Source organism: Dryobates pubescens, assembly GCF_014839835.1.
Source record: "Dryobates pubescens isolate bDryPub1 chromosome W unlocalized genomic scaffold, bDryPub1.pri SUPER_W_unloc_2, whole genome shotgun sequence".
Classification (NCBI taxonomy): Eukaryota; Metazoa; Chordata; class Aves; order Piciformes; family Picidae; genus Dryobates; species Dryobates pubescens.
In genome coordinates this window covers 1-226,990 of record NW_026530689.1, presented here as the reverse complement: position 1 = coordinate 226,990, position 226,990 = coordinate 1, and the positions used below count along the sequence as shown (strand labels likewise).

The window sequence follows — 226,990 nt, the reverse complement described above, 5'->3', positions numbered from 1 at the left end:
TGGGGAACATTTCCACAGGTGCAACGAGCACACTGTGCAGTGTTAGAACTGGAGTCACTGTTGGAGCTGTCATTGTTGTCCTGGGGAACTGTGGAAGTAACAGCTACCCTTCTGGTATTGCTACCCTGGGTTCTGCCACTTTGCAGTTCCCTCAGTCTCCTGAAAAGATTAGAAGTTGGTTGGCCATCCCACCTGTTCATGTTCTCACCAAACTGATCACGCAGAGTTATCCAAATGGTCCTACGTGATTGCCTTGGTGGTCTGTTTTGGTTTGGCCTGTTTGGAATGACCTCCTTGGAGGATGTCTATTCCTCACAGCTGAAACCTGCACCCACCTGGAGGAAGAATTGGAATTATCTCTTTGTGCCAATTGGCATATGGAATCTTTCAGCTCTTTCATGCAATTCTCAATTTTTCCAGACAGCGTTTCAATGGCTGAAACCAAAGGAACACGTGTCATGCTATCATCCAATTGTCTTAGTTGATCAGTGAATTGGCCAACCGTAGGAGGATCTCCACCATAATTTCTTGCCACAATTCTACTTGCCAAAATGTTTGCATAATTGGAAGGAGCAAGTTTGATGAGCTTTTTAGCAAGACCAGCTGCCACAGGAATATCATCAGGATTCAGAGTATCATGGTCACCATAGAGTATCTCTCTAATGGCAAACTCTCTCAGACGCTTAATTCCCTCATCTATGGTAGTCCAGGGCTTAGGATTCCAGGGAAGGTCATCTCGGGAAGGGTATCTCAGGGAAACCGCCATTAAAAGGCGTATCCACAGATTAACCTTACCGAGAATCCTGGCTAGATGTCTATCTATTCCATTATCCTTTGAGAGAGTTCCTAGCTGAGCTGCTGACTTGTCTCCAACTATTAGAGCTGGAGCACCTGTATCATAACACCTAGCAAGCCAAGATAGGATGGGTTCCTTATCTGCTCTGAGGTAATCTTTGCGGACATTGCGAATCTCCTCCCTCGGTGACGAGCATTCGGTGATGTCATCTTGCTCTCCATCTATCACATCTTCCTGAACCTTTTGTCCCCATAATCCTGCTGTCACTCTCCTAAGGACCTCTTTAAGCTGAGAAGCACCACTGCCAGCTGCTGTCTTAGCTGCATCTCCATCCTGTGATGATCTCAATAACTCAGCTATATCTCTAAGACAAATCTTCTCCTCATCTTCAGCAGGCACTTTCCTAGCAGAGGTTCCCTCACCAGGATCATCCTGTCTAGCAGAGGTTCCCTCACCGGGATCGGTCTCCTGCTCTTCTCCTCCATTAGCTCCACTAGCTCCTGGATCAGCTTTGGCCTTTCCACCTCGGGTCTTTAAGACTGCTACTTGTTTAACTGGAGCTGTGTTTGAATTTACAGCCATCCTGATAGAAGCTGACAGGTCCTGATCTAAACCAGCCGCCGTGGGGGCCCCTTCCGGTCCTGTCATGGCGGACAGAAATTACCTTGCCTCACTACCGGTCGCCATCTTGGGAATGGGAGCCGCCCCTGGCTGCTTGCCAAAGTCATAGAGTGGAGCATTTAAGGCTGCTTTGCCAATAGGTTTTGCTATTTTTCTAACTGACACAGCCCCTTCCTCGTCACTCGAGGAGTCTGGGGCAGATTTAGAGGAACGCCTACGCTTCCTAGATTTTTGTTTAATCACAAAACATGGTCGAGAAACCTTTTTCTCTATATATAGAGCCCACAGCAGATAGACATTAATTATCAGCGACAGCAGGATTACACCTGTCAAATAAATCACCTTAAGATCCCAGCCAGCACTTAAAGTTACTCTTTGACCTCCTGAAATGTTAAACTCCCTTATCTCGATCGGCAAAGTGGAAGACGTTCTATTGCCGTAATTAGTGAGCCGAAAAAACCCCAAACAGTGTTTATACAACAGCTGGATCCTATGCATAAACCACAAATAGATTTTACGCATTAAATATTTACCTATCTGGTCTAACATCAACCCGATGCAGTACCGGTAGACCAACATGCCACAGACCGAGAAGAATAAACGTTCTAAAACCCAGAGCACCTTCATTTCGTTTCTCCGGCTGAGACAAGCAATAAATCAACTTAATTACTTAATTGCCCGGCCCCACGTTGGTGAGCCAATAAAAAGAGTGTGGTGGTTCGAAAGGAAAGGCTCTGCTTTCCCTCCCCCACTGAGAAAGAAACCACGGCTAAACCCAGTCGGAGAAATGAGAGTATATTTTACAAGGAAACAGATTCTATGTAACACAACAAACACAGGTATTTTACAGTATATACAGGAATATACAGCAAATGAACTCAACCAGAAACCAGACCCCCCACAGAGGGGCTTCCCCCTGGGCCCCCTTCAACCCCCTACCTCCCTTCTCCCCCAAAAGAGGTAGAAGAAGAGACGAGGACAGTTAACAGGGCAGGAAAAGAATAAAGGCCTTGCACAGGGAGTTAGTATCTTATCTTAGTTGGCCAGAATCCCAGAAGCAGATCCAGCCGAGAGGGACAGCGAAGGAAGGAAGACTGAGAGAAAGTTCCCAGCTCCCCCGGGTCCAATCTGACCTCCCACAATCCTTGGCCAATGAAATTCGTTTAGAATACCAAAATATTTTACAAACATTTAGCCAGTGTGCCCCTTTCTTAAAGGCACAGCATCAAACGGCCACAAATCCCAATCCAGTATCTTGGGTGGACCATCACGGAACAACAAATCAGTCCACAAAAGTTATCACTGAACACTAAGATGCAGACTTTAAATGATGTACAGAAGTTTATGGGAGACATTCAATGGTTAAGACCTGTTGTAGGCATTACTAATGATATGTTAGAGCCATTAAGACCCTTGTTAAAAGGATCAGATCCAACAACCCCAGTGTCAGTCTTGACAGACCAGGCAGAAGCCATTGATGTAATAGTACAACAAGTTTTACAAGGTGTGGTATCACGAAGGGTTTTGGTTTTGCCTATTGATATAACAATTGTCATGGGTAAACAGCACCTAGTTGGGGCGTTAACTCAGTATGTTAAGCAAATGGGAGAGACTGTCCGTACTATAGTTTTAGAATGGATATTTCCTCCATTACAACCAAAAAGAACAATTCAACAAAAAATTTTGATTTTGGCAGACTTGATTAAGGCATGTCGACTGCGACTTAGTAGTATTGCAGGTTGTGCACCTGGCACTATTTATGTGCCAATAAAGCAACCTGATCTGGATTGGTTCTTGATAAACTGTATGGAGTTAGCAAGTGCATGTCTTGATGATGGTGTGCCAATTCGGGCGGCACCCTTAGCAGATAAGGTGTTGAGCTGGATGACAAACTATGATTGGCTTGAAAAACCAAAGTTTAGGGAGCAGCCTTTACCTAAAGCTTTGACAGTCTTTACTGATGCAGGAAAGAAATCACTGAAGGCTGTAGTTGTGTGGCAAGATGGCAAGGATTGGAAACATCATATGTTAGATGCAGAAACAGGAGAATCGCTGCAAACCCTGGAGCTGTGGGCCATAGTGTGGGCTTTGCAGACATGGCTTCATATACCCTTGAACATTGTATCAGATTCTCTGTATGTTGTTGGCATAGTTAAGAGGATTGAGGACTCTGATTAAAAGGGTTACCAACAATAGATTGCGGGAATTATTGTTACAGCTCAGGAGGGCTGTCAAGCTTAGGTCTGCCGAATATGCAATCATTCATGTTCGCAGTCATAAATTTGATCAAGGCCTAGGAGAAGGCAACGCGAGGGCAGATAAACTAGTGTCATTGGCTGCTCCTGTATCAGCATTTGCCAAAGCAAGAGAGTCACACTTACAATTTCATCAAAATGCAAAAGGACTGGCGAGAAGTTTTGGTATTCCTTATGCAGAAGCCAGAGCAATAGTACAAGCATGTCCAACGTGTAGCTTCCATAACAAAGGGCAAGGACTAGGGTTGGGAGTCAACCCTCGAGGCCTTGCTAGCAATCAAATCTGGCAAATGGATGTCACTCATGTGCCAAGCTTTGGTCGATTGAAGTATGTGCACGTCTCTATAGACACTTACAGCCATATGATCTGGGCCACAGCTCAATCGGGAGAAAAAATGAAAGATGTTAGGAAGCATTTAATGGCTTGTTTTGCAGTGATGGGGGTACCTCGGACTTTAAAGACAGACAATGGACCAGCTTATATAAGCAAAGGGATGCAACAGCTGTGCATACAATGGGATATTAAACATATAACTGGCATACCACATTCCCCAACTGGTCAGGCTGTTGTAAAGAGAGCAAATCAAACCTTAAAAATATACTTGGAAAAGCATAAGGAGGGAGACCCTAAGGAAAGGTTAAGTAGGGTATTGTTTGTGTTAAACCACCTATGTATTTTTGGGTCTGATGACATGCCACCCATAATGAAGCATCAAAACAATCAAACTAATCGAGAAACCCAGATGAAAGTGTTCTATCGTGATATAAAAACTGGCCAGTGGTTAGGGCCTGTCGACGTCATCTTTGTAGGTCGTGGTTATATCTGCGTTTCTGCCCCTGAAGGACCATACTGGGTGCCCAGCCGGTGGACGAAACCCACGCCACTTGATATGCAGAATCCAGAAGATGGAACTGAGGATAACATGGGTTGTGATGATAATCAGCCTGAGAGTATTAACCTGTAAAATACTACACCATGTCGTCGATTGTATCAATATGTGGGTGACCTGGGCAAATCAGACTAACAATCCAAATTTTTGTTTAAGCCTTCAGACAGCTACAGGTCCATTCAAACATGTTTGGTTGAGATTCCAGGATATGACCCTAATGAATTTAAAGAATTTGTTAATTTAACAGGGCAATTGTGTCAAAGTAGTGTGGAAGAGTCTAATTGTACAGCCCAATTAATTAGTAAACGGAATGTAACACTGCCCTGGGACCCACAAGAATTGAATCCTTTAGGTTCCATGAGGATCAGTAATGTGTCAAATAACTGGACACGTACGTGTGTCTATTTTGGGGATCATATTGCAATTTTTCAAGGCTGAGAAAACACTGATTTGAGTAGTTTTGATGATAATCTTAAAAAACACGTTGCTTTAAGTAGCTTTATATTGGGCAGCTCAGCCCCGACAGTACTGATTAACGCACCACTGATACCGGCAGCGCTGACAGCAGCAGAAGCCCAGCGGTGGCCATCGAGCTCCCCTCCCTTTTTCCCCCGCAGAGGCTCGCAGCCTCCCCCCCCCCCCTTTTCCCCAGTGGTTTCAGCTGCGGCTCTGCTCTCATTTAAAGCAACAGCGCTAATTTTCTCATTTCTGGTTGTAATGTTTTTTAGAGAATTGTTATTTAGAATTTTGCTAAGTTTTATAATAAGAATAATGAATAGTAAGCATTTGGATTTACAGGTACTTAGTACATAGTAATTGTAGCAAGGTATACCTACTTAGTAATGAGTTCAAATTATAAGATTTCTTTTCGGTTCGAACCTTCTTAGTTGTGTGCTTAGGTATTTCAAAGGAGCTCCATGTAATATTGTAATAATGTTAAGGTTTGTAGTGAATAGGTATTAATTTTCAATGGTATTCTTTAGCTAATGTAAGGTTTTTAGATTTCTTTCTTAGACATAGACTACAAAAAAATTGAAGAATATAAGATCAAACAAAATAAAAGATTAAATACTAGATTAGAAAAAAAAGGGGTTACAAATAAAAGGTGATTAGAATAACAAATTAAAATACAGATTAAAAATTGCAACAACAAAATACAAATAATACTTAGGAAAGTTGACAAGAAATAAATTTTAAAAACAAATGACAAGTAGGTCGCCTCAAGCCTTCTTTCCTGCTACCTGTGATTATCACAACAAACAACGGCAGAGGAATCAAGACCATGAGGACACAGCATCTCCCATGAAGCTGAACATCGATCATCTGGGATCACAAACGTCATTCAGAAGAATGTACCATGGCACCACGTGAATTAGGACTGAATATTATGGTTGTTGGATAACTTTGTCTTCTCTTTTGTTAACTAAGGGTGCCTCTGAATGCAGACATCCTAGGGGATAAAGTTTCATCTTTACATTTCGCCAAACGAAAACTGAACCAAAACAAAAACAAACAAACAAAAAAAAAAGGGGGGGGAAAGAGAGAATGCCCCCATAGCAGAAAAAATTAGCTCATGGTAACCCTAAGAGTGCTGTAATCCTCTCACCACAAGACACACAGCACAACTGTCATGAAAATGACAGTCAGCAAACCTGCTTAGCACTGACCTCAACGACTGTTACGATGATCCAAGATGTCAACAGAAAGCATCTAAATTATAACTGAGTGTCGTGACTGCGTAACTGTTGCATGAATGTTAAGAGATTAGAATTACTAGGATGAGCAAAAACACGTTATTTTGTATAATTTTATATTGGGCAAGCAATGAAGCTCTTTTTGCTCTTGCTGTTTTCCTGCAGATTTCTGCCTGTGAAGCTAGAGCCTGGCCAGATCTACCTTTACAGATTAAAGAAATCTTGCTGCCATTAAACAACTGATGATTTTTGACCATCCTAGAGAGAATAAAAGTGCAACATACCCCTAAAGCAGATTGTAAAAGATAGTGTTAAGGATTGCATTTGTGTCTTAATCTCTGTGTGCAATGTGTTCAGGCATAATCAAGTCTTCTCTGTCAATACGTGAAATGTAAAGACTGGAACTATTAAGATCTAAGTTCTTCTTTACAATGTTTGTTATCTTTTACCATGTATTGTGCTAGCTCTGTTAGAACATTGTAACTAGTTCAACTTAAGCTTTGTGCCTTGTATCAGTCTGCTGTGTTACGGAACTTTTGTTTTTGCTATATAGCTTAGCTTTAATTTGTTTGCTTTTGTGTATGCAAGTAATATCTTGTATAAGATGAGCACAACTCTTATGACCAAATGCCAGCAACGAGTAGTGTGAGCAATCTGGCAGTGTAGACCTAGAGCCTGATTGACAGAGGAAGCTTTTAGGTTTTTAGGTATCATTGTATTAATTTTGATTATTGTTAAGCCTGATTGTATAACCCTTAAGGCCTTATTTGCAAAAAATAAAAACGGGGGAATTGTTGGGAAACGGTTTTGAACATCTGTGCCAGTTCGGCCTTGAACGGCTTTCTGTTATTTATGTAGCAATGGGGTAGGAGTTGTGGAAAAGTTCTGATGCTTGGTATGCTGAAGTCAAGCTGCCCCTGAGAAGGAAGGCAAACAAGATAAGGAGTAGCGAAGATCTGGGAAAGAGAGCAATTAGAAAATTCCACAGAGTAGTGCAAACAATGATGTAACCTTTTAGAAAGTAACCAATAGTGTGTGTTAAATTAGAATAGAATTAACTATGTATAAGATAAGGCTATAAATAAGGAAGTGTGGAACAATAAAGTGGATTTCGTGGATCATATTGATCGTTGTCGACCCCTTCTTGCGACAGGGTTGCTTAGTCTGGAGAAGAGGAGACTCAGGGGTGACCTTATTGCTCTCTACAACTACCTGAAGGGGGGTTGTAGTGAGGCGGCGGTTGGTCTCTTCTCCCAGGCAACCAGTACCAGAACAAGAGGACACAGTCTCAGGCTGCGTCAGGGGAGGTTTAGGCTGGAGGTTAGGAGGAAGTTTTACACAGAGAGAGTGATTGCCCACTGGAATGGGCTGCCTGAGGAGGTGGTGGGGTCGCCATCACTGGGGGTGTTCAGGGCGAGGCTTGACAGGATGCTTGGTTGTATGGTTTAGTTGATTGGGTAGTGTTGGATGATAGGTTGGACACGATGATCTCGAAGGTCTCTTCCAACCTGGTTAATTCTATTCTATTCTTTTTTGCCTCAATTTTTACTAGCAGGACAGAATGTCTTCCAGACAGCTGGCCTACAGAGCTGGCAGAAGGAGCCAGGGAGCTGCACAGTTTCCCTGTGTTCCATGAGCAAGTGATTGGAGCTCTCCTCAGCCGCTTGGACCCCCACAAGTCCATGGGACCGGATGGGATCCATCCTAGGGTGCTGAGAGAGCTGGCAGATGAGCTGGCCAAGCCGCTCTCCATCATTTTTCAGCAGTCCTGGCTCACTGGAGAGATCCCAGAGGGCTGGAAGCTGGCCAACGTGGTGCCCATCCACAAGAAGGGCCGGTTGGATGAGCCAGGGAATTACAGGCCTGTCAGCCTGACCTCAGTGCCAGGCAAGATTATGGAACAGGTCATCTTGAGTGCAATCACACAGCACTTACAGGATGGCCAAGGGATCAGGCCCAGCCGGCATGGGTTTAGGAAGGGCAGGTCCTGCCTGACCAACCTGACCTCCTTCTATGATCAGGTGACCCGCCTGGTGGATGTGGGGAGGCCTGTGGATGTAGTCTACCTGGACCTCAGCAAGGCTTTTGACACCGTTCCCCATAGCAAACTCCTGGCCAAGCTGTCAGCCCCTGGCTTGGATGGGAGCACACTGCAATGGGTTAGGAACTGGCTGGAGGGCCGAGCCCAGAGAGTGGTGGTGAATGGTGCCACATCCAGCTGGCGGCCAGTCACTAGTGGTGTGCCCCAGGGATCAGTGCTGGGCCCCATGCTCTTTATCATCTTTATTGATGATCTGGACGAGGGCATCGAGTCCATCATCAGTAAATTTGCTGATGACACCAAGCTGGGGGCAGGAGTTGATCTGCTGGAGGGTAGAGAGGCTCTGCAGAGGGACCTTGACAGGCTGGACAGATGGGCAGAGGCCAAGGGCATGAGATTTAACACATCCAAGTGCCAGGTTCTGCACATTGGCCACAGCAACCCCATGCAGAGCTACAGGCTGGGGTCAGAGTGGCTGGAGAACAGCTAGGCGGAGAGGGACCTGGGGGTGCTGGTCGATGGTAGGCTGATGTAATGGGTTGGGGCAGATCCCCTCCTCACCACAGGCAGAAATAACGACTCAGACAAACGGATTGCAAAAGTGATGAAAGTTTAAATAGAAAGCAGTGAATATTACAGAAAACCCAAAGCGCAGTGACAAAGAAAGATCCCATCCCCACCTGAGGGTGCATGCAAAACCCCCAGGGCTCCTTCTTCCCCCTCCCTCTGCTGGGCTAGTCTCAGCTGGCCAGGCCTGAGACTGGGTCCCGCCCCGCGCGGGGCGGGGCCCGGTGGGGAATGCCGCTCGTAGCCGGGAACCGGAGGGGCGGACGGATGGGGCGCCGCCTCTCCCCCGTTTCGGAACGCATGGTCGTGGGGCACCCGGTGCTAAATCATTCGTAGACGACCTGATTCTGGGTCAGGGTTTCGTACGTAGCAGAGCAGCTCCCTCGCTGCGATCTATTGAGAATCATCCCTCGACACAAGCTTTTGTTTTTTTGATTTAAACGCGCTTTACTGCTGCACGCGAGGGTCTTTTCGTCGGGAAGCCGTGCCGGGACCGCACCGGGACCTGCAGCCACCGGGGACCGTCCGACTCTCTCCTGTTGGGGCCGCCGGAGCTGAGAACGTCCCTTGAACACGCCGCGAGGTCGGCGGGAGTCGGCTCTTCGCGCCGCTGGGGCCTGTGACTGCTACGTCACCCCCGGCTGATTTAAACGCGCTTTACTGCCGCACGCGAGGGTCTTTTCGTCGGGCAGCCTGTATTGTCACGGTTGCGCTACTTTTTTTTTTTTTTTTTTTTTTTTTTTTTCCCCTCTTTCCTAGTGGGTTCTGTGGTCAGGGACAATCATGGTAGTAACTCGTAGCAAAAACTCCCTAAAAAAGTCAGTGTCGACCCAGACTGAGGAAGAACACAAGCAGGTAGCTGTCCAGGTATCTGGCTGTAGAGAGTGCTGGAGCCTGGCTCTTGAGATGCAGAGTAGTAGGGGTAACTCTTGCATAAGGTGTGAGCAGATTGACTACCTACTTAATCTGGTGGCCAGACTAAAGGATGAGGTTGCTAGTCTTAAAAGTGTAAGGGAATGTAGGGAAGAGAAGAACATGAAGAGGAAAGAGATAAACCAGAGGGGGAAAGATATGAACATGAGTAAGCAGGCCCTGCAGGCTCCCACAGCAGAGGCTGGTTACCCAAAAAGCAGAGGGGAATGGACACAGGTTCCTCTCAAAAGACACAAGGTTAAACCTCCTTGCCTTCCTACACCTTCCCCGCTGCTCTTGAAAAACAGGTATGGGGCACTGGAGATCGAGGGTGAGGTGGTCCTGTTACCAGAGGACACACCATCTGGGGTTCTCCCTGAGGCTAAAGAGCCTAAGGGTAAACAACCTAAGGTTAAACGGCCTAAGGCAAAACAGCCTAAGGTTAAACAACCCTCCCCTGGCATCAGGACCTGCTCCCTCAAGAAAAAGAGGAGGGTAATTGTTATTGGTGATTCACTTCTGAGGGGAATGGAGGGCCCCATTTGTCGGCCAGACCCATCTCATAGGGAACTCTGTTGTCTCCCTGGAGCCCAAATTAATGATGTTACCAGAAGGCTACCCAGGCTGGTACAGCCTTCTGACTATTATCCTTTGCTACTTATGCAGATAGGGAATGATGATGTTGTAGTCAGAACTCCCAGGGCTATCAAAAATGATTTCAGGGCCCTGGGAGATCTGGTTGAGGGGACAGGTGCTCAAATAATTTTTTCCTCAATACCCTTAGTTGCAGGAGGGAATACCACAAGGAACAGGACAGCAGCCATAATCAACAAGTGGCTTAGAGGCTGGTGCAGACAAAAGAATTTTGGGTTTTTTGATCTTGGTAAAATTTCTACTGCATCAGGCCACCTGGCAACAGATGGAGTACATCTGTCCCAAAGAAGGGGAAAGGTCACAGTATATGAGAATGGCCTGTCCCCCAAAGGTAAAAAGATTCTGGGTAGGGAACTGGCAGCTCTCATCGACAGGGCTTTAAACTAGTTTCGAAGGGGGGAGGGGCTGAAACTAGTCCCCTCAGGCAAGAGTCTGGGGGCAGTAAGCTAGGGTCAGAGGCCAAACCAGCAGCCCAGCTGAGGTGCATGTACACTAATGCACGAAGCATGGGAAACAAACAAGAGGAGCTGGAAGCCTTGTTGCAGCAGGAAAGTTATGACGTAGTTGCCATCACGGAGACGTGGTGGGACGACTCACATGACTGGAGTGCTGCAATTGATGGCTACAGGCTTTTCAGGAGAGATAGACAAGGAAGAAGGGGTGGAGGGGTGGCCATGTACATCAGGGAGGCACTAGATGCCATTGAGCTAGAGATTAGGGACAATCAGGTTGAATGCTTGTGGGCAAGAATTAGAGGGAAGACCGGTAGGGCAGACATCCTGGTTGGAGTCTGTTATAGACCACCCAACCAGGAGGATGATGTCGACGAAGCATTCTATAGACAGCTTAAGGCTGTCTCAAGATCTCCTGACCTTGTCCTTATGGGCGACTTCAACCTGCCTGACATCTGCTGGGATCTCAACACAGCAGAGAGGAGGCAGTCTAGGAGGTTCTTAGAGTGCATGGAGGACAGCTTCTTATCCCAGGTGCTGCGTGAGCCTACCAGGGGCAAGGCTTTGCTTGACCTCCTCTTCACCAACAGGGAAGGGCTGGTGGGTGATGTGGTGGTCGGAGGCTGTTTAGGGGCCAGCGACCACGAGATAATTGAATTTTCGGTATTTGGTCAATCTAAGAGGGGCAGCAAGAAGACCTCCACTCTGGACTGACGGAGGGCGGACTTCAGGTTGCTCAAGGAAATAATTCAGAGGGTTCCTTGGGAGAAAGCCCTTAAAAATAAAGGGGTCCAGGAGGGCTGGACCTGCTTCAAGAAAGAGCTGATGAAGGCTTAGGAGCAGGCTGTGCCAATGTGCCGGAAGAGGAGCCGCCAGGGCAGACGGCCAGCCTGGTTGTGTAATGAACTTTTAATAGAACTAAGGGAAAAAAAGAGGGTGTATAATCTTTGGAAGAAAGGTGAGGCAACCCATGGAATGTTTAAAGAGGTTGCTAGGGCATGTAGGAGGAAAATTAGGGAGGCAAAAGCATATTTGGAACTTAAACTGGCCTCTGATGTGAAGGACAACAAAAAGTCCTTCTATAAATATATTAATAGCAAGAGGAAGGGCAGGGACAACCTCCACTCCTTGGTTGACATGGAAGGAAATGTTGTAACACAGGATGAGGAAAAGGCAGAGGTACTTAACACCTTCTTTACCTCAGTTTTTACTAGCTGGAAAGAACGTCTACCAGACAGCTGGCCTGCAGAACTGGCAGAGGGAGCCAGGGAGCTGCATGGTTTCCCTGTGTTCCATGAGCAAGTGATAGGAGCTCTCCTCAGCAGCTTGGACCCCCACAAGTCCATGGGACCAGATGGGATCCATCCTAGGGTGCTGAGAGAGCTGGCAGATGAGCTGGCCAAGCCACTCTCCATTATTTTTCATCAGTCCTGGCTCACTGGAGAGATCCCAGCTGACTGGAAGCTGGCCAACGTGGTGCCCATCCACAAGAAGGGCCGGTTGGATGAGCCAGGGAATTACAGGCCTGTCAGCCTGACCTCAGTGCCAGGAAAGATTATGGAGCAGGTCATCCTGAGTGCAATCACGCAACACTTAGAGGATGGCCAAGGGATCAGGCCCAGCCAGCATGGGTTTAGGAAGGGCAGGTCCTGCCTGACCAACCTGATCTCCTTCTATGATCAGGTGACCCGCCTGGTGGATATGGGGAGGCCTGTGGATGTAGTCTACCTGGACCTCAGCAAGGCCTTTGACACCGTTCCCCATAGCAAACTCCTGGCCAAGCTGTCAGCCCATGGCTTGGATGGGAGCACACTGCGATGGGTTAGGAACTGGCTGGAGGGCCGAGCCCAGAGAGTGGTAGTGAATGGTGCCACATCCAGCTGGCAGCCAGTCACCAGTGGTGTGCCCCAGGGATCAGTACTGGGCCCCTTGCTCTTTAACATCTTTATTGATGATCTGGACGAGGGCATCGAGTCCATCATCAGTAAATTTGCTGACGACACCAAGCTGGGGGCAGGAGTTGATCTGCTGGAGGGTAGAGAGGCTCTGCAGAGGGATCTCGACAGGCTGGGCAGATGGGCAGAGGCCAAGGGCATGAGATTTAACACATCCAAGTGCCGGGTTCTGCACATTGGCCACAGCAACCCCATGCAGAGCTACAGGCTGGGGTCAGAGTGGCTGGAGAGCAGTCAGGCTGAGAGGGACCTGGGGGTGCTGGTTGACGGTAGACTGAACATGAGCCTGCAGTGTGCCCAGGCAGCTAAGAGGGCCAATGGCATCCTGGCCTGCATCAGGAACAGTGTGGCCAGCAGGAGCAGGGAGGTCATTCTGCCCCTGTACACTGCACTGGTTAGGCTGCACCTCGAGTACTGTGTCCAGTTCTGGGCCCCTCAGTTTAGGAAGGATGTTGACTTGCTGGAACGAGTCCAGAGAAGAGCAACAAAGTTGGTGAGGGGTTTGGAACATAAGCCCTACGAGGAGAGGCTGAGGGAGCTGGGGTTGCTTAGCCTGGAGAAGAGGAGACTCAGGGGTGACCTTATTACTCTCTACAACTACCTGAAGGGAGGTTGTAGACAGATGTTGGTCTCTTCTCCCAGGCAAGCAGTACCCGAACAAGAGGACACAGTCTCAGGCTGCGCCAGGGGAGATTCAGGCTGGATGTTAGAAAAAAGTTCTATACAGAAAGAGTGATTGCCCATTGGAATGGGCTGCCTGGGGAGGTGGTGGAGTCGCCATCACTGGAGGTTTTTAGGAGAAGACTTGACAGGGTGCTTGGTGCCGTGGGTTAGTTGCTTGGGCGGTGTTGGATTGGTTGATGGGTTGGACGCGATGATCTTGAAGGTCTCTTCCAACCTGGTTTATTCTATGTATTCTATTCTATGTATTCTATGCCCATCCCCCTGTGGCCTTGGGCCCAGTCAGGCCCATGGCCGGGAGATCTCTCCCCCAGTTACCAAGTCTCGGAGAGGGAAGGAAAGAGAACGTGCCAGACTCCGCCCTGGATCTTATAGTGGTGCAAAGAATTATGGTAGGAAATACACAATTTCCTGTGTCCATCCCTCTGGGCTGGACTTCTTGACACAGGAAGTGAATGCACCAGGGGGGCACCCAGCTCAAACTACAACATGCCACCCCTGTATTTCATACCATAATCCCTGCACCCAAACACATCATCAGATCAGAAAACTTCTGATGACATGTCCGGCGGAGTCCATGTCTTCATCTGGGCGTCCACTCAAACAGTCTCTCATTCAGGCTCAAGCATCAGTCCATTCCAGTGGTTCTTCCTCATGTGATGGAACCTCCCAGCGACGCAGTCCTTCTCCTGCAGCGTGAAATCCTTGTGGACTCCTTGGGACATCCTGGTCACCTGGAAATACCTCACAACTTCTCAGCCAAGCCTTTACTCTCCTATTCAGCGGCAAATTCTCCACCCCTGGGGCAGGCCAATCGGAACAATCCGGCTCCACGACTGCCTTTTTCAATCCATCCAGGGTGCCGCAGCCAACCGCTTTCACGCGGACCAAAGCTACACGGATGCATGTCAGAGGCACTCCGCACCCCCCGGCTGGGCGCTCGCGTACCGAGGCAGGACAGCATCCGGCTGCACAACCTCCACCCCCGGAAGAGGGAGGAGCTGCGCCACAGCCCGCTGAAGAAGCAGGGAGGCGGAGCCAGGTGCTCGGCGCCATTTTCGGAGCACGTCCGAAAACACCAGGGAAAGATTTACAGCTGCCGCCGCCGCCTGAACGCAGCCCGGCTCAGGCGGTGCCGCCGCCGCCGCTTGAACGTGGCCCGGCCCGGCCCCCGCCGTCTCTGTCGCCGCGATGCAGAGTCCGAGTCACCTCCAGCAGTCGCTTGCCCGCTCGCCGCGGGTGTCCGCCCCCCGCAGCGGCCGCGGGCCGACCACGCTCTGCTTGCCGCTGCCCCTCCTCCGCTCCCTGCCGCTCCGCAGAGAACGAGGAGAAGGCAGGTCTCGCCTTCTTAGGCTACTCGAGCATTCTTAAGCTACCCTGGGCAGAAAGTCACAGAAAGAGCCACCCCTCGCTGTTCCCAAGCAACAGGAGGGACTTCCATGCCATCAGCCACGCACCAGCTATCCTTCTGCAGTCCACAGGAGTTCACACAGTCGCCCCGACAACAACACCTGAGCCCCAGCTTTCCAAACCCAAACTGACGCCCAGAACTAAATTTAAACTCTCCATCTTTTGCAATCCGAGCTGCAGTTGGCCCCACGTTGGGCGCCAAAATGTAATGGGTTGGGGCAGATCCCCTCCTCACCACAGGCAGAAATAACGACTCAGACAAACGGATTGCAAAAGTGATGAAAGTTTAAATGGAAAGCGGTGAATGTTACAGAAAAACCCAAAGCGCAGTGACAAAGAAAGATCCCATCCCCACCTGAGGGTGCATCCAAAACCCCCAGGGCTCCTTCTTCCCCCTCCCTCTGCTGGGCTAGTCTCAGCTGGCCAGGCCTGAGACTGCCCATCCCCCTGTGGCCTTGGGCCCAGTCAGGCCCATGGCCGGGAGATCTCTCCCCCAGTTACCAAGTCTCGGAGAGGGAAGGAAAGAGAACGTGCTAGACTCCGCCCTGGATCTTATAGTGGTGCAAAGAATTATGGTAGGAAATACACAATTTCCTGTGTCCATCCCTCTGGGCTGGACTTCTTGACACAGGAAGTGAATGCACCAGGGGGGCACCCAGCTCAAACTACAACAGCTGAACATGAGGCTGCAGTGTGCCCAGGCAGCCAAGAGGGCCAATGGCATCCTGGCCTGCATCAGGAACAGTGTGGCCAGCAGGAGCAGGGAGGTCATTCTGCCCCTGTACACTGCACTGGTTAGGCCGCACCTCGAGAACTTTCTCCTCACTTCGAGTCTAAACCTCCCCTGGCGCAGCTTGTGACTGTGTCCCCTTGTTCTGGTGCTGGTTGCCTGGGAGAAGAGACCAACCCCTTCCTGGCTACAACCACCTTTCAGGTAGTTGTAGAGGGCAACTGGATGCAGTATTCCAGATGTGGCCTCACCAGGACAGAGTAGATGGGGGGAGAGCCTCCCTCGATCTGCTGGACACACTCAATGCACCTCAGGATCCCCTTGGCCTTCTTGGCTGCAAGGGCACATTGGTGACCCATAGATAACTTGTTATCTGTTAGGACTCCCAGGTCCTTCCCCACAGGGCTGCTCTCTAGCAGATCGCCTCCTAACCTGTACTGGTACAGTTCATTATTCCTTCCCAGATGAAGGACTCTGCACTTATCCTTGTTGAAGATCATTAGGTTCCTTTCTGCCCAGCTGTCCAGTCTGTCCAAGTCTTGCTGAATGGCCACATAGCCTTCAGGCATATCAGCCAAGCCTCCCAGTTTGGTATCATCAGCACACTTTCTGACAGACACTCTGTCCCCTCATCAATGTAACTGACAAAGATGTTGAACAGGACCAGACCCAGCACTGATCCCTGGGGCACTCCACAGCTCTCCAGCTGGACTTGGCACCATTGACCACCACTCTTTGGACTCTATTATGTGGCGGTGAACGAAAGTTCAGTTCTCCCCTCCACACAATGAAACCATGGCTAACTCAGTCAGAGAAGCAGAGATGAATTAAAGCTATATTTACAAGCAGGATGAAATGCAAATGGATATATACACAATATACAGTATTTACAATATATACAGAAATACACAGCAAAGAAAGTAATACAGAACCAAACTCCCTCCTCCAGCCAGGAAGGTCCCCCCCTGTACCCCCTCTCTCCCCCTACCTCCCCTTTTTCCCAAAAGGGTTAGAGAGAGAGAGAAGGTAATTATTAAGGAGGAAAATTCTGTTAGCTCAAAGCGCATGCAAGAATTATTTTTTCTTATCTGTTATTCAAGGTCAACTCTGGCTAGCAGCTGTTGCTCAGAGAGAGACAGAAGCAGACAGGCCAAACTGAAAGAACAGAACTGGCTGAGACTCAAACTGAACTAAAACTTAAAGTTGCATTTTACCTATCTACCAATGAAATTTGTTTAGAATATCATGTTTTCATTGTCTTCACCAAAACATTCAGCCAGAGTGTTCCAGCAACTGTCCCTTTCTTAAAGGCACAGCCTAAAATGGTCACAATTGTGTAACCAGTTCCTAATCCATCTCACTGTCTGTTCTTCTATCCCACACTTCCTGAGCTTACTCACAAGGATGTTATGGGAGACAGTGTCAAAAGCCTTACTAAGATCAAGGGAGACTACATCCACTGGTCTCCCTGCATCTACCCATTCAGTTATGACATCATAGAAGGCTATCAGATTAGTCCAGCATGATTTCCCCTTGGTAAATCCATGCTGACTGCTCTTCATCATCATCATCTCTTCCATAGGTTGGACACGATGATCTTGAAGGTCTCTTCCAACCTGGTCTATTCTATTCTATTCTATTCTATTCTAGTGCCCAGAGATGACTTCCAGAATGAGCCGCTCCATCATTTTTCCTGGGATGGAAGTGAGGCTCACTGGTCTGTAGTTTCCTGGAACCTCTTTCTTGCAGTGGAAATTGACACTTGCTGATCTTTAATGTTTAGCAGCCACACTACAAAGGGGTCCTCTGAAAGACTGAGCAAGGCTGTCAACTGTTTCCTTTCCTCTGTTCCTTAAGGTAGCTATACCAAATGCCCATCAGTATCCTTTTGGATCCTTAAAGTACCCTCTCCTAAGATAGTCTATACCAAGGATGCAGGGAGCCCCTGTGCCAGTCACAATTAGGTGTTTGTGCCATTCATTCTTGGTTAGGCTCACCTCGGCTTCTAACACACTTAGCTGTTGGGATTCCCTCATCACACCAGAAATCTAGATAGGTTCTGCCCCCTCACAGTTTGATGGCATCAGAAGACATTGCACACCTGTATCCACTAAATATTTATACTCTCATGGTTGTACCAGGCCATCTGATCCACACAAGACCCAATTGTACCTCTCCTCCACCTGGTTAGAGGCAGGGCCCCTCTAATCCTGATTGGAATCACTTGCATATTCTAAGAATGTCTTGGAGGTCCCTTTGAGAGGAACAGAGGCAGTGTCAATTCATTTGATGTTTTTGGAAGATTTCCCACTGGAAACTGGGGTAGTATTCTTCTGAGAAGGATTTCCTTGCAATTCAGATTCATGCAGCTAGGGCTGAAGTGGACTTTACATCCCACTTTTTTATGTCCTCCCCCAGTCATGTAAGGAAAAACAGAGGCTACTTCATGGTGTCTGCTTTCTGGATTCTCTCTCTTGGACAGGAAGATGCCTGATTCTAATAGCTAAAATACTAGGTTGAACAGGAGTGCAGTGGGACGAGTTATCTTGGAATTGGCCAAACCTTTGAGACAGTTCCTCCATGGCTGAAACAGAAGCCTATGCATTAGAAGAGAGACTTCCCTCATATTGCCAGAGCAGGCTAACCACTGTTTGTCCTTGGCTATATCTTATGGCCCAGACTGACATTGCCAATGAGCTGTGTAATGGGTTGGGGCAGACCCCCTCCCCACCAAGGGCAGAAATAACGACTCAGACAAATGGATTGCAAAAGTGATGGAAAGTTTAAATGGGAAAACAATAAAAAACAACAATGAAAGTTTTACAGAGAACCACAAGCACCGTGACAAAGAGAGAGAGATTCCAAGAATGTCCCATCCCCACCTGGGGGTACACCCAAACCCCCTGTGAGAGACTAAAGCTTGTCTCTCCTTGTATGACTCAACAAAGATAAAATCACTTGCTGCTTGCCCTGACAATAGCTGATATGTGTTGGGCAGAGCCACTGGAATGACTCTTGGAAGGTGCAAAAGATAACATCAATCACTGGACCACAGCTGGCCTCACAACAAAGGCCACCTTCAGGAATATGCATAAGACAAGATAATCTCCACTCATCAAGTACCCTGGAAAGGGAGGATGGTGAGACAATGGATTCACCACCTGTTTCCTGATGTGTAATGAGTGTGGGGGCATGTAGATGGAGAAGGAGGAGGTGGAGTGCCCCTCCCCCTCCATCTAGACCCTTGCCCAAACACACAGGAATACACAAAAAGATTTCCTGTGGAACGATACCTGGATATTTACCTAAGGAGGATTTCCTGGCCCCTGTATTCCTGAGGGACAATGCTTGGACACATACCTAAGGACTAAAAACTGTATAAAAGACTTGAGCCACTACTGGCTTGAAGAAGAAAAATGCAGAAGAAGGACCATGCCGCTGAGAAGGAAGGAAAAGCCTGGGACAATGCTGCTCTGGAGAAAAGAGGCCGTGGAGCCTGGAAGAAGCAGACTGAACCCTCTCTCCGTGTCCTAAGTTCCGCCTGCTGCAACTCATGGAGCTGAAGAGGCTGCCCAGAGGACCACGTCTCTTCTCCAGCCAAAGCCTCAGCACCCTTTCTCTACAGACCCAGGCTGCCCAGAGGGCCACATCTCTTCTCCAGCCAAAGCCTCGGCACTGTTTCTCTACAAACCCAACATCTCCTGCAGCACTTTTCCTCCACAGACTCAAACTGTCTTGGGGGGGTGAGTGGTGTGGTAATATAATTCCTTTCCTCTTCTCTCTCTCTTCCCTCTCTCCCTCTCTATTTTCTCCCTCTCCCCTTCTTATTTCCATTTGATTTATGTAATAAATAGTCTAGCTGTTGATATTTTGGCCTCGTTTGTGCCTCTAATTTCACAACACGGGAATATTCAAAAGAACTGAGTCTCTTTCCCTCTCCGGACTGAGACACACTCCCCACCGGGGCTCTTTCCTTCCCCCCCCCAAACCTGCCTTGGGCCTGGGTAGGCCCAAGGGAGTTGGCTCATGCCATTTTACCTAGGCAGCAGCAGGGGGGTGAAAGAGGAAGTGAAGACCCTGTGCTGATGTATTATAGGGGAGCAAGGCATTATGGGAAATGGAATACCTGGTTTCCTGTGACCACCCCCCCTGGGCTGGGCCCACCCCTTGGGACCTCCCAGGTGTGGTCTGTGCAGTGGCATCCAGGCCAGCACCCAGCCTAAACCACCACACACCACCCCTTATTCCATACCATAATCCCTGCACCCAAAACATATCATCAAGTTAGAACTCTTCTGATGGCATGTCTAGCAACAGTCCATGTCTTCATCTGGGCATCCTTCCACACAGTCTCTCATTCATGCTCAAGCATCAGTCCATTCCAGTTCTTCTTCCTCATATGATGGAACCTCCCAGCGGCGCAGTCATTCTTCTCCAGTGTGAATTCCTTGTGGACTCGTTGGGACATCCTGGTCACCTGCCTAGAGCTGCTGCAAATGTAGCATGCAGACACAGAATAGGCTCCTGAGGATCTTCAGGGTAAGTAGACAGTGCTATGCAATGAAGATGTAGTCATTACACATAATATAGTGAAGTATGCTAGACAAGTGGAACCAATCACAGGAGGGAAACTAAATGGCATTTAACAAGTCCAAGTGCTGGGTGCTGCACTTTGGCCACAACAACCCCATGCAGAACTACAGGCTGGGGTTGGAGTGGCTGGAGAGCTGCCAAACAGAAAGGGACCTGGGGGTGCTGATTGACAGCTGCCTAAACATGAGTCAGCAGTGTGCCCAAGTGGCCAAGAAGGCCAATGGCATCCTGGCATGCATCAAGAATAGTGTGGCCAGCAGGAGTAGGGTAGTCATTGTGTCTCTGTACTCTGCACTGGTGTGGTAGGTTGAGAGAGGGCTTAGCTCTCCCTCCTCCACAGAGTAAGAAACCACAGCTAACTCAGTCGAAGAGCAAAAGCTATATATTTACAAGCATATATGGAAAGCAGGTTATATATAACACAATATATACAGGTATTTACAATATATACACAGAAATACACAGCAAAGACAAATAACACAACAAAAATCCCTCCCTCAGGGAGGGATCCCCTCTTTGGAACCCCCTCTCTCCCCCCCTTACCTCCCTTTTTCCCCAAAAAGGGGTTAGAGAGAGAGAAAGGCAAGTTACTAAGGAAAAGAGTTGTTAGTAAGCTTCAAAAGCCCATGCAGGATTAGTGTTTGCTTATCTGAAGGCCAAGTCCAGCAGTTCGCAGAAGAAGCAGGCAGGGAGAACAGGCTGAAACACCAAACTCCCCCAACTCCCAAACCCAACTGAACTGAGGAAAAAAAAATTTCCAACCGCTTCACAATCTAAAGCTGAATTTTTGTTTATCAACCAATGAAATTCGTTTAGAATATCAGAATGTTTTGGTTCTAGTACCAAAAACATTAGCCAGTGTGTTCCAGCAGTGTTTGTTCTTAAAGGCACAGCCTCAAACGACCACAACTGGTTAGGCCACACCTTGAATACTGTGTATTATAGGGGGAGCAAGGCATTATGGGAAATGGAATACCTGGTTTCCTGTGACCACCCCCCTGGGCTGGGCCCACCCCTTGGGACCTCCCAGGTGTGGTCTGTGCAGTGGCATCTGGGCCACCACAAGCTGGCATATGGTGGTGGTGCAGCTCGTAGGAACGCTTTCCACATGGCTGGTGTGCACACTGCCTCATCTGGGTCTACAGGCTGAAGATTGTTATTCATGTCATTATAGAGCATTTCCAGCACAGCTAGTTCCCTCAGGTATTGGATGCCTTTCTCCATGGCAATCCATCTTCCATGATGATCCCTCATAGCCCTTAAGGGCTACCTACACCTGCTAGAAGCTGTCTCCAGAGGTTGAGGGTTTGCACCAGTTTACCAATAAGCTTGCCAATGTCCCGTTCCCAAGGATGTTCAAAACCCTCTAGAGGTGGGTAAATGCTCTCTTCTATTCCATTCATCAGTTGGGTGAAATTACTGATAAATGATGACACCACATACAAAACCCAGCCTAACCAAACAACTGGTGAAATAATCCACTTATACCATATCAGATATGCCATTAAAAAGCACAGTAGCAGGATAGCCTTAAGCCATTTTGCCAGGGTGACAAATACAAGCATCATGAATGTTAACAAGTACAAAAATGCATTAAAGCTTATGTAGTACCACCAGAAACATAACTTAGCCAGGAAAGTGAACACCTTAACATGAAGGGAAACACATTAAATCTGTCACTGTTTGACATTATTTCTAAGCTAACAAAATCTACCACATTTGTGATTCTTAGAGGAGTTAATTCAGTAACTAAATTTAAGTGTAAGTCAGCAGATACTCAGATTCTTATAACAAACACAGACAGAGTTAGCAGGCTTTCCAAGTGTTTTATGTAAAAGCTGAATGGAGTTTGCAAACCCTGCAAAATAAACATCCTCACTACATGAGTTATACATAGATTGTAAATAAAAATAACTATACATTAAGATACTGTTTTTAAACAAATATTTTCTAGTGCCCTGGTTTGAGCTAGAACAGAACTAATACTTTTCATCTCAGTCTCTCCTATTTAACTGCACTTTCTGAAGTTAACAGCATATTTTTGCAGACACTGTCTTCTTTAGGTGTGATAATGCTTGATGTTTATAGTTACTACTGATGTTTGGTGTGCAGAAAAGCTCTAGCTTCGACTTGATCCTAGAGACCAAGGTCACTGTTAAATCTTGTGTACCACGTTGGGGGTGCAGAATAAAAGGCCACACCTGCAGGGAGGAGTGGACAGGACAGGTGACCCTAAACTGCCCAAGGGATTCCATTCCATATATGCCATATTCAGTATAAAGTTGAGGAATCAGGATGGTCAAGCTCTTCTTCAGTGGCCAGTGTCTGAAGAGGACTTTCTGTTCTTTTGCTTTAGATCCCGATCTGTGTGTTCCCAGTTCCAGAATCCAGATCCTCAATCAGGTTCCCATCTGCTGCTGAGTCCAGTCTGGGACTTTACTCATCCCTGCCCACAGCATCAGTGGTGATGCAATTGCCATCAGGGGCATGTTGGATCCAGTATTGGTTATGTATAAATTTGTTTATATTTAATTGTATTTTTATTATTTTCAGTAAAGCTCTTTTTTCCAATCTATAAATCTCTCCCTTAGTCCCTTTCTCTTCCCCTTTGGGAAGGGAGAGGCACTAAGAGCATCTGTCATTCATCTAGAGACTGGCCAAGCCTTAACCCTTGACATCTACAAATTCAATGCATGTACATATGAAGTGTTGTGGTTTAAAGGTTAACAAGTAAGCAGGAGGACCCTAGGACCCTGGGTGGGGTCACTAAGTCATGTTATTCCCTCCCCTTTCCTGCCTATCCTTTATAGGTTTACTCTCTCTTCCTTTTTGCCTTTCTGCCTGGTTGGGAGCTTTTGCTGGCTGCTGGAAACCTCAGAGTGGTTGGGCCTGCATCCACGTGTGTGGGGAAATCCATTGCCATCTAAGATCAATTTTTGTATATATCTATATATATCCTTTCCTCAATCTCTCTCTACATCCCTTTTCCTTTAATACCTTTTATTATTTGTCAAAATTAACTTCCAATTTGGTGCAAGCCCTTTTGTTTATCCCTTACCTCCTTTGCCTATCTTTACCCTGAGGGGGGAGAGGGAGGGGAGGGTGATCCAAATTCTGTCCTGTGGGGGTTTTGCCCTGAAACCTTAAATGGCAACAGAAACTATAAGATTGCAAGCTTAATCACTACTACATGCACTACTGCACAGAACATTCACATTAAAAAAAGTGTTTATGTAAATCACTTAGGATTTTGCCATGAAATACCTTTGCATACAATTGTGAAGGACAGTTTAATACCAGAATTTCTTCTACAGCTATCTGGATAATGCATCAACAAAGAATCAATGGAACAATAGCCCTTAAAATGCTTTATTGAACGGAATCTTTTTGTAATATGCAGAAAATGTGTCCAGAATGACCACAGTTTGATTTAATTTTTTTTTTTAACATTCTCAAGAATCAATTAAAAGTGAATTGTCATTGAGGGTAACTCCTGAAATAACCAGAAATGCAAAAAGTTCCCTTAAAACATTTTTTGTTGCAGAGACTAAAAGAAAAACAACACTAATACAGTCCTAATTGGGCACAATCAGAATCTGAGAACTGAGAAAATGGAATGGAACCCAAATGTCAACCTATGGGGTAGCTTCTTTTGTTGTCGTTATCTTAGATTAACATATATATCACAGTTCTCTTAGGAACATCATCAGGTTTTCAAGTCTAATTTTTAGAAGTTGTTTGCTTTTTTATCTTTATAAGCTAACTTTACATTCCAAATAACTAAAGCCATGCTGTCCCATGCTTTGGGGCTATTATAATAATTCATATGAAAAAAAACATTATAGGATTTACAGTCTAGGCAAATAGGTAACATGACTCAATTAAAAAGGCTTTATTTTTAATGTCAAAAATATAAACTAAGTCACCAATAAATAAAGGTTGATAGGAAGTTAGCATTAAGAATTCAGTTGTAACATATGTAGATATCTGGGAAGTCAAATCTTCAAGCACTCCTGATACTAAGGAGTCTCTGCAAACTATGAAGCAAATATATAAATAACTCAAAATTATAAGGATTGTGGAAGGCTTAGAATTAAGACAATAGAATCTGTGTTACCCTGTCCTCACTCCCAACAGTGAATATAGGAATCATTTGCACATAAATAAAGTTTATTTAACACAAAAAGGAAAATGTTAAAGAAATGTGAACAAAATTTGGTTTTAGGGCACACAGAAGCCCTTTGTGGTAGATTCTAGTAGTGGCCTTCATGTTTTGTCTTCTACAGATTAATACAAAATTCAATTCCAAATGTATATGATGTCTAACAGGGCAACTCAATGGCCACAATATAGCAAAAGGTTACACTCTGGAAGCAAAAATATAGCCCACTGCAGAGTTTGCATTAATACTCAGGGAGAGCACATAAATAGGTCATTGCTCATGTGTTGCTCAAAGGCTACTTCATGGCCACAAACTGCTAGTGAGCATTAATCTGTCTTTTTTGTTACATTACCTTTGAATAATGGGAAAGCTTTGGGATTTTATAGTTTTACTCCTTATACTTACTTTTTTAAAATGACAAGGTCGTGAAAACTCATGCATGCTGAAAAAAAAAAGAAAAATCATGCAGTAGTTAAGGTAAACCATCCAAGCAACTTTTATTCATTAATAGTCATAAATACACACAGCAGCTTCATTAGAGATTTTTCATTTTTTTTAATTTTCAGATTGAATGTGGAATATTAGGAGAGCTTTTTGCACATCAAGCTACAGGACACAGAGCTTTTTTCTCTGCACTGTGACCTATATTTACCTGCTAAAAGTAAAAATTGGTTAAGTGGAAATGATTATTGTATATATCTTTGCTCTCTTCTTTTGAATGTACACAATGTAACAAGAGTGACAGACCTGAAGTTACAATCACCAAAACAAACCCAAGATAGTAGTTGTCCACTTTCATTGGCAAATAGAGCACAGAGGACATTGTCTGCAAAGTGGTATGCCATCAAAGAGGAGGCTCATTTCCTTTATTATTCTCTTTCAAATTTAGGTTTTCTAAAGCAACATCTAGAGGCATAATATCTACACAGCCCATAGCACCAAAATCAGCAATCTCTCCTCGTTCATCCTCATCTGAGGAGGAGCTTTCTTCCCGCATCAAAGTGGACAGTAGAAGCTCTTGAACAAACAAGCTGCGATCTGCCCGTTCACTTTCCTTTGACTGACGCTCTGCTTCTGACATCTTAGGATCACTCAACCTGCATAGCATCACAGAAAGAGAGAAGAGAGGCTTAGTAGTATCATCAAGAAAATGGGCTTTCATTAATTGCCTAAACAACTGGACTGATGCATGCCAAATAACATCTAAAAGCCATTCCTTCGAGAAACAACCTAGGCACTGCTGCACTTCTTTTGACATGTACACATCTGGCAAGATCTGATGCAAGAATATGGACATTTCAAAAACTTGTTCCTAGATGCTTCATAGAAGTAGATTTTGAGGCTGAAGGAAAAAATAAAAATCACTATTTTAGAAGTTTCTTTCCCTTCAGGGGTCTTTTGTTTTAAGGGGTATTAAAATTCTCTAGCCACCTCTTAAGTGCTCATTTTGTCCACAGGACTGCCTGTAAATGCAAGCATGACACAAAATACATTATTACACACATCATGCCCAGAGATTCCCATTCACTTCACTTACTGGTGCATGCACCATCAACTAATAGAAGTAAGGAAATTGCTCCAGTTCTATTGTAGCTCACAAGATCAGTGATTGGCATTTGCAGATACTTTGATTAAAGTTATCATTTTAAAAAAGTTGTGGATTCAGGTATTATCACAAGTTTTGATAAAAATCAGCATGTCAGCAATAACTTGTCCCAACCCAGGTTTCTAGACACAGAAACTGTTTAAATGCCTGTGCTCTTTCTTAACATGCAATGGAAAAACATGCCCATCTCCCACCCCCTCCTTGAATCCAGAAAATCAGTATTCTAAATCTCCTAAAAGAGCTGTAATGAGAGTGAACAACTCTTCTATAGCAGGATGGACTAGATGATTGTTGTAGGTCCCTTCCAACTGTACTAGTGTAGTCTACAGAACTCTAGGATCTAACTATACTTTCTGAAACAGATATGTATTCTGCTTATTAATAGCACATTCCTTAGTTGCTTTTTTAATCCAAAATACTTTCTATATAAACCTCTAATCAACCTTCAGCCTTCATTAAAGATTCATTTCCTATTAAATAAAACTACCTTTTAAGTTCTGTCCCTCCATGTTATCAGCATAAAAGTTTGAAACATATTATTGTAATGGCTTTTGTTTTATCAGAAATAGTAGGGTAAACAAGCACGGTTTACCAAAGTAATATCCCTTATGTTTCACTTCAAACTGAGAAACAGCAATTAATATTTATTCATTGCCTAGGAACAAACATGCAGCAGGACTGAAAAGGAGATGTTACAAATCCAAACAAAAGCATAATATCTCAACTACACGCTTCGTTAGGGTTTCACAGAACTCTATGTCCATAACAGGACCATGGAAAACAGAAATGGCAGAAGAGTTAAAACCACAGGAAAAAATACCTCATAAGAAGAAACTGGGAGTTCTGTATAGTCTGCTGATTGTTTTCTGTGTTAGATGTATTGGTTGCTGCTATAGATTGTGTGAGAGTGGTAGGAATGCTGCTTGTGTTAGTGCGTCTAGTTGTATTGCGTGCAGTCTCCAGTTGTTGTCTTGCTGCCTGTGCATGCTGTCGCTCCAACTGCAGTTGCATCTGCAGCTGCTGTAACTGAGAAGCAGAAGGGCCAGAAGAATTGAGCTGTCCTGCAGAACGTCTCACGCCTGATAACTGAGATAAAAGCTCTGCCAGAAAAGAAAGAAGTTTCTACAGTGAAATCTGCTTAAATACACAACAGGATAAATATTTCCTGAATACCAGTATATCAATTCCTTTGCTTTCTAAAACCTGTCATCAATGAAATTAATGAACAAATCATATTTATTTGTAAAGCTTCATGGATTATTACAAGCATCCCAAGTCTCAAAGGCCACAAGGTAAGGAAGATTAAGAATCATCTAGAGTACAGAACTGTGCATAAATAAGAGAGTCAAAGCTTAAAGCTTTTTAAAACAATAGGAGTCAATATATGGGGAATACCATATATGCAATATCTTGTGCAACAATTCTCTAACATTTTATCTTCAAGTCAAAAAAGTTATTGACTAAAGAATCACTTCAATTCTGACTTTAGTTGGTGGCTTCATATCCCCCCATGCACCTTCAATACATATCCCAGAGAGAAGCTGTGCTGCAGAATAGACAAATATCACAGTATCATTTCAGACATTTTTAGAAAATATTGAGTTCAGAAAGGATTTTCAAATGTTGTTTTATATGAAAAATATTCAACCACAGCAAGGCTTTTTTTGGTTTTGGTGAGACTTTGACCTCTGCTGGAAAAAAAGAAATTCTATCAATAAAAAAAAAAAAAGTCTAGTCTGTATTCCTTTCCTACAAAGTTCAAGGCTGTGACAAATTCTGTCCATGCTAAGCATTTCCCAAAATAAACACTAATAGTAAGTTATCGATCAATGTTTTACTACCAATTATATTCCACACAAAGTTGTGAGTACTGCTTTGTTGTGTTTGATGCAAGGAGAGCAGAAGCAGTAGATTATTTTTTCCCCTATCTAGTCAACCCTCATTAAAGCTTCAAGTTGTTATTACAGCCTTACTATTATTTCACCTTACTTTCTAGATATAATCCTCTGAAGCTAAGCTTTTTGTTCAGGGGAGTAAAGCACAGCGCAGTAGATCTTTGTATCAGGAACATTTGGAATGCCAACAGTAAATGCTCAAGTCACTTTTAATCAGCACAGCTAATTATATCAAGATTAACTACAAATAATATTTTATTTTACTAATTACTGATAACCACAATGAAAAAAAAATTAATGTTTGCAGGTCTGTTACATGCACAAGTTCTAACCTCTGATAATATGTACAAATTATTACCCAATACAAAGGAAGAATTATAACACTGCCAGGAAAGATAGATGTGTTTATCCTCACTGTAAGATCACTTTTGAGTATAGCTTAACAGAACCCTGTTTGCAGATATGAATTTGAGACACAGGTTTGGCCTGACACAGACATCTGGCCAGGCTACACTACATTGTCTGAATGCAAAAAAATATTACTTAAAAAAAACAACCAAACCACAAAAACCCTCAAAGGAATACCATTTTATTACATATGCTCCTAAATGGAAGACCTTGTGAGACTGAAACAAACCAAGGCAGCCACACTTCACATTTAAGCCAGATGAACTAACATCCACTATAGGACACACAAACATCCTCCCTTCTTGCACCAACTCTAGTGCTTTACAGACTCATTCACAGATTCCCAGACTCCATTGGTTTGTAAGGGACCCTCAAAGGCCATCTTGTCCAACCTACCCTTGCAGTGAGCAGGGACATGTCCAACTAGATCAGGCTAGCCAGGGCCATATCGAGTCTGATATTGAATGTCTCCAGGGACGGGACCTCAACCACAACCCTGGGCAACCTGTTCCAGTATTTTACCACTCTCATTGTAAAGAACTTCTTTCATATGTGCAACCTAAACCTACCCTGCTCCAGTTTGAAACCATTGCCCCATATCCTATCACTACAAGTCCTTCTAAACAGTCCTTCCCCAGCCTTCCTGTAGGTCCCCTTCAGATATTGTAATGTAGCTATGAGGTGTGCCTGGAGCCTTCTCTAATCCAGGCTGAACAGCCCAAATTCTTTCAAACTGTCTTCAAAGAAGAGGTGTTCCAGCCCTCTGATCATCTTTATGGCCTTCTGTGGTAGGTGACTTAAGTCCCCCAGCAGGATCAGAGCCCGTGAGTGTGATGCTTCCCATAGTTGAAGTAAGAGCACTTTGTCTATAGGCTACCCTTGATTGGGTGTCCTACAGTAAATGCCAGACACAAGGTTTCCTTTGTTGTCTTGGCCCCTAATTTTTACTCATAAGCTCTCAGCCTGCATTCTTTGCTGTTTTTCAAAGGCATCTCTGTGCAGTCAGTCCTTTTTAAGTACAAGTTTCAGTGATAGCTATTAGATCATAGCTTTCTAGCTGCAGAGTGGTTTCTGGCTCCTCATCTTTTCTACCCCTGCTGCATGCATTGGTATAGAGGCACTTCAGCTGGGCTATCACCTTTTTAGAGGAACATGCCCTAATTCCTTTGAGACTCTATTTGGTTTGGCTGAGCTGTAGTTAATTCTCCCTAGAGCATCTTTCTAGTGCTGTGTTTTGCAGTGATATAGCTGGGTGTTGAGCCAAACTACTGCTGAGCCAAGCACCAAGGCATTTCCCCCCAACAGTAGGCTGAGGGATGGGCAAGATCTTGGGAGGGGACACAGCCAGCCCAGTTTACCCAAACTGACCAATGGGGTATTCCATGCTATATGACATCAGCTCAGATATAAAAGCTAAGTGAAAGAAGGAAGTGTGGGGTGTGACAGGTTAGGCTGTGCCTTTAAGAAAAGGACAACTGCAGAATTCTCTAGCTGAATGTTTGGGTGTAAAAAGGAAAACAAAGATTAATTTTAAACAAATTTCATTGGTCAGATGTGAGATGCACCATAGCAAATATCTCTAACATTCTTGCTCTCACTCACTTCAGCTCCAGCTTCAGTCTGTTCTGACTTTCATTCTTGGCCAGACTGCATGCATGTCAACCCTGAACTACAAACTGATAAGAATAACTAACTTTCTTAACAGCTGCTTTGAGCTAATGAATTTCCTTTAATATCCTTCCCTCTTTTCTCCTTTTTCACCTAATTAACTACTAGGGGAAAGGGGAGGAGGGGAAGAGGAGTTTTAGGGGGAACCCAAGGGGGGATCCTCCTCAGGAGGATCTGTGTTTGTGCTATTCCCTGTAAATTCTTGTATGATATTGTAAATACTGTATATTTTGTATATATTCATTGCATTTCATCATTGCTTGTAAAATACAGCTTTCCATTTGCTTCTCTGGCTGAGTTTAGCTGTGCTTTATGTTGGTGCGGGTAGATTAAACCTCACACCATTACAGTGGGGACATTTGTTGATGGCATCTGTCCTCTGGAGCAATTGTTACATGTATTGAAACCCTGCTTCCTGGGAGTGTCCAAACATCATTTGCTGATGAGAAGTAGAGAATAACATATTTCTTTGCTGTGGTGGGTTGAGAGGAAAAGCTCTTCTTTCCCTCCCCCACTGAGAAAGAAACCGTGGCTAAAACTCAGTCGGAGAAATGAGAGTATATTTTACAAGGAAGCAGATTCTATGTAACACAACAAATACAGGGATTTTACAATATGTACACGAATATACAGCAAATGAACTCAACCAGAAACCAGACCCCCCACAGAGGGGGCTTCCCCCTGTGCCCCCTTCACCCCCCTACCTCCCTTCTCCCCCAAAAGAGGTAGAAAAGAGATAAGGATGGTTAACAGGGCAGGAAAGAAAGAGAGGCCTGGCATAGGGAGTTAGTATTTTATCTTAGTTGGCCAGAAGCCCAGAAGCAGATCCAGCCGAAAGGAACAGCGAAGGAAGAGAAACTGCGAGAAAGTCCCAGCTCCCCTGGGTCTAACAATCTCACCTCCCACAATCCTACCAATGAAATTAATTTAGAATACCAAAATATTTTATAAACATTTAGCCAGTGTGCCCCTTCCTTAAAGGCACAGTGTCAAACGGTCACATTTGCTCTTGCTTCCGTGTGCAGTCATTGCTTTTGTTTTACATTCTTTTAAATTGCTTCTACCTTGACTCCTGTGTTTTTGTTATATTTTCCCATCTAAGAAGGAGAGTGATAGAGTGGCTTTGGTGGGCATTTGGCCCTGGCTGAGGGCCAAACCGCAACAAAGGCACTTCACAGGCATTTTCCTCTTGGTTCCTAATACATCAGTGGGCCCTGTCTCTTGTCTGATAATGAAAACTCCATCCTGTTCCTCCACCAAATCTAGTTTAAAGCTCTCCTTATAAGTCGTAACAGCTTGTTGGTGAAGGCCCTCTTGCCCCACTTGGTCAGGACAATCTCATCAGCTCCCAACAGACCCAGCTTCTCAAAGGCAGATCCATGATCCTAGATGAAAACCTTGAATATGGCACCAGCCACTCAAGCCAGGCATTCACCTCTTCAATTTGTTGTCTTTTTCCTGAACCCCTTCCTCTGACTGAGAGGACAGAGGAGAACACTACTGGTGCTCCAGACCCTTTTAAGATTGCTTTGATTGACATATAGTCTCTTTAGATGCTTCTGTTGCCTTGTTGCAGTATCATTGGACCCTATGTGGAATAGCAGAAGAGAATGATAACATGTAGGGTTCACCTGGCTCAGCAGCTTAACAGTAATATCATGAATGAGAGCTCCTGGAAGGCAGTAAACTTCTCTAGAGAAATTGTCTGGATGGAAAATGGGTGCTTTGGTGCCTCTCAATAAGGAGTCTCCAATTATTAATTCTTTATGTGCTTTTCTGGTGACACTGGTTCTAATGTGCATGAGTGGTTGGAGCATCTTTAGATGGGCTTTTCCTGGATCCTGTCAGTTACTTATGTGATCTTCATTCTCCAGTCCCAGATCATCATGTCTGTTACATAGAAGCATGTGGTAGGTTTTTTTTAAAAGGGGTGGATTGTGGTAGTTATAGGCTATGCCTTTAAAATTTTTCACAGATCTTGAACAGAAAAGTAGTAAAATGTAAATAAATCACTATTGGGTGTAAAATGGAAAATAAAGACAATTCTAAACAATCCCATTGGAGAGACATCTACCATAAGATTTACTTCCCAAAACAATCTCTCTCTCTTCTCACTTGGCTGCACTACTTTAGTTGTGTGGCAGTTTTAGGCTATGCCTTTAAAAGTTAGCTGCAGATTTCAAGCAGAAAAAGTGGAAAAATATAAACACTTCACAGTTGGGTGTAAAAAGGAAAACAAAAGATTATTCTAAACGAATTTCACTGGGCAGATGTGTGAGATGTACCCTAGCAATCTCACACGTTGTACTTCATTCCTTCCTTTCTTCTCTGGCTGCCTGTCTACTTTTGCTGGTCTGGAGAGAATATTATTGCTACTGACCTTGAAGATAAGGACACTAACAATGCTTTCAGCTACCAGTTCTCCTAACATTTTTCTCTTTTCTTCTAATTATAGAGGGAAAGGGGGGGTTAGGGGAGAGTGGAGCAGTTTCCCCACTCCTTTTGGGACACCAGAAGGGGTTCTGGGGGGGTTCCATGCTGTTTTCTGATTGTAAATACCTGTATAATATTGTAAATCCTGTATATTTGTACATATTCATTGCATTCTATTGTAGAATGCAGTTTTTGCTTTGTAAATATAGCTTCCATTTGCTTCTTGACTGAGTGAGTCGTGCTTTTGTTAATGTAGTGGGAAATTTCTAAACCACCACAGGCTGTGACTGGTATTAACTTCTCTGCTTCTGTTTCTTGTCCCTTTTGTACAGGGGGGGTAAGGGGGAGGCAGGGAGGGAGAAGCTAGTAGCTTCCCCTGGTCCTTGGTCAGGGGGGTTCTTGTGCTGTATATTAGTTGTAAATACCTGTAAATATTGCAACTCCTGTCTATTTTGTACATATTCATTGCATTCCATTGTAGATTGGAGTTTTGCCTGTAAATACAGCTTTCATTTGCTTCCAGCTGAGCTGGTCTGGTAAAGTTAATGTTGGGGGGGGAATTTTCAACCCACCACAAAGCACTTTAGGGGAAGAGGCAAGGTTCCTCCTTCTGCCCTGAGCAGAGACAAGGATACAGTCTCCATCTTGTGAGTTTCTTCTGTGAGTTAGCTCAACATTGACTTCAGGCTTACCTTCCCCTTGCACAGCATTAAGCTCTCTATAAAATGTGTATTAAAATACAATTATTTGGGAATTAAAAAATATAGTTAAAATACCTCCCAACTGTAATCTGAAAGCAAACTGAGCACATTTTAAATGTCTATCAATGATATGCCAATTGAACTAATTTCATCTTGATGAACTTGAGTACAGCATTTGGTTTGTGCTAAAAATATTAAGATTCATCTCTAACACTTTTATGCATGTGACAAATTAAAGCTAGATGCATTGAAGTAGGTAATGGTTATTTTTTAAATACATACATACATATGAGGAGAGGCTGAGAGACCTGAGATTCTTCAGCCTGGAAGACAGAAGGTTCAAGGGGGGGGAATCTTATCAGTACATGTAAATACATGAAAGAACTACATGAAAGAAAGGGAGCCAGAGGCACCTCTATACTGCCCACTGACAGGGCTAGAGACAATGGGCACAAATTAAAACAAATGAAATCTATCTGAACACAAGAAAACATTTTTTATTGTGAGGAAGATCAGAAAGATTGTGGAGTCCATCCATGGAGATATTAAAAAAACCCATCTGGACATGATCCTGAGCAAACTGCTCTAGGTGGCCCTGCTTTGGGGGCTGGGTGGGAGAGGGGTGTGGTGTTGGACTAGGTAATCTTGAAAGGTCCCTTCCAACCTCAAACACTCTTTGATATCACCTGTGGTCAGCCATGGGAATGAGCCTAGGAGTCTCTAAATTTAGAGGCATAGTATTTTTCATTTCAGAAGTTCCAGATTCAATCCCTGTACATAATCCAGTTAATGATACTTTTCATCAGTAAACATCCATTAATTCCAACATGGTAAGCATTTTCTTTTTTTCAAAACACAGAAAAACAAGGCAACTAGTACCATCTTGGATTTTGTTTCAAAGTCTATTTAAGGACTCTGAGATAAAATCAGTGGTTACAGCTCTTACCAGCTATAGGATCCATGGTTTCTCTGTTGCTTGGAGAATAAGAACTCTGAGAAGATGAAAGCCCACCAGTGGAACTGCTAGTAAAATGCATGTTTGATCTACGTGCACGCGGGCCTCCCAAACCACGGCCTGGGTGAAACATCCTACGTACATGCCGAACACCACTAGATTCATCGTAATCAAGCAGTTAAGAAAAGTCTTTCACTATCAAGCATTAAACAGTATGAACATTTACTAGGTGGAATGATCAGGCAATACACTGTTTCCTTGTTCATAAAACAATGATTTGAACATTATAAGAATAATGCAATTATATCTACGGTGCTAGTCAGACCTGTGGATCTGAACCCAAGACATTCAAGATTGCTTGCACTAAATTAATCTTTCCCAGAATTTTTATGTCTAAAAAAATGTCAGCATGGATTTTCTGACTTCTGGATTAACGTTTTCTACTAGATAATTTAAACTGATGATTCATGTTTAGCAGAACACATTACTCAATAGACATAAGGATTTAACATCAATATTGAGAAATAAGGATATTGACAATTATCTACAAATTGTTATTGCCATTCTTATCAAGAGAACACAGTAATTATTGCATTTTATACTTTTATCCAAGGAATTTCACCTACTCTAGTCTTCAAGGAATTGCAGGTCAACAGAGGATTCAGCACTCCTCTCATATCCCTTTGCTTCATCTTTCCTCTCTTTCTCCACACAAATTCAATTTGCTCCAATTACAAACCCAAGCTTTTTCACTTTATTTTCCACATTTCTTAGGAAATGTCTATAAAAGCTATGACTTGAAATATAAGCTTTTTCATATATACTAAAGAGACTATCAACAAATAATTTAATCTTTCTCAGAACATTGTTAACATATGAGTTCTCCAAGACAGTCTAGCTAAAGCTTCCTTTTATCTTAAGAAACACTAGTGCAATTTACTACTAAGCTAGGAAATAATGTATTTGGACATATCTTATTTTTTCCAATTTCTAAATTAGTATCTTCAGTTCACCTCATCTCCAATTTTCTTATTCTCAAACCCAGTATGTTTATCACTTGTTTAAAATCTACTATTTGTATCAAATTAGTGGCCAATGTACTTATTCCAAAATTATATAGTATAGAATGTAATCCCACGTGATTATGGTAGAGAATTAATTTCCATGCCATCTTGATGAGTTGAGAAACTGAAGACTGACAAATTACCAAACTTCTTTTGGCAAGTAAGAATATCCAGTTACTATACAGGAAGAATTTATTCTCTCTCAAATCTATTATGCTACAAAGCATAAACCATTTCACTTGCAGGGTTTGAGAGAAGAGACTCTCCCTTGGGACAGAATATAGCTGTCTAGCACAGATTGGTTTGTTCACCTTTTGGAAATGTTTATACTGGAGACTGGAAGTGACAACATTGTCACTAATATTTTACTGATTGACTACTGCTCTCATGCACTCTGGGAAGCTTTCCATAGGTACAGCTGACAGAAAAATGTCCCCATGTTGGGATTCTTTCAAAGTAAACTTGGGAAAGAAGATAACTAGAACATCCTTAATATAAATCCTTTGAAAAAATCCATCCTTGGTCTCAATTAGAAAAGGATCTTAGTAGCTTGCTAACTACACCTTTCCAAATGTTTTTAAGGTAAACAACATTATTTAAATACTAGTTAAGAGTATATTGATGTCTCATCCACCTAGTATTGGGGTCAAAAAAGCATTTGGAACTCTTAACTCATTGTAAACATATATGGAAAACAGTCCAGCTAGAATCATTTACATAGCCAAGACTAAAGTAATGCTTTAAACACTAAACCAGTTGAAAATTGTTTAAGAAAGAAAATGGAATTTAAAGAACTGTCCAGAGTCTCCATTTACTAATTAAAAGCTATCTGACATCACTGATGTGGAAGGCAGAAGAAAAGCTCCAGAAGCATGAATTCTAGGTATTTTGCACAGCAAAAAGACAAGACACATTACTATTCCCAAGATCAAATAATGCAAAAGAAAATAGTACTTCAAGTATGAAAAACCTGACACTTTAAACTGTCCAGTGGTTTAGAATAGTTATATCAGTACAATGAAAGACAGCCCTAATACCGAGGAACTCTCCAGGTAGCTCTCCTAGTTATATCTTTTAAAAAGTCAATAAATAACAGGCTGAAACTACCCTATTGCAGTACAGTGATAAAACTGATCAAACAATGTCAAAGTATTCTCCAATGCATTTGCTTTTGGTGAAATGTACTGCTTTCAGTCTTGCAATTATCTATAATATGCTATTGCATATGGATTGTTGCTTTCCCATACACAAAATACCATTAGAACTAATAATCAAGAAGGGCAAATAAAAATTTCAATACAGAAAGAATCAGCTGGGTGTCAAAACCATTTTTAACAGGTTTTGCTATCTAGAATAACACAAAAACATATACTCACACTGTCAAGCTACACCTTAAGACTATTCACAGTCTGATAGATGTAAAAATATATACATGTAAAAAATTCAGACATACAGATCCCCTATAACTAAACACCAATCCTAAAAAATATGCAAAACTGATGTAGCCACTTGACTACCACATTCAAAACAATTACAGCTATCATAAGAAACAGTCTCAACTTCAGAAAGGATATTAAATCTCTAGGAGCTCTGTGTTCCAGTGTAAGATGAGCTGCAAAGTCATCTGTGACATGATTAGGATCCCCTCCAGGTAATGCTGCACATATTGGACAGATCTGAAACAACAAAGTGAGAAAAAACCCAAACACAATCAACTTTACACAAATCATAAAATACAATTCAGATTTGATCACTTGACATGGATTCTTATACTTTAAATACCACATTCTAATCCTATACCTAAACAGCCCCAGGATTAAAACACTGAATGTGTTCATAGGCACCTGTTAATTTTAGTATCATTTTTAGAATAGAATGGAATAGAATAGAATAGAATAGACCAGACCAGGTTGGAAGAGACCTTCGAGATCATCACATCCAACCTATCATCCAACACTATCTAATCAACTAAACCATGCAACCAAGCACCCTATCAAGTCTCCTCCTAAACACCTCCAATGATGGTGACTACACCACCGCCCCAGGCAGCCCATTCCAATGGCAAATCACTCTCTGTGCAGAATTTCTTCCTAAGCACCAGCTGAAACCTCCCCTGGCCCAGATTGAGACTGTGTCCTCTTATTCTGGTGCTGGGTGCCTGGGAGAAGAGACCAACCCCCACCTGGCAACAACCTCCCTTAAGGTAGTTGTAAAGAGCAATAATGTCTCCCCTGAGCCTCCGCTTCTCCAGGCTAAGCAACCCCAGCTCCATCAGTCTCTCCTCATGGGGCTCGTGTTCCAAAACCCTCACCAACTTTGTTGCCCACTGTGGCCGTTTGACACTGTGCCTTTAAGGAAGGGGCACACTGGCTAAAAGTTTATAAAAATATTTTGGTATTCTAAATGAATTTCATTGGTAGGATTGTGGGAGGAGAGATTGGACCCAGGGGAGCTGGGAACTTTCTCTCAGTCTTCCTTCCTTCGCTGTCCCTCTCGGCTGGATCTGCTTCTGGGATTCTGGCCAACTAAGATAAGATACTAACTCCTTGTGCCAGGCCTTTCTTCCTTTCCTGCCCTGTTAACCGTCCACATCTCTTTTCTACCTCTTTTGGGGGAGAAGGGAGGTAGGGGGTGAAGGGGGCACAGGGGGAAGCCCCCTCTGTGGGGGGTCTGGTTTCTGGCTGAGTTCATTTGCTGTATATTCCTGTATATATTGTAAAATACCTGTATTTGTTCTGTTACATAGAATCTGTTTCCTTGTAAAATATACTCTCATTTCTCCGACTGGGTTTAGCCGTGGTCTCTTTCTCAGTGGGGGAGGGAAAGCAGAGCCTTTCCTTTCAAACCACCACACTCCTTTTTTATTGGCGCCCAACGTGGGGCTGGGTAATTAAGTAATTAAGTTGATTTATTGCTTGTCTCAGCCGGAGAAACGAAATGAGAATGCTCTGGGTTTTAGAACGTTTATTCTTCTCGGTCTGTGGCATGTTGGTCTACCGGTACTGCATCGGGTTGATGTTAGACCAGATAGGTAAATATTTAATGCGTAAAATCTATTTGTGGTTTATGCATAGGATCCAGCTGTTGTATAAACACTGTTTGGGGTTTTTTCGGCTCACTAATTACGGCAATAGAACGTCTTCCACTTTGCCGATCGAGATAAGGGAGTTTAACACTTCAGGAGGTCAAAGAGTAACTTTAAGTGCTGGCTGGGATCTTAAGGTGATTTATTTGACGGGTGTAATCCTGCTGTTGCTGATAATTAATGTCTATCTGCTGTGGGCTCTACATAGAGAGAAAAAGGTTTCTCGAGCATGTTTTGTGATTAAGCAAAAATCTAGGAAGCGTAGGCGTTCCTCTAAATCTGCCCCAGCGTCCTCGAGTGACGAGGAAGGGGCTGTGTCAGTTAGAAAAATAGCAAAACCTATTGGCAAAGCAGCCTTAAATGCTCCACTCTATGACTTTGGCAAGCAGCCAGGGGCGGCTCCCATTCCCAAGATGGCGACCGGTAGTGAGGCAAGGTCATTTCCGTCCGCCATGACAGGACTGGAAGGGGCCCCCACGGCGGCTGATTTAGATCAGGACCTGTCAGCTTCTATCAGGATGGCTGTAAATTCAAACACAGCTCCAGTTAAACAAGTAGCAGTCTTAAAGACCAGAGGTGGAAAGGCCAAAGCTGATCCAGGAGCTAGTGGAGCTAATGGAGGAGAAGAGCAGGAGACCGATCCCGGTGAGGGAACCTCTGCTAGACAGGATGATCCTGGTGAGGGAACCTCTGCTAGGAAAGGGCCTGCTGGAGATGAAGAGAAGATTTGTCTTAGAGATATAGCTGAGTTATTGAGATCATCACAGGATGGAGATGCAGCTAAGACAGCAGCTGGCAGTGGTGCTTTTCAGCTTAAAGAGGTCCTTAGGAGAGTGACAGCAGGATTATGGGGACAAAAGGTTCAGGAAGATGTGATAGATGGAGAGCAAGATGACATCACCGAATGCTCATCACCGAGGGAGGAGCTTCGCAATGTCTGCAAAGATTACCTCAGAGCAGAGAAGGAACCCATCCTATCTTGGCTTGCTAGGTGTTATGACACAGGTGCTCCAGCTCTAATAGTTGGAGACAAGTCAGCAGCTCAGCTAGGAACTCTCTCAAAGGATAATGGAATAGATAGACATCTAGCCAGGATTCTCGGTAAGGTTAATCTGTGGATACGCCTTTTAATGGCAGTTTCCCTGAGATACCCTTCCCGAGATGATCTTCCCTGGAATCCTAAGCCCTGGACTACCATAGATGAGGGAATTAAGCATCTGAGAGAGTTTGCCATTAGAGAGATACTCTATGGTGACCATGATACTCTGAATCCTGATGACATTCCTGTGGCAGCTGGTCTTGCTAAAAAGCTCATCAAGCTTGCTCCTTCCGATTATGCAAACATTTTGGCAAGTAGAATTGTGGCAAGAAATTATGGTGGAGATCCTCCTATGGTTGGCCAATTCACTGATCAACGAAGACAATTGGATGATAGCATGACACGTGTTCCTTTGGTTTCAGCCATTAAAGCTCTGTCTAGTGAGATAAAGGATTGCATGAGAGAGCTGAAGGATGAAATCAAAGATTCCATATCCCAATTGGCACCAAGAGATAATTCCAATTCTTCCTCCAGGTGGGTGCAGGTTTCAGCTGTGAGGAATAGACGTCCTCCAAGGAGGTCATTCCAAAACAGGCCAAACCAAAACAGACCACCAAGGCAATCACGTAGGACCATTTGGATAACTCTGCGTGATCAGTTTGGTGAGAACATGAACAGGTGGGATGGTCAACCGACTTCTAATCTTTTCAGGAGACTGAGGGAACTGCAAAGTGGCAGAACCCAGGGTAGCAATACCAGAAGGGTAGCTGTTACTTCCACAGTTCCCCAGGACAACTCTAGTAGCTCCAACAGTGGCTCCAGTTCTAACACTGCACAGTGTGCTCGTTGCACCTGTGGAAATGTTCCCCACAATTAGGGGTGCCCTGCCTCCCGCCAGGGGGAGGAGAGGGATAATGGAGATAACAGAATCTATTGGGATGTGTACATCCAGTGGCCTGGCACTTCACACTTTCAGAAGTACAGGGCCTTGGTTGACACAGGAGCTCAGTGCAACATAATGCCATCAAATTATCAGGGATCGGAGTCCATAACTATTCTGGGAGTCACTGGTGGATCTCAAGAGTTAAGTAAGGTAGAGGTTAATATAAGTCTAACTGGTAAGCAGTGGAAGAAGCATACAGTTGTGACCGGACCTGATGCACCTTGTATTTTGGGAATTGATTTTCTGAGAGAAGGGCGTTTCAAGGACCCTAAGGGTTACAAATGGGCTTTTGGAGTAGCTTCTGTAGAAATTGATGGACAAAAGCTGAAGCTGTCTGCTAGACCTGAACTCTCGGATGAATCTGCAGTTGTGGGACAACACAAGATTCAGGACATTAAATTGCCGGTTGCTTCTCAGACTGTGCATCACAGACAATACAGAACCAACCGTGACTCTTTGTTGCCCATTCAGAATCTGATTCGTCAGCTGGAGAGTCCGAAAGTCATCAGCAAAACTCATTCACCTTTCAACAGTCCAGTGTGGCCTGTGCGAAAGCCGAATGGAGACTGGTGTCTGACAGTGGACTACCGAGCCCTGAATGAAGTAACTCCGCCTATGAGTGCAGCAGTACCAGACATGATGGAACTCCAGTATGAGCTGGAATCCAAAGAGGCCAAATGGTATGCTACCATAGACATTGCTAATGCCTTCTTCTCTATTCCCATAGGAGAGGAGTGCAGGCCTCCGTTTGCTTTCACCTGGAGAGGAATCCAGTACACTTTCAACAGACTGCCAATGGGCTGGATCCACAGCTCCAGCATCTGTCATGCAGTGATCCATGATGCTCTGGAGGAAGGTGGTGCTTCAGAACACATCCAGTTCATCGATGATATCATCGTCTGGGGTAAAACTGCTGAGGAAGTCTTCGAGAAAGGCAACAAAATCATGGACATTCTTCTGAATGCAGGTTTTGCCATCAAGAGAGACAAGGTGAAAGGTCCTACCACAGAGATCCAGTTTCTGGGAGTGCAGTGGCAGGATGGACGCAGACACATTCCAGTGGATGTGGTAAACAGTCTCTACCATGGCAAATCCCACGAACAAGCAAGAAACTCTACGTTTCTTGGTGACAGTGGGATTTTAGAGACTACACATTCCTGGATACAGTCAGATTGTGAAACCTCTGTATGATGTGACTCGAAAGAGGAATAGTTTCCACTGGGGACCTGAACAACAAGTAGCCTTTGACCAGATAAAGCAAGAAGTAGTTCAAGCAGTGGGACTGGGACCTGTCCGAGATGGTCCAGATATTAAGAACATTTTGTACACGGCTGCAGGTGACAATGGTCCAACCTGGTGCTTGTGGCAAAAAGCTCCAGGTGAGACACGTGGACGACCTCTTGGTTTCTGGAGTCGAGGTTACAGAGGTTCAGAGGCTAATTACACTCCAACAGAGAAAGAGATTCTAGCTGCCTATGAAGGAGTGAAAGCAGCTTCTGAAGTAATTGGAACTGAATCACAACTTCTCTTAGCTCCCAGATTACCAGTTTTGAATTGGATGCGGTTCCACAACGCATCATGCCACAGATTCCACCTGGTCCAAGTGGATGGCTCTGATAACACAGAGAGCTTGAATGGGAAATCTTGAAAGACCTGGTATGGTGGAGGTGATCTCAAGTTGGCCTGAAGGTACCAACTGTACTAAACCTCCAGAGGAGAGAGTAACTCGTGCTGAGGAAGCTCCTCCTTACAATGACCTTTCTGATGATGAAAAGAAATATGCTTTGTTCACAGACGGTTCCTGTCGTCTCGTCGGGAACAAGCGAAGGTGGAAGTCTGCAGTGTGGAGTCCAACACGCCGAGTTGCAGAGGCGAAGGATGGAGAAGGAGAATCCAGTCAGTTTGCAGAGGTAAAAGCTGTCCAGCTAGCTCTCAATGTAGCTGAACGTGAGAGATGGCCAAAGCTTTATCTCTACACCGACTCATGGATGGTAGCCAATGCTCTATGGGGTTGGCTAAAGAACTGGAAAAAGAATGGCTGGCAGAGGAAAGGAAAACCCATCTGGGCAGCCGACCTGTGGCAAGACATTGCTGATCGAATCGAGAGAATTCCAGTGAAAGTGAGACACATTGATGCTCACATTCCTAAGAGCAAAGCTACTGAGGAACAGCAGCACAACCATCAGGCAGATTTAGCTGCAAGAGTTTCTCAAGTAGACAAGGACTCTGAACTTGATCTCGACTGGAAACACCGAGGTGAGATATTCTTAGCTCGGTGGGCTCACGATTCATCAGGACATCAAGGCAGAGATGCAACATACCAATGGGCTCGTGACAGATCCATAGACATTTCCATGGATGCCATCACACAAGTCATCCATGACTGTGACATTTGTGCTGCTATTAAGCAGGCAAAGCGAATTAAGCCCTTGTGGTATGGTGTGGTATGGTCCGGTATGGTCCAAGTACAGGTATGGTGAAGCTTGGCAGATTGACTACATCACTCTCCCACGTTCTCGCTCTGGTAAGCAGTACGTGCTTACTATGGTAGAGGCAAACACTGGATGGCTGGAAACTTATGCAGTTCCACATGCAACTGCATGCAACACCATTCTCGGTCTGGAGAGACAGATCCTGTGGAGACACGGAACTCCAGAGAGGATTGAGTCTGACAACGGAACTCATTTCAAGAACAACCTTGTAAAGAGCTGGGCAAAAGAGCACGGCATTGAGTGGATTTTCCATATTCCATACTATGCACCAGCTGCAGGGAAGATTGAACGCTACAACGGTTTGTTGAAGACCACTCTCAAAGCCATGGGAGGTGGATCTTTGAAAAACTGGGAGAAACATTTAGCACAAGCAACCTGGCTGGTGAATAGTAGAGGTTCAGTGAACCGAGCTGGACCGGCACATTCAGATCTGCTACGGAGGGTAGAAGGTGATGGAGTTCCTGTTGTTAGAGAAAAGAATCTGTTAGGTAAAACTGTTTGGGTATTTTCGCCCTCAGGAGAGGCTAAACCTGTCCGAGGGGTGGTTTCAGCAGAAGGTCCGGGTCACACTTTTTGGGTAATGCAGGAGAATGGTCAAATTCAGTGTATTCCACAAAGAGATTTAACTTTAGCTGAAAGAGTTTAGTTTCAGACTGTTGTACAGCTACAACACGTCCAAATGAAGAATCCCTGAGGAATCTACAGTGCACAACCCTGAGAACCTTGAGAGCCCTGAGTCAACTGAGAGTCCCTGTGTTCCTGTTTACCTTTTCTTCACTTTGTCTGCAGACAGACAAGCTGTTTCCATTTTCTTATTTCCTGACTGAGTATAGCCGGAAGGGACTATGAACTTTACTCACGAACTGTAAATATTGTTTCCGATTGGATGGACAGTGCAAACGACCAATGAAATTGTTTAGAAGGGGTGGACTGTGGCCGTTTGACGCTGTGCCTTTAAGAAAGGGGCACACTGGCTAAATGTTTATAAAATATTTTGGTATTCTAAACGAATTTCATTGGTAGGATTGTGGGAGGTGAGATTGGACCCAGGGGAGCTGGGAACTTTCTCTCAGTCTTCCTTCCTTCGCTGTCCCTCTCGGCTGGATCTGCTTCTGGGATTCTGGCCAACTAAGATAAGCTACTAACTCCCTGTGCCAGGCCTTTCTTCCTTTCCTGCCCTGTTAACCGTCCACATCTCTTTTCTACCTCTTTTGGGGGAGAAGGGAGGTAGGGGGTGAAGGGGGCACAGGGGGAAGCCCCCTCTGTGGGGGGTCTGGTTTCTGGCTGAGTTCATTTGCTGTATATTCCTGTATACATTGTAAAATCCCTGTATTTGTTGTGTTACACAGAATCTGTTTCCTTGTAAAATATAATCTCATTTCTCTGACTGGGTTTAGCCGTGGTCTCTTTCTCAGTGGGGGAGGGAAAGCAGAGCCTTTCCTTTCAAACCACCTGTAATGGGTTGGGGCAGATCCCCTCCCCACCACAGGCAGAAATAACGACTCAGAGAAACGGATTGCAAAAATGATGAAAGTTTAAATAGAAAGCAGTGAATGTTACAGAAAACCCAAAGCGCAGTGACAAAGAAAGATCCCATCCCCACCTGAGGGTGCATCCAAAACCCCCAGGGCTCCTTCTTCCCCCTCCCTCTGCTGGGCTAGTCTCAGCTGGCCAGGCCTGAGACTGCCCATCCCCCTGTGGCCTTGGGCCCAATCAGGCCCATGGCCGGGAGATCTCTCCCCCAGTTACCAAGTCTCGGAGAGGGAAGGAAAGAGGAAGTGCCAGACCCCACCGCAAAATTTATAGTGGTGCAAGGGATTATGGTAGAAATACCTAATTTCCTGAGTCCACCCACTGGGATGGACTTCTGGACACAGGAAACACCCCTGTGGCAGAGGGCACCCAGCCCAAACTATGACAGGAGCCACCCCTTATTTCATACCATAATCCCTGCACCCAAACACATCATCAGATCAGAAAACTTCTGATGACATGTCCGGCGGAGTCCATATCTTCATCTGGGCGTCCACTCAAACAGTCTCTCATTCAGGCTCAAGCATCAGTCCATTCCAGTGGTTCTTCCTCATGTGATGGAACCTCCCAGCGACGCAGTCCTTCTCCTGCAGTGTGAATTCCTTGTGGACTCCTTGGGACATCCTGGTCACCTGGAAATACCTCACAACTTCTCAGCCAAGCCTTTACTCTCCTATTCAGCGGCAAATTCTCCACCCCTGGGGCAGGCCAGTCGGAACAATCTAGCTCCACGACTGCCTTTTTCAATCCATCCAGGGTGCCGCAGCCAACCGCTTTCACGTGGACCAAAGCTGCACGGATGCATGTCAGAGGCACTCCGCACCCCCCGGCTGGGCGCTCGCGTACCGAGGCAGGACAGCATCCGGCTGCACAACCTCCACCCCCGGAAGAGGGAGGAGCTGCGCCACAGCCCACTGAAGAAGCAGGGAGGCGGAGCCAGGTGCTCGGCGCCATTTTCGGAACACGTCCGAAAACACCAGGGAAAGATTTACAGCTGCCGCCGCCGCCTGAACGCAGCCCGGCTCAGGCGGTGCCGCCGCCGCCGCTTGAACGCGGCCCAGCCCGGCCCCCGCCGTCTCTGTCGCCGCGATGCAGAGTCCGAGTCACCTCCAGCAGTCGCTTGCCCGCTCGCCGCGGGTGTCCGCCCCCGCAGCGGCCGCGGGCCGACCACGCTCTGCTTGCCGCTGCCCCTCCTCCGCTCCCTGCCGCTCCGCAGAGAACGAGGAGAAGGCAGGTCTCGCCTTCTTAGGCTACTCGAGCATTCTTAAGCTACCCTGGGCAGAAAGTCACAGAAAGAGCCACCCCTCGCTGTTCCCAAGCAACAGGAGGGACTTCCATGCCATCAGCCACGCACCAGCTATCCTTCTGCAGTCCACAGGAGTTCACACAGTCGCCCCGGTAACACAAAACCTGAGCCCCAACTTTCCAAACCCAAACCGACGCCCAGAACTAAATTTAAACTCTCCATCTTTTGCAATCCGAGCTGCAGTTGGCCCCACGTTGGCGCGCCAAAATGTAATGGGTTGGGGCAGATCCCCTCCCCACCACAGGCAGAAATAACGACTCAGGCAAACGGATTGCAAAAGTGATGAAAGTTTAAATAGAAAGCAGTGAATGTTACAGAAAACCCAAAGCGCAGTGACAAAGAAAGATCCCATCCCCACCTGAGGGTGCATCCAAAACCCCCAGGGCTCCTTCTTCCCCCTCCCTCTGCTGGGCTAGTCTCAGCTGGCCAGGCCTGAGACTGCCCATCCCCCTGTGGCCTTGGGCCCAATCAGGCCCATGGCCGGGAGATCTCTCCCCCAGTTACCAAGTCTCGGAGAGGGAAGGAAAGAGGAAGTGCCAGACCCCACCGCAAAATTTATAGTGGTGCAAGGGATTATGGTAGAAATACCTAATTTCCTGAGTCCACCCACTGGGATGGACTTCTGGACACAGGAAACACCCCTGTGGCAGAGGGCACCCAGCCCAAACTACGACACCACCACACCCTTCTCTGGACATGTTCCAGCAAGTCAACCTCCTTCCTATACTGAGGGGCCCAGAACTGGACACAGGACTCGAGGTGCGGCCTAACCAGTGCAGTGTACAGGGGCAGAATGACTTCCCTACTCCTGCTGGCCACACTGTTCCTGATGGAGGCCAGGATGCCACTGGCCCTCTTGGCTGCCTGGGCACACTGCAGGCTCATGTTCAGCCTACCATCGACCAGTACTCCCAAGTCCCTCAGCCTGGCTGCTCTCCAGCCACTCTGACCTAGGCCTGTAGCACTGCATGGGGTTGTTGTGGCCAATGTGCAGAACCCGGCACTTGGATGTGTTCAATCTCATGCCCTTGGCCTCTGCCCATCTGTCCAGCCTGTCAAGGTCCCTCTGCAGAGCCGCTCTACCCTCCAGCAGATCAACTCCTGCCCCCAGCTTGGTGTCGTCCGCAAATTTACTGATGATGGACTCGATGCCCTCATACAGATCACCAATAAAGATGTTAAAGAGCATGGGGCCCAGTACTGATCCTTGGGGCACACCACTACTGACTGGCTGCCAGCTGGCTGTGGCACCATTCACCACCACTCTCTGGGCTCGGCCCTCCAGCCAGTTCCTAACCCATCGCAGTGTGCTCCCATCCAAGCCGTGGGCTGACAGCTTGGCCAGGAGTCTGCCATGGGGGACAGTGTCAAAGGCCTTGCTGAGGTCCAGGTAGACTACATCCACAGCCTGCCCCACATCCACCAGGCGGGTCACCTGATCATAGAAGGAGGTCAGGTTGGTCAGGCAGGACCTGCCCTTCCTAAATCCATGCTGGCTGGGCCTGATCCCTTGGCCATCCTGTAAGTGCTGTGTGATTGCACTCAGGATGACCTGTTCCATAATCTTGCCTGGCACTGAGGTCAGGCTGACAGGCCTGTAATTCCCTGGCTCATCCAACCGGCCCTTCTTGTGGATAGGCACCACGTTGGCCAGCTTCCAGCCCTCTGGGACCTCTCCAGTGAGCCAGGACTGCTGAAAAATGATGGAGAGAGGCTTGGCCAGCTCATCTGCCAGCTCTCTCAGCACCCTAGGATGGATCCCATCCGGTCCCATGGACTTGTGGGGATCCAAGCGGCTGAGGACATCTCTAATTTCCTCCTCCTGGAACAGAGTGAAACTATACTGCTCCCTGGGTCCATCTGCCAACTCTGGAGGCCAGCTGTCTGGAAGACATTCTGTCCTGCTAGTAAAAATTGAGGCACAGAAGGTGTTAAGTACCTCTGCCTTTTCCTCATCCTTTGTTACAACGTTTCCCTCCATGTCCACCAAGGAGTGGAGGTTGTCCCTGCCCTTCCTCTTGCTATTCATGTATTTATAGAAGGACTTTTTGTTGTCGTTCACAGCAGAGGCCAGTCTAAGCTCTAAATGCGCTTTTGCCTTCCTCATATTCCTCCTACAAGACCTAGCAACATCCTTAAACTTTTCATGGGTTGCCTCCCCTTTCTTCCAAAGATGATACACCTTGTTTTTTTCCCTTAGTTCTTTTAGAAGTTCATTGCCCATCCAGGCTGGCCATCTGCCCGAAAGATGAGCCTGCGGGGAAGGCAACTGGCTTGGATGAGCAAGCAGCTCCTGGAGGATTTAAGGGGAAAAAAGAGGCTGTATCACCTTTGGAAGGAGGGGAAGGCTTCTCCAGGTATGTTCAAGGAAGTGGTTAGATTATGTAGGAATAAAATTAGGGCAAAGGCCCAGTTGGAACTGAAGCTGAACACCTCTGTGAAAGACAATAAAAAGCATTTTTACAAATATATCAATGCTAAAAAGAAGGGCAAGAAGAACCTCCACTCCTTATTGGACCTGGAGGGGAACATGGTGACCGAAGACGAGGAAAAGGCTGAGGTCCTGAACACCTTCTTTGCCTCAGTGTTTAACAGCAAGGTAGGAGTCCAGGATGAGTGGCCTCCTGAGCTGGGTAATAGGGTCGGGGAGCAGTGTAATGCCCCAGAAATCCATGAGGAATTAGTTCGGGACCTGCTGAGCCACTTGGACACTCACAAGTCCATGGGACCGGATGGGATCCATCCTAGGGTGCTGAGAGAGCTGGCAGATGAGCTGCCAAGCCGCCCTCCATCATTTTCCTCCAGTCCTGGCTCACTGGAGAGGTCCCAGATGACTGGAAACTGGCCAAGGTGGTCCCCATCCACAAGAAGGGACAGATGGAGGAACCCGGAAACTCCAGGCCAGTCAGTCGGACCTCAGTGCCAGGGAAAGTGATGGAGCAGATTATCCTGGCGGCAATAACTGCGCACCTGAAGGATGGCCAAGGGCTCAGGTCCAGCCAGCATGGATTTAGGAAGGGCAGGTCCTGCCTCTCCAACCTGATCTCCTTCTATGATCAGGTGACCCATCTGGTGGATGTGGGGAGGCCTGTGGATGTGGTTTGGAGCTGTGTTTGAATTTACAGCTGCCCTAAGAGAAGCTGACAGGTTTTGAGACGGACCAGCTGCTGTGGAGGACACTTCCGGTCCTGCCGAAGAAGAAGGAAATGGCTTTGCCTCTCTAATGGCCGCTGAAGACGTGGGAGCTGCCATGTTAGGAGCTGCTGCTGCCGCTGGCTGATTACCGGAATCACGAACAGCACCGTTCAAAGCAGCCTTCCCAATAGACTTTTAGCTCTATCTTTAACTGATGCAGATTCTCCACTCTCCTCATCACTAGAAGTCTCTGGTGTAGAGTTAGAGCTATGCTTCTTTTTGATCTACGCTTAATAGCAAAAGAGGCCTTAGATACCGTCTTCTCCCGGTACAGAGCATATAACAAGTACATAATCACTATCACCAGCAGCAGATTCGCACACATTGAATAAATCACCTTTGGATCCCAGCCATCACTTAAAATTACTCTTTCACCTGCTGGAATCTTAAACTCCCTTATCTCGATTGGCAGAGTGCTAGCCGTTACATTTCCATATCTTGTAAGCCAAAAGAATCCCAGACATCAGTCATAGAGAAGCTGAATCTTATACTTAAACCATAAATATAATTTATACATTAAGTATCTGCCTAAGCGATCACAAATCAATCCTAGGAAATACTTATTGATCAGGACACTACAAATTGAAAAAACTAGATGCTCTACAATCCAAAACACTTTCATGTGTTTTTCATGTGTTCCGACTTGAGCAGACAATGAATCAAGCAAATTTTGCCCAGCTTCTGGACAGCAATTGTCCACAAGCCCCACATTGGGCGCCAATAAATTATGTGGTGGTGAGAGAAAGTTCAGTTCTCCCCCACACACAAAGAAACCACGGCTAACTCAGTTGGAGATGCAGAAATGAATATAAGCTATATTTACAAGCAGGATGAAGTGCAGATGATTATATACACACTATACAGTATTTACAATATGTACAGAAATATACAGCAAAGAACATAATACAGAAAAAAAACTTTCCCTCCTCCAGCCAGGAGGGTCCCCCCCCCGTACCCCCCTCCTCCCCCTACCTCCCTTTTTAGAGAGAGAAAAGGTAATTATTAAGGAGGAAATTCTGTTAGCTCAAAGTGTATGCAAGAATTAGTTTCTTATCTGGTTAGCTCAGTTAATTCAAGGTCAACTCCATCCAGCACAGCTGTTGCTCAGAGAGACTGAAACAGACTGAAAAAGACAGACTGAACTGACTGAGATTCAAACTGAACTAAAGCTAAAAATTTAAAGTTGCATTCTACCAATCTACCAATGAAATTCATTTAGACTTATCATTGTTTTTCATTATTTCACCAAAACATTCAGCCAGAGTGTTCCAGCAACTGTCCCTTTCTTAAAGGCACAGCCTAAAATGGTCACAAGAGTGATGCGGTCTCCCCTCAGCTTCCTCTTCTTCAAACTAAACAGCCCCAGCTCCTTCAGTTGCTCTTCATAAGATTTATTCTCCAGGCCCTTCACCAGCTTGGTTGCCCTCCTCTGCACTCCTCTCCAGTACTTTGACATCTCTCCTGTATTGAGGCGATGAAAATGGAACACAATACTCGAGGTATGGCCTCACCAGAGCTGAGTACAAGGGGGACAATCACCTCCCTACTCCTGCTGGACACAGCATTTCTAATACAAGCCAGGATGCCATTGGCTTTTTTTGCCACCTGGGCACACTGCTTGATTATATTCAGCTGCTTGTTGATTAGATTCCCACCCCCCTCAGGTCCCTTTCTGCCAGACAGCTTTCCAGCCACAATTCCCCAAGCCTGTAGTATTGCTTGGGGTTGTTGTGACCCAAGTGCAGGACCTGGCACTTGGCCTTGTTGAAGCTCATCCCGTTAACACGGGCCCATCGATCCAATCTATCCAAGTCCTTTTGTAGAGCCTCCCTACCCTTGTGCAGATCAACACTCCCACCTAACTTGGTGTCATCTGCAAACTTACTGCTGACACACTCTATGTTTTCATCGAGATCATCAATAAAGATGTTAAACAGAAGTGGTCCCAACACTGAGCCCTGAGGAACACCACTTGTGACTGGCCACCAGCTGGATTTAACTCCATTGACCATCACTCTTTGGGCCCATTCACCCAGCCAGTGCTTTATCCAACAGAGCATTGATCATCCAAGCCATGAGCAGCCAGGTTGTCCATGAGAATTCCGGAGGAAACAATGTCAAAGGGTTTTTGAAATTCTAGGTAGACAATATCCACAGCCTTTCCCTCATCCAATAGTTGTTTTTTCAAAACCAAATGTTCAGAGGAGGTCAATATCCATCACCCCCTCCACTTTTAAAGATGTCATAGGAGTGATTTGATGGATCTAAGGGAAGGACCTAAGTATCTCTAGTTCTATTCCACATGATACTCAGTAGGCAGCATAGTGTTAAAGTTCTGGGTTGTGATGTGGTAATGAACCAAACAGATTCTCTAAGATGTTGGGGAAAACTTGGACATCTAATGAAATTATCATGCAGATGTATAACTTTGTATAAATACTTACCATGTAAACCAAATATACCAGAATTTGGTATGCTAATGAGAGGTTCCTGGAGGAGATTTAGTCATGGCCTTGATTTTCTAGAGACTTGGATCAGTATAGGAACTTATGCGGGACTGTTGGCAATGAATAAGAATTACTAGTGTCTTCGACCTTCACCCATGTTTGTGTTTATTAGCCTAGTTGGCTCACTTCTTCTGTAAGTCAACGCATGCTCTAGTATTTCTTCTAAATGAGGAGGATGGAATTGAGAACAATGGCAGATGTATTGTTCTTGAATTCCTAGCGTGATGCTGGGAAAAGATGCTTGTTAGACATAAACTTTAAAATGCTGAATGGGTACAAACATCAGTATGCTGTCATAGCAAAGGAAAGACAGCATTCCAGTAGGTCTATTTAAAGAATAAGGATATGCATATCTAATAGTCTCTGTAGAAATAATTCTTTTTGCTAGAACAGAATAGAAGTTCAGAGCAAACTTCTTAGTTTCAGTATTCCTGAAGAAGGCTTTTTGTCAGTAAGCCACAAACTCTACATTCTGGGCTGTTAGGGTGCTTTATGATCTGTTTTATGTGGAAGCATGTTATTAGGTCTCCCCAGAGCCTCCTCTTCTCCAGGCTGAACACCCCGAGCTCCCTCAGCCTGTCCTCATAGCAGAGGTGCTCCAACCCCCTGATCATTCTCAGGTCCATGTCCTTCCTATATTGAGGGCCTCAGACCTGTACACAGTACTTCAGGTGAGGTCTCACCAGAGCAAAGTGGTACAATCACTTGAAACATAGAATCATAGAATAGAATAATGGAATGGGCTGGGCCAGAAGGGACCTCCAAAGGTCATCTAGTCCGACCTCCCCACAGTCAGCAGAGACATCGTCAACAAGACCCGTTGTGAGAGACTAAATCTTGTCTCTCTTGATGTGACTCAACAAAGCTAAAATCACTTTTGCTGATTGCCCAGACAATAGCTGATGTGTATTGGGCAGTTGTCACTGGATAACGACTCTGGAAGGTGCATAGACAACCCCCTGATCATTCTCATGGCCCTCCTCTGGACCCTGCCCATCAGGTCCATGTCCTTCCTATACTGAGAGCTCCAGACCTGAACCTCCTTCAGGTGAGGTCTCACCAGAGCAAAATCACCTCTTGGGATCTGCTGGCAACTCATCTTTTGATGCAGCCCAGGATGTGATTGGCCTTTGGGCTGGAAGTGCACACTGCCTGCTCATGTCCAGCTTCTCATCCATCAGCACCCCCAAGTCCTTTTCCACAGGGCTGCTTTCTAACACCTCATCCCCGAGTGTGTATTTATAGCAAGGATTTATTTGGCCCAGGTGCAGAACCTTCCACTTGCTCTTACTGAACCTCATGGGGTTCACCTGGGCCCACTTCTCCAGCTTGTCCAGGTCCCTGTGGATGTGACAGTTTTAGGCTGTGCCTTTAAGAAAGGTCAGCAACAGAAACGTTCTAGCTGAATGTTTTGGTGTAAAAAGGAAAACAAAGATAGTTCTAAACGAATTTCATTGGTAGATTGGTAGCAATGTAACTTCAAGGATCTTTAGTTTTACTTCAGTTTGTGTCTCAGTCTGTTTCAGTCTGAGTCTGAACAGCTGTTTTCTTTCTTCTGTGCTGGATGGAGCTGACCTTGAGCTAACGAGATAAGAAACTATTTTCTTCCCTTAGCATATGCTTTGAACTAACAGAATTGCCCTTAATATCCTTTCTCTCTCTAACCCTTTTTGGGGAAAAAAGGGAGGAAGGGGGAAAAGGGGGTTTTGGGGGGAGACCTTCCTCTATCAAGGGGAGGGGCAGATTTTCTGTGTTATGTTCTTTCCTGTGTATTTTTGTATATACTGTAAACACAGTATATTGTGTATATATTCATCGCATTTCATCCTGCTTGTAAAATATTGCACTTTTCCATTTTGCTTCTCTGACTGAGTTAGATGTGGTTTCTGTGTGTGTGTGAGAACTGAACTTCTCTCACTACCACAGTGGATAACATCTCATCCCTCTGGCGTATTGACACCACCACTCACCTTAGTGTCATCTGCAAACTTGCTGATGGTGCACTCAATCCCACTGTCTATATTGCTGATAAAAATATTAAACAGCACAGGTCCCAGCACGGACCCCTGAGGGACACCACTTGTCACTGCTCTCCATATGGACTTCAAGCCATTGAGCACCACGCTCTGGATCTGATCATGCAGGCAATTCCTTATCCACTGAACAGTCCACCCATTAAATCCCTATCCCTCCAATTTGGCGAGCAGGATGTTGTGGGGGACTGGGTCAAAGGCCTTGCAGAAGTCCAGATAGATCACATCCATAGGCCGTCCCTTATCTACTGGCATAGTCACTCTATTGTAGAAAGCCACAAGGTTAGTCAGGCCGGACCTGCCCCTAGTAAAGCCATGCTGGCTGTCCTGAATCGTCTCCCTGTCCTCCATGTGCCTCAGCATGGCATCTAGGAGGATCTGTTCCATGATCTTCCCAGGCATGGAGGTGAGGCTGACAGGTCGGTAGTTCCCAGAGTCCTCCTTTCTACCCTTTTTTAAAATGGGTGTGATGTGTCCTTTCTTCCAGTCCCCAGGGACTCACCTGACTGCCAGGACTTCTCAAATATCAAGGAGAGTGGCCTGGCAACCACATCAACCAATTCCCTCAGGACTCTGGGATGCATTTCATCATGTCCCATGGACTTGTATATCTTCAGGTTCCTCAGATGGTCACACACCTTGTCTTCACTTACAGTGGAAGGAACCATGTCACCCTGGTCTCCAACTTGTGGGCCATCAACACGAGAGCTAGGTGGAGGGGGGTTGCCAGTGAAGAATGAGGCAAAAAAGTTGTTGAGAATCTCAGCCTTCTCCTTGTCCATTGATACAAGTTCCCCACTGTTGCTCATTGGGGGGGGGAACACTTTCTTTAACCTTCCTTTTCTGGTTAATGTACCTGTAGAAGCCCTTTCTTGTTTTTCTTCACATCCCTTGCCAAGTTCAGTTCCAGCTGTGCCTTGGCCTTCCTGACTTCCTCCCTACACAGCCGGGCAACGTCCATATACTTTTCCCAGGATCCCCATCCCTCCTTCCATTTTTGTGTAGCCCCATCTTGCCCTTTAGTTTGACCAGCAGGTCATGGCTCATCTATGGTGGTCTCTTGCCCTCCTTGCCCAATTTCTTACACGTGGGGATTGAGATCTTTCGTGCTCTACAGAGAGCATCCTTAAAGATCTGCCAGATCTGTTCTGCTCCCTTGTCCCTGAGGGCCGTTTCCCATGGGGTCCTATTTACTAACTTCTTGAAAAGCTGGAAGTTTGCTTTCCTAAAATTTAGAGTCCAAACTGTGCTTCTTATGGGCTTCATACTCCTTAAGACAGTGAACTGCACTAGCACATGATCACTGCAGCCCAGGCTGCCTTCGACTTTGACTTCCCTGATGATTTTGCTGGTATTTGTGACCAACAGGTCCAACAACACATCTCTTCGCATAGGATTGTTAATTTGCTGTCTCAAGAAGTTGTTATCTAGGCACTCTAGGACCCTTCTGGATTGCCTGCAGCTAGCCATGCTGCTTTTCCAACAGATGTTGGGGTGGTTAAAATCCCCCAGCAGGATGAGAGCCTGTGAGCATGATGCCTCCTCAAGCTGGAGGAAGAAGGCTTCATCAATAGGCTCTACTCGGTCAGGCAGCCTCTAGTAGACTCCTATCACAAGGCTTCCTTTGTTGTCCCAATCCCTAATACCTACCCAATTGGGGAGCCCAAAACTGGACAGAGTATTCCAGGTGTGGTCTCACCAGGGCAGAGTAGAAGGGGAAGAGAACCTCCCTAGACCTGCTGAACACGCTTTTACTGATGCACCCCTGGAATAGAATAGAATAGAATAGAATAGACCAGGTTGGAAAAGACCTCAGAGATCATCAAGTCCAACCTATCTCCCAACACCATCTAATCAACTAAACCATGGCACCAAACACCCCATCCAGTCTCCTCTAGCCCATGATCACTGCAGCCCAGGCTGCCTTCGACTTTGACTTCCCTGATGATTTCACTGGTATTTGTGACCAGCAGGTGTGTGGTAGTTTTAAGCTGTAACTTTAAAATTTTCCACAGATCTTGAACAGAAAGTGGTAAAATGTAAATAAATCACTATTGGGTGTAAGGAGGAAAATAATGGTAACTTCTAAACAATCCATTGGAGAGATATCTACCATAAGATTTAGTTTGGTAAACAATCTTTCTCTTTTTGCTTCTTCAGCTCTGGCTGATGCTTCCCCTGGCTTTACTGACCTTGACTGCATTGCTTTTGTTGTGACTGGTTGTGACAGTTTAGGCTGTGCCTTTAAGAAAAGGATAGCTGAAACGTCTTGGTGTAAAAAGGAAAACAAAGATTAATTCTAAATGAATTTAATTGGTTAGGTGTGAGATGTACCATAGCAAATATCTCTCACATTCCTTTCTCTCATTCACTCTGGCTTCTGTCTTTCTCTTGGCATGCATGCTGCCCTTGGACAGAGGGGGAGACCTCTCATCTAGCGAACCTTCAGAGAAGCAAAATTAACTTCTTAACAAAGCTTTGAGCTAACTGAAATTAGTATCATAGTATCAGTCAGGGTTGGAAGGGACCACAAGGATCATCCAGTTCCAACCCCCCTGCCATGGGCAGGGACACCCCACACTAGATCAGGCCGGCCAGAGCCTCATCCAGCCTGGTCTTAAACACCTCCAGGGACGGGGCCTCAACCACCTCCCTGGACAACCCATTCCAGGGCTTCACCACTCTCATGGTGAGGAACTTCCTCCTCACCTCTAGCCTGAATTTCCCCACCTCCAGCTTCATTCCATTGCCCCTAGTCCTATCACTTCCTGAGCAGTCCCTCCCCAGCCTTCTTGTAGGCCCCCTTTAGATACTGGAAGGCCACAATGAGGTCACCTCGGAGCCTTCTCTTCTCCAGACTGAACAGCCCCAACTCCTTCAGTCTGTCCTCATAGAAGAGGTGCTCCAGCCCTCTGCTCATCCTCCTGGCCCTTCTCTGGACACCTTCCAGCACCTCCAGATCCCTCTTGTCATAGGGGCTCCAGAACTTGAGGCAGTACTCCAGGTGGGGTCTCCCCAGAGCTGAGCAGAGGGGGAGAATCCCCTCCCTGGCCCTGCTGGCCACACTTCTCTTGATGCAGCCCAAGATCTGATTGGCTTTCTGGGCTGCAAGTGCACACTGAGAGCTCCTGGTGAGCTTCTCCTCCCCCAGCACCCCCAAGTCTCTCTCCTCAGGGCTGCTTTCCAGCCAGTCCCTGCCCAGCTTGGATTTGTGCCTAGGATTGCCTTGACCCAGATGCAGGACCCTGCCCTTGGTCTTGTTGAACCTCATGAGGTTGGCTTGTGCCCAGCTCTGCAGCCTGCCCAGCTCCCTCTGGATGGCATCCCTTCCCTCCAGCTGTCTGCTGCCCCACACAGCTTGGTGTCATCAGCAAACTTGCTGAGGGTGCACTCAATGCCACTGTCCATGGCACCCACAGAGATGTTGAACAAGCCTGGTCCCAGGACTGATCCCTGAGGGACTCCACTTGTCACTGGCCTCCACTGGGACATGGACCCATTTCCCTTATTCCCTTAACATTTTCCCTTCTCTTTTCTTGTAATTAACTAGAGGGAAAGGGGAGGGGAGAGAGGTTGAGGGGAACCTGAGGAGGATTTCTGTGTTGCTTCCTTTTTGTAAATTTTTGTATAATATTGTAAATACTGTATATTTTGTATATATTAATTGCATTTCATTATTGCTTGTAAAATACAGCTTCATTCGCTTCTCCAGCTGAGTTCAGATGAGCTTTTTGTTGATGTTGGTGGGTTAAACCATCACAGTACAACAAAAAACAATTGGCACCCAACGTGGGGCTCGGAATAATTGCCTTCCATACACAGGGCAAGATTTGCTTGATTTATTTCTGCTCAGATCAGGAAAGCGAACATGAAGGTGTCGTAGATTCTTAGACATCTGATCTTTTCGGCTTTAAGTGTTACTGCTTACAAAGTGTTATTTATCTAAGTGTTATTGCTTTTAGAGCCAGAGGTGAAACCAGCAGCCCAGCTGCAGTGCATGTACACTAATGCACAAAGCATGGGTAACAAACAAGAGGAGCTGGAAGCCTTGTTGCAGCAGGAAAGTTATGATGTAGTTGCCATCACAGAGACGTGGTGGGACGACTCACATGACTGGAGCACTGCAATTGATGGCTACAGGCTCTTCAGGAGAGACAGGCAGGGAAGAAGGGGTGGAGGGGTGGCCCTGTACATCAGGGAGGCACTAGATGCCATTGAGCTGGAGATTAGGGATCATCAGGTTGAGTGCCTGTGGGTGAGAATTAGAGGGAAGGCCAACAGGGCAGACATCCTGGTTGGAGTCTGTTATAGACCACCCAACCAGGAAGAAGATGTTGATGAAGCATTCTATAGGCAGCTTCAGGCTGTCCCAAGATCGCCTGACCTTGTTGTCATGGGTGACTTCAACCTGCCTGACATCTGCTGGGATCTCAACACAGCAGAGAGGAGACAGTCTAGGAGGTTCTTAGAGTGCATGGAGGACAGCTTCTTATCCCAGGTGCTGCATGAGTCTACCAGGGGCAAGGCTATGCTTGACCTCCTCTTCACCACCAGGGAAGGGCTGGTGGGGATGTGGTGGTCGGAGGCTGTTTAGGGGCCAGCGACCACGAGATAATTGAATTTTCGGTATTCGGTCAAGCTAAGAGGGGCAGCAAGAAGACCTCCACTCTGGACTGCCGGAGGGCAGACTTCAGGTTACTCAAGGAACTAACTCAGAAGGTTCCTTGGGAAACAGCCCTTAGAAACAAAGGGGTCCAGGAGAGATGGACCTGCTTCAAGGAAGAACTCTTGAAGGCGCAGTAACAGGCTGTCCCAATGTGCCGGAAGATGAGCCGCCGGGGCAGACGGACAGTCTGGATGGGCAATGAACTTCTAAAAGAGCTAAGGGAAAAAAAGAGGGTGTATCATCTTTGGAAGAAAGGGGAGGCAACCCACGGAATGTTTAAGGATGTTGCTAGGTCTTGTAGGAAGAAAATGAGGGAGGCAAAAGCACCTTTGGAGCTTAGACTGGCCTCTGCTGTGAAGGACAACAAAAAGTCCTTCTATAAATACATGAATGGCAAGAGGAAGGGCAGGGACAACCTCCACTCCTTGGTGGACACGGAGGGAAACGTTGTAACAAAGGATGAGGAAAAGGCAGAGGTACTTAACACCTTCTGTGCCTCAATTTTTACTAGCAGGACAGAATGTCTTCCAGACAGCTGGCCTGCAGAGCTGGCAGATGGAGCCAGGGAGCAGCATAGTTTTCCTCTGTTCCAGAATGGGGTAGTTGGTGATCTGCTCAGCCGCTTGGATCCCTACAAGTCCATGGGACCGGATGGGATCCATCCTAGGGTGCTGAGAGAGCTGGCAGATGAGCTGGCCAAGCCTCTCTCCATCATTTTTCAGCAGTCCTGACTCACTGGAGAGGTCCCAGAGGGCTGGAAGCTGGCCTACGTGGTGCCCATCCACAAGAAGGGCCGGTTGGATGAGCCAGGGAATTACAGGCCTGTCAGCCTGACCTCAGTGCCAGGCAAGATTATGGAACAGGTCATCTTGAGTGCAATCACACAGCACTTACAGGATGGCCAAGGGATCAGGCCCAGCCAGCATGGATTTAGGAAGGGCAGGTCCTGCCTGACCAACCTGACCTCCTTCTATGATCAGGTGACCCGCCTGGTGGATGTGGGGCAGGCTGTGGATGTAGTCTACCTGGACTTCAGCAAGGCCTTTGACACTGTCCCCCACAGCAAACTCCTGGCCAAGCTGTCAGCCCACAGCTTGGATGGGAGCACACTGCGATGGGTTAGGAACTGGCTGGAGGGCCGAGCCCAGAGAGTGGTGGTGAATGGTGCCACAGCCAGCTGGCAGCCAGTCAGTAGTGGTGTGCCCCAAGGATCAGTGCTGGGCCCTGTGCTCTTTAACATCTTCATTGGTGATCTGTATGAGGGCATCGAGTCCATCATCAGTAAATTTGCAGACGACACCAAGCTGGGGGCAGGAGTTGATCTGCTGGAGGGTAGAGAAGCTCTGCAGAGGGACCTTGACAGGCTGGACTGATGGGCAGAGGCCAAAGGCATGAGATTTGTGGTAGGTTGAGAGAGGGCCTAGCTCTCCCTCCCCCACAGAGTAAGAAACCACAGCTAAACTCAGTCGGAGGAGCAAAGCTGTATTTACAAGCATATCTAGAAAGCAGGTTATATATAACACAATATATACAGGTATTTACAATATATATACAGAAATATATAGCAAAGAAAAATAACACAACAAGATTCCCTCCTCGAGAGGAGGGTTTCCCTCCCTGTAACCCCCTCTCTCCCCCCCTACCTCCCTTTTTTCCCAAAAAGGGGTTAGAGAGAGAAAGAAAGGCAGTTATTAAGGAAAAGAGTTGTTATTAAGCTTCAAAAGCACATGCAGGAATTAGTTTGCTTATCTCAAGGTCAGCTCTGCTTAGTTTGCTGAGAAGCAGGCAGAGAAGCAGATCAGGCTGGCCTGGCAGAACAGGCTGAAACCCAAACTGAGAAAAAATTCCAACTGCCCTACAACTTAAAGTTGCATTCTGCCCCTCCACCAATGAAATTTGTTTAGAATATCAGTGTTTTAATTTTGATACAAAAACATTCAGCCAGTGTGTTCCCAACACTGTCTCGCTCTTAAAGGCACAGCCTCAAATGGTCACAAGATTGAACACATCCAAGTGCCGGGTTCTGCACATTGGCCACAGCAACCCCATGCAGTGCTACAGGCTGGGGTCAGAGTGGCTGGAGAGCGGCCAGGCAGAGAGGGACCTGGGGGTGCTGGTTGACGGTAGGGTGAACATGAGGCTGCAGTGTGCCCAGGCAGCCAGGAGGGCCAATGGCATCCTGGCCTGCATCAGGAACAGTGTGGCCAGCAGGAGCAGGGAGGTCATTCTGCCCCTGTACGCTGCACTGGTTAGGCCGCACCTCGAGTACTGGGTCCAGTTCTGGGCTCCTCAGTTTAGGAAGGAGGTTGACTTGCTGGAATGTGTCCAGAGAAGGGCAACAAAGTTGGTGAGGGGCTTGGAGCACAAGCCCTATGAGGAGAGACTGAGGGAGTTGGGGTTGCTTAGCCTGGAGGAGACTCAGGGGTGACCTTATTGCTCTCTACAACTACCTGAAGGGGGGTTGTAGTGAGGCAGAGGTTGGTCTCTTCTCCCAGGCAAGCAGTACCAGAACAAGAGGACACAGTCTCAGGCTGTGCCAGGGGAGGTTTAGGCTGGAGGGTAGGAGGAAGTTTTACACAGAGAGAGTGATTGCCCATTGGAATGGGCTGCCCGAGGAGGTGGTGGGGTCGCCATCACGAGGTGTTCAGGAAGAGACTTGATAGGGTGCTTGGTTGCGTGGTTTAGTTGGTTGGGTGGTGTTGGATGATAGGTTGGACACGATGATCTTGAAGGTCTCTTCCAACCTGGTCTATTCTATTCTATTCTATTCTGTTCTGTTCTGTTCTGTTCTAATATTTGGTAATATTCCTTTGTGACAAGCTAGGCAGAAATCTGATGTATAAATTATACTTGTGGTTTAAGTATAAAATTCAGCTTCTCTATGATCGATTTTTGGGGTTTTTTGGCTTAAGAGATACGGGAATGTGATGGCTACAACACTCCCTAACGAGATATATGAGTTTAAAATCCCAGTAGGTGAGAGAGTAATTCTAAGTGATGGCTGGGATCCAAAGGTGATTTATTTGGTGTGTGCAATCCTGCTGTCGGTGATAATTAATGTGTTCTTGTCAGTAGCTCTGATACATGAGAGAAAGGTATCTAAGGCCTGTTTCGTTTTTAAACACAGACCTAGGCGGATGAGATAGAGTTCTAACTCGAATCCAGAGAGTTCTAGTGATGAGGAGGTAGGGGAAACAGCGCTAAACAGGCTATTGGTAAGGTGGCTTTGAACAGTGCTATTGGTGATTCTGGCAATCAGCCAGCGGCAGCTCCTAAGATGGTGGCCGCAATGTCCTTGGCAGCCATTAGAGAGGCAAAATCATTTCCTTCTTCATCAGCAGGACCGGAAGTGGCCTCTGCAGCAGCTGCTTTGTCTCAAAACCTGTCAGCTTCTGTTAAGCCTGCTGTGAATTCAAACACAGCTCCAATTAAGCAAGTAGCAGCTTTGGATAGGAGAGGAAGATGCATAGCTGATCCAACAGCTGACGGGGAGAGCAGCAAGATTCCTCTGCTGGTGAGGGACCTTCTGTTAAAAAAGATCCTGCTGAGGAGGAAGAGAAGGTTTGTCTTAAAGATATAGCTGAGTTATTGAGACCATCAATGGGGGAGATGCGGGGCAGAATACAGGTCCTGGTAAGACAGCAACTAATGGAGGTGCTTCTGAGCTTAAAGAGATCCTTAGGAGAATGGCAGCAGGAGCATGGGGACAACATGTTCAGGAAGATGAGACAGATGAGGATGAAGGTGACATTCAGCACGCTAGTGCCCCCCGCCAGGAGATAAAGCATGTGAGGAAGGATTACATCAGAGCAGAGAATGAGCCAGTTCTAGCTTGGCTTGGCAGATGTTTCGATACAGGTGCTCCAGCTCTAATAGTGGGAGACAAGTCAGCAGCTCAACTAGGCACTCTCTCGAAGGATAGTGGAATAGATAGACATCTAGGCAGGTGTCTCAGTAAGGTTTCTCTGTGAATACGCCTTTTATTGGCAGCTCTTATGAGATACCCTTCCCGAGATGACCTTCCATGGAATCCTAAACCCTGGAATACCATGGAGGAGGGAATTAAGTGTCTGAGAGAATTTGCCATTAGGGAAGTACTCTATGGTAATCATGGTATCCTGAATCCTGATGAAATTCCTGTGGGAACTGGTCTTGCTAGAAAGCTCATCGAGCTTGCTCCTCCTACTTATGCTACTATTCTGGCAAGCAGAATTGTGGCAAGAAATTATGGTGGAGCTCCTCCTACGGTTGGCCAATTCACTGATCAATTGAGACAATTGGAGGATAGGCTCACTCGTGTTTCTTTGGTTTCAGCCATTCAAACTCTGTCTGGTGTGATAAAGAGTTGCATGAAAGAGATGAAGGAGGAATTAAAAAATTCCATATCCCAGTTGGTACAAGGAAATAATTCCAATTCTTACTCCAGATGGATACAAGTTTCAGCTATTAGAAACAGACGTCCTCTAAAAAGGTCATTCCAAAACAGATCAAACCTAATCAGACCACACTGGTATTAACAACAACTTCTCTGCTCTTTCTCTTGTCCCTTTTGTGTCCAAGGGGGATAAGGAGGGGAGCGGGGGGGGGGGGGGGGAGAAGCTGCAGCAGCTCCCACGGTTTTTATCCTAGGGGGTTCTTGTGCTGTTTATCAATTGTAAATAGCTGTAAATCACAGTCTCACAGTATCGCCAAGGTTGGAAGAGACCTCAAAGATCATCGCGTCCAACCTGTCACCACAGACCTCATGACTAGACCATGGCACCAAGTGCCACATCCAATCCCCTCTTGAACACCTCCAGGGATGGGGACTCCACCACCTCCCTGGGCAGCCCATTCCAATGATGAACTCATTGGATGATGATGAGCTCAGTGAAGAACTTTCTCCTCACCTCCAGCCTAAACTTCCCCTGGCGCAGTTTGAGACTGTGTCCTCTTGTTCTGGTGCTGGTTGCCTGGGAGAAGAGACCAACCCCCACCTGGCTACAACCACCTTTCAGGTAGTTGTAGAGGGCAATGAGGTCACCCCTGAGCCTCGTCTTCTCCAGGCTAAACAATCCCAGCTCTCTCAGCCTCTCCTCATAGGGCTGTGCTCAAGGCCTCTCCCCAGCCTTGTTGCCCTTCTCTGGACACGCTCAAGTGTCTCAATGTCCTTCTTAAACTGAGGAGCCCAGAAGTGGACACAGGACTCAAGGTGCGGCCTAACCAATGCAGAGTACAGGGGCACAATGACCTCCCTGCTCCTGCTGGCCACACTATTCCTAATGCAGACCAGTATTGTAAATACTGTATATTTTGTACATTTCATTTCATTGCAGATTGTAGTTTTGCTTGTAAATACAGCTTTATTTGCTTCCAACTGGGATGGGCTGGCAAAATTTAATGTTGGGGGAATTTTCAACCCCCCACAAGGTCCAACAACTCATCTCCTCGAGTAGGATTGTTAATTTCTTGTCTCAAGAAGTTGTCATCTAGGCACTCTAGGAGCCTTCTGGATTGCCTGCAGCTAGCCATGCTGCTTTTCCAACTGATGTTGGGGTGTTTAAAATCCCCCAGCAGGATGTGAGCCTGTGATTGCAATGCCTTCTCAAGGTGGAGTAAGACGGCTTCATCGATTGGCTGCACTTGGTCAGGTGGCCTGTAGTAGACTCCAAACACAAGGCTCCCCTTGTTGTCCCGATCCCTAATACCTGCCCATAAGCTTTCAACTTGCTCATGGCTGTTCTTTAGTGACAACTCTTCACATTCTATCCACTTTTTTTATGTAGATGGCAACACTTTCACCCCTCCTTCCTCTCCTGTCCCTTCTGAACAGCTTGTAGCCATCGATAGCCACACCCCAGTCACAGGATTCATCCCACCGAGTTTCTGTAATTGCCACTATGTCGTAGCTTTCCTGTAGCAGGATAGCTTCCAACTCCTCTTGTTTGTTGCCCACACTGCGTGTATTGGTGTAGAGACGCTTCAGCTGGGCTGACGGCCATGTCACCTTTTTAGAGGGGCACTCCACTGTTCCCTCAAGGTGCTTCATGGCAGCTACCCTCCTGTCTCCTATTACCTCAGAGGCCCTTGGTTCAGCTCTGTAAGACCTTGCTGCAGTGTTCACAGAATGCTTCAGTGCAACAGTTTGGAGGCCTTTGCTATAACCCCATCCTTCCAACCCTCATGTGTCATCCTGCCACTCGCCACAGACAATTTTGATATTGTCATCAGCTCCCATCTCAAGTTAAATGGCAGACTGAAGGTTATCCTTAGGCTTGTCTCTAGTGCATGAGGTTAACCCCCTCCACCTTTGAGCCTAGTTTAAAGCCCTTTCAACAAGCCCTGACAACTCATGTGCCAGGATCTTTCTCCCCCTCTGAGACAGATAAACTCCATCCATTGCTAGCAGACCTGGTGCCATAGAAAGTTCCCCAAGATTAAAACCCCCAAAATTCTTTTGGTGGCACCAGCCTCTGAGCCACTTGTTAATCATACCTGATTTCCTGTTCCTTTCAGTATTCCTTCCTGCAACTAAGGGTATTGATGAAAAAATTACCTGTGCCACAAATCCCTCAACCATTTTTCCCAGTGCCTTGAAGTCCTTTTTGATTGATTTTGGACTTTTGGTTTCAACCTCATTGCTTCCCACCTGCATAACTATCATGGGATAATAATCAGAGGACTGTACCAGTCTAAGTAGCCTTCTGGTAACATTTCTGACCCAGGCCCCAGGGAGGCAGCAGACTTCCCTGTGGGAAGGATCTGGCTGACATATGGGGCCCTCTGTTGCCTCAGAAGGGAATCACCAATAACAATTACCCTCCACTTTTTTATAATATAGAACAGAATATAGAATAGAATTAACCAGGTTGGAAAAGACCTTCGAGATGATCAAGTCCAACCTATCACCCAACACCATCTAATCAACTAAACCAAGGCTCTAAGTGCCTCATCCATTATCTTTTTAAACACCTCCAGGGATGGTGACTCCACCACCTCCCTGGGCAGCACATCCCAATGGCCAATCACTCTTTCTGTGAAGACCTTCTTCCTCACCTCCAGCCTAAACCTCCCTGGCACAGCTTGAGACTGTGTCCTCTTGTTCTGGTGCTGACTGCCTGGGAGAAGAGATCAACCCCCACCTGGCTACAACCTCCTTTCAGGTTGTTGTAGACAGTAATAAGGTCTCCTCTGAGCCTTCTCCAGGCTAAGTAACCCCAGCTCCATCAGGCTCTTCTCATAGGGCTGTGCTCCAGACCCCTCCCCAGCTTTCTTGCCCTTCTCTGGACACCTTCCAGCATCTCAACATCTTTCCTAAACTGAGGGGTCCAGAACTGGACACAGGACTCAAGGTGTGGCCTGAGCAGTGCTGAGCCCAGGGGCAGAATGACCTCCCTGCTCCTGCTGGCCACACTCTTCCTGATGCAGGCCAGGATGCCCTTGGCCTTCTTGGCCACCTAGGCACACTGCAGGCTCATGTTCGGCCTACTATCAACCAGTACCCCCAGGTCCCTCTCTGCCTGGCTGCTCTCAGCCACTCTGACCCCAGCCTGTAGCACTGCCTGAGGTTGTTGTGGCCAATGTGCAGAACCTGGCACTTGGATGTGTTCAGTCTCCTGCCCTTGGCCTCTGCCCATCTGTCCAGCCTGGCAAGGTCCCTCTGCAGAGCTCTCCTACCCTCCAGCAGATCAACTCCTGCCCCCAGCTTGGTGTCATCTGCAACAAGTCCTGATGCGAGGGAGGGGCTGATTTGCTTTAGGCAATCCCCCTGATGGTGTCTCTTCTGTGTCACCCTCCAATTCCAGTGCCCCCATACTTGTTATAGTACCACCTCAAAAAAAAAAAAGGGACAAAAAGCTTGTCAGCATTCAATTTCTTCAGCTTGTTAGTTCAAATATTAGTGTGAAATCAGCATATTACTTGTATGATGCTATAATATTGGTTTAAGCTGACTGGCACCACTAGAAAGGACAAGGGAGGAGGCTACCCTCTCCCAACTCCCCCCCCCCCCCCAATTTTCTGGTTCAAATTTCTGGTTGCATTGCCTTTTCTGGTTACACTTCATAAGATCTTATGCATTTTATGTATTTTCCCTGTGGTATCCTCTATGGTGCTGTTTCTCACCTTGGGGAAATGGCTTAAGGCTACAGTGGTACTACACTATTTAATGGCATGTCTGGTATGTTAGGATTGGATCATTTCACTGGTTGTTTGGTTGTTCATTTATCAGTAATCTCACCTAATGGATGAATGGAACAGAAGTGAACACTTTTTCCCCTTTTGAGGGTTTCAAATATCCTTGGGACACCAACACCAGACTGCTTCTGATGTCATGTCTCTTAAATGTGTGCCTGGTCTTGGTCATAGTATCACAAATTTCTTCCAAGAATACAGTTTGGAGACCTGCCCTGAGGTTGAATAATTATGAGTGGCAGGGTATGTGGGAAAGGCTGGGCCAGTGTTTGGCCCGCTGGTCACCTCCCAGTGTTTTGGAACTCCACTCCTGAGCAGTTGCAAAATCCTGATGAGCTGGTGAAATGTGCATGGCAGCAGTACCAGAGAGCCAGCCTGTGCCAGTATCTGTCATATGGAAAAAGAAGTACACAAGGAATACAGCTCATTTTGCAAAGGATGAGGATGAATCAGGGTCATCATGGGAACAACAGGAAGAGCCAGAGGTAATCACATGATCTTTATCCCTGGGCAAGTTGTGGGATATACAGGAGGACTACAACTGCCATCCAGGCAAGCACATTATCACCTGGCTGCTCTGATGCTGGGATAGTGAGGCCAGTAGTTTGGAATTGGAAGGCAAGGAAGGCAAGGAAGCCAAGCAGTTTGAATCCCTATCTAGGGAAGTGGGCATTGACAAGGTTATCAGGAAAGCAGTACAAGCCCTCAGCCTCTGGAGACAACTTCTAGCAGGTGTAAGGAATAGGTAGCCCCTCAGGGATGATATGATGGAGAAAGGCATCCAATACTTGAGGGAACTGGCTGTGCTGGAACTGCTCTATAATGACATGAATGACAATCCTCAGCCTACAGACCCAGATGAAGTTGTATGTACACCAGGCACATGGAGAAAGTTTCTATAAAGTGCACCACTGTCATATGCCAGCTCATTGGAAGTAACATCCTGGGCCATAAAAGACAGTCAATGATAAGCAGTGGATAAAATGGTTAGCCTGCTCCAGCAATATGAGGGAAGTATCTCTTCTCATGTACGAGCCTGTGTTTCAGCTGTGGAGGAACTGTCCTGGTCCCAACAGGTTGACCAGATCCAGGAGAACATGCCCTACTCCCCACCTGTGCAGTCTAATATTTCAACTATGAGAAGCAGGCATCTCCCTGTGCAAGAAAGAGAATCTGTGAAGCACACACCATGGTGTATCCGCTGTTTTTACTTACATGACCAGGAGAGGACATGAGAAAGCAGGATAGAAAGTCTACTTCTGTCCTATCTGCACAAGTCTATGAATTGCAAGGAAACCCTTCCCAAAAGAATGTTGCCTCAGTTTCCAGTGCAAAATCTCCCAAAAAGAGCCTCTGCCTCCAGGATCCTTTTCCCTCCTGTTCATGTAGGGGGAGGCTTGTGAGAGCAGGCTGTTTTAACCCAGGACACGTGCCAACATTTTTAGATTATATATATTGAACTGAAATGAAGTTGTGTATGAAAATACGCATTAGTAAAATTCCTTCTGTGTACCTTCTTAAAGTAATATGTCCCCTTGGTCTGCAAGAACAAATTTTTACATTTATATCTGAATCAGTTCCTTGAAATACTGGGTTTGTCTGAGGAATGTTAGCATATTTCTGAATGAGTGCAAGGTGGTTTGCAACCAGAGAAAAATTGTACTAGCTCTGTGGTTCATGAAGCAAAACTGTTCTTTTTGTTCTCTGTTGAAATCATCAGATATCCTATAGCCATTTAGGAAATTGTAATGGTTTCAGCAGAATCATATATATACCTCCTACACCATTTTGAGCAATGCTTGCTGCATGACAGAAATGGGTGTTGCCAGGATTTGTGAGGCTTGTGGGATGTTATGTAGTTGGAAGGGATCCTTGAATGTCATCTTGTCCAACCCCCTGCAGTGAGCAGGGACATTGCCAACTAGATCAGGTTGCTCAGGGCCCCATCAAGTTTGACCCTGAATGTCTCCAGGGATGGGACCTCCACCACATTCCTGGGTAACTTGTTCCAGTATTTCACTACCCTCATTGTGAAGAGCTTCCTCCTACTATCCAACCTAAATCTACCCTGCTCTAATTTAAAACCATTGCCCCTCATCTTATCACTACATGCCCTTCTAAACAGTCTGGACACAGTACTCAAGGTGCGGCCTAACCAATGCAGAGTACAGGGGCACAATGACCTCCCTGCACCTGCTGGCCACACTATTCCTAATACAGGCCAGGATGCCATTGGCCCTCTTGGCCACCTGGGCACACTACTGGCTCATGTTTAGGCGGCTGTCAATCAGCACCCCCGGGTCCCTCTCTGTTTGACAGCTCTCTAGCCACTCTGACCCCAGCCTGTAGCTCTGCATGGGGTTGCCGTGGCCAAAGTGCAGCACCCGGCACTTGGACTTATTAAATGCCATCCCATTGGACTCTGCCCATCTGTCCAGTCGGTCGAGGTCCCTCTGCAGAGCCTTTCTACCCTCTAACTGACTAACATCCGTTCCCAACTTGGTGTCGTCTGCAAACTTGCTGCTGACTGACTCAACCCCCTCATCCAGATCATCAATGAAGATGTTAAAGAGGATGGGGCCCAGCACTGATCCCTGGAGGACGCCACTGGTGACTGGCCACCAGCTGGATGTGGCACCATTCACCACCACTCTCTGGGCTCGGCCCTCCAGCCAGTTCCTAACCCAGCACAGAGTGCTGCTGTCCAAGCCACGAGCTGACAGCTTAGCCAGCAGTCTGCTGTGGGGGACGGTGTCAAAGGCCTTGCTGAAGTCCAGGTAGACTACATCCACAGGCCTCCCCACGTCCACCAGATGGGTCACCTGATCATAGAAGGAGATCAGGTTGGAGAGGCAGGACCTGCCCTTCCTAAATCCATGTTGGCTGGACCTGAGCCCTTGGCCATCCTTCAGGTGCGCAGTTATTGCCGCCAGGATAATCTGTTCCATCACTTTCCCTGGCACTGAGGTCAGGCTGACTGGCCTGGAGTTTCCGGGTTCCTCCATCCGTCCCTTCTTGTGGATGGGGACCACATTGGCCAGTTTCCAGTCATCTGGGACCTCTCCAGTGAGCCAGGACTGGAGGAAAATGATGGAGAGCGGCTTGGCCAGCTCATCTGCCAGCTCTCTTAGCACCCTAAGGTGGATCCCATCCGGTCCCATGGACTTGTGAGTGTCCAAGTGGCTCAGCAGGTCCCGGACTAATTCCTCATGGATTTCTGGGGCATTACACTGCTCCCCGACCCTATTACCCAGCTCAGGAGGCCACTCATCCTGGACTCCTACCTTGCTGTTAAACATCGAGGCAAAGAAGGTGTTCAGGACCTCAGCCTTTTCCTCATCTTCGGTCACCGTGTTCCCCTCCAGGTCCAGTAAGGAGTGGAGGTTCTTCTTGCCCTTCTTTTTAGCGTTGATATATTTGTAAAATTGCTTTTTATTATCTTTCACAGAGGTGGCCAGCTTCAGTTCCAACTGGGCCTTTGCCTCTCTAATTTTATTCCTACATAGTCTAACCACTTCCTTGAACATACCTCGAGAAGCCTTCCCCTCCTTCCAAAGGTGATACAGCCTCTTTTTTTCCCTTAAATCCTTCAGGAGCTGCTTGTCCATCCAGGCCGGTCGCCTTCCCCGCCGGCTCATCTTTCGGCACATGGGGACTGCCAGTTCCTGTGCCTTCAAGAGCTCCTCTTTGAAGCAGCTCCAACCCTCCTGGACCCCTCGGTTCATGAGGGTTGGTACCCAGGGAACTTTACGAATAAGTTTCTTAAAGAGGCTGAAGTTTGCCCTCCTGCAGTCCAAGGTGAAGGTTCTGTTGGTGCTCCTCCCTACCTCCCTGCAGATTGAAAACTTCACTATCTCGTGGTCACTGCACCCTAGGCAGCCTCCCACGGTCACATCTCCCACTTCTGAATCATCTACACCAGCCCTTCCCTATTGGAGAGCAGCAGGTCAAGCAGAGCCTGTCCCCTGGTAGGCTCACTTAACAGCTGCATCAGGAAGCAATCCTCTATCCGCTCCAGGAATCTTCTGGACTGCCTTCTCTCTGCTGAATTAAGTTCCCAGCAGATATCCGGCAGGTTGAAGTCCCCCACGAGGACAAGATCTGATGATCTTGAAACAGCCTCCAGTTGTTTATAGAATAATTCATCAACCTCCTCATCCTGGTTGGGTGGTCTATAACAGACTCCAACCAGGATGTCAGATTTGTTGGGCTGCCCTCTGATTTTAACCCACAGGCTCTCAATTCCCTCATCTTCCACCTCAAGTTGTGTGGCAGAAAGTGTCTCCCTAATATACAAAGCCACCCCTCCTCCTCTCCTCCCTCGCCTATCCCTCCTAAAGAGCCTGTAGCCCCCCAGTGTAGCACTCCAATCGTGCCTGTTGTCCCACCATGTTTCTGAGATGGCGACTATATCATAGTTGCCCTGGTGCATTAGGACCTCCAGCTCATCTTGCTTATTGCCTAGGCTGCGTGCATTGGTGTACATGCACTGCAGCTGGGCTCCTGAGCTCTCAATTGACCCTACCTTGTGCTCTACTCTTACCTCTGCAGAGGGACCGATGTCTTCACCCACCCCCTTCAGACCTAGTTTAAAGCCTATAGGTAGGCTGTAGGGACAGCTATAAGGTGTCCCTGGAGCCTTCTCTTCTCCAGGCTGAATAACCTCAACTTTCCCAGCCTGTCTTCATAGGAGAGGTGCTCCAACCTTCTGATCATCTTTGTGGTCTTCCTCTGGACCTGCTCTGGCAGGTCCATATCCCTCCTATATTGAGGACTCCAGAGCTGGACATGGTACTCCAGGTGAAGCCTCACCAGAGCAGAGTGGCATAATCATATCTCTCAACCTGCTGGCCATGCTACTTTTGATGTAACCAAGGATATGATTTGCCTTCTAGGCACAAGTGCAAATTGCTAGCTCACATCCAGCTTCTCATACACCAGTGCCCCCAAGTCCTTCTATGCAGGGCTGCTCTCAATTTCATCATCCCCCAGCCTGTATTGATATCAAGGATTGCCCCAACCCAGGTGCAGGATCTTGCATTTTTCCTTATTGAACCTCATGAGGTTCTCCTGAGCCCATTTCTCTAGCCTGTCTAGGTCCCTCTGGATGGCATAAAAAGCCCTGTGGGTTGTAATAAGGAGAGTTTAATGAAATAACACAATATACAAATACCATATACAGCATACAAGCAGCAGCAGAAGCAAGCTAGCCATAAAATTACACACTCCCCCCAAATCCACAGCCATCAAAGCAGAAGACACCAACATCCCAAGGCAGGAGACAACCCTGGAAACAGGAAGCATCACAAGTTACAGTCTGAACTCCAAGCCCCATGATCCTTTGCTCCAGCCAACATTTTAGTTATAAAGCTGGCTTGATGTCAGCAGGATACTGAATAACATTACCTGGTTCAGCTAGCTGAAGCCATGACACCACTGAACAGTTCACCCATGAAATACATATCTCACCAACTTAAGAGAGAAGGATGTTCTGGGGGACTGTCTCAAAAGCTTTACAGAAGTGAAGATAGATGACGACATTGGTCTTCCCTTGTCCACTGATGTAGTTACACCATTGTAGAAAGCCACTAGTTTAGTGAGGTATGACTTTCCCTTGGTGAAGCCATGCTGTCTGTCTCAAATCACCTCTCTGTCCTCCATGTGCCTTATCAGAGCTTCTAGGAGGATCTGTTCCATGATCTTCCTGGGCACAGAGGTAAGGATGAGAAGTCAGTAATTTCCAAGGTCCTCTTTTCTATTCTTTTTTAAAATGGGCTCAGTATTTCCCTTCTTCCAGTCACCAGGGACTTCACCTTACTGCTATGACTTTTCAAATATCATGGAGACTGGCTTTGTGACTTCATCGGCCAATTCCTTTGGGACTCTGCGATGCATCTCATCAGGTCCCATGGATTTATGTATGTTCAGGTTCCTCAGGTGGTCCAGAACCTGATCTTCCCTTACAGTGGGAGGGACTTTACCCCCCTGGTCCTCAGTGGTCCATTGACTTGGGAGGGGGATGGCACAAGATTGCCAGTGAAGACTAAGGCAAAAAAGTTATTGAGTACCTCAGCCTTCTCCTTGCCTGTTGATGCTACCTCTATTCTCGATCTTCAGAGGTGGTACACTATCTTTAACCTTCCTTTGCTGACTGATGTACCTGTAGAAGCTCTTCTTCTTTTTCTTTGCATCCCTTGCCAAGTTCAGCTCCAGCCATGCCTTGGCCTTCCTGACTTCATCCCTACACAAACAGTGTTCCTGTCCTCCTCCCAGGTTACCTGTCCCTGCTTCCACTGTCTGTACAGTTCCTTCTTGCCCTTTATTTTGACCAGCAGGTCTCTATTCAGCCATGCTGGTCTCTTCCCTTTTCTTTCTGATTTCTTACACCTGGGGATTGAGAGCTCTTGCAATCTTATGGAAGCCACCCAAGTTTTTCTCCAAAAACTTCTCCAAGTTGAGTCTGTTTCGCCCATGATGTTAATTGCTGAATAATGTCCATGTTCTTATCTTGATTCACGAGCTTTTTGCCATATTTTCTACCCATCCTGTTGCTGGGAAGGGTGGCAAGATAAAGCAGTTTTGAAGGCACCTGGGAGCCAGCCAAAGTTAATCCACACCACCTGGTCCTTTCACTTCAGTCTAGTTGCTGCCTTACTAAATATATAATGAATCCACTAAGTGTGATTGATTAGTAAAAAACTGATGTCTTCATTCTGAAATTTGATTAAAGATGATATCTGATGCTATTTCTTACAATGCTCAGACTTGAAACTTCCAAAACCACCTACCTGAATACTGCGTTTTGTTAATCACTTCATTCTACTGAAACCCGATAGCAACAGTAACATTCATGATAATAGCAGCCATGTCCATCTGCACTTGCCCTGTATTGCTGACCACTATTTTTTATCATTTAATGAAGAAATAATGATTTCTGAGGTTTTAGTTCTAGAAATAATAAATATATATCAATAGTTCATATGTTCTTAGGAAAGAGTAGGACACCTGTGAGTCTTAGAACAGGTTGACCAATTTTACCTCCTCTACTACTTCACATAAAGCCCGTAGCAGGCTTTAGGGAGAAAGATTATTCTTCACCCACATAATTTCTCAAAAAGTTAAGAGAACAAACAAGTTAAAAATCACAATGCTGAGTTGCATTAATAAGGGTATCACAAGCAGGGATAAAGATGTAATTCTCCCACTCTACTCACCTCTGGTTAGGCTGCACCTTGAGTACTGTACAGTTTTGGTCCCCACTTGTGGCAATGCCAGCGACGAGCAGTATGAGCAATCTGGCAGTGTAGGCCTAGAACCTGACATGGTGGTAGGCCATGCTCAGCATAAGTGCAGAGCCAGCTAGCAGTGTAGCAAAACAGTGCTGTGCCTGCAACATGTAACTAAAGCAGGACACTGGTAGCGATAAACACAGAAAGTTATCTTGGGACAACAGGACATGCACCTGCATCAACAACCTCACGTGTCAGCAGTAGTTGGACCAATAATCTATAATAGTGCAATGTGTGGTCACTCATGGGGAACCAATGAAGCCATGCCAATGATGCTCTCTGAGTTTATATAAGTTGTAGAAGTTCCCCTGATACACACTTTCCTTTCCTTTCCCATCTTCTTCTTTACTTTACACTACTGTGCTGTACTCACTATGCTGGCACTATAGTCCTACAATACTGGAACAATAAAGGAACAATACTCGATCATATTGGTCAGCTGTATTGACTCCAGTCTCCATCCCATTACCTGGCACCCAAATATACATGAATTTGGGATCCTCGGGCTATGATGATGCCCGACTCAGTGTAAAGAGGTACGTTCCGAGCGATACGGAAAGCCGGTCGAACCAGCACTGCCCCGGTGCTGACTAAATAAGCAGCGTGCGCTCAGAAAAGGAAGCGAATCTCACCTGGGCCTGGTGAGCGACTGGGGAGAGGCACGGGGAAGCACTGCGCGAAACGGAAGAGGCTGTGCTAAACGCCCTGTCCGTGAGAGGTATTACTGGCAATTCTGGGACCTTAAAAAGGCTATTAGCCTGGGGCTGGAATCATTCCCACGGCAACTAAGCTTTTACTTACGAAGCATGGGACAGAATTGCAGCCCAGCTGTGGGATGAGGTGCTAAATACTTAAAAAGAAGCTTTTCGCTATAGCACCGTGGGGCAGACCGTCACATACACTGCAATCGATCAAAGCAGAGCAGTCTACTCTTGATTCAGCTGCTGCGGCGTTTGTTTCTAACCAAGACAAAAAAGGCAGACTCGGAAGGGACCCTCTGCCCCCTCCTCTCTCCCTACACATCGTCTGCCGCTCTGTCAGCATCCTCCTCACAATTTCAATTGCCCGCTATTCCTCCCTCTACACGAATTGCGGGCTCTCTAACTACCGTCCTTTTGCGCAAAAAAATCTGCTCCTGCCACGTCAATAGCGGTAGAAGCAAATCCTGATAGAACTGATAAGACGCGCGAAATCAAAATGGAGGTCACTATGTATGCAGAATTAGACAAAGAAGACGCCACGTCCGCCATCTTGGCGACCACACCGCGTTTATTAGACACCACCACTGCCATTCGCACCCAGCAGGGAGAAAGCGATAAAAAGGAAGCCAAACCTGTGGTTAGGTGTTTTCAATCCCGTTCATCAACATCTCCCTCTCATACTGCCAGCAACGGCTCGGATTCAGAAGATGAAAACACTGACACTGAGAAACTCAAACAGCGACTTTATTCGATAGCCCCTCTTAGAAAAAAATGGAGCGCTTGGAGGCTCACAGTTACAGCATTCTAACGACCTCACCCCACCCGTGAGCCCCGGCCACCCTGACGGTGATTCCCACCCCGGCGGTGCCCATCCCAGTGGCGCCCATCCCAGCGGCGCCCCCCACCCCGGCAGCTCTCCTGGCGACAGCTCCCGCCAGCCCCCACGGCCCCTGCAAGTACCAGCAGCTCTGACCAAGGGGGCACCGACCGACGCACCGCCGATACCAGCACTGACACCAGCAACAGCCCCAGCAGCGGCCATCCCCATGGCGGCGGCTTGGCGGCGGCCCGGCAGGAGCGACCTGCACCAGTGGCCCTTCCCTCCCAGCGGCTTCAGCTGTGCTACACCCCCTCCGCCTCCTACATTCCAGACATTATCAGCAGAGTATAGCACTCCGACGGAGGTTACAATCGAGTTCCGATAGGACGATTGGGAGGTGGGAGGGACAGGGCACTGTCCCGCTGCGCTGGTGGAAAGGTATTGTGGGAAATGTAGTCATAGATGGAGAATCTGTAGATTTTCCTATACATGCATCTCCTGTGGTATTAGGTCAACAACGAATATGGTAATCTCTGGACTGACAAATGTTAAAGGAAGCTAGACAAGCCATAGCTACCTATGGGTTACAGTCAGGATACACAACTGCTGTAATCAATCAGTTGTTTTCAATGCATTTGTTAATCCCTTTTGACACACGTATGTTAGCAAATGGTGTTTATTACATGATCTGAGAGCAATTAACTCAATCATGGAGGAGATGGGTGCCTTGCAACCTGGCCTCCCAACTCCCAATTCCCACACGTTGGGACCTGATTATTATTGATTTGAAGGATTGTTTTCTTTACAATTTACTTATATCCAGAGGATTCAAAAAGTTTGCATCTACTGAGCCATCGATTAAGGCGGACCCCACCCAACAACATCAATGGGTAGCCTTAAGGCATGCAGAATTTTCCCACTCACGTCAAATATGTGTGGCTTGGGCTTTGTTCCCATTTACATAGAATTACACAGAATTACACAGAATTACATAGAATTACATAGAATAAACCAGGTTGGAAGAGACCTTCAAGATCATCGCGTCCAACCCATCAACCAATCCAACCCACCTAAACAACTAACCCATGGCACCAAGCACCCCATCAAGTCTCCTCCTGAACACCCTCAATGATGGCAACTCCATCACCTCTCCAGGCAGCCCATTCCAATGACCAATCACTCTCTCTGTATAGAACTTCCTCCTAACATCGAAACTAAACCTTCCCTGGTGCAGCCTGAGACTGTGTCCTCTTGTTCTGGTACTGGCTGCCTGGGAGAAGAGACCAACATCCACCTGTCTACAACCTCCCTTCAGGTAGTTGTAGAGAGTAATAAGGTCACCCCTGAGTCTCCTCTTCTCCAGGCTAAGCAACCCCAGCTCCCTCAGCCTCTCCTCACAGGGCTGTGTTCCAAACTCCTCACCAACTTTGTTGCCCTTCTCTGGACTCGTTCCAGCAAGTCAACCTTCCTAAACTGAGGGGCCCAGAACTGGACACAGTACTCGAGGTGCGGCCTAACCAGTGCAGTGTACAGGGGCAGAATGACCTCCCTGCTCCTGCTGGCCACACTGTTCTTGATGCAGGCCAGGATGCTATTGGCCCTCTTGGCCAGACTCATTTAGACAGACCCATTGTGACTTCCTTGTTTATAAGTCCATGGATGATATTCTGATTGCAAAAAAAAAAGTTCCATCCTAAGACAATACTCTCTGAGTTTCAACCCATGTCAGCAAGCAGAGGGTCACAAACAACACCATACCAGACCTTGCAACTTCTCGATTAAGTGTCAATTCACTTGGAAGCCATGCCCCAGCAGTCAGCAGACTCTTTATAAGGTGTCACTGCTAACCACCTCGTTGGGATGAGACTTTTGCTGGATCATATCAGCAATTGCAGCTTCCTGATAAGGCTTTACAATTAAGTCAGGATTTAGCGATCAAAGAGTGGTCAAGAATCCAGGACAATAAATCTGATCCTGTGCTTCTCGCTACTCATCAGGGTCTAACAGGGCCATTTGGTTCCTTTGTCGATACCATACATATGGCATTCAATACTAATTCAGACCTGACTCACGATACAAAGGTAAAAATGCTGGATATTCTGGCATTTGACAATGCTAATGAGAAAACTAAACAGGTTCTCAGCATTTTATCAACAGGTGCCACTGTCTCATGACAGCAGAACGAGTGAAGCATCAATAAACAGCAATGTATCTAGCCACGGCCATAGAAGCAGTCCTGAAACCACCAGTATGACCACCGCACAAGGGAAACAACCTGGGTGGAAAACATCGAGCTTCTGGAAACCTAGGTACCTTAAATCAAATTGCCTGACTGCTGGACAGACTTGAAAGTGCTGTGCGCACTGTTACAGACCTAATCATTTTACTGCAGATTGTCGTAGGCAGGGAAACTGCTCCCGCAGCGTAAGTTCACCCCGTGCGACGACACCAAACCAGGGTGCTTGGACCGACCCACACCCCCCCCTCGCAGCCACCTCTGGCAGTGCAGAGCGGACCGGACAACAGCCGCATATCACTCTTGAATCCACAAAGCATTGTCGAGTCCCATTGGCATGGTCCTCTGGGTCACAGACCCTGTGCTCTGTTAATTGGCAGATCATCTACCTCTAGACAGAGCATCTTTATAATTCCTGGTTCAATAGATTCTGATTATGACTGGGCTATGAAAATTATGCTCTATACCATTACCCCTCCTCTTAGCACTCTTGTTGGGACAGAAATTGCTCAGCTAATACCATTTGAGTCCCGAGTGCCTAAAACTTCTAACAGGATCCGAGGGAAAGAAGGCTCTGGTTCCACCAGTATGCCTAATATCTTATTGGCCCTAGAAATCCAAAAGGGAAAACTGGATCAGATTGCAACTGTCAGACACCCTTGTGGACAAATTACACAATTTTCATACAATTTTCAATGATTGTGGATACTGGAGACGATGTCATTGTTATACCTCGTCATAAATGGAATGGTCACTAGCCATTACTCATGGCAAATGCTGGAGTCATGGGTTTAAAAGGTATACAAACAACCTGGGTTAGGAAAGAGCCAGTGCAATTAGCTTTTAACTATGGCAAATCAATCACTGTAAGACCGTACATGTTAACCCTTCCAGTTCACAGTATCACAGTATCACAGTATAACCAAGGTTGGAAGAGACCCCAAGGATCATCAAGTCCAACCTGTCCAAACAGACCCCACAACAGACCCCATGGCACCAAGTGCCATGTCCAATCTCCCCTTGAACACCTCCAGGGACGGCGACTCCACCACCTCCCTGGGCAGCCCATTCCAATGACGAATGACTCGCTCAGTGAAAAACTTTTTCCTCACCTCAAGTCTAAACCTCCCCTGGCACAGCTTGAGACTGTGTCCCCTTGTTCTGGTGCTGGTTGCCTGGGAGAAGAGACCAACCCCTTCCTGTCTACAACCACCTTTCAGGTAGTTGTAGAGGGCAATGAGGTCACCCCTGATCCTTCTCTTCTCCAGGCTAAACAATCCCAGCTCCCTCAGCCTCTCCTCATAGGGCTTGTGCTCAAGGCCTCTCACCAGCCTTGTTGCCCTTCTCTGGACACGTTCAAGTGTCTCGATGTCCTTCCTAAACTGAGGGGCCCAGAACTGGACACAGTACTCAAGGTGTGGCCTAACCAATGCAGAGTACAGGGGCACAATGACTTCCCTGCTCCTGCTGGCCACACTATTCCTAATACAGGCCAGGATGCCATTGGCCCTCTTGGCCACCTGGGCACACTGCTGGCTCATGTTTAGGCGGGTGTCAATCAGCACCCCCAGGTCCCTCTCCGTTTGGCAGCTCTCCAGCCACTCTGACCCCAGCCTGTAGCTCTGCATGGGGTTGCCGTGGCCAAAGTGCAGCACCTGGCACTTGGACTTATTAAATGCCATGCCATTAGACTCTGCCCATCTGTCCAGTCGGTCGAGGTCCCTCTGCAGAGCCTTTCTACCCTCTAACTGACTAACATCTGTTCCCAACTTGGTGTCATCTGCAAACTTGCTGCTGACTGACTCAACCCCCTCATCCAGATCATCAATGAAGATGTTAAAGAGGATGGGGCCCAGCACTGATCCCTGGGGGACGCCACTGGTGACTGGCCACCAGCCGGATGTGGCACCATTCACCACCACTCTCTGGGCTCGGCCCTCCAGCCAGTTCCTAACCCAGCACAGAGTGTTGTGGTCCAAACCACGAGCTGACAGCTTAGCCAGCAGTTTACTGTGGGGGACGGTGTCAAAGGCTCTAACGGGCTGAGATGCCTTAAGTTAGCTAGGAGCAAAACTTGTTACTGTTCCTTTTCTGTAGCGGCTACTGGTCAGCAACCAATCCTCAAATTAAAATGGACAACAGATAATCCAGTATGAGTGGAACAATGGTTGCTCAGACAAGATAGGCTGCAAGTCGCTAAGGCCCTAATACAGAAACAATAGCAACTAGGGCACACCTTGCTAGCCACCCTCAACCCACCCCTACCCCCACCCCCAGAAAAGGGAGGATTTTCTGGTACAACTCTAGTCTACCAAAAGCTCTGCTCTGATTTAAAGCAACAGTGCTAATTTCATCATTTCTGATTGTAATGTCTTTTAGAGATTTGTTATTTAGAGTTTTGCTGTTTTCCTAGTAAGCATAATGAATGGTAAGCATTTGGTATTTACAGGTACTTAATACATAGTAATTGTAGCAAGGTATACCTACTTAATAATGAGTTCAAATTGTAAAATTTTCTTTTGGTTTGAACCTTCTTAGTTGTGTGCCTCGGCATTTCAAAGGAGCTCCATGTAATATAGTTAAGGTTTGTAGTAAATAAGTATTCACTCTTAAAAGTATTCCTTAGCTCATTTAACATCATTCTATTTCCTTCTTAGACATTGACTAGACAAAAATAAAAATAATGCAAAAAAAAAAAAAGTAAAAAGAAAACAAGTACCAAAGAAATTTAAAACTACAAATATAGAACAAAACAAAACCAGAAAATTGCAATTTAGATACAAAGAGTACAATAAAAAACAATAACAAAAGTACAAAAACTCTGGATACAAAAAATAGAGTACTAAATAACAGAATAATACTAAAAAAGAAGAGCAACAATAAAAACAAAACAATAAAAAGAAAATAGGACACACTAAAAAATTATAAGACTTACTAACAAAAAATAGCTATTAACAAAAAACATAAGGATTATTAAAAAAAAAGGGTTATCAAGACTACTAGATTAAAACAAACAAAAACCCCTATAAAATGAAAAATCAAGAAAAATAAAATGACAAATAATAAAAAAGAATTAATAGAACAGAAGGATAAAAAATAACAAAAAGTAAAAATAAAAAATAAAATAGAAAATAGATTAAATAAAATAAACATGCAAAATAAAAAAAATTATAATAAAGAACATAAGATTAAAAAATAAAATATTAAACACTAGATACAAAAATATATAAAAATTTAAAAAAATCAGAAATTAAAAATAAAAAATTGATTGGAATAACAAATTGAAATACAGATTAAAAAATTACAATAACAAAATAAAAATAATAATAAAGAAGGCAGAAAACTAAATTTAAAAAATGACAAATAGTAAATTAAAAATAATAAAAATTTAAAGAAAAAACCACAAGAATAAAAAATTAATTAGAAAAAATATATCAAAATTAGATTAAAATTAACCAAAAAAAATTAATTTTAAAGTATGGATGAAAAATAAAACGATAAAAACATTAAAATGGTATAAAAATAATAAAAAAAACAAAAATAAAAAATGAATTATAATTAAACAAAAAAACTAGATTAAAAATAAAAATATTAAACATATAAAAATATTAATAAATTCAGAACAGAAAACAATAACTAAAAATGAAATAAAATAACAAAAAAAAAGAAAAAAATAAAATAAATGCATTCAAAATAAAATAAAAAATAAAACGACCCAAATTAGAATTAAAAAGAAAATATATAAAAATAATTTACAAAAAAAATTGAAATAAAAATAAATTTTAAAATTAAACAAAAACAATTAAAAACATGTAAAAATAATGAAAAAAATTAAACTTAGAAAAAATATATATGTAATAAAATCAAAACAATATGAAAGATTTATTGAAAATAGATTAAAAATATTAAAAAATGAAACAAAAAATTAATTAAAAATTTAAAAATAGCTCACATTAAAAACAAACAAAAACAGTCTAAATTAGTTACAAAATATGTGGAATCATAGACTCAATCGAATGAGTCAGGGTTGGAAGGGACCACAAGGATCCTTTAGTTCCAATCTGCCATGGGCAGGGACGCCTCACACTGGATCAGGCAGGCAGAGCCTCGTCCAGCCTGGTCTCGAATACCTCCAGGCATGGGGCCCCAACCACCTCCCTGGACAACCCATTCCAGGGCTTCACCACTCTCATGGTGAAGAATTTCTTCCTCACATCCAGCCTGAATCTCCCCATCCCCAGCTTCATTCCATTCTCCCTAGTCCTGTCATTTCCTGACACGCTAGGAAGTCCCTCCCCAGCATTCTTGTAGGCTCTCTTCAGATACTGGATGGCCACAATAAGGTCACCTCAGAGCCTTCTTTTCTGTCAATTGCAATCATCGCAATAAACAACAGCAGAAGAATCAAGACTATGAGGAAACAGCATTGCCCATGAAGTCGAACATCGATCACAATAACTGTTATGATAATCTGAGATCAAAAGCATCACTCAGAAGAATGTACCACAGCATCATGTGACTTAGGACCGAATATTATGGTTGTTTGATTGTTGTGTAATTACAGAAAATGTTCATATGGACTTACATGTTATCTCACCAGTTTGCTATAATTTTACACACTTAGAGGGAAAATCAAAATTCATTATAACACAACATGCATTTGCATTTTAGGTTGGAAACAACAACAAACAATGTCACAGGGCTGTGAATCTCATAACTTTGTCTTCTCTCTTGTTAACTAAATGTGCCTCTGAATGTAGACATCCTAGAGGATAAAGTTTCATCTTTACATTTTGCTTATTAGAGAGGAAAAAAAAAAAGGGGGGGGGGGGGGGAAGAGAGAATACCCCATAGCCAAAAAAAAAGTCTTTTAATGGTACCAACAAGAGCTAGTTAGCTCATGTCAACACCTAGAAACATCAACTTTGCAAAGTGCTGTAACCCTCTCACCACAAGACACACGAACACGGCACAACTGTCATGAAAATGACAATCAGCAAACCTGCCTAGCACTGACCTCAACGACTGCCACGATAAGCCAAGATGTCAACAGAAAGCATCTAAGTGTTGTGACTGCTTAACTGTTGCGTGAACATTAAGAGATCAGTGTTACTAGGATGAGCAAAAACACATTATTATGGGTAATTTTATATTGGGCAATGCAATGAAGCTCTTGGGCAATGCAATGAAGCAAAAGCTCTTGCTGTTTGCCTGCAAGTTTTCTGTCTGTGAAGCTAGAACCTGGCCAGATCTACCTTTACAGATTAAAGAACTCTTGCTACCATTAAACAATTGATGATTTTTGACCATCCTAGAAAAATAAAGATGCAACATAACCCTAAGGCAGATTGTAAAAAACAGTGCTAAGGATTGCATTTGTGCCTCAATCTCTGTATGCAATGTGTTCAGGCATAATCAAGTCTTCTCTGTCAATAAGAGGAGTGAAATGTAAAGATCGGAACTATCAAGATCTAAGTTCTTCTTTACAATGTCTGTTATCTTTGACCATGTATGATGCTGTGATAGAGTGGGATGTACATCCTGATTGGTTTTGTCCATCTGATTAGTTTTGTCCATAAAACCTTGCTCTGTGTGCATGGGCCTGCCCACGGGGCGGGACCAAGGCTGTCATCTGGGGAACAGCTGAGGAGGACTGCCGATCTTCACCAAAAGGAGGCAGGGGAGACCTAGAAGAGACTGAATACACATGCGCAGAGTAGAGCCACGAAGTTTCGAGAAGGAGGGCGTCAATCAAGAGGAGAAAGGTTATAAAGGGGGACGGGAACTCGACGTAAGTGCGGCAGTTGCGGAGCGGAGACTCCCCTGTCGTCCAGCGCTGTGTTTGCTCCTGCCTTGCTACTTAATAAATTGTCAAAATTTTCTATTCGGTGATGTATTTTGTTTAATAAAACTCTATAACAAATTTGGTGCTGTGACTCGGATGCAACTTAAGTGGTTGGGCTTGTGACCATTCCAAGGGGGCGCCCCACTTGATTTTTTAGTGGCCTTGGTGGTCCAATCTCACCCTGGTTGTACCGACGAACCTAAATTCAAGGTACAGGAGCAAAGGGAAGCCGGCAGACCCTATAAACTTTGTGCACAAAGGTCCGGACGAAGACGCGGGGATGCGTGAGTAATTGCGGGAACCGTTCGGTCTGGGTCAGGGATCCTGGAGTTGCAGTGACTGTGAGTGTGAGAGGGGAACCGGCAGCTCGGATTCCCCAAGCGAGTGTGGACCCTCAGTAGTGCGGTTCTCATTGCTCGCAAGAGCGTGAGCCACGAAACGGGGGAAGCGACTGAACATCGGTTGATTGAGGGGTACTCCAGAAGATGGGACAGGGGAGGAGCAAGTCCTTAACCCTTATAGAACTCCCCCCGATACCCGGGGACAGTCCGTTAGGATTCATGTTGGAAAATTGGGAACATTATCCAAATATTAAAAACAAGACGAAGGAAAAAATGATTCACTACTGTGCGGTTATTTGGGGAGGGAAAGAAATCTCCCCAAATGTTTTGTGGCCAATGTTTGGGTCATCGGAAGACTGGGTGAAGCTGAGACTTAATCTGTGGGTGAATGATAAAACTCCTGTAAATCAGGAGGTGAGAGATTAAACATAGAAAGGAGGAGGAGGAGTCATTAATTCTTCCTCCCCCAAATAACCCCCTCCCCCCCCAGCTTGGTTCCCCTTAAACCCCTTCCAAGCGCCTCTCCTGTGGGCCCCACCGCGGCCATCGCCGCTTTAAGAGCGTTCCGGCGCCCGCCCCCTCCCCCTCAGACACCTTTAAGACGGGACGAGGAGAGTCAGCGCAGGCACGCTAGGATAATGATAGCGGTGATTAAGGAGGCTGAAAAGGCTGGAGCTTCTTACAGGACAAGATCGGGTGGGGGACAAAGGCGGGGAAAGGAAATGTCGGCAGAAAGGAGAGAAGTTAGTGTGTGTTATTACTGTGGGGAAAAAGGACATGAAAAAGAGTTTCAGGAAAATTAGAGGGGTCAGGGGCTCTATTTGCTGGGGACCCAGAGACATCAGGAGCCCTTGATAAAATTGAAGATCGGTCCCCAGCAACAGGAGGTTGAGTTCTTAGTGGACACGGGGGCTGAAAGATCAACTGTGCAAAAATTACCAAAAGGGAGTAGCTTATCTAAGGAAGGGGCTCAAGTAGTGGGAGCTAAGGGCAAACCCTTTATGGTCTCAGGAATAAAGGAAACTTTTTGCTAGTTCCAGAAGCGGATTTTAATCTGCTAGGTAGAGATTTAATTATTGAGTTAGGTATTAAGATAGAGGTAGTGAATAAGGAAATAAAGATTAGACTTTGCCCCTTAAGGGTGGAGGATGAGGTGAGGATTAACCCAGAGGTCTGGTACACCCCTGAAAGTGTTGGAAAATTGAATATAACCCCTTTTTAAAGCAATACCCTATTTCCCCTGAGGGAAAGAACCTTTGCTCGTTTTTCAGTGGTAGCTAATCTGTATAAAGAAGTAGGGATTATTTTGCCTTTGAATGGGAAGACCCTATCTCACATCTAAGGCAGCAGTTGAGGTGGACGGTGCTTCCCCAGGGGTTTACAGAATCCCCGAATTTGTTTGGACAAGCTTTGGAGTAAATCTTACAGGAATACCAGACCAGGGAAGGGGTGGTTCTTATCCAGTATGTAGATGACTTACTCCTTGCCGGTGACACAGAAGAAGTCGTCCGTGAGGAAAGTATTCAGTTATTGAATTATGAGTATAAAGGGATTAAAGGTGTCGAAGGCCAAATTACAGTTTGTTGAGGAAGAGGTGAAGTATCTAGGGCATTATCTTAGAAAGGGGGAGAAGAAGATAGACCCCGAAAGGGTAAAAGGAATTTTAGAGATGCCAGCTCCCAGAAATAAAAGGCAGGTGAGGCAATTATTAGGGCTTGTTGGATACTGCCGACAATGGATTGCAAATTATAGTGCAAAAATAAAGTTTCTGTATAACAAAATCAGGAAGGATTATTGAAATGCAGTAAAGAAGATGAAAACAGTTTGGATGAATTGAAGCAGGATATAACAAATTTGATGAGGTATAGAGAACAATTGTGGAAGAAAGGGGCTTTGGCACAAAGGGCCCCATTGGACCTAAAACTGCACCGCATCCAACCAGGAGATTGGATACTGATTAAGACTTGGAAAGAAACTACCCTAGCTCCACGATGGGAGGGACTTTACCTTGTAAGGGATGGACACATGCTAGCAGAATTAAAGGACCAGTGCGGGGACCAGACCAAAAGGAAGCCTTTGATTCAGGACCAGTGTGGCAAGTAACCCGAGGACCTAACCCGAGGACCAGGGGACTTGCGGCTTACTATACATAAGAAAAGGAACTGACCTGAGTCAAATCCCATCTGTATTTGTTAAAACATTGAAATCTAATATTTTGTAAAGGGCAAAGGGTGACATAACCAGAAAATCCCTCCATAATCCTCAAACCTCTGTAACAAATAACAGAGACAGTTATTCTGGGGACTCCTGAAGAATACTCTTGCTGCCGAGAGGATGACACCCCTCGTGGCTCGAGGCACCCGAGTCGACGAGTGAGGCAGAGGAGTAGAAAATAGTGGAGATCAAGAACCCCTAATAATCATTTAAAGCAGGACCATGGAGTGGATTTTTGATGTTGTAGACCCTTATAGTCCTTACAAGTGGTTTTGGTTATGACTAATACTGACCATTGTAATCAGATGTTAAATGTGCCCTGGTTTGAAGGGTGCTGGTTATGTTATTATATTAGGCCACCATTTTATGAGGCTATTGGAGTTATATAATGGACAAAACAAATCAGGATGAAGACAGAGGGGGAATTGTGATAGAGTGGGATGTACATCCTGATTGGTTTTGTCCATCTGATTAGTTTTGTCCATAAAACCTTGCTCTGTGTGCATGGGCCCGCCCATGGGGCGGGACCAAGGCTGTCATCTGGGGAACAGCTGAGGAGGACTGCCGATCTTCACCAACAGGAGGCAGGGGAGACCTAGAAGAGACTGAATACACATGCGCAGAGTAGAGCCACGAAGTTTCGAGAAGGAGGGCGTCAATCAAGAGGAGAAAGGTTATAAAGGGGGACGGGAACTCGACGTAAGTGCGGCAGTTGCGGAGCGGAGACTCCCCTGTCGTCCAGCGCTGTGTTTGCTCCTGCCTTGCTACTTAATAAATTGTCAAAATTTTCTATTCGGTGATGTATTTTGTTTAATAAAACTCTATAACAATGCCAGCTCTGTTAGAACGTTGTAACCAGTTCAACTTAAGCTTTGTGCCTTGTACAGGTTACATCAGTCTGTTAGACATGCTGCACTACAGAACTCTTGCTTTTGCTATACAGCTTAGCTTTAACTTGCTTGTTCCTGTGTATGCAAGTAGTATCTTGTATGGGATGTGAACAACTCCCCTGACCAGATTGCTCACAAAAACAAAAAGGGGGATTTGTGGGAATGCCAGCGACGAGCAGTGTGAGCAATCTGGCAGTGCAGGCCTAGAGCCTGACATGGTGGTAGGCCATGCTCAGCATAAGTGCAGAGCCAGCTAGCAGTGTAGCAAAACAGTGCTGTGCCTGCAACATGTAACTAAAGCAGGACACTGGTAGCTATAAACACAGAAAGTTATCTTGGGACAACAGGACATGCACCTGCATCAACAACCTTGTGTGTTTTTAGTAGTTGGACCAATAATCTATAATAGTGCAATGTGTGGTCACTCATGGGGAACCAATGAGTCCATGCCAACAAGGCACTCTGAGTTTATATAAGTTGTAGAAGTTCCCCTGTGTGCTGGGTTGAGGCAGCCCCCTCTCCCCACCACGGGCAGGAATAAAAACACTCAGACAAATGGATTGCAAAAGTGATGAAAGTTTAAATAGAAAGCAGTGAATGTTTACAGACAATCCAAAGTGCAGTGACAAAGAAAGATCCCAAAGCAAACCCGGAGGCATCCCATTCCCACCTGAGGGTACACCCGAGACCCTCAGGGCTCCTTCTTCCCCCTCCCTCTGCTGGGCTAGTCTCAGCTGGCCAGGCCTGAGACTGCCCATCCCCCTTGTGGCCTTGGGCCTAGCCAGGCCCAAAGCCAGGAGACATCTCCCCCAGTTACTGGCTGGCGGAGGAGGAAGAAAAGAGAAAGTGCCAGACCCCGCACTGGATCTTATAGTAGTGCAAAGAATTATGGTAGGAAATCCACACAACCTCCTGTGTCCATCCCTCTGGGCTGGACTTCTGGACACAGCAAGTGAATACATCAGGGGCACCCAGCTCAAACTGCAACACCCTGATACACACTTTTCTTTCCTTTCCCATCTTCGTCTTTGCTTTACACTGCTGTGCTGTACTCACTATGCTGGCACTATAGTCCTACAATACTGGAACAATAAAGGAACAATACTCGATCATATTGGTCGTCTGTATTGACTCCAATCTCCGTCCCATTACCCACATGCAACATGGACATTGGCATTGAGTGCATCCTCAGCAAGTTTGCTGATGACACCAAGCTGTGCGGTGCAGCAGACATGCTGGAGGGAAGGGAGGCCATCCAGAGGGACCTTGACAGGCTGGAGACGTGGGCCCATGACAACCTCATGAGGTTCAACGAGACCAAATGCAAGGTCCTGCATCTGGGTCGGGGCAATCCCAAGCACTGATATAGGCTGGGCAGTGACTGGCTGGAAAGCAGCCCTGAAGAAAAGGACCTGGTGGTGCTGGTGGATGAGAAGTTCAACAGGAGCCACCAGTGTGCACTTACAGCTCAGAAAGCCAATCACATCCTGGGCTGCATCAAGAGAAGCATAGCCAGCAGGTTGAGGGAGGTGATACTCCCCCTCTACTCTGCTCTGGTGAGACCCCACCTGGAGTACTGTGTCCGGTTCTGGAGCCCCTAGTACATTTCTGGAGGTGCTGGAGTGTGTCCAGAGAAGGGCCACGAGGATGAGCAGAGGGCTGGAGCACCTCTCCTATGAGGACAGACTGAGGGAGTTGGGGCTATTCAGTCTGCAGAGGAGAAGGCTCTGAGGAGACCTAATTGTGGCCTTCCAGTATCTGAAGGGGGCTACAAGAAAGCTGGGGAGGGACTTTTTAGGGTGTCAGGGAGTGATAGGACATGGGGAAATGGAAAAAAAATAGAAATGGGTAGATTCAAATTGGATGTGAAGAAGAAAGTCTTCACCATGAGGGTGGTGAGACACTGGCACAGGTTGCCCAGGGAGGTGGTGGAAGCCTCATCCCTGGAGGTTTTGATGGCTAGGCTGGAGGTGTCCCTGAGCAACCTGATCCAGTGCGAGGGGTCCCTGATCATGGCAGGGGGGTTGGAACTAGATAGTCCTTGAGGTCCCTTCCAACCTGGTATTCTATGAATCTATGAATTCACCTCACATTTCAGAAAAAAATCAGGCCTTCTCACACAAGCCACAATAACATCTAGATATAAAAAATTCAAATCAGAATGCTTACTGACAAAATCAGAAGCGAAACAATTGTTCCAGTAGTCTATTATATGGTGCATAATTACTCTGCACCAATTACTACTGTTGACATCATCAGGAAAATCAAGTGCTAGGGTAAATGGAAATAGTGAGAATCGCTTTTTATGAAGTCAATATATTTAAAAGCTATTTATTTTTACAAGAGCTTAATCCTCTCTAACAACAGGATTTAGTGGCTTGCATACCAAGAATCCAGGGACTCAGCTGCATAACCTTGAGTCAGACTGCTGAAAGTCTGTAGAGAGATAAAGGTGATGTAGGCAGATGTAGAACCTCTGATTTGGAGACTGTTAGTAGCTCAAAGAGTCAAGAGGGAAAACATCAGCATGGTATGTATGTATGTGAGGTACATACCTTCCTAGTCAGCATTTAAATGAACATATACTTCCAAGAAAAACAAACAAATAATTTTCTCAACATTTTCATTGTAATTGAAAAACAATGAAGCAGCGGCTTACCACCTCTGTTGACGTTTCTGCATGTTCAGAAGCAACATGTTCTTGAAGAGATGTTTCCATATAACCCATCTTTCCACAATAAGGACAAGTAAAGGACTGTGGCTGCTCTACAGAGAAGGCCTCTCCACCATAATACAAATCTGGAAAAATATGATGTTTTAGGAGGGGTTATTTTCAAGTATCATAGCTCATGATTTTATTTATATAACCTCTTTATGTATACACCTATGTGTATGCAATCACTGTTAAATTATATTTTTAATTAAAATATTTTAATTCAGCACCAAATGCATATACCAATATTAAAGTTGTTCAGCAGTTCAACTTCCAAAAGAATAGACAGACCACACAATTTTCACTAGCAAACAACATAACTTTCTAATATTCAGGAAGAGCAAATTCTAGTGGTGATGCTGAAGCATCACCTTTTCCCCCATCCTTGTTTTTAACCTTAAGTGAATTTACACTAAAGATATGATCACTGTAGATGCACTGTGGTCTCACAGCCTTACTCGCAGCAAACCTGTTAAATATCATAATTTAAAACACCTCAGTAACACCAGTACTCCGTATGTTGATATTGGTGCCATAGCTGAATCAAAGCTTACTAATAAGGGGAAATTTTAGTGAAGCAAATACTTCAGCACTTATCAGCTACCAAAGTAGCAGCCTCCCTTAAACTACTAATTTAGCAATTAATATGAGCCAAACTGATCACGCAAATTTAACAAACCATTCTAAATTCACACTAAATTGTATCACTCCAGTAAAAGTGTCCTTCACTGCTTATAGAGGAAGAGCACTAAGATGATGCATAGGCTCAGAATGCTGTAGAAAGTGAGTTCTCCAAAAGAGGACTTGATGGCATAATAAATTAGATTTCAAGACTATGGATATTTGGAAACTATAGTGTTTCTGTTAAGGGGATAAAATAATCTTCCCCACCATCTTTCCCCCACTCTCTCTACACCACTGACAGGGAGTAACAAAATGAAGGTAGAGAGTTTTAGTGGAGATCTACAATGATTTACTACTCTATTGCAGAGATATCAGATTACACCAAAAGAGACAGGGGAAAACAAAAGGGAAAAAAAAATGACTGAATCTGCACAGGTACCTGTACTGAGCCCCCACATGGGAACAAGGAACAAATAACATAACATTCTGTGAGTCTGACAAATCATGGCAACACCCACTTCTGTCATGTTGCAAGCATTGCTCAGAATGGTGTAGGATATATATATATACATGATTCTGCTCAAATCATTACATTCTCCACCCCTTATCCTATACTATACTGTGTCATGCTCAACAGCAATTAACATCATACAACATATATAATTTACTGTGTATTCTCACCCAAAGTGAGATTATTTTGTGGCACACAATAAACTTCTCCATCTTTCTGCATTACCTACCAGGTGCATCCTGGTCCTTGGGCAAAAGCAATCCCACGGGTAGATTTGACTTTACCTAGGGTAGGGCTAACCCAGACCTTCCCTAGGATATTCTTTATGTGTACAATGGGAACTTTATCACCTTCTACAGCATGTGGCAGTTAGGATTGGGCAGGGCCAGCCTGATTAATAGATCCTCTGGTGTTGACCAGCCAAGTCACTGCTAAATGTTCATCTCAGTTTTTGAAGGTCCCTCCTCCTATTTCTTTCAGAATGGTTTCTAATAGGCCATTGTAATGTTCAACCTTCCTAGCAGCTGGTGTCTGATAAGGCATGTGATACATCCACTCGATGGGCTCCTTGGCCCAAGTGTCTATGAGGTTGTTTCGGAAATTAGTTCCATTATCTGACTCAATTCCTTCTGGGGTGCTGTGTCAGCACAGGACTTGTTTTTCAAGGCCTAGGATGGTGTTCTGAGAAGCAGCATGGGGCACTGAATATGTTTCCAGACATCCAGTGGTTGCTTCTACCACTGTAAGCACATAGTATTTGCCTTGGGGGGGGTGGGGGTTGTGACAGTGTGATATAGTCAATTTGCCAGGCTTTCCCCTATTTATATTTCAGCCATTGGCCCCCATAACACAGAGACTTTACCCACTTGGCCTATTTATTTGCAGCACACATCTCATATTAATGGATAACCTGTGCAATAGTGTCCATGGTTAAGTCCACCTCTCAATCTTGAGCCCATCTGTATGTTGCATCTCTTCCTTGGTGGCCTGAGGTATCGCAGGCCCACTGAGCTAGAAATAATTCACTCTTATGTTGCCAGTCCAGATCCACCTGATCCACTTTAATCTTGGAAGCTTGATCCACCTGCTGGTTGTTGTGATGTTCTTCAGAGGCTCGACTCGTGTACATGGGCATCCTCATGACGTACTTTGACCAGCAGGTTCTCTACCACAGCAGCAATATCTTGCCACAGTTCAGCTGTCCAGATGGGTTTACCTCTGCACTATCAGTGGTTTTCCTTCCAGTGCTGCAGCCATCCCCATAAGGCATTTGCCACCATCTAGGAGTCTGTATAGAGATAGAATACTGGCCATTTTTCTTGCTTGGCAATATCCTGCCAAAGGGGTAAAAGAGAGCAAGAGTTTTTTTCAAATACATCAATGATAAAAGGAAGAGCAGGCAAAAGGTAGGCCCACTACTGAATGATATGGGAGGTATGGTAACTGATGATGCAGAGATGGCAGAGTTGCTGAATGCCTTCTTTGCCTCAGTCTACTCCTAAGACCAGCCCTCAGGAACCTCAGTCTCTAGAAGCAAGGGAGCAGAGCTGGGTGCAGGCAAACCTCATGAAGTTTAATAAGGACAAGTGCAGGGTCCTACATCTGGGGAGGAATAACAACAGGCACCAGTACAGGTTAGGGCTGCCCTGATGGAAGGCAGCCCCATAGAGAAAGACCTTGGAGTGCTGGTGGACAGCAAGTTCTCCATGGAACAACAATGTGCCCTTGTGGCCAAGAGAGCAAATGGTATCCTGGGATGCATCAAGAAGGGTGTGTCCAACAGGTCTAGGAAAGTTCTTCTTCTCTGCCCTGGTGAAACCACATCTGGAATACTGAGTCCAGTTTTGGGCTCCCCAGTTCAAGAAAGACAAAACTGTTGGAGAGAATCCAATGGAGAGCCACAAGGATGATTAGGGGACTTGAACATCTCCCCTGGGGCTATTTATTCTTGAGAAGATAAGACTGAGAGGGGATCTCATCAATGTGTATAAATATCCAAGGGGTGGGTGTCAAGTGGAGGGGGGCAAGCTCTTTTCAGTGGTGCACAGTAATAACGTGAGGAACAACGGGTTCAAGCTTGAACATAGAAGATTTCACCTCAACATGAGGAGGAACTTCTTTACAGTGAGGGTGATGGAGCACTGGAACAAGCTGCCCAGGGAGGTTGTGGAGTTCCTGAAGTGAGCCTGCTTTAGCAGGGAGGTTGGACCCGATGGGCTCTTGAGGTCCCTTACAACCTCTGATATACTGTGATACTGTGATCTAAAGTTTTCACCTCTGTAAATTGACTTGATTCACCCTCTCCCTCAGCAGTTTCTGCAACCCTCTGTTTGGGACTCCACACAGCAGCCTTCCGCCTTTGGTGCTTTCCCAGAATGCGACTGGACTGGGTCAGTGAACAGAGTACATCGTTTTTCATTATCTGGCAGTTTATTGTATGGGGGAGGCTCCTCAGCAAGTCACCTCCATTTCCTCTGGTGACATCCCAAAATCTCTGCCTTCTGACCAGTTTGTGATGACTTCTATGATTCCTGGGCAGTTGGCACTTCCTATTCGAGGCGGTTGTGTTATCATTGTGATCCATATACCTCACATGGCATCAGTTGCATGATGGGTAGAGGAGACTCTCCCTTTGAACATCCAGCCTAGCACCGGTACTCAGGGTGCCAGGAGGAGTTGTGTTTCAGTACTGATTACCTCTGAGGCAGCTTGATCTCCCTCATATGCTGCCAGTATCTCTTTTTTGGTTGGAGTGTAGTTGGCCTCAGCTCCTTTGTAGATCCCACTATGAAACACCAGAGGTCAGCCTCATGTGTCCCTGATGTTTTCTGTCATGTGAGACCATTCTTCTTAGCTTCTGTGTATAGCACAATTGTAACATCCTTTCCTATCCTGACTGGAAGGATTGCTACTGCATGCACAATCTCCTGTTTTATTTGTTCAAACACTCAAGGCCTCATTGAAAATCATTACTCTTTTGAGTCACTTGGTAGAAAGGATTCACAATCAAACAGTAGTTTGGGATATGCATCTTCCAGAAACCCACAACACTGAATAAAGCCTGTGTTTCCTTCTTATTAGTGGGTAGAGACAGAGCTGTGATCTTGTTGATGACATTTATTGGAATCTGGCTGTGCCTCTCCTGCCATTTTATGCCTAGGAACTGTATCTCTAGTGCAGATCCCTTGACCTTACTTTGCTTTATAGAGAACTTGGCCTTCAGAACAATATGGATTATTGTCTTCCCTTTCTCATAAACTTCCTCTGCTGTGTCACCCCACACAAGGATGCCATCAATGTATTGCAAGTGTTCTGGTGCTCCACCCTTTTCCAGTAGTCTAGATTAGTACATGGCAAATGGTAGGCCTGTGTCTCCACCCCTGGAGCAGTCAATTCCAGGTTTATAGTACAGCTCTCAAGGTAAAAGCAAACTGTGGCCTGCCTTCCAGTATTATGGGAAAGGAGAAGAACACTTTAGTGATGTCAACTGTGGTATACCATTAGGCTGACTGTAGTGGTATGAACTACATATTATAACTTTCCTGGTAGCCTTGTTTCAGCAGGAAAGCTATGATGAAGTTGCCATCACAGAGATGTGGTGGGACGACTCACATGACTGCAGCACTGCAATTGACAGGCTCTTCTTATCCCAGGTGCTGCATGAGCCTACCAGGGGTAAGGCTCTGCTTGACCTCCTCTTCACCACCAGGGAAGGGCTGGTGGGGGTGTGGTGGTCGGAGGCTGTTTAGGGGCCAGCGACCACGAGATAATTGAATTTTCGGTATTCGGTCAAGCTAAGAGGGGCAGCAAGAAGACCTCCACTCTGGACTGCCGGAGGGCAGACTTCAGGTTACTCAAGGAACTAACTCAGAGGGTTCCTTGGGAAACAGCCCTTAAAAACAAAGGGGTCCAGGAGAGATGGACCTGCTTCAAGGAAGAACTGTTCAAGGTGCAGGAACAGGCTGTGCCAATGTGCCGGAAGATGAGCCACCGGGGCAGACGGCCAGCCTGGATGGGCAATGAACTTCTAAAAGAACTAAGGAAAAAAAAGAGGGCGTATCACCTTTGGAAGAAAGGGGAGGCAACCCATGGAATGTTTAAGGATCTTTCTAGGTCTTGTAGGAAGAAAATGAGGGAGGCAAAAGCACCTTTGGAGCTTAGACTGGCCTCTGCTGTGAAGGACAACAAAAAGTCCTTCTATAAATACATGAATGGCAAGAGGAAGGGCAAGGACAACCTCCACTCCTTGGTGGACACGGAGGGAAACGTTGTAACAAAGGATGAGGAAAAGGCAGAGGTACTTAACACCTTCTGTGCCTCAATCTTTACTAGCAGGACAGAATGTCTTCCAGACAGCTGGCCTCCAGAGCTGGCAGATGGAGCCAGGGAGCAGCATAGTTTTCCTCTGTTCCAGAATGCTCTGCTCAGCCGCTTGGATCCCCACAAGTCCATGGGACCAGATGGGATCCATCCTAGGGTGCTGGGAGTGCTGGCAGATGAGCTGGCCAAGCCTCTCTCCATCATTTTTCAGCAGTCCTGGCTCACTGGAGAGGTCCCAGAGGGCTGGAAGCTGGCCTACGTGGTGCCCATCCACAAGAAGGGCCGGTTGGATGAGCCAGGGAATTACAGGCCTGTCAGCCTGACCTCAGTGCCAGGCAAGATTATGGAACAGGTCATCTTGAGCGCAATCACACAGCACTTACAGGATGGCCAAGGGATCAGGCCCAGCCAGCATGGATTTAGGAAGGGCAGGTCCTGCCTGACCAACCTGATCTCCTTCTATGATCAGGTGACCCGCCTGGTGGATGTGGGGCAGGCTGTGGATGTAGTCTACCTGGACTCCAGCAAGGCCTTTGACAGAGCCCCCCACAGCAAACTCCTGGCCAAGCTGTCAGCCCCTCGCTTGGACAGGAGCACACTGAGTTGGGTTAGTTGGCTCAGGGGAGACCTTATTGTTGTCTACAACTACCTGGAGGTTGTAGCCAGGTGGGGATTGGTCTCTTCTCCCAGGCAACCAGTACCAGAACAAGAGGACACAGTCTCAAGCTGTGCCAGGGGAGGTTTAGGCTGGATTTTAGGAAGAAATTCTTCATAGAGAAAGTGATTGCTCATTGGAATGTGCTGCCCGGGGAGGTGGTGGAGTCACCATCATTGAAGGTATCACAGTATCACTAAGGTTGGAAGAGACCTTGAGGATCGAGCCCAACCTCTCACCACAGACCTCATGACTAGACCATGGCACCAAGTGCCATGTCCAATCTCCCCTTGAACACCTCCAGGGATGGTGACTCCACCACCTCCCTGGGCAGCACATGCCAATAATGAACAACTCGCTCGATGAAGAATGTTCTCCTCACCTCCAGCCTAAACTTCCCCTGGCGCAGCTTGAGACTGTGTCCCCTTGTTCTGGTGCTGGTTGCCTGGGAGAAGAGATCAACCCCCTCCTGGCTACAACCACCTTTCAGGTAGTTGTAGAGGGCAATGAGGTCACCCCTGATCCTTCTCCAGGCTAAACAATCCCAGCTCCCTCAGCCTCTCCTCATAGGGCTTGTGCTCAAGGCCTCTCACCAGCCTTGTTGCCCTTCTCTGGACACGTTCAAGTGTCTCGATGTCCTTCCTAAACTGAGGGGCCCAGAACTGGACACAGTACTCAAGGTGTGGCCTAACCAATGCAGAGTACAGGGGCACAATGACTTCCCTGCTCCTGCTGGCCAAACTGTTCCTAATGCAGGCCAGGATGCCATTGGCCTTCTTGGCCACCTGGGCACACTGCTGGCTCATGTTTAGGTGGGTGTCAATCAGCACCCCCAGGTCCCTCTCTGTCTGGCAGCTCTCCAGCCACTCTGACCCCAGCCTGTGGCTCTGCATGGGGTTGCTGTGGCCAAAGTGCAGCACCTGGCACTTGGATTTGTTGAATGCCATCCTGTTGGCCTCTGCCCATCTGTCCAGTCGGTCGAGGTCCCTCTGCAGAGCCTTTCTACCCTCTAACTGACCAACATCTGCTCCTAACTTGGTGTCATCTGCAAATTTGCTGGTGACTGACCCAATCCCCTCATCCAGATCATCAATGAAGATGTTAAAGAGGATGGGGCCCAGCACTGATCCCTGGGGGACGCCACTGGTGACTGGCCGCCAGCTGGCTGTGGCACCATTCACCACCACTCTCTGGGCTCAGCCTCCAGCCAGTTCCTAACCCAGCACACAGTGTTGCGATGCAAGCGACGAGCGACGTAGGACTATTTGGATAAACCTGCGTGATCAGTTTGGTGAGAACATGAACAGATGGGATGGTGTGACCATTTGAGGCTGTGCCTTTAAGAACAAACAGTGCTGGGACACTCTGGCTAAATGTTTTTGGTACTAGAACCAAAACATTCTGATATTCTAAACGAATTTCATTGGTGGATAGACAAAATGCAACTTTAAACTGTAGAGCAGTTGGAAGTTTTTTTTTTCCCCTCAGTTCAGTTTTGTTTGGGAGTTGGGGGAGTGTGTGGGTTTCAGCCTGTTCTCCCTGCCTGCTCTCTCTGCGAACTGCTGGAGTTGGCCTTCAGATAAGCAAAAACTAATCCTGCATGGGCTTTTGAAGCTTACTAACAACTCTTTCCCTTAATAACTTGCCTTTCTTTCTCTCTAACCCCTATTTGGGGAAAAAAGGGAGGTGGGGGGGAGAGAGGAGGTTACAGGGAGGGGATCCCTCCTCAGGGAGGGATTTGTGTTGTGTTATTTCTCTTTGCTGTATATTTCTGTGTATATATTGTAAATACCTGTATATATTGTGTTATATATAACCTGCTTTCCATATATGCTTGTAAATATATAGCTTTGCTCTTCGACTGGGTTAGCTGTGGTTTCTTACTCTGTGGAGGAGGGAGAGCTAAGCCCTCTCTCAACCTACCACATTATTGGCTGCCCAACTCGGGGCTTGGTGACAAATTAGTTTGATTTATTGCTTGCTTGAGTCGGACGAGCAAACATGAAGGTGTTTTGGATTTTTAAGCAATTGCTCTTCTCAATCTTCAGTGTATTGATCTACAAGTATTGCCTGGGTATGATTATCGATCAGATAGGTAAATATATAATGCAAAAATTGTATTTGTGGTTTAAGTACAAAATTCAGCTCCTATATGATCGGTGCCTGGAATTCTCTTGGGTTAGGAGATACAGGAATGTTACATCTAGCACTCTCCCAATTGAGATAAAGGAGTTTAAGATTCCAGTCAGTGAAAGGGTAATTTTGAGTGATGGCTGGGATCCAAAGCTGATTTTCTTGATGTGTGTAGTCCTGCTGATGATGATAACTAATGTGTATTTGTTGGTAGCACTGTACCGGGAGAAAAAAGTGTCTAAGGCATGTTTTGTTATAAAACGGAGGGTTAAGAGACGAAAACACCACCCTGGCTCTGTTTCAGGAACATCCAGTGAGGATGATAATGGAGAATCTGTGTCAGTTAAAGATAAAGCTAAAAAGTCAATCAGCAAGGCAGCTCTGAATGGCACTGCAAATGATTCTGGCAAGCAGCCAGGGGCTGCAACAGCCCCAAACATGGCTGCTCCCACGTCACCAACTCCTGACATTAACGAGGCAAAGTCATTTCCTCCTTCTTCCATGGCAGGAGCGGAAGCGTCCTCCAAAGCAGCTAATCTGACTCAAAGCCTATCAGCTTCTGATAAGGCAGCTGTAAACCCAAACACAGCTCCAGTCAAGCAAGTAGCAGTTTTAACAACAAGGACTGGAAAGGCCAAAGCTGATTCAGGAGCTGATGGGGGAAGACAGCAAGGTTCTTCTGATGGGGAGGAAGAGAAAATTTGTCTTAAAAATATAGCTGAGTTATTGAGATCATCAGAGGATCGAGATGCAGCTCTTGGTAGGACAGCAGCTAGTGGTGGTGCTTCTCAGCTTAAAGGGATCCTTGAGAGAGTGACAGAAAGGTTGTTTGGACAACAAGTTGAGGAAGAGGAGGCAAAGGAGGAAGAACAAGATGATATATCCGACTGCTCTTCACCACGTGAGGAACTTAGAAATGTGCGCAAAGATTACCTCAGAGCAGATAAGGAGCCAGTTCTCGCTTGGCTTGCTAGGTGTTATGATACAGGTGCTCCAGCTCTAACGGTTGGAGACAAGTCGGCAGCTCAGCTAGGAACTCTCTCAAAGGCTAATGGAATAGATAGACATCTAGGCAAGGCTCTCGGTAAGGTTAATCTGTGGATACGCCTTTTAATGGCGGTTTCCCTGAGATACCCTTCCCGAGATGATCTTCCATGGAATCCTAAGCCCTGGACTACCACAGATGAGGGAATTAAGCATCTGAGAGAATTTGCTGTTAGAGAGATACTCTATGGTGAACATGAATCTCTGAATCCTGATGATGTTCCTGTAGGAAATGCTAAAAAGCTCATCAAGCTTGCTCCTTCCAATTATGCAAACATTCTGGCAAGCAGAATTGTAGCAAGAAATTATGGTGGAGCTCCTCCTACGGTTGGCCAATTCACTGATCAATTGAGACAATTGGATGATAGCATGACACGTGTTTCTTTGGTTTCAGCCATTAAAGCTCACTCTGGAAAAATTGAGGATTGCATGAAAGAGCTGAAGGATGAATTCAAAAACACCATATCCCAATTGGCACAAAGAGATAATTCCAATTCTTCCTCCAGGTGGGTGCAGGTTTCAGCTGTGAGGAATAGACATCCTCCAAGGAGGTCATTCCAAAACAGGCCAAACCAAAACAGACCACCAAGGCAATCACGTAGGACCATTTGGATAACTCTGCGTGATCAGTTTGGTGAGAACATGAACAGGTGGGATGGTCAACCGACTTCTAATCTTTTCAGGAGACTGAGGGAACTGCAAAGTGGCAGAACCCAGGGTAGCAATACCAGAAGGGTAGCTGTTACTTCCACAGTTCCCCAGGACAACTCTAGTAGCTCCAACAGTGGCTCCAGTTCTAACACTGCACAGTGTGCTCGTTGCACCTGTGGAAATGTTCCCCACAATTAGGGGTGCCCTGCCTCCCGCCAGGGGGAGGAGAGGGATAATGGAGATAACAGAATCTATTGGGATGTGTACATCCAGTGGCCTGGCACTTCACACTTTCGGAAGTACAGGGCCTTGGTTGACACAGGAGCTCAGTGCACCACAATGCCATCAAATTATCAGGGATCAGAGTCTATAACTATTCTGGGAGTCACTGGTGGATCTCAAGAGTTAAGTAAGGTGGAGGTTAATATAAGCTTAACTGGTAAGCAGTGGAAGAAGCATACAGTTGTGACCGGACCTGATGCACCTTGTATTTTGGGAATTGATTTTCTGAGAGAAGGGCGTTTCAAGGACCCTAAGGGTTACAAATGGGCTTTTGGAGTAGCTTCTGTAGAAATTGATGGACAAAAGCTGAAGCTGTCTGCTAGACCTGAGCTTTCTGATGAATCTGCAGTTGTGGGACAACACAAGATTCAGGACATTAAATTGCCGGTTGCTTCTCAGACTGTGCATCACGGACAATACAGAACCAACCGTGACTCTTTGTTGCCCATTCAGAATCTGATTCGTCAGTTGGAGAGTCAGAAAGTCATCAGCAAAACTCATTCACCTTTCAACAGTCCAGTGTGGCCTGTGCGAAAGCCGAATGGAGACTGGCGTCTGACAGTGGACTACCGAGCCCTGAATGAAGTAACACCGCCTATGAGTGCAGCAGTACCAGACATGATGGAACTCCAGTATGAGCTGGAATCCAAAGAGGCCAAATGGTATGCTACCATAGACATTGCTAATGCCTTCTTCTCTATTCCCATAGCAGAGGAATGCAGGCCTCAGTTTGCTTTCTCCTGGAGAGGAATCCAGTACACTTTCAACAGACTGCCAATGGGCTGGATCCACAGCTCCAGCATCTGTCATGCAGTGATCCATGATGCTCTGGAGGAAGGTGCTGCTCCAGAACACATCCAGTTCATCGATGATATCATCGTCTGGGGCAAAACTGCTGAGGAAGTCTTCGAGAAAGGTAACAAAATCATGGACATTCTTCTGAATGCAGGTTTTGCCATCAAGAGAGATAAGGTGAAAGGTCCTACCACAGAGATCCAGTTTCTGGGAGTGCAGTGGCAGGATGGATGCCGACACATTCCAGTGGATGTGGTAAACAGAGTCTCTACCATGGCAAATCCCACGAACAAGCAAGAAACTCTACGTTTCTTGGGGATAGTGGGATTTTGGAGACTACACATTCCTGGATACAGTCAGATTGTGAAACCTCTGTATGATGTGACTCGGAAGAGAAACAGTTTCCCCTGGGGACCTGAACAACAAGCAGCCTTTGACCAGATAAAGCAAGAGGTAGTTCAAGCAGTGGGTCTGGGACCTGTCCGAGATGGTCCAGACATTAAGAACATTTTGTACACGGCTGCAGGTGACAATGGTCCAACCTGGTGCTTGTGGCAAAAAGCTCCAGGTGAGACACGTGGACGACCTCTTGGTTTCTGGAGTCGAGGTTACAGAGGTTCAGAGGCTAATTACACTCCAACAGAGAAAGAGATTCTAGCTGCCTATGAAGGAGTGAAAGCAGCTTCTGAAGTGATTGGAACTGAATCACAACTTCTCTTAGCTCCCAGATTGCCAGTTTTGAATTGGATGTTCAAAGGCAAAGGTTCCACACCACATCATGCCACAGATTCCACCTGGTCTAAGTGGATGGCTGTGATAACACAGAGAGCTCGAATGGGAAATCTTGAAAGACCTGGTCTGGTGGAGGTGATCTCAAGTTGGCCTGAAGATACCAACTGTACTAAACCTCCAGAGGAGAGAGCAACTCGTGCTGAGGAAGCTCCTCCTTACAATGACCTTTCAGATGATGAGAAGAAATATGCTTTGTTCACAGACGGTTCCTGTCGTCTCGTTGGGAACAAGCGAAGGTGGAAGTCTGCAGTGTGGAGTCCAACACGCCGAGTTGCAGAGGCGAAGGATGGAGAAGGAGAGTCCAGTCAGTTTGCAGAGGTAAAAGCTGTCCAGCTAGCTCTCGACGTAGCTGAACGTGAGAGATGGCCAAAGCTTTATCTCTACACCGACTCATGGATGGTAGCCAATGCTCTATGGGGTTGGCTAAAGAACTGGAAGAAGAGTGGCTGGCAGAGGAAAGGAAAACCCATCTGGGCAGCCGACCTGTGGCAAGACATTGCTGATCGAATCGAGAGAATTCCAGTGAAAGTGAGACACATTGATGCTCACATTCCTAAGAGCAAAGCTACTGAGGAACAGCAGCACAACCATCAGGCAGATCTAGCTGCAAGAGTTTCTCAAGTAGACAAGGACTCTGAACTTGATCTCGACTGGAAACACCGAGGTGAGATATTCTTAGCTCGGTGGGCTCACGATTCATCAGGACATCAAGGCAGAGATGCAACATACCAATGGGCTCGTGACAGATCCATAGGCATTTCCATGGATGCTATCACACAAGTCATCCATGACTGTGACATTTGTGCTGCTATTAAGCAGGCAAAGCAAATTAAGCCCTTGTGGTATGGTGACAGATGGTCCAAGTACAGGTATGGTGAAGCCTGGCAGATTGACTACATCACTCTACCACGTTCTCATTCTGGTAAGCAATACGTGCTTACTATGGTAGAGGCAAACACTGGATGGCTGGAAAATTATGCAGTTCCACATGCAACTGCACGCAACACCATTCTTGGTCTGGAGAGACAGATCCTGTGGAGACACGGAACTCCAGAGAGGATTGAGTCAGGCAACAGAGGTCACTTCAAGAACAACCTTGTAAAGAGCTGGGCCAAAGAGCACGGTATTGGGTGGGTATTCCATATTCCTTACTATGCACCAGCTGCAGGGAAGATTGAACGCTACAACGGTTTGTTGAAGACCACTCTCAAAGCCATGGGAGGTGGATCTTTGAAAAACTGGGAGAAACATTTAGCACAAGCAACCTGGCTGGTGAACAGTAGAGGTTCAGTGAACCGAGCTGGACCGGCACATTCAGATCTGCTACGGAGAGTAGAAGGTGATAGAGTTCCTGTTGTTAGAGAATAGAATCTGTTAGGTAAAACTGTTTGTGTATTTTCGCCCTCAGGAGAGGCTAAACCTGTCCAAGGGGTGGTTTCAGCAGAAGGTCCGGGTCACACTTATTGGGTAATGCAGGAGAATGGTCAAATTCAGTGTATTCCACCAAGAAATTTAACTTTAGCTGAAAGAGTTTGATTCCAGATTGTTGTACAGCTACAACGCGCCTAAAGCAAGAATCCCTGAGGAATCTACAGTGCACGAACCCTGAGAAACCTGAGAGCCCTGAGTCAACAGAGAGTCCCTGTGTTCCTGTTTCCCTTCTCTTCGCTTCGTCTTCAGAGAGACAAACTGTTTTCCATTTTCTTATTTCCTAATTTTCTTGATCTTCTGAATCATCTACATCTGAGTATAGCTGGAATGGACTATGAACTTTATTCACGAACTGTAAACATTGTTTTAGATTGGATGGACAGTGTGAACGCCCAATGAAATTGTTTAGAAGGGGTGGACTGTGACCGTTTGAGGCTGTGCCTTTAAGAAAGGGACAGTGCTGGCTAAATGTTTTGTAAATATACTGAATTCTAAACAAATTTCATTGGTAGGTAGGTGGGAATGCGATCTTAATTTTCAGTGCAGCTGGAACTTTTGGCAGTTCGGTTCCTTTCGCTCACCCCCTTTCCAGCTTTCTGCTTCTGGGCATCTGGACAGAAGGGCTGCAGATAACAGATAAGCATTAATCCAGCACTATTATTTCTTGCTACTAAAATTCTTCTTTCCTTATAACTGCCTTTTCTCTCTCTCTAACCCTCTTTGGGAAAAAGGGAGGTAGGGGGGAGAGAGAGGGGGTGCAGGGGGGAACCCCCTCTGTCCAGGGGTTTAGTTCCTGTATTCCCCTTTGCTGTATATTTCTGTATATATTGTAAATTTTATGTATTTGTGTACATAAATTCCCTGCGTCGGTCATTGCTTTGTAAATACAGCGTTTCCCTTTTGCTTCACCGGCTGAGCTAGTTGTGGGTTGTTTTTTTCCATTCCTAGTTAGTGGGGGAGGGGAAGCTGAGCCTTCTCTCTCAACCCACCACACTGACCCAATCCCCTCATCCAGATCATCAATGAAGATGTTAAAAGAGGATGGGGGCCAGCACTGATCCCTGGGGGATGCCACTGGTGCCTGGCTGCCAGCTGGATGTGGCACCATTCACCACCACTCTCTGGGCTCAGCCCTCCAGCCAGTTCCTAACCCAGCACAGAGTGTTGCGGGCCAAGCAACGAGCTGACAGCTTAGCCAGCAGTTTGCTGTGGGGGACGGTGTCAAAGGCCTTGCTGAAGTCCAGGTAGACTACATCCACAGGCCTCCCCACGTCCACCAGACGGGTCACCTGATCATAGAAGGAGATCAGGTTGGAGAGGCAGGACCTGCCCTTCCTAAATCCATGCTGGCTGGACCTGAGCCCTTGGCCATCCTTCAGGTGCGCAGTTATTGCCGCCAGGATAATCTGTTCCATCACTTTCCCTGGCACTGAAGTCAGGCTGACTGACCTGGAGTTTCCAGATTCCTCCATCCGACCCTTCTTGGTTGCATGGTTTAGTTGATTAAGTGGTGTTGGATGATAGTTTGGATGCGATGATCTTGAAGATCTATTCTATTCTATTCTATTCTATTCTATTCTATTCTATTCCCCACTATCAGAATCATGAATTTATGCCTACTGCATTTACAGCTGTGTGTTGTTATAGCCCTGGAAAGGAGGGTCTCGCTCTGGCTTTTCTGGTCATTGAGTGGGTGGTTGTGTTTTTGTGTGTGTGGTGGTTTAAGCTTTAACTGGAGTTTAATCTACCAAAAAATAATCTGGAGTCAGTTTGGAAGTAGGAGAAGCAATTTTTTTAACTATATAAATATAGATAGATGGATGGATAGATAGATAGATTGATCGATAACAAGGGTAAGGAATAAGGATGAATGGGAGAATATACAAAACCAAATTTGGATGTCCTTGAATCTCCCTTGATGTACATGGACTTCAGTCCTTTAGAGAAGCATGGATGCAGCAGGGAGAAGATCAGGCGTGACCACATGGCAGAACCAGGAGGCCAGCTGCAGTGGTGGGTCCTTTCCAACAGGTGAGGCAGGAGCAAAGAGAAAGAATGGTTGCCACACCCTCCCCTTAATGCTCTTGCTGGACAGGAAGGGGGAGCAGAATAGACCAACTTAGAGTCGGAGGACCTCTCCTCCCAGGAGGGAGAAACCACATCCACCTGGATAAGGTTTCTTGTCCACTGGGGGAAACAGGGCTCTCACAACCCTGCCCCCCCTCCCCCCCACGTGGTATAACCCAGCACAGTCCACCCCTCTGTTCCAATTCCACTTTCCTGTCACAGTCCCTTTAGCCAGTTGTGAAAAATGTGGTATTAGAGTTCTCGATGCAAGTCCTTCTTTATCCCGGCTGTCTCTCTCTCAGGGCAGTCTCTCTCTCCAGTGCTGGTTGATGCAGGTGGTGCTTGCACTGGGCAGGGATCCGGAGAAGAATCAGGAACCAGGAAACAGTATTTGTCTTTGAAGGGGAGAATCAGGAACAGTCTGTTGCTGTAGGGCATGAGGAACAGGTGCAGGTGGGATGATGCAGAAATCCTCTGGGTTGGTGCTTCTGTGCAGTGGGTTCATGTTGAATCCTGGGCCCTAGGTTGTTATTAAACTAGGAGGGAAAAACTTAGAACAACTTAAAACTATTATACAGCGAATATAGTACATCGATTTGCATTACCCCTCTGAGTTTATCTCCTCTCAGCCAGGGTTATGTTTTGCTGTGGGATACACTGAATATCCCCAGTCTCTAGCGTGACCCAGTACATCTAGCCAGGTCCCTCAGCAGAGATCACCCCTTGGGTTGGTTGGACAGCAGCACTCTGTGCTGGATTGGGAACTGTCTGGAGGGCTGAGCCCAGAGAAGTGGTGAATGGTGCCACAGCCAGCTGGCAGCCAGGCACTAGTGGTGTGCCCCAAGGAGCAGTGCTGGGCCCCATGCTCTTTAATATCTTCATCGATGATCTGGATGAGGGCATTGAGTCCATCATCAGTAAATTTGCAGATGACACCAAGCTGGGGGCAGGAGTTGATCTGCTGGAGGGTAGGAGAGCTCTGCAGAGGGACCTTGCCAGGCTGGACAGATGGGCAGAGGCCAAGGGCAGGAGACTGAACACATCCAAGTGCCAGGTGCTACACATTGGCCACAACCTCAGGCAGTGCTACAGGCTGGGGTCAGAGTGGCTGAGAGCAGCCAGGCAGAGAGGGACCTGGGGGTACTGGTTGATAGTAGGCCGAACATGAGCCTGCAGTGTGCCTAGGTGGCCAAGAAGGCCAAGGGCATCCTGGCCTGCATCAGGAAGAGTGTGGCCAGCAGGAGCAGGGAGGTCATTCTGCCCCTGGGCTCAGCACTGCTCAGGCCACACCTTGAGTCCTGTGTCCAGTTCTGGACCCCTCAGTTTAGGAAAGATGTTGAGATGCTGGAAGGTGTCCAGAGAAGGGCAAGAAAGCTGGGGAGGGGTCTGGAGCACAGCCCTATGAGAAGAGCCTGATGGAGCTGGGGTTACTTAGCCTGGAGAAGGCTCAGAGGAGACCTTATTACTGTCTACAACAACCTGAAAGGAGGTTGTAGCCAGGTGGGGGTTGATCTCTTCTCCCAGGCAGTCAGCACCAGAACAAGAGGACACAGTCTCAAGCTGTGCCAGGGGAGGTTTAGGCTGGAGGTGAGGAAGAAGGTCTTCACAGAAAGAGTGATTGGCCATTGGGATGTGCTGCCCAGGGAGGTGATAGAGTCACCATCCCTGGAGGTGTTTAAAAAGATAATGGATGAGGCACTTAGAGCCTTGGTTTAGTTGATTAGATGGTGTTGGGTGATAGGTTGGACTTGATCATCTCGAAGGTCTTTTCCAACCTGGTTAATTCTGTATTCCTAGAGCTGTGATTCTATTCTGATGGAGAAGGAAAAGGGGAAAAAGAGGTATTGCTCCCCTTTTTCAGTTCAGACATGGAGGCCTTAAGCTCTTTAGTCATAGCTTCTATGTCTGAGTTTATGGGTCTCTGATTTACACTGTTCTCATATTCCCTTAAATCATTGGCAAACTCACAGTTTTAGGACTTCCATCCTGTCCAGTCAGGAGCATCCCTTCTAGTGTGTGTGCATGTTTCTGAGGGGCACCCTGGGTGAGTTTCTTTATGAAGGGCTGTCTCATGGGCACCCCATCTGGGTCCGAGGGGAGCTGGCCATCCCCATAAATTATTTCCAGCACAGCCATCTGTCTCAGATACCAAATGCCCTGTTCCATAGTTGTCCATCTAACTGGGGCCCAGGGCAGGTCGTCTCTTGAAAGAAGAGGCAAGAGGAAGAGCAGGTACCAGCTCTTGATGGCATTGAGGATCCAGGCCCAGAGAGTGTGTTCCATCGAGTTTGGTTAACTCTTTGTCCAGACCAGCATCACGAGTCAGGGAGCCTAAAAGCTTTGCCTCCCTCTTATCCAGGTCCACCGTTTCCAGCCCCAACATCTCCCGTCCAGCTTAGTACCGTCTCACCCTCTTTCCCTGCACAATCCAGACAGGTTTGCCTTAATTGCTTTCTGGACAGAGATCTAACAGTTATCATCTCCTGATCTGAGTCATCTTCATCCACTGCTGAGTTCTGCGATGTGCTGGGTCCTGCTGACATGCCTTCCTCACCATCCGTGTTTGGAGATGAGTTTTGCATCTTTTTCCAGTGTGTGGTGACAGGTGCTACAGAAACTATGTGGGCAGGAGCATCAGGAGTAAAGTGGGGAACTGCTGGTGGTGAGGCAAACCCTTGTGCCTGGGGTTGAGGCTGAGAGCAGGTGGCCCTTTTTCACTGGGCAGCACTCACTGCAGCCCAACCCCTCGCTCTTTGTGTCCCTGTTTACACAGTGCTTACAATGTTCACAGCACACCACCTCTCGGCCATCAAAGCTTACAAAAGACTGTGGTGAGCCCATTGTCCCTCTGCAGAGGATTATTAATGGATTAGCACCTCCCCCACCCCATATGGCCAGAAGGAATGCAACCATAAGGACTACATTTAAACATATAGAACATATTGTTATATAATGCAATTTTCCCTCAAAGACATTCTTATCTACATGGTTAGTTAAATAGCCTGCTTCAGAAAAATTCTCTATGTCAGAGAAGTTATTACTGCCAGTGAAATTTATAGAATTTAAGAGGTACATGCCCAACTGCATTGGTAAAGTTGTTATCCAGTCGATCAGCATCTCTGTTATTAACCAAACCTCAGGATAAGTCATTAGTTTATAGATAGGGGTCCAAAAGATCCAGCCAAACACCCATGCAAAAGCTTGGAACATTAGAGTCTGCAAAATTAACATCTTTACTTCCAATCCTTTCTTTCCAAACAAAGTATTACTTTTCAAATAAAATACTATTTTTCAAACCCCACGTTGGAGTGCCAAAATATTGTAGTGGTTTGAGCCTTAACTGGAGTTTAAGAGCTCAGATGGTAGCAAACTGATAATTCCTCCCCTGCTTCCCCCCCCCCCCCCCCCCTTTTCCCTGATAAGGAAAAAAGGAGAGAAAGGAAAAAAATAGGGGTAGGAGAAAAATAATCTGGACTCGGTTTGGAAGTAGGAGAAGTAAATTTTTTAACAAAATATATATATAGCAGTGTGGTAGGTTGAGAGAGGGCCTAGCTCTCCCTCCCCCACAGAGTAAGAAACCACAGCTAAACTCAGTCAGAGAAAAAGCAGACTATATTTACAAGCATATATGGAAAGCAGGTTATATATAACACAATCTATACAGGTATTTACAATATATATACAGAAATACACAGCAAAGGAAAATAACACAACAAAAATCCCTCCCCGAGGAAGCATCCCCTCCCTGTAACCCACTCTCCCCCCCTTACCTCCCTTTTTTCCCAAAAAGGGGTTAGAGAGAAAGAAAGGCAAGTTATTAAGGAAAAGAATTGTTATAAAGCTTTCAAAAGCCCATGCAGGCTTAGGTTTTGCTTATCTCAAGGCCAGCTCCAGCTAGTTTGCAGAGAAGCAGGCAGGGAGAACAGGCTGAAACCCAAACTCCAAACTGAGAAAAATTCCAACTGCTCTACAATTTAAAGTTGCATTTTGTCCATCCACCAATGAAATTCATTTAGAATATCAGAATGTTTTTGTTCTAGTACCGAAAACATTTAACCAGTGTCCCAGTACTGTCTGTTCCTTAAAGGCACAGCCTCAAATGGTCACAAGCAGTAACAGAGAGGGTTTACAAGGGTAAGGAATAAGGATAAATAGGAAAATATACAAAACCAAGCTTGGATGGCCTTGTATTTCCCTCGATGTATGTGCATTTCAGTCCTTTAGAGAAGCGTGGATGCAGTAGGGACAGGCCAAGCCTGACCACGTGGAAGAATCAGGCTAGCTGCAGTTGTTGGTCCTCTCAAACAGGCGAGTCAGAAGCAGAGAGGCAAATGGCCACAGAATCTTCCTTTTTATAGGCTTACTGGACAGGAAGGGGGAGTGGAATTCGTGGGGGAGGGAAATTCATTAGCTCAAAGCAGTTGTTAAGAAAGTTAGTTACTCTTATCTTATCAATTTCAGTTCAGGGTCAGGTGCATGCTCTCTGGCCAAGAAATGAAAAGTCAGACAGACTGAAGCTGGAGTGAGTGAGAAAAAGGAATGTGAGAGATATTTGCTATGGTGCATCTCACACCTAACCAATGAAATTTGTTTAGAATTAATCTTTGTTTTCCTTTTTACACCTAAACATTCAGCTAGAGAATTCTGCAGCTGTCTTTTCTTAAAGGCACAGCCTAACCTGTCACACTGCCCTCACACAAAATCAGTTACAGTCCTGGATTAGTATAGTAATCTGTAACTAACAGTAAAGAACTGTGCTGTAACCTTTCTACCCCCAAGATCAAATCCTACATATGATTCCTTCATCCTTCCTGCAAGTCTATTAAGAATTAGAAACAAAATACTTCAAGTCAAGCATAACAAAGAAGTCTGAGGAGATAGAAAACCCATTTTTTCTTTAATTAGTGAAACACAAATAGCAAGAGGAAGGGCAGGGACAACCTCCACTCCTTGGTTGACATGGAAGGAAATGTTGTAACACAGGATGAGGAAAAGGCAGAGGTACTTAACACCTTCTTTACCTCAGTTTTTACTAGCTGGAAAGAACGTCTACCAGACAGCTGGCCTGCAGAACTGGCAGAGGGAGCCAGGGAGCTGCATGGTTTCCCTGTGTTCCATGAGCAAGTGATAGGAGCTCTCCTCAGCAGTTTGGACCCCCACAAGTCCATGGGACCAGATGGGATCCATCCTAAGGTGCTGAGAGAGCTGGCAGATGAGCTGGCCAAGCCACTCTCCATTATTTTTCATCAGTCCTGGCTCACTGGAGAGATCCCAGATGACTGGAAGCTGGCCAATGTGGTGCCCATCCACAAGAAGGGCCGGTTGGATGAGCCAGGGAATTACAGGCCTGTCAGCCTGACCTCAGTGCCAGGAAAGATTATGGAGCAGGTCATCCTGAGTGCAATCACGCAACACTTAGAGGATGGCCAAGGGATCAGGCCCAGCCAGCATGGGTTTAGGAAGGGCAGGTCCTGCCTGACCAACCTGATCTCCTTCTATGATCAGGTGACCCGCCTGGTGGATGTGGGGAGGCCTGTGGATGTAGTCTACCTGGACCTCAGCAAGGCCTTTGACACCGTTCCCCATAGCAAACTCCTGGCCAAGCTGTCAGCCCATGGCTTGGATGGGAGCACACTGAGATGGGTTAGGAACTGGCTGGAGGGCCGAGCCCAGAGAGTGGTAGTGAATGGTGCCACATCCAGCTGGCAGCCAGTCACCAGTGGTGTGCCCCAGGGATCAGTACTGGGCCCCTTGCTCTTTAACATCTTTATTGATGATCTGGACGAGGGCATCGAGTCCATCATCAGTAAATTTGCTGACGACACCAAGCTGGGCGCAGGAGTTGATCTGCTGGAGGGTAGAGAGGCTCTGCAGAGGGACCTCGACAGGCTGGGCAGATGGGCAGAGTCCAATGGCATGAGATTTAACACATCCAAGTGCCGGGTTCTGCACATTGGCCACAGCAACCCCATGCAGAGCTACAGGCTGGGGTCAGAGTGGCTGGAAAGCAGTCAGGCTGAGAGGGACCTGGGGGTGCTGGTTGATGGTAGACTGAACATGAGCCTGCAATGTGCCCAGGCAGCTAAGAGGGCCAATGGCATCCTGGCCTGCATCAGGAACAGTGTGGCCAGCAGGAGCAGGGAGGTCATTCTGCCCCTGTACACTGCACTGGTTAGGCCGCACCTCGAGTACTGTGTCCAGTTCTGGGCCCCTCAGTTTAGGAAGGATGTTGACTTGCTGGAACGAGTCCAGAGAAGAGCAACAAAGTTGGTGAGGGGTTTGGAACATAAGCCCTACGAGGAGAGGCTGAGGGAGCTGGGGTTGCTTAGCCTGGAGAAGAGGAGACTGAGGGGTGACCTTATTACTCTCTACAACTACCTGAAGGGAGGTTGTAGACAGACGGATGTTGGTCTCTTCTCCCAGGCAAGCAGTACCAGAACAAGAGGACACAGTCTCAGGCTGCGCCAGGGGAGATACAGGCTGGATGTTAGAAAAAAGTTCTATACAGAAAGAGTGATTGCACATTGGAATGGGCTGCCTGGGGAGGTGGTGGAGTCACCATCACTGGAGGTTTTTAGGAGAAGACTTGACGGGGTACTTGGTGCTGTGGGTTAGTTGCTTGGGCGGAGTTGGATTGGTTGATGGGTTGGACGCGATGATCTTGAAGGTCTCTTCCAACCTGGTTTATTCTATGTATTCTATGTAAATTCAATTTGATTAAGATTTCCAGTTGAATCTTGCTTTTAATATTGTCAGCCTTGCCTTAGGGTGCTCCTGAGGTCCCTTCCAATCTACATTAGTTAATGATCATTACAGAACCTACTCCCAGTCCAAATAATAAATTACAAAAGTTAACTTTGGGAACAAATCATTGAGAATTGCAGAAGACACACATCTTAAAATAAAAAAGACTCAAAAGCATGTGTAGAAAAGAACCATTAAAACCGTATGCTGTACATAGAAAGTAAGCTACAAACCAAGGAAGATGGGTTTACACCTTCACAGAAGCAATATGACTACCTTTGACCCAGGGGACCGCTCCTCCTGGGAGGGGGAAACCAAGTCCCTCTCTGTTCACCTGAATCAGGTTTCTTTTGAACCCTGGGGGAAGCAGGGCTCTCGCAGCCCTCCCCCCAGGATGGGTGTAACCCAGCACATCAAGTAACAATCTCAACTGGTAGAAGAGACAATCTAACTGAGGTACATTTTCATTTTAGGTTACACATACACACACAAAAAAAGTGCAGTGTGGGTATTATGTCACAAGAAAGAATAGTTACAGCATGTTGTAGTTCAACAAAATTCATGGAGGATTAAAAATCCTTGAGGCTGTAGTTGAGGGAAATTTGAAAGGGAAAACCAATTTAACATTAGGCCAAGAGTAGGAGCAAAAAGACTCAGTACCTTTCCTTAGCAAAACAAAGCATCAAGAGATCATTATGTTAAGATCAGTAGAAATGGTCTTATTTTGTTATGTTTAATTTTATATTGGGCAGAATTGTGAATATTTAGGGTGTCATCCAGGCAGGGAGGGAATACATAAATTGAATTCATACCGGTGAAGGGATTTTCACCCCTGCTCTCTGCTTACAGGTATTTTCCTTTCCTTCAAACTGCTATAGCAAGAGCATTAGCTCTGCTGAATTGGCTGGCATGTTGGGTTGTAAAACAAAATGACACAACATCGAAGGATTATTTCGTTATTAGTTCACAGACATGGCTGTATAGCATCTCTTGGTATGAGTTACAAACTTCAGTTGCCATTTTGAGGTCTATGTATGAGAATGTTACAACTGAGCCATTACTGTTGTTTACTGTATAGTGTTCACTCTTCTCAAAAGGGGCCCCCGCAAGAGAGAAACGCTGTGCTTGTTTTAAAAAAGAAAAGGGGGAATTGTTGTGTATTTCAGTCCTCCTAATCTTTATTGATGATCTGTATGAGGGCATCGAGTCCATCATCTGTAAATTTGCTGACGACACCAAGCTGGGGGCAGGAGTTGATCTGCTGGAGGGTAGAGAGGCTCTGCAGAGGGACCTCGACAGGCTGAACAGATGGGCAGAGTCCAAGGGCAGGAGATTGAACACATCCAAGTGCCAGGTTCTGCACATTGGCCACAGCAACCCCATGCAGAGCTACAGGCTGGGGTCAGAGTGGCTGGAGAGCGGTCAGGCTGAGAGGGACCTGGGGGTGCTGGTCGACGGTAGACTGAACATGAGCCTGCAGTGTGCCCAGGCAGCTAAGAGGGCCAATGGCATCCTGGCCTGCATCAAGAACAGTGTGGCCAGCAGGAGCAGGGAGGTCATTCTGCCCCTGTACACTGCACTGGTTAGGCCGCACCTCAAGTACTGTGTCCAGTTCTGGGCCCCTCAGTTTAGGAAGGATGTTGACTTGCTGGAACGAGTCCAGAGAAGAGCAACAAAGTTGGTGAGGGGTTTGGAACATAAGCCCTACGAGGAGAGGCTGAGGGAGCTGGGGTTGCTTAGCCTGGAGAAGAGGAGACTCAGGGGTGACCTTATTGCTCTCTACAACTACCTGAAGGGAGGTTGTGGACAGACGGATGTTGGTCTCTTCTCCCAGGCAAGCAGTACCAGAACAAGAGGACACAGTCTCAGGCTGCGCCAGGGGAGGTTCAGGCTGGATGTTAGAAAAAAGTTCTATACAGAAAGAGTGATTGCACATTGGAATGGGCTGCCTGGGGAGGTGGTGGAGTCGCCATCACTGGAGGTTTTCAGGAGGAGACTTGATGGGGTGCTTGGTGCCGTGGGTTAGTTGTTTGGGTGGTGTTGGATTGGTTGATGGGTTGGACGCGGTGATCTTGAAGGTCTCTTCCAACCTGGTTTATTCTATGTATTCTATGTATTCTAATTAGGCCTTAACCTTGAAGCAAGGTCCAAGCATCCCCCCCTTGACTTGAAAGGTAAATAGCCCCAAGGGAAAGAACAGCTGTGAAGATAAGACAATGTGGGGGCTATTGTGAGCTCTGGGAAAATGCATGGAAAAAAGAGAAAGAGGGTATTTAGAGCCATGGCCTGTACTCATTAAAGGTGCTAGTGGCTGTTGATGCAAATCTCCAGAGTGTCTCTGTGTTTTCTCTGTGTGCCAGTCCCACACCCCACAAGGAGGGACACTCACACTTGTATTGCTGTATTCCCCCCAAAGCAACAAATCCAAGGCAGTAATTACCAAACCTCTTTAACTTGTATTTAAACCAAAGGAACAGCTTATATACTATGCACCTGCCAACTTAGTCAATAAGTGCAGAAACAAACCATTTATAAAACACCACAAAACAGCTTCATTTTGGCTTCCTTAATCTGATCAGGGATTAATTAATCAAGCAATGCCCCATGTTGAATAGGCACCAATTAATTTCATCATCTGTTAAAAATTTTTAAAGGCATAGCCTAAAACTACTACAAATGGCTTACTGAAGAACACCCTGAAAGCAATGGGGGTGGTGGAACTTCTAAATATTGGGACAAACATCTAACACAAGCCACTTGGTTAGTAAATAGCAGAGGATCTGTAACTTGAGCAGGTCCTGCTCAGACTTGTTGCAAACAGTAGAAGGAGATAGAGTTCCTGCTGTTTGTGAAAAGAATCTACTGGGGAAAACTGTGTGGATTTCTCATCCTTCGAGTGGGGGCAAACCTATCTGAGGAGCGGTCTCTGACAAAGGTCCAGGCCATACCTATTGGGTGAAATACAGTGTGTTCCACAGAGGAATTTAACTCAAGATGTGAGAGATTAAGTACAGAATGTGTAATATAAGGTGTTATGAATGCCTTTTCCAGATTTGCTCTCTACAACTACCTGAAGGGAGGTTGTAGACAGGCATGGGCTGGTCTCTTCTCTCAGGCAACCAGCATCAGAACAAGAGGACACAGTCTCAGGGTAGATTTAGGTTGGATAGTAGGAGGAAGCTCTTCACAATGAGGGTATGATGTAGTTTGAGTTGGGTGCCCCCCTGGTGCATTCACTTCCAGCCCAGGGGGATGGACACAGGAAATTGTGTATTTCCTACCATAATTCTTTGCACCACTATAAGATCCAGTGCGGAGTCTGGCACTTCCTCTTTCCTTCCCTCTCCGAGACTTGGTAACTGGGGGAGAGATCTCCCGGCCATGGGCCTGACTGGGCCCAAGGCCACAGGGGGATGGGCAGTCTCAGGCCTGGCCAGCTGAGACTAGCCCAGCAGAGGGAGGGGGAAGAAGGAGCCCTGGGGGTTTTGGATGCACCCTCAGGTGGGGATGGGATCTTTCTTTGTCACTGCGCTTTGGGTTTTCTGTAACATTCACTGCTTTCTATTTAAACTTTCATCACTTTTGCAATCCGTTTGCCTGAGTCGTTATTTCTGCCTGTGGTGGGGAAGGGATCTGCCCCAACCCATTACAGGGTAGTGAAATACTGCTGCTTGTATGCTGTATATGGTATTTGTATATTGTGTTATTTCATTAAACTCTCCTTATTACAACCCACAGGGCTTTTTATGCCATCCAGAGGGACCTAGACAGGCTAGAGAAATGGGCTCAGGAGAACCTCATGAGGTTCAATAAGGAAAAATGCAAGATCCTGCACCTGGGTTGGGGCAATCCTTGATATCAATACAGGCTGGGGGATGATGAAATTGAGAGCAGCCCTGCATAGAAGGACTTGGGGGCACTGGTGTATGAGAAGCTGGATGTGAGCTAGCAATTTGCACTTGTGCCTAGAAGGCAAATCATATCCTTGGTTACATCAAAAGTAGCATGGCCAGCAGGTTGAGAGATATGATTATGCCACTCTGCTCTGGTGAGGCTTCACCTGGAGTACCATGTCCAGCTCTGGAGTCCTCAATATAGGAGGGATATGGACCTGCCAGAGCAGGTCCAGAGGAAGACCACAAAGATGATCAGAAGGTTGGAGCACCTCTCCTATGAAGACAGGCTGGGAAAGTTGAGGTTATTCAGCCTGGAGAAGAGAAGGCTCCAGGGACACCTTATAGCTGTCCCTACAGCCTACCTATAGGCTTTAAACTAGGTCTGAAGGGGGTGGGTGAAGACATCGGTCCCTCTGCAGAGGTAAGAGTAGAGCACAAGGTAGGGTCAATTGAGAGCTCAGGAGCCCAGCTGCAGTGCATGTACACCAATGCACGCAGCCTAGGCAATAAGCAAGATGAGCTGGAGGTCCTAATGCACCAGGGCAACTATGATATAGTCGCCATCTCAGAAACATGGTGGGACAACAGGCACGATTGGAGTGCTACACTGGGGGGCTACAGGCTCTTTAGGAGGGATAGGCGAGGGAGGAGAGGAGGAGGGGTGGCTTTGTATATTAGGGAGACACTTTCTGCCACACAACTTGAGGTGGAAGATGAGGGAATTGAGAGCCTGTGGGTTAAAATCAGAGGGCAGCCCAACAAATCTGACATCCTGGTTGGAGTCTGTTATAGACCACCCAACCAGGATGAGGAGGTTGATGAATTATTCTATAAACAACTGGAGGCTGTTTCAAGATCATCAGATCTTGTCCTCGTGGGGGACTTCAACCTGCCGGATATCTGCTGGGAACTTAATTCAGCAGAGAGAAGGCAGTCCAGAAGATTCCTGGAGCGGATAGAGGATTGCTTCCTGACGCAGCTGTCTTTTCCAACCTGGTTAATTCTATTCTATATTCTGTTCTATATTATAAAAAAGTGGAGGGTAATTGTTATTGGTGATTCCCTTCTGAGGCAACAGAGGGCCCCATATGTCAGCCAGATCCTTCCCACAGGGAAGTCTGCTGCCTCCCTGGGGCCTGGGTCAGAAATGTTACCAGAAGGCTACTTAGACTGGTACAGTCCTCTGATTATTATCCCATGATAGTTATGCAGGTGGGAAGCAATGAGGTTGAAACCAAAAGTCCAAAATCAATCAAAAAGGACTTCAAGGCACTGGGAAAAATGGTTGAGGGATTTGTGGCACAGGTAATTTTTTCATCAATACCCTTAGTTGCAGGAAGGAATACTGAAAGGAACAGGAAATCAGGTATGATTAACAAGTGGCTCAGAGGCTGGTGCCACCAAAAGAATTTTGGGGGTTTTAATCTTGGGGAACTTTCTATGGCACCAGGTCTGCTAGCAATGGATGGAGTTTATCTGTCTCAGAGGGGGAGAAAGATCCTGGCACATGAGTTGTCAGGGCTTGTTGAAAGGGCTTTAAACTAGGCTCAAAGGTGGAGGGGGTTAACCTCATGCACTAGAGACAAGCCTAAGGATAACCTTCAGTCTGCCATTTAACTTGAGATGGGAGCTGATGACAATATCAAAATTGTCTGTGGCGAGTGGCAGGATGACACATGAGGGTTGGAAGGATGGGGTTATAGCAAAGGCCTCCAAACTGTTGCACTGAAGCATTCTGTGAACACTGCAGCAAGGTCTTACAGAGCTGAACCAAGGGCCTCTGAGGTAATAGGAGACAGGAGGGTAGCTGCCATGAAGCACCTTGAGGGAACAGTGGAGTGCCCCTCTAAAAAGGTGACATGGCCGTCAGCCCAGCTGAAGCGTCTCTACACCAATACACGCAGTGTGGGCAACAAACAAGAGGAGTTGGAAGCTATCCTGCTACAGGAAAGCTACGACATAGTGGCAATTACAGAAACTCGGTGGGATGAATCCTGTGACTGGGGTGTGGCTATCGATGGCTACAAGCTGTTCAGAAGGGACAGGAGAGGAAGGAGGGGTGAAAGTGTTGCCATCTACATAAAAAAAGTGGATAGAATGTGAAGAGTTGTCACTAAAGAACAGCCATGAGCAAGTTGAAAGCTTATGGGCAGGTATTAGGGATCGGGACAACAAGGGGAGCCTTGTGTTTGGAGTCTACTACAGGCCACCTGACCAAGTGCAGCCAATCGATGAAGCCGTCTTACTCCACCTTGAGAAGGCATTGCAATCACAGGCTCACATCCTGCTGGGGGATTTTAAACACCCCAACATCAGTTGGAAAAGCAGCATGGCTAGCTGCAGGCAATCCAGAAGGCTCCTAGAGTGCCTAGATGACAACTTCTTGAGACAAGAAATTAACAATCCTACTCGAGGAGATGAGTTGTTGGACCTTGTGGGGGGTTGAAAATTCCCCCAACATTAAATTTTGCCAGCCCATCCCAGTTGGAAGCAAATAAAGCTGTATTTACAAGCAAAACTACAATCTGCAATGAAATGAAATGTACAAAATATACAGTATTTACAATACTGGTCTGCATTAGGAATAGTGTGGCCAGCAGGAGCAGGGAGGTCATTGTGCCCCTGTACTCTGCATTGGTTAGGCCGCACCTTGAGTCCTGTGTCCACTTCTGGGCTCCTCAGTTTAAGAAGGACATTGAGACACTTGAGCGTGTCCAGAGAAGGGCAACAAGGCTGGGGAGAGGCCTTGAGCACAGCCCTATGAGGAGAGGCTGAGAGAGCTGGGATTGTTTAGCCTGGAGAAGACGAGGCTCAGGGGTGACCTCATTGCCCTCTACAACTACCTGAAAGGTGGTTGTAGCCAGGTGGGGGTTGGTCTCTTCTCCCAGGCAACCAGCACCAGAACAAGAGGACACAGTCTCAAGCTGCGCCAGGGGAAGTTTAGGCTGGAGGTGAGGAGAAAGTTCTTCACTGAGCTCATCATCATCCAATGAGTTCATCATTGGAATGGGCTGCCCAGGGAGGTGGTGGAGTCCCCATCCCTGGAGGTGTTCAAGAGGGGATTGGATGTGGCACTTGGTGCCATGGTCTAGTCATGAGGTCTGTGGTGACAGGTTGGACGCGATGATCTTTGAGGTCTCTTCCAACCTTGGCGATACTGTGAGACTGTGATTTACAGCTATTTACAATTGATAAACAGCACAAGAACCCCCTAGGATAAAAACCGTGGGAGCTGCTGCAGCTTCTCCCCCCCCCCCCCCCCCCGCTCCCCTCCTTATCCCCCTTGGACACAAAAGGGACAAGAGAAAGAGCAGAGAAGTTGTTGTTAATACCAGTGTGGTCTGATTAGGTTTGATCTGTTTTGGAATGACCTTTTTAGAGGACGTCTGTTTCTAATAGCTGAAACTTGTATCCATCTGGAGTAAGAATTGGAATTATTTCCTTGTACCAACTGGGATATGGAATTTTTTAATTCCTCCTTCATCTCTTTCATGCAACTCTTTATCACACCAGACAGAGTTTGAATGGCTGAAACCAAAGAAACACGAGTGAGCCTATCCTCCAATTGTCTCAATTGATCAGTGAATTGGCCAACCGTAGGAGGAGCTCCACCATAATTTCTTGCCACAATTCTGCTTGCCAGAATAGTAGCATAAGTAGGAGGAGCAAGCTCGATGAGCTTTCTAGCAAGACCAGTTCCCACAGGAATTTCATCAGGATTCAGGATACCATGATTACCATAGAGTACTTCCCTAATGGCAAATTCTCTCAGACACTTAATTCCCTCCTCCATGGTATTCCAGGGTTTAGGATTCCATGGAAGGTCATCTCGGGAAGGGTATCTCATAAGAGCTGCCAATAAAAGGCGTATTCACAGAGAAACCTTACTGAGACACCTGCCTAGATGTCTATCTATTCCACTATCCTTCGAGAGAGTGCCTAGTTGAGCTGCTGACTTGTCTCCCACTATTAGAGCTGGAGCACCTGTATCGAAACATCTGCCAAGCCAAGCTAGAACTGGCTCATTCTCTGCTCTGATGTAATCCTTCCTCACATGCTTTATCTCCTGGCGGGGGGCACTAGCGTGCTGAATGTCACCTTCATCCTCATCTGTCTCATCTTCCTGAACATGTTGTCCCCATGCTCCTGCTGCCATTCTCCTAAGGATCTCTTTAAGCTCAGAAGCACCTCCATTAGTTGCTGTCTTACCAGGACCTGTATTCTGCCCCGCATCTCCCCCATTGATGGTCTCAATAACTCAGCTATATCTTTAAGACAAACCTTCTCTTCCTCCTCAGCAGGATCTTTTTTAACAGAAGGTCCCTCACCAGCAGAGGAATCTTGCTGCTCTCCCCGTCAGCTGTTGGATCAGCTATGCATCTTCCTCTCCTATCCAAAGCTGCTACTTGCTTAATTGGAGCTGTGTTTGAATTCACAGCAGGCTTAACAGAAGCTGACAGGTTTTGAGACAAAGCAGCTGCTGCAGAGGCCACTTCCGGTCCTGCTGATGAAGAAGGAAATGATTTTGCCTCTCTAATGGCTGCCAAGGACATTGCGGCCACCATCTTAGGAGCTGCCGCTGGCTGATTGCCAGAATCACCAATAGCACTGTTCAAAGCCACCTTACCAATAGCCTGTTTAGCGCTGTTTCCCCTACCTCCTCATCACTAGAACTCTCTGGATTCGAGTTAGAACTCTATCTCATCCGCCTAGGTCTGTGTTTAAAAACGAAACAGGCCTTAGATACCTTTCTCTCATGTATCAGAGCTACTGACAAGAACACATTAATTATCACCGACAGCAGGATTGCACACACCAAATAAATCACCTTTGGATCCCAGCCATCACTTAGAATTACTCTCTCACCTACTGGGATTTTAAACTCATATATCTCGTTAGGGAGTGTTGTAGCCATCACATTCCCGTATCTCTTAAGCCAAAAAACCCCAAAAATCGATCATAGAGAAGCTGAATTTTATACTTAAACCACAAGTATAATTTATACATCAGATTTCTGCCTAGCTTGTCACAAAGGAATATTACCAAATATTAGAACAGAACAGAACAGAACAGAATAGAATAGAATAGAATAGACCAGGTTGGAAGAGACCTTCAAGATCATCGTGTCCAACCTATCATCCAACACCACCCAACCAACTAAACCACGCAACCAAGCACCCTATCAAGTCTCTTCCTGAACACCTCGTGATGGCGACCCCACCACCTCCTCGGGCAGCCCATTCCAATGGGCAATCACTCTCTCTGTGTAAAACTTCCTCCTACCCTCCAGCCTAAACCTCCCCTGGCACAGCCTGAGACTGTGTCCTCTTGTTCTGGTACTGCTTGCCTGGGAGAAGAGACCAACCTCTGCCTCACTACAACCCCCCTTCAGGTAGTTGTAGAGAGCAATAAGGTCACCCCTGAGTCTCCTCCAGGCTAAGCAACCCCAACTCCCTCAGTCTCTCCTCATAGGGCTTGTGCTCCAAGCCCCTCACCAACTTTGTTGCCCTTCTCTGGACACATTCCAGCAAGTCAACCTCCTTCCTAAACTGAGGAGCCCAGAACTGGACCCAGTACTCGAGGTGCGGCCTAACCAGTGCAGCGTACAGGGGCAGAATGACCTCCCTGCTCCTGCTGGCCACACTGTTCCTGATGCAGGCCAGGATGCCATTGGCCCTCCTGGCTGCCTGGGCACACTGCAGCCTCATGTTCACCCTACCGTCAACCAGCACCCCCAGGTCCCTCTCTGCCTGGCCGCTCTCCAGCCACTCTGACCCCAGCCTGTAGCACTGCATGGGGTTGCTGTGGCCAATGTGCAGAACCCGGCACTTGGATGTGTTCAATCTTGTGACCATTTGAGGCTGTGCCTTTAAGAGCGAGACAGTGTTGGGAACACACTGGCTGAATGTTTTTGTATCAAAATTAAAACACTGATATTCTAAACAAATTTCATTGGTGGAGGGGCAGAATGCAACTTTAAGTTGTAGGGCAGTTGGAATTTTTTCTCAGTTTGGGTTTCAGCCTGTTCTGCCAGGCCAGCCTGATCTGCTTCTCTGCCTGCTTCTCAGCAAACTAAGCAGAGCTGACCTTGAGATAAGCAAACTAATTCCTGCATGTGCTTTTGAAGCTTAATAACAACTCTTTTCCTTAATAACTGCCTTTCTTTCTCTCTCTAACCCCTTTTTGGGAAAAAAGGGAGGTAGGGGGGGAGAGAGGGGGTTACAGGGAGGGAAACCCTCCTCTCGAGGAGGGAATCTTGTTGTGTTATTTTTCTTTGCTATATATTTCTGTATATATATTGTAAATACCTGTATATATTGTGTTATATATAACCTGCTTTCTAGATATGCTTGTAAATACAGCTTTGCTCCTCCGACTGAGTTTAGCTGTGGTTTCTTACTCTGTGGGGGAGGGAGAGCTAGGCCCTCTCTCAACCTACCACAAATCTCATGCCTTTGGCCTCTGCCCATCAGTCCAGCCTGTCAAGGTCCCTCTGCAGAGCTTCTCTACCCTCCAGCAGATCAACTCCTGCCCCCAGCTTGGTGTCGTCTGCAAATTTACTGATGATGGACTCGATGCCCTCATACAGATCACCAATGAAGATGTTAAAGAGCACAGGGCCCAGCACTGATCCTTGGGGCACACCACTACTGACTGGCTGCCAGCTGGCTGTGGCACCATTCACCACCACTCTCTGGGCTCGGCCCTCCAGCCAGTTCCTAACCCATCGCAGTGTGCTCCCATCCAAGCTGTGGGCTGACAGCTTGGCCAGGAGTTTGCTGTGGGGGACAGTGTCAAAGGCCTTGCTGAAGTCCAGGTAGACTACATCCACAGCCTGCCCCACATCCACCAGGCGGGTCACCTGATCATAGAAGGAGGTCAGGTTGGTCAGGCAGGACCTGCCCTTCCTAAATCCATGCTGGCTGGGCCTGATCCCTTGGCCATCCTGTAAGTGCTGTGTGATTGCACTCAAGATGACCTGTTCCATAATCTTGCCTGGCACTGAGGTCAGGCTGACAGGCCTGTAATTCCCTGGCTCATCCAACCGGCCCTTCTTGTGGATGGGCACCACGTAGGCCAGCTTCCAGCCCTCTGGGACCTCTCCAGTGAGTCAGGACTGCTGAAAAATGATGGAGAGAGGCTTGGCCAGCTCATCTGCCAGCTCTCTCAGCACCCTAGGATGGATCCCATCCGGTCCCATGGACTTGTAGGGATCCAAGCGGCTGAGCAGATCACCAACTACCCCATTCTGGAACAGAGGAAAACTATGCTGCTCCCTGGCTCCATCTGCCAGCTCTGCAGGCCAGCTGTCTGGAAGACATTCTGTCCTGCTAGTAAAAATTGAGGCACACAAGGTGTTAAGTACCTCTGCCTTTTCCTCATCCTTTGTTACAACGTTTCCCTCCGTGTCCACCAAGGAGTGGAGGTTGTCCCTGCCCTTCCTCTTGCCATTCATGTATTTATAGAAGGACTTTTTGTTGTCCTTCACAGCAGAGGCCAGTCTAAGCTCCAAAGGTGCTTTTGCCTCCCTCATTTTCTTCCTACAAGACCTAGCAACATCCTTAAACATTCCGTGGGTTGCCTCCCCTTTCTTCCAAAGATGATACACCCTCTTTTTTTCCCTTAGCTCTTTTAGAAGTTCATTGCCCATCCAGACTGTCCGTCTGCCCCGGCGGCTCATCTTCCGGCACATTGGGACAGCCTGTTACTGCGCCTTCAAGAGTTCTTCCTTGAAGCAGGTCCAGCTCTCCTGGACCCCTTTGTTTCTAAGGGCTGTTTCCCAAGGAACCTTCTGAGTTAGTTCCTTGAGTAACCTGAAGTCTGCCCTCCGGCAGTCCAGAGTGGAGGTCTTCTTGCTGCCCCTCTTAGCTTGACCGAATACCGAAAATTCAATTATCTCGTGGTCGCTGGCCCCTAAACAGCCTCCGACCACCACATCCCCACCAGCCCTTCCCTGGTGGTGAAGAGGAGGTCAAGCATAGCCTTGCCCCTGGTAGACTCATGCAGCACCTGGGATAAGAAGCTGTCCTCCATGCACTCTAAGAACCTCCTAGACTGTCTCCTCTCTGCTGTGTTGAGATCCCAGCAGATGTCAGGCAGGTTGAAGTCACCCATGACAACAAGGTCAGGCGATCTTGGGACAGCCTGAAGCTGCCTATAGAATGCTTCATCAACATCTTCTTCCTGGTTGGGTGGTCTATAACAGACTCCAACCAGGATGTCTGCCCTGTTGGCCTTCCCTCTAATTCTCACCCACAGGCACTCAACCTGATGATCCCTAATCTCCAGCTCAATGGCATCTAGTGCCTCCCTGATGTACAGGGCCACCCCTCCACCCCTTCTTCCCTGCCTGTCTCTCCTGAAGAGCCTGTAGCCATCAATTGCAGTGCTCCAGTCATGTGAGTCGTCCCACCACGTCTCTGTGATGGCAACTACATCATAACTTTCCTGCTGCAACAAGGCTTCCAGCTCCTCTTGTTTGTTACCCATGCTTTGTGCATTAGTGTACATGCACTGCAGCTGGGCTGCTGGTTTCACCTCTGGCTCTAAAAGCAATAACACTTAGATAAATAACACTTTGTAAGCAGTAACACTTAAAGCCGAAAAGATCAGATGTCTAAGAATCTACGGCACCTTCATGTTCGCTTTCCTGATCTGAGCAGAAATAAATCAAGCAAATCTTGCCCTGTGTATGGAAGGCAATTATTCCGAGCCCCACGTTGGGTGCCAATTGTTTTTTGTTGTACTGTGATGGTTTAACCCACCAACATCAACAAAAAGCTCATCTGAACTCAGCTGGAGAAGCGAATGAAGCTGTATTTTACAAGCAATAATGAAATGCAATTAATATATACAAAATATACAGTATTTACAATATTATACAAAAATTTACAAAAAGGAAGCAACACAGAAATCCTCCTCAGGTTCCCCTCAACCTCTCTTCCCCTCCCCTTTCCCTCTAGTTAATTACAAGAAAAGAGAAGGGAAAATGTTAAGGGAATAAGGGAAATGGGTCCATGTCCCAGTGGAGGCCAGTGACAAGTGGAGTCCCTCAGGGATCAGTCCTGGGACCAGGCTTGTTCAACATCTCTGTGGGTGCCAGGGACAGTGGCATTGAGTGCACCCTCAGCAAGTTTGCTGATGACACCAAGCTGTGTGGGGCAGCAGACAGCTGGAGGGAAGGGATGCCATCCAGAGGGAGCTGGGCAGGCTGCAGAGCTGGGCACAAGCCAACCTCATGAGGTTCAACAAGACCAAGGGCAGGGTCCTGCATCTGGGTCAAGGCAATCCTAGGCACAAATCCAAGCTGGGCAGGGACTGGCTGGAAAGCAGCCCTGAGGAGAGAGACTTGGGGGTGCTGGGGGAGGAGAAGCTCACCAGGAGCTCTCAGTGTGCACTTGCAGCCCAGAAAGCCAATCAGATCTTGGGCTGCATCAAGAGAAGTGTGGCCAGCAGGGCCAGGGAGGGGATTCTCCCCCTCTGCTCAGCTCTGGGGAGACCCCACCTGGAGTACTGCCTCAAGTTCTGGAGCCCCTATGACAAGAGGGATCTGGAGGTGCTGGAAGGTGTCCAGAGAAGGGCCAGGAGGATGAGCAGAGGGCTGGAGCACCTCTTCTATGAGGACAGACTGAAGGAGTTGGGGCTGTTCAGTCTGGAGAAGAGAAGGCTCCGAGGTGACCTCATTGTGGCCTTCCAGTATCTAAAGGGGGCCTACAAGAAGGCTGGGGAGGGACTGCTCAGGAAGTGATAGGACTAGGGGCAATGGAATGAAGCTGGAGGTGGGGAAATTCAGGCTAGAGGTGAGGAGGAAGTTCCTCACCATGAGAGTGGTGAAGCCCTGGAATGGGTTGTCCAGGGAGGTGGTTGAGGCCCCGTCCCTGGAGGTGTTTAAGACCAGGCTGGATGAGGCTCTGGCCGGCCTGATCTAGTGTGGGGTGTCCCTGCCCATGGCAGGGGGGTTGGAACTGGATGATCCTTGTGGTCCCTTCCAACCCTGACTGATACTATGATACTAATTTCAGTTAGCTCAAAGCTTTGTTAAGAAGTTAATTTTGCTTCTCTGAAGGTTCGCTAGATGAGAGGTCTCCCCCTCTGTCCAAGGGCAGCATGCATGCCAAGAGAAAGACAGAAGCCAGAGTGAATGAGAGAAAGGAATGTGAGAGATATTTGCTATGGTACATCTCACACCTAACCAATTAAATTCATTTAGAATTAATCTTTGTTTTCCTTTTTACACCAAGACGTTTCAGCTATCCTTTTCTTAAAGGCACAGCCTAAACTGTCACAACCAGTCACAACAAAAGCAATGCAGTCAAGGTCAGTAAAGCCAGGGGAAGCATCAGCCAGAGCTGAAGAAGCAAAAAGAGAAAGATTGTTTACCAAACTAAATCTTATGGTAGATATCTCTCCAATGGATTGTTTAGAAGTTACCATTATTTTCCTCCTTACACCCAATAGTGATTTATTTACATTTTACCACTTTCTGTTCAAGATCTGTGGAAAATTTTAAAGTTACAGCTTAAAACTACCACACACCTGCTGGTCACAAATACCAGTGAAATCATCAGGGAAGTCAAAGTCGAAGGCAGCCTGGGCTGCAGTGATCATGGGCTAGAGGAGACTGGATGGGGTGTTTGGTGCCATGGTTTAGTTGATTAGATGGTGTTGGGAGATAGGTTGGACTTGATGATCTCTGAGGTCTTTTCCAACCTGGTCTATTCTATTCTATTCTATTCTATTCTATTCTATTCCAGGGGTGCATCAGTAAAAGCGTGTTCAGCAGGTCTAGGGAGGTTCTCTTCCCCTTCTACTCTGCCCTGGTGAGACCACACCTGGAATACTCTGTCCAGTTTTGGGCTCCCCAATTGGGTAGGTATTAGGGATTGGGACAACAAAGGAAGCCTTGTGATAGGAGTCTACTAGAGGCTGCCTGACCGAGTAGAGCCTATTGATGAAGCCTTCTTCCTCCAGCTTGAGGAGGCATCATGCTCACAGGCTCTCATCCTGCTGGGGGATTTTAACCACCCCAACATCTGTTGGAAAAGCAGCATGGCTAGCTGCAGGCAATCCAGAAGGGTCCTAGAGTGCCTAGATAACAACTTCTTGAGACAGCAAATTAACAATCCTATGCGAAGAGATGTGTTGTTGGACCTGTTGGTCACAAATACCAGCAAAATCATCAGGGAAGTCAAAGTCGAAGGCAGCCTGGGCTGCAGTGATCATGTGCTAGTGCAGTTCACTGTCTTAAGGAGTATGAAGCCCATAAGAAGCACAGTTTGGACTCTAAATTTTAGGAAAGCAAACTTCCAGCTTTTCAAGAAGTTAGTAAATAGGACCCCATGGGAAACGGCCCTCAGGGACAAGGGAGCAGAACAGATCTGGCAGATCTTTAAGGATGCTCTCTGTAGAGCACGAAAGATCTCAATCCCCACGTGTAAGAAATTGGGCAAGGAGGGCAAGAGACCACCATAGATGAGCCATGACCTGCTGGTCAAACTAAAGGGCAAGATGGGGCTACACAAAAATGGAAGGAGGGATGGGGATCCTGGGAAAAGTATATGGACGTTGCCCGGCTGTGTAGGGAGGAAGTCAGGAAGGCCAAGGCACAGCTGGAACTGAACTTGGCAAGGGATGTGAAGAAAAACAAGAAAGGGCTTCTACAGGTACATTAACCAGAAAAGGAAGGTTAAAGAAAGTGTTCCCCCCCCCAATGAGCAACAGTGGGGAACTTGTATCAATGGACAAGGAGAAGGCTGAGATTCTCAACAACTTTTTTGCCTCATTCTTCACTGGCAACCCCCCTCCACCTAGCTCTCGTGTTGATGGCCCACAAGTTGGAGACCAGGGTGACATGGTTCCTTCCACTGTAAGTGAAGACAAGGTGTGTGACCATCTGAGGAACCTGAAGATATACAAGTCCATGGGACATGATGAAATGCATCCCAGAGTCCTGAGGGAATTGGTTGATGTGGTTGCCAGGCCACTCTCCTTGATATTTGAGAAGTCCTGGCAGTCAGGTGAGTCCCTGGGGACTGGAAGAAAGGACACATCACACCCATTTTAAAAAAGGGTAGAAAGGAGGACTCTGGGAACTACCGACCTGTCAGCCTCACCTCCATGCCTGGGAAGATCATGGAACAGATCCTCCTAGATGCCATGCTGAGGCACATGGAGGACAGGGAGACGATTCAGGACAGCCAGCATGGCTTTACTAGGGGCAGGTCCGGCCTGACTAACCTTGTGGCTTTCTACAATAGAGTGACTATGCCAGTAGATAAGGGACGGCCTATGGATGTGATCTATCTGGACTTCTGCAAGGCCTTTGACCCAGTCCCCCACAACATCCTGCTCGCCAAATTGGAGGGATAGGGATTTAATGGGTGGACTGTTCAGTGGATAAGGAATTGCCTGCATGATCAGATCCAGAGCGTGGTGCTCAATGGCTTGAAGTCCATATGGAGAGCAGTGACAAGTGGTGTCCCTCAGGGGTCCGTGCTGGGACCTGTGCTGTTTAATATTTTTATCAGCAATATAGACAGTGGGATTGAGTGCACCATCAGCAAGTTTGCAGATGACACTAAGGTGAGTGGTGGTGTCAATACGCCAGAGGGATGAGATGTTATCCACTGTGGTAGTGAGAGAAGTTCAGTTCTCACACACACACAGAAACCACATCTAACTCAGTCAGAGAAGCAAAATGGAAAAGTGCAATATTTTACAAGCAGGATGAAATGCGATGAATATATACACAATATACTGTGTTTACAGTATATACAAAAATACACAGGAAAGAACATAACACAGAAAATCTGCCCCTCCCCTTGATAGAGGAAGGTCTCCCCCCAAAACCCCCTTTTCCCCCTTCCTCCCTTTTTTCCCCAAAAAGGGTTAGAGAGAGAAAGGATATTAAGGGCAATTCTGTTAGTTCAAAGCATATGCTAAGGGAAGAAAATAGTTTCTTATCTCGTTAGCTCAAGGTCAGCTCCATCCAGCACAGAAGAAAGAAAACAGCTGTTCAGACTCAGACTGAAACAGACTGAGACACAAACTGAAGTAAAACTAAAGATCCTTGAAGTTACATTGCTACCAATCTACCAATGAAATTCGTTTAGAACTATCTTTGTTTTCCTTTTTACACCAAAACATTCAGCTAGAACGTTTCTGTTGCTGACCTTTCTTAAAGGCACAGCCTAAAACTGTCACATCCACAGGGACCTGGACAAGCTGGAGAAGTGGGCCCAGGTGAACCCCATGAGGTTCAGTAAGAGCAAGTGGAAGGTTCTGCACCTGGGCCAAATAAATCCTTGCTATAAATACACACTCGGGGATGAGGTGTTAGAAAGCAGCCCTGTGGAAAAGGACTTGGGGGTGCTGATGGATGAGAAGCTGGACATGAGCAGGCAGTGTGCACTTCCAGCCCAAAGGCCAATCACATCCTGGGCTGCATCAAAAGATGAGTTGCCAGCAGATCCCAAGAGGTGATTTTGCTCTGGTGAGACCTCACCTGAAGGAGGTTCAGGTCTGGAGCTCTCAGTATAGGAAGGACATGGACCTGATGGGCAGGGTCCAGAGGAGGGCCATGAGAATGATCAGGGGGTTGTCTATGCACCTTCCAGAGTCGTTATCCAGTGACAACTGCCCAATACACATCAGCTATTGTCTGGGCAATCAGCAAAAGTGATTTTAGCTTTGTTGAGTCACATCAAGAGAGACAAGATTTAGTCTCTCACAACGGGTCTTGTTGACGATGTCTCTGCTGACTGTGGGGAGGTCGGACTAGATGACCTTTGGAGGTCCCTTCTGGCCCAGCCCATTCCATTATTCTATTCTATGATTCTATGTTTCAAGTGATTGTACCACTTTGCTCTGGTGAGACCTCACCTGAAGTACTGTGTACAGGTCTGAGGCCCTCAATATAGGAAGGACATGGACCTGAGAATGATCAGGGGGTTGGAGCACCTCTGCTATGAGGACAGGCTGAGGGAGCTCGGGGTGTTCAGCCTGGAGAAGAGGAGGCTCTGGGGAGACCTAATAACATGCTTCCACATAAAACAGATCATAAAGCACCCTAACAGCCCAGAATGTAGAGTTTGTGGCTTACTGACAAAAAGCCTTCTTCAGGAATACTGAAACTAAGAAGTTTGCTCTGAACTTCTATTCTGTTCTAGCAAAAAGAATTATTTCTACAGAGACTATTAGATATGCATATCCTTATTCTTTAAATAGACCTACTGGAATGCTGTCTTTCCTTTGCTATGACAGCATACTGATGTTTGTACCCATTCAGCATTTTAAAGTTTATGTCTAACAAGCATCTTTTCCCAGCATCACGCTAGGAATTCAAGAACAATACATCTGCCATTGTTCTCAATTCCATCCTCCTCATTTAGAAGAAATACTAGAGCATGCGTTGACTTACAGAAGAAGTGAGCCAACTAGGCTAATAAACACAAACATGGGTGAAGGTCGAAGACACTAGTAATTCTTATTCATTGCCAACAGTCCCGCATAAGTTCCTATACTGATCCAAGTCTCTAGAAAATCAAGGCCATGACTAAATCTCCTCCAGGAACCTCTCATTAGCATACCAAATTCTGGTATATTTGGTTTACATGGTAAGTATTTATACAAAGTTATACATCTGCATGATAATTTCATTAGATGTCCAAGTTTTCCCCAACATCTTAGAGAATCTGTTTGGTTCATTACCACATCACAACCCAGAACTTTAACACTATGCTGCCTACTGAGTATCATGTGGAATAGAACTAGAGATACTTAGGTCCTTCCCTTAGATCCATCAAATCACTCCTATGACATCTTTAAAAGTGGAGGGGGTGATGGATATTGACCTCCTCTGAACATTTGGTTTTGAAAAAACAACTATTGGATGAGGGAAAGGCTGTGGATATTGTCTACCTAGAATTTCAAAAACCCTTTGACATTGTTTCCTCCGGAATTCTCATGGACAACCTGGCTGCTCATGGCTTGGATGATCAATGCTCTGTTGGATAAAGCACTGGCTGGGTGAATGGGCCCAAAGAGTGATGGTCAATGGAGTTAAATCCAGCTGGTGGCCAGTCACAAGTGGTGTTCCTCAGGGCTCAGTGTTGGGACCACTTCTGTTTAACATCTTTATTGATGATCTCGATGAAAACATAGAGTGTGTCAGCAGTAAGTTTGCAGATGACACCAAGTTAGGTGGGAGTGTTGATCTGCACAAGGGTAGGGAGGCTCTACAAAAGGACTTGGATAGATTGGATCGATGGGCCCGTGTTAACGGGATGAGCTTCAACAAGGCCAAGTGCCAGGTCCTGCACTTGGGTCACAACAACCCCAAGCAATACTACAGGCTTGGGGAATTGTGGCTGGAAAGCTGTCTGGCAGAAAGGGACCTGAGGGGGGTGGGAATCTAATCAACAAGCAGCTGAATATAATCAAGCAGTGTGCCCAGGTGGCAAAAAAAGCCAATGGCATCCTGGCTTGTATTAGAAATGCTGTGTCCAGCAGGAGTAGGGAGGTGATTGTCCCCCTTGTACTCAGCTCTGGTGAGGCCATACCTCGAGTATTGTGTTCCATTTTCATCGCCTCAATACAGGAGAGATGTCAAAGTACTGGAGAGGAGTGCAGAGGAGGGCAACCAAGCTGGTGAAGGGCCTGGAGAATAAATCTTATGAAGAGCAACTGAAGGAGCTGGGGCTGTTTAGTTTGAAGAAGAGGAAGCTGAGGGGAGACCGCATCACTCTTGTGACCATTTTAGGCTGTGCCTTTAAGAAAGGGACAGTTGCTGGAACACTCTGGCTGAATGTTTTGGTGAAATAATGAAAAACAATGATAAGTCTAAATGAATTTCATTGGTAGATTGGTAGAATGCAACTTTAAATTTTTAGCTTTAGTTCAGTTTGAATCTCAGTCAGTTCAGTCTGTCTTTTTCAGTCTGTTTCAGTCTCTCTGAGCAACAGCTGTGCTGGATGGAGTTGACCTTGAATTAACTGAGCTAACCAGATAAGAAACTAATTCTTGCATACACTTTGAGCTAACAGAATTTCCTCCTTAATAATTACCTTTTCTCTCTCTAAAAAGGGAGGTAGGGGGAGGAGGGGGGTACGGGGGGGGGACCCTCCTGGCTGGAGGAGGGAAAGTTTTTTTTCTGTATTATGTTCTTTGCTGTATATTTCTGTACATATTGTAAATACTGTATAGTGTGTATATAATCATCTGCACTTCATCCTGCTTGTAAATATAGCTTATATTCATTTCTGCATCTCCAACTGAGTTAGCCGTGGTTTCTTTGTGTGTGGGGGAGAACTGAACTTTCTCTCACCACCACATAATTTATTGGCGCCCAATGTGGGGCTTGTGGACAATTGCTGTCCAGAAGCTGGGCAAAATTTGCTTGATTCATTGTCTGCTCAAGTCGGAACACATGAAAAACACATGAAAGTGTTTTGGATTGTAGAGCATCTAGTTTTTTCAATTTGTAGTGTCCTGATCAATAAGTATTTCCTAGGATTGATTTGTGATCGCTTAGGCAGATACTTAATGTATAAATTATATTTATGGTTTAAGTATAAGATTCAGCTTCTCTATGACTGATGTCTGGGATTCTTTTGGCTTACAAGATATGGAAATGTAACGGCTAGCACTCTGCCAATCGAGATAAGGGAGTTTAAGATTCCAGCAGGTGAAAGAGTAATTTTAAGTGATGGCTGGGATCCAAAGGTGATTTATTCAATGTGTGTGAATCTGCTGCTGGTGATAGTGATTATGTACTTGTTATATGCTCTGTACCGGGAGAAGACGGTATCTAAGGCCTCTTTTGCTATTAAGCTGTGGCCGTTTGACACTGTGCCTTTAAGAAAGGGGCACACTGGCTAAATGTTTGTAAAATATTTTGGTATTCTAAACGAATTTCATTGGTAGGATTGTGGGAGGTCAGATTGGACCCGGGGGAGCTGGGAACTTTCTCTCAGTCTTCCTTCCTTCGCTGTCCCTTTCGGCTGGATCTGCTTCTGGGCTTCTTGCCAAGAGATAAGAACTAACTCCCTCCCTGTAACAGACCTGTCCGCTTCTTCCCCTGTCCTGCTAACCATCCTCGTCTCTTCTTCTACCTCTTTGGGGGAGAAGGGAGGTAGGGGGTGAAGGGGGGCACAGGGGGAAGCCCCCTCTGTGGGGGGTCTGGTTTCTGGCTGAGTTCATTTGCTGTATATTCCTGTATATATTGTAAAATCCCTGTGTTTGTTGTGTTACACAGAATCTGTTTCCTTGTAAAATATACTCTCATTTCTCCGACTGGGTTTAGCCGTGGTCTCTTTCTCAGTGGGGGAGGGAAAGCAGAGCCTTTCCTTTCAAACCACCACACTCTTTTTTTTGGCTCACCAACGTGGGGCCGGGCAATTAAGTAATTAAGTTGATTTATTGCTTGTCTCAGCCGGAGAAACGAAATTAAGATGTTGTGGGTTTTTAAGCAGTTGCTGTTTTCCGTGTGCTCTATATTGGTCTACCGGTACTGCATCGGGTTGATGTTAGACCAGATAGGTAAATATTTAATGCGTAAAATCTATTTGTGGTTTATGCATAGGATCCAGCTGTTGTATCAACGCTGTTTGGGTTTTTTTCGGCTCACTAATTACGGCAATAGAATGTCTTCCACTTTGCCGATCGAGATAAGGGAGTTTAAGGCTTCAGGAGGTCAAAGAGTAACTTTAAGTGCTGGCTGGGATCTTAAGGTGATTTATTTGACGGGTGTAATCCTGCTGTTGCTGATAATTAATGTCTATCTGCTGTGGGCTCTACATAGAGAGAAAAAGGTTTCTCGACCATGTTTTGTGATTAAGCAAAAATCTAGGAAGCGTAGGCGTTCCTCTAAATCTGCCCCAGACTCCTCGAGTGACGAGGAAGGGGCTGTGTCAGTTAGAAAAATAGCAAAACCTATTGGCAAAGCAGCCTTAAATGCTCCACTCTATGACTTTGGCAAGCAGCCAGGGGCGGCTCCCATTCCCAAGATGGCGACCGGTAGTGAGGCAAGGTCATTTCCGTCCGCCATGACAGGACCGGAAGGGGCCCCCACGGCGGCTGATTTAGATCAGGACCTGTCAGCTTCTATCAGGATGGTTGTAAATTCAAACACAGCTCCAGTTAAACAAGTAGCAGTCTTAAAGACCAGAGGTGGAAAGGCCAAAGCTGATCCAGGAGCTAGTGGAGCTAATGGAGGAGAAGAGCAGGAGACTGATCCCAGTGAGGGAACCTCTGCTAGACAGGATGATCCTGGTGAGGGAACCTCTGCTAGGAAAGGGCCTGCTGGAGATGAAGAGAAGGTTCGTCTTAGAGATATAGCTGAGTTATTGAGATCATCACAGGATGGAGATGCAGCTAAGACAGCAGCTGGCACTGGTGCTTCTCATCTTAAAGAGATCCTTAGGAGAGTGACAGCAGGATTATGGGGACAAAACGTTCAGGAAGATGTGATAGACGAGGAAGAGGATGACCTGCAGAGCTGCTCGTCACCAAGGGAGGAGATTCGCAATGTCCGCAAAGATTACCTCAGAGCAGATAAGGAACCCATCCTATCTTGGCTTGCTAGGTGTTATGATACAGGTGCTCCAGCTCTAATAGTTGGAGACAAGTCAGCAGCCCAGCTAGGAACTCTCTCAAAGGATAATGGAATAGATAGACATCTAGCCAGGATTCTCGGTAAGGTTAATCTGTGGATACGCCTTTTAATGGCGGTTTCCCTGAGATACCCTTCCCGAGATGACCTTCCCTGGAATCCTAAGCCCTGGACTACCATAGATGAGGGAATTAAGCGTCTGAGAGAGTTTACCATTAGAGAGATACTCTATGGTGACCATGATACTCTGAATCCTGATGACATTCCTGTGGCAGCTGGTCTTGCTAAAAAGCTCATCAAACTTGCTCCTTCCAATTATGCAAACATTTTGGCAAGCAGAATTGTGGCAAGAAATTATGGTGGAGATCCTCCTATGGTTGGCCAATTCACTGATCAACTAAGACAATTGGATGATAGCATGACACGTGTTCCTTTGGTTTCAGCCATTGAAACGCTGTCTGGAAAAATTGAGAATTGCATGAAAGAGCTGAAAGATTCCATATGCCAATTGGCACAAAGAGATAATTCCAATTCTTCCTCCAGGTGGGTGCAGGTTTCAGCTGTGAGGAATAGACGTCCTCCAAGGAGGTCATTCCAAAACAGGCCAAACCAAAACAGACCACCAAGGCAAACACGTAGGACCATTTGGATAACTCTGCGTGATCAGTTTGGTGAGAACATGAACAGGTGGGATGGTCAACCGACTTCTAATCTTTTCAGGAGACTGAGGGAACTGCAAAGTGGCAGAACCCAGGGTAGCAATACCAGAAGGGTAGCTGTTACTTCCACAGTTCCCCAGGACAACTCTAGTAGCTCCAACAGTGACTCCAGTTCTAACACTGCACAGTGTGCTCGTTGCACCTGTGGAAATGTTCCCCACAATTAGGGGTGCCCTGCCTCCCGCCAGGGGGAGGAGAGGGATAATGGAGATAACAGAATCTATTGGGATGTGTACATCCAGTGGCCTGGCACTTCACACTTTCGGAAGTACAGGGCCTTGGTTGACACAGGAGCTCAGTGCACCATATTGCCATCAAATTATCAGGGATCAGAGTCTATAACTATTCTGGGAGTCACTGGAGGATCTCAAGAGTTAAGTAAGGTGGAGGTTAATATAAGTCTAACTGGTAAGCAGTGGAAGAAGCATACAGTTGTGACCGGACCTGATGCACCTTGTATTTAGGGAATTGATTTTCTGAGAGAAGGGCGTTTCAAGGACCCTAAAGGTTACAAATGGGCTTTTGGAGTAGCTTCTGTAGAAATTGATGGATAAAAGCTGAAGCTGTCTGCTAGACCTGAGCTTTCTGATGAATCTGCAGTTGTGGGACAACACAAGATTCAGGACATTAAATTGCCGGTTGCTTCTCAGACTGTGCATCACAGACAATACAGAACCAACCGTGACTCTTTGTTGCCCATTCAGAATCTGATTCGTCAGCTGGAGAGTCAGAAAGTCATCAGCAAAACTCATTCACCTTTCAACAGTCCAGTGTGGCCTGTGCGAAAGCCGAATGGAGACTGGTGTCTGACAGTGGACTACCGAGCCCTGAATGAAGTAACTCCGCCTATGAGTGCAGCAGTACCAGACATGATGGAACTCCAGTATGAGCTGGAATCCAAAGAGGCCAAATGGTATGCTACCATAGACATTGCTAATGCCTTCTTCTCTATTCCCATAGCAGAGGAATGCAGGCCTCAGTTTGCTTTCACCTGGAGAGGAATCCAGTACACTTTCAACAGACTGCCAATGGGCTGGATCCACAGCTCCAGCATCTGTCATGCAGTGATCCATGATGCTCTGGAGGAAGGTGGTGCTCCAGAACACATCCAGTTCATCGATGATATCATCGTCTGGGGCAAAACTGCTGAGGAAGTCTTCGAGAAAGGTAACAAAATCATGGACATTCTTCTGAATGCAGGTTTTGCCATCAAGAGAGATAAGGTGAAAGGTCCTACCACAGAGATCCAGTTTCTGGGAGTGCAGTGGCAGGACGGACGCCGACACATTCCAGTGGATGTGGTAAATAGAGTCTCTACCATGGCAAATCCCACGAACAAGCAAGAAACTCTACGTTTCTTGGGGATAGTGGGATTTTGGAGACTACACATTCCTGGATACAGTCAGATTGTGAAACCTCTGTATGATGTGACTCGGAAGAGGAACAGTTTCCACTGGGGACCTGAACAACAAGCAGCCTTTGACCAGATAAAGCAAGAGGTAGTTCAAGCAGTGGGACTGGGACCTGTGCGAGATGGTCCAGACATTAAGAACATTTTGTACACGGCTGCAGGTGACAATGGTCCAACCTGGTGCTTGTGGCAAAAAGCTCCAGGTGAGACACATGGACGACCTCTTGGTTTCTGGAGTCGAGGTTACAGAGGTTCAGAGGCTAATTACACTCCAACAGAGAAAGAGATTCTAGCTGCCTATGAAGGAGAGAAAGCAGCTTCTGAAGTGATTGGAACTGAATCACAACTTCTCTTAGCTCCCAGATTGCCAGTTTTGAATTGGATGTTCAAAGGCAAAGGTTCCACACCACATCATGCCACAGATTCCACCTGGTCCAAGTGGATGGCTCTGATAACACAGAGAGCTCGAATGGGAAATCTTGAAAGACCTGGTCTGGTGGAGGTGATCTCAAGTTGGCCTGAAGGTACCAACTGTACTAAACCTCCAGAGGAGAGAGTAACTCGTGCTGAGGAAGCTCCTCCTTACAATGACCTTTCAGATGATGAGAAGAAATATGCTTTGTTCACAGACGGTTCCTGTCGTCTCGTCGGGAACAAGCGAAGGTGGAAGTCTGCCGTGTGGAGTCCGACACGCCGAGTTGCAGAGGCGAAGGATGGAGAAGGAGAGTCCAGTCAGTTTGCAGAGGTAAAAGCTGTCCAGCTAGCTCTCGACGTAGCTGAACGTGAGAGATGGCCAAAGCTTTATCTCTACACCGACTCATGGATGGTAGCCAATGCTCTATGGGGTTGGCTAAAGAACTGGAAGAAGAATGGCTGGCAGAGGAAAGGAAAACCCATCTGGGCAGCCGACCTGTGGCAAGACATTGCTGATCGAATCGAGAGAATTCCAGTGAAGGTGAGACACATTGATGCTCACATTCCTAAGAGCAAAGCTACTGAGGAACAGCAGCACAACCATCAGGCAGATTTAGCTGCAAGAGTTTCTCAAGTAGACAAGGACTCTGAACTTGATCTCGACTGGAAACACCGAGGTGAGATATTCTTAGCTCGGTGGGCTCACGATTCATCAGGACATCAAGGCAGAGATGCAACCTACCAGTGGGCTCGTGACAGATCCATAGACATTTCCATGGATGCTATCACCCAAGTCATCCATGACTGTGACATTTGTGCTGCTATTAAGCAGGCAAAGCGAATTAAGCCCTTGTGGTATGGTGACAGATGGTCCAAGTACAGGTATGGTGAAGCTTGGCAGATTGACTACATCACTCTCCCACGTTCTCGTTCTGGTAAGCAGTACGTGCTTACTATGGTAGAGGCAAACACCGGATGGCTGGAAACTTATGCAGTTCCACATGCAACTGCACGCAACACCATTCTCGGTCTGGAGAGACAGATCCTGTGGAGACACGGAACTCCAGAGAGGATTGAGTCAGACAACGGAACTCACTTCAAGAACAACCTTGTAAAGAGCTGGGCAAAAGAGCACGGTATTGAGTGGATTTTCCATATTCCTTACTATGCACCGGCTGCAGGGAAGATTGAACGCTACAACGGTTTGTTGAAGACCACTCTCAAAGCCATGGGAGGTGGATCTTTGAAAAACTGGTGTGGTGGTTTAGGCTGGGTGCTGGCCTGGATGCCACTGAACAGACCGCACCTGGGAGGTCCCAAGGGGTGGGCCCAGCCCAGGGGGGGGTGGTGGTCACAGGAAACCAGGTATTCCATTTCCCATAATGCCTTGCTCCCCTATAATACATCAGCGCGGGGTCTTCACTTCCTCTTTCGTCCCCTGCTGCTGCCCAGGTAAAATGGCATGAGCCGCCTCCCTTGGGCCTGCCCAGGCCCAAGGCTGGGTTGGGGGGGGGGGGAAGAAAGAGCCCTGGGAGGTTTGGGTGTACCCCCAGGTGGGGATGGGACATTCTTGGGTATGTTTTGGGGTTTCTTTTATCACTGTGTTTCTGGCTTTCTGTACACACTCACTGTTTTCTATTTAAACTTTCCATCACTTTTGCAATCAGTTTGTCTGAGTCGTTATTTCTGCCTGTGGTGGGGAGAGGGTCTGCCCCTACCCATTAAATTATGGTTTGCCAACTTGGGGCTAGATGTTGTGGCCACTCTGCAGATCGGATTGCAAACAATGGAGAGTTTAAAGTCAGATGTGGTGCATTGCTGGTTTGGAAGTTGGGGCTTAAGTTTTCTTGTCGTGGCAACTGTGTGAACTCCTGTGGACTGCAGAAGGACACCTGGTGCGTGGCTGATGGCATGGAAGTCCCTCCTGTTGCTTGGGAACAGCAAGGGGTGGCTCTTTCTGTGACTTTCTGCTCAGGGTAGCTTAAGAATGCTCGGGTAGCCTAAGAAGGCGAGATCTGCCTTCTTCTCCTTGTTCTCTGTGGAGTGACGAGCGGCAGAGAATGGCATGGAGGAGCAGCAGCAGCAAGCAGAGCGGAGTTGGCCAGCTGCCACTGCGGGAGAGTGCCACCCCTGGCGAGCAGACAAGTAATGGCTTCTGAAAACCGAGGGCGAGTGGGGACTTCAGCTGGAAAGCCGCTCTCAAAGGTGCTGAGAATGTGCTCATGGCTTCGGCTGAAATAACCATTTGGATGCCTGAAGGGGTGGAGGTGACTTGGACTCTGCATCACGGCGACAAAGAAGGCGGAAGCCGGGCTGGGCTGCATTCAAGTGGCGGCAGCACCACCCATGCTGGGCTGCATTCAGGCAGCGGCGGTGGTGGCACCGCCCATGCCAGGCTGCATTCAGGCAGCGGAGGCGGCAGCACCGCCCATGCCAGGCTGCATTCAGGCAGCGGTGGCAGCACTGCCCGAGCCGGGCTGCGTTCAGGCGGCGGCGGCAGCTGTAAATCTTTCCCTGTTGTTTTCGGACATGTTCTGAAAATGGTGCCGAGCATCTGGCTCCGCCTCCTCTCTTCTCAGCGAGTTGCGGTGCAGCCGCCCCCTCTTCCGGGGGAGGGCTGTGAACCGGATGCAGTGCTGCCTTGGTACGCGAACGCCCCGTGGGGGGGCGATGTGCCTGCGATGTGTAGCTTTGGACCGCAGCTGGAAGCGGTTGGCTGCAGCTCCCTGGAGGGATGGAAAAAAGCAGTCGTGGAGCCTGACTGCTCCGACTGGCTTGCCCCAGGGGTGGAAAAAGCTGCTGAGTAACTGTAAATGCAAATAAAGGCTCGGCTGAGAACTTGTGCGGTATTTCCAGGTGACCAGGATGTCCCAACGAGTCCACAAGGAATTCACACTGGAGAAGAATGACTGCGTCGCTGGGAGGTTCCATCATATGAGGAAGAAGAACTGGAATGGACTGATGCTTGAGCATGAATGAGAGACTGTGTGGAAGGATGCCCAGATGAAGACATGGACTGTTGCTAGACATGCCATCAGAAGAGTTCTAACTTGATGTGTTTTGGGTGCAGGGATTATGGTATGGAATAAGGGGTGGTGTGTGGTGGTTTAGGCTGGGTGCTGGCCTGGATGCCACTGAACAGACCGCACCTGGGAGGTCCCAAGGGGTGGGCCCAGCCCAGGGGGGGTGGTCACAGGAAGCCAGGTATTCCATTTCCCATAATGCCTTGCTCCCCTATAATACATCAGCACAGGGTCTTCACTTCCTCTTTCACCCCCCTGCTGCTGCCTAGGTAAAATGGCATGAGCCAACTCCCTTGGGCCTGCCCAGGCTCAAGGCTGGGTTGGGGGGGGGAGAAAGAGCCCTGGGGGGTTTGGGTGTACCCTGTTATGAATATCCTGGTGATTCTGTGATTTGTGTTAAAGGTAGAGAATTCAGAGTGCACTGGGACTGGGGGTCAGGAGCTTGCAGGAGCCTGTTTTGAGGACAAAGGGGGAGCTGCATATTTTACAGACTTAAACAGAGACAGTGTGTTTGGCTAACTGGAGACACCAAGGCTGAGGAGAAGAACTGAGAATTTGTTTTCTTTAGATAAGAAGCCTGGACGACTGAGCATGCGTGCAAGGGGATGCTTTGACCCCTACCACACAGAGTGCACAGGAGCAGGGATCTGCCCGCCTATTCTAAGACTCATTATCATATGCCTGCCTTCTATTTAGCATAAGTTCGTTTATGTAGATGATGTAACTATATAAGATGAAGAAAGCCATTGTAAAGCTGCTGTGGAGGTGGAGTTTTCTCCCCTCTCAAGCCCAGCGTGCTGCTTTGCTTGCCTTTTATTGCTTTTATTGCCTTTTATTGCCTTTTTAAGATCTTTTAGTGCCAATAAAACTGTTACCAAAAACTTTTACCAGGAGTCATCTATAACAACCCCCAGGTGGGGATGGGACATTCTTGGGTATGTTTGGGGGTTTCTTTTGTCACTGTGTTTCTGTCTTTCTGTACACACTCACTGTTTTCTATTTAAACTTTCCATCACTTTTGCAATCCGTTTGTCTGAGTTATTTCTGCCCGTGGTGGGGAGGGGGTCTGCCCCAACCCATTACAACTGGGAAAAGCATTTAGCACAAGCAACCTGGCTGGTGAATAGTAGAGGTTCAGTGAACTGAGCTGGACCAGCACATTCAGATCTGCTACAGAAAATAGAAGGTGATAGAGTTCCTGTTGTTAGAGAAAAGAATCTGTTAGGTAAAACTGTTTGGGTATTTTCGCCCTCAGGAGAGGCTAAACCTGTCTGAGGGGTGGTTTCAGCTGAATGTCCTGGTCACACTTATTGGGTAATGCAAGAGAATGGTGAAATTCAGTGTATTCCACAACAAAATTTAACTTTAGCTGCTGAGAGAGTTTAATTTCAGAGTGTTATACAGATCCACCACACCCAAAGGAAGAATCCATGAGGAATCTATGGTGCATAAACCCTGAGAGCCCTGAGTCAACTGAGAGTCCCTGATTCCTTTTCTTCTCTTCGTCTGTGAAGAGACAAACTGTTTTCCATTTTCTTGTTTCCTGATTCTTCTGAATCATCTACACTTGAGAACACCCGGGATGATAGACTGTGAACTTTACTTACAAATTGTAGATATTGTTCTAGATTAGGTGGACAGTGCTAACAGCCAATGAAATTGTTTAGAAGGGGTGGATTGTGACAGGTTAGGCTGTGCCTTTAAGAAAAGACAGGTGCAGAATTCTCTAGCTGAATGTTTAGGTGTAAAAAGGAAAACAAAGATTAATTCTAAAGGGATTGAATTGTTCAGATGTGAGATGCACCATAGCAAATATTTCTCATGTTATTTTCTCTCACTCACTCCAGCTTCAGTCTGTTCTGACTTTCATTTCTTGGCCAGAAAGCATGCAGCTGACCCTGGACTGAAACTGATAAGAGTAACTAACTTTCTTAACAACTGCTTTGAGCTAATGAATTTCCCTTAATATCATTTTATCTCTTTTTCTCCTTTTTTGCCTAATTAACTACTAGGGGAAAGGGAAGGAAGGGGGAAAGAGGTTCAGGGGGAACCCGAGGGGGGATCCTCCTGCAAGGGAGGATCGGTGTTTGTGCTATTTCCTGTACATTCTTGTACAATATTGTAAATACTGTATATTTTGTATATATTTAGTGCAATTTCATTATTGCTTGTAACACAGCCTTCATTCCCTTTCTCCGACTGGGTTAACTCTGCTTTATGTGGGTGTGGGTGGATTAAACCATCTCACCACTACATACTGAAAAATGCCTGGACTTGTGAGCAGGCCCAAATTACTGGAGGAAGCTTAGGGGGACATGTCAATGATTACGTTCTCTTGAATAACCCATGCTGGGACCCCAATGATGGGCATGACTATAGGATGCTGAAACGATACCGAGATTGGATTAAATTAGGATTGGAAAACACAATTCCAAAAGCAGTAAATTGGTCAGCACTATATGCTGTAAAGCAAGGGCTGAGGGAATCGCCTACAGAATTTTTGGATCAATTAAGAACTGCTATGATAAAATATACCACTATTAATCCCTCTTCAGACATAGGGCAACAGCAACTTTTTTCTCTGTTTCTGGGGCAATCATCTCCAGATATAAGAAAGAAGCTCCAGAAATTGAAAGACCCATATGTGAGTGATTTATAAAAAATAGTGGAAGAAACATGGAAGGTTTTTAGAAATCCAGAAGATGTAGATAGAGGAAAATTGACAAAGGTAATGGCAACAGTATTGTGGCAGCCCTGGAACAAAGAGGAGTGGTAAATAGAGGAGGATTTAGAGGACATGGTAGAGGAAGGCCCTTTGGGAATAGGAGAGGATTGAGAAATGGGTTGGGGAAAAATCAGTGTGCACATTGTTGAAGGAAGAACATTGGAAAAACGAATGCCCAAAATATCAGCAGGCCCCGATAGCCAAAGCAGAGGACGACTGACGGGGACTTGGGGCATCTACCCTAGCAGATCCACTGCTTAAAATAAAGCTAGGGAAACAAAAGAAAGAAGTAGACTTTTTAGTGGACACAGGTGCATCTTTCTCTGTCTTAAATCAAGAACTGATACCTGTGAGTAAAGATTCTATACATGTAATAGGAGCTACTGGCTAAGAGGAAAGGTTTCTTTTTAAACCCCTCAAATTTAAATTGGGAAAACAAATTGGGATTCTCCAAAGTTGTTATTGGGTTGAGACCTACTGGAGCAATTGGATGCAGTGATAAATTTTAAACAAGGAAATATGGAAGATCAGCTAATTAAGATTTTGAGTTTAGCCCTAATATATCCTGAAAAGTTGAGTGAACTAACACCTGAAATGGAAGAAATAATCAATCAGGTATATTCAGGAGTTTGTGATGCAGGAACTCCAGGGAGAGAAAAAATGCTATACCCATAGTAACAGAACTCAAGGAGGGAGCAAACCCAGTATGCCAAAAGCAATATCCCTCACGACTGGAAGATCATAAAGGAATGTAAAGTCCAGTCAATAACTTTCTGCAGTATGGACTGCTGGTAGAATGTGAATCAGAATATAACACCCCCATATTACTGGTAAAAAAAGCTGGATGGGACATATCAAGTAGTACAGGATTTGAGAGCAATAAACAAGATTGTTAAGGACTTGCACCCTGTAGTGGCCAATCTACATACCCTCTTAACTAAACTAAGGGATAATCAGACATGGTTTACATGCCTTTAGCCAAGGAAAGACAAAAATTGTTTGCATTTGAATGGGAAAGTCCTACCACAGGTAGGAAGGTCCAACTTACCTGGCTGGTGTTAACCCAAGGATTTAAAAACAGTCCAACAATCTTTGGGAACCAGCTAGCATGAGAACTTGAAACATGGGACCCTCCCTCTAGGATACAGGATGCTTCTACAGTATCTGCATGACTTACTCATAGCAATTGAAACAAAACAGGACTGTATTTCAGTGGCCTGTTAGTTTACTAAATTTCTTGGGACTAAATGGATATTGAATCTCTCAACAGAAAGCTCAGATGATACAGCAACAAGTAACCTACTTAGGATATGAATTATTGGGAAGACAGCAAGACCTGGGAATGGAATGAAAAGAGGACATCTGCAGAACTCCTCTCCCTCAGACAGTAAAAGAACTCAGAACCTTTCTGGGAATGATAGGTTGGTGCCACTTATGGATTTATAACTATGGGATGACAGTAAAACCTCTACATGAACTGGTGAAAAACAACTCCAGCCAGTTGAAATGGTCTAAAGAAGCCCAGAATGCATTTGAAATACTAAAAAGGGAGCTCATAAAAGCTCTAGCACTGGGCATACCTGACGTAACCAAACCTTTCTGGCTGTTTTCCCATGAAAAACAAGGTATAGCCCTGGGGGTTCTGGCTCAACAGTTAGGGCCCTACAAAAGAGCTGTGGCCTACTTCTCTAAGCAGTTAAATGAAGTAAACAAAGGGTGGCCAGGATGCCTATGGACTGTGGCAGCAGTAATATTAAATATTGAAGAAGTCTAGAAATTTACTTTTGGCCAAAAGATCACAGTAAGATAAGGTAAACCACTGCCTGTTGGGACATCAGCCCAAAAGGCTGAAAACATTGCCCTGACCAGAGCTTTGGAACTAGCAGGAGGGAAAAAGATTAATATATGGACAGACTCTAAATATGCTTTTGGAGTTGTGCATGCCCATGGAACAATCAGAAAGAATGAGGACTGTTAACCACAAAAGGAAAGCAAATAAAACATGCAGAAGAAATACTGTGCCTATTGGAGGCAGTTCAGCTAACAGCCAAGGTTGTCATCATGTATTGTTGAGGATACCCAAATGGTAACACTGATACAGAAAAAGCTAATAGTTTAGCTGAGTACTCTAAAACTGATAAAGAATTAATGCAAGAATTGGGAAGACAAATTCCCTCTAAAGGATGGGCTCATTTAAGTGATGGCAGGGTCATTGTTCCAAGCAAATAAGTATGTGGAATTGTTAAGGCAGAACACAGTACAACACATTAGGGAGGGGAATCCCTATACAAGTATTTGAATCAGAAAGTGATAGGGAAAAATCTATATACCAAGTCTATAGTCCAAGAGGTAACTCAACAATGTGAAGTCTGTTTGAGAAATAATCCTAACACTGGTACCAGGGTACAATTGGAAAAGGAAATTGACCAGGAGATCAGTAGCACATTGATTTTTCTGAACTCCCAAGAAATGGGGGTTATAAATATTTATTAGTACTCACTGACACCTTTTCTGGATGGCCAGAGGCACTTCCTTGTAAAACAAACAAAGCAAGAGAAGTGACCAAGGTATTATTGAGTGAAATAATACCACACTTTCTGTGATTTTTTTTTTTCCTTAGAATGGACATTAGGAAAAAAAAATTCACAGAAAGAGTGGTCAGGCATTGGAATGTGCTGCCCAAGGAGGTGGTGGAGTCACCAACCCTGGAGGTGTTTAAAGGTCATTTAAATGTGGTGCTTGGGCATATGGTTTAGGGGTGAGCCTTGTAGAGTTACTGGTTGGACTTGGTGATGCTGAGGGTCTTTTCCAACCTGAATGTTTCTGTGATTCTGTAATACCTCGATTTGGGATACTTACAGTTATCTCATCAGACAGAGGTACTCATTTTTGTGCTCAAGTAGTGCAACAGGTCAGGAAAATACTAAAAATTGATTGGCAATTACACACACCCTACAGGCCACAAGCCAGTGGGCAGGTGGGGAAGATGAATCACATGACAAAACAGCAGATAGCCAAAGTTATGTCAGGAAGCGAACTTATATTGGTATGAAGCACTACCTATTGCACTACTCAGGATACATATAAAACCTAGGGCAATTGCACTACTCCCAAGTGAAAAGTGCTCCAGATAAGCAGTGGACTTCTAAATCTGTGAGACCTTTAAAACTGAAATTGAAGATACATTAAGATGGGAAAATTATCTATTTTAATTATAGTTATTATTGTAAATATTGTTGCTGCTTGAGAAGAAAATACACAATTATAAAGATGCTTGTAAATGCCACTAGTGCTAGGAACTACTGGATTTCTACAGCTTTACTGAAGGGGGACTTCAGTCTTCCCATCTTTGGGGTAGCATCCAACTAATTGGACTCAGGTTTTTCCCAGCTTCTCTCTCTCTCTTGGTACAGGGGGGTCTGGGAGGTTTTAGGGGGGGCAGTGGAGCAGCTTCCCTGATTGTTTTGATCAGGGGGGGTTTCCATTTTTTTTTTTTTTTTATAATTGTAAATACCTGTACAATATTGTAACTACTGTATATTTTTCCCCCCTGAAAGCTGGGGGGGGGAGGGCTTGTGAGAGCCTTGCTCTCCCTGGAGGGTGTTCCCCCCTGGGGAACTGAGTCAGTCTGTTCCACTCCCCCTCCCTGTCCAGCAAGCCTATAAAAAGGAAGACACTGCAGCCATTTTCACACTTCGACTTCTGCCTTGCCTGGACAAGGACTGCTGCTGGCTCCCTGCTTCTCTGCCACGTGGTCAGGGCTGGTCCTTCTCCCTGCTACATCCACGCCTCTCCAAAGGATGCCAAAGGACGGGGTTTGTATTCATATTTTCCCCATCCAACCTTGTTCCTTACCCTTGTGAACCCTTCCTGTTATTGATTTTTTTTTAATATATATATATATATATATATATTCTTTAAAGAAAATTTTTACCTCTCTACTTCCAAACTGACTCCAGTTATTTCTTGGTAGATTTGCTCCTTCCCTTTCTTTTTTTTTCTCTCGGTCAGGAAAGAGGAGGGGGGAGTGGGGGATGGATTCTCAGCCTTGCCCCCATCTGAGCTCTTAAATCCCAGTTAAGGCTTAAACCACCACAATATTTTGGCGCTGCAAGGTGGGGCTTGGAAATTAATATTGTATTTGGAAAGTAATACTTTGTTTGAAAGAAAAGGTTAGAAGTAGAGATGTCAATTTTGAAGAATCTGATGGTCCAAGCTTTTGCATGGGTGTTTGGGTGGAGCTTTTGGACCCATATCTACAAATGAATAATTTACCATGTGGTGTGGTTAATGATAGAGATGCTGCTCAACTGGATAAAAACTTTACCAATGAAGTTGGGCATGGACCTCCTGAATGCTTTGAATTTTACTGGCAGTGGTAACTTCTCTAACACAGGAAATTTTCCCGAAGCAGGCTATGAAACCAACGGTGTAGATAAAAATGTCTGTGATGGAAAATTGTCTTACATTGCAATATGCTCTATATGCTTAAATGCAATCCTTATAGGGGCATTTGCTCTGAGCATGTTGGGTGGGCTTAGCACGAACCCATTAAGAGCTCCTTGCAGAGAGATAAGACAATCCTTTGTAAGCCTTAAGAACCAGACAGGTGTATGCTGTGAGCATTGTAAGCATCGTGTAAACACAAAGAGGGAGGGGTCAGGTTGTAGTGAGTGTGCCAGATCTCAGCCTGAGCCCCAGGCACAAGGGTTTGCCCCACCACCAGCAGTTCCACACTTAACCCTGATGCTCCTTCCCACAAAGTTTCTCTAGCACCGGTCACCACACGCAGGAAAAGAAGTCAAAAATCATCACCTAGCACAGATGGTGAGGAAGGAACCTCAGCAGGCCCCAGCACCTCACAGAACGCAGCGGTGGATGAAGATGAGTCAGACCAGGAAATAGTAACTGCTACATCGCTACCCAGAAAGGAACGAAGGCAAACCCATCTGGATTATGCAAGGAAAGAGGGTGAGCCAATACTAAGCTGGGCCCTGAGATGCTGGGACGAGGGGGTGGACACAGTGGACCTGGATAAGAGGGAGGCAAAGCTTTTAGGCTCCCTGACTCGTGATGCTGGTCTGGATGATGACTTAGCCAAACTCGATGGAATACACACTCTCTGGGCCCGGATTCTCAATGCCATCAAGAGCCAGTACCGCTCAAGAGATGACCTGCCCTGGGCCCCAGTTAGATGGACAGCTATGGAACAGGGCATTTGGTATCTGAGACAGATGGCTGTGCTGGAAATAATTTATGGGGATGGCCAGCTCCCCTCAGACCCAGATGAGGTGCCCATGAGACAGCCCTTCGTAAAGAAACTCACCCAGGGTGCTCCTCAGAAATATGCTCCCACATTAGGAGGGATAATCCTGACTGGACAGGATGGAAGTCCTAAAACTGTCTGTGAGTTTGCCAATGATTTAAGGGAATATGAGGACAGTGTAAATCAGAAACCCCTGATCTCAGCCATAGAAACTATGGCTAAAGACATTGTCAAAGAGATCAAGACCTCCATGTCTGAACTGAAAAAGGGGAGCGATGCCTCCTTTGCCCCTTCTCCCTCAGAATGGGTCCAGGTTTCAGCAATCAGGAACCGGCAACCTTCCCCCAGGAGATCAGCCCAAGCCAATCGGGGGATGTCAAGGGGGTCTCTGTGGAGGTTCCTCTGTGACCATGGAGAGGACATGGACACCTGGCATGGCCAACCCACTTCTGCCCTCTGGAACAGAGTGTGGGAACTGCAAGGTGGGCACCACGGGGATAACTCATCCAGGAGAAGGGCTGCCCCAGTTTCCCAGAGTGGTCCCTCTCACTCAAGAGACCCTTCCCCTAGCAACACAGGACCCTGTGACAAGTGTGGGCATCGCCGCCAGCATTAGAGGTGCCCTACCTCCAGCCAGGTGGAGGCCAGGGACAACAGAGTATACTGGGATGTGTATGTGAAATGGCCTGGCACTTCAGAAGCCCTGAAGTACCGAGCTCTGGTGGACACAGGGGCCCAATGCACCCTGATACCATCGAGGTACAAAGGGGCTGAGCCCATAAGCATTCAGGGAGTCACAGGGGGCTCACAAGACCTGACTATACTGCAAGCTGAGATAAGCCTGACCGGGAATGAATGGGGAAAGCACAACATAGTGACTGGTCCAGATGCACCTTGCATTCTTGGCATTGACTTTCTGCGGGAGGGATGCTTCAAGGACCCTCGGGGGCACAAGTGGGCGTTTGGGGTGGCAGCTGTGGAGACTGCAGGCAAAGAACAGCTGTCCACCATGCCCGAACTGTCGGATGAGCCCTCTGTAGTGGGCAGCCATAAGGTGCAGGATTTGAAGTTCCCTCTTGCCTCTCGCATAGTACATCGCAGGCAATACAGGACCAACAGAGGCTCTCTGCACCCCATACACCAACTGATTTGTCAGGTTAGGGCTCAGGTCCAGCCAACATGGATTTAGGAAGGGCAGATCCTGCGTCTCCAACCTGATCTCCTTCTATCATCAGGAGACTGCCTGGTGGATGTGGGGCAGGCTGTGGATGGAGTCTATCTGGACTTCAGCAAGGCCTCTGACACCATCCCCCACAGCAAACTCCTGGCCAAGCTGTCAGCCCATGGCTTGGACAGCAGCACTGAGCTGGGTTAGGAACTGGCTGGAAGCTGAGTCCAGAGAGTGGTAGTGAATGGTGTCACAGCCAGCTGGCAGCCAGGCACCAGTGGTGTGCCCCAAGGAGCAGTGCTGGGCCCCATCCTCTTTAACATCTTTATTGATGATCTGGATGAGGGCATTGAGTCCTTCATCAGTAAATTTGCAGATGACACCAAGCTGGGGGCAGGAGTTGATCTGCTGGAGGGTAGAGGGGCTTTGCAGAGGGACCTCGACAGGCTGGGCAGATGGGCAGAGTCCAAGGTCAGGAGATTTGTTATGAATATCACACTAGTCACTAGTCACTAGTGGTGTGCCCCAGGGATCAGTGCTGGGCCCCAGCTTGTTCAATATCTTTATTGATGATCTGGAGGAGGAGGTAGAATCCACCATTAGTAAGTTTGCAGATGACACCAAGCTGGGGGCAGGAGTTGATCTGTTAGAGGGTAGGAGACCTCTGCAGAGGGACCTTGCCAGGCTGGACTGATGGGCAGAGGCCAACAAGATGACATTTAACAAATCCAAGTGCCAGGGGCTGCACTTTGGCCACAACAACTCCAGGCAGTGCTACAGGCTGGGGTCCGAGCGGCTGAGAGCTGCCAAACAGAAAGGGACCTGGGGGTGCTGATTGACAGCCACCTAAACATGAGCCAGCAGTGTGCCCAGGGGGCCAAGAAGGCCAATGACATCTTGGCCTGCATTAGGAATAGTGTGGCCAGCAGGAGTAGGGAAGGGAAGACATTGTGCCCTGTGCTCAGCACTGCTTAGGCCACACCTTGAGTCCTGTGTCCAGTTCTGGGCCCCTCAATTTAAGAAGGACATTGAGACACTTGAAGGTGTCCAGAGAAGGGCAACAAGGCTGGGGAGAGGCCTTGAGCACAGCCCTGTGAGGAGAGACTGAGGGAGCTGGGGTTGCTTAGCCTGGAGAAGAGCACAGCAAAATGCAGAAAGCAGCAGTATAAAGCAGAAGCCAGTGAGCTAATCAACTCCCACCCTTCCAATGCCATCCCAGCAGAAAAAAAAATAACACCCAAACCGGAAACCTGAAAGCAGCAACCAGATTGAGAAGCTTCTCATGTTAAAATCTGCACTTCAAGCCCCATAATACTTTCCTCCAGCCAGCACTTTCATTTTGAAACCAGCATGGCAGCAGGATGGTTTTGAATAACAGCAGCAGATTTCAACTCAACCCATGACAGTGGGATGGAAAACCTACCTCTTCCCTACAGGCACGAGTATGCTAGTTATGAGGTAAAATAAAGAGGCGAGAGTTCTTCCAGGAGGAGGAGGTCTGCTCTGGTCTACTCTGATCCAAATACATGGGCCTCAGATACAAATGTGAGTAAAGCAAATGCAAATGCAATGTATGTAGTCCACACAAATTCCGTGAACTATGTGAATTCTGTGAACTATGTAAACCCAATGGACTACATAAACCATGTAAACTTTCAGAGGAGTCTGCTGCTGTGGAGTGGATGAAGACTGAAGACCAAAAGTTGCCAATGACCCATGACCCTGGGATTAAGAGTCACATGCACTACCAACTGAACTAGAAGCTGTATATTAGTATATTCAAGCTGTTCTGAATTTTAAATGCAAATAGGAGGTATCAGAATGTGTGTATTCGATATTTTTTATATCAAATAGGTTAAAAAGACTAAAAGAGCTGAAAAACTTCAAAACAATGTAGTTTGAATCAGTACTAACATTTTTTACTAAAACCTTAGTCTTATTATCTTAAAATAGGCATAAAAAGGAGTAGGTATTCAGTGTCAACAATTTCTTAATACAAATATTTACTATGTAACTATCTCCTGAATTGCAACATTGATGTTATAAACAGTATATGATAGAAATTACTTGGGGAAGAGAAAACAGCAACTAAAAGGACTACTTCCCAGCCCTTTGCCACTAGTCTTACACATTCAGTACAACCTACCACTCATGCTGCATTAAGATCCTGTGATGTAACTACAAAACATTTTCCCCCAAACTCTAACCATGATTTCTCTTCTTCACCATGGTACTTTCTGGTACAACATATTAAAGGAAGGGGGTGGGTGCACGTAGTTTTTCTGTACCTTTTGCAGTAAACTTAATTTAGGAGAAAAATCTGATCATCTGCTATGTATCACAATACTTAACCCAAAATAATAAAGCAGATGTCATGTGTTACAAGAAAAGAGAAAACAAGATTTTTATCAAAGAGATAGGAACTTCCTATAATTTTCAGTATGCTATTTAGGGAAAAATGTTCCTAAGTAGTGAAACAAAACAACAAGTTTTAACTACTGTAAACAGCTCTCATGAATTAAATTATTACTTACCAAAATCTACTCTTGTTAGTATGCACTGCATTGGATGGTCAGTTGTATGTCTTGTTGTTGTTGCACCACTTTCATAACAAGTTGCACACAAATCATAATCATAGCAAATTAAACACTTGTATCTGCGACCTCGAAAATTTCCTTTTAAACATGCATCACAGCTGACACCTGTGAACAAAGAGAATTGCTTGAAAACAGTAGTAATTTCATGCTTTTAATGATACAGATTTGTTTCCTTATTGTCTCCCTTTTATGCAGCTGATGCACGATAGGACTCAGTTCTAAACATATTTATATCTTTTAAAAGGCAATAATAATCCAAAATGAAAGGCAAACTCAATGTAAAATAAAAACCAGTCAAGCACTAAAAATGATGGAGGAGCAGAGATGCAGAGAGAGAAAAAGGCACAGTGAGAGACAGAAGGAGAGAGGGGGCAAGAGAGGGGTAGAGAGAGGGGTAGAGAGAGAGGGCAGGGGGGACAGAGAGTGACAGAGAGGAGGCAGAGAGGATAGAAGGGCAGAGAGTGAGGGGGTCGAGGGGGGCAGCAGAGGGGGAGAGAGGCAGGGAGGCATAAGGGGGGGAAGAGGCAGAGAGGAAGGAGAGACAGAAATGTAGAGGGGGTAGAGCGGCAGAGAGAGAGACAGGGAGACACATAAAGAGAGGGTAGAGCAGCAGAGGGGCAGAGAGAGAGAAAGGGGCATAGCAGAGAGAGGGGCTGAGACAGAGAGGCAGAGAAAGAGAGAGGGGCAGAGAGAGGCAGAGGAGCAGAGTCAGGGAGAGAAAGAGAGATGGGAAGAGTGGCAGTGAGAGAGGAGCAGAGCAGGGCAGAGAGAGCTAGAGAGAGATGTAGAGAGAAATGTAGAGAAAAAGAGGGGCAGAGCAGCAGATAGAAGAAGAGGCAGAGAGGGGCATAGAGACAGAGGTACAGAGAGAGAGGCAAAGAGAGAGAGAGAAAAAAGAAGAGAGAGAAAGGCAGATGCGCAGAGGCAGGGACAGTCATAGAGAAACAGAGAAAGAGGAGGAGAGTGGCAGTGAGACAGAGGAGCAGGGCAGAGAGAGACAAGCACCAAGGCATTTCCCCCCAACAGTAGGCTGAAGGATGGGCAAGATCTTGGGAGGGGACACAGATGGCCCAGCTGACCCAAACTGACCAAAGGAGTAATTCCATGCCATATGGTGTCATCCAGGATATATAAACTAAGTGAAAGAAGGAAGTGGAGGGACATTTGTTGATGGCATCTGTCCTTCAGAGCAACCACTATGCATATCGAAGCCCTGCTTCCTGGGAGTGACCCAACATCATCTCCTTGATAGAAAGTAGGGAATAACATTTTTGTTTGCATTTGCTTCCACGTGCAGACCTTCCTTTGGCTTTGCATTTTATTAAATTGCGTCTATCTTGATTCCTGTGCTTTTGTTATATTTTCCCGCTCCCCAGTCCACCTAAGACCAGGGCCAAACCACCACAGAGAGGCAGAATGAGAGAGAGGCAAAGAAGCAGAGAGAAGCAGGGAGAGAGAATGAGGCAAGGAGAGAGAATGAGGCAGGGAGGCAGTGAGAAGCAGGGAGAAGTAAGGATAGAGTGACAAGGAGGGGAGGGGAGGGGAGGGGAGGGGAGGGGAGGGGAGGGGAGGGGAGGGGAGGGGAGGGGAGGGGAGGGGAGGGGAGGAGAGGAGAGGAGAGGAGAGGAGAGGAGAGGAGAGGAGAGGAGAGGAGAGGAGAGGAGAGGAGAGGAGAGGAGAGGAGAGGAGAGGAGAGGAGAGGAGAGGAGAGGAGAGGAGAGGAGAGGAGAGGAGAGGAGAGGAGAGGAGAGGAGAGGAGAGGAGAGGAGAGGAGAGGAGAGGAGAGGAGAGGAGAGGAGAGGAGAGGAGAGGAGAGGAGAGGAGAGGAGAGGAGAGGAGAGGAGAGGAGAGGAGAGGAGAGGAGAGGAGAGGAGAGGAGAGGAGAGGAGAGGAGAGGCAGTGAAGGGCAGAGAAAGGCAGGCAGAGAGAGAGAGGAAGAGAGGGACAGGGAGAGCAAGAGAGAGAGTGAGGATCAAGGAGAGGGAGAGGCAGGAAGAGGCAGGGAGAGAGAGGCAAGGAGAGGGAGAGGCAAGGAGAGGCAGGCAAGGAGAGGCAGGCAAGGAGAGGCAGAGAAAAAGAGAGGGAGGGAGAGGTGGGGGGGAGGGAGAGGCAGAAGGGGAGAGAGAAGCAAGGAGAGAGAGAGGCAAGGAGAGAGGCAGAGATCGACAGATGCAGAGAGAGAGGCAGGGAGAGGGAGAGACAGGGAAGCAGAGAGAGGCAGATGGGGCAGGGAAAGAGAGGCAGAGAGGGACACAGAGAGACAGAGAGAGGCAGAGAAAGAGGGAGAGGCAGAGAGCAGCAGAGGGGGAGAGGCAGGAAGGGGCAGAGAAGCGGGGGGAGAGGAAAAGGAAGGAGAGGCAGAGGGGGAGTGACAGGGAGATGCAGGAAGGGGCAGCAAGGGGCAGAGAAAGAGTGGCAGAGAGAGGAAAAGAGGCAGGGAGAAAGATGCAAGGAGAAAGAAAAGCAGAGAGGCAGAGAAACAGAATGAGGCAGAGTGGGGGAGGGAGAGGCAGAGTGGGGGAGGGAGAGTAAGGGAGAGTAAGCAAGAGTCAGTAAGAGGCAGCAAAAGAGGCAGAGAGGCAGAGATAGGCAGAAGAGAGGCAGGAAGAGGCAGAGAATGGCAGGGAGAGAGAATGGGGCAGAGAGGCAGATGGAGAGACAGGGAGAAGTAAGGAGAGAGAGGGAGAGGCAGAAGAGGCAGGAAGAAAGAGGCAGGGAGAGGCAGACAGCAAGAGAGCGGCAGAGAGGTAGACACTGCAAGACAGAGAAGCAGGGAGAGGTAGAGAAGCATAGGGGAGGGAGAGGCAGAGGGGGAGGCAGAGAAAGAGGCAGTGAGGGGCAGGAAGAGGCAGCGAGGGGCAAAGAAAGAGAGAGAGGAAGAGGTAGAGAGGCAGAGGAGCAGGAAAAGAGAAAGAGGAAGAGAAAGAGACACAGAGAAGCAGAAAAAGAGGGAGAGAGGTAGAGAGAAAGAGTGATGTAGAGAGAGGGGGGAGGCAGAGAGAGTGAGGCGGAGGGAGGGACGAAGAGAGGCAGATTTTTCACCTCTACCATGGCTGAATGTTTCAGAGAAGTTGCCACACAATGTTTTTATATGCAACATGCCTAATACTAATATTAAAAATATTTATTCTAATTTTCTTAATCAAATATAATTTATTCTTATGCTATAACATTTGGTTAATCCTTAATTAAAATAGAATCAAGGAGCTGGGTATTTATCAGGTTAAGATGAGCATCATATCTAACCTCAAGGAGGTGACTAGTGCTAGGGTTCAAATATCACCTTGCACTGGGATTAGTTTTTAGAACTCTTAAGAAATCCCACATGTAAAATCCAACAGCCAATGAAATTGTTTAGAAAGGGGTGGACTGTGACCGTTTGAGGCTGTGCCTTTAAGAAAAGGGACAGTACTGGGACACTGGCTAAATGTTTTTGGTACTAGAACAAAAACATTCTGATATTCTAAACGAATTTCATTGGTGGATGGAAAAAATGCAACTTTAAATTGTAGGGCAGTTGGAATTTTTTCTGAGTTTGGAGTTTGGTTTGGGAGTTGGGGAGTTTGGGTTTCAGCCTGTTCTCCCTGCCTGCTTCTCTGCAAACTAGCTGGAGTTGGCCTTGAGATAAGCAAAAAACTAATCCTGCATGGGCTTTTGAAAGCTTTATAACGATTCTTTTCCTTAGTAACTTGCCTTTCTTTCTCTCTAACCCCTTTTTGGGGAAAAAGGGAGGTGGGGGGGAGAGAAGGGGTTACAGGGAGGGGATCCCTCCCTTGGGGAGGGATTTTTGCTGTGTTATTTCTCTTTGCTGTATATTTCTGTGTATATATTGTAAATACCTGTATAGATTGTGTTATATATAACCTGATTTCCATATATGCTTGTAAATAGAGTCTGTTTTTTTCTCCGACTGAGTTAGCTGTGGTTTCTCACTCTGTAGGGGAGAGAGAGCTAGGCCCTCTCTCAACCTACCACAACCCACGAAAGACAAAGTAAATAAAAAAAACGCAAAAAACGGGATACAGTATAGATAAATCTGCAAAAGATGGTTAAAGAAATCTGCTGTATATGCAGTTGTCCAGATGTTAAAATTAAAGAAGAAAAAAAGAAGAAAGAAGGGTTGGTGCCTGAAAAAGAAGAAACAGCACAGAAAGAGCAAAAAAAGAGCTCTGCAGGACAGAGGTATGCTGTCAGGGAAACTTGGGGTTGGTGCCTCCTTTTGATGAGCATGTAATGGGTAATCAAATGTCAAAAGAAGAGAAATCAATACTGGGAGTCATTACAGAGTTCAGGGCAGCAACAAAAGTAAGCAGAATTGCTACATCTTCCTTTACAACAAGGTCCTAAGGCAACTTCAACAGTAATTAACAACATTTCACCAGAACAGAATTCTTCTTCAACATCTACACCCCCACCTCCCCCTCCCCCACCGTGGCTGCTACCCCCTTGCCACAACTCTTTGTAATGGGTTGGGGCAGACCCCCTCCCCACCACGGGCAGAAATAATGGCTCAGACAAACAGATTGCAAAAGTGATGGAAAATTTAAATAGAGAACAGTGAGTGTGTGCAGAGAGCCAGCAGCACAGTGACAAGAGAAACCCCAAAGCAGACCCAGAAACATCCCATCCCCACCTGAGGGTGCACCCAAGACCCCCAGGGCTCCTTCTTGCCCCCCCCCCCACCCCCAGGCTAGTCTCAGCTGGCCAGATCTGAGACTGCCCATCCCCCCATGGCCTTGGGCCTAGCCAGGCCCATGGCCAGGAGACATCTCCCCCAGTTACTGGGTGGCGGAGAGGAAGAAAAGAGGAAATGCCAGACCCCGCACTGGATCTTATAGTGGTGCAGAGAATTATGGGAAGAAATACCTAATTTCCTGTGTCCACCCACTGGGCTGGACCTCTGGACACAGGAAACACCCCCGCAGCAGAGGGCACCCAGCCCAAACTACTACACTCTTAAAAGTTCTCCAACGTGTTTTGATTGTGGACAGAAGGGACATTCTAAGTTAAAAGTTAAAAGATCAGAAGTGAGTTTTGGGACTATATTAAGAAATGAAATTAAGATCAGAGTGCAGCAGTGACAAGGCAGTGACTTTTGCTCTACCTAAACAGTCACAGAAAGAGAGCAAAAGATGTCACAGCAGGGGACAAGACAAATTGCTGCTATCACCACCTATTGAAATAGCCCTGCCTTAGAGGAAAGCTAACTTCAGCTGTGGATTCAGTGGTGACCCTCCCCTTCCCCCCCATCTTTCCCCCTGTGGTGGTGAGAGAAAGTTCAGTTCTCCCACGCACACAAAGAAACCACGGCTAACTCAGTTGGAGATGCAGAAATGAATATAAGCTATATTTACAAGCAGGATGAAGTGCAGATGATTATATACACACTATACAGTATTTACAATATGTACAGAAATATACAGCAAAGAATGTAATACAGAACAAAAAACTTTCCCTCCTCCAGCCAGGAAGGTCCCCCCCTGTACCCCCTCTCTCCCCCTACCTCCCTTTTTTCCCAAAAAGGTTTAGAGAGAGACAAAAGGTAATTATTAAGGAGGAAATTCTGTTAGCTCAAAGTGTGTGCAAGAATTAGTTTCTTATCAGTTAGTTCAAGGTCAACTCCATCCCGCACAGCTGTTGCTCAGAGAGAGACAGAAACAGACAGGCTGGAAAAAACAGACAGAACTGAACCGACTGAGATTCAAACTGAACTAAAACTTAAAGTTGCATTCTACCAATCTACCAATGAAATTCGTTTAGAATATCTTGTTTTCATTATTTCACCAAAACATTCAGCCAGAGTGTTCCAGCAACTGTCCCTTTCTTAAAGGCACAGCCTAAAATGGTCACACAACCCCTTCTGTGGCTGCACCAGCTTTATTGAGCCGTCCAGCTGCCCCCCCTCCTTTCCCCCCCCCTCTGTACCTACGGTGGCTTTGCTGAGCCTACTTACACTGCACGAGGCAAATCCAAAATCTGTCAAACATCTATACTATTACAAATGGTGACCCCAATGTGATTCAAACATGCAGCCTTCTGCCACCATGACTGACACAGCTTCCCAGACAGAGCTCTGGTGGGAACCCAGTGTCACTCAGGTGTCAGGCTGCAGGGTGTGGCCTGCTCTTATACCAGTATCAAATGTTCCCTGTAGGAGGTGCACCCAGGTAGAGGAATACCTCTGCTAAGTGACAAGGCTCCAGGAGAAGATGAGTGGGTTGAGGAGTATCAAGGAGTCTGAGAGACAGACTACTGGAACTGCACCCTACCTTCCCTGGAACAGGCCTAACAGGCAGACAAGATGCATGACAGAATACTCAATCCTCTCTCCACCACCTGGAGGTAGCACATCAATGATTGTGGAGTGGTGTGCTATTGAGGTCCTTCAGCCTGTTTCACAATGTGCTGAGTACACAGGAGCACATCTGAGCTGTCCCTGTTAACTAAATGTGAGCACCCCCATAGCAAACTTAGTGGAGATCCACCTGGCAGAAAAGACACAAGGGTTGTTAATGTGTTAGGAACCACAGAAGCACCTGACAACAGTCACACAGGAATTAAGGCTTCTCCCCCCAAAAGGTGGCAAAATCAATCATCTAAATGAAGTGCATCTACACCAATGCACACAGCATGACCAAAACCAGGAGGAGCTGGAAGCCATTGTACAGCAATAAAAATATAAGTGCTCTCATGAAAACACAGTGGGATGACTTGGAGTCACTTCAAAAGTGATAGGCTGAAAAGGAGAGATACTGGAGTGGCCCTGTATATTAGAGAGCATTTTGATTGTCAAAAGCTTGATGATGGTGATGACAGGGTTGAGTATTTATGGGTAAGAATCAGGGGGAAGGCCAACAAGAGAGATATCCTGGTGGGGGTCTGTTATAGACCACTCAACCAGGATGAAGAGACAGATAATGTATTCTGTAAGCATCTGGGAAAAGTTTCACAATCATTACCACTTGTTAAAAGGGGACTTCAACTTACCCGATGTCTGCTAAAAATAACATGGAAGAGAGGGAGCAGTCCAGGAGGTTCCTGGAGTGTGTGGAAGATAACTTCCTGACACAAATGGTGAAGGAGTTGACTAGGGAAGGAGCTCTGCTGGACTTGCTGTTTGCAAAGAAGGACTTGTGGGTGATGTGATGCTTGGAGGATGCCTTGAGCACAGTGATCACAAAATAATAGTTTTGAAATCTTGGAGAAGTATAGAGAGGGATCAGCAGAAATGACCCCTTGGACTTGCATTGGGGAGACTTTGGCATATATTACGAGCCTGGTTGACAGAATCACTTGGGAGGCAGTCCTGAAGGGACAATGAAGTCCAGGAAGGCTAGACACTGTTCAAGAAGACAGTCTTAAAATGCTCAGCAGCAAGACATCCCCATGTGTCAAAAGCTGAGGCAGAGGGGAAGACAACCACCATGGTTGAATGGAAAGCTCTGGATGGAACTCAGGTAAAAAGGAGAGTTTCTGGCCTATGAAAGAATGGGCAAACAACTCAGAATGACTAGAGAAACGTCATAAGATGATGCAGGGAAAAAATTATTATAGAATCATAGAATAGTTTGGGTTGGAAAGTGTGGTGGGTTAACGCCTATTCTAGAAAACAGGGTGGAGGGCTTGGGAGTGCTCAGCCCTCCCTGCAGGGTGTTTTCGCCTGTGAGAGTCTAAACTCCTTGTGTGACTCAACAAAGATAAAATCACTTGCTGCTTGCCCAGACAATATGTTGTTGGGCAGAGCCACTGGAAAGAAGGTGCAAAAACCAATCCTGGATGCAAATCACCTTGCAATTGCATCATGATAACACTGGACTGCAGCTGACCTACAACAATGGCCCAAGGACCCAGCCATCACGCCTTCAGGACAAGATCATTTCCAGCTATCAGATACCCCCAGGAAGGGAGGATGGTGAGACAATGGACTCACCACCTGTTTCCTGATGTGTAATGAGTGTGTGGGCAGGTAGATGGAGACGAGGGGGTGGAGGGCCCCCCCCTCCATCTAGACTCCTGCCCAAACACACAGAAAGACACAGAAAGATTTCCTGGGGAATGATACCTGGATATTTACCTAAGGAGGATTTCCTGGCTCCTGAATTCCTGAGGGACAATGCTTGGACACATACCTAAGGACTAAAAACTGTATAAAAGACTTGAGCCACTACTGGCTTAGTAGAAGAAAAATGCAGAAGAAGGACCATGCCGCTGAGGAGGAAGGAAAAGCCCGGGACAAGGCTGCATCAGAGAAAAGAGGGCATGGAGCCTGGAAGAAGCAGACTGAACCCTCTCTCCATGTCCTAAGTCCCACTTGCTGCCACTCATGGAGCTGAAGAAGCTGCCCAAAGGACCACATCTTTTCTCCAGCCAAAGCTTCAGCACCCTTTCTCTACAAACCCAGCATCTCCTGCAGCACCTTTCCTCCACAGACTCAAACTGTCTTAGGGGGGTGAGGGGTGTGGTAATATAATTCCTTTCTTCTTCTCTCTCTCTTCTCTCCCTCCTTCTCTATCTTCTCCCTCTCCCCTTCTTATTTCCATTTGATTTATGTAATAAATAGTCTAGCTGTTGATATTTTGGCCTCGTTTGTGCCTCTAATTTCACAACATGGGAATATTCAAAAGAACTGAGTCTCCTTCCCTCTCCGGACCGAGACATCGCCCTGGAAAACTGAGTCTGTTCCACTCCACCCGCACTGCCCAGCTAAGGTATAAAAGGGAAGGCACTGGAGTCATTAGCCCTCCTTTTGGCTCCATATGCTTAAATGCAATCCTTATAGGGGCATTTGCTGTGACCGTGTTGGGTGGGGGACAAGCTAACCCATGAAGAGCTGTTTGGAGGGTGATAACACACTCCTTTACACTCCTTAATGACCGGAGCGTGTCTGCTGTGGGCATTGTAAGCACTCTGTAAACACAAAGAGGGAGGGGTCGGGTTGTAGTGAGTGTGCCAGATCTCAGCCTGAGCCCCAGGCACAAGGGTTTGCCCCACCACCAGCAGTTCCACACTTAACCCTGATGCTCCTTCCCACAAAGTTTCTCTAGCACCGGTCACCACACGCAGGAAAAGAAGTCAAAAATCATCACCTAGCATAGATGGTGAGGAAGGAACCTCAGCAGGCCCCAGCACCTCACAGAACGCAGCGGTGGATGAAGATGAGTCAGACCAGGAAATAGTAACTGCTACATCGCTACCCAGAAAGGAACGAAGGCAAACCCATCTGGATTATGCAAGGAAAGAGGGTGAGCCAATACTAAGCTGGGCCCTGAGATGCTGGGACGAGGGGGTGGACACAGTGGACCTGGATAAGAGGGAGGCAAAGCTTTTAGGCTCCCTGACTCGTGATGCTGGTCTGGATGATGACTTAGCCAAACTCGATGGAATACACACTCTCTGGGCCCGGATTCTCAATGCCATCAAGAGCCAGTACCGCTCAAGAGATGACCTGCCCTGGGCCCCAGTTAGATGGACAGCTATGGAACAGGGCATTTGGTATCTGAGACAGATGGCTGTGCTGGAAATAATTTATGGGGATGGCCAGCTCCCCTCAGACCCAGATGAGGTGCCCATGAGACAGCCCTTCGTAAAGAAACTCACCCAGGGTGCTCCTCAGAAATATGCTCCCACATTAGGAGGGATACTCCTGACTGGACAGGATGGAAGTCCTAAAACTGTCTGTGAGTTTGCCAATGATTTAAGGGAATATGAGGACAGTGTAAATCAGAAACCCCTGATCTCAGCCATAGAAACTATGGCTAAAGACATTGTCAAAGAGATCAAGACCTCCATGTCTGAACTGAAAAAGGGGAGCGATGCCTCCTTTGCCCCTTCTCCCTCAGAATGGGTCCAGGTTTCAGCAATCAGGAACCGGCAACCTTCCCCCAGGAGATCAGCCCAAGCCAATCGGGGGATGTCAAGGGGGTCTCTGTGGAGGTTCCTCTGTGACCATGGAGAGGACATGGACACCTGGCATGGCCAACCCACTTCTGCCCTCTGGAACAGAGTGTGGGAACTGCAAGGTGGGCACCACGGGGATAACTCATCCAGGAGAAGGGCTGCCCCAGTTTCCCAGAGTGGTCCCTCTCACTCAAGAGACCCTTCCCCTAGCAACACAGGACCCTGTGACAAGTGTGGGCATCGCCTCCAGCATTAGAGGTGCCCTACCTCCAGCCAGGTGGAGGCCAGGGACAACAGAGTATACTGGGATGTGTATGTGAAATGGCCTGGCACTTCAGAAGCCCTGAAGTACCGAGCTCTGGTGGACACAGGGGCCCAATGCACCCTGATACCATCGAGATACAAAGGGGCTGAGCCCATAAGCATTCAGGGAGTCACAGGGGGCTCACAAGACCTGACTGTACTGCAGGCTGAGATAAGCCTGACCGGGAATGAATGGGGAAAGCACAACATAGTGACTGGTCCAGATGCACCTTGCATTCTTGGCATTGACTTTCTGCGGGAGGGATGCTTCAAGGACCCTCGGGGGCACAAGTGGGCGTTTGGGGTGGCAGCTGTGGAGACTGCAGGCAAAGAACAGCTGTCCACCATGCCCGAACTGTCGGATGAGCCCTCTGTAGTGGGCAGCCATAAGGTGCTGGATTTGAAGTTCCCTCTTGCCTCTCGCATAGTACATCGCAGGCAATACAGGACCAACAGAGGCTCTCTGCACCCCATACACCAACTGATTTGTCAGGTTAGGGCTCAGGTCCAGCCAACATGGATTTAGGAAGGGCAGATCCTGCGTCTCCAACCTGATCTCCTTCTATCATCAGGAGACTGCCTGGTGGACTCTCTGGGCTCTCTGCACCCCATACACCAACTGATTCGACGACTGGAGAGCCAGGAGGTGATCAGCAAGGCTCACTCCCCCTTCAACAGCCCGATATGGCCAATGTGGAAGGCAAACGGGGAATGGAAACTGGCCATAGACTACTGTGGCCTGAATGAAGTGACTCCTCCGATCAGCGCTGCCGTGCCGGACATGCTGGAGCTGCAGTATGAGCTGGAATTGAAGGTGGCCAAGTGGTATGCCACAATTGACATTGCTAATGCCTTTTTCTCCATTCCCATTGCAGAAGAATGCAGGGCACAGTTTGCTTTCACCTGGAGGGGAGTACAGTATCAATGGAATCGGTTGCCTCAGGGCTGGGTCCATAGCTCAACCATCCGCCATGAGGTGATCCAGACTGCCTTAGAGAAAGGTGGAGCCCCTGAGCATCTGCAGTTCATTGACGACGACATTGTATGGGGTGAGACAGCAGAGGAAGTTTACCAGAAGGGTAAAAGGATAATCAATATCCTGCTGGAGGCTGGCTTTGCCATCAAGAGAACCAAGGTAAAAGGGCCTGCAAGGGAGATCCAGTTCCTGGGTGTTTGTGACCGTTTGACGCTGTGCCTTTAAGGAAGGGGCACACTGGCTAAATGTTTATAAAATATTTTGGTATTCTAAACTAATTTCATTGGTAGGATTGTGGGAGGTGAGGTTAGTCCCAGTGCAGCTGGAACTTTCTCTCAGTCTTCCTTCCTTCACTGTCCCTTTCGGCTGGATCTGCTTCTGGGCTTCTTGCCAAGAGATAAGAACCAACTAACTCCCTGTGCATAGGCCTCTGTCTGCTGTACTAACTCCCTTTTTGTCTCTTCTTCTACTTCTTTGGGGGAGAAGGGAGGTAGGGGGGTGAAGGGGGCACAGAGGGAAGCCCCCTCTGTGGGGGGTCTGGTTTCTGGCTGAGTTCATTTGCTGTATATTCCTGTATATATTGTAAAATCCCTGTGTTTGTTGTGTTACACAGAATCTGTTTCCTTGTAAAATATACTCTCATTTCTCCGACTGGGTTTAGCCGTGGTCTCTTTCTCAGTGGGGGAGGGAAAGCAGAGCCTTTCCTTTCAAACCACCACACTCCCTTTTTTTTGGCTCACCAACGTGGGGCCGGGCAATTAAGTAATTAAGTTGATTTATTGCTTGTCTCAGCCGGAGAAACGAAATTAAGATGTTGTGGGTTTTTAAGCAGTTGCTGTTTTCCGTGTGTTCTATATTGGTCTACCGGTACTGCATCGGGTTGATGTTAGACCAGATAGGTAAATATTTAATGCGTAAAATCTATTTGTGGTTTATGCATAGGATCCAGCTGTTGTATAAACACTGTTTGGGTTTTTTTCGGCTCACTAATTACGGCAATAGAACGTCTTCCACTTTGCCGATCGAGATAAGGGAGTTTAACGCTTCAGGAGGTCAAAGAGTAACTTTAAGTGCTGGCTGGGATCTTAAGGTGATTTATTTGACGGGTGTAATCCTGCTGTTGCTGATAATTAATGTCTATCTGCTGTGGGCTCTACATAGAGAGAAAAAGGTTTCTCGACCATGTTTTGTGATTAAGCAAAAATCTAGGAAGCGTAGGCGTTCCTCTAAATCTGCCCCAGACTCCTCGAGTGACGAGGAAGGGGCTGTGTCAGTTAGAAAAATAGCAAAACCTATTGGCAAAGCAGCCTTAAATGCTCCACTCTATGACTTTGGCAAGCAGCCAGGGGCGGCTCCCATTCCCAAGATGGCGACCGGTAGTGAGGCAAGGTCATTTCCGTCCGCCATGACAGGACCGGAAGGGGCCCCCACGGCGGCTGGTTTAGATCAGGACCTGTCAGCTTCTATCAGGATGGCTGTAAATTCAAACACAGCTCCAGTTAAACAAGTAGCAGTCTTAAAGACCAGAGGTGGAAAGGCCAAAGCTGATCCAGGAGCTAGTGGAGCTAATGGAGGAGAAGAGCAGGAGACCGATCCCGGTGAGGGAACCTCTGCTAGACAGGATGATCCTGGTGAGGGAACCTCTGCTAGGAAAGGGCCTGCTGGAGATGAAGAGAAGGTTCGTCTTAGAGATATAGCTGAGTTATTGAGATCATCACAGGATGGAGATGCAGCTAAGACAGCAGCTGGCACTGGTGCTTTTCAGCTTAAAGAGGTCCTTAGGAGAGTGACAGCAGGATTATGGGGACAAAAGGTTCAGGAAGATGTGATAGACGAGGAAGAGGATGACCTGCAGAGCTGCTCGTCACCAAGGGAGGAGATTCGCAATGTCCGCAAAGATTACCTCAGAGCAGATAAGGAACCCATCCTATCTTGGCTTGCTAGGTGTTATGATACAGGTGCTCCAGCTCTAATAGTTGGAGACAAGTCAGCAGCTCAGCTAGGAACTCTCTCAAAGGATAATGGAATAGATAGACATCTAGCCAGGATTCTCGGTAAGGTTAATCTGTGGATACGCCTTTTAATGGCGGTTTCCCTGAGATACCCTTCCCGAGATGACCTTCCCTGGAATCCTAAGCCCTGGACTACCATAGATGAGGGAATTAAGCGTCTGAGAGAGTTTGCCATTAGAGAGGTACTCTATGGTGACCATGATACTCTGAATCCTGATGACATTCCTGTGGCAGCTGGTCTTGCTAAAAAGCTCATCAAACTTGCTCCTTCCAATTATGCAAACATTTTGGCAAGCAGAATTGTGGCAAGAAATTATGGTGGAGATCCTCCTACGGTTGGCCAATTCACTGATCAACTAAGACAATTGGATGATAGCATGACACGTGTTCCTTTGGTTTCAGCCATTGAAACGCTGTCTGGAAAAATTGAGTATTGCATGAGAGAGCTGAAAGATTCCATATCCCAATTGGCACAAAGAGATAATTCCAATTCTTCCTCCAGGTGGGTGCAGGTTTCAGCTGTGAGGAATAGACATCCTCCAAGGAGGTCATTCCAAAACAGGCCAAACCAAAACAGACCACCAAGGCAATCACGTAGGACCATTTGGATAACTCTGCGTGATCAGTTTGGTGAGAACATGAACAGGTGGGATGGTCAACCGACTTCTAATCTTTTCAGGAGACTGAGGGAACTGCAAAGTGGCAGAACCCAGGGTAGCAATACCAGAAGGGTAGCTGTTACTTCCACAGTTCCCCAGGACAACAATGACAGCTCCAACAGTGGCTCCAGTTCTAACACTGCACAGTGTGCTCGTTGCACCTGTGGAAATGTTCCCCACAATTAGGGGTGCCCTGCCTCCCGCCAGGGGGAGGAGAGGGATAATGGAGATAACAGAATCTATTGGGATGTGTACATCCAGTGGCCTGGCACTTCACACTTTCAGAAGTACAGGACCTTGGTTGACACAGGAGCACAGTGCACCATATTGCCATCAAATTATCAGGGATCAGAGTCCATAACTATTCAGGGAGTCACTGGTGGATCTCAAGAGTTAAGTAAGGTAGAGGTTAATATAAGTCTAACTGGTAAGCAGTGGAAGAAGCATACAGTTGTGACCGGACCTGATGCACCTTGTATTTTGGGAATTGATTTTCTGAGAGAAGGGCCTTTCAAGGACCCTAAAGGTTACAAATGGGCTTTTGGAGTAGCTTCTGTAGAAATTGATGGATAAAAGCTGAAGCTGTCTGCTAGACCTGAACTCTCGGATGAATCTGCAGTTGTGGGACAACACAAGATTCAGGACATTAAGTTGCCGGTTGCTTCTCAGACTGTGCATCACAGACAATACAGAACCAACCGTGACTCTTTGTTGCCCATTCAGAATCTGATTCGTCAGCTGGAGAGTCAGAAAGTCATCAGCAAAACTCATTCACCTTTCAACAGTCCAGTGTGGCCTGTGCGAAAGCAGAATGGAGACTGGCGTCTGACAGTGGACTACCGAGCCCTGAATGAAGTAACTCCGCCTATGAGTGCAGCAGTACCAGACATGATGGAACTCCAGTATGAGCTGGAATCCAAAGAGGCCAAATGGTATGCTACCATAGACATTGCTAATGCCTTCTTCTCTATTCCCATAGCAGAGGAATGCAGGCCTCAGTTTGCTTTCACCTGGAGAGGAATCCAGTACACTTTCAACAGACTGCCAATGGGCTGGATCCACAGCTCCAGCATCTGTCATGCAGTGATCCATGATGCTCTGGAGGAAGGTGGTGCTCCAGAACACATCCAGTTCATCGATGATATCATCATCTGGGGTAAAACTGCTGAGGAAGTCTTTGAGAAAGGCAACAAAATCATGGACATTCTTCTGAATGCAGGTTTTGCCATCAAGAGAGACAAGGTGAAAGGTCCTACCACAGAGATCCAGTTTCTGGGAGTGCAGTGGCAGGATGGACGCCGACACATTCCAGTGGATGTGGTAAATAGAGTCTCTACCATGGCAAATCCCACGAACAAGCAAGAAACTCTACGTTTCTTGGGGATAGTGGGATTTTGGAGACTACACATCCCTGGATACAGTCAGATTGTGAAACCTCTGTATGATGTGACTCGAAAGAGGAACAGTTTCCACTGGGGACCTGAACAGCAAGCAGCCTTTGACCAGATAAAGCAAGAGGTAGTTCAAGCAGTGGGTCTGGGACCTGTGCAAGATGGTCCAGACATTAAGAACATTTTGTACACGGCTGCAGGTGACAATGGTCCAACCTGGTGCTTGTGGCAAAAAGCTCCAGGTGAGACACATGGACGACCTCTTGGTTTCTGGAGTTGAGGTTACAGAGGTTCAGAGGCTAATTATACTCCAACAGAGAAAGAGATTCTAGCTGCCTATGAAGGAGTGAAAGCAGCTTCTGAAGTGACTGGAACTGAATCACAACTTCTCTTGGCTCCCAGATTGCCAGTTTTGAATTGGATGTTCAAAGGCAAAGGTTCCACACCACATCATGCCACAGATTCCACCTGGTCTAAGTGGATGGCTCTGATAACACAGAGAGCCCGAATGGGAAATCTTGAAAGACCTGGTCTGGTGGAGGTGATCTCAAGTTGGCCTGAAGATACCAACTGTGCTAAACCTCCAGAGGAGAGAGTAACTCGTGCTGAGGAAGCTCCTCCTTACAATGACCTTTCAGATGATGAGAAGAAATATGCTTTGTTCACAGACGGTTCCTGTTGTCTCGTCGGGAACAAGCGAAGGTGGAAGTCTGCAGTGTGGAGTCCAACACGCCGAGTTGCAGAGGCGAAGGATGGAGAAGGAGAATCCAGTCAGTTTGCAGAGGTAAAAGCTGTCCAGCTAGCTCTCGACGTAGCTGAACGTGAGAGATGGCCAAAGCTTTATCTCTACACCGACTCATGGATGGTAGCCAATGCTCTATGGGGTTGGCTAAAGAACTGGAAGAAGAGTGGCTGGCAGAGGAAAGGAAAACCCATCTGGGCAGCCGACCTGTGGCAAGACATTGCCGATCGAATCGAGAGAATTCCAGTGAAAGTGAGACACATTGATGCTCACATTCCTAAGAGCAAAGCTACTGAGGAACAGCAGCACAATCATCAGGCAGATTTAGCTGCAAGAGTTTCTCAAGTAGACAAGGACTCTGATCTTGATCTCGACTGGAAACACCGAGGTGAGATATTCTTAGCTCGGTGGGCTCACGATTCATCAGGACATCAAGGCAGAGATGCAACATACCAATGGGCTCGTGACAGATCCATAGACATTTCCATGGATGCCATCACACAAGTCATCCATGACTGTGACATTTGTGCTGCTATTAAGCAGGCAAAGCGAATAAAGCCCTTGTAGTATGGTGACAGATGGTCCAAGTACAGGTATGGTGAAGCTTGGCAGATTGACTACATCACTCTACCACGTTCTCGTTCTGGTAAGCAGTACGTGCTTACTATGGTAGAGGCAAACACCGGATGGCTGGAAACTTATGCAGTTCCACATGCAACTGCACGCAACACCATTCTCGGTCTGGAGGGACAGATCCTGTGGAGACACGGAACTCCAGAGAGGATTGAGTCTGACAACGGAACTCACTTCAAGAACAACCTTGTAAAGAGCTGGGCAAAAGAGCACGGTATTGAGTGGATTTTCCACATTCCTTACTATGCACCGGCTGCAGGGAAGATTGAACGCTACAACGGTTTGTTGAAGACCACTCTCAAAGCCATGGGAGGTGTATCTTTGAAAAACTGGGAGAAACATTTAGCACAAGCAACCTGGCTGGTGAATAGTAGAGGTTCAGTGAACCGAGCTGGACCGGCACATTCAGATCTGCTACGGAGAGTAGAAGGTGATGGAGTTCCTGTTGTTAGAGAAAAGAATCTGTTAGGTAAAACTGTTTGGGTATTTTCACCCTCAGGAGAGGCTAAACCTGTCCGAGGGGTGGTTTCAGCAGAAGGTCCGGGTCACACTTATTGGGTTATGCAGGAGAATGGTCAAATTCAGTGTATTCCACAAAGAAATGTAACTTTAGCTGAAAGAGTTTAGTTTCAGACTGTTGTACAGCTACAACGCGCCCAAAGGAAGAATCCCTGAGGAATCTACAGTGCACAACCCTGAGAACCCTGAGAGCCCTGAGTCAACTGAGAGTCCCTGTGTTCCTGTTTGCCTTTTCTTCACTTCATCTGCAGAGAGACAAGCTGGTTTCCATTTTCTTATTTCCTGACTTTTTTGGACTTCTGAATCATCTACATCTGAGTATAGCCGGAACGGACTATGAACTTTACTCACGAACTGTAAATATTGTTTCCGATTGGATGGACAGTGCAAACGACCAATGAAATTGTTTAGAAGGGGTGGATTGTGGCCGTTTGACGCTGTGCCTTTAAGAAAGGGGCACACTGGCTAAATGTTTGTAAAATATTTTGGTATTCTAAACTAATTTCATTGGTAGAATTGTGGGAGGTGAGGTTAGTCCCAGCGCAGCTGGAACTTTCTCTCAGTCTTCCTTCCTTCGCTGTCCCTTTCGGCTGGATCTGCTTCTGGGCTTCTTGCCAAGAGATAAGAACCAACTAACTCCCTGTGCATAGGCCTCTGTCTGCTGTACTAACTCCCATTTTGTCTCTTCTTCTACCTCTTTGGGGGAGAAGGGAGGTAGGGGGGTGAAGGGGGCACAGGGGGAAGCCCCCTCTGTGGGGGGTCTGGTTTCTGGCTGAGTTCATTTGCTGCATACTCCTGTATATATTGTAAAATCCCTGTGTTTGTTGTGTTACATAGAATCTGTTTCCTTGTAAAATATACTCTCATTTCTCCAACTGGGTTTAGCCGTGGTCTCTTTCTCAGTGGGGGAGGGAAAGCAGAGCCTTTCCTTTCAAACCACCACAGTGTTCAATGGCAAGATGGCCGTCGCCACATCCCTCAGGAGGTGGTGAACAGGGTAGCCACTATGGTGCAGCCCATGAATAAGAAAGAGACACAGTCCTTTGTGGGGCTTGTGGGCTTCTGGAAAATGCACATCCCCGGGTACAGCCAAATTGTGAAGCCTCTCTTCCATGTAACAAGGAAGAAAAATGATTTTGTGTGGGGACCTGAGCAGCAGGTGGCATTCAAACAGGTCAAATGAGAGGTGGTCCAGGCTATGGCTCTGGGACCTGTTTGAACTGGACCAGAGATCAAGAATGTGCTGTACACTGCGGCTGGTGAGAATGGTCCTACGTGGAGCTTGTGGCAGAAGGCCCCTGGTGAAGCCAGGGGCAGGCCCCTAGGTGTCTGGAGTAAGGGGTACAAAGGCTCCGAGGCCAACTACACCACGACAGAGAAGGAAATCCTAGCTGCCTATGAGGGTGTCCGGGCTGCCTCTGAGGTCATTGGGACCGAGTCACCTCTATTTCTAGCTCCAAGGCTTCCAGTCCTGACCTGGATGTTCAAAGGAAGAGGCTCAACCCCACATCATGCCACAGATGCTACCTGGAGTAAGTGGATGGCCCTGATAACTCTGCGAGCTCAGATGGGGAGCTTTGAATGCCCTGGCATAGTGGAAGTGATCAGCAACTGGCCAGAGGGTGCTGACTTGGGAATGCCACCAGAGCAGACAGTGACCCATGCTGAGGAGGCTCCCCCATATAACGATCTCCCTGACAATGAGAAGGGCTATGCTCTATTTACAGATGGGTCCTGCCGGCTTGTAGGCAGCAAGCGAAGATGGAAGGCAGCTGTCTGGAGCCCAACAAGGCAAGTGGTGGAAGCAAGGGATGGAGAAGGTGAATCCAGTCAGTACGCAGAGGGAAAAGCTGTCCTGCTGGCCCCGGATGTGGCAGAACAGGAGAGCTGGCCAGTGCTGTACCTCTATACTGACTCCTGGATGGTAGCCAATGCCTTGTGGGGGTGGCTGAAGGAATGGAGGAAGAATGGGTGGCAAAGAAAGGGGAAGCCTGTTTGGGCTGCTGACCTGTGGCAAGACATCGCTGCCCGCCTGGACAGGCTGCCAACCAAGGTACGGCACATGGATGCACACATCCCCAAGAGCAGAGCCACAGAGGAGCACAAGCAGAACCACCAAGCAGATCTGGCTGCTAAAATCTCCCAAATAGACTTGGACTGGGAACACAAGGGCGAGCTGTTCTTAGCTCGCTGTGCCCATGACACTTCTGGCCACCAAGGGAGAGATGCCACATACCGGTGGGCTTGGGACAGATCCGTGGACATCTCTATGGAGGCCATCTCACAGGTTATCCATGAGTGTGACATCTGTGCTGCCATCAAGCAGGCCAAGCGCATGAAGCCTCTGTGGTATGGGGGGAGATGGTCGAAATATAAGTACGGAGAGGCCTGGCAGATCGACTACATCACCCTGCCTCGGTCTCACAGTGGCAAGCAGCACCTACTGATCATGGTGGAGGCAAGTACAGGGTGGCTGGAAACCTACCCAGTACCTCATGCCACTGCCCGCAACACTATCCTGGGCCTAGAGAGACATGTCCTGTGGAGACACGGCACCCCCAGGAGGATTGAATCAGACAATGGAACCCACTTCAGGAACCATCTCATAAGGGACTGGGCAAAGGAACATGGCATTGAGTGGACTTACCACATCCCATACCATGCACCAGCTGCAGGGAAGGTCGAGCGCTACAATGGCTTGCTAAAGACCACCCTAAAAGCCATGGGGGGTGGAACCTTCAGGAACTGGGAAAAGCACCTAGCTCAAGCCACTTGGTTAGTGAACAGCAGAGGAGCTGTGAACCGAGTCACTGTCTGAATAGTTATAAGTTGTTCTAAGTTTCTCCCTCCTAGCTTGATACCAGCCTAGCATCCAGGACTCAACATACACACCACACACCAACCCAGAGAGCTCCTGGGTCATCTCACCTGCACCTATTCCTGATGTCCCTACAGCAACAGACTGTTCCTGATTTTTCTACTTCCCTTTCAAAGACAGACTGATTCCTGATTTTTTTTCCACATCCCTGCCCAGTTCAAGCACTAGAGAGAGAGAGATTGCTCCAAGAGAGAGCAAGCCGGGATAACAAGGGACTTGCATCAAGGATTCAAATACCACATGTCAAGATTGGATGCAGGGGCTGTGACAGGAGAGTGGAAGTGGAACAAAGGGGTGGATTGTGGTGGGTTAACACCCATTCTGAAAAGAAACAAAACAGGGTGGAGGGCTTGCGGGTGCTTTGCCCTCCCTGCAGGGTGTTTTCCCCCCTGGGAAACTGAGTCTGTTCCACTCCCCCCACCCTGCCCAGCTAGGGTATAAAAAGCAGGACATTGCAGCCATTAGATTGCCCTTTGGCTCCTGCCTCTCCTGGATGAGAGCTACTGTGGCTGCTTTTCTGCTCCTCTGCCACATGGTCAGGCCCAATCCTTCTCCCTGCTGCCTCCATGCCTCTTCAGAGAGAGACTGGTTTTGTATTCTTCTTCTTTGTCCCCCTCCCATCCATCCTTGTTCCTTGCCCTTGTGAACCTTGCCTGTTATTGTTATATAGATATATATTGTTTAAAGAAAACTCTTGGCCTCTCTACTTCCAAGCCAACTCCAAATTATTGTTTGGTGGATTTGCTCCTTTCCTTTTTTTTTTCCCTCTCTGTTGGGAGGGAGGAGGGGGGAGCGGGGGAGAGGTTCTCAGCCTTGCCCCCATCTGAGCTCTTAACTCCCAGTTAAGGCTTAAACCACCGCAATAGCGAAGAACTAACTTGAGCAACAAGCTCAGGGGTAAGGTCAATATGAAAATATGACTATGAGTCAATCATCTCACCCCCATAAATAGTGGACAGCCCAAGAGCCCTTTGAAGGCTGCCTACATGGCAGCTGGCTGCATCCCAGGGTCTCCCCTTGAGCAGGGATGCTTCACAAGGATACTCCTTGAGGTTGAGAGATTCCTTGCTGCAACAGATCCTTGGTAAGCAACCAATAGCATGTTAGAACTCTGAACCTTCATTAAGGGTATATATTAAGATTAATTGTGCACATAATCTTTTAACATAAACCGTTGTTTTACTCTGTCCTCCATACAGTAAATAATCTGGTGTACTTTGGCATCAAATCACGGAATTATTGAGGCTGCAAGAGACCTCTGAGATCATCCAGTCCAGCCTATGACCTAACACCACACCATCAGCTAAACCCTGCCACCCAGTGCCACATCCAAGCTTTTCTTAAAGACCTCCAGTGATGGTGACTCCACCACCTCCCTGGGCCTAATCCCAGTGCCTAATCAGCCTTTCTGTGAGGAAGAGCTTCCTAATATCTAACCTAAACCTCCCCTGGTGCAGCTTCATACCATGCCCTCTTGTCCTGCCACAAGGTGCCTGGGAGAAGAGTCTGACCCCCACCTGACTACAACTTCCTTTTAGGTAGTTGTAGAGAGTGATAAGGTCCTCTCTAAGTCTCCTCTTCTCCAGGCTGAACAACCCCATCTCCCTCAGCCTTTCCTCATACAACTTTCCCTCCAGCCCCCTCACCAGTCTCCTCACTCTCCTCTGGACCCACTCCAGCACTTCAATATCCTTCCTCAAGTGAGGGGCCCAGAACTAGACACAGTACTCAAGGTGTGGCCTCGCCAGTGCTGAGCACAGGGCAGAATTACTTCCCTGCTCCTGCTGGCCACACTCTTCCTGATGCAGTCCAGGATGCCATTGGCCTTCTTGGCCACCTGGGCCACTGCTGGCTCATGTTCAGACAGCTGTCAAACAGTACTCCCAGGTCCCTCTCAGCCGGGCTGATCTCCAGCCACTCATCCTCCAGCCAGTAGTGCTGCATGGGGTTGTTGTGGCCAAAGTGCAGGACCCTGCACTTGGCCTTGTTGAATCTCATACCATTGGCCTCAGCCCATTGACCCAGCCCATCCAGGTCCCTCTGCAGCATCCTCCTACCCACCAGGAGATCCACTCTCCCTCCCAACTTGGTGTCATCCGCAAATTTACTAACAGTTGACTCAATCCCCTCATCCAGGTAAGCAATAAAGATCTTTTTTTGAAGTTGTATTTATTGTTTCAAACTTTGTTGAAACACTGTTTTATACCAATAAATACACTGTTACTTCTCTCTTGTGAATGAAGTGCATAACTCCATCTGCAACAAAATTGGCATAGTCAGCAGGATGTCACATGGCATCATTGATTATTTATGGAGGCACGGAGTTCTAAATTCTCAGAAGAATAGACTTGTGATGATTGACATAATTGGGATGCTATTGAAGAGCACCTAAAAGTAGTTAGGGGTTGCACAAAAGATGGAAAAGGAAAAAGACTTATCTGTAAAATGCTAGGTACCTGTTTAGAAACTGCCTATAAAGAAAGAGAGAATAGAAATAGGAAGGAGCAGGACCTAGAGAAAAAAATAGAAAGCAGAAAGGCAACTGAGTTGTTGTTGTCTTTAAAACTGAACAACTGTAGCAGAAGAAACTGTACAGAAAAAAAGAAAAAGGATGAAAATTGGGGGAAAAACTTGGGATGATGCTTATGCAGTCTCACTTCCCCCCAACAGTGTAACAAATACAAAAACTAATAGTATCCCTTGAAGACTGGGATGGAAATATCTGCAGTTATACCAGTGATAATCAACCAGAAGATGACAGTCCTTTGTCACACACAAATCCTCCTAAATATGAAGCCAGAAATGTTGTTAAAATGGTAGAAACTGTGGAACCTCGGGGTGGCTGTCCATGATATACTACATGAACCATCCCCTAGGATTTTTTGAAATCACCAAATTTGCAAAAAAAAAAAAAAAAAAAGAAAGCCAGGCAAAACTGCAACTGAATACTTGTGGTGAGTATGCAGCAACCAAATAATTTTAAGTGGGGATGAAGCAAATGGCTATTGGGGTCTGGAAGTTTTCTTAAGTTTAGGACCCAACCTGACATATGAATCCAGTTCACCAGCCGAGTAGCTTATTGGGCTGGTAGGATAGACACCACGGAGGAAGGTGAACCCTCCATGATGCCCATTAAATCTCAAAGTGATTTCACTACAGCCGTCACAAAAGTAGCTTGTATACAAGCCACTATCTACTATAGCAGAAGGATTCAGGGACACCCAAAAAGGCTTAGTTGTATGTGGGTACCAGCCAGGGTACCAGGAAGAAGCTTGTGAGTGCTAGCCTGAAAGAGGCTGGGGAGTGTGGGTTTGAGTCCCACCAGAGTCACCAGTATCATCAGAGCCTAAAGGGTTAAAAGAAGTCTAAAAGTTGTGTATTGGAGACCGTCTAAAAGTTGTGTATCAGAAGGTCAGAATGTCATCAGCAAGACCTTTCAACAATATGATTTGGCCTGTGCAAAAGCCAAATTGAGAATGGCATCTGACAGTTGACTTCCATGTCCTGAATGAAGTAACTCCACCTATGAGTGCAGCAGTACCAGACATGATGGAACTCCAGTATGAGCTGGAATCCAAAGAGGCCAAATGGTATGCGACCATAGACATTGCTAATGCCTTCTTCTTTATTCCCATAGCAGAGGAATGCAGGCCTCAGTTTGCTTTCACCTGGAGAGGAATCCAGTACACTTTCAACAGACTGCCAATGGGCTGGATCCACAGCTCCAGCATCTGTCATGCAGTGATCCATGATGCTCTGGAGGAAGGTGGTGCTCCAGAACACATCCAGTTCATCGATGATATCATCGTCTGGGGTAAAACTGCTGAGGAAGTCTTCGAGAAAGGTAACAAAATCATTGACATTCTTCTAAAAGCTGTTTGGCCATTAAGGGAGACAAGGTGAAAGGAGCTGCCAGAGAGTTTCTGGGAGTGCAGCAGCAGGATGGACGCCAACACATTCCAATGGATGTGATAAACAAAGTCTCCACCATGGCAAATCCCATGAATATGAAGGACACACTATCTTTCTTGGGTGCAGAGGGATTTTGAAGATTGCACATTCCTGGATACAGTCAGATTGTTAAGCCTCTTTATGATGTGACTCAAAAAAGAAACAATTTTGAGTGAGGTCCTGAGCAACAAGCAGCCTTTGACCAGATAAAGGAATGTTGCAGTTTGAGCTGGGTGCCCCCTGATGTGTTCACTTCCTGTGTCCAGAAGTCCAGCCCAGAGGGGTGGACACAGGAGGTTGTGTGTATTTCCTACCATAATTCTTTGCACCACTATAAGATCCAGTGCAGGGTCTGGCACTTTCTCTTTTCTTCCTCCTCCGCCAGCCGGTAACTGGGGGAGATGTCTGCTGGCTTTGGGCCTGGCTAGGCCCAAGGCCACGGGGGGATGGGCAGTCTCAGGCCTGGCCAGCTGAGACTAGCCCAGCAGAGGGAGGGGGAAGAAGGAGCCCTGAGGGTCTTGGGTGTACCCTCAGGTGGGAATGGGATGCCTCTGGGTTTGCTTTGGGATCTTTCTTTGTCACTGCGCTTTGGGTTCTCTGTAACATTCACTGCTTTCTATTTAAACTTTCATCACTTTTGCAATCCGTTTGTCTGAGTGTTTTTATTCCTGCCCGTGGTGGGGAGAGAGGAGGCTGCCTCAACCCAGCACAAGGGAAAAGTAGTTCCCCCTTCAAACTGTAACACCCAAAGAGGGAACTGGACCCCACTTTAAGAGCAGTGCAATTAAAGATGATGGGGAGGATGAGGAGAACTAACAGGGACCAGGGAAGCCAACCCCGGCTAAACCCCTGGTTATATTTGTGGCAGTACATCCAAATTCCTCCCCCCTCCCGCCACTGTGAAGCCAGGCTGGAGGGAAGCTGTTAAGACACAGACCCTGTGCTGGGGACAAGTCTGGGCAAGGAAAACATGGTTATCTGTTCCTGGCACCCACTTGTATTATCTTTCTGGGCTTGGAAATGCTTTCATTTTGTGACGTCTGACAAACTTAAACTCAGTTATATATGTCTCAGGTTTTCCTCTCCACATGTGGATATAGCAGCTGCAGCAGTTTAGGAGAATTCTCTGCTATAAAGGGACCTTAACAGGAATTTCCATGATCAGCAAGTTGCATTTGTGAGTATTGATATATATTCCTCAGTCCCCAAGAAGTTCTTTCCTTTTGTGACTGGGGTATTTGCTAGTATTGTTCTCAAATTATTTGCAATCATTATTATTGTGAAGATAACTCACAACTAAATATCTGAACCTTTATAAATTTAGAATTACATTGCAAGGGAGGCAGAATTAATTTATAAATAAAACAGAAATATATTTTTTTATAAATTTCTCAGCTTATTTTCCTCCTATTCATAACAATATTAAAGTTGGGGAATGAAAATATACCTTTCTTGAACAATACAAGGGCTACTTATTCAGTACTTAACAAATGTAAGGGAACCATTAGTAAGGAAAAAAATAAAATTGTTGGTGCTATTGGGAAAACTCAAACCAAATTCTTTCTGGAACTCCTCAAGTTACAAGTGGGTAAACACTGGGTAACACATCAATTTTTATATGAACCTGAATGCACAATAAATTTTTTGCGATAAGATATTGTGCTGGGATTTGCCTTTCAAGGCCTAAGATGGTGTTCCAGGCAGTAGCATGATTTACAGGGTATGTTTCTAACCAGCCTGTAGTTGCTTCTACCATGGTGAGGATGTAACGCTTGCCTTGGCGTGTTCGTGGCAGTGGTCCAATATAGTCAATCTGCCAGGCCTCACCATAGCGAAAACCCAGCCACCGCCCTCTGTTCCAGGGAGACTTGGCTCTGGTGGCCTTCTTGATTGCAGCACAGGTTTCACAGTCATGTGTGACCTGTGTGATGGCTTCCATGGTCAAGTCCACCCCTCGGTCACGAGCCCATCTGTACGTAGCATCTCTCCCTAGATGTCCTGATGTTTCATGGGCCCATCGAGCTACAAACAGTTCACCTTTTCGCTCCCAGTCTAGATCCACTTGAGCTATGTCAATCCTTGCAGCCTTGTCTGCATGCTCATTGTTTTGATGTTCTTCATTAGCATGACTTTTAGGCACGTGAGCATCAACATGACGTACCCTCAGAGTCATGTTCTCCACTCAAGCAGCAATGTCTTGCCACAATGAGGCAGCCCAAATAGGCTTACCCCTGCGTTGCCAATTGGTCTTCTTCCACTGCTGTAGCCATCCCCACAAGGCATTAGCCACCATCCAAGAATCTGTGTAAAGATAAAGTACTGGCCACTTTTCTCTTTCAGCGATTTCTAGAGCTAGTTGGATGGCTTTCACCTCTGCATACTGACTCGATTCACCTTCTCCTTCAGTGGCCCCAACCACTTGTCGCGTAGGACTCCATACAGCAGCTTTCCACTTCCGATGGTTTCCTACTACACGACACGATCCATCAGTAAACAGAGCATAAGGCCTTTCATCTTCAGGTAATTCATTGTATGGTGGTGCCTCTTGGGCACGAACCACTTCCTCAGGCGATGCTCCAAAATCTCTGCCTTCTGGCCAGTCCATAATCTCTTCCAGAATTCCTGGGTGGTTTGGTTTTCCCAGTCGAGCTCGCTGTGTAATCAGTGCTACCCACTTACTCCATGTAGCACTGGTGGCATGATGAGTAGAAGGGATGTTTCTTCTGAACATCCAGTGCAACACAGGCAGCCTGGGTGCTAAGAGGAGAGGTGCTTCTGTGCCCACTACTTCCGACGCAGCTCGAACTCCCTCATAGGCTGCTAAGATCTCCTTCTCAGTTGGTGTATAGTGGGCTTCTGATCCTCGATATCCTCTACTCCAAAATCCCAGTGGCCGACCTCGGGTTTCACCTGGTGTTTTCTGCCAGAGACTCCAAGTGAGACCCTGCTCCCCGGCTGCGGTGTAAAGGATATTCTGCACCGATGGTCCTGTGCGAATGGGCCCAAGTGCCACTGCACGAGCTATCTCTTGCTTGATCTGTTCAAAAGCTTGTTGTTGCTCACTACCCCATTCAAATTGATTCTTCTTTCGGGTTACTCGATAGAGAGGGCTGACAAGCTGACTGTAGCCTGGAACATGCATCTTCCAGAACCCCACAAGGCCTAGAAAGGATTGTGTCTCTTTCTTGTTGGACGGTGGAGACATGGCTGTTATCTTGTTGACCACGTCCATAGGTACATGACGGCGTCCATCCTGCCACTTTATTCCCAAGAACTGAATTTCTTGCGCAGGTCCTTTGACCTTGCTTTTCTTTATAGCAAACCCAGCCTTTAAGAGTATTTGAATGATTTTTTCTCCCTTCTCGAACACTTCCTTTGCGTTATTGCCCCACACAATGATGTCATCAATATACTGTAGATGTTCAGGGGCCTCACCCTTTTCCAGTTCACTCTGGATTAGTCCATGACAAATGGTGGAGCTATGCTTCCACCCCTGGGGCAATCGATTCCATGTATATTGAACCCCTCTCCAGGTGAAAGCAGACTGTGGCCTGCACTCTGCTGCCAATGGAATTGAGAAGAACGCGTTGGCAATGTCAATAGTAGCATACCATTTAGCTGCCTTTGACTCCAGCTCGTACTGGAGCTCTAGCATGTCTGGTACAGCAGCACTCAGTGGTGGCGTCACTTCATTCAGGCCACGATAGTCCACAGTTAACCTCCATCCTCCATCAGATTTTGGCACTGGCCATATGGGGCTGTTAAAAGGTGAGTGTGTTTTGCTGATCACTCCCTGGATCTCCAGCTGGTGAATCAGTTCATGAATGGGACCCAGGGAGTCTCGGTTTGTACGATACTGCCGTCGGTGCACTGTTCTAGTAGCAATTGGCACCTGTTGTTCTTCAACCTGCAGCAATCCCACAACGAAGGGACTTTCTGAAAGGCCAGGCAGGGTCGACAGCTGTCTGATCTTCTCTGTATTCACCGTGGCCACACCAAAAACCCATCTATAACCCTTTGAATCCTTGAAGTACCCTCTCTTGAGGTAATCAATACCAAGAATGCAAGGGGCCTCTGGGCCAGTCACAATGGGATGTCTTTCCCACTTGTCCCCTGTTAGGCTCACGTCGGCTTCTAACACAGACAGCTCCTGGCAGCCTCCTGTTACTCCAGAAATCCAAAGAGATTCAGCACCTCGGTGTCTTGACGGCATCAAAGTACACTGTGCCCCTGTGTCTACCAGTGCCTTGTATTTCTGTGGCTTTGATGTGCCAGGCCATCGAATCCACACAGTCCAGTACACTCTGTCGTCCCTCTCCTCCTCCTGGCCGAAGGCAGGGCCCTTCTACTCCTGGTCATCATCAGAGCATTCACTGTCTGATCTGGGTAGTACCTGGCTAGAGGTCCCCTCATCGGGATCAAGGGATGTAACCTCTGTTCTTTTTCTCCTGAGAGATCGTTGATTACTTTCTTGGCTTTTAACAGCAGATACCTTTGCTGTTTTCTTAAATGATCCTTTTTTAGTTGTTGCCTTCCCTTTCAGTTCACGGACCCGAGCTTCCAATTTATAAGTGGGTTCAGCATCCCACTTCCTCATGTCCTCCCCCTGGTCACGAAGGAAAAACCAGAGTACTCCTCGTGGTGTGCGTCTGGGGTTCCCTTTCCCTCCGACTGAGGCAAGAGGTGATGGATTTCTTGGGGTACACCTGGTCGATGAGGCATTGGCGCGTGGAAATGAGTTAGTACAGAGGTTATCTTCAAAATTCTGGAGCCAGGCTGACACAATCTCCACAGACCGTGCATCCTCATCCAAATAGTACATCATTGCTAGGCTGTTAGAATACGATGCTGGAGCACTTTGGATCACTTTCCTCCACATGGCCCGTGTGCATGGGACATCTTCTGGATCTGTGGAGACACTTTGATCATCTAAATCACCATAGATAACTTCCAACACCGCTAATTCTCTTAAGTATTGGATTCCTTCATCTGCATTATTCCACTTCCCTGGGGAACTCATAAGGTCCTCCTTGCATGGGTACCTTGCCCTCACACTTAGCAGGAGTCGTCTCCAGAGGCTGCATATGCCTGTCTCCTTTGCAATGCCTTTCTCAATACCTCTATTCCTAGCAATGGCTCCCAACTGTTGGGCCTCTCTCCCTTCCAGCAGTTGGCTGTCAGCCCCATTATCCCAGCACCGGAGCAGCCAAGCAGCAATTCGCTCTCCTGGCTGGCGACTATAATCCTTGCGTATGTCCCTCAGTTCTGCTGAGGTTAAGGACCGGGTAGTCTCTGCTTCTTGTTTAATCTCACTCACTTGCTCTGATTTCTCACTCGATGGACCAGCCTCTTGATCATAATCTTCCTCATCCCTTATCAGTCGATGAGAGGGACCTGTTGACCTCCTTGTCCACTGCTTCTTTTTTACGACTGGAGCAATCTCCCTGGTTGCTGTTTGGGTCCACATCTCCACCATGGTAACCTCAGGTAGTGTTTGGGTGCCTGCCTCAGCCATAGTCCTCATAGAATATTGAACTGTGGCTCGGTAAGCGCAGGCCAGGCCCCAGTAGAGTGCAAGAAGTTGTTTGTTCTCATTGGGATAAGTGAGGCACCCTTCTATCAGATGGCGAGTCAGTTTAGTGGGATCGCTCGCCTCTTCTGGGGTAAAGTCCCAGGCTAGGGGGGGTGATAACCGTCCTAGGAATCTGCCCAAGTCCTTCCACACACCCTGCCACCCAGGGACTGGCCGCTTCAGGGCACACTTCAATATATCCCCACCCAAAGACTGTCTCTTTTCATACCATGATGGCATCAAACTCCACAAAACCCGCAACATGCCAGTGATGTTGATTAGCAATACTAGGGAGCTCACGTAAGGATGCATTAAAATCTTGGGGGCCTGCATAATAAGATTCTCTACATTCATTCTGGGTGGGGAGACAGAGATGATGACCTCTCTAGCATAGCTCCCACAAAGCAGCAGCCCTACAATCAGAAGAAAGAAACACATAGCCATTATCTGTTTCGGCATGTTCCTAAACAAATGAAGCGTTTCCAAAACAAAGCAGAAGTTACCAGCAAGCCACGTGACCAGCACAGAAGCCTGCAGCATAAGGAAGCTTATAGAAAAAAAACTGCAGAAACTACAGCTAGTTTCGTTATATTTTCGTTTCCCGGCCAACGCACCAAAAAGGACTGTGGTGGTTTGGCCCTGGCCTGGAGGCCAGATACCCACCAAGCCGCTCTATCACTCCCCCTCTTAAGTGAAGAGGGGAAGAAGGGAAAGAAAATATAACAGAAGCCGGGGATAAGATAAGAGCAATTTAATAACACTAATGAGCAAATTGCAATAGACCGCGCGGAAGCAAAGAAAGCAGAGAGAGAGAGAGAGATGTTAGTCTCTACTTCCCATCGGCAGGACGGTGGTCGGTCTCGGGAAGCAGGGCTCTCTAAGCTTGATGGTTCCTCGGGAGGATAAACGCCATAGACGAATCCCCACACTTCCTTCTTTCACTTCCTACTTATACCTGAGCTGACGTCATATGGTATGGAGTACCTCTTTGGCCAGTCTGAGTCAGCTGGCTCAGCTGTGTCCCCTCCCAAGATTTTGCCCACCCCTCAATGTACTCCTGGGGCAGGGAAATGTTGAAAGGACACAGCTTGAATACTGGATTTAGCTGTAGCCAAAACACTGCTGTGTTATCGACTACTGCTGAAAAAAGAAACAAAACACCACAGCACTAGAATAATACTGCGAGGAGAATTAACTCCAGCTCAGTTCAACCCAATACAGATATGCTTAGTAAATGCATCCCAGAAGGCAAAATGTATCCTAGGCTGCATCAAGAGAAGCATGGCCAGCAGGTCAAGAGGTGATTCTTCCCCTTTACTCTGCTCTTTTGAGACCCCACATGAATACTGAGTCCAGTTCTGGTGTCCCCATCTTAAGAAGGACACAGAGCTGTTGAAGCGAGTCCAAAAGAGGGCCACAAAGATGATACAAGGGCTGGAACATCTCTACTATGAGGACAGGCTGAGAGAGCTGGGGTTGTTCAGCCTAGAGAAGACTCTGGACAGACCTTATGGCTGCCTTCCAATATCTGAAAGGATCCTACAGGAAGGCTGGAGAGGGACCTTTCGTAAGGGTGTCTAGCAATAGAACAAGGGGCAATGGTTTTAAGCTGAGAGAGAATAGGTTTAAACTGGATCTTAGGAAGAGGTTCTTCAGTATGAGGGTGGTGAGACTTTGGAATAAGTTGCCCAGGGAAGTTGTGGATGCCTCCTTCCTGGGGGTGTTCAAGGCCAGGTTGGATGAGGCCTTGAGCAGTCAAATCTAGTTGAGAGGGCTCTCTGCCCATGATGGGGAGGTTGGAGCAGATTAACTCTAAGGTTCCTTCCAACCTATGTCATTCTATAATTCTATGATAAATTAAATGTTAAAAGTTCATTCCAAGAGGAGCCCAAAGTATGGGCAACTCAAGTCACAGGAAAACAAAAAATCACATCTGATTAAAAAAAGAAGAAAAAAAAAAAAATCAGACTGAAGCGCAGGAAAAAGCTGGCAAGATTAAAGCAATATCCTATTCCCAGGCCGGCTAATGGATTGCAAGAATTGATAGGTGCATTTCTTAAATGTGATCTCTTAGTAGAATGTGAACCCAAATATTGCCTGTTCAAAAGCACAATGGAAGTTATAAAATGTTTCAGGATTTAAGGGCTATAAATAATTTTAAAAAAGAAGATATTCACCCTGTAGTGGCAAATTTCAATCTTGAACCTTAAGCAAAAAATTGTAACACAGTTTAAAAAAAACCAAAAAACAGCTTACTTGGACAGTGATGCCAAAAGGATTCAAAAGGAAAACAAACAAAAAAACCCTACAATATTTGGTAGTATATTGGTAAGATAAAAGTACACACATATGGGAGCTGAAGCCCTTAATGGAGCAAATATGGAGTAAGAGTCAAAATTAGGATGCGAGCGCCCGGGGGGGGGCGCGGAGTGCCTCTGACATGCATCCGTGTAGTTTCAGATCGTGGATGGAAGCGGTTGGCTGCGGCACCCTGGAGGGATTGAAAAAGGCAGTCGTGGAGCTGGATTGTTCCGACTGGCCTGCCCCAGGGGTGGAGAATATGCCACCGAGTATGAGAATAAAGGCTTGGCTGAGAAGTTGTGAGGCTTTTCCAGGCGACCAGGATGCCCAACGAATCCATGGAGAACTTGCACCGCAGAAGAGTGAACTCTGCATCGCTGGGAGGTTCCATTGGATGAAGGAAGAGCTGGAACAGACAGACACTTGAGCCTGAATGAGAGACTATTGGGGTGGATGCCCAGATGGAGATATGGACTTTGCCGGCCATGGCATCAGAAGCTTTCTGATTTGATGATGTGTTTGGGTGCAGGGATTATGGTATGAAATAAGGGGTGGCTCCTGTCGTAGTTTGGGCTGGGTGCCCTCTGCCCCAGGGGTGTTTCCTGTGTCCAGCAGTCCATCCCAGTGGGTGGACTCAGGAAATTAGGTATTTCTACCATAATCCCTTACACCACTATAAATTTTGCGGCAGGGTCTGGCACTTCCTCTTTTCCTTCCTCTCCAAGACTCAGTAACTGGGGGAGAGATCTCCCAGCCATGGGCCTGGCTAGGCCCAAGGCCATGGGGGGGATGGGCAGTCTCAGATCTGGCCAGCTGAGACTAGCCTAGCAGTAGGGGGGGGAAGGAGGAGCCCTGGGGGTCTTGGGTGTACCCTCAGGTGGGGATGGGATCTTTCTGGGTCTGCTTTGGGATTTCTTCTGTCACTGTGCTGCTGGCTCTCTGTAAACATTCACCGCTTTCCATTTAAACTTTCATCACTTTTGCAGTCCGTTTGTCTGAGTCGTTATTTCTGCCTGTGGTGGGGAGGGAGTCTGCCCCAACCCAGCACACTGTCCACTAAAAAAAAAGTATATAATGGGAGATCAGGGTTTGAGGAAGAAATATGTAACATCTTTGGGGAAGGTACTCTCCTCTTTATATAAATTTCTTGGTTTAGCTTTTCCAGCACATCCTTGACATCTAAGAGACTTGGCATGCATCCAGACCCAGGACAACAAACCTCTTAAGAGAAGTGGAAAGAACCCTACAACCGCTGCTCTGGAAGGACACCAACCAACAAATAGAAGGCACTGGAACATGCAAATTGCATACTGAAAACATCAGTTTAAAACAGAATTTGGCCAGATATAAACGTGAAATATATCTTTTGGTTTTTAGTGGGCCTGTAAGCACTAATGTGGGATCCAGCTCTGTTTGTATGCATACCCAACACCCAGAAATCATCTCTGTATGTGTGTATGTCTGAATGCAAATCACCTTGTGATTCCATCAAGAACTGAGGAATGTCTCAACAATCATCTCTGCCCACCAGACAGTAGCTGCCCTGGGAGAGTGTGGGTGGGTGTGTGGTGGAAGACCCTCTGGAATGTGCAACAGAGATAAGCACATCCTGTCCTGATAAGACCAGGGGTGAGTGTAGTGAACAGGTGGGAGGCAAGGAGGGGCGGAGGCCACTATAGTGCTGACTCCTGCAAGCACACAGGAATATGCTTTAAGACCCCCCCTGGAGGTAACACCTGGACTAGGGTGAGGGGACAGGGGAGAGATGCAATAAAAGCCATAAGTTTTGCTTGCTATAAGAGAAGAACTCCACTGAAAAACACTGCACACTGGAAGCTTCTCAGAGGAGGGAAAAACATCACAGAACTCGCTTGGACCCCTCTCTATCTCCTCTCCTCCAGCTGAGGACAGCAAGAGTCAAAAAGGACTCGGACCCTGGGACACATGTCTCTCTCTCCCCCTCCCTCCTCTCCAAGCCAAAGAAGTGACTTGGCAGCACCTTCCTCCAGCCGAAGACAGAAAAGCATCTTGGGGGTGATAATATTATTTCTTTCCTGCTCTCTCTCTTTCTCCATTTTTCCTTCCTCTCTCTCTTCCTCCCTTTTCTCCCTTCCTCTGTTTCATTTACTTTATCCTTTAATAAATAGCCTTGCTTTTGATACTTGGCCTCATTTGTACCTTAATTTCACACAGAGGAACATTTTAAAAGGAACTGAGTCTCTCTTCTGGACTGAGACAGCATATAATGTAACTTTAAAGATTATTCTAATCATGTAATGCTTTCAGAACACCTGATTTAGGTTTTGAGCAGTTGCTGCAGATAAATAACATTTGTAGTTCCATAAGCAGTAAAACAAGTCACCAAAGCAAGGTTTGCTGTGTGCGACAAGAGTAAGTTGCTCTTGTTACAACTACAATAAAAAGTGCCAACCACCATTTTGGGCAGCTAAAAGTTTAGATAAATGTGCAAATTATCTTGGATATAAAATCAAATTAAGAAAAGCAAGTAAGGGCTATACACCAAGGTCAAGACTGACAGGCCACCAACAGACCCACACAAGGCAAGACCAGATAGGAAAGGACAAATACCTCCAAGAAGATCAATTGCTCAGTCCTGGTGAGGAGCCTTGAGCTACAGGAGGATTTGCAATGCCCTTAATGGACTTGTGAGTGACAGCTTATGGCCATGGACTATCAAAAGGGGTGGGGTCTGTATACCTGTAGTCCATGGGATATAATCTGACCACTGCTAAAACAGGCTACAGGCTGTGTAGTCATACTGCAAAATCTAATATAAAGGTTTCTGAAGCTTGTTTTGGTGAAAAGTTCATGTGAGCTGTAACAGCACAGCTAGGCACAGCACTCAGAGCTGGGAGAAAAATTCAGAGGGTAGTGGAGTGGTAGCAGGGCCTCCAACACAGAGCAATGCGGGCAGCCTTGGAATTGTAAACTACTCTCCCATGGTGAGTAGCTGCATAGGCAGAAGAGTGTAACCTTGAGGCTACAAGCCATCACTTATAGGTAGCAAGGTGGGGGGAACACAGCCCTGCTTGGAAAGTCAATGCAGGATGTACCAGGTTCTGGAGCTGAGGAACACTACAACTGGGGGTAAGGTGGAGACAGCTCAGATGGACTCTGGCAGTGGAGAAGGTGGAATCACCACCCTGGAGAGGGAGACAGAGAGGCCCCACAATCAACATCATGCCACTTGAAAGTGAAGGGACCAGACCAAAATGATAAGACATCCACATACATCAGTGAAATGTGGAAATGAGCAAAACAAGCCAAGATTCTGCATGGGGTACAGGAGGAAACCACCCAGGGATTCTCAAAAGTCTGGAACTGGCTTATCACTGTGAACTCCTAATTTGGGCTTTAGCCTCAAGAAATTAGTTGGACCAATAATCATGGGTTTATTTACTCTTATTTGTATATATGTTATAATACAGTGCATGCATGTTATTCTGCTTTATGGACTAGAATAGGGAATAGCAAGTGTGACAGTTTTAGGCTATGCCTTTAAAAGTTAGCTGCAGATTTTTGAGCAGAAGAGTGAAGAAGTATAAACAAATCCACAGTTGGGTGCAAAAAGGAAAACAAAAGATTATTTTAAATGAATTTCATTGGCCAGATGTGTGAAAGGGGACCCTTAGCAGTCTCGTTTCCCACATTCATTCCTCTCTCTCTCTTCTGGCTGTTGAGGCTGCTTTTTGCTCTGCTCAGCTTGGATGACCTTATCAGCCTAACCTTGAGATAAGAGAGACTAACTCTCTAACATCTCCTTCTCTTTTCTTCTAATTAAATAGAGGAAAGGGGGGGGGAGGTTAGGGGGGAAGTGGGGCAGTTTCCCCCATCCAGGGGGGTTTCCATGCTGTTTTCTGCCTGTAAATACCTATATAATATCGTAAATACTGTATATTTGTACATATTCACTGCATTCCATTGTAGAGTCTAGTTTTGCTTGAAAATACAGCTTCATTTGCTTTCCCCAACTGAGTGAGCCAAGTTTTTGTTAATGTGGTGGTAAAGTTCCAAACCATTAAAGCAAGTACATCTCTTGAGAGTTGAGATCTCTTCATGAAATGAAGAAATCTTAAAAGGGGGGAAATGTCACCTTAAAAAATCAGGCCTTAAGCTTATTTTATTACTCTGACCCTTACATTCCTCAGTCTCGCATTTCAAAAGAGCTTAGCCACCTCACATTTTAAAAACAAGGTTTTGTTTTCCTTACATATTGCCTAGATTCTCTTGCTCTCACTACCTGTTTTGGAATATTTTGCTAGGTTCTTACACAGTGTGGAATAGATTGTGTTGTGAACTTTTTCCTTTGCTTAGTATGTAAGCTAAATATAGATAAGAAAGCAAGCATGAGATCATACTCCCTGAATATATAATAGGTAGGAGGGATAATTGCATTAGATAGGTATGACTGTGAAAGCTCATGTATAAATAACTGCGAAAGCTTTGCTTTGGGGCCCATAGGTTTTGGGAGCAATCCCCCATGTGCCTTATTTAGCACTAAATAAATGGAAATGCCACTTATTCTATAAGAAGTGTTTTGTCAGCTCAACAAATGAACCCAGTTCTATCACCAGCTGAGTAGCTTATTCAGTTTGAGAGATAGACACCATGGAGGGAAGTGAACTCTCCACAATGCTCATTAGATCTCGAAGTGATCTCACTACAGCCATATCATAAAAGCCATGTATAAAAAAGAATCCCTTGATGTGCCAGTGTCTGCTACAGTAGATTTTGCAATGCTTAAACCACTGATTAGAGGGGCTCCAGCAATTCTCGAACCTCACTTACTTGCAAAACAAGAGAAGATAAAGAAAGAACACAATGAAGGACTAGGTGATAACAATCAAAACACCCATAAATTACTCCCTACAGGGGCAGAATTAATGCACAACATTGTTAACTAGGGTTGTGAAATGGGCTGGGATGATACATTAGCTGAAAACCAATACCTGAAACCCTGAGGAGATGACAAAGTAAGGCCAGTGAAACAGGGAACAGAAACTACAAAGGAAGCAAATTTAAAAACCACCTAACATATATTGATATATTCTGCTCTGATGGTGATTCTGTATAGATGGTGCGTGGCTCTGATGTTAGATAAGCTGGGAAGAGATTTGGCATATAAACTGTTCCTTTGGTTTAAATACAAGTTTAAAATGCTGTATGACTGCTGCTTGGGATTTCTTTGGCTTAAAAGATATGATAATGTGACTGTAACTGTTCCTGCAGAGATATATGAATTCAGCATTCATGTCACTGAGAGCTATGTGAGCAGCTGGGATCCCAAAATGATTTATTTGCTATGTGTGAATCTGTTATCAGTAATAATCAATGTGTTCTTGTTAATGGCACTGTACCAAGACAGACGTGCAGAAAATAGGTGTTCTATTTTTAGATGCAGCAGATATAGATGTCATAGGGCTAGTTCAAACTCAAATGCAGAAATTGCTAGTGATGATGAAGACACAGAAACAGGACAAACAGGAGGAAACGGGCAGACAGGAGTTAATGGGAAAGGCAGCTCTGAGTGAGATCGGCAGCGGTTCTGGCGATCAGCCAGCGGGGGGACAGATGCAGCCCACAACCGCTGCTGCGGCCATGGCTCCACCGGCAGCCATTAATGAGAAAAAAAACTTCCGCCTGCAGCAGCAGGAGCGGAAGTGAGCTCTGCAGCAGCCACTGGGTCCCAAAGTCCACCCGCTTATGCTGTTTCTTTGCAAAACCCTCTGTTTCTGAAAAGTCTGCTGTAAATTTAAACACAGCTCCAGTTAAACAAATTGCAGCTTTGGATAAAAGGGGCAGACGCGTGACAGAGGCAGAAGAACAGCAAGATCCCTCTGCTAGTGAGGGACCTTCTGTTAAAAAGGATCCTTCTGAGAATGGAGAGAAAGTTTGCCTTAAAGATATTGCTGAGACCATCAGTGGATAGTGGTGTATCCTGCAGGGCAGGATACAGGTTCTGGTAAGTCAGGAGGTGCTTCTGAACTTAGAGGTACTTAAGAGAGTAGCAGCAGGATTATGGGGACAGCATATTCAAGAGGATGAGATTGATGAAGATGATATGCAAACAGCTAATGCCCCCAGGCAGGAAATTAGGCATGTAAGAAAGGAATACATTAGAGGAGAGAATGAGCCAATTCTGACATGGTTAGGCAGGTGTTACGATACAGGGGCTCCTGCTTTAGTAGTGGGGGACAAGTCAGTGCCTCAGCTTGGAACCCTCTCAAAGGATAGTGGAATAGACATCTAGGCAGGTGTCTTGGTAAGGTTACTCTGTGGACACGCCTTCTACTGGCAGCTCTTATGAGATACCCATCCCAAGATGACCTTCCATGGAATCCTAAGCCTTGGAACACCATGGACGAGGGAATTAAGCATTTGAGAGAGTTTTCTGTGAGAGAACTGATGTATGGAGACCATGGTATTCTGAATCCTGATGAAATACCTGTGGGAACAGGCCTTGCTAAAAAGCTCATTGAGCTTGTTCCTCCTACTTATGCTACTATTCTGGCAAGCAGAATTGTGGCAAGAAATCATGGTGGAGCTCCTCCCACAGTTGGCCAATAAACTGATCAACTGAGACAATTGGATGATAGCATGACACGTGTTTCTTTGGTTTCAGCCATTGAAACTCTGCCTGGAAAAATTGAGGATTGCATGAAAGAGCTGAAGGATGAATTCAAAAACACCATATCCCAATTGGCACAAAGAGATAATTCCAATTCTTCCTCCAGGTGGATACAAGTTTCAGCTGCTAGAGACAGATGTCCTCCCAGGAGGTCATTCCAAAACAGATCAAACCAAAACAGACCACCAAGGCAATCACGTAGGACCATTTGGATAACTCTACGTGATCAGTTTGGTGAGAACATGAACAGGTGGGATGGTCAACCGACTTCTAATCTTTTCAGGAGACTGCGGGAACTGCAAAGTGGCAGAACCCAGGGTAGCAATACCAGAAGGGTAGCTGTTACTGCCTCAGTTTCCCAGAACAACTCTCATAGCTCTAACAGTGATTCCAATTCTAACACTAGACACTGTGCTCACTGCACATGTGGACATGTTCCCCATAACTAGGTGTTGCAGTTTGGGCTGGGTGCCCCCTGCTGTGTTTACTTCCTGTGTCCAGAGGTCCAGCCCAGTGGGCAGACACAGGAAACTAGGTATTTCTGACCATAATTCCCTGCATCACTATAAGATCCAGCACAGGGTCTGGCACTTCCTCTTTCTTCTTCGCCCTCACCCGGTAACTGGGGGAGATGTCTCCCAGCCATGGGCCTGGCTAGACCCAAGGCCATGGGGGATGGGCAGTCTCAGATCTGGCCAGCTGAGACTAGCCTAGCAGTGGGGGGGGAAAGAGGAGCCCTGGGGGTCTTGGGTGTACCCTCAGGTGGGGATGGGATCTTTCTGGGTCTGCTTTGGGATTTCTTCTGTCACTGTGCTGCTGGCTCTCTGTAAACATTCACCGCTTTCCATTTAAACTTTCATCACTTTTGCAGTCCGTTTGTCTGAGTCGTTATTTCTGCCTGTGGTGGGGAGGGAGTCTGCCCCAACCCAGCACACTAGGGGTGCCCTGCCTCCCGCCAGGGGGAGGAGAGGGGTAATAGAGATAACAGAATCTATTGGGATGTGTACATCCAGTGGCCTGGCACTTCACACTTTCGGAAGTACAGGGCCTTGGTTGACACAGGAGCTCAGTGCACCATATTGCCATCAAATTATCAGGGATCAGAGTCTATAACTATTCTGGGAGACACTGGTGGATCTCAAGAGTCGACTAAGTTGCAAGTGGAGATAAGTTTAACTGGGAAAGAGTAATGTGGTGGGTTGAAGTTTCCCCTCCAGCATTAACTTTGCCAGACCAACTAAGTTAGAAGCAAATGAAGCTGTATTTACAAGCAAACTCTACACTCTACAATGGAATGCAATGAATATGTACAAAATATACAGGAGTTACAATATTATACACATATTTACAATTAGCAAACAACACAGAAATCCCCCTGGTCAGAGACTGGGGAAGCCGTTCCACTGCTACCCCACCTACCTCCCTGTCCCAAGAGAGAAAAGGAGCAGAAAGGAGGGGTTAGACTTAACTAAATAGCTCAGCAAAGGCCATCCAAAGCACGTTAATCTCCTCCAAGTGAAGCAAAACAACAGCAATCAGAAGAGGGAGAATTGTTATGGTACAGCCCATCTTATTCTAGATATTTATCCAATGAATTTGTTTAGAACAATCTTTTGTTTTCCTTTTTACACCCAATAGTGATTTATTTATATTTTTCTACTTTTCTGCTCAAAATCTGTAACTAAATTTTAAAGGCATAGCCTAAAACCACAACAGGAGGTTTAGGCTGGATGTTAGGAAAAAATTCTTCACAGAAAGAGTGATTTGCCATTGGGATGTGCTGCCCAGGGAAGTGGTGGAGTCACCATCACTGGAGGTATTTAAAAAGATAATGGATGAGGCACTTAGAGCCTTGGTTTAGATGATTAGATGGTGTTGGGTGATAGGTTGGACTTGATGATGTCATAGGTCTTTTCCAACCTGGTTAATTCTGTGGGAATTAACCAGGTTGGGACTGGCCATGGCAACCCCAGGCAGAGCTACAGGCTGGGGTCAGAGTGGCTGAGAGCTGCCAAACAGAGAGGGACCTGGGGGTGCTGATTGACAGCCGCCTAAACATGAGCCAGCAGTGTGCCCAGGTGGCCAAGAAGGCCAATGGCATCCTGGCCTGCATTAGGAATAGTGTGGCCAGCAGGAGCAGGGAAGTCATTATGCCCCTGTACTCTGCATTGGTTAGGCCACACCTTGAGTACTGTGTCCAGTTCTGGGCCCCTCAGTTTAGGAAGGACATCGAGACACTTGAACGTGTCCAGAGAAGGGCAACAGGGCTGGGGAGAGGCCTTGAGCACAGCCCTGTGAGGAGAGGCTGAGGGAGCTGGGGTTGTTTAGACTGGAGGAGAGGAGGCTCGGGGTGACCTCATTGCCATCTACAACTACCTGAAGGGTGGTTGTAGCCAGGAAAGGGTTGGTCTCTTCTCTCTAGCAACCAGCACCAGAACAAGAGGACACAGTCTCAAACTGTACCAGGGGAAGTTTAGGCTGGAGGTGAGGAGAAAGTTCTTCACCGGGAGAGTCATTCGTCATTGGAATGTGCTGCCCAGGGAGGTGGTGGAGTCACCATCCCTGGAGGTGTTCAAGGGGGGATTGGATGTGGCACTTGGTACCATGGTCTAGTCATGAGGTTTACCGAGACAGGTTGGACTCGATGATCTTTGAGGTCTCTTCCAACCTTAGTGATACTGTGAGACTGTATTCCTAGAGCTGTGATTCCAGACTGGCCCTGATAGGCCTGAAATACCTCAGTTGTTTAGCTCAACTGAAACAGAACAATGATACACTGGATAGGAAAAGGGAATTTTATCTTTAGTCCAAACAGTTAAACAAGTGGAGAAAATACATCAGGGATAGCCTGTGCAAAGCCGAGGACCATTTAATTTACTTGAAGCAACTCTAAAGGGGACTGCACCCCCTGAAGGAATTACACAAAAAGCCACTGTCGGGAAACGGTATGCCCACCTCACAGGAGTTGCCGAAAATATTCAATAAACTGAAGGACACACTAATGTTGCCAAGTAACAGATGTTCCATAAGCACAGACCCTTTAGCATTACAGCAACCTTTTAAACCTTCACCCATTCTGGACACATCACCCTCTCATTGAGGATACTCCAACAGAAAATATTTTGTTTACAGATGCTTCAGCAAATAGGGCAAATAACAGTATAAAGCTGTTGCACTAGATAGAATGGTAGGTAAACAAGTAGTAGAAGGTGGTGAAGACAGTGCGCAAGTAGGAGAACTAAGAGCAGCTTTTCTGACAACACAGAATGGAGTAAAAATTATATATGTAGATTCTTATACTGTATGGGATGGTGCCAATGACTCTGTCAGTGGGAAACCTTGAATTAGGAAGTAAACAGGTTGCCACTTTGGAGAAATGAAGACTGGAAATTATTACTAGATACAGCCAAGAAAACACCCTTCAAGATAGGATGGGTAAAAGATCATGCTAAGGATAATCAGCCAGCCACAAAATGGAATCAAAAGTGTGATGGTTTAACCCACCCACATCAAACAAAAGCTCGGCTGAACAGTCTGAGAAGCGAAATGGAAAGCTGTATTTTACAAGCAATAATGGAATGCAATGAATATGTACAAAAATATACAGTGTTTACAATATTATACAGGCATTTACAAAAAAAAAAAAATCAAATAGCACAGAAATCCTCCTTGGGCAGGAGGATTCCACCTCACCTCCCCCCCAACCTCTCCCTCCCTTTTCCCTCTAGTTAATTAGAAGAAAAGAGAAAAGGAGAAATGTTAGAGGGATTTTTAGTTAGCTCAAAGCATCAATAAGAAGTTAGTATTGCTTATCTCAAGGTTGTTAGATGATAAGAGATCTCTCTCTGTCTGGGAGCAGTATACATGCCAGCAGAAAAAGATGGAATGAGAGAAAGATGTAAGATTGTAAAACTACATCCCACTCATCTGACCAATGAAATTCATTTAGAACAATCTTTGTTTTCCTTTTTACAGCAACTGTAGCTCCTAGGTTAAAGGCACAGCCTAAACTATCACAAAAAGGTAGATGAACTAACTAAAATTAAGAAAACAAATCACACTAGATCCCCAGGGGTATCAATTGGAAGAATGGTTACATCAAAATTTAGGCCCCATAGGTAAAGAATCACTTTACTTTGCCACACAGAGTAGAGGCTGACCTATAAACAGAAAAAAATCTGTGAAACTGTAGTGGTTTAAACCACATATTATATATCCCCCCACTATTCTGAATGTACTGGCTGAGTAAGTTACAACTGTATTATGACTGTGCTGCATTAGGACTCCAGGCGGTGGGGCACTGCTTGCTTACTCTCCCAGTTTCATTTCCAGCAGCTGTGTTTTGCCTGTTAGAGGATTTTGGACAGGTGCTTTGTTTTGTTTGGGGGTTTTTGTTGTTGTTGTGGGGATTTTTCCCCCTCTCTCCTCTGTTCTCTCTATATATACTGGTTGTGGTGAATGGTGCTTATGTCCAGGTGTGGTGGTTTAGGCTGGGTGCTGGCCCAGATGCCACTGCGCAGGCCACACCTGGGAGGTCCCAAGGGGTGGGCCCAGCCCAGGGGGTGGTCACAGGGACCAGGTATTCCATTCCCATAATGCCCTGCTCCCCTATAAAAAGGCCATGCGGGGTCTTCACTTCCTCTTTCGTCCCCTGCTGCTGCCTAGGTAACATGGCGTGAGCCGCCTCCCTTGGGCCTGTTCAGGCCCAAGGCTGGGTTGGGGGGGGGGAGAAAGAGCCCTGGGGGGGTTTGGGTGTACCCCCAGGTGGGGATGGGATGTTCTTGGGTATGTTCTGGGATCTCTCTCTTTGTCATGGTGCTTGTGGGTCTCTGTAAAACTTTCATTGTTGTTTGTTATTGTTTTTCCTATTTAAACTTTCCATCACTTCTGCAATCCGTTTGCCTGAGTCGTTATTTCTGCCTGTGGTGGGGAGGGGATCTGCCCCAACCCATTACACCAGGATTGTGCCCCAAATACTGCCAGAACATGCTTCTGTGTGTTTGACTCAAACCCCCTTTTCCTCCCTCCCTTCTGGAGTTGGCAGGGGGGATCTTGGCACCACCGAGTCCGGGTAAACAATCTTCCTGGGCATGTTTCCACCTCTGTGGTAAACAAGGGCCATGCAACATACCGGTGTTTGCCCCGTTCATGGCATATGCTTATGCTGTATTTGGCAAAACATCATTTCATTGGTTAATTATTTTGTTTACAAAGGATGCTCATTGGACCAATATTTGTTGGGGCAAATGTTAAATAGGGGTTAGAATAGAATAAACCAGGTTGGAAGAGACCTTCAAGATCATCATGTCTAACCTATCATCCAACACCACCTAATCAACTAACCCATGGCACCAAGCACCCCATCAAGTCTCCTCCTGAACACCTCCAGTGATGGCGACTCCACCACCTCCCCAGGCAGCCCATCCCAATGTGCAATCACTCTCTCTGCATAGAACTTTCTCCTCACCTCCAGCCTAAACCTCCCCTGGCACAGCCTGAGACTGTGTCCTCTTGTTCTGGTGCTGGTTGGCTGGGAGAAGAGACCAACCTCTGCCTGTCTACAACCTCCCTTAAGGTAGCTGTAGAGAGCAATAAGGTCACCCCTGAGTCTCCTCTTCTCCAGGCTAAGCAACCCCAGCTCCCCCAGTCTCTCCTCACAGGGCTGTGTTCCAAACCCCTCACCAACTTTGTTGGCCTTCTCTGGACACCTTCCAGCAAGTCAACCTTCCTAAACTGAGGGGCCCAGAACTGGACACAGGACTCGAGGTGCGGCCTAACCAGTGCAGTGTACAGGGGCAGAATGACCTCCCAGCTCCTGCTGGCCACACTGTTCCTGATGCAGGCCAGGATGCCATTGGCCCTCCTGGCTGCCTGGGCACACTGCAGCCTCATGTTCACCCTACCATCGACTAGCACCCCCAGGTCCCTCTCTGCCTGGCCGCTCTCCAGCCACTCTGACCCCAGCCTGTAGCTCTGCATGGGGTTGCTGTGGTCAATGTGCAGAACCTGGCACTTGGATGTGTTCAATCTCATGCCCTTGGCCTCTGCCCATCTGTCCAGCCTGTCGAGGTCCCTCTGCAGAGCCTCTCTACCCTCCAGCAGATCAACTCCTGCCCCCAGCTTGGTGTCATCAGCAAATTTACTGATGATGGACTCAATGTCCTCATCCAGATCATCAATAAAGATGTTAAAGAGCATGGGGCCCAGCACTGATCCCTGGGGCACACCACTGGTGCCTGGCTGCCAGCTGGCTGTGGCACCATTCCCCACCACTCTCTGGGCTCAGCCTCCAGCCAGTTCCTAACCCATTGCAGTGTGCTCCCATCCAAGCCACTTGTTTGGTAAACAAGTACCCCATGCTCATGCTTGTGCCTGTGTACATGCCTGTGCCACTACAGTGCCTGCCTTGCCCAGGACTCAAGCCAGCGCTCTAGAAGGCCTTGCTGCACATTGCCACTGTTGCCCAGCTAGGGGCAGTGCTGCACTGTGTGCTGACCCTGTGGACCATACCCTGTGCCCCACAGACGGGGTTAACCACTGTATGACCCATCACCATGGGAGGCAACTGTGGTAGCCCATGTGTGCCACCCGTCCTGAACTGCTACAGCCCCCAGAGTGGGGAACCCTTGCCAGGCAATGCGCTTTGCAGACCAAGTTGCAAAAGCCTCTGAAGTTTCCTCTGGGAAGCTCCTGGACCCTTGCACTCTGGGAGAAGCAGCAACCATGCAGCACAGCCACTTGTCCGGTGTCATTTTTTATTTCCTTATTACGGCATATCTGTGCCACATGTTCTGGACTACAAACGCAGTATCAAGGAAAGATTTCACAAAGTTTTCAGTTCATGAGTAAGGCAAGCATTTTCTTCATAGAATTTTGGTTAAGGTAGTGCCAAACTACTCCAGGTTGCAGGTTTGCCGGTCACCAACAGACCCCTCTCCTGCTGCTTTTTGAATCAGTTTCAATTCCAAAGTCTATAAATTATTTGATCTGTTTGAAGTGCCCACACATAGACATTCTGTAGAGGTAGTTCCACCAACTGAATGCTGGAACCTGTAAATAGAGACCGTAAATAACCTGTTGCATAGTTTGTACATAAACAAACTACATATATATATTCATTAATATCTTTACCCCTCATTCCTGAGGGGCACATTTACAACACTGGTGTAATGTGATACCTCTGTAGTAGAAAAGTAAATAATTTTGTGTAAATCAACTAAAACACTCTCTTCACACTTCTTTTCCACCCTTTTCTTATATCCCTGTGAGGGGAGAGAGGAGGGGGAAGTGGGGGGAGAGATACCATGTGTTACCCCCTGACATACCTTTTTTGGTGACCCACATGGGGCACAAAGCCACTGTCTTAATTAAGACAGTTGGACTTTGGCAGGACTGTGCCGAGTTGACGTACACAAAGAATATGTTTCCCTCCATGTTAAGACATTCACTTTTCTGTCTTTGTTCCCTCCTTTGGTGCATTATAGAAGGTCTCATATAAGCTCTTGTGGTTTTTGTATTTGCATGCCCTTGGATAACTATGGTTTCTTTCATGATGCTTGTATTTGTCACTGACAAAATGGCTTAAGGTTATTCTGTTACTTTGTTTTCTACTTGCTTGTTATAAGTGGATGATTGCAACAGTTGTTGGATTACTCTCATTTTTGTATATGGCATCATCACTTATCAGTAGTCTCACCCAACTGATGAATGGAACAGAAGAGGGCATTTATTCACTTTTACTGAGTTTCAATTATTATTGGGACACCAACACCAGACTGCTTCTGACACTGTCTCTCTTAAATGTATGCTTGGTTTTGGTCATAGTATCACAAATTTCTTCCAAAAATACGGTTTGGAGACCTACCCCAAGGCTGAATAACTATGAGTGGCAGGGTATGTGGGAAAGGCTGGGCCAGTGTTTGACCCACTGGTCACACACAGTATTTTGGAACTTCATTCCCAAGCAACTGCAAGATCCTGACGAGCTGGTGAAATGTTTGATAAAAGGACATTGTCAGCCCAAAAATTCTGAGATACAAAATCATTGCAATGTGTTAGGGTTTTGCCCATGCCTATCAAGCTTTTTTCAGTGCCTTTCAGCATGCAGCAGAAGAGGAAGAAGAGGTCTCTGGGCCTACAAATAGACCAAGAGGCATGGCAATAGCATCAGAGAGCCAGCTTATATCAGTATCAGTCAGCCCTATATAGAATAGAAAAGAATAGAATAGAATAGAATAGAATAGAATAGAATAGAATAGAATAGAATAGAATAGAATAGAATAGAATAAACCAGGTTGGAAGAGACCTTTCGAGATCATCGTGTCCAACCTATCATCCAACACTACCCAATCAACTAAACCATACAACCAAGCACCCTGTCAAGCCTCGCCCTGAACACCCCCAGCGACGGCGACCCCACCACCTCCTCAGGCAGCCCATTCCAGTGGGCAATCACTCTCTCTGTGTAAAACTTCCTCCTAACCTCCAGCCTAAACCTCCCCTGACGCAGCCTGAGACTGTGTCCTCTTGTTCTGGTACTGGTTGCCTGGGAGAAGAGACCAACCTCTGCCTGACTACAACCCCCCTTCAGGTAGTTGTAGAGAGCAATAAGGTCACCCCTGAGTCTCCTCTTCTCCAGACTAAGCAACCCCAGCTCCCTCAATCTCTCCTCATAGGGCTGTGCTCCAAGCCCCTCACCAACCTTGTTGCCCTTTTCTGGACACGCTCCAGCAAGTCAACCTCCTTCCTAAACTGAGGGGCCCAGAACTGGACACAGTACTCAAGGTGTGGCCTAACCAGTGCAGTGTCCAGGGGCAGAACGACCTCCCTGCTCCTGCTGGCCACACTGTTCCTGATGCAGGCCAGGATGCCATTGGCCCTCTTAGCTGCCTGGGCACACTGCAGGCTCATGTTCAGTCTACCATCAACCAGCACCCCCAGGTCTCTCTCAGCCTGACTGCTCTCCAGCCACTCTGACCCCAGCCTGTAGCTCTGCATGGGGTTGTTGTGGCCAATGTGCAGAACCTGGCACTTGGATGTGTTCAGTCTCCTGCCCTTGGACTCTGCCCATCTGCCCAGCCTGTCGAGGTCCCTCTGCAGAGCCTCTCTACCCTCCAGCAGATCAACTCCTGCCCCCAGCTTGGTGTCATCAGCAAATTTACTGATGATGGACTCAATGCCCTCGTCCAGATCATCAATAAAGATGTTAAAGAGCATGGGGCCCAGCACTGATCCCTGGGGCACACCACTGGTGCCTGGCTGCCAGCTGGCTGTGGCACCATTCACCACCACTCTCTGGGCTCGGCCCTCCAGCCCGTTCCTAACCCATCGCAGTGTGCTCCCATCCAAGCCATGGGCTGACAGCTTGGCCAGGAGTTTGCTGTGGGGGACGGTGTCAAAGGCCTTGCTGAGGTCCAGGTAGACCACATCCACAGCCTGCCCTGCATCCACCAGGCGGGTCACCTGATCATAGAAGGAGATCAGGTTGGTCAGGCAGGACCTGCCCTTCCTAAACCCATGCTGGCTGGGCCTGATCCCTTGGCCATCCTGTAAGTGCTGTGTGATTGCACTCAGGATGACCTGTTCCATGATCTTGCCTGGCACTGAGGTCAGGCTGACAGGCCTGTAATTCCCTGGCTCATCCAACCGGCCCTTCTTGTGGATGGGCACCACGTTGGCCAGCTTCCAGCCCTCTGGGATGTCTCCAGTGAGCCAGGACTGCTGAAAAATGATGGAGGGTGGCTTGGCCAGCACATCTGCCAGCTCCCTCAGCACCCTAGGATGGATCCCATCTGGTCCCATGGACTTGTGGGGATCCAAGTGGCTAAGCAGATCACCAACTACCCCATTCTGGAACAGAGGGAAACTGTGCAGCTCCCTGGCTCCTTCTGCCAGCTCTGCAGGCCAGCTGTCTGGAAGACATTCTGTCCTGCTAGAAAAAATTGAGGCAAAGAAGTTGTTAAGTAACTCTGCCTTCTCCTCATCCTTTGTTACAACATTCCCCTCTGTGTCCACCAAGGAGTGGAGGTTGTCCCTGCCCTTCCTCTTGCCATTCATGTATTTATAGAAGGACTTTTTGTTGTCCTTCACAGCAGAGGCCAGTCTAAGCTCCAAAGGTGCTTTTGCCTCCCTCATTTTCTTCCTACAAGACCTAGCAACATCCTTAAACATTCCGTGGGTTGCCTCCCCTTTCTTCCAAAGATGATACACCCTCTTTTTTTCCCTTAGTTCTTTTAGAAGCTCATCACCCATCCAGGCTGGCCGTCTGCCCCGGCGGCTCCTCTTCCGGCGCATTGGCACAGCCTGGTCCTGTGCCTTCAAGAGTTCCTCCTTGAAGTAGCCCCAGCTCTCCTGGACCCCTTTGTTTCTAAGGGCTGTCTCCCAAGGAACCTTCTGAGTTAGTTCCTTGAGTAACCTGAAGTCTGCCCTCCGGCAGTCCAGAGTGGAGGTCTTCTTGCTGCCCCTCTTAGCTTGACCGAATACCGAAAATTCAATTATCTCGTGGTCGCTGGCCCCTAAACAGCCTCCGACCACCACATCCCCACCAGCCCTTCCCTGGTGGTGAAGAGGAGGTCAAGCATAGCCTTACCCCTGGTAGGCTCATGCAGCACCTGGGATAAGAAGCTGTCCTCCATGCATTCCAAAAACCTCCTGGACTGTCTCCTCTCTGCTGTGTTGAGATCCCAGCAGATGTCAGGCAGGTTGAAGTCGCCCATGAGAACAAGGTCAGGCGATCTTGAGACAGCCTTAAGTTGCCTAAAAAATGCTTCATCAACTTCTTCTTCCTGGTTGGGTGGTCTATAACAGACTCCAACCAGGATGTCAGCCCTGTTAGCCTTCCCTCTAATTCTCACCCATAGGCACTCAACCTGATGATCGCTGATCTCCAGCTCAATGGCATCTAGTGCCTCCCTGATGTACAGGGCCACCCCTCCACCCCTTCTTCCTTGCCTGTCTCTCCTGAAGAGCCTGTAGCCATCAATTGCAGCACTCCAGTCATGTGAGTCATCCCACCACGTCTCTGTGATGGCAACTACATCATAACTTTCCTGCTGCAACAAGGCTTCCAGCTCCTCTTGTTTGTTACCCATGCTTCGTGCATTACTGTACATGCACTGCAGCCGGGCTACTGGTTTCACCTCTGGCTCAAGCTTATCACCCCCAGACTCCTGCCTGGGGGGACTGGTTTCAGCCCCTTCCCCCTTCGAATCTAGTTTAAAGCCCTATCTATGAGACCTGCCAATTGCCTTCCTAGAATCTTTTTCCCTTTGAGGGATAGGCCATTTTCATACACTCTGATCTTTCCCCTCCTCTGGGACAGATGTACTCCATCTGTTGCCAGCTGACCTGGCGCATTAGACAGTTTTTCAATATCGAAAAACCCAAAATTCTTTTGCCTACACCAGCCTCTAAGCCACTTGTTGACTATAGCTGCTGACCTGTGCCTTATGGTATTCCCTCCTGTAACTAAGGGTATAGATGAGAAAATTATTTGAGCACCTGACCCCTCAACGAGATCCCCCAGGGCCCTGAAGTCGTTCTTGATAGCCCTGGAAGTTCTGGTTGCAACATCATCATTCCCTAACTGCATGACTAGTAATGGGTAGTAGTCAGAGGGCTGCACCAAACTGGGCATCCTTCTGGTAACATCCTTGACCATAGCTCCCGGGAGGCAACAGACTTCCCTGTGTGTAGGGTCTGGCCGACATATGGGGCCTTCTGTTCCCCTCAGGAGAGAATCACCAATGACAATTACCCTCCTCTTTTTTTTTAAGGGAGCAGGTCCTGATACCAGGGGAAGGCTGCTTGGCCTTGGGCTGCTTGGCCTTGGGCTGCTTGGCCTCAGGCTGCTTGGCCTCGGGCAAAAACCCAGATGGTGTGTCCTCCATCAGAATCACCTCACCCTCGACCTCCAATGCCCTGTACTTGTTTTCCAAGGGCAGTGGGGAAGGTGTTGGGAGACAAGGAGGTTTAACTTTACTTCTTTTGAGAGGAATTTGTGTCCATTCCCCTCTGCTCTTTGAATAACCAGCCTCTGCCTGGGAGGCCTGCAGAGCCTGGTTACTCAGGTCTGTTACCCTTCTACAATCTCTTACATCTCTAAGTCTAGCAACCTCGTCCTTCAGGCTGGCCACTAAGTTAAGTAAATAGTCAATCTGCTCACAAGTTATGCAGGAGTTGTCCCCAGTACCTTGCATCTCAAGCGCCAGGCTCCAGCACTGTCTGCAGCCAGATGCCTGGACACCTACCTCTTGCTTATGACACTTACCTACCTTCTTATATTCCCTCTCAGTCTGAGTCGAGACTGATTTCTTAAAGGCATTATTGCGGCGAGTTCCCACCATGGCCAGCCCTGCCCGCGGCACCTGCTGGGCAAGTTTTAGAAAAAGCACAGTGGCGCACGCGTCTGAGCAAGAGGGCGGCTGGAATGGACCTGCCGCGCGGTGCCTGCGGCTTTTAAACTGAAAAACAAGCACACAAGGAATACAGTTTGTGGCCGTTTGACACTGTGCCTTTAAGAAAGGGGCACACTGGCTAAATGTTTATAAAATATTTTGGTATTCTAAACGAATTTCATTGGTAGCATTGTGGGAGGAGAGATTGGACCCAGGGGAGCTGGGAACTTTCTCTCAGTCTTCCTTCCTTCGCTGTCCCTCTCGGCTGGATCTGCTTCTGGGATTCTGGCCAACTAAGATAAGATACTAACTCCTTGTGCCAGGCCTTTCTTCCTTTCCTGCCCTGTTAACCGTCCACATCTCTTTTCTACCTCTTTTGGGGGAGAAGGGAGGTAGGGGGTGAAGGGGGCACAGGGGGAAGCCCCCTCTGTGGGGGGTCTGGTTTCTGGCTGAGTTCATTTGCTGTATATTCCTGTATATATTGTAAAATACCTGTATTTGTTCTGTTACATAGAATCTGTTTCCTTGTAAAATATACTCTCATTTCTCCGACTGGGTTTAGCCGTGGTCTCTTTCTCAGTGGGGGAGGGAAAGCAGAGCCTTTCCTTTCAAACCACCACACTCTCTTTTTTGGCGCCCAACGTGGGGCCAGGCAATTAAGTAATTAAGTTGATTTATTGCTTGTCTCAGCCGGAGAAACGAAATGAAGGTGCTCTGGGTTTTAGAACGTTTATTCTTCTCGGTCTGTGGCATGTTGGTCTATCGGTACTGCATCGGGTTGATGTTAGACCAGATAGGTAAATATTTAATGCGTAAAATCTATTTGTGGTTTATGCATAGGATCCAGCTGTTGTATAAACACTGTTTGGGTTTTTTTCGGCTCACTAATTACGGCAACAGAACGTCTTCCACTTTGCCGATCGAGATAAGGGAGTTTAACACTTCAGGAGGTCAAAGAGTAACTTTAAGTGCTGGCTGGGATCTTAAGGTGATTTATTTGACGGGTGTAATCCTGCTGTTGCTGATAATTAATGTCTATCTGCTGTGGGCTCTACATAGAGAGAAAAAGGTTTCTCGACCATGTTTTGTGATTAAGCAAAAATCTAGGAAGCGTAGGCGTTCCTCTAAATCTGCCCCAGACTCCTCGAGTGACGAGGAAGGGGCTGTGTCAGTTAGAAAAATAGCAAAACCTATTGGCAAAGCAGCCTTAAATGCTCCACTCTATGACTTTGGCAAGCAGCCAGGGGCGGCTCCCATTCCCAAGATGGCGACCGGTAGTGAGGCAAGGTAATTTCTGTCCGCCATGACAGGACCGGAAGGGGCCCCCACGGCGGCTGGTTTAGATCAGGACCTGTCAGCTTCTATCAGGATGGCTGTAAATTCAAACACAGCTCCAGTTAAACAAGTAGCAGTCTTAAAGACCAGAGGTGGAAAGGCCAAAGCTGATCCAGGAGCTAGTGGAGCTAATGGAGGAGAAGAGCAGGAGACCGATCCCGGTGAGGGAACCTCTGCTAGACAGGATGATCCTGGTGAGGGAACCTCTGCTAGGAAAGGGCCTGCTGGAGATGAGGAGAAGATTTGTCTTAGAGATATAGCTGAGTTATTGAGATCATCACAGGATGGAGATGCAGCTAAGACAGCAGCTGGCAGTGGCGCTTTTCAGCTTAAAGAGATCCTTGGGAGAGTGACAGCAGGATTATGGGGACAAAACGTTCAGGAAGATGTGATAGATGAAGAAGAGGATGACCTGCAGAGCTGCTCATCACCGAGGGAGGAGATTCGCAATGTCCGCAAAGATTACCTCAGAGCAGATAAGGAACCCATCCTATCTTGGCTTGCTAGGTGTTATGATACAGGTGCTCCAGCTCTAATAGTTGGAGACAAGTCAGCAGCTCAGCTAGGAACTCTCTCAAAGGATAATGGAATAGATAGACATCTAGCCAGGATTCTCGGTAAGGTTAATCTGTGGATACGCCTTTTAATGGCGGTTTCCCTGAGATACCCTTCCCGAGATGACCTTCCATGGAATCCTAAGCCCTGGACTACCATAGATGAGGGAATTAAGCGTCTGAGAGAGTTTGCCATTAGAGAGATACTCTATGGTGACCATGATACTCTGAATCCTGATGACATTCCTGTGGCAGCTGGTCTTGCTAAAAAGCTCATCAAGCTTGCTCCTTCCGATTATGCAAACATTTTGGCAAGCAGAATTGTGGCAAGAAATTATGGTGGAGATCCTCCTACGGTTGGCCAATTCACTGATCAACTAAGACAATTGGATGATAGCATGACACGTGTTTCTTTGGTTTCAGCCATTAAAGCTCTGTCTAGTGAGATAAAGGATTGCATGAGAGAGCTGAAGGATGAAATCAAAGATTCCATATCCCAATTGGCACAAAGAGATAATTCCAATTCTTCCTCCAGGTGGGTGCAGGTTTCAGCTGTGAGGAATAGACATCCTCCAAGGAGGTCATTCCAAAACAGGCCAAACCAAAACAGACCACCAAGGCAATCACGTAGGACCATTTGGATAACTCTACGTGATCAGTTTGGTGAGAACATGAACAGGTGGGATGGTCAACCGACTTCTAATCTTTTCAGGAGACTGAGGGAACTGCAAAGTGGCAGAACCCAGGGTAGCAATACCAGAAGGGTAGCTGTTACTTCCACAGTTCCCCAGGACAACTCTAGTAGCTCCAACAGTGGCTCCAGTTCTAACACTGCACAGTGTGCTCGTTGCACCTGTGGAAACGTTCCCCACAATTAGGGGTGCCCTGCCTCCCACCAGGGGGAGGAGAGGGATAATGGAGATAACAGAATCTATTGGGATGTGTACATCCAGTGGCCTGGCACTTCACAATTACAGAAGTACAGGGCCATGGTTGACACAGGAGCTCAGTGCACCATATTGCCATCAAATTATCAGGGATCAGAGTCCATAACTATTCTGGGAGTCACTGGTGGATCTCAAGAGTTAAGTAAGGTGGAGGTTAATATAAGTCTAACTGGTAAGCAGTGGAAGAAGCATACAGTTGTGACCGGACCTGATGCACCTTGCATTTTGGGAATTGATTTTCTGAGAGAAGGGCGTTTCAAGGACCCTAAGGGTTACAAATGGGCTTTTGGAGTAGCTTCTGTAGAAATTGATGGACAAAAGCTGAAGCTGTCTGCTAGACCTGAGCTTTCTGATGACTCTGCAGTTGTGGGACAACACAAGATTCAGGACATTAAGTTGCCGGTTGCTTCTCGGACTGTGCATCACAGACAATACAGAACCAACCGTGACTCTTTGTTGCCCATTCAGAATCTGATTCGTCAGTTGGAGAGTCAGAAAGTCATCAGCAAAACTCATTCACCTTTCAACAGTCCAGTGTGGCCTGTGCGAAAGCCGAATGGAGACTGGCGTCTGACAGTGGACTACCGAGCCCTGAATGAAGTAACTCCGCCTATGAGTGCAGCAGTACCAGACATGATGGAACTCCGGTATGAGCTGGAATCCAAAGAGGCCAAATGGTATGCTACCATAGACATTGCTAATGCCTTCTTCTCTATTCCCATAGCAGAGGAATGCAGGCCTCAGTTTGCTTTCACCTGGAGAGGAATCCAGTACACTTTCAACAGACTGCCAATGGGCTGGATCCACAGCTCCAGCATCTGTCATGCAGTGATCCATGATGCTCACATTCCTAAGAGCAAAGCTACTGAGGAACAGCAGCACAACCATCAGGCAGATTTAGCTGCAAGAGTTTCTCAAGTAGACAAGGACTCTGAACTTGATCTCGACTGGAAACACCGAGGTGAGATATTCTTAGCTCGGTGGGCTCACGATTCGTCAGGACATCAAGGCAGAGATGCAACATACCAGTGGGCTCGTGACAGATCCATAGACATTTCCATGGATGCTATCACACAAGTCATCCATGACTGTGACATTTGTGCTGCTATTAAGCAGGCAAAGCGAATTAAGCCCTTGTGGTATGGTGACAGATGGTCCAAGTACAGCTATGGTGAAGCTTGGCAGATTGACTACATCACTCTCCCACGTTCTCGTTCTGGTAAGCAATACGTGCTTACTATGGTAGAGGCAAACACCGGATGGCTGGAAACTTATGCAGTTCCACATGCAACTGCACGCAACACCATTCTCGGTCTGGAGAGACAGATCCTGTGGAGACACGGAACTCCAGAGAGGATTGAGTCTGACAACGGAACTCACTTCAAGAAGAACCTTGTAAAGAGCTGGGCAAAAGAGCACGGTATTGAGTGGATTTTCCACATTCCTTACTATGCACCAGCTGCAGGGAAGATTGAACGCTACAACGGTTTGTTGAAGACCACTCTCAAAGCCATGGGAGGTGGATCTTTGAAAAACTGGGAGAAACATTTAGCACAAGCAACCTGGCTGGTGAATAGTAGAGGTTCAGTGAAACGAGCTGGACCGGCACATTCAGATATGCTATGGAGAGTAGAAGGTGATAGAGTTCCTGTTGTTAGAGAAAAGAATCTGTTAGGTAAAACTGTTTGGGTATTTTCTCCCTCAGGAGAGGCTAAACCTGTCCGAGGGGTGGTTTCAGCAGAAGGTCCGGGTCACACTTATTGGGTAATGCAGGAGAATGGTCATATTCAGTGTATTCCACAAAGAGATTTAACTTTAGCTGAAAGAGTTTAGTTTCAGACTGTTGTACAGCTACAACGCGCCCAAAGGAAGAATCCCTGAGGAATCTACAGTGCACGAACCCTGAGAGCCCTGAGTCAACTGAGAGTCCCTGTGTTCCTGTTTGCCTTTTCTTCACTTCATCTGCAGAGAGACAAGCTGGTTTCCATTTTCCTATTTCCTGACTTTTTTGGACTTCTGAATCATCTACATCGGAGTATAGCCGGAAGGGACTATGAACTTTACTCACGAACCATAAATATTGTTTCCGATTGGATGGACAGTGCGAACGACCAATGAAATTGTTTAGAAGGGGTGGACTGTGACCGTTTGACGCTGTGCCTTTAAGAAAGGGGCACACTGGCTAAGTGTTTGTAAAATATTTTGGTATTCTAAACGAATTTCATTGGTAGGATTGTGGGAGAAGAGATTGGACCCAGGGGAGTTGGGAACTTTCTCTCAGTCTTCCTTCCTTCGCTGTCCCTCTCGGCTGGATCTGCTTCTGGGATTCTGGCCAACTAAGATAAGATACTAACTCCCTGTGCCAGGCCTTTCTTCCTTTCCTGCCCTGTTAACCGTCCACATCTCTTTTCTACCTCTATTGGGGGAGAAGGGAGGTAGGGGGTGAAGGGGGCACAGGGGGAAGCCCCCTCTGTGGGGGGTCTGGTTTCTGGTTGAGTTTATTTGCTGTATATTCCTGTATATATTGTAAAATCCCTGTATTTGTTGTGTTACACAGAATCTGTTTCCTTGTAAAATATACTCTCATTTCTCCAACTGGGTTTAGCCGTGGTCTCTTTCTCAGTGGGGGAGGGAAAGCAGAGCCTTTCCTTTCAAACCACCACACAGTTCATTTTGCAAAAGAAGAGGATGAACCAGGGCAAATATGTAAACAAGAAGAAGAGCCAGATATAATCACTTGATCTTTATCCTTGGGTGAGCTATGTGATATAGGGAAGGACTACACCCATCATCGTCACCAGGCTACTCTGACAGTGGATTACCATGGCCTGAACAAGGTCACACCAGCAGAGTGCTGCTGTACCAGACATGCTGGAGCTCCAGAACCAGATGGAGACTAAGGCAGCCAAATAGAATGCCACAATTAACATTGCCAATGCATTCTTCTCCATTGCCAGAGGAACAGAATGCAGGCCACAGAGTTTACCTTCACCTGGAGAGGCATCCAATAGAATCATAGAATCAATAAGGTTGGAAAAGACCTAAGAGATCATCAAGTCCAACCTGATCTCCTTCTATGCCCAGGTGACTGCCTGGTGGATGTGGGGCAGGCTGTGGATGGAGTCTGCCTGGACTTCAGCAAGGCCTTTGACACCGTCCCCCACAGTAAACTCCTGGCCAAGCTGTCAGCCCCTGGCTTGGATGGGAGCACACTGCGATGGGTTAGGAACTGGCTGGAAGCTGAGTCCAGAGAGTGGTGGTGAATGGTGCCACAGCCAGCTGGCAGCCAGGCACCAGTGGTGTGCCCCAAGGATCAGTGCTGGGCCCCATCCTCTTTAACATCTTTATTGATGATCTGGATGAGGGCATTGAGTCCTTCATCAGTAAATTTGCAGATGACACCAAGCTGGGGGCAGGAGTTGATCTGCTGGAGTGTAGAGGGGCTTTGCAGAGGGACCTCAACAGGCTGGACAGATGGGCAGAGTCCAAGGACAGGAGATTTGTTATGAATATCCTGGTGATTCTGTGATTTGTGTTAAAGGTAGAGAATTCAGAGTGCACTGGGACTGGGGGTCAGGAGCTTGCAGGAGCCTGTTTTACATAGAATATGAATACATACATAGAATAAACCAGGTTGGAAGAGACCTTCAAGATCATCGCGTCCAACCCATCAACCAATCCAACACCGCCCAAGCAACTAACCCACGGCACCAAGCACCCCGTCAAGTCTTCTCCTAAAAACCTCCAGTGATGGCGACTCCACCACCTCCCCAGGCAGCCCATTCCAATGTGCAATCACTCTTTCTGTATAGAACTTTTTTCTAACATCCAGCCTGAATCTCCCCTGGCACAGCCTGAGACTGTGTCCTCTTGTTCTGGTACTGCTTGCCTGGGAGAAGAGACCAACATCCGTCTGTCTACAACCTCCCTTCAGGTAGTTGTAGAGAGCAATAAGGTCACCCCTGAGTCTCCTCTTCTCCAGGCTAAGCAACCCCAGCTCCCTCAGCCTCTCCTCGTAGGGCTTATGTTCCAAACCCCTCACCAACTTTGTTGCTCTTCTCTGGACTCGTTCCAGCAAGTCAACCTCCTTCCTAAACTGAGGGGCCCAGAACTGGACACAGGACTCGAGGTGCGGCCTAACCAGTGCAGTGTACAGGGGCAGAATGACCTCCCTGCTCCTGCTGGCCACACTGTTCCTGATGCAGGCCAGGATGCCATTGGCCCTCTTAGCTGCCTGGGCACACTGCAGGCTCATGTTCAGTCTACCGTCGACCAGCACCCCCAGGTCCCTCTCAGCCTGACTGCTCTCCAGCCACTCTGACCCCAGCCTGTAACTCTGCATGGGGTTGTTGTGGCCAATGTGCAGAACCCGGCACTTGGATGTGTTAAATCTCATGCCGTTGGACTCTGCCCATCTGCCCAGCCTGTCGAGGTCCCTCTGCAGAGCCTCTCTACCCTCCAGCAGATCAACTCCTGCGCCCAGCTTGGTGTCGTCAGCAAATTTACTGATGATGGACTCGATGCCCTCGTCCAGATCATCAATAAAGATGTTAAAGAGCAAGGGGGAGCTGCATATTTTACAGACTTAAACAGAGACAGTGTGTTTGGCTAACTGGAGACACCAAGGCTGAGGAGAAGAACTGAGAATTTGTTTTCTTTAGATAAGAAGCCTGGACGACTGAGCATGCGTGCAAGGGGATGCTTTGACCCCTACCACACAGAGTGCACAGGAGCAGGGATCTGCCCGCCTATTCTAAGACTCATTATCATATGCCTGCCTTCTATTTAGCATAAGTTCGTTTATGTAGATGATGTAACTATATAAGATGAAGAAAGCCATTGTAAAGCTGCTGTGGAGGTGGAGTTTTCTCCCCTCTCAAGCCCAGCGTGCTGCTTTGCTTGCCTTTTATTGCTTTTATTGCCTTTTATTGCCTTTTTAAGATCTTTTAGTGCCAATAAAACTGTTACCAAAAACTTTTACCAGGAGTCATCTATAACAAGATTGAACACATCTAAGTGCCAGGTTCTACACATTGGCCACAGCAACCCCAGGCAGTGCTACAGGCTGGGGTCAGAGTGGCTGAGAGCAGCCAGGCAGAGAGGGACCTGGGGGTAGTGGTCAATAGTAGGCTGAACATGAGCCAGCAGTGTGCCCAGGGGGCCAAGAAGGCCAATGGCATCCTGGCCTGCATCAGGAACAGTGTGGCCAGCAGGAGCAGGGAGGTCATTGTGCCCTGTGCTCAGCACTGCTCAGGCCACACCTTGAGTCCTGTGTCCAGTTCTGGGCTCCTCAGGTCAGGAAAGAGGTTGAGCTGCTGGAAGGTGTCCAGAGAAGGGCAACAAAGCTGGGGAGGGGTCTGGAGCACAGCCCTGAGAGGGAGCTGGGGTTGCTTAGCCTGGAGAAGAGGAGGCTCAGGGGAGACCTTCTTGCTCTCTCCAACTCCCTGAAGGGAGGTTGTAGCCAGGTGGGGGTTGGGCTCTTCTCCCAGGCACCCAGCACCAGAACAAGAGGACACAGTCTCAAGCTGGGCCAGGGGAGGTTTAGGCTGGAGGTTAGGAAGAAATTCTTCCCAGCCAGAGAGATTGGCCACTGGGATGTGCTGCCCAGGGAGGTGGTGGAGTTTTGGGACAGAGGTTCTTGGAATCAATACGGCTGACCAATATGATCGGGTATTGATCCTTTATTGTTCCAGTATTGCAGGCCTATGGCTCAGGCCTATGGTGAAAGCATGGCATGGTAAAGCATGGAAGGAGGAGAGATAGGACAGGCAGAAAAAGAAGAAGTAGTGCGTAGCAAGGAAACTGCTACAACTTATATAAACTTGGTGTGCCTTGGTGGCATGGACTCATTGGTTCCCTATGAGTGACCACACATCACACTATTGTAGATTATTGGTCCAACTACTGCTGACACGCGAGGTTTGTTGATGCAGGTGCATGTCCTGTTGTCCCGAGATAACTTGCTATGTTTCTAGCTACCAGCGTCTTGTTTTAGTTACAGTGCTGCAGGCACAGCACTGTTTTGCTACACTGCTAGCTGGCTCTGCACTTATGCTGAGCATGGCCTACCACCATGTCAGGCTCTAGGCCTGCACTGCCAGATTGCTCACACTGCTCGTCGCTGGCATTGCCACAGTGGAGTCCCCATCCCTGGAGGTGTTTAGGAAGAGCCTGGATGAGGCACTTGGTGCCATGGTTTAGCTGATCAGATGGTGTTGGGTGACAGGTTGGACTTGATCTCAAAGGTTCTTTCCAACCTGGTTAGTTCTATTCTATTCTACTGTGCTCTATAAGACCCCAACTGGAGTACTGCATCCAGCTCTGGGTCCCCCAGGAAAAGACAGACAAGGACCTGTTAGAGCAGGTCCAAAAGAGGGCTACAAAAGCAGTTAGAAGGCTGGAACATCTCTCTTATGAAGAAAAGTTAAGAGAGTTGACATTGGTGACCTAACAAAGCAGGACTCCACTTCATCCTCTACACTCTAACATCACCTTCAAAAAGAGAGGTGAAGCTTTAACACCTTTAACCACCCATGAACAAGCTCCACGTGGCAAAACTTCAAACATCACATAGGGAATACTGTAAAAAGAAAAAAAAATGTGTGGTAGTAGTGGCTGACCCTCTTTTAGAGGGCACTGAAGCACTCATGCCAACCAGACAAGAGGTCTGTTGCCTATCAGGAGCTAAGATCTGAGACATCATCAAGAGGGTACCACAACTTAATAAGAGCCTTGACTACTACCCACTGTTACTCTTCCATGTGGGCATGAATGACACTGCAAACCAGAACATGAGCAGAATCAAGGAAGACTGTAAAGTACTGGGGGTGTAAGTGAAAAACATTGGTGCCCCAGTTATCTTTTCCTCCATTTTACCAGTTAGAGGAAAGGAGATAGCAAGAAATAGATGAATAATGCATCTCAACACCTGGCTATGTGGTTGGTGGTGTCACAAGGGGTTTGGGTTTTATGGCAATGGGGCATTCTTTGACAACTATAAACTGTTAGGGAGGGATGGAATATACCTGTCTTGAAGAGGTAAGTGAATCTTTGGAAGTAGGCTGGCCAACTTGGTGAGGCAGGCTTTAAACTGAAGGACTTGGAGGGTGGGGTTCAAGGTAGCAATGCTCATGCCATCCCACTGAACCAGGGAGTAAGCCAGGCAAGCCAGGCAAACCAGAGCAGTGACAAACGTTCCTTAGCTGCCATTCAAGAGGAGAGCCAGAAGGCAAACTACCTCAAGGGTGGATACAATTATGGTGGATACTCTTGCACCCCTCCAGGGAAACCTTCTTACTCAACTACCCCTCTGAATTGCCTGTACACCCAACACACACAGCATGGGGAATAAACAGGAAGAACTAGAGGTGTGGGTGCAGTCACAGAGTCATGATCTCATTGCAGTTACAGAGACATAGTGGGATGGCACGAGTGGCTGGAATGCTGTCATGAACAGCTATGTACTTTTTAAGAAAGACAGGCCAGCAAGGTGAGGTGGTGTATTGGGTTTGGCTGAGGTGGAGTTAATGCTCCCTAGAGCATCTTTCTAGTGCTGTGTTTTGCTGTGCTGTAGCTGGGTGTTGATAACACACTAGTGCTTTGGCTATTGCTGAACCAAGTACCAAGGCTGTGCTTTTCCAACATTTTCCCACCCCAAGAGGACACTGAGGGGTGGGCATGATCCTGGGAAGGGACACAGCTGGGCCAGCTGACTCAAACTGACCAAAGGGGTATTTGATGCCATACATATAAACTAAGTGAAAGAAGTGGGGAGATATTCATCCATGGTGTCTGTCCTCTGGAGCAACTGCTACATGTGTTAGAGCCCTGCTTCCTGGGAGTGACCAAAACCACCATCTGCTGATGGGAAGTAGAGAATAACATCTCTCTTTGCTTTTGCTTCTGCATGTGGCCTTCGCCTTTGCTTCACATTATTAAAATTGCTTCTATCTTACTACAGGCCTTTTGTTATATTTTCCCCTCTCCCCTGTCCATCTAAAAAGGGGACAGATAGAGCAGCTTTGGGAAGCATTTGGCCCCCAGCCAGGGCTAAACCACCACAGGTGGCAGAATTGCTCTTTATGCGAGAGAGCAACTGGAATATATTTAGCTCTGCCTAGGGGGGGAAGGAGAACAAGTTGAAAGCATGTGGGTAATAATTAAGGGACAAGCTAATATGAGTGACATTGTAGTGAGTGTTTACTATAGGCTACCTGATCAGGAAGTGGAAATCACACAGTATCACAGTATTGCCAAGGTTGGAAGAGACCTTGAGGATCATCGAGTCCAACCTGGCACCACAAACCCCATGACTAGAATTGATGAGGCCTTCTACAGATAGCTTAAAGTAGCCTCACAATCACATGCCCTGATGATCATGGGGGACTTCAACCACCCTGATATTTGCTGGAAAGGTCACACAGTGAGGCACAAACAGTCCAGGAAGTTCCTGCAGTGCACTGATGATAATTTTTTGACACCAGTACCCTACAAGGAGAGGTGTGCTGCTGGTCCTTGTGCTAATGAACAAAGAAGGTCTAGTCATGGATGTGAAAGTTGGAGACAGCTTTGGCTGCAGTGACCATGAGATAGTGGAGTAGCAAGCAAGGAAGTAGCTGGGTAATAAGTAGAATTGCAATCCTGGATTTCAGTAGAGCCAACTTTGACCTCTTCAGAGACCTACTTGGAGGAATCCCGTGGGTTAGGGCTATAGAAGGTAGGGGTGGCCAAAGAGAGCTGGTTAATATTCAAGCACCACCTCCTCCAAGCATAGGAAATGCCTGAATCTTTTGGTAATCCCAGAGGGCAGCAGAGGCAATGCCTGTATGCAGTGTGACCACACAAATGAACTGCTCAGCCTGGTGGCAGAACTGGAAAAGGAGGTGGAAAGGCTAGGGATCATCAGGGAGCCTGAACAAGAGAGAGACTGATGGAGCCCAGCTCTGCTATCCTTTAAATAGAAAGAAGAACGCTTGTCAGAAAGTACCCAGGATCAAGGGACCCCTATATCCTGTCCCTGTCAGGCTGAAATCTAAATGAGAAGAGTGGAGGCAATTTCATGGTCGAGGCAGCAGGACAACTCCCTCCTTGCCCACCTCATCCCCCCCAGGAACCTCTGAACAACAGGTATGACAGCCTAGTTGAGAAAGACCAATCAAATGAGGATGTGGATGATGGCAATCTACACTAGAGGTGTCTTCGCAGTCAGAAAAGCCCACAACCCAGATCACAACCACATTCACAAGGAAGAAAAAAAAAGGGTTATAGTTGTAGGGTGACTCCCTTCTGAGGGGAAGAGAGGGTCAAATATGCTGGGTAAAGCCTCCTCATAGTGAAGTCTGCTATCTCCCTGGAGCAGGTTAAGGACATCAATAGGAAACTTCCTAGCTTGATATGGACCTTAGACTATTACCTATTACTGATCTGACATGTAAGTGAAGAGGAAACCATGACTTCTAGTCCAACAGTGATCAAAAGAGACTTCAGGGTCTTGGGACAGTTGGTAAGGGAATCTGGTGCACAGGCTATTTTTTCCCTCTCTCCTTACAGTTGTGGGCAGTGACATTGTAAGGAACAGATGGGTCCAGTCTATTAATATATGGCTCTGTAATGGGTTGGGGCAGACCCCCTCCCCACCACGTGCAGAAATAACGACTCAGACAAACGGATTGCAAAAGTAGTGGAGAGTTTAAATAGAGAACAGTGAGTGTGCACAAAAGGAAACATGGTGACAAGAAAGGAACCAAAGTAAACCCAGAAAAACCCCAAACCCCACCTGAGGGTGCATCCAAAACCCCCAGGGCTCCTTCTTCCCCCTCCCTCTGCTGGGCTAGTCTCAGCTGGCCAGGCCTGAGACTGCCCATCCCCCTGTGGCCTTGGGCCCAATCAGGCCCATGGCCGGGAGATCTCTCCCCCAGTTACCAAGTCTCGGAGAGGGAAGGAAAGAGGAAGTGCCAGACCCCACTGCAAAATTTATAGTGGTGCAAGGGATTATGGTAGAAATACCTAATTTCCTGAGTCCACCCACTGGGATGGACTTCTGGACACAGGAAACACCCCTGTGGCAGAGGGCACCCAGCCCAAACTACGACAGGCTCCATGACTAGTGTCACAACAATTTTGGTGGTTTTGACTACAGGATGGCCTACACAACACCAGGTTTGCTGGCATCAAATGGGAGACACCTTTCTCAAAGGGGGAAGAGAGTCTTTGCTCAGGAGATTGCAGGGCTGATTTACAGGGCTTTAAACTAGATATGAAGGGGGAGGGGGAAAACAGTATCAGGCTTGTCTGTGACAAGCTGTGGAATGACACACCAGGGTTAGAGGGACACAGTGCTAGTAAGAGCCTTCAACCTGTTGTCCTGAGGCATGCCAGGGACACTGAAGCACAAAGTCTTACAGAGATGAGCTGGGGGCTCCTTGAGGTAGTAGGATCCAATAGGGAAACATCAGTGAAAGGCAATTAAGGAGGGTTCTCTGAGGTGACATGGCTGACAGACCTGCTACAGTGCCTCTACACACAGCATGGGCAACAAACAGGAGGAGTTGGAAGCTACCATGCTGCTGGAAAGCTACAATGTAGTGGACATTGCTGAAACTTGGTGGAATGAATCCTATGTCTGGAAAATGGCTATCAATGGCTACAAGCTGTTCAGAAGGGACAGGAGAGGAAGGAGGGGAGGAGCTATTGCTCTCTATGTTAAGAAATGGATAGAGCATGAAGTGATGCCCTTAAAGAATAGGCACAAGGAAGTTGAAAGTTTGTGGGTAGGAATTAGACACCAAGGCAACAAGGGGAACCTTGTGGTTGGTGTCTACTACAGGCTACCTGATCAAAGGGAGACAACTGAAAAAGCCTTCTTACTCCAGCTACAGGAGGGAGGCATCACACTCACAGGCTCTCATCATGCTGGGGGATTTCAACCATCCTGACATCTGCTGCACAAGTGGAAAGTGTAAGTGGAGACAAAGTTCACTTGAGGAACCTGAACATACACAAGTCTATGGGTCCTGACAAAATGTATCCCAGGGTCCTGAGGGAACTGGTTGATGTAGTTGCAAGCTACACTCCATGATATCTAAAACCTACTGGCAGTCAGGTAAGTCCCTAGTGACTGGAGGAAAGTAAACATTACATCCATTTCTAAAAAGAGTAGAAAGGAGTACCCCAGGAACTACTGACCTGTCAGCCTTACCTCAGTGCCTGGGAAGATCATGGAACAGATCCTCCTAGAAGCTCTGATAAGGCACATGGAAGACAGAGGTGATTTGAGACAGACAGCATGGCTTCACCAAGGACAAGTCCTGCCTCACCAATCTAGTGGCTTTCACAGAATGTTAGGAATTGGAAGGGTCCTCCAGAGATCATTGAGTCCAACCCCCCTGCCAAAGCAGGATCACCTAGGGCAGGCCTCACAGGAACACATCTAGGCAGGCTTTGAAAGTCTCCAGAGAAGGAGACCCCACAACCTCTCCGAGAAGCCTGCTCCAGGCCTCTGTTGCCCTCACCATAAAGAAACATCTCCTTGTGTTGAGGTGGAACCTCCTGTGTTCTAGCTTGTACCCTCCTCATCCTATCACTGGGCACCACCAAAAACAGACCTTCATCTTGACACCCACTCCTCAGATATTTATAGACATTGATAAGAATCCCTCTCAGTCTTCTCTTCAAGGCTAAGCAGTCCAGCTCCAGCATTTATCTTCTCAAATATATCCTTCCCTATCACAAAACTGATTTTGGCAAAAACAATCTATTTTGAGAAAAAACACACAGTACAGATACAATTTATTAACATGCTTGAAACTCACTTTTCTTCTATACCTTATCCTTGCAAAAACAACTTCCATCAACTTACAGATTGAGAACTTTCAGTCAACTACAGACTCTACAGCAAGGCAACTTGTTCTAACCTTATAACTAATATAAAATTAACACTTCAAACGTGTTAAATGGGGACTAAAAGAAAAACATTAAAACAAGAAAAAAAGAGGCTCCTAAAAAAAAAAGTATAGCTGCAGCTTTATATCTTTTCAGCTTAGCTAGTTTTTTTTCCTTCTTCATATAAAAAGGTATTTATGTCAACAATGTAACATTATCATCAACAGTTTATTAGAAAATTATTTTAATTTTTTAAAAATAGGCAACTTCAAAGAACATTGCTATACTGAAGTGCTGTGGCCTGAGCAATAGGCCCCAAACCAAAGCTGACCTCTAGATGGACATCCCAACCAAGCATTAGATATTGTTAGTATCAACTCATTAGTGAAATATGTATTATCTTTAGCATCTATTGTCAGTTAATAAAATATGTATGCTTATTAGTAAAAGGTGTAGCTTAGAATATAATCATTGGTGAGGATGAAATGTCATGAGAATGTATTCAACTTCCCTTACTTAGAGGCAAACCGTCAAGGCCATATAGTCAGACCTCATGTGGAGGTGTGTGACAAAAGCCAAATAGATAAAAACACTCCCTTAGTTTCTCCCTGGGCCCTAGCCAGGCTCAGGGAAAATCCAGGAGGAGGGTGAAGTCAGAGGATTACACATTTAGAATCACATAAACTTGTTTATTTAACATAAAAAGCTGGATCCTCTTGCAGCAACTTTGGAAGCCTCACCTACAAGTGGATGCACTGCATAGGACTTCCCAAATGCTGGGAAAGGTTCTCCAAATCCTTGCTGCAACTGGGACTCCCTCAGCAATTGCAGATCTGGATGATGGTAAAGTATTGGGGCAGTTGGTGATGTATCTTTCTTAATCACTATCGCTAACCTTATGTAGTAATGAATAGGTGCATTACCTTGATATATTTTACCTTTGTTATATAATCATTACTGATGCTGGTTGTACTGTTACTATTTTGCTTGCTTTCTTTTATGTGTAAGTATAGATTTACCTCTTTCACTTGGTGTCTGTGTCCCTTGTGCTAACCCTGACAATTGGCAATACATAGATTGGTGTCACAGACAGGATTCAAAAACTAAATGCATTGTTTGAAGGTTGGGATTTGTGCTTAAGCAGAGAGAAAACCTCTTAATGTTTAGCAGAGGTAGAACCTCTTCAATCCTGATGAAGAATTTTTTTCTGTTTTTACTTGGAATCCCACCATTCAGAAATACATATACCTATTTCAAATTTTCAACAAAACAACACAATGTTATTTCCATACTTTGATTTCTGATGATGAATAGAAAGACTAAGAAATCATTATTCCCCATGCTAAAAAAAAAAATCTAACATCCACTAGAAAAACCTCAAAACATAACCTCTATCAATCAGAAGCATTTTTACAAAAATGTTTTGATAATTCTTCTCCTTTATTAAATCACAGAAACACTGAACAACACCTCATACCCCTTTTGTAGCTTTAACCAGTGCAATCTAATGAGTCCACATTCTACTACTCTGGATATCTATCACAGCATCAGTTTACAAAGTACTTTCTCCAAAGTTGTCACCAAAACCATCCTTTTTATTAACCCTTATTTTACTCACTGTAGTTAGCATTTACCTCATTATCTGCACAGAATGCAGATAATCCAACAACCCTATTCACCCTTTTTGAAAGCAAACACACACACACCCCCAAAAAACACAACTCAGCCCCCCTCCCCCCAAATAGCCAACCCTCACACCACCAAAAAACAAACACAAACCCACATCTTAATCAGAGAATAACCAAGAGGATTTGACACCTTTACTAGAAAAATCACATTAGTAGATTCAGGCAAAACTGGTTTTAGATAGGCAAGCACATATACTAACAAAATGCTGTAGGCTATACACTGAATAGCCATCACACTCTAGTTCAGCATCAAGCTACTAACCCTCCATCTACAAGTCAGTATTATTACTCCCAAACATTTAAGTCTTCTATCATATTGCTTTCAAAACACTAATCTTAAATAATCTCTATTCCTTTAAAAAATATTATTCTCACAGCTCTAGAAGAATCAAAACTACGTAGAGAGGTGCTGAATTTAGTTCCTAAGAGAGGAAAAAAAATATCATTTTGAGATACAAGGCAGAACTTCTACATAATATTTTATACTAATGCAACTACCTGTAAGAAGAGGTAGAAAACCAAGCAAGTTTATCTACAAATATTGCAAACTACTTCTAAGTAAATTCCCTTACTTAATTTTTCTCTCCATTCTTGTTTTTAAATTAATCCTCAACTGTCCACTTCATTTACCCAAAGCAAAAACAAACAAAATAAACCAAACCACAACAGAAGAACAAGGACAGACACAAAATAATTGTATGACAACCTCTCTAAAAACATTGCTACTGTGTTGGCACATTTCATCTTTTAGAATCACAGGATGTTAGGGGTTGGGAGGGACCTCTAGAGATTATCTAGTCCAACCCTCCTGCCAAAGCAGAATCACCTAAGGTAGGCCACACAGGAATGCATATAGGTAGGTTTTGAATGTCTCCAGAGGAGATTGCACAACCTCTCTGGGCAGCCTGCTCCAGTGCTCTGTCACCCTCACTGTAAATAAGTTTCTCCTTCTGTTGAGATGCAACCTCCTGTGTTCTAGCTTGTACCCATTGTTCCTCGTCCTATCACTGAACATCATCAAAAAGAGACCATCACCTTCATCTTGACACCCACCCTTTCAGATATTTATAGACATTCATAAGATCCCCAAATACAAAACTAAAAAAGAATATATTATTTCTCAAGCTGCCAAAGCTACCAAAAACCAAACTACACTTGAACAAGGCCATGAAAACTGCATTAACTCTTTTTCCCAATCCCAACAGTTCCTTCTACAACTGCTGCACAACCACACCACACCCCACACATTCCCCTTTCATTATACCAAAGCAGACTACACCCCAAGCCAATTTCCCTGGATGCCAGGCCGCCCTTGCATCACCTCCCCTCGAGCACACACTCCCCCCCCCGCCTCATGCCCCACAGTCCCTTCTCCTCCTTCCTATCCTAAGAAATGTGGGAGTACTTCCCCTCAAAGGGAGCATATCACGTCAAGCCTGCCTGACGTGGGCCTGCACCCCTCCTGCACTCTTTCTTCCTTCACATCATGCCATTTACAACTTCCAGGACACATCAACAAGCCACCCTGACTCTTTTGTCCTTTCCCCCAAAACAGGTCCAAACCCAAACAATGAACAATTAATCCTGGGCAAAGGAATCGCAGACTAGTGAGGGGTGACGGAAACCAGGCCTACTTCAAGCTGCAGCAGATCCTTCAAACTCGGCGAACACAGGCCCGGAGTGGCGACAGAAAAGGGACTTCGGGCCTACCCGTAACGGACGTGTCCACCACCTCCCTTCCCGCGACACTGCAAAGCGAGACTTGGCCGCCACCTTCCTCCTCCCACCACAACCAATTTCTGCCACCAACCCCACAGGCCCCGCTCTCAGCGACGGCGGCAGCGCCGCCATATTGACCCACCTCACACAGCAGCATGCGAAGCTGTACAAAGCTCAAAGGACATCTCCTCTCTTCTCTTCCCCCCCGCCTTCCAACTCTTCCCCTCCCCCCAACTCTTCACCCCCCCGCGGCCTTGCGTCTCCTCACCTTCATGTCTGGACATCCTAAATTTTGAGGCTGCAGCCCAGGCCTGTTCCTAGGCTTCCGGTGGGGTGCTCGAGCGTTGCTTTAATCTAGGTCCCTCTCGTGCCTTACGCACTGACCCCCAACAAGAAGCAAACAAACAACAAAAAGGGGGGGGGGGGGAATGGGGGAAATGACGCAAAGGGGTATCTGTTCCAACAGCGCCGGCCAGCCGGCCGGCCTGCCTGCGCCTGCCCCTGCGCCTGCCCGTGCGTGCGTGCGTGCGTGCGTGCGTGCGTATGCGTCTGTCTGTGTCTCCCTCCCCCCTCTCTCCCTCCTTCCTCTTAGAGAGGGCGGATCCAGTCGCAGCGACTTCTTGGGCGCTGCCAAGCATTAGGCCCCTCTTCCGCCGCTTTAGCCACCCCTTTCCCTGAGCTCCCATCTCTGTTTTACCTTTTATTGTTACTGCAAGAACACTGACTCCTTTTTGCACTCCTCGGCTATTTCTCATCCTAAGCTCGAGGTCTCCCCGTTTCTCCTCTTCTCCATCTGTTTTGTTTAGGGTTTTTCATTTTTTCTCTCTCTCTCCCCCCCCCCCCCCCCCCCCCCCCCCATTCCTCCTTTGTCCAGCAGTCGCCGCACGCAGGGAGCCGAGGAAATACACAAGCAAGGGAAAGGAGGGCCGGCACCCTCGCGAGGCAAGCCGCGGGGTTGAGCGTAGCTGTACGGGGGGGGGAATCTCTTCCTCCAAACTAGACAAGACTGCTGTCTTCACACATCCACTGGGGACACAGCCTCCTCCACTGTTTCAGCCTCTGACACCTGCCTGTGTGGAACACCTAGAATAGAAGACACAGACTAAACCGGGTTGGAAGAGACCTTCAAGATCATGGCGTCCAACCCATCAACCAATCCAACACCGCCCAAACAACTAACCCACGGCACCAAGCACCCCGCCAAGTCTCCTCCTGAACACCTCCAGTGATGGCGACTCCACCACCTCCCCAGGCAGCCCATTCCAATGTGCAATCACTCTTTCTGTATAGAACTTCTGCCTACCAGCCAGCCTGAACCTCCCCTGGCACAGCCTGAGGCTGTGTCCTCTTGTTCTGGTGCTGCTTGCCTGGGAGAAGAGACCAACATCCGTCTGGCCGCAACCTCCCTTCAGGTAGTTGTAGAGAGCAATAAGGTCACCCCTGAGTCTCCTCTTCTCCAGGCTAAGCAACCCCAGCTCCCTCAGTCTCTCCTCACAGGGCTGTGTTCCAAACCCCTCACCGACTTTGTTGCTCTTCTCTGGACACCTTCCAGCAGCTCAGCCTCCTTCCTAACCTGAGGGGCCCAGAACTGGACACAGGACTCGAGGTGCGGCCTAACCAGTGCAGTGTCCAGGGTGTGGTCGTTTGAGGCTGTGCCTTTAAGAACAAACACTGCTGGAACACACTGGCTAATGTTTTTGGTACTAGAACCAAAACATTCTGATATTCTAAACGAATTTCATTGGTTGATAAACAAAAATTCAGCTTTAGATTGTGAAGCGGTTGGAAAATTTTTTTTTTTTCCTCAGTTCAGTTGGGTTTGGGAGTTGGGGGAGTTTGGTGTTTCAGCCTGTTCTCCCTGCCTGCTTCTTCTGCGAACTGCTGGACTTGGCCTTCAGATAAGCAAACACTAATCCTGCATGGGCTTTTGAAGCTTGCTAACAACTCTTTTCCTTAGTAACTTGCCTTTCTCTCTCTCTAACCCCTTTTTGGGGAAAAAGGGAGGTAAGGGGGGGAGAGAGGGGGTTCCAAAGAGGGGATCCCTCCCTGAGGGAGGGATTTTTGTTGTGTTATTTGTCTTTGCTGTGTATTTCTGTGTATATATTGTAAATACCTGTATATATTGTGTTATATATAACCTGCTTTCCATATATGCTTGTAAATATATAGCTTTGCTCTTCGACTGAGTTAGCTGTGGTTTCTTACTCTGTGGAGGAGGGAGAGCTAAGCCCTCTCTCAACCTACCACATTTATTGGCTGCCCAACTCGGGGCTTGTTGACAAATTAGTTTGATTTATTGCTTGCTTAAGTCGAACGAGCAAACATGAAGGTGTTTTGGCTTTTAGAGCGTCTGTTCTTCTCGGTCTTTGGTGTATTGATCTACAAGTATTGCCTGGGTATGATTATCGATAAGATAGGTAAATATATAATGCAAAAATTATATTTGTGGTTTAAGTACAAGATTCGGCTTCTGTATGATCAGTGCCTGGAATTCTTTTATGTTAAAAAGTACAGGAATGTTACATCTAGCACACTCCCTATTGAGATAAAGGAGTTTAAGATTCCGATCGGTGAAAGGGTAATTTTAAGTGATGGCTGGGATCCAAAGCTGATTTTCTTGATGTGTGTAGTCCTGCTGATGATGATAATTAATGTGTATTTGTTGGTAGCACTGTACCGGGAGAAAAAAGTGTCCAAGGCATGTTTTGTTATAAAACGGAGGGTTAAGAGACGAAAACGCCACCCTAGCTCTGTTTCAGGAACATCCAGTGAGGATGATAATGGAGAATCTGTGTCAGTTAAAGATAAAGCTAAAAAGTCAATCGGCAAGGCAGCTCTGAATAGCAATGGTGATGATTCTGGCAAGCAGCCAGGGGCTACAGTAGCCCCAAACATGGCGGCTCCTGTGTCCCAGGCAGCCACCATTAACGAGGCAAAGTCATTTCCTCCTTCTTCCATGGCAGGAGCGGAAGCGTCCTCCAAAGCAACTAATCTGTCTCAAAGCTTATCAGCTTCTGATAATAAGGCAGCTGGAAACCCAAACACAGCTCCAGTAAAGCAAGTAGCAGTTTTAACAACAAGGAAGGGTAAGACTAAAGCTGATTCAGGAGCTGACGGGGATGCACAGCAAGGTTCTTCTGCTGGGGAGGAAGAAAAAGTTTGTCTTAAAAATATAGCTGAGTTATTGAGATCATCAGAGGATCGAGATGCATCTCTTGGTAGGACAGCAGCTAGTGGTGGTGCTTCTCAGCTTAAAGGGATCCTTGAGAGGTTGTTGGGACCACAAGTTGAGGAACAGGAGGCAGAGGAGCAAGAACAAGATGACATAACCGACTGCTCTTCACCACGTGAGGAGCTTAGAAATGTGAGAAAAGACTATCTCAGAGCAGATAAGGAGCCAGTTCTCGCTTGGCTTGGTAGATGTTATGATACAGGTGCTCCAGCTCTAATGGTTGGAGACAAGTCAGCAGCCCAGCTAGGAACTCTCTCGAAGGATAATGGAATAGATAGACATCTAGGCAAGGCTCTCGGTAAGGTTAATCTGTGGATACGCCTTCTAATGGCGGTTCTCATGAGATACCCTTCCCGAGATGATCTTCCATGGAATCCTAAGCCCTGGACTACCATAGATGAGGGAATCAAGCGTCTGAGAGAATTTGCTGTTAGAGAGGTACTCTATGGTGAACATGAATCTCTGAATCCTGATGATGTTCCTGTAGGAAATGGTCTTACTAAAAAGCTCATCAAGCTTGCTCCTTCCAATTATGCAAACATTCTGGCAAGCAGAATTGTAGCAAGAAATTATGGTGGAGCTCCTCTTACGGTTGGCCAATTCACTGATCAATTGAGACAATTGGATGATAGCATGACACGTGTTTCTTTGGTTTCAGCCATTGAAACTCTGTCTGGAAAACTGGAGAATTGCATGAAAGAGCTGAAGGATGAATTTAAAAACACCATCTCCCAATTGGCACAAAGAGATGATTCCAATTCTTCCTCCAGGTGGGTACAGGTTTCATCTGTGAGGAATAGACATCCTCCAAGGAGGTCATTCCAAAACAGATCAAACCAAAACAGACCACCAAGGCAGTCACGTAGGACTATTTGGATTACCCTGCGTGATCAGTTTGGTGAGAACATGAACAGGTGGGATGGTCAACCAACTTCTAATCTTTTCAGGAGACTGAGAGAACTGCAAAGTGGCAGAACCCGAGGTAGCAATACCAGAAGGGTAGCTGTTACTTCCACAGTTCCCCAGGACAACTCTAGTAGCTCCAACAGTGGCTCCAGTTCTAACACTGCACAGTGTGCTCGTTGCACCTGTGGACATGTTCCCCATAACTAGGGGTGCCCTGCCTCCCGCCAGGGGGAGGAGAGGGGTAATACAGATAACAGAATCTATTGGGATGTGTACATCCAGTGGCCTGGCACTTCACACTTTCAGAAGTACAGGGCCTTGGTTGACACAGGAGCTCAGTGCACCATATTGCCATCAAATTATCAGGGATCAGAGTCCATAACTATTCTGGGAGTCACTGGTGGATCTCAAGAGTTAAGTAAAGTGGAGGTTAATATAAGCTTAACTGGTAAACAATGGAAAAAGCATACAGTTGTGACCGGACCTGATGCACCTTGTATTTTGGGAATTGATTTTCTGAGAGAAGGGCGTTTCAAAGACCCTAAAGGTTACAAATGGGCTTTTGGAGTAGCTTCTGTAGAAATTGATGGACAAAAACTGAAGCTGTCTGCTAGACCTGAGCTTTCTGATGAATCTGCAGTTGTGGGACAACACAAGATTCAGGACATTAAGTTGCCGGTTGCTTCTCGGACTGTGCATCACAGACAATACAGAACCAACCGTGACTCTTTGTTGCCCATTCAGAATCTGATTCGTCAGTTGGAGAGTCAGAAAGTCATCAGCAAAACTCATTCACCTTTCAACAGTCCAGTGTGGCCTGTGCGAAAGCCGAATGGAGACTGGCGTCTGACAGTGGACTACCGAGCCCTGAATGAAGTAACTCCGCCTATGAGTGCAGCAGTACCAGACATGATGGAACTCCAGTATGAGCTGGAATCCAAAGAGGCCAAATGGTATGCTACCATAGACATTGCTAATGCCTTCTTCTCTATTCCCATAGCAGAGGAATGCAGGCCTCAGTTTGCTTTCACCTGGAGAGGAATCCAGTACACTTTCAACAGACTGCCAATGGGCTGGATCCACAGCTCCAGCATCTGTCATGCAGTAATCCATGATGCTCTGGAGGAAGGTGGTGCTCCAGAACACATCCAGTTCATCGATGATATCATCGTCTGGGGCAAAACTGCTGAGGAAGTCTTTGAGAAAGGTAACAAAATCATGGACATTCTTCTGAATGCAGGTTTTGCCATCAAGAGAGACAAAGTGAAAGGTCCTACCACAGAGATCCAGTTTCTGGGAGTGCAGTGGCAGGATGGACGCCGACACATTCCAGTGGATGTGGTAAACAGAGTCTCTACCATGGCAAATCCCACGAACAAGCAAGAAACTCTACGTTTCTTGGGGATAGTGGGATTTTGGAGACTACACATTCCTGGATACAGTCAGATTGTGAAACCTCTGTATGATGTGACTCGAAAGAGGAACAGTTTCCACTGGGGACCTGAACAACAAGCAGCCTTTGACCAGATAAAGCAAGAAGTAGTCCAAGCAGTGGGTCTGGGACCTGTGCGAGATGGTCCAGACATTAAGAACATTTTGTACACGGCTGCAGGTGACAATGGTCCAACCTGGTGCTTGTGGCAAAAAAGCTCCAGGTGAGACACGTGGACGACCTCTTGGTTTCTGGAGTCGAGGTTACAGAGGTTCAGAGGCTAATTACACTCCAACAGAGAAAGAGATTCTAGCTGCCTATGAAGGAGTGAAAGCAGCTTCTGAAGTAATTGGAACTGAGTCACAACTTCTCTTAGCTCCCAGATTGCCAGTTTTGAATTGGATGTTCAAAGGCAAAGGTTCCACACCACATCATGCCACAGATTCCACCTGGTCTAAGTGGATGGCCCTGATAACACAGAGAGCTCGAATGGGAAATCTTGAAAGACCTGGTCTGGTGGAGGTGATCTCAAGTTGGCCTGAAGATACCAACTGTGCTAAACCTCCAGAGGAGAGAGTAACTCGTGCTGAGGAAGCTCCTCCTTACAATGACCTTTCTGATGATGAAAAGAAATATGCTTTGTTCACAGACGGTTCCTGTCGTCTCGTCGGGAACAAGCGAAGGTGGAAGTCTGCCGTGTGGAGTCCAACACGCCGAGTTGCAGAGGCGAAGGATGGAGAAGGAGAATCCAGTCAGTTTGCAGAGGTAAAAGCTGTCCAGCTAGCTCTCGACGTGGCTGAACGTGAGAGATGGCCAAAGCTTTATCTCTACACCGACTCATGGATGGTAGCCAATGCTCTATGGGGTTGGCTAAAGAACTGGAAAAAGAATGGCTGGCAGAGGAAAGGAAAACCCATCTGGGCAGCTGAACTGTGGCAAGACATTGCTGATCGAATCGAGAGAATTCCAGTGAAGGTGAGACACATTGATGCTCACATTCCTAAGAGCAAAGCTACTGAGGAACAGCAGCACAATCATCAGGCAGATCTAGCTGCAAGAGTTTCTCAAGTAGACAAGGACTCTGAACTTGATCTCGACTGGAAACACCGAGGTGAGATATTCTTAGCTCGGTGGGCTCACGATTCGTCAGGACATCAAGGCAGAGATGCAACATACCAATGGGCTCGTGACAGATCCATAGACATTTCCATGGATGCCATCACACAAGTCATCCATGACTGTGACATTTGTGCTGCTATTAAGCAGGCAAAGAGAATTAAGCCCTTGTGGTATGGTGACAGATGGTCCAAATACAGGTATGGTGAAGCTTGGCAGATTGACTACATCACTCTACCACGTTCTCGTTCTGGTAAGCAGT

General features: G+C 46.8%; 1 protein-coding gene across 1 annotated transcript; it reads right to left on the bottom strand.

The window, feature by feature from the left end:
* Positions 1-23,579: 23,579 nt before the first annotated feature.
* KCMF1 (potassium channel modulatory factor 1) lies at positions 23,580-220,445 on the bottom strand. The gene is made up of 7 exons (XM_054179263.1): positions 220,311-220,445; positions 150,979-151,146; positions 89,110-89,249; positions 36,718-36,819; positions 34,071-34,245; positions 26,840-27,119; positions 23,580-25,510 (listed from the first exon to the last, which is right to left on the bottom strand). The coding sequence occupies exons 1-7, from the start codon at positions 220,324-220,326 to the stop codon at positions 25,258-25,260; spliced, it is 1,134 nt and encodes a 377-aa protein (XP_054035238.1). The 5' UTR covers positions 220,327-220,445; the 3' UTR covers positions 23,580-25,257.
* Positions 220,446-226,990: the final 6,545 nt, after the last annotated feature.

Bases quoted from the DNA above. Each gene is read 5' to 3' on its own strand.
- KCMF1 (XM_054179263.1), bottom strand. The intron at 34,246-36,717 runs ATATCCTTTCTG...CTGCTTGATTAC, and splicing joins ACAGAGCTCCTAGAGATTTA to GATGAATCTAGTGGTGTTCG. The intron at 25,511-26,839 runs GTATTTTTTCCT...GATGCTATGCAG, and splicing joins TCCCAGTTTCTTCTTATGAG to GTTGAGTGATCCTAAGATGT.